The sequence below is a fragment of the Zootoca vivipara genome, chromosome 3 (assembly GCF_965207765.1).
Source record: "Zootoca vivipara chromosome 3, rZooViv2.hap1.1, whole genome shotgun sequence".
In the NCBI taxonomy this organism is placed as follows: Eukaryota; Metazoa; Chordata; class Lepidosauria; order Squamata; family Lacertidae; genus Zootoca; species Zootoca vivipara.
This window is the reverse complement of record NC_142586.1, coordinates 95,717,781-95,958,018: the sequence shown is the minus strand read 5'-3', so window position 1 is coordinate 95,958,018 and position 240,238 is coordinate 95,717,781. Positions and strand designations below refer to the sequence as shown.

Genomic DNA, 240,238 nt, shown 5'->3' with positions numbered 1-240,238 from the left:
CTGGGCAGAAATTAATCCCTATATGTAAAGTTGATTGGTTCCCCTCCCCTAATATTTTTACTGGGGGGAAAAAAACTAAAAATAGAACATTTAATAAAATAATATTTGCCTAGGGGGAAATGATTATAGGACAAGATTGTCCAAAGCTGCTTGTCAGAAAGTGGGCTCTAGCTAATATTATGGGTGGATGGATAGATGGATATCCCACCTTTCCCCCAAAGACACAAGGCAGCATTCAACAGTTTATGCAGGCAGCAGGTTAAATCAAGGATAAGCATATTGTTAATGGGTCCTGCCATTTTTTGAAGCCTAACGAGATAGAGAACCTTTACATTTCCAAGGCCACATACCACTCTGAGTTGGGGAAGTTGTCAGGAGCATAGCTGCCAAGTCTCCCGTTTTCCCCGGGAAAACCCCTTTTTTACTTACCTTTTCCCGGTGGTCCCCCATATCACTTCGTCTCCCGTTTTTTTCCGTTATTTTCTCCTGCCGGCAGCCATTTTTTTCTTTCCGATTTGCCCTTCTATGGGCACCAAAATGGCCGCCGACAGCTTCAAAAGTCGCATCTACGCATGTCCGGAAGTGCATAGATGTGACTTCCGGTGTTGGCAGCAGCCATTTTTGGTGCCCATAGATGGGCGGAGCGACACCGGAAGTTGCGTCGATGCACTTCCTGACATGCGTACAAGCGACTTTCGAAGCCGGCGGCGGCCACTTTTGGTGCCCGTAGAAGGGCAAAACGACACCAGAAGTTACATTGACACAACTTCCGGTGTCAAATGGCTGCCGGTCCCGGATTCTGCAGTCCGGAACTTGGAAGGTAAGGTCAGGAGCGTGTGCAGGAGCCAGGCCCTGTGACCAGTAGGGCTTCACAGGACTGGGGCTTTCCTAAGTTTGTTCTGAAGAGGCAAGGTGCGGCCACACAGGTGAGGCCGATTGGTAACGCACAGCACCTGGGGGCTAGAGCCGGGAAGGGATAGAAGGTCAGCATTTCCCTTTGGCTCTTTGCCACAGCAACACACTTCTTGCCTTGCTGCGTTTGGCTTTTTGACTCCTTGTTCCCTGATACTTGGCTCCTTGACTCCTGGTTCCTGACCCTGACTCCTGGCTTCTGGACTCCCGTTCCTGCTCCCACCCTGCCGTCTTGCCCCTGGTCCCGATGTCCTCAGCTGGGACTTCGACCGCCCGTAAACTGGACTGTGACAGTAGTAATGAATGACATCTATCACCAGAGCTCGGCATCAGGGCCACCCACCCATGAGGCAAGGTGAGGTGACCGCCTCATGCTGCAGGATCCCCAGGGACAGCAGTTCCTGATGTTGATCTTCCTTTCCCCTTTATTCCTGATGTAGGTGTTTCTTCTCCCCTTCTTCTGTGGTGGTGGGTAGGGGGACACCATTTTGGGGTTGCTTCAGGTGCCAAAATTTGCTGGGCCAACTTTGCTTAGTATATGGACCTTCCTCCAAGTAACACAAAGCCCCTTAATGGTTATATTTACAATCCCAGAATGGAGCAGGCCTGACAAGAGTATTCAGATTTGCCCCCCAGCATGGTCTGATCAGGGAAACAAGGCGATACACAGGGGGGGGGGGACAAGAATGGAGTCTGGGGGGAGGAAAGACCCATAACAGACTGCTCTGCAAGCTTACCAAATGGAATCTGGAACTTTCAAATGAGTGCATTGGTTACAATTCACAGATCCAAATTCACCCCTTCAATTCACCTTCAAATAGTAAGTTCCAGGACAGTAGCGGCTCTCCTCAAACAACGACTCTCTGAAGCCATTTCTGTCATCTCCCTAAGCTTGTTGACCCCTCCCCTGCGGCTCTTTGGCTGGCAACTTACTGACGTACTTGAAATTGAATCTGATGAATTTACCTTAAAGTTGCATTGGCTTGCCCTCGGCTTGCTTCCTTTTGAATTTGTATTTGAGTTGGCTGCTTGCTGTTTTTCTTTTAAAGAAGCCTAGAAGCTCTGTACAGCTCTTGTTAATTTCATTTCATCTGCAAGTTAGCTTTCACAATGATGCCACTCGGACTTTTTGTGTCCTTGGTCCACAGTTGTGGCATTAAACACTTTCACAGTAGGCATTAGACACGCCAACTCAGAGTTTTCCCTTTTGTTTGTTGTAGCAAATGTAAACTTTAAATAAAAATGGAGGGCCCCTGATGGATTGACTTTGCTTCAGATAGTTCTGCAACTGAGAAATGGGTCAGAAGTTAACACATAAATGCAAAAGCCAGATAAGACTGCACAATCATTCTGCAAAATTATTCAAAAATGACACAATTATTAGCTTGTTGCAAGGATTTTCTGGAAGTATGCTTGCAGTATCTACTGGCCAGGGTGAATGGCATCTGTAGTCCAAAACATCTGGACTGCACCGGGTTGGGGAAGGCTGATATATGTTGTGAAGAGATTGAATGAAAGAGGCATGTAGACAAACTCTTCCATGAAGCTATAAAAAAGTGAAGGTTTTACAAGCCATCTATAATTAGTCAGATCAGGAATATTTCAGACATACACCATTTCTAGTCATCCTTTTATAAAAAATAGAGTATCACTTCTGTTGCTGAGGCAGATGGAAAGAATCAACTGTACAGTACTATAGAACACAGAGATTCCCTTGTGATGTTGCAAACTATCTCTCTGAGGTCCAGTTTTATTTTAATGCAAACACACCCCTGGCAGTCTGCCCAGATCTTCTGAAGCAGTTAATCCAGCTCAGATTAATTTTGAGAATGTGAGAGATGCATCCAAGACCATCTAAGGCTCGGTATTGGCCCCTGTGAACTGAACAGCTATAAATGCCGGGCGTGCAGAAGCTCATTAGGATGTCAGGATGGGATCTCCAAGGCTTTCCAAAGAATAGATAATGCTGTGGCAGCAAGGCCTGGCTGAACTAATTGTCACATAAGCCTCTGGTAAGATTTGCAATGTCTCAGATCAGATTTCCAGGCCCCACCAGCTCATGATGCAGCCACATATTGGTTTAGGAGCAGCCATACACTACTATTCCTTCCTTTCTAGGATGCTGCGCTAATTGATCCTTCACAACACTGATCTCGAGGTCTATGGCACGTTCCTTCCACATCTAACGGACTCTTAGAACCTTAGAACCAGAAGCAGCTAGTTTTCCAGCAGGTGGGTTACCAGGAGGGGCGAGGCAGTGGAGAGGTTGGCGCAGTGCAAAGGCACTGGCAGGAGCCCCAGATTAAGTCCACTGGTACTTTTGCACCGCACCAAACCCCCCCACTCCTTCACCCCTTGCCCTTTTTCCTTACTGAAAAGCAACAGCGACCCACCTGCCAGGAAGCTAGTGCAGCAGCTCCTTCCCACATATATGATCTAGTTGAGATCCCTGCATTACAGGGGGTTGGGGGAGATGACTGTTGGGGGTCCCTTTCAATTCTACAATTCTATGATTAAGCAGCAATGACCAACCTAGACAGCATCTTAAATGCAGAGACATCACCTTGCCGAATAGTTCAAGCTATGGTTTTCCCCAGTAGTGATGTATGGAAGTGAGAGCTGGACCATAAAGGAGGCTGATCGCCGAAGAATTGATGCTTTTGAATTGTGGTGCTGGAGGAGACTCTTGAGAGTCCCATGGACTGCAAGAAGATCAAACCTATCCATTCTGAAGGAAATGAGCACTGAAGGACAGATCCTGAAGCTGAGGCTCCAATACTTTGGCCACCTCATGAGAAGAGAAGACTCCCTGGAAAAGACCCTGCTGTTGGGAAAGATGTTGGGAGAAGGGGACGACAGAGGACAAGATGATTGGACAGTGTTCTCGAAGCCACCAACATGAGTCTGACCAAACTGCGGGAGGCAGTGTATGGTCCATGGGGCCACGAAGAGTCGGACACAACTAAACGACTAAACAACAGCAACATGTTTAAGCAAGGCTTTGGACTCATCTGCCACTACATGTTGGTTGTTCAAGGCCATTGTACAAAATGATGAACAAAAATCCAAGGTAAGGGAATATAGCTAGGCTGCAAAGGGACTAAGAGATTGGGGGTGAAGAACCTCTAGCCTATGGGGGTCAAATTTGGCCCACGAAGCTGTTTCCCTCGAGACGTGATGGACGCAGAACAAGGAGACTTAAAGTGCGCTCTGGATTGTGCGTTGGCAAGGGGAAGTAGACTTTAGCTGCCAAGTGTGGGCTCATGAGGCTAGCTTCTGGCCTGCAGAACCGAAAAAGGTTCCCCACCCTGGCTATATGTGCTAATAGCAAATTATTCTCTAAGTGCATAGTATGGAAAAAAGGGATAGAAAAGCCCAATATTACACTAGAACTCCTGGATGTCCAATGAAGCCGGATGTTGGAAACTGCAGGGGACATGAAAGAGAGCTATTCTTCATGCAGCGCATAGTTAAACTATGGGATTTGTACCCAGTGTTGGTGTTAAAAGAGGATTGGGCAAATTCATGGAGGATAAGGCTATCAACGGCTACTACCATGATGGCTGTGCTTTGCCTCCATAGCTGGAAGCTGTCATGTTGCTGGATTCCATGCTCTGGTAACTGTGAGAGGGAAGAGTGTTCATGTGTTTTGGTGCTGCTTGTGAGTTTCCCACAGGTGGGAACAGGATGCTGGATCAGCCATTGGCCTGATCCAGCAGCCTCCTCTTCTATTCTTATGCTGAAGTGCCTAGCTAGTATTTGGGCGGCCCTGAGAAAAAGATGATTTGGTTGTTCCTAATAAAGCGATTGCCCAGCTGTGGGTTTTGAGTATTTTCTTTATGAACCACCTTAACTACCTTTGCTTATTTATTTATTTATTTATTTTTAAAAAACAACTTTACTAGCATTGTTTCTTTCATTCTTTTTGTTTCTTCCTCTTCATCAGAAAATGTTTTTTCCCCCCAGCTACTTGAAGCTATTAGATGCACTTAGGGCCAATTCACACATGTTATGTGCATAGCTGCCAAGTTCTCCCTTTTTTTAAGGGAAATTCCCTTATGCTGAATAGGCTTCCTCGTGAGAAATAGGAAAACTTGGCAGCTATGGTTATGTGTATCACTTGATATCTCAGCTGACACACACCGCTTCATTCATCGTCAAATGTGCAAATTGCTTCTATTGAAAAGTTTTGTGTTTGCGCGGATGGCATAGTATGAAAGCACCATTTGATCTGGAACGGCTGCAAATCATCATATTGTGGTGTGTTTATTGATGGATTCAGTGTGTGTGTGTGTGTGTGTGTGTGTGTGTGTGTGTGAAATCTTCACAGGGCTTTCTGAACATAAGTTCTTGTTCAAAACTCTCTTGCTGTCTTGATGCCAGTAATGCTGTTGGATATTATCTATGAACTTTCATCTGTGTGAAGGCAAAGAAAGGATGTTAGGTGCCGCTAGTTCAAGCTTTCAGGGACAAATCTCCTTTTCTGAACGGTATTCTATATAGCTGCTGTAAGGAAGAAGGAAGGACCATAGTTGTGGTATAGTGGACATACTTGGCACATAAATAATTCTAGGTTCAATCCCTGGCATCTCTAGGTAGGGATGGAAAGCCTTCCATTCAGAATTCTGCAAAACTCCTGCGAGTCAGTCATCCTCCTCATCCCCATTTCATCCCCACAGCAACCCTGTGGAGTAGGTTAGGCTGAGAGATGGTGACGCGCCCAAGGTCATCCAGTGAGCTTCATGGCTGAGCAGGGATTCGAATCCTGCTCTCCCAGTCCGAGTCCAACACTCTAAACATTACGCCACACTGGGTCTTTCTCAGATTAAGGACCACATAAGCCCCTCTGGGCAGACAGCTGGGGGGGGCACGTGACAGTGGTAGGTGGGGCCAGAGGGAATTTTGCGCAAAGCAATGGATGTAAATGCAAAGAGATGCAAATTTGTTACTGCTTTCCCTATCAGGGATGGCCTCTCTCCCTGGTAGTAGTAGCTGCACAGTCCATCATGCTTTGGTCCCCTTTAATCAATCTGGTTCCACTGGATCCATGCCCCTTTCGGATTGCAAAAATCGCTGCACATGTGGGGAATTAATTGTTTGAATCCAATCGGAGGACCTGCAATTTTAGAAGTAGCAGAATCTTTAAGAGAAGGTGAAGAAGGCTGCCCTCTTCCCCTCCTCCCAACCTGCTTAGCTCCTTTTTAATGGGCTGGCTGGCTCTTGGCTATGATTGCAGGGCAGCTTGAAGCAGCTGGCAAGCGATTATTAGCATAACAAAGAACTGTCTAACAGCATTGTTCTATGCACTTGCAAGCTTTCAAAATATCTCGAATCTGATGTGCGTTTTGCACACAGTTGAGTTCCATTTAGAACTGGGCAAAGTTAAAGTGCGCCTTTGGACATCCGTGGAATGAAAATTATAGCTTTACCACATTGCCACAGTCTGGCAGTGAGAGATTCTTCTGCACATATCTGCAGACCATTGTTACACACGCACACACGCGCGCACACACACACACACACACGAGTGACATATGCATCTGAACAGATACTGTCTTCATATGTCAAATTTCAAGACTTCTTTACCGTTCTAAAAGGAAGAATTGGTGCTGGCACTGAAACCTAAGAGTTACACACTCAGATTTGGAACTGCTGCCTGATGTGTGTGTGTGTGTGTGTGTGTGTGTGTGTGTGTGTGTGTGTATTTACACATTTTGGGGCTCAGGCCAGACGTTCAGAGCAGTTTTGAAGGTTGAACCTGGTTTAAATTCAGGCAAGCTCAAAGAGTGAATCCGGATAATCTATTTGCATGATTGTAAGCTCATCATGAGCAAGCTTCCCTACCCACAGGCAGATATTACTTTCAGATGTTCGGAAAACTTCCTGGAAAGGAGACATCAAATCTACGTTAAGTTTCATATATGTGTAAGTTTTAGCAGGACTGTGACAATCTGAGTCACCATTTTCATCAGCGTTATGAATATGCGTTCCACAGTCAAGGAAAGTTGAAATACTTGCAGAAATGTGTAGCCATTTCTGAACTCCTTACCTGTTATCCTGTGGTTCTATTGAGATACCGCCTGGAGGGAATTCCTAAATTTAGGCTTCATAAAGTTATAAGATTGTAAGTTGCCCCTGAGAAGTCCCTGCTTCATGCCACCAGGCCACCATCTTCACCTACTGTTGGCACTATGAGCAGGGCCTCCCTTATACACATGGTCCATGGTCTGATGGAGGAGCACCTTTACAGTGGTACCTCAGGTTAAGAACTTAATTCGTTCCGGAGGTCCGTTCTTAACCTGAAACTTTTCTTAACCTGAGGTACCACACTTTAGCTAATGGGGCCTCTCGCTGCCGCTGCACTGCCACCACACGATTTCTGTTCTCATCCTGAAGCAAAGTTCTTAACCTGAGGTACTATTTCTGGGTTAGCAAAGTCTGTAACTTGAAGCATCTGTAACCCAAGGTACCACTGTACGTCCTCAGGTCACTGTGTGTGTCTGTCTGTCTGTCTGTCTGTCTGTCTGTCTGTCTTGAACTGACACCATGTGTGCCTTTTCTCAACACAGAGAGGCAGCGATAGGAAAAGATAGAAAAAGCTGCACTTGCTAGGCTTTTGCCAGTTATGAAGCTTTTTGATGCACAAAAGCACTGCCAGGAAGAAAATCTCAGCAACAGCAGAGGCAGAGCATCACGAAACAAAGGCTGGTTGGTGGTTAGGGTGATGCAGGCCTCTGCTTTGGTACTTTGCTATAAGGTATGGGAAAGAAATTTGATTCAGTTCACATTTGATTCAGTTCGCCTAATTTGTACTTTCCAAAACAATAGTCAGCATTTGAATTTCGCACTTCTCCAAATCTTGCCTATACTGCGTTCTCCAAATGCATATAGCAAAGTGTGCAGAATACATGCATATGTTAGTGCAAAGAGCATATGAAAATGCATTATATACAGGGTCAAATGTCTTGCAAAAATGTTTATATTTGGCAGAGCTGTGTACAAGGTGAGCATAGTAGGAGAAATTCGCACCTAAACGGTTGCCTAATTTTCATGAGGATTTCCCCCATAAAATGTGGAGAACCGAACCTAAGAGTGGAGAAATGAGAAACCCATTTACCTACCCCTATCAGTCCAGAGTTATGACCGGGTGAGAGTTGGGCATCGAGCCAAGCCTAAAGCAGGTACAGTAAAAGGCCTGGCAGTGTGTGAGGCTACCTATCAGACTTGCCTATGGGAAATGCTAGGTAATGGGAATCTAGGTTATTCTCTGTCAAGACAGCTGCTAAGGGAAATTACATCTACCAGGATTTAGAGACGCTGCAGGAAATGAAGTGAGAGAAGCAGAGCGATCAATGGCACAGCTTCGCGAAGCTGATCCTCCCCTGGGTCCAACGCCTGTCAGATATGTTTGCTGCACACAGATGCTTCATGCTTTCAGAATGAGGGATTTAAAAGTTAAACCCTCGTCGGAGACTTTTCTCTCCTGCCCCAGATCAAGAGTCCCTGACAGGGCAGGAAAAAAGTAAATCCCAGATTAGGCGACAAGTTCTGTCAGCCCCCCTAGGATGTGCGTGTGGCAGCGGGGGTGGCGGGGGAAGAAGGCTGCCTCAGCCTTGTCACCCCCCTCATATTAGTTATTCTTGTCAAGCTGAAAGACGCCTAGCCAAAATGGTCCCCGTGGAAGGGCAACACGCAGGCATGCTTGAGTATGTAAGCGCAAGAGGCACAACCTCCCCATTGCAAAGCACAAACACACACACACACACACACACACACACCTTATTCATTTATTCCTGAATTTATAATCCACACAATTATATCCAATCAAAATTAAAGTGGGGGAAACTGTATATATTCTCAGAACTGAGTTTGTACCCAAGGGCAGCCGCGCCAAGTTGGTTCATCTGTAATGTTCCAGCTACCATACACAGAAATAATAGAAGATGTACACAACACACATTTGTGAATGCTGATTATTATTTTGCTGTGAATACATGGCTCTAGAAGCTAATTCATATATAGCCTTTCAAACAATTGCTCTCTTGTGCTTGACCCTACCCAGCCATTGTCAATACTCGAAGTGTTCTGTGTCTCACCCATCCATGCTTTGCTTCGTGTTGGGCCTCTCCACATAATCCTCCCTAACTCAGGCAGGAGCTGCGCCTGACAGGTGGCCCTAGTGAAGAATTCCAAGCATCAAGGCTAGCCACTATTCAGCAATAGTAACCTGAGTCAACTCATGGATTTTCAAAAAACTAAACAACCCCCCCCCCAAAAAAAACCCCACACACCTCAAGACTGCAGAAGAGTGGCAGTTTGATGGAATTTGTGAAAGCTGTTTTGTTTGAGCCATTTAAACGAGACTGGACAAGAAAGTGGAGAAATCTACTCTAACGAACACTTCCGCACCTGCCCTCAGGGAGGGACGACCTGACCTAATAGCTCTTTTCTTACTTTAATCTCTGTGATCTCCCAGTTAATCATCACCTGTGAAATCCTTGCTCTGAGGGAATGAGATAATTTCTCCTGTGGCCAAAACATTTGCTAAATCTTTGCCTCATGAGAGGAGCTGAACATTCAACAACAAAAAACAAAAGCCTGGGCGTTTCTGAGCAATGCTGAAACCACTGTGAGCGCCTCTGAAGTAAATCTGCGCTGTCTTATTCTTGATTTGCACCCACCTTGGAGCACCTCCCAGTTTCTCTCTTCTTGATCTTAAGAGATGCTTTTATATGTGGAGGTTTGATGAATGAATGAAATATGCCAGAGCTTTTTACATTCTACTCTGAAAGAGACCCAGGCAATGTTCCGCCATTAGAAAAATTAAGCTCACAACTGTTTTAAAACTATATGAAACTATACTAAAACTATATGAAACTATACTAAAACTATATGAAGATGACTTTTTCAGAGATCCTGTTATACTGCAATCTGAAATGGTTTTGTCCAGGAGAAAAAAAAAACTTCTTTACTACTGGATTCTGTTAAACATATAAACTGGTCTTCAGCAATTAAAACTGGGCTGCAACCTGGACACTAAATTCAACCAGCCTATGGTGAGTCAAGTTTCTCAAATTAGTAATAGCATTGAAAAGACTGATTCCACATGACAAAGTCCATTGAAGAAGATAATGTGTGTTGACCGTTGACAGACGGGGGTGGGGGGAGGGTTATGTGAAACGGCCAGTTAATGTGATCCAGGCTGCAAGCAACCCATTTGCAAAAAAATAAGTGAAATGTAACAAAGGTAGGTGCAGCAATCGAGGCAGGATTTGAACTCTGCACTTCGAGAGTTGCTTTTCTCAGGAACAACTCTACTGTTAATGACCCATAACAACCCCACCAAGCCTCACCACAAGCTAAATATTGTTGCTGGGCTTTGTCTTTGGTGTGTGCTTTTGTTTAGGGGTTTTTTTCTTTTCTTTTTTTGGCAACTTCAGATCCAAAGCAGAGCAAGAAATGTAGGGTAAATGTAAAATAACACACATGTCTGGAGGATTAGTTGTCTCTTGTCCAGAAATGCCACACCTCGTAATTAGAGAGGCTGTTAGTCTGTGGCATAGGAATGTGTAGGGTGTGGGCCTTTTCAGATTTACAGGCTTCGGGATTTATGAAAGAGCCTGAGTCCTCCTGGAGTGGCAGAGTTGGTAAGGCTGCTGTTTTAACTCCAGTAGAACTTAGAAGCTCCAGCAGCTCACTTGGAAAATGGGGAAGCAAAGCACCCTCTTGCTTCCCACCTCACCTGGGAGTAAGCCAGGCTTCCTCAACCTCGGCCCTCCAGATGTTTTGAGACTATAATTCCCATCATCCCTGACCACTGACCTGACCACTGCTCCTGCTAGCTAGGGATCATGGGAGTTGTAGGCTAAAAACATCTGGAGGGCCGAGGTTGAGGAAGCTTGGAGTAAGCGCCTATGACACTCAAAGGGACTTCTGAATGGATGGTTATAGGAGAGCAGAATTATTCCCATAATTAATCCCAAATGTTTTTTTTTAAAATTGATTTCATATGTCATTTCCTATACCACCTTTAGAAGACATCTGAAGGCAGCTCTGTATAGGGAAACAAAAAATAAAAGAATTCCTTCCAGTAGCACCTTAGAGACCAACTAAGTTTATCATATGACAAATTTAGTTGGTCTCTAAGGTGCTACTGGAAGGAATTCTTTTATTTTTTGTTTCGACTACGTCAGACCAACACGGCTACCTACCTGTAACTGTATAGGGGAGTTTATTTTTAATGTTTAATGTTTTATTATGTTTATATATATGTTGGAAGCTGCCCAGAGTGGCTGGGGAACCCAGTCAGATGGGTGGGGGTATAAATAAAAATATTATTGTTGTTTAGTCGTTTTGTCGTGTCCGACTCTTCGTGACTCCATGGACCAGAGCACGCCAGGCACTCCTGTCTCCCACTTCCTCCTGCAGTTTGGTCAAACTCGTGTTAGTAGCTTTGAGAACACTATCTAACCCTGTCGTCCCAGGGAGTCTTCTCAGGAGGTGGCCAAAGTGTTGGAGCCTCAGCTTCACGATCTGTCCTTCCAGTGAGCACTCAGGGCTGATTTCCTTCAGAATGGATAGGTTTGAACTTCTTGCAGTCCATGGGACTCTCAAGAGTCTCCTCCAGCACCATAATTCAAAAGCATCAATTCTTCGGCGACAAGCCTTCTTTATGGTCCAGCTCTCACTTCCATACATCTGAAATTACAGGTGAAGGATTTCATGGTAGCCATTTCCAGGCAAGCTTGAGCCCCACAACCTTACATTTAAGAAATTGCGCATTGTGGCCTGTGATAGATTCTTTACTGAGCAAACCAATGCCTCAGTGCCAGCTATGTGCTGCTCATAATTGATTAGTATGAAAGCATTTTTAGTTTAAAATAAATCTCATGAAATCTGCCCGCAAGCTGCCCAGCCTCTTCTGGAGCAGTGTTATGCTTTGTGCATTCTCGTTTGCCTCAAATGCAGCCTGATCCTTGTGTAATAATTCCATGGGAAAATCCAGCACTGACTGCATAACTGATTTGGCATGGCACTGGGCTTTAATTGCTTTCAGGTTTTGCTTGCAAAGGCCAAGAAACCCAAGCCCCACATAGCGCTGCGCTGCTCTCCCTTTGCAAAGAGTGTCTCTGTGGAATAGAGGGCTGTAGAAGTGAGTGCTGCGTGCACTCAAAACGAAGAGGGAGGCTTTTCAAAAGCCCAGCAGATGTTTGACTGATGGCCCATGTGGCAAATCAATGCAGATTCTGTTACCAAGCTGAAGTGTTTCCCCTGGAACCAGATTTTCTTCCAAGGCTGGACTTTGACCTATCAGGCTTTGGTTAAGATCTCCGATCCAACACGGCCCCACTGAAAGGATCCAGCAAGTTTCTTTTTCTCAGCTTTGGTTTCATATCTGTTAAATAGGAATTGCAATTAAAAGGTGGCCCCATTCTTGCAAGCTGGGTTAAAGGTGGGTTGCAGGACCTAAACACTTATTGATTTATTAAATTTGTATACCGCCCTCCATCCTCAGAGCTCAGGGTGGTTCACAACATAAAAAGCACAAAATACATAATAAAAATAATAAAAACAATAAAACAATAATCCACCTTCCCACAATACATTTTAAAATGTATTGCATGTTAATCAGCCCAAGGCCTGGTTGAAGGCAAAGGTTTTTGCTTGACACTTAAAGGTGTCTAATGAAGGTACCAGCCGAACCTTCCTGGGGAGATCATTCCACAAATAGATTGGAGTGTAATTATCTGTCAGATAGTTCACTTCTCTGGATTTTGTGATGGAATTCTAGGCTAAAGAAAAATTGAGGAAAAAATATGTATTCAATGTTGGTATTTTGAGATCCAAAATACTTTGCATTTTTAAAGATTAGTGTAGGAATTAGCTGGAAGAGACTTTTGAACAAACACCTGCTAAACTGACATGGACTTAGAATTATAGAACTGTAGAGTTGGAAGTGAAGCCAAGGGTCATCTAGTCCAACCCCCTGCAGTGCAGGAATCCTGCCCTATGTGGACTCAAACCACCAACTTTGTGGTTAACAGCCAGACATACTAACCCATTGCACCCCAGAGGTGCCTGAACGGCAAGTCTGATTCATTCATTGCTAGTCTCTCATATTCTTACTTGCCATGCATATAACATAGAGTGCCTATAATTTAGGCAGCAATCCTAGACGTTCTTTCTTAGGAAAGTGCCCATCTGAATGGACCATCAAACCCAGCATCCTGTTCTCACAGCAGCCAACCAGATGCCAGTGGGAAGCCAGCAAGCAGGACTCGGGTGCAATACAGCTCTTGCCCCCAACTGTGGAGGCACAGCTTAGCCATCATGGCAAGTAAGCCATCAATAGCTTTTCACCAAACTGTTCTAAGAACCAGTATGGTACATTGGTCTGACTTGGTATAAGGCACCTTCCTACATTCCATTTGCTTCAACAGCCGTTGTGTTACTTTGACCCTTGCGCATGAACCAAAAGGTGTGATTACATGAGGAATTTCTCCTTGTGACTTTAATTTTAAGAGTCTTCTACATGGCCCAGTTAATCTGAAAACAGCATCTTCCAGGAAACTACATTTTGGCTAATGGGATGCTTGACATCTGCAGCCTAGCAGAGGTCTGCCAAATGTATATCGTGATGAAGCCCAGCATTGCCCAATCACAATGTGCCCATTTCCCCAGTCTCCAAAGTTGTAAGTCTGACAACAGAGTAGCACTCAACCACTGGCACATTTTTTTAATGTATAAAAACAAACAAACAAACAAGTTGGAACGCTGATCAAATAGTGGATGGTTTTGTTTCACTGACCTACTTAATTAAAAAAGCAGTTTCTAAAAATGGAAATGCTGTTTGATTTAATATGAAGATGGAGCTGTGTTTTTCCAACATCTGTGTCCAGAAAGGAAGAAAAATCCTGTTTTTACTGGCCTTCCTCCATCAATCTTTTTTTCATTTCGTGTCTAAAGCACAGTAAGTTACATAAACATTCCATTTCTTTCCATAAATTGGCTCCAGTTTCTGAACAATAGAGTCACTGTGAAGAGGAGAAAAACCACAGACACACCCCACAACTGCTGGTCACACAGCCAAAGAGAACTAAAGAGACATTCTTTGAAAGTACCAAAAAGGAAATCCATGGTCTTAAGGCAAGACCTTTTAATGTTATACTTGGAAGTGTTCCTTCTTTCCCCCTACTTGGCTTTCTTCATCTTTGGCTGTCTAGTGCAGAATGCTTGACAGTGCAAAAGAAAGAAAGAAAGAAAGGAGGAAGGAAAGAGGGCCTGGAGACAGAATATTATTCTCTTTTAAAATGTGTTGATAATAGCTGTCAGTATCCAAAAACTTCTGAGCAGAGAGCGCCAGAAATTTCAAGCACCTCACAATATGGGCAAATGATTATGAGTGGATTTAGTGCAAACAACACTGTTGAGGCTGCCCATAATATTTTAGCTGTGGAAAATAGATAAGCTGTGTTTGAAACGTGAAATATTAGCCGTGTATAATGACAGCAAAGGCAAAGTAAGCCAGAGCCATATGATTTTCAATAGAGTGGTGTTAGGAGAATAGTTAGGAAAGAAATAAAGATCTCTTCTGCAGCTGGTTTTACATACTACTACTGCTACTAATAACAACAATAAAATTTATATTATTATTATCATGATCACCATAATTTAAAAGTGCATAAAGTAGTAGGAATCTGTAACTAAAGGTCTTAAGGTTTTCTGATATTTAACAAATTGTTGGTAATAGTCTCTCCTTTTAAAAATCCATAGTGAACAGTCACTCTCTCGTAACATTTCTCAACGCTGCCTTATTAAAAATTGTTCGGGGTCTAATTAGAAAGTTACCACCAGCTGTTTGAAAGGAAAACTACCTCATGAAGGCTGGCTACGTGTTCTGTAGCCTGCTCTCTGAAGGCAATACTCTCTGTTGCCCAAAATTCTCTTCCCCCTACTTCCTAGCATTTGCCTCCTGAGGTGGTTTGCAACACTCTGTGCAAATATTTTTTTAAAGAAGTTAAAATATGCTTTGAGATCAGCCGTTGACTAGCTACATATTGGAGTTTGCCTCTTTCTCCTTTTCCTTGCTCACATTCCTGCTTTCTCTGCAGCTGGGTCAGAGGAAGAATGAGGGAGAACGGAGAGTGATGACGATGACCAGGAAGAGCAGTAGCAGCAGGAGGAGGGACAGGAGGCTCTGCTGATGGACCTCAGGTGTACTAGGCCTCAGCAGAGGCCATCCTGTGGCATCAGCTGGGATGAGCAGCATGGAAGTATAATGAGACTTCTGGAATCAACTCCAGCAAAGGTCCCGATGCTGGGTAAATGCAGCCTCAGGGCTAAGGCACACTTTAAATCCACCACATGGAGACCATTTTAAATTGCTCTATGTGGGGACTGTGACCACATGGTGAGCAGGTTGTGTGTGTGTGTGTACCCAGAGATTGACCATGTGGATGAAGTCTGGATGAAAATCTCTCCAAGCCACTTTTTAAAATTTTTTATTATGGAGGGCACCAATTGTGGTGTTAGGGAGGAAATTGCCCGATCCGTGTGGTGAGCTGCTGCACGCGAGCGTGTTTGGACAGCTGCAGTGTGGAGTGATTTAAAGTAGCCTCCACAAAATAAGCTTTTGCCCACATTTAGTGCTGACTTGTAGATTAAAGGCCTATTAAGGGGTTTGCTAAACTGAAATAACTGTTCCGTGACAGGAAAAGAACCACTCTCAGAGTCAGGGAGTGTGACAGAATGGAGGAGAGTGGAAGGGTGTTTGTAAACCTAACTCATTTACATTTGAATTTTCTCACAACTTTCACTATTCTGTCTATGCTAGAATTGTTTTCGAAAGGAAAGGGGGCTAAGAGCTAGAGCAGGCACCCCCAAACTTCGGCCCTCCAGATGTTTTGCACTACAATCCCCATCATCCCTGACCACTGGTTCTGTTAGCTAGGGATCATGGGAGTTGTAGGCCAAAACATCTGGAGGGCCACAGTTTGGGGATGCCTGAGCTAGAGGAGGATAGGCACACATACCACAGACCCTCCAAGCATCTCGATTTTCCAGGGACAGTCCCAGATTTACAGAAGCCAGTTTGATTTCAACCCGGAATGTCCCACTTTTCCTTAGGATGTCCCTATTCTCATCAGAAAAATGTTGGAGGGTATGGAGTTCTGCAGCCCCTGAGCCAAGGACATAAGTAACTATGCAACCTTTAGAAGACATCTGAAGGCAGTCCTGTAAAGGGAAGGTTTTTTAATAAAAAAAATGCTTGATGCTTTATTATGCTTTTATATATGTTGGGAACCGCCCAGAGTAATGCAGTCAGATGGGCGGGGTATAAATAATGAAATGATGGTGACTGAATAGGACGTCCCTATTGGAGAAATGTTGGAGGGACATGATACCAGTCTATTTCTTTCGGTTTCTCATTTTCCCAATCTTAAATTCAGTTAGCCACATTCCCAAACCTGCATATTGGCATGCATTCTTCTTAATACCATAGCTGCCAAGTTTTACCTTTTCTCGCGAGGAAGCCTATTCAGCATAATGGAATTTCCCTTTTAAAAAGGGAGAAATTGGCAGCTATGCTTAATACGCTCAGGCCTGTATCCAACATTGTGCTCAGTAACCATCCCCTCTGTAAAAGGTTTTACCACTTGCACAATGGGCACATTAAAATCTGAACCACCCTTAAGTCTCTCTTCAGGTGTTACAGAATTCTAAGCACATAAGAGGCACAAGGTCGTGCCCACCAACCCCTGCCTCCCCCATCTCCAACTTTGCAACGTCTGAAGGGGGATTGCAAGCTTGTTTGCCTGGACATGCATACACATTCAGGGACTGAACTTGCTACAGATGAACATCCGTTGCATTTTAGACAGTTATCCAGGGATTAAAAACTCTGCACTCAGTCTTGCCTCCAATTAAACATTTAAATGCACACATTTAAATATATCCCTCAGGGTCTGGGAGATCCTCTGTTCAAATTGAGAAGCAACCGGCCTACCAGCCTCAGAAGCATCTTCAGTCTTTTGTCAGATGATGCAGGATGGCATGCTATAATAACAGAACGGAAACTCTAGCCACTCTCTTTCGCCACACACTCTCTCAGTGAGGATCACTGCCTCACGCCTTCTTTGTAGGGCCCTCCTTCTCTGACCCTCCCCATGGCAACCATTAGAACAGCTTTGGGGAAATGCCACTATCAATGAAGGTATGGGACACAACAGCAAGAGACTTCCACAGAATAATGGACGTGATATTAAAAACAGCTTTAAAGGAGGCAAGTTCAACCCCCTGTTAGGACTCACACTTGTAGTAAGCAAGAAGGTTTATGTGTTCTTTACTGCTTGCCTAATTGCTTCTTTATCCGTTATATCCAACTTTCCAGCCCCTGAGTTAGTGTCTGAAGCCAAAATTAGCTGGGCCTCGCACAGAACTTTAAGCTGTGGGAAAGCAAAGCTCAAAATGGCTCCTATTGTTTCCCGGTAACCTTATACTTAGTGTTTAATATCCTCAGAAATTTACAGAATGCTCAGGATTCCATTTTGGCTCTTTCGGCTTGGGAAATCCCAGGCAAGACTTCAGTTACCTTTTTTTTTTCTTTTTTTTTCTTTTTTTTGCTGTAACACTGTAAGATCAAATGCTACAAAAGAATAAATGTGCTAAGCACAACACACCTCAATATGTTTGCAGAAATTGCTTTTTTCCTCCTCCTTTGTATTTTAAAAGACACATTTTAATTACTGAGGCAGATGAAAAGAACAGAAACTATGTTTCTTGCTTCACTGACTGCTCTGTTAAGCAGCATGTTAAATCTATTACTGTAATGTGAAATCCAAGATGCTAAAAGGGCTGTACGAACTGTACAAATGGAACAAAGGACTAGTAAACTTAGTCTGCAGTTCTATGCACATTTCCCTAAGTACAAGCCCCATTGAATTATACGGGACTTGCTTCCAGGTAAACAGGCATAGGTCTGTACTTTTGCTGTCAATGTTTTGATTTCCAAAAGTGACTTGTGAGTAAAAACGAAACAAACAGAAGAGGCTCTGTTCTGTTCATGGAATATTCATGGTCTGTGATGTTGCCATACAGTTCAGGAACATTGAATTTTACATTAGTAAAGAAGTTTTAGAAGAAGAATAAATCACACTTCTACTCCCAAGCTTGGTAACAATGATAGATACAATAAAACCAATACAATAATACAGGTAAAAAGGATATTATACCAAGCATTTTTGTCTCTCCTGCCCCATTTCTAAAACTGAAGTGGTATTTTAAGGGACAGGAATCAGTTATTAACTATGGGCCTTTGCTTAAGCCAGTCTTCCCCAACCTGGTGCCCTCCAGATGTTTTGGACTGGTGATGATGGGAGCCGTAATTTAATCTTATGAACAGAAGTTTGTGTGTGTGTGTAGGGTTGTGTGTGTAATAGTGGGCTTCTGTGAGGAGAACAATAATAGACTCATAGAATTGTACAGTTGGAAGGGACCCCAAGAGTAATCTAATTCAACCCCCTGAAATGCATTAATCTCAGCTACAGCATCCATGCCAGATGACCATCCAACCTCTGCTTAAAAACCTCCAAGGAAGGTTGCTTCACAACCTCCCGAAGGAGACCGTTCTACTGTCAAACAGCTCTTACTGTCAGAAAGTTGTTCTTGATGTTTAGTCGGAATCTCTTTTCTTGCAACTTGAAGCCATTGGTTCGAGTCCTACCCTCCAGAGCAGGAGAAAACAAGCTTGTTCCCTCTTCCATGTGACAAAGCCCTTGAGATATTTGAAGATGGCTATCATATCTCCTCTCAGTCTCCTCTGATCCAGGTTAAACATACCCAGCTCCCTCAACTGTTCCTCATAAGGCATTGTTTCCAGGCCTTTGACCATTTTGGTTGCCCTCCTCTGCACACGTTCCAGCTTGTCAACATCCTTCTTAATTTGTGGCGCCCGGGCAGAACAGAGCCGTGCTATTACTTCCCTTGATTGGGACACATCTCACTGCTAACAGATAGTATGATTATCACATGATTTTTGATGGTGCTGCCCAGTTCCTTCTGCAATTGGTCATCGGCCCTTGTCAGTGGAGGCCTGGGATGGAAGTAACACCTAGCAGGTGCTATTGCAGGCATAGTTTTCCACTGTACTAGCTGTCGGGGTTGCAGGAAAAGAAACTATCACAATATTATCCAAATGAAGTGATGTGGAAGGAAGTGGCTGCCTGAATTGGCAGAGACCCCGAGGCACTGCCTCTGAGGTGTGAATTGTCCCATTAATTTTAATGCATGCTAACTCAGATTCCAGTTCTTTAGATTAGCATGGCCCTGGTTAACTGTTTCACTCCTCTCAAATAATGCATGACAGAAAAAGGGGTGCAAAGGAGAGTGACAAAGAGATACACAAGCAACAAAAGGGGCCATGGTTAATGTGTTCAGTGTTCACCCATAAAATTATTCCGAGGGAAAACAACAATAGCAGTAACTCAGTAACAATATCATGCTTATTGTAGATTAAATTTGGCCTCTGGATGTGGCATCCTGGTGGTCCATAATTTGAACGCATCTGTTAACTGTGGGCTGTCTGGTTTTGGGCCCACAAAAATTTATAACAACAACAACAACAATTTATTATTTATACCTCGCCATCTGGATGGTTTCCCCAGCCACTTGGGTGGCTCCCAACAGACTATTAAAAACAAGATAAAACATCAAACATTAAAAACTTCCCTAAACAGGGCTGCCTTCAGATGTCTTCTAAAAGTCAGATAGTTGTTTATCTTCTTGACATCTGGTGGGAGGGTGTTCCACAGGTTGGGTGCCACTACCGAGAAGGCCCTCTGACTGGTTCCTTGTAACCTCACTTCTCACAGTGAGGGAACCACCAGAAGGCCCTCGGCACTGGACCTCAGTGTCTGGGCTGAATGATGGGGTGGAGACACTCCTTCAGGTGTGGCCGTTTAGGGCTTTAAAGGTCAGTACCAAAACAAGCACAACCAACACAAAAGAGAATGTTACTGTTCTGAATCAGTCCATGCTTGTTTTTCCTTGGCCCCGTGTGACATTAGGGCACACCCACAAGTTGCCAGCTTTCAATAATGGGGTGACTAGTGTGCCAAATTAGGGAATGCCTCTGAAGTCTATATGGTAAACTATCACTATGCATGATAGCTAGCTTGCTGCACAAATGTGACACTTCTCCCACAGGAGCTGTGCTGATTCTTGATTTCTTTGGAGCTCACTTTAAGATTTTATTTTTTACTGATAAGGCCCTAAACAACTTGGGACCTGGTTACCTGAAAGACAGCATCTTCTTTAATATGAAACTGCCTGTTCACTAAGATGTTTGGATGGAGTGAGGGACTGTTTTGGTCCACCAGGCAACTTTGAGAAACGGCATTCTCGATGGTGGCACCTACGTAATGGAACAGTCTCTCTCCCAGGCATCTGTCAAGTATCCTCAGTATTTTGCTTTCTCTGACAGTTAAAAACATTGTTTCCCTGAGCATTTACCAGATCTATTCCACACACACACCCTCAGTGATTCCCTGTCTGCTGTTTTATTGTATTTTTCCTGGCATGAGGAAAATGTCTTTGGCCAGAGCCAGAATTTCCAATGACTTTAAATTGTGTGGTCCAGATAAGAAAGAATTGTGCTCTTACTCTTATCTAGACCAGTGGTAAGAGGTAGTCTACTAAGTATTTTAATTTTCTCTATGATTACCCCTTTCCTACCATGTGAATCTATTTTGTAAGGGCTTAATATGCTTACTTTCATAAATTTGCAGGAGTTTTGTTTTTGCACAAGTGGGGAAGATTCTTCAGAGGGCTGGAATGCGCTCAGATATGTTGTTATAACTGGCAGCAGTAGAATTCAAGTTTTTACAAATTACTTTTTTATTGTTCTCCACAGACCCTCCTCACCTGCCACTGACAGTTATGCAAGCAGCAGACACAACAAAACCTTCAGAAATGCCTGCTGGGGTGGTTCCCCTCCTGCAACTTGGTGTGAAAATACCAGGGATTTGGGGATTTTGAGTTAATTTATCTTGGTGCAAACATGCTGGAATTGCATACCATTTAGCAAAACAGAAATTTCCCCAAGTGCAAATACTTTGCAAAAAGTCTAGTAAAACAGAAGCTGGGTTTCAAATGGCTTGAAAAGGTGGCGTGAAAATAGAGGAACTATCGAGCTGTATAATATTAACAATGAGTATCACATTCCATTTAAGTTGAGGCATAGCGAGTGTATCATATTGCACTCGTGGAGTGGTACACACACACACACACACACACACAGAGAGAGAGAGAGAGAGAGAGAGAGAGAGAGAGAGAGAGAGAGAGAGAGAGAGAGAGAACACTTTTATAAAGGGCATTGGGCAATCTGGTCCTAGAAATCAGTTGCAGAAGTATGCAGAGATTTGCATGTCTGAATGTTAAACCCGAGCCTTTTCCAGTCAGCAAGACAGGCAGAGTCAGCAAATTTCCCCCCCTTCTGATTCCCAATAAATTAACCTTAATGCCACTGTATTCTGCTCTAGTCAGACCTCACCTGGAGTACTGCGTCCAGTTCTGGGCACCACAGTTCAAGAAGGATACTGACAAGCTGGAACGTGTCCAGAAGAAGGCAACCAAAATGGTCAAAGGCCTGGAAACGATGCCTTATGAGGAATGGCTTAGGGAGCTGGGTATGTTTAGCCTGGAGAAGAGAAGGTTAAGGGGTGATATGATAGCCATGTTCAAATATATAAAAGGATGTCATATAGAGGAGGGAGAAAGGTTGTTTTCTGCTGCTCCAGAGAAGTGGACACGGAGCAATGGATTCAAACTACAAGAAAGAAAATTCCACCTAAACATTAGAAAGAACTTCCTGACAGTAAGAGCTGTTCGGCAGTGGAATTTGCTACCAAAGAGTGTGGTGGAGTCTCCTTCTTTGGAGGTCTTTAAGCAGAGGCTTGACAGGCATATGCCAAGAATGCTTTGATGGTGTTTCCTGCTTGGCAGGGGGTTGGACTGGATGGCCCTTGTGGTCTCTTCCAACTCTACGATTCTATGATTCTATTAAATATGGTCTGGGCCTGTTTGTGCCAGCCTCCCACACTCTGTTTCTAAGGGTGCAATCTCCCTGAGGGCATCTGGTTGGTTACTGTTGAAAGAACAGAAGGTTGGGGTAGTTTGAAACTTTAGTCTGAGCCAGCAAAGCAGTTCTTATGCTTTTAGGAATCAAAATAGCACACGAGATGCTACACAAAGGAGCTTGAAGAAACCTTTCCCTTCCTCTCCCTTCCCACCATTGCCCTTCCCACACCCCGCTGCCAGTTTGGGTGAATTGCCTGACAAGCTACTGTAAGTAGATGCTTCTGCAATAGCCATGGAACTAGCAGAAGCCAGTACCAGCATGCGAGGAGGAAAAATGTCAGAAATAATTTCTGAATGTGCACTTCTTGAGAAAGAAATAAACTGAAAGACAGTTATACTTCAAAAAGGACAGCTCTCCAAATTTTGCAATGCAGTTCTCCTACCCCAAAACAGCTGGTTCCAGAGGGCTGCTATCTGCCTGAAACAGATGGGCGAAAGGATGGTCACTTGGCGGCAACCTCCTTTGGCTGTGCCAGATCTCCTCTCTGGGGTGGGCCTTGCCTGCGAGGCCAATCAGGGCAGGAGCATGGGGGATGGGTGCTGCCTGCTCCTGCTATGGGATTTTTCACCCACCCACCCAGTCCATTACCCTCTCATTGGGGGAGTGGGCAAGTTGGTGTAAGGACCTTGCTATGGTTTACTCGGTCGCCATATTCGGGACCAGGGAGGAATTTTCTCCTGCAAGCAAATTGGCCAGCTTACAGGTTTTCGCCTACCTCATAGCAACCATCGCAATGTTGGTGGATAAGGCATTGGACTGGATCTTTAGCCCAGGAGAGGTGACTCCGTCTGGGAGTCCACACAGGGACCGATGGGCCAAAACACCTCTCCCAATGGCGGCCTGTGCAGGGTCACAGCACCTGGTCCATGTTGGGGGTGACTCTGCAGCACACGGTTGACCCCACTTGGTTCCTATTGGGGAGCATGCAACCTGCCTGGTGCTGCATGCATGCCCAATGTATCAGCCAAACCTATTCTTATCTGTAATCAATAAAGTTGTGGTCTAGTTCAACCCAATACCGATCTCCTGTGTGCATTTCCTTGGCCTTCCCTGCACTGGCTGCAGACATCATGCATCTGTGGCAGCAAAGGTTGTCCCTTGAGATAAATTAGAATCATAGAATCATAGAATCATAGAGTTGGAAGAGACCACAAGGGCCATCCAGTCCAACCCCCTGCCAAGCAGGAAACACCATCAAAGCATTCCTGACAGATGGCTGTCAAGCCTCTGCTTAAAGACCTCCAAAGAAGGAGACTCCACCACACTCCTTGGCAGCAAATTCCACTGTCGAACAGCTCTTACTGTCAGGAAGTTCTTCCTAATATTTAGGTGGAATTTTCTTTCTTGTAGTTTGAATCCGTTGCTCCGTGTCCGCTTCTCTGGAGCAGCAGAAAACAACCTTTCTCCCTCCTCTATATGACATCCTTTTATATATTTGAACATGGTTATCATATCACCCCTTAACCTTCTCTTCTCCAGGCTAAACATACCCAGCTCCCTAAGCCGTTCCTCATAAGGCATCATTTCCAGGCCTTTGACCATTTTGGTTGCCCTCTTCTGGACGCGTTCCAGCTTATCAGTATCCTTCTTGAACTGTGGTGCCCAGAACTGGACACAGTACTCCAGGTGAGGTCTGACCAGAGCAGAATACAGTGGTACTATTACTTCCCTTGATCTAGATGCTATACTCCTATTGATGCAGCCCAGAATTGCATTGGCTTTTTTAGCTGCTGCATCACACTGTTGACTCATGTCAAGTTTGTGGTCTACCAAGACTCCTAGATCCTTTTCACATGTACTGCTCTCAAGCCAGGTGTCTCCCATCCTGTATTTGTGCCTTTCATTTTTTTTGCCCAAGTGTAGTACTTTACATTTCTCCTTGTTAAAATTCATCTTGTTTGCTTTGGCCCAGTTGTCTAATCTGTTAAGGTCATTCTGAAGTGTGATCCTGTCCTCTGGGGTGTTAGCCACCCCTCCCAACTTGGTGTCATCTGCAAACTTGCTCAGGATTCCCTCAAGCCCATCATCCAAGTCATTGATAAAGATGTTGAACAAGACTGGGCCCAAGACAGAACCCTGTGGCACCCCACTAGTCACTACTCTCCAGGATGAGGAGGAGCCATTGATGAGCACCCTTTGGGTTCGGTCAGTAATCCAGCTACAAATCCACTGAATGGTAGCATTGTCTAGCCCACATTTTACCAGCTTCTTTACAAGAATATCATGGGGCACCTTGTCAAAGGCCTTGCTGAAATCAAGATAGGCTATATCCACAGCGTTCCCTTCATCTACCAGGCTTGTAATTCTGTCAAAAAATGAGATCAGATTAGTCTGACATGACTTATTTTTCAGGAACCCATGCTGACTTTTAGTGATCACAGAGTTTCTTTCTAGGTGCTCACAGACTGTTTGCTTAATGATCTGCTCTAGAATCTTTCCTGGTATTGATGTCAGGCTGACTGGGCGGTAATTGTTTGGGTCCTCTCTTTTCCCCTTTTTGAAAATAGGGACAACATTTGCCCTCCTCCAGTCTGCTGGAACTTCGCCTGTTCTCCAGGAATTTTCAAAGATTATTGCCAGTGGTTCTGAAATCACCTCTGCCAGTTCTTTTAATACTCTTGGATGTAGTTCATCTGGCCCTGGAGACTTGAATACATCTAAACTAGCCAAGTATTCTTGTACTACCTCCTTACTTATTCTGGGCTGTGTTTCCCCTGCTGAATCATCTGCTCCATATTCTTCAGGTCGGGCGTTGTTTTCTTTCTTGGAGAAGACTGAGGCAAAGAAGGCATTGAGGAGTTCTGCCCTTTCTCTGTCCCCTGTTTGCATTTCACCATCTTCTCCTCTGAGTGACCCCACTGTTTCCTTGTTTTTCCTTTTGCTACGGACATACCCATAAAAGCCCTTTTTGTTGCTTTTAACCTCTCTAGCGAGCCTGAGTTCATTCTGTGCTTTAGCTTTTCTGACTTTGTCTCTACACGTGCTGGCTATATGTTTGAATTCCTCTCTGGAGATTTCCCCCCTTTTCCATTTTTTGTACATATCCCTTTTAAATCTTAACTCAGTCAAAAGTTCTTTAGATAGCCAGCCTGGCTTCTTTAGGCACCTTCCATGTTTCCGTCTCATTGGTATTGCCTGAAGTTGTGCTTTTAATATCTCCCTTTTAACAAACTCCCAACCATCATAAACTCCCTTCCCTTTTAGTATTACTGTCCATGGGATTTCACCCAGTGTTTCCCTAAGTTTTCTGAAGTTGGCTTTCTTAAAGTCTAGAATTTGGACCTTAGTATGCTTGGTTGCTCCTTTCCGCTGGATAATAAACTCCAGAAGAGCATGGTCACTCCCACCTAATGATCCTGCCACTTCTACCCCACTAACCAAGTCATCACTATTGGTTAGGACCAGATCTAAAATGGCTGATCCTCTTGTTGCTTCTCCCACTTTCTGGACAATGAAGTTGTCTGCAAGGCCAGTGAGGAATCTGTTCGACCTTATGCTCTTGGCTGAGTTTGACATCCAACAAATATCAGGATAGTTGAAATCCCCCATTACTACTATCTCACTTCCTTTGGAATGCTTGGCCATCTGTTCCAGGAAGGCATCATCTGTGTCCTCAGTTTGGCTTGGGGATCTATAGTAAACTCCCACAATGAGATCACTGTTGTTTTTCTCTCCCTTAATTTTGACCCAGATACTCTCAATTTGGCTTTGAAGTTTTAAATCCTGGATCTCTTCACAGGTATACATATCCCTAACATATAAAGCTACTCCTTCTCCTTTCCTGTTTGGTCTATTTCTCTTAAATAGATTGTATCCCTCTATTACTACATTCCAGTCATGAGACTCATCCCACCAGGTTTCAGTGATGCCTATTATGTCATATTTAGTTTGCTGTACCAAGAGCTCAAGTTCATCTTGTTTATTTCCCATGCTCTGTGCATTAGTATACAGACATTGAAGACCGTTGATCATTCCCCCATGTCTCTTATTTAAGGATATTTTCGTCCCACTACTAGGTCTGCATGCTGCTTGCTCCATTTGGTCCTTGACATTTGGATGATCATCTTCAGCATTTGATAGACTCCTACTTTCAGGACCACTTTCTCCCTCCCCCACATAAGTCAGTTTAAAGCCCTCCTGATGAGGTTTTTGAGTTTTGTGGCAAAAACATTCCTCCCAACTTTTGTGAGGTGCAGTCCATCACTTGCCAGAAGTCCATCTTCAAGAAACTGCAGACCGTGATCTAGGAATCCAAACCGTTCCTGTTTGCACCATTTGCGAAGCCAGTTGTTCACTTCCCCTATTTTTCCCTCTCTCCCATGTCGTTCAACTGGGAGGACAGAAGAGATGACAATTTGTGCATCTAATTGCTTCAACTTCCTGCCCAGAGCCTCATAATCATTTTTGATCTTCTGTAAGCTATGGCTTGCAGTGTCATTGGTTCCCACATGCACCAAAAGGAAGGGGTATTTGTCGGTGGGTTTTATGATTCCTTGCAGCCGTTCTGTTACATCTTTGATCTTGGCCCCAGGTAGACAGCACACCTCTCGAGACATCTTGTCAGGCCCACAGATCACTGCTTCTGTACCCCTCAGTAGGGAATCCCCTATCACCACTACACGCCTCTTCATAGGCTTGGTTGGGATTCTTCCATGTGCTGTCCCTTCCAAGGTTACCTGCATATTCCCGGAGGACTGACTTTGCTGCTCGTCTTCATATTCCTCATCAACTGTGATGAGGGAGAGATCCTCAGGTGGAGCCTGTTCCTCGTCTTCCATGAGCACTTCAAAACGGTTGTGTAATTCTAAGCACTCAGAGCGATCCCTGGGCCTTCTACTTCTATGAGTCACGTTCCTCCATACATCTGGCTGCTGTGTTGGGGAACTGACCTCCTCCTCAGGGAGATCCCCTGTCTCCTCCTTGGTGCAGACAGTGTGCTCTGCTGCATCCAAGAAAAGCTCCAGCTCTTTAATTCTCTGGAGCGTAGATACACGCCCCTGAAGCTGCTGCACCTTCTCTTCCAGAAGGGCAACCTTGTTTTCTAGTAGGGCAACCAACTTGCAATTGTTGCACGTGTAGCTACCCACATCCTTTGGCAAGAAAACAAACATTGCACAGGAATTGCAGGTGACAACGGTTGTTCCCTCCACCTCCATCTTGAAAACCTTGAAGTCAAGGGGGAAAGAGGAAGAGGCCTAGGTTCCCCCTAACAAATTCCAAAACCCATTTTAGGGCAGTAAAGGTAAAGGACCCCTGGACAGTTAAGTCCAGTCAATGGCAACTATGGGGTGCAGCGCTCATCTTGCTTTTCAGGTTGAGGGAGCTGGTGTTTGTCCACAGGCAGGTGTCTGGGTCATGTGGCCAGAATGACTAAACTGCTTCTCAATGGAACAGCGTGACAGAAACCAGAGTGCACGGAAACGCCGTTTACCTTCCTGCCGTGATGGTACCTATTTATCTACTTGCACTGGTGTTCTGTCGAACTGCTAGGGTGGCAGGAGCCGGGACAGAGCAATGGGAGTTCACCCCGTTGTGGGGATTTGAACCGCCGACCTTCTGATTGGCAAGCCCAAGAGGCTCAGTGGTTTAGACCTCAGTGGTTTAGGTAGGGCAGTACCTTTATTAGGCAGCTTCAAGTAGGGTTGGTTGGAAATTCACATTTAGAGACGGATCTATAAAACAAAACGAGATGAGAACCGAAACACAGTACAGATACAGATTGTGAGCTCCACACCTACACCTACACCTGCCATTCCTTCCTTCTAAAGGTTATGTGAGGATCCTTCTCGGCTTGACATCATATGTATCGCCAATTTAGTCCTTCTCCTTTAGTGCTAAATGAACATTTCAGTAGTACTAGCAATGTTTTTCTTGTGCCAGTAGAAGCTGATGTCGAGGGGCTGATCTGCACAGCCGCCTTGAAATGACTGGGAGCAGCAGAAGAGCACAGCAGACGGGAGAGCAATGCGCTGCCTTATTAAGAACCAGATCCTCAAGCCTGGCAGCGCTTGTTTTTTCTTTCCCTTCTCTTGGTTTTACATTGCGATGCACATATGTCCCCTGCTCTCCCTGCCTCCTCGTGCATAACACGATGTTGCGCTGCGATAGCTTATTCTGGCAAGGGCTGGAATAGTAAATAGGCAGTTTTTATTTTAGATGTCACAGTTCATTAAGAATGATGTCAAGAGCTTATTCTTTACCGGGCTCGGCCCTTTCAGACATTTATCTAACAACGCTATCTGATCTTAGATTACATTTGTGTTGCTTTGAATAGCAAGCTGCCTGTTTTACATTTAAGCCTCATTCTGTAAACACAGTGTGTAGCGAGGAGCATTCGGCAGGCTCCCTCGCTTTTTCAGTAATGCTTTTCATGCGCTAATCATTCAGGCCTTTCGCACACTTCTCTGCCAGCCACCAGAGGAAGGTGGAGTGAACTTTGTGAGCCAAAGTACATAAGTTGCATTCAACGTAGCGCTAAGGATGAGGTTCTGTCAGTGCAAGGATTTTCCTTTTGTGACAGAGCCTTCTCTCCCCCCTCCCTCTGCACACCCCCTTGGTGTTCCCCCAGCTCTCCAGAGTTGTGGACTGTGCAAGGGGAGGCGAGGGAGGAAAAATTCAATTGTGCTAAATGGAACGCTTCGACTAGCTTCTGCTAGTGCAACAATTTAGTTGAATACAGTCCTTTGCTAGCCAGGGTAGCTTTCTTTCGCCAGTTTTCCGCGTGTGATATAATCAGCTACTTGTCACCTGTTGTCTCCGAGCACATCGTGATTATGTGCTCCCATGTGTGTTTGCTTGTCCACTGGCCTGCAATTGCTCCAATTGGAGAACAGCCTTTACTAAAGGTGTCCTGGACTTTGAAGATGCTCAAACTCAGGACAAAAGGGAGAAACGTGCTAAGAGGAAGGCACGTTTGGCAAACCCTCACCATGACCAACTCCCACCCAGAAACCTATGTTCCCACTGTAGAAAGGCATGTGGATCCAGAACTGGCCTCCACAGTCAGTTACGGACTCACTGTTAAGACTGTGTTTTCATGGAAGACAATCTTATTCAGCTACGAGTGATCGCCAAAGAAGAAAGAAGAAGAACACTTGTGCCCCTTGCGTTCCGGCTCTCTCTTGACCTTTTTCATTGTGCAGAGCTATATGGAATCTCCACTTAGAAGGCAATTGTGGTGTTGGCACACTGCGCCTCACCATTCCATAAAAGACCGAGAACTCCCAGAAGTGCAAGCTGGATTTCGAAAAGGCAGAGACCGAGAACTCCCAGAAGTGCAAGCTGGATTTCGAAAAGGCAGAGGAACCAGAGACCAAATAGCAAACATGCGCTGGATTATGGAGAAAGCTAGAGAGTTCCAGAAAAACGTCTACTTCTGCTTCATTGACTATGCAAAAGCCTTTGACTGTGTCGACCACAGCAAACTATGGCAAGTTCTTAAAGAAATGGGAGTGCCTGATCACCTCATCTGTCTCCTGGGAAATATCTATGTGGGACAAGAAGCTACAGTCAGAACTGGATATGGAACAACTGAGTGGTTCAAAATTGGGAAAGGAGTACGACAAGGTTGTATATTGTCTCCCTGCTTATTTAACTTATATGCAGAATTCATCATGCGAAAGGCTGGACTAGATGAATCCCAAGCCGGAATTAAGATTGCCGGAAGAAATATCAACAACCTCAGATATGCAGATGACACAACCTTGATGGCAGAAAGCGAGGAGGAATTAAAGAACCTTTTAATGAGGGTGAAAGAGGAGAGCGCAAAATATGGTCTGAAGCTCAACATCAAAAAAACCAAGATCATGGCCACTGGTCCCATCACCTCCTGGCAAATAGAAGGGGAAGAAATGGAGGCAGTGAGAGATTTCACCTTCTTGGGCTCCTTGATCACTGCAGATGGTGACAGCAGTCACGAAATTAAAAGACGCCTGCTTCTTGGGAGAAAAGCAATGACAAACCTAGACAGCATCTTAAAAAGCAGAGACATCACCTTGCCGACAAAGGTCCGTATAGTTAAAGCTATGGTTTTCCCAGTAGTGATGTATGGAAGTGAGAGCTGGACCATAAAGAAGGCTGATCGCCGAAGAATTGATGCTTTTGAATTATGGTGCTGGAGGAGACTCTTGAGAGTCCCGTGGACTGCAAGAAGATCAAACCTATCCATTCTTAAGGAAATCAGCCCTGAGTGCTCCCTGGAAGGACAGATCGTGAAGCTGAGGCTCCAATACTTTGGCCACCTCATGAGAAGAGAAGAATCCTTGGAAAAGACCCTGATGTTGGGAAAGATTGAGGGCACTAGGAGAAGGGGACGACAGAGGACGAGATGGTTGGACAGTGTTCTCGAAGCTACGAACATGAGTTTGACCAAACTGCGGGAGGCAGTGCAAGACAGGAGTGCCTGGCGTGCTATGGTCCATGGGGTCACGAAGAGTCGGACACGACTAAACGACTAAACAACAACAACATATGGAATCTCCACTTAGAAGGCAATTGTGGTGTTGGCACACTGCGCCTCACCATTCCATAAAAGACTAGGGCCTTAACAGAATTCCCAGCAGGGCCTACTGGAAAATCCCCTAGAGCAGGGGTGGCCAACTCCCAAGAGACTGTGATCTACTTACAGAGTTAAAAACAGTGATCTACCCCCTTTTGGGGGGTTCAGGTCAAAGTTGTTGAGCTTCTTTGGGGGAGGAGGAAAGCCCTATTTTTGGGGGGTGCAGGACAAAAAAATTGAGCTTTTTTTAGAAGAGCCAAAGTTGTTGAGCTTCTTTGGGGGAGCCAGTGATCTACCAGTGATCTACCACAGGTGTCCAGTGATCTACTGGTAGATCACGATCTACCTGTTGGACCTGCCTGCCCTAGAGCATACAGAAATCTAGCCTGGGTTTAGATGCAGTTTGGGACAGATCAGGACAGGTGGATGACCTTTGTTTGGAGAGCAACAGGAAGAGTGCATCTCTGTTGCTTCTCCTGGCTCTCTCAGCAGCTTTTAATACTATTGACCATGCACAATTTGCAAAGTCAGCTCCAGAAAGTAGTACCGGGTGACAATTCCTCGGCCCCTTGCAGTTGATTTGTGGGTTGCACAGGGCATGATTTTGTCCCCAGTGTAATTTAATACAATAATGAATCCACTGGAGATTTGGTACACGTGCCACCAGGATGCTGATGCTACCCAGCAACCTATAACGGCCAAATCAGGAGAGGCCATGCACATCCAAAAGTGATGCCTGGGTGCAGTCATGGGCTGGAAGAAGGTTGTGTCTTCATGTTGACAAGATGGAGGCCTCTAAGAAAGGCCAGTTCCAGGAATTGAGTTGTGTGTGCTAGCTCTGGAGGGAGGGCACCCTCTGAAGGAACAGGTTCATAGTTTGGGGCTTCTCCTAAAGCCATCACTGTCAACAGAGTCTCAGGTGGTCAGCAGCTAGTCAGCTGGTGATAATGGGGAAGTGGTTCTTCTTGGTAATGGCACCCACTGCCTGGAATACCCTCCCTTGGGGAACTTATGAGGCAGAGGCAGTAATGACCTCATAAAAACTCACATTTACCCAAGTTTTCCTAGATTCTGGTTCTTAGTTTAAATTTTGTTTTATTTTGCACAATGCTCTGTTTTATTCACAAAACATAGTTGCATTTTGTTTCAATATCATTTTTAGGAAATGGTATCAAATGCTGTTGTACTTTTATATTTTATATTACTACATGCCCTTTACCAGGAGGTCCCAGGGAGGGTTACAGCAATTTAAAATTAAATATTTAAAACATTTAAAACAAATTGTTGTCACAGGAATAGGGTGTGTCCTGAAAACACACCACCCAGCTGTCAAAGGCCACTTGTGGAGTTGGGAGTGTCCTCTCAGGGTTGGAAAGCGAGTCCTTTGTTGTCATATGATCAATGAACTTTTGTTTCAGCCTCTTAAAAATAAATAAATCCTGTTGTAATCTGAAAGATGAGCAAAAGTTCCACCTTAAAAATGCAGTAAAGATATGGACTTGCCTTCTGGAAATTCACCAGAACACCAGCTTCTCTGAACACGTTTCTAAAGCAGCACAAATGATTTCTATTTGGACAGGCTTTTGAGGGTCCACTGGTAAGAGAGAGCATATTTAAAATTTAAAGTGATCAACCTGTCTCCAGAAAGAAAACTCTTAGGAAGATATTAAATTTTAAAGCCTGCTTTCTGCCAAACAAATAATCAAATATGCATGCAGACAGCAAAGGGTCATATTCTATGATCTCCAAATGTACAATGCTCCTAATGCAGTTCTAAGATTTCTTCACAAGAAGGAACAGAATTTCTTCCAAATCTTGCCTCAACTTTGGCCTACTTATTTCTTGAGTTTCTCAGAAAGCTAGAGTGGTGAAACAGTTCGGGTGTTGGGGTAGGATTGGGGTGACCAGGGTTCAAATCCCCACTCAGCCATAAAGCTCCCTGGATGACCTTGGGCCAGCCAATCACACAGCTTTCAGTCTTGCCCACCTCATCAGAGTGTCTCTGAATTTTTTTAACGCATCACTTGAGAAGACAGGCAAACTCATGTCAGTGTATTGGAAGAAGCAAAGATCACCAGTGTCGAAGCGATGATTCTTCAACATCAACTTCATTGGACTGGTCATGTCCACCATGTGTACGCCACAGAAGGAACTGCTCCAACAGTCGGGTGGAGATTCCTTGGGGGGGGGGCATAGCACTGGGATTGTGGAACTCATAGCTGCCAAGTACCCAGTTTCCCCCGGGAAACCCACGTTTTTACTTACCTTTCCCGGTGGTCCCCCATATCACTTCGTCTCCCGTTTTTCTCCGTTATTTTCTCCTGCCGGCGGCCATTTTTTTTCTCTTCTGATTTGCCCTTCTATGGGCACAAAAAATGGCCGCCGCCGGCTTCAAAAGTAGCTTCTACGCATGACCAGAAGTGCGTCAACACGACTTCCGGTATCGGCGGTGGCCATTTTTGGTGCCCATAGATGGGCGGGGCGACACCAGAAGTTGCGTCGATGCACTTCTGGTCATGCGTAGAAGCTACTTTTGAAGCCGGCGGCGGCCATTTTTTGTGCCCATAGAAGGGCAAAGCGACACCAGAAGTTACGTCGACACAACTTACGGTGTCACATGGCTGCCGGTCCCGGATTCTGCAGTCCGGGACTTGGAAGGTAACGTGGAACTGAAAAGCTGATGTCTAACGCGTTTTTCATTTCAGGTCGGAATCGCTGCGTGCTGATGGAATTCCAGCTGACACAGTGTGACTGTTCTGTTTCAGGCTGTAAACAGAACGCAACCTTCCAGAAGAATGAAAGCGACATTATGAATGGCTTGTTCTTACTATGTTGTCATGTAAACATGGGGAGGAGGGTGGGAAGGTTAGAGAGACAAGTGATATCATGTCTGGTAACCATTCTTTTCATGCAGGATGTGTGCATGGGTCTTCCAGATTGCTGATATCTGACACAAAGATGGTCAGGTGTACCAGTGCTCAGGACAAAGCAAAAGAGTGAGGCAATATGGGTATCTCACAGAGGCACCCTCTTGGTAATGGAGATGGTGATGATGACAGTGACAAGGCAAACCCGGAAAAAGCCAAGATGCCAATGATTGGATCCGACATGTGGTTTCCAAAGTCACAGAGCAATACCATAGTCCTGCTTTGTTTAAAAATAATTATGAACCAGTGTGGGAAAAGTTATGATAAATCTACAAACTTGGTCTTGCTTACAGCTCTAGGTACTAGAAAGAGTTTTTTATGCAGCTGACACACTTTCAGCTAATACCAAACAAATAATATTTCTGCATGTTGCAGGATGTACTGTGGTATACAAGTTTTTAGACTAGGACCTGTAAAACCATATGCGTGAACTCAGGGTCGGTGCTAGGGTTTTTTGTGCCCTAGGCAGATCATCTTCTGGTGCCCCCCAGGGGGTGAGAAGGAGAGAGAGAGTGAGAGAGTGTAAGGGCGGGAGGGAGGGAGGAGGGGGTGAGAGGGAAATAGCAAGAGGGGAGGGAGGGAAGAGAGAGAAGGAAGGAAGGAAGGAAGGAAGGAAGGAAGGAAGGAAGGAAGGAAGGAAGGAAGGAAGGAAGGAAGGAAGGAAGGAAGGAAGGAGTGGGTAAGAGAGAGAGAGAGAAAGAGAGAAAGAAGGGAGAGCAAAAGGGGGGGGGGAGGAAGCCTGCTCTTGCGAGAGGCGGTGGCGGGATGAACCCTAAGACTTCACTTTGCAGATAAAATATAAAATATTTGAAGGGGTTCCCCCACCCAGTTTGTTGGGCATTGCCATTCAAATGGTGTGTGCGCACTGCATCATGTTGTCATGGGTCAGGAAATCGGCTTCACCTGCTGAGCGGCAACCAGAAACAGCAGAAGTGACTCCACCTGCTGCTGTTCAGCCTTCTTGCTCCTGATGTGACCCAGCTGGCTCCAGCTTTCTCAACCGGGGATTCCAGCCTCAGTCAGTTGCTGGAAACAACTGCTTCTTGTGACCTTGGACTATCGGCTTTCTTGACTTCCGGATCGCCTTGACTATGTGAACTGAGATACTCCTGACCTTAGGATGGGACTGAACCTTGCATAAGGATTCTGCCTCCAGGCAAGTACCCTCCAGTGAGACCTTGCTGGTTGGCTGGCCTCTCCTGCCATTGAGCTCTGCCATGGCTGGGCAGTACAGAACTACAATACATGTGACCGATTATGCAGGGCTGGGTTTACCTGGGCCCCCCAATATTTTATGCAAGTTGGCACCCATGCAGATGACAGTGCTCAGGCATAGGGAAACCAAACAGCTAATGCACATCAGGTGAAGACTTCCCTCCGCCATCTCTGGTGTGTACAGCAATGTACAAATGTGACTTAAAATACAGGGGTGGGGAGAAAAAACCCACTGTGTTTTAAGCCTCGATTGCGTACCTAGTCTCTCATGCAAGTGAGTTGGTCTGGTGATAGATAGGCTGAAGGACAAAAATAACCACCATATTAGAAATAACTATTTTGTTGGTCTTGTTGGTATAATCTTATTACTCTGCATTCTGTTACCTAAGTGTACTTGTCTTTATTTATATTATTATTAATTATAAGATAATGTGTATGCCACCTTTTGTTTTCAGAAGAGATACCAAGGCGATTCACAAAAACAAATCAAAGTCCGTAGCAAAATGACAATGAATATGAAAATAACCATAACAAATATAAAGCGGATTATAAAAATATAGCTACCCATATAGCTCATGCTTTACCAAATGGTGTGGAAAGACTGCGCCAACAGGTCATGCCCCCTCCCCATGTCAGAAAAGAAAAGAAGTGATCTCCGAAAAGGAGTATTTATGTGAGTGAATCCAATGCCTTCACCATAGCACAGGGGTCTGCAACCTTTAAGACAAAAAGAGCCACTTGGACCCGTTTCCGAAGAAAAAAAAATAAACTGGGAGCCACAAAACAGGGACGTAATTAGAAATCAGAGGGCCCCATAGCAAAATTTGCTATGCCCAATAATCAATGCCCCAAAATGCCATAGAAAATTAATCAGGGCCCCAGTGTACCATAAATCATAATCAGTGCCTGATGTAAATAATAATTAATAATGAGGGCCCAATGTCATCCTCGTCATTATAAAAATAACTTTGAGTTTGGGCTGCCTTGATTACTGGGAATGGGCACCAGCAACCACTGCCTTATGAATTTGGGCTGCCTTGATTACTGGGAACATAGCTGCCAAGTTCTCCCCTTTTTTAAGGGAAATTCCCTTATGCTGAATAGGCTTCCTCGTGAGAAAAGAGAAAACTTGGCAGCTATGACTGGGAATGGGCACCAGCAACCACTACCTTATGAGTTTGGGCTGCCTTGATTACTGGGAATGGGCAAAACTTTGACTCCCTTATTAGGACACCTGTATGGTTTCATGTGTGTTGCTCCCATCAAGTGAACTCATAAAATTTCCTCATATTGAATCAACCCATTGATTAATACATCTACCTCAATCTCCTGACCAGGCCGGCAGGAGGCCACAGGCAGGCCGCAGGCAGGAGCAGCAGCAGCAAACACACGCTCCGAGCCCGCAAGCCTTTTCTGCTGCTGGGCGGGAAGAAGTGCGCCCGTTTTTTTAAAAAAACTCTGCCCCCGCCCCCGTGAGCCTATTGGCTGCAGAAATGCGGTGGGGAGGGGCTGATGCAGGGAGGGGGCCGACCACGCTCCCCGGGCTGCTAACGTCACCTTGCGTCCTTTTTGCACAGCGCACGCACACAGCGGAGTTGTGGACTCCGGCGGGCGCCGTGCGGGGCGCAGGCGCACAGCGCGCCGCCGCAGCTGTGTGCTCCGGTGGCGGTGGGCACCGCGCGAGTGTCTGGCGGGTGTGGCGGGACGCCTCCTCCCCTCGTATCCACTCTGGAGCCGCAGCAAAGGTGTAAAAGAGGCACATGCGGCTCCCGAGCCGCAGGTTGCAGACCCCTGCCATAGCAGATCATCCTCATCCATTTGAATGTTTTCCTTCCCTTGATAACTTCTTTCATGAGACTGTCATATTCCTTCCTCTAATGCCACACTGAAAACAAGCCCAATATAATCAGGCACAGGGCGACTTAATGTGTGAGCAGACCCTCAGTTGCAGGCAAACAAAGCACTGCAGAATGAAAACGTCTGAATAAACCCAAGGACTTAACTGGATTGCATATTTTTTAAAACCTGTTGAATTCAGACATAAACACTGGTGTCGTTTGCTGGTGGAGTAAGGAATGTAGGCATGCCTTGTGTGAGGGAGAACCTTTTGAAAAATATGCGCTCATGTTGTAGTAGTTGAAAAAACTCCCAGTATTCTGTTTATGCTCAGTGACAGGTAAAATCTCTCTGCCTTCTTTTGGCAAAGAGCTATAACTACGTAAAACAGTGCAGCGAATTCTTTGCAGCTATTTTAGTAATCCACCAGGATGTATTTCGCTCCTCCTGGATTAAAGCCATTATCAAGCCAGTTGTCAGAAAGTATCAAGTGATGAAATACAGATAGCACACTGAACATTTGTTTAAGTTCATGATTACTACAACTATGCTCTGGAAAGCATTGTGGCTTAGGCTTTTAATAAACTCCCTCTAGAGATCAATTACCCAGATTTATTTAGTGGCTATACTATAGTCTGGATTTTTTTTTTTAAGGAGAAACTCATCTGTTAAACTGAAAACAAAATACTGAATCATTAGATCAGAGATAAATAATCTCTCTGATTATATATTAAACAATTCCAGTTGGGCCAACGGAACTGTTTAGAATATCATATTACAAATTTAGGCATATTAATATTAATGAAATCGGTTTGCCATCTTCGAATCTTTTTTTTTTAAATAGCTAAAATATGATGCCTCAGCACAATGGGTGATATACAACATTATTCATACTCTGAGAAAGCCCATTGAAATAAAGAACTTAATAAGAAACCCATAACCTGTTGATTTCAATGGGCCTATAGCTCAGTCAGTAGAGCAGGACACTTGTTTTTTTAAATAATTTTTATTCATTTTCCAAATACAAAATCACAAAAAACAAGAAACAAAAACTCCAAAGAAAGAAAGAAAAACAAACATAAAAGAAACATAAAAAAGAAAAACATCTCAATTCCTGTATTATTTACTTAACATTGTTGACTTCCTCAATTCCCCCCTCACTGGGTCTGTTTTAAAATTCCAATTAAGCAGTTTTCATCTTATATCTTAAATTATTCTAACACATTTTATCATTAATACTCCAATATTCTATTCTAAAAACCTTATCTATTCTCCACCAATAATTAATCAATTTATCCAAATCAAAAATTATTTTCCCTTCCTTCTATCTTCTATTTCCCCCCTTAGCCTAAATTTTTTTACCAATAACTTTCCATAAAACGTGTTCAAATAATGCATAATTTTTTCCTATTCAGGGACAGAACAATATTTTCTTGAGCTAAGATACACTAAAGGAGAAGGGATTTAAAACTGAGTCACTTCTAGTGAATATAGGCAATACTGAGTTAGAAAGATGAATGGTATGACTTTTTAAAAATACTACGTATTTTTAGCTGGCTGGCGTGCTATGGTCCATGGGGTCACGAAGAGTCGGACACGACTAAAAGACTAAACAACAACATATTTATTAATTTTGTATACCGCCTTTCATCTGAAGATCACAGGGTGGTTCACCACATAAAAATACAAAATGAGAACACAAAATACCTAACAAAAGCAAAAGATATGCAAGCCTCCTCTGACAAACACATATTATTTTTATTTATTAAATAAATTCGGCATAAGGCAGCTCTATTGTTCCTGTGCTTGCCAAATCATTATACCTGTTGCGGGTTACTGTAATACCAATTTAACATTTTGAAAGAAATGGGTACCATGAAAGGAAGTTATGGAATTTTATGTTTTTTTTCCAGGAATTAAAACCATGTTACCTATCACAACTGCACATTATTAATGCACGGGATCTGTTCAAGTCAAGATGTCTTGAAAAGTGTTCCAGCACCATGCATCTGTTTCACATCTCCCTCCTTCGGCTCCACCACCCCTCCCTCTTTGTACATTTGTAGTGAAAAGTTAAAGACGGGAAGATGTTTTACCCGGTACATAGAATGTATAATGTTTTCAGAGTTTTAGCCAGAAGAGAGTATTAGGGCATGCTAATATAGCAGCCTGCTCACTTACTACTAATAATTTTATGTTATTCCATTACGTTGAATATTCAGGCACACACACACACACACACACACACACACACACACACACACACACACAAGTTTAAATGTTTCCATGTCTGTTTGGCTATTCATTTGAGCAATCAAATAAAATGCTGCCCTCTCTTTCCATCTTGGAGACAAAAGCCATTATGCAGGCAACAGGGGTGGGGAGGGGGAGCAATCTTTGTGCTATGAATAACTTTTCAGCAGCTCAAGGAAAAGAGCAAAAAGCCTAATTTCCAAAGGGAACTCTCTCTGGAGAGTTTCACAGAAAAGTGTTCTCACCAGAAATCTCCATATTAACAGGGGGGGGGGAATAAATCTGTGCAATCGTAAATATAGAGGGATGAAATGAGAAGAGGTGCTTTTCAAATGTTTATGACTGACCACTGACCCTTGAAACGACAGACCAACAATTAGAATTGCTCTCTGCTCTCACTGGCCTGGTTCTGATGTCATGTTGAAGTCACTGTTTAGAACAGGCTTCCTCAACCTCGGCCCTCCAGATATTTTGAGACTACAATTCCCATCATCCCTGACCACTGGTCCTGCTACCTAGGGATCATGGGAGTTGTAGGCCAAAAACATCTGGAGGGCCGAGGTTGAGGAGGCCTGGTTTAGAGCTACGAGAATGAGATGCCATGATCCCCATGCTTCTGGGTTCCCCACTCCTCAACCCATATCGCCATGGGGAAGAATTCGGAAATTGCCACCTTCAGGCCCTCACGACTTGTTTTAAACAAACCTGTGGCTAGCGTCTGGCTTGAGAGACAATGGAGGAGCGTGCCTCGGGGGGGGGGGTGAGAGCAAACTGTTGGCAGGTTGTAGCGCCTGCTGTAGAGAGCGATATGGGAGAGACATGTTTTGTTGCAGCTGGGGCAGATGAAGGTGTCTGGTTGTGCTGCTGCTGATGTGTCATTGGGGTTTCTTCTGTCTCTGCTCTGCCCTGCGGCCTCATTTCACCTCTCCTCTGGTCACTGCTATGGATACATGACTTGACTGCCTCTCTCCAGGCACTACGGTCGTCTGCAAGGGATTCCCACATAGCAGGGTTGATGTTGTCAGCCTTTGCATCACGTTTGCAGATATCTTTGTAGCACAGGACTGGTCTGCCAATGGGCTTGGCCCCTGAAGCCAGCTCCCCTTGGGAGCACGTCCTTGGGGATCCTGCCATCTTTCATTCTGTGGGCACGACCAAACTAGTATACACGCCGCTTAGACATGAGTGTGAATATGCTGGGAATGTGGGGTTGAGAGATCACATCTTTGTTTGGAATTCTGTCCTGCCCATAGCTGTCAACTTCCGGATTGGAAAATAAGGGATCAGCAGCGGCGCGGCACCGGAAGTCACTTCTGCGCGTGTCCAGGCATGCACAGAGGCGATTTTCGGCAGCACTCAGCAATCCCGGGGGATTTACGGGATATTTTTCAGTTCGGGATAACAGCGGGAAACAGATTTAAATACGGGGGTTTCCTGCGAAAAACGGGAGACTTGACAGCTATGGTCCTGCCATGTGACACCCCAAATCCTTCTGACACAGTGCTTCAGATCCTTCTGACATTACCCACTAACCACTTCCACAAAGCAGCGCTTCGTCAGGCTGATGGTAAAGGCCAAATTCCCCGCAGGCTTGGGCAGAACGGTTGATGAGTCTCTGTAGAGCTTCCTCGGAGTGTGCTGTCAAGGCTGCGTCCTCTGCAAACAACATATCCAGGGGTCCTCAGCATAGTCTGGCCAATGGGCCACCTTGCCGCTGATGCCCCCCCCATGTCACTTGTACCCCCTCCTCATCCTCTTTGTAGCATGCAGGAATGCCATTGTCCTCCCCGCACCCGGGCCAACATTGTCTGGGAGAATGCAGAGGCAACCTGGGATGCATTGCCGAGAGTCCCCCCCCCCCTCCAATGTAACATCAAAAACAGGATAAGCAGTAATAAAGGCAAGTGGCAGCCTGCAAATGTCCTGGTGACAGTTCCCAACAATTTCAGGAATGTCTCTCTCCCCGCCCCCCCCCCCCGAAACCAAAATATATATTATATTAAAGGAAATTGCTTAGCGAAAAAATATTATATTAGGGAAAACTGCATACAAACATATACATCAGGAGAAAATTGCACTAAGATGATACAGAATTTTCATGTGACTTTTAAAGAAGTCGCAAACTGATGTGGAAATGTGGACAACTGAACTTAAGAACGGCAAGATGAGAAAGTGAGAGAACCCAAAACTGATAGATTCACCCGTCTCCTTAACCACATCCTCCGGCCACCAGGTCAAAAACTATTCTTTTTACCTGACCTGAGCTTTTTAAATTGAACTGTGATGGTAATATTTTTTTATTGCTACCGCCAAAGAGTTATGCAGTAGCACAGTTTCATTGTTGTTTCGCCTTGGTTTTATGCAGCTTCCCTCTCCCCACCCCGTTTTTGCAATAATGGTTTATTGTTTTCCTCTCTTACATTCTACAGTGTTTTTTCATCCTTTGGAAGCTACCTTTCAGTTTATTTAGGGTGGGGTGGGGTGGGGGGTGGGGATGTGGGGTTTAAATGGAAAGACAGCTATAAATACCTGAAAGGCTTGCATTGATTTGGGCTCAGAGCTTTCGCATTGTGCAGATTTTGCAGGTCAGATATATTACATTCACATGACTTCAAGAGAGGTAGGCAGTCAAGGCAGAGTGCTGACAGGCCTCCGAGACAGAACCAGAGGGGGGTGGTTCTTCGCTTTTTTCATTTAGCCATTTGATTTGCACCTAGCTTCCCTGTCAGATGCTTGATGATGAATAAACCCCTCAATCGGCGTTTTATTATTCTGCCAAAAATCCTTTACAGACCTACACAAATAAAGAGTGGGGGTGGAGAAACACCCATTCATCAGGAGGTCTGTCACAATAGTTTTATTCATGCAATCACATTTTACAAGTAATTTAATCTGCTCTTTTATATATTCTAAATGCCTAATAATGATGGGCTATGCCAGTTCAAAGAAAAGGAACTAACAAAATCTGCCTAATTCTCACACTTTAATGAGCCCGGAACATATTCGTGTTGGATGTCTTGGATAAATAAATACTCATTTCCTTTCTTGCCAACAGATGTTGCATTATTATTATTATTATTATTATTATTATTATTATTATTATTATTGCCATGCACACCTAAAGAATCTGCTTCTGTGGAATATGTTGCTGGGATGGGAAGAAGTGGTCAAAATTTTCCTGCAAACACACTAGGCAAGATTGCCATTGCCTAAGTTCTGGTTTGTAGGTTTCGCTGCTGCTTCGACGGGGCGTTGCCTCAGGGTTCCCATCATAGCTGCCAAGTCTCCCGTATTCTCCGGAAAATCCCTGTTTTTCCAGCTGTTCTTAGCTGAAAAAACTGATTTTTTTTGTTTCCCCCCGGTTTATTCTGCCGCGGTGGCCATTTTGGAACTGGGCGGAGCATGCTCAGAAGCGACTTTTGATGCTGCTCTGCCCAGTTCCAAAATGGCTGCAGTGCGACTTCTGGCGCGGCGGCCATTTTGGAACTGGGCAAAGCGGCATCAAAAGTCACTTCTGAGCATGCTCCGCCGAGTTCCAAAATGGCGGCAGCGCTACTTCCGGCCTGCTACTTCCGGCCCGGTCCCTTATTTCTCGGACAGCAACTTGGCAGGTATGGTTCCCATGGATTCAGCCATGGCAAAGAAATGATATCTAATGCAGCATATGTGCACATGTACTTGCTTTGTGGCATAAGCTTTAATGGACTAGAGCTCACTTGCTCAGTTGCATGGAGTTATCCAAAGGTGATAAGCAGAAAGATAAACAGATGGACACATACCCTCCAACATCCAGCTGATCCAAATCGGAACACTCATTTTTTTGGACCCGAGCTCTTGTGGGAGCCCGCTGACTTGTGCGAGAGCGTGAGATCAACCCCCCCCCCCCAACATCTTTTTGTCTGCTGCTCTGGAGCGAGCCAGCTGACTCACGCCAGAACGCTGGAGCACAAAAAGGGACATTATGGGATCCGATCAGAGGTCAGGATGGCTTCTGTAATTCTAGGGTGTCCTGCTTAAATCAGGACGGCTGAGCAGCATGCAGACATGGGTAAGTAAGAAGCCAATGAGCTTCAAATGACCAAACTCAGGGGCCTTATATACATGCTGAATAGTACTGGGGACAATATATTGTCCTGTGGCACTTGGCAGGACAACTCCCAGGAGGCCCCAAACAACTATCCACTGCGACTATCTGGAATCTTACCTGTAGGTATTATTATTTATTCAATTAGCATACTGCCCTTCATCTGAAGATCTCGTGGTTCACGGCATAAAAATACAGAATACAACCACAAAGTACATAATAAAATAGCCTCCTCCCACAAACACATTTAAAAGGACTTAGGGTTGTTTAATCAGCCAAAGGCCTGGTTGAAGAGGAATGTTTTCACCTGGTGGCTAAAGATGAAGGTGCCAGGCAAACCTCCCTGGGGACAGCATTCCTCAAACGGGGAGCCACAGCAGAAAAGACCCGTTCTCATGTTGTCACCCTCCAGACCTCTTGTGGAGGAGGCACACAAAGAAGGGCCTCAGGGGGCTCCCTACTCTGAAAGCCGAACCAGTAGTACGAGGCATAGGCAAACTCGGCCCTCCAGATGTTTTGAGACTACAATTCCCATCATCCCTGACCACTGGTCCTGTGTGTCTTCACTTTGGGCTTTTAGTGGCTTCATTTAAACCTGCTTATCTAGTTTCAGCTGTTCTTCTTGTTTTACCTGCTGATCCCCTGCTTCTTTCTTTTTAATTGTAATTTGTAAAAAAATATTTTTGAGGGGGATACGTTTGCTTTATTTTTATTTTTTGTTCTGCTTTGTTAGCTGCCTCAAACTCTTTGGGAAAGGCAGGATATAAACATTTTTTAATAAATCAATGAAAAAGATGACCAGATTTGCTAAGCTGTCCAAGTCCTGAGAGGTTCACATGAACAGGCCTTGTTGATATACGGTTGCCCAGGAAAGCCCTTACAGTTTTTTTTGTCTTGTATAGGCATATCTGTATGCTCCAGTTGGAAAGGTTGGCTGCTCTTTTAAGATGTGGCAGAAAATAAATGCCTTGAATAGCTCAGATCTCTTGCAAAGCGATTCTAGTAAAGTATTTTCACCGACTATAATGTATTTTCCACTTGTGAAATTCCTCATAAAATTTGAGAATTTCCCTGAAGTGGTGCTGATTCTCTTTAAGCCCCAAATTGTTAACGTGCACTTTGTTACTAGTTTCTCTTCCAAATGTGCATAAGTACCCCCTTTTAAGGCAATTTTTACAGTAATGTTTCATTTTTGTGTCTATTTCACTTGCTTTCTTCTGGGAGGAAAAAAACCCGCCACTTAAAATTACCCAATTTCAAGTTATGGTAAGTCTATCTCCTCTTTCTCTCTCCATCTCTCTCTTTCCATCCCTCCCCGCAATCCCCACCCCCCAAAAAGGTGAATTATTATTTCTTTATTTTCTGATGATTGCCCTTACTTGTGTAAAAGGAGAGTTGGGTAACTAATGCTGAGGAGGTGGTCACTTAAAAATCGCCAAAAATGAGGAAGTGCGTTTCCAAGAGACAAAAACAGGACACACACCTGCATAACATTTACATACATAGTGCATATTTATATAAATTTATGGTGACTATACTTTAAAAGGATACATCAAATGTCTCACCATAGCAGGGAAGACCAAGGCCAGGCCAGTTGAGTGCCTGTTCAATCTGCTGCCCAGGTATTCCCTGTGGAGGGGTAACTTCAACATCCTTTCCCTTCTGGCAGTGGAGGACACAGTCTAGCAATCCTGCAAATAAAAATAAGTAAGTAAGCAATCACCCCACTATATGCAACATATGCATGGGCTGTCATATTTATTTGAGCCTTTGAATCATAGAATCATAGAGTTGGAAGAGACCACAAGGGCCATCCAGTCGAACCCCCTGCCAAGCAGGAAACACCATCAAAGCATTCCTGACAGATGGCTGTCAAGGCTCCGCTTAAAGACCTCCAAAGAAGGAGACTCCACCACACTTCTTGGTAGCAAATTCCACTGTCGAACAGCTCTTACTGTCAGGAAGTTCTTCCTAATGTTTAGGTGGAATCTTCTTTCTTGTAGCTTGAATCCATTGCTCTGTGTCCGCTTCTCTAGAGAAAAGCAGAAAACAACCTTTCACCCTCTTCTACCCTGTTTCTCCGAAAATAAGACATAGCCATAAAATAAGCCGTAGCAGGATTTTTAAGCATTGAAGGAATATAAGCCATACCCCGAAAATAAGACATAGTGATAGGTGTAGCAGCAATGCCGGCCACGGCAGGAGGAGGGAAAAAAAGACATCCCCTGAAAATAAGCCATAGTGGGGGTTTTTGAGGAAAAATAAATATAAGACGGTGTCTTATTTTCGGAGAAACACGGGTATATGACATCCTTTTATATATTGGAACATGGCTATCATATCACCCCCTTAACCTTCTCTTCTCCAGGCTAAACATACCCAGCTTCCTAAGCCATTCCTCATAAGGCATTGTTTCCAGGCCTTTGACCATTTTGGTTGCCCTCCTCTGGACACGTTCCAGCTTGTCAGTATCCTTCTTGAACTGTGGTGCCCAGAACTGGACACAGTATTTCAGGTGAGGTCTGACCAGAGCGGAATACAGTGGTACTATTACTTCCCTTGAGCTAGATGCTATACTCCTCTTGATGCAGCCCAGAATTGCATTGGCTTTTTTAGCTGCTACATCACACTGTTGACTCTTGGCAAGTTTGTGTTCTACCAAGACTCCTAGATCCTTTTCACATGTACTGCTCTCAAGCCAGGTGTCACCCATCCTGTATTTGTGCCTTTCATTTTTGGGCAAATCTGGGCAAATTTGAAAAATGACCTTTTAAAAATGAATGAATGAATGAATGAATAAATAAATAAAATAAAAGTCCTTGCTTTCGTGTGAGACCTGAGGCTTCTCTGCATGAAGCCACTTAACTGACCTAAATCTGCATCTACATAGCAACTCCTGAGTTATGATTTCTCTGGTTTACATGGGCTCTTGGCTCAAAGCTCGTCATTATCAAGAAAACCTGGGGTTTTTGAATTGCAAAGCCCCTACAGCGTCAAAACCAGGTTGGGGGCTGCAGGTCAGCTTTTGGTTTCTCCTCCCTGATGCCTTTGACTGCAGCCCTTTGACTACTCTTCCCTGCCCCACCCCCAATGTAAATGACATCTATTGACCTGAATGGGGAAAAACAAACAAACCCTGAAGGGAATGGAACTGGGGCACAGTCTTGTGGGACTTGGCGTACAAATGCAATGGAATGAGATGGTAATGCGCCAAAAGTCCTACGGCGGACTGCACCACTTCAGACTGTGGGTGAGGGGAGTCTCCTAGGTTTCAAACGCCATGCAAACAGAAAGCCAGCAATGCAGTGCTCCCCTTGAACATCTCTCCCAGATGTGTTTTCTGGTTGCAGAGAGTTCCCCCCTGCCCCCATGTAGGAATGGTCAAAAACAGTATCTGTTGACTTCAGGCATACATCCATTGCTGGGTGGCCATCTGTCACTTTATAGCAAAGGATATTCCCTTATTTGAATACGGCTAAAGAACCAGGGGCAGGAGTTGACCATCAGCAGTTACATACGCTCTCAACTGTCCCGATTTAAACAGGACCTCCTGGTTTTTTTTGGGGGGGGGCATGCTCTCTCGCGAGTCACCTGGCTCCCACACGATCATGATGGCCCTGAAAGATGCACATTTGCCGGGGCCGTTCTTTCATGCGAGTCACACAGGAGAATGGCCCCGAAAGACGCGCATCCTGGTTTTAGTCTGGGGCATGTTGGAGGGCGTGCACTTAGCTCCCCGACAGTAGACTGAGCAGGTCAACAGGTAAACTGGACACAGCCTTCCCTATGGCAGTGAAGTGTAGTGTATTTCTATTTAGAGAACAGCCACTACTTCCAAATTTGCATATGCACATATCAATTAGCTAATGCACATGTGCATTTTTTGTGTGATGCACAACTGGCCACCCTACTCTGTTCTCATGAGTTCCTGAGATGCAAAACATTTCCAACATATTGAATGTTACACAATGTGGAACATCCCCACTTGCTACCAAGTCTCTTTGTGGCTCTTTGCGTGATATTGTTTTGAGCCCAATTTCTCCCCCTAACCCACCCCATCCTACCGACCTCACTTCAAGTTAGCGGTGTCTCTGATTGCTGGCTTTGGGCACATTGTGCAGCCTTACTGGCTCTGTTGTCTCATCAATATAATGGCAATAATATTTACTTATTTACCAGGGACTGTCCCAAAAGTATTGTAAGGCTTATAGCTAATGGAAGGAAAGCACTTTGAAGATGTGAGAAAAACACTGTGTAGGCGCTAAGATTAATATTAATAGTTGTTCCGAACACTCATTCTGCATCGTATTATGTAATCATGTCTAAAGATCAAATGCCTGAAGCACTTATTTTCAAGGGATAATGCCTCAAATTCCCAGTACTTATTACCCTGCATTATTTTAGATGGGAAGGGTAATAAAATGCTATTGTTATGCAAAATGATACTCCCAAGAATTTCTTTACTTGCATAGATATTAAGAGTCGAGAAGAAGGCATGCATCACATTAGGAACGCTGTGTGTTAAGGCACAGTAACTCGCTGGGAACAAGGTGTGAGGAGTACAGTATTGTTAATATTGTCATTATTGTTGGATTTCTTACCTGACCTTCACTGCAGGGTGCAACAATATAAAAATACAAGATTAAAACAATCTACAACAACAAAAAAATAGGGTGGGTCTCCTGGCCTTGTGGGCGGAGAGGAGGGAGAACACAAACCTGAGGTTTTGTTCAGGCTCACTGCAAGCCATGGTTTAGCATCACGCGTGCCATGATTCCAAAAAACTATAGCAGGAGAATGAGTGTTCCATTCCAGATGATGTAGAACTCCAACTCCCATTAGCCTCAGCCAGCATTTCCAGTGGTCAGGGATGATGAGAGTTGATCTTGGCATCCGTCTGTCTCGAGAGGCAATGGGGTGCACCTCCAAGAGTGAAGTCAAACCTCTGTGTTAGCAGCACCGAAGTGACCTCCCCGGGACCTGGGAACTGTATATAGAGGTCCTGGGCTGCCCAGATGACAAGACATTCCCCCCAGCCTTGCTGATGTGGTCCAAAGGAAAGCAGAGCCATATGTTTGGCACCAGCTAGGTAGGCTGCAGGAGTTGCTGGAAGGAGGTGTACAAGGCGCCATCCAACTGTCTTAGGGACTCTATTCCCAATCTGTGAAGAGTTTTACTCCCTAGCCTCTTCTTCTCCCAAAGTTATCCCACAAGGCAGTGGGAGTTTAGGACCAGAGATTTCCTTTTCCTAGATGGGCTACCTTCCCAGGAAGATGAGCCCCACCTGCCCCTCACTTCCCTCTATAACACATGCAGTAACTGCTTTCTTGACTGTTGGACCCACTATCGGTCTCATCTGCTTAATCTGCCAGAGCCTTTCTTCACATGCAGGAGAGGTCTCTAACCTAGCTGTGTTTTAGGCTGGTGACATGGTCTACCCAGGCAGGCCCCATTTTGGCTGTTCTGTTGCTGGTAAGGCAAGAGAAGTGGAAGCCTCTGTGGTCATGGAGAAAGGGAATCTGGCACCAGACCTTCCTCTCCAAGGTCAGGCTTCCCACTCTGTCCTTGGAGGAGGAGATCTGATGCTGCCGCTTATGTCCCCAGGGACACTCTTCCAGGGCCCATGGATTGATCGCACTGGAGCAGTGTTGACTTTTATTTTGTCACTATATGGCAAGTGCTTAGAAATTCAAAGACCCTAAGATAAAAAGCATATCCCATGACAAATCGATAATCTGATTTAAAATAAACACTAGCTCTCTGCGCTCTTGCTGCATTGGGGGTTGTTGGGAGTCTCTGTTCTATTCAAATACACAAAGTCAGAGGCAGTGACACAACAGAGAGGATGAGGTCAGGGATTAATCCTCCAGTCTGGCCTCTCATACAGTTGGCTTTGTGCAGGAACACCTGGATCACACACGCACCCTTTCATACTGATTATATCATGTTGCATTTCCAGTGTTTTATTCTCCATTACATCTTTCTAGAGGGAAAAGTAGTCAGAAGCAACCTTGCACATTCACAGTCCTGTATATGTTGTTACGGACTGCGGAGAAATGTGATTCAACTTTGCATTTAGACGCGTGCCGAATTCGCACATTCTGAAAGAAAGTGCAAACCCTCCTTCAAAAGACACACTCTTCTGAGTTCTCCAGCCAAGCAGTATGTATGCAAATGCATATACTAGGGCAGGCACCCCCAAACTGCGGCCCTCCAGATGTTTTGGCCTACAACTCCCATGATCCCTAGCTGACAGGACCAGTGGTCAGGGAAGATGGGAATTGTAGTCCAAAACATCTGGAGGGCCGAAGTTTGGGGATGCCTGTACTAGGGCAATGTATGCATATAAATGCATTTATTAGTGGGGGAGGAAATATGCAAAATGCATTGTATTGGGGGGGGGAATTGCTTTGCAACAATGAAAAATTGTACTCCACAAAATGGAGGAATTTGCAGTAAAATGATGAATTTCCATGAGGACTTCTTTTTAAAAAATCAGTAAAAGTTGTTTGACAGTGGAATGGAACCCTTGGGACCAGGGCCGTCTTAAGCATGTCAGGCGCCCTGGCACCATGGTGTGGAGATCGCTCCGGCGCCCCCGCCCCGTTTCTTGCTGCGGCTGGTGGGCGGGCGCTGCGCACCGCGCGGTGCCCCCTAGCAGCCTGGCGCCCTGCGCCACCCAGCCTTCCCCTAGAGCCAGCCCTGCTTGGGATGTGGTGGACTCTCCTTCCTTGGAGGTTTTTCAGCAGAGGTTGGATATCAATCTACCATGTATGATCTGCTTGAGATTCTTGCATCCCAGGGGGTTGGACTCGATGACCCTTGGGGTCTCTTCCAACTCTGCAGTTCTATGGTTCTAATATGCCACCTCTCATATAAATATAGCGGTGCAGCTTGTTAAATTCCATGTTTCCCTGTTCTTAGTCTGGCACTCGCTGTGTGCTAAATGAAGGAGACATTCATTTCGCTTCACTCCCCTAAGGTAGCCGGCCAGCTGACTGCGGTGTTTTGTCAAGTTGAGAGGCTGTGACTTGCCCTGTAAGACTGTGGTTCGGGCAGGATATATAACCCAACTCAAAATCATTGATCTAGCTATTAGACCATCCAGTTTCTGAGCAATGCACTGACTAAGGAACCGAAAGTGCCCCGTCCCACATAGCGGGGACCTCTGTGTGTGTGTAAAATGGCAGCCTTTTTGTTTTGTCTGGAATCATTCCCATCTGGACAGCTCCCTCCCACCCTTCTGTTTTGCTGCTCCACATAGCAATGAGAGGTTTCCTCCAAATCACGTACAAGCTTCTCCGAAAGCGTGTGTGCAACATGCTGTCCTTTCTGTCTATATGTGTGGGGTTTTTTTAAATATATACTAGACCTTGGTCCAAATCTAGTTTTGAATTTGTTCTTTTGGCAAATATTAGAGTTACTTATCGAATGGCTGGTCCCTGCTGTGTGGACAGTGTGGTCCTTCAGGACCTTTTAAAAAACTGGATCCTATAAAAGTGGGGAATCTGTGCCCCCCTCCAGATGTTGTTCAGCTGCAACTCCCATTGGGTGTATGGGGTGTTAGGGAAGGGGTAGGTGGGGGGGCACATGGATAGGTTGTCCATCTTTGGTCCCTACCCTGCACTCAGCACACACCTGTGGCTCCTAGAGACTGTCAGCATGTGACAGGGGCCGGACCCTGGGAAGCAGCTTCAACTGATCAGCTAAACCAGGTGAGCCAATGGGTCTCAAACCAGGTGAGCCAATGGGTCTCAAACCCTCAGTGAGTTTGGATTAGGACAGGCATAGGCAAACTCGGCCTTCCAGATGTTTTGAGACTACAACTCCCATCATCCTTAGCTAACAGGACCAGTGGTCAGGGATGATGGGAGTTGTAGTCCCAAAACATCTAGAGGGCCGAGTTTGCCTATGCCTGGATTGGGATGAGCTAAGTGTTGCAGAGACCTGATCCACCAGAGAACAAAAATGTTTGCAGAACTTCTCCGAGTTCAAGTAGAAGTATGTATAAAATGTGTGGGGACAGAAAGTGTCCCAATATGAGATTTTTTTTTAAAAAAGAATTGCATGGCATTCTCCTTGGGAGGGCTGCGTCCCAGGGACCCTAGCAGACCACTCAGCACTGGGTGTGTATGTGACCCCCAGCAGCCAAGAACTCTGAAAGAGAACCAATGAACAATCAGGACCAAAGGGGGGCAGGACCAGAGAAGAGCAGGCCAGGAGTAAGGCCCAAGGAAGAACACCAGAAACCCAAAACATGCAAGAGCTCAGGGAGACCATGTTGCTCAAGCAAGGCTTAGCTGGCAAAGGAAGTCTTTGATACCTCCCTCCTCCCTCCCTAGAAAGATTAGGAGAGCCTGGGTTGGCGAAGTCACCAAGAAGACACCCCCCACCCTTCTTCTACCTGTGCACATTGCACCACAATAGGGTGGAATATTCAGAGAGAGAGAGAATATGTGTGTGTGTCTATTGGAGTTATTTAATTTACGACACATCTTTAATTTTTGCTGCAACTAAACAAGTAAGGACCATAGCTCAGAAGCAGAGGACATGCTTTGCAGAAGGCCCTGGATTCAGTCTGGACACCTCCAGTTAAACAATAGGATTGGGTAGCAGGAGATGGAAAAGTCATAGAATTGCAGAGTTGGAAGGGACCACAGGGGTCATTTACTCCAACCCCATGCAATGCAGGAATCTTTCACTCAATGTGGGGCTTGAACCCACGACCCTGAGATTAAGTGTCTCATGCTCTACGGACTGAGCTATCCCAGGACTGCCTGAGAGACCCAGGAGAGCGAGCCACTGCCAGTCAGGAGACCATACTGGGCTGGATGGGCAATTACAGTCTAGCCTGGTAGAAGGCAGGTTCCTATGTCTCGTGAACAGGCAGATCCCCTTTAATGAATGACAAAATGGGCTTTTGCTAGGAAAGGGAGCATCGCAAGGAAAACAGCCCCAGATGTTCAGATCCGTATATTTCCAGAGTCCTTTGTGCAGCCTGATTACATGGCATGTGTAAGATGAAACAGCCACGGTTTCAAGCAAGCCTCCCCAAATCAGCTGCTCAGCTACACAATGATGCTAACCAGATGTTTCACTTTTGTCTTCAGCTCATTTTCTAAATCCTCGGGAGCCCTGCATGTAATAAGACCCTTACCCAGCTTACATTACCCACCCATCCCCGAGCTCTGCATTAGCTCCTCTGCTGCAAAAGAGGAGGGACACTGCTGGCTTGAAAGAGAACGCAGGCCAGTGGGTTTCGTGCCCAGTAAAGGCTGTGTGCTTTTCCACTCATTTGTGGAAGTCCTCAAATATATTCTCGGCATCCGTTCGGTCCTGTGAGTCAATGAAAATAAATGCTCCATTCACAGGCAACCAAGCTGAGAGCTGGAGAATGATATCCGTTGCAGAGAGGCAATTGTCCTCGAAACCAGACCAGCGAGTGAAAGGCTAGCCCCAGACGCAGCCAAGGCAAACAAGGAACGGTTGGCTGGGGAGGCGCAGAGTGGGATGAGGTTGCGTATTTTCCTCTCGGAATTCACAGCCCTACACTTGGGAGCTCTGGAAGGAAGTGCATGTCAGCCTTGACTGCATCATATTTAACTTGGCTGTTGAAATCGCTCACTTGGGTCTTTCGGCAAATACCACACCTTTTTTATGTTCTATTCTCCCACCTTTAACTTGTTCTTTAGCGAGTTTCAAGATTCTGAGCAGAGTTTAAAGCCGGGGGGGACGGGGGACCCTTCCCCCCTTCATTTCCCCTGCCTAGTTTCTCAGAGTAACAACAATGCTCTTACTCTACAGCTAAAAATACACACCATTCGCTTACAGATATAGACAGAACTAGTTTTTCTAGTTTCTCTGCAATATTCGCATATGTGCAGCTATGTTTTTGATTTGACGGGTTCCCACCGCACTTGCAGGGCTCTACACCTTTGAAGCAATAATAACAGGCACAGAAATCATCCCTTGAGGCAGTCCCTATTGCTGTGTTTCTGTGCCCAGAAAAACCTCTTGTGTTGAATCCCTGCATTTGATACAGTTCTTAAAGTTGCAGTCCAGGAAAAGCCTCGGCCCTGACCTAGAGACAGCAGGCGGAAAAGGCGAAGACCTAGAGAGGGAGGAGGAAGCCAAATAAATCAAAAGTAGCTGAAAGAGATAGTAAGTATAGAAAAGCCTGTACATAACCAAGAATTTTGGACATAATAAAAGGCTCCTGTTGCATATTGATTTGAAATAGACACATCTTGGGCTACAAGCCTCTAATAGCAATACATGCAATCTCCAGGTATAGGAAATGGAGGGCTCTGTTCAGTGCTTTCCCCCCTAGAAAAATAGGTGCCAGTACTCACCATGCCGCAGGGACGCGGGTGGCGCTGTAGGTTAAACCACAGGGCTTGCCGATCAGAAGGTCGGCGGTTCGAATCCCCACAACGGGGTGAGCTCCCGTTGTTCTGTCCCTGCTCCTGCCAACCTAGCAGTTCGAAAGCACGTCAAAGTGCAAGTAGATAAATAGGTACCGCTACAGCAGGAAGGTAAACGGCGTTTCTGTGTGCTTCTCTGGTTCACCAGAAGCGGCTTTGTCATGCTGGCCACATGACCTGGAAGCTGTACGCCGGCTCCTTTGGCCAATAATGTGAGTCAGTCACGACTGGACCTAATGGTCAGGGGTCCCTTTAGCTTTCTCACCATGAAGTTGTTACAGTAAGTGCCACACTTTTTAACAACAAAAAAAGAGATGCAGTTACTGCGTACCCTTGAATAAAAAAGCAGTGGCTCTGTTTATTTCTGGTCCATGTCAGTTTCACATCTGTCCAGTCAGAAATCTGTTCCATCTTGTTTCTCCATTAATCTGCATTTTTTTAAATAAAAAAAATTGCTTGTATTAAAATTCAGATTTAATTATGTATTCTTGAGAAAGCATTTCCTCACTAAATTTGCATTGCTGAACATACTTTGTCCTAAAACAGTGTTTCCCAAGCTTGTGCCTCCAGATGTTTTTGGACTACAACTCCCATCATCCCTAGCTAGCAAGACCAGTGGTCAGGAATGATGGGAATTGTAGTCCGAAAACAGCTGGACGCACAAGGTTGGGAAACACTGTCCTAAAATATGCATGATTGTGAACGTATTTGTACCTTTTGTGTTATTGTTGTTTTGAGTCAGGAACCACATCCCAAGTGTGAAACCTGAAGGACAATGGCAATCCGATCCACACCTTAGCCTGGGAGATTCGGATCAGGTCAGTTCATAATCATAATTTGCAAAGAACAAATCCCTCAAAGCATCCCTGTGGGAGAAGCACTGCATTTGCCCAAATTGAAAATGCTGCAGCTTGGATGCATGGAAAAATGTGTGTGTGTGTGTGTCAGACATGGTATGATGTATGCAAACTGACTTACAGGTAGCCTAATAAACGAAGGCTCCAGGAAACTCGTCACTTGTTTTCTCTTTCTTCCAGAGGTGGTGTGTGTGTGTGTGTGTGAGAGAGAGAGAGAAACCAGGCTGAGTAGAGACGGAAGACATATTCCACCTTGAGAGACCAAGACAGTAAGCTCTTCCAGATGAGATCACTGTCAGGGTTGATCAATGTACTGACCTACTTAACTTGACAGTGCCTTTTTACCTATAGCAGAATGGTGGCTGACATCAGTATAATAAATATGCATGGTTTCTCCCTCCCAGCGATTCCTTCCCAAACATATCAGCTGACGGTGTCCCTATTATTACAGCAGGGCTGCTTAATCTGGGAAAGAACAGGACTTTTGCACGCAACACTCGTTGTAGTCTGCTGCCATCCAGTGGGCTCCTTGTTCAATAACTGCTAAGTAAAGGAAAATGCAGCACAATAGAAGTTACCATATCTTTTGGTGGCTGTTCTGACTCTGTAGCACATGGGTAGACAAACTAAGGCCTGGGTGCCATATGCGGCCCAATCGCCTTCTCAATCCGGCCCACGGACGGTCTGGGAATCAGCGTGTTTTTACATGAGTAGAATAATAATAATAATTTATTATTTATACCCTGCCCATCTGGCTGGGTTTCCCCAGCCACTCTGGGCGGCATCCAACAGAAAAATGAAATAAAGTAATCTATTATTTAATCTATTATTAAGCATTAAAAGCCTCCCTAAACAGGGCTGCCTTCAGATGTCTTCTAAACATCTGGTAGCTGTTTTTCTCTTTGACATCTGATGGGAGGGCGTTCCACAGGGCGGGCGCCAACACCGAGAAGGCCCTCTGCCCGGTTCCCTGCAACTTGGCTTCTCGCAACGAGGGAACCGCCAGAAGGCCCTCGGTACTGGACCTCAGTGTCCGGGCAGAATGTGTCCTTTTATTTAAAATGCATCTCTGGGTTATTTGTGGGGCATAGGAATTTGTTCAAACCCCCCCCCCCACAATATAGTCCGACCCCTCACAAGGTCTGAGGGACAGTGGACCAGTCCCCTGCTGAAAAAGTTTGCTGACCCCTGCTGTAGCAGTTGTACTATTTTACTAAAACAAATACCAGGGTAACTATTGGCATCTCATGTTTGTTGTCAGTGTATGCTTGTTTGTCCCAGCTATGGGGTTCTGGTGTCCCCACAGTTGGGTTAGGGAAGAAACTCTAGCATCTCTCTCTCCCCCTTCCTCCCCCCCCCCGATTCAGACATCCTGAGCTGCTTGGTCACTAGGAATGTGGAAGAATTTTGTTTTTATTGCATGTTATATTTGTTTAATTAGTATCCCACCCTGCCTCCCTAAAGAACCCAGGGTAGCAAACATTTCTACAACAAAAAGAATATTTATTTATTTTTTAAAAAGCTTTCCCAAAACAGTTAAAACATTCCAAAATCATTTTCTCATCTTAGTGATCTTAGGGTTGTCAGGTACAGTGCTTTTCAGTCATAAAATAACTGGGTAAACGGGAACGTTTTAAAATTGCTCATGAAAGTCAATAATGATGGCGACAGATGCACCTCACATTTTAATGTGGTGCTTTTTAAACCAAAACCCCACCCCTCTCTCAGAATTGATGTATTTATTTTATTTAAGACATTTATATACCGGGGAAAAATACTGGGCTAGAATAGATGATGAGCGACGTCTGCGTGTGGAATTTTTCAGGGGAGGGATGGAAGGGAGAGAAAACAAGCTTTTATGGACATGGGTAAAAGCTGGTTCCAGTAAATAAAACGAGATCTTACTGAAAGTGCATGTTTACATAGGGCACCACCCAAACCGCCATCAAATCAGATTCAGGGAGGCTCCCATGCAAGAACTATGCAAGGTGTAGATCCCTATTTTCGTGCCACGGTGGCACTGGAAAACGCCGGAACTGTGATCTGGTGTTGACCTTGTAGGGGCATCTCAGAGGATCCATTTTTAAAATATAAATTTGCTGCAGCCAGCTTTTAGCTTCTTCCCCGTTTCATTAAAAAAAACCCCAGCCTGCTAAAGTAACGCTCGCAAAAAGGTCAGCTTGCCTCGCCTCGCCATTCCAAAGTTGATCTGTGTGCAGGGAAGGAAGGAAACCAACCCTATTGCGCTCCGCGAGGCTTACACTCAAGTAAACAGCCCCACGGTCTCGCAAGCTGGTCCTGAACGTTGCAAGGCACGCGCGCCGGGGCCAGACCGCGCGCGCCCCGCCGCTCTCTGCAGAAGGGGCGGAGCGAGTGCGCGCCTCGCCGGGGCCGGAGCCGGAAACGGGGAGGGACGGCCCGGGCCGCGCATGGAGGCGCGCTCCGCCGCAGGTCGGTGTTTTTGATTTGTTCCGCGCAGCTCCGCGAGCCATTCGTTGCTACAAACCGTCAAGGCGGGGAGTGGAGGTCCGCCCCCTGCGCCGGGAGCTGTGCGGGAGGGAGGCTCCGAGGAGCCGAGCAAGTCGAGGAGCGTCTCGCCCCGGGCGCAGAAGACAAATGCATGCTTGTTCCAAGCGGGAAGGAAATTCCTGTCGCGGAAAACTTTGTCCGAGGACCCTGGGAGCGGGAGGGGACTCTGAAAGCGTCATGGCCCGGAGCTCCGCTTGACGGTCGCAGCGCAGGAGGGTTGCGCGCGCAAAGATGCGCAAAAACATGTTGCCTCTGGGGATGGGCAGAGGAGTCCTGCAAGCACAGTTCAGCACATAGAGGTCCGAGCAGGCGCGCGCGAGCCACAAAAGTCCCGGCTAAAATAAACGTGTGAGGCCGCAATTATATTACATATTTACCTGGGAATAAGTAGCGTTGAACTCAAATAATAATAATAATAATAATAATAATAATAATAATAATGCATTTATTATTTATACTCCACCCACCTGGCTGGGTTTCGCCAGCCACTCTGGGCGGCTTCCAACAAAATATTAAAATACAATGGTCTGTTAAACATTAAAAGCTTCTCTAAACAGGGCTGCCTTCAGATGTCTTCTAAAAGTCTGGTAGATGTTTTTCTCTTTGACATCTGGTGGGAGGGCATTCCCTTGGGCGGGTGCCACTACTGAGAAGGCCCTCTGCTTGGTTCCCTGTAGCTTTGCTTCTCGCAGTGAGGGAGCTGCCAGAAGGCCCTCGGCGCTGGACCTCAGTGTCCGGGCAGAATGATGGGGGAGGAGACACTCCTTCAGGTATACTGGACTGAGGCTGTTTAGGGCTTTAAAGGTCAGCACCAACACTCTGAATTGTGCTCGGAAACGTACTGGGAGCCAATGTAAATCTTTCAAGACCAGTGTTATGTGGTCTTGGCAGCCACTCCCAGTCACCAGTCTAGCTGCCGCATTCTGGATTAGTTGTAGTTTCCGGGTCACCTTCAAAGGTAGCCCCCCATAGAGTGCATTGCTTAAGTTTGCTTAAGTGAGGCTTAAGTTTGCGCTGTAAGGTTGTTGTGCAAAACAACAACAGTGGACTTTTCTGTAATACAGTACTTTGCAAAAATTTGATAAGGCTCCTGGGTGCATGCTGAGTGGCTTCCAGTTTTGCGGATCTGAGATTAGCTTTATCAACTGGCAGAATTTCACTCTCATTCCTAGTTGTCAAAAAATGATAACAATCCCAAAGGAATTCATGCGGTTGGTGTTTTTGTGTTTTTAGCTATTCCTCTACAATGTGGTTTTAAAAACATGGTTTTTTTTTTGAGGAGGAGTACTTTGTTCTGTTTGAAGATGTTAGGTACACTTTTTAGAAAGCTTTTTGTAGCTTTTCTTCAACTGTTGGGTCGGCACCCGCTAGTGGATTCCAGGCTGCTCCAAGATGCACTGCCACCTGGCAAATATAAGGCAAAAGATTAACAGATGGGTCCCCAAATGCATGTTTGGGTTAAAAGTGGTTCCTGGTTCTGTAACGGTTGAAGATACCTTCCTTAGATGGAAGACACTCTGCACATGCTCAGAGCTACTCAACTTGAGGTTCCAGAATGGTTTGAACAGAAAAGGTGGCAAACCTTTCTGGGATGACATATAAAAATAAAATAAAATTAGTGTTTTCGGTCGGTGTCCAGCTTAACTTCTCTCTCCCACAGCTAACAATCTGTATGGGTCAGAAACATTCTGGGCAATATCTGAGGAGGTGAACTAATCTTGTAGGAAAATTAGGAGAGGCTGGGACAGCAGCAAAAAGTCTCTTCCCATGGCCTTTTCCCTTCCCATTGCATCATTTCCCAAAAATGCCACAGGGTAGCAGTGTGGCGAAAGAACACCATCTGCGCCCTCCTTGCGCAAGAGTTGTAGTAAACCAAACAGCCATGGATTTTAAGAATAGCAAATGGAATTTGTCATGGTTGGCCACCATTATTGCCCTGACTCTAGCTCAGTAGTGTCTACTCCAGATGTTGCTGCACTGCAACTACCATAACACCTGGCCATTCCTGGTCTATACTGAACGGCTGTGGCTTTCCAGTGTTTCAGGCAAGGGACCTTACCTGGAGATACTGGGGATTGAACCCGGGACCTTTTGCATTCAAGGCAGGTGCTCTGCCACTGAGCTATAGCCTGTCCCTTATGGAAACATATCCATACACCTTTGTGTCCCGGGGGGTGGGGCGGGGATGGTATAAAATGGGAATGAATCAGGGCCTTTTTTTAGCCAGAACTTGCTGGTACTGCAAGAGAGAGGTGTTCATGGTGAGTTCTGGCACCTTTTCCCTAGAAAAATAGCACTGAGAATGATACATTTTTCTGCTTCTCCGTTTATTATTTTGTTCTACAGGACACTTAATCTGAAAATAATTTTAGTGCAGGATTCTATTCATGGTGAACAATGGCTGAAGTGCCTGCCTGCAGTGCTCACCTTGCTCCTTTGCAAGCCCTGAGACTCAAGCAAAGAACCCATTAACCACATCCTCCCTGGTGCAAACAGCAGCAGAGGAGGAGTCTCTCCTTTAGGGGAAGGGCCATCGCATGCTGGTAACACCACGCTCCACTCGAAATCATTCTCCATGCTTCAACGAGGCTGAAGAAGGCTTCTTTCAGCAGCGGGAGGGGTAGGTGGATGGGACTCTGTGGGTGCCTGGTAAGGCCTCTGAGGGCAACATGCACATCTGTGAGTGCCACACCGGCAACTCATGTTCTGTGTGCATTTGGTCCTAAATTGGACTGAACTGTTCTTCTAATGCAGTTGCCATTGCTCATGATTGACAGTTCGGATGAATATTATCTTCCACATAGAACTGTTGTTCTGCCCTTTCCTGGAGACTCCTCTAGTTAAAAAAATTCATAAAATTATTATCTTCTTGTTTTGCAGGCGCTATCTACTAGGATGTTGTCCTCCTAGGTTTCGGGAACCCTGAAAATGCCGTTACAATTAGGACTGTTGCCGGGATGGGAGCTGTCTCTTTACTTGTTCCTTTCCTTCGGCTTTCATTTTTATTCCTTTTATGAAGTCTTCCAAGCCTCTCGAGGTAAGGCTCTATTTCAGGCTCATTCTCGTTAGGTACTTATTATTTTTTTGCTTTTGTAGTTCACAGTGTATTGACTTAAATAGTATGTCTTAATGGAGTACTTTGTAACAGCTCCCAGCAGGGCCTCCTACAAAGGCTTTTTCCCCGGAGCTTGCGGGTACCCTTCCTTTGTGTGAGCCGAGAGCGGCAGCGGAGCCAGGTGGAAGGTACACAAGCTGTGCATCTCCTTTTAATGAAAGTGTAATTCAAGGTTTACTTCAGCTAGTCAGGGACCACTAGAAGCAGTCAGTTGACATTTACTTTGTAATAGGAAAAGACGACGCAAATCTGAAGGTTGGCCTACTAATGTGTTTTCAAACGGGTAACAATGGAAATTTGTTTTCATTTTCCTAACTAGAGTATTTTTCTTGCGTGATGGAGAGCTCTGGATGTTTGTGATTTAAATTCATTTGCCTTAACCCTTGAGAAGTGGCATTAACATTTTGTACAAAACTGTTTACTTGGATCATAATATCCCACCGCGTATAGCTTCTGGTCTGGTTAAGTCCTTTTTAAAAAATTGCCTATCACATATTTTACCACTTGGTTGATTTGTACAATCGTACCTTCGTTCTCGAATGCCTTGGTACTCGTATGTTTTGGCTCCCGAACGCCGCAAACCTGGAAGTAAGTGTTCTGGTTTGCGAACGTTTTTCGGAAGCCAAACATCCGACGCGGCTTCCACTTGACTGCAGGAAGCTCTTGCTTTGGTTTTTGAACAGTTTCGGAATGGATTAAGTTTGAAAACCAAAGCACCACTGTATTTCCACAAGGGCTCAGGTAAATAGTTAAGCAGACAGGCATGTTGAGCACCTTCTGGCCAAGGTAGCTTACCTGCAGAAGCTAAGAGTGTCAGAGAGCTCTGTGTATTGAGGGATTTGGGGATGCACCCACCTCTCAGGATGATAATTCCTTTAATGGAAAGTAAAGGAGTTAAGGAAGGAGGGAGCCATTCCAAGGAAGAAGTAAAAGATGAAGGCCATTCCTTAGGGGCCACATTGATATCAGCTTGTGCGTCTGAGGTTGGGGGTCTCCTAGCTGTAAAGTGATTGGATTATTAGAAACTCAGGGTGATGAGTTTCTGATGGGTATGTAGCCATTTCTGTTTTCAGAGGAAGTTGTCCGTTTCTGCTACTTCAGCAAGAGTGTTTAACAGCACATGTCACTAGTAGACTGCCCCAGTCCTTGTTGATCGTTTCTGTTTTTGTCAATTTCCAATTTGATGTCTGGTTTCCCATTAATTTTGCAGCCCTTGCTTCAGCACAGTTATCCATAGTTATACTCATTGTGTGCCAGTGAATTCTACTGGTAAATTGCACACAACGGTGAAAAGGTTGGTCTTGTTGCATGGTGTATGTGCTTTATCTATGTTAGTGTTTACACCTTGAGCATAGAACCCACCTTGCTAATATCTGTTGAATGTTAGGTTTCTATAAATATATTTTAAGAGTAGTCTTCAAAGCAGACTTGGTGCGTTGGGGTGAGATTGAACATAATTCAGCACAATAATTTTGAGAGCTGACGTTGCACAGGTGTAACAATAGCTGTTGTGCTGGCAGCTGCAGAACATGAGTGTTGCTGAGTGCAATAACAGCAGTTGCGCTTGGGGTTGCTCGGCATCTTTCCCAAGGGCAACACAGCTTTTGAACTTGGCTATCGCATTATGTTAAGAACAAGGTCCCCCACTTGCAGAATGGCTGTGGCAGTAATGGACTGCTGCAGTTGGATATGACCTTTGACATTGATGCAACCAACAAGTCCTTTCTCCTCCTTGTGTTTCTGGCATAAGTACATAAGTTTTTCCTGATTCTCTCATAGCATTAAAATGCATACTTGTTGAAAGTCACAGTTGCCGGAGAATGCTTTGATAGCACTTTTAAAAAAAAATTAAATTGATAGCACTTTTTATTGGAGGTGTGGACCATATCTCCCTCTCAATGGGATATGTTGCTTAAGAACAGAAGAAAGGATGCTTTGCTGTCTCAATTTATCAGTTGGGTGTGGAGTTCCTACCCGTCAGTATGTACTTAGGGGGAAGACACAGGTGTTTGTCTTGTGGTGTTTCTGTTCCTGTTGAACTTGTCTTGCTGCTGTGTCCATGGTTCTCAAGCGTGTCACAGGCCTTTTTGCCTGTTGTCCGTTCTGAATTGTGGCTGGCTCCTAGAAGCTGTCAACATGCAATAGCGGCCACACCCTGGGAAATGGCTTCACCTGACCGGCTAAACCAGGTGAGGGTAGCTGATGGGCCTCAAACCCTTAGTGAGTTAGGGACTTCCCCTGTATCAGAAGACAGGCTTTGGTGGATTGAGCGGATGAGACCCATAGTGGGCCCAGTGGTCAAGAATGCGGTTTCTGCATGTGCTGTGGCGGGAAGTGAGGGTCAGACGGGGCTTGTCAATTTGGGAAGGAGAAGGAAAACTCTGATCCTAAACCTCCACTGCCTTGTGGGACATCTTCAGGAGAAGAAAAGTCTAAGGAGTAAAACCCTACACAAATTGGGAGTAGAGTCCCTAAGACAGTTGGATGGCGCTTCTTACCGGCAATTCCTGCAGCCAAGCTGGTGCCAAACGTATTGCTCTGCTTTCCTTTGGACCACATCAGTAAGGCTGATGGAGGGTGGTGGTCTTGTCTGGGCAGCCCAATCGCACTGCCTAGACTTGCATCCTGGGGAGGTCACTTTGCTGCTGCTAATGCAGTAGTTTGACTTCACCACCGGAGGCGCACTCCACTATCTCTTGAGACAGATGGATGCCAATGAAGAGCTCTGTTGGGTGACTGGTCTCTTTTTGAAGGCAGTTCCCATTACAGTATTTGGAACAAGTCACTAGCAACATAATTCTCCTTTTATTTCCAATGAGGCTAGCAGTGCATAGCTGCTGCTGTTCCATAAACACATATACTGAACCTACATTCCTATCAGTTTCAGTGGGTTGGATAACACTCTTCTCTTGTCCAGATATCCTCTTTGTGTGGTGCAGGAGTGAACCTCTCCCCTTGCAACATGCACATGAGATATGAGCATTCCGCGTGTGAATCATTCATGTATATGTTCAATATACATGTCAAAGTGTTTCTCTTCCTTGTTGAACTTTCTGAATCTCGCAATTTGATGGCTTAATTCATATGTGCCTTGGATATTTTAATGTATATATAAAAAGAATACTTTGGCTTGAAGTAAATTGCCATGCTTATTTTCCCCCCACTAGGGGGAGATAGCAAAACAGTCTTTGAAAATGTTGGAAATGCAATCTCTATCTTGCAGGTTGTGATTAGGGCAAGCAGACATAGATTCTTCAACTTTTGCACTCATTTTTTCAGTGCTGCATTCGATCATTATATACGGAAAATGACTATAAAAATAAAGCAAGGTTTGCTTAAGGTACATGCTTATATTCATTGTGTCCAGGTTTCTGCCCGACACATGCGGAGAGAGATTCTTACTTGGAAGTAAAGTATGTAATGGTACAGACTCAGCAGCAAATGCAGGGCTCACAGGTCATAGTTCATGAGCAGGGTAAGATCGGAACTGTATAGAAGTAAGGAAGATGTCCCAATAGGCTTCCCTACCGCACCCACTTGCTCACCTTGCAGGAATGATGGGATTGCAAATGTGTGCTCTGTCGGCCACGTCGGTCTGCTGCTCCCATCAGCAAAGCTGGCACCTAGTTCTAGATGGCAAGACTGCACCCTCCTGTTCAGGCTCTAGTTCAGTCACTTGCCACGTCCTCCCTTGGCTGATCTGAGTCCTCCCCTATGGCAGCATTTTGTCACTTTGGTCCCAGAGATTGGGCAGTTGCAGGAAGGATAGACCAGGTAGAGGGTTGAAGAGTGTGTCTGCTGTAGGGCAATCTTGAGCAGCAGAATTGATAACTGTACTTAATAGTCAGGTTTAGAATCAGCAAATAGCCATATTTAAGTGGATGAGCATGCAGTAGAATCTGCCAGAGTAAAGTAGGAAGAAAATGTTATGCAGTGGATGCAAAATAAGATGGGACAAAGCACACACCATTAATCATCATCATCATTTTATTTGAAGGGCAGTGTGAGCAGACATTTGCTGGTTATCCTGATCAAAATACTGAATGAGAACAGGAGATTCTGAGGAGGGTGGGGGATAGTTGAGGGGGATAGTTGAGAGCCAGTGTGGTGTAGACTTGTATTCTGGAGAACCGGGTTCGTGTCTCCGCTCCTCCACATGCAGCTGCTGGGTGACCTTGGGCTAGTCACACTTTTCTGAAGTCTCTCAGCCCCATTCACCTCACAGTGTGTTTGTTGTGGGGGAGGAAGGGAAAGGAGAATGTTAGCCGCTTTGAGACTCCTTCGGGTAGTTATAAAGCGGGATATCAAATCCAAACTCTTCTTCTTCTTCTTCTTCTTCTTCTTCTTCTTCTTCTTCTTCTTCTTCTTCTTCTTCTTCTTCTTCTTCTTCTTCTTCTTCTTCTTCTTCTGTATTTTACATTCTTATATTGTGATTTTATCTTGTGAACCACCCTGAGACCTGTGGGTATAAGGTGGTAAGCACATGTTGTTTTTGTTTTTGTTTTTGTTGTTGTTGTTAATATCCACTCAGAAGGAGTTGGGAGAAGAATGGCTAATCCACCTGATTTTTCATAGAATCATAGAGTTGGAAGAGACCACAAGGGCCATCCAGTCCAACCCCCTGCCAAGCAGGAATCACCATCAAAGCATTCTTGACATATGGCCATCAAGCCTCCGCTTAAAGACCTCCAAAGAAGGAGACTCCACCACACTCCTAGGCAGCAAATTCCACTGCCTGATATTTTTCCTGATGTTTCCTTCTTTTGCCTGCCCTAAGTGTCCCATAGGCTGAGGATGCACCTGGGAACTCCAAATGACTCTGTTTGTGAGTTTGTTTTTTTCCTGCCTTCTGCCCACAAATAGTCAATACAGTTATCTATGTCTGTTGTACCATTCAATCATGGCACCATCTTTGTCAGTAGGCATTTATGCATGCTCATTTCTGCCACTAATCTGCAAGCTGTTCTGACCCTAGCAGTTGATAGCATCATGTTGGAGAAGTGCTTTGAAAGTGAATTATGGGCATGTTCACATTAGCGCTAGGGCTGATGGGAGTTGTAGTTGAGCAATATCTGGAGCGCCAAAGGTTCCTCACTCCTGTTTTAAACCTTTGATTCCTCCCTGCGCTGCCCTATCTATGCCTAGCAGAAGCACCTTTTAATCATGCTTTGGAGGCAGCCAGGGATAGAGCCTCACGTGCCATTAAATAATCTCCAAAGTAACACATTAAAGTTCAGCATCTATTGAATAAAATAATTCTTGGTCTACATTTTTTGGGTTGCTCTCTGCAAGGTCAGTGCTGCCGGATTAAGAGGGTCTGCAGGTTGACCAGGGGAAAAAAGGAAAAAGAAGCAGCAGAAATCCCTCAGAGAAGATGACACTTTCCCTTGAGATTTATCTTGGGTGTCACAAAGTGAGAGCAAAAACTCATTCTGCTGAGAGATGAATTTCTTCAGGTAGAAATTAAGAATCCCCCTCAGAAAAGCAAAGGTGATAAATCAAGCGTTTGGCTCCTCACTCGAAGAGCTTTTTTCTTCCCCCTTCAGCTAAGCAAAGTTAACTGTTTGAACCTCTGAGGCAGTCTCTCTTCCATGTGACTCCAAAATAGGACTTGACGGGCTTTGGTTGGGGATAAATTGTGGGCAAGAATGCATTTGATATTCAGTGGATTATACATGTTGAAAATTTTGCTCTGAGTGGCCAATAGCTGTGCAAGGGCAATACCAACACACACACACACACACACACACACACACAAGTCTTAAGGCTGTTGTTAATTGTTAGCAGATTTGGCTTTTAACAGATTAATTAATTGACTGAATAAATTCAGGTTAAATTTGCATTTATTTGAAACACCAGCAAGCTGTGAAGGAAACCCAGGAAATGGATGTGGAGCTGTAACAGAAGTTGCTGGGTACCGTATGCAAGGGAGAGAGAAAATTAATTGGAAAGCCTGTGGGTGGAAAAGTTGGAAGGGAATTCTGCTTTTGATAACCTTACAGACTGAACTCTCAACTATTGCTTCACTGCCACCTACCACTCGTATTTATTATTGATGCTCCTTTGTGCCTATATTTCTCGCTTTTTCTGTGAATAAGCTGCCTGATCAATTCAGTAGGTCACTGTTACAGTGAAATTAAAAGACAATGACTGTCTAGCACAGCACTTAGATGCCTTTTTGGTTATAGCTAGTATGCTGTGGGCTGTCCTGAACATTGGCTTTACAGTAGAAGGATGGAATATGAATACTGCTGAACATTACAAAAAATCTAATTATTCTGGCTTTTATGTGTAAATTTAAGTGAAACAATACATAATGCAATAAACCAAAATAGACATGCATTGTTAGAAGGAACCACTTACTTCAGTGCTTTTAAACGTGTTTTCTGTGATACTGTGCAGTAGAACTAAAAGAGCATTTATTTTTAAAGATGTGCTATGAATTTTGAGCCCAGATCAAACTGACCGTTACTCCTTTCTGAGTCTAATGGTCACACAGTGAGTGACCTTCTGGTGAAAGATCTTGGTTTCATTTTGCACCTTTTCACTATTTAGTAAGGGAAAATGTCTATAGAATGAAGGCTTGGCATCATTGGCCTGTTAGCATTTTGACTCCTTGTCTCTTTTAAATAGCACTAAGTATTTCAGCAAGTGGAAGTCCTCAGGTTGTGCCAGGGATATGAAATGTTGTGCCCGTCCTCACCTCTAGGAAAGTCAACACAAGGCTTTTCTACACCACATCTTGCTTTAAAATTTGGTAGGGCTGTGGGTGACTAAGATGGAGTTGCTGGGGATGTCTGAATCTGACAGCTGGCCACCTCTGACATAGAAACGCAATCTGTGATAACTCCATTTTCAGCCTAAGCGTGTTGCCGTGCTCCTGGAACTGAGCGATGACACAGATGCTGAGGTGCCAGGGTGGCTGTCTGAGGAGCAGGCCATTAGGCCTGAACACCACCATTGATCCTGAGACCCTCTGAGACTGGATCAAAGGCTGCATCCTTTGACCACAGGTGCCTTGCACAAATGCCCGGAACGTGCTAGATTCTACTCCAAAAGGCTACTCCTTTAAGGCTCCACAATTCTCAGCAAAGGGGTGGAGCCTGAGTAGACGGTTTCAAGGAGCACTTGACTTAGTTGGGAAGATGCATTCATTGAAATAAGTTCTACGGTATGCTTCCTAGACTCTGTCCAGGGTCCTGAAAGACCTGCTCTTAACTTCTCACCTTCAGGCATTTTAGCCCTGATGAAACCCAGTCCATCTCTTTCATTCTATTCCAAAACTGCTTGCTGGATTTTTGCCCTCCTAAGTCAGCCATGGCTTTATTTGGGGTCCCCCCCCTAGGAAAGGACACATGCTTACTTGGAAATAAGCCCCAATAGGCTTAGTGAGATTTCATGTTCAATAATTTGGGTTAGGTTGCAGTTGTTGTGCAACAGAAACTGATGTACATGTTGAGCTGTTTATAAGAAACAACCAACTTCTGTTACTTCCTGATAATAACTTCTTATTTAATGATCTGTTATTTCTGGCAGAGTATGAAGAGGAACTTGATAGAGAATTTGAGCTGGAAACTGATTCACTGTTTGGAGGATTTAGAAAGGTAAGGTCAATGAATATTGCTGAGATATTATTTTTAATTTGAATAAGCATGGGAATAAGCAGTTTGAATTGCCTTTCAGTGAACTGTAATTGGCTTTGATGACTGGTGTGTTAAATTGTACTCTGGATGAAGAAGGAACAGTTTGGCACAAATTGTGATGGAGCCCCAATGCTACCCTGTGCCATATGGCTTGTCAGGTTGGCATGGTTGGGCTTGCCAATTAATATGGCCTGTGTTGCTTGGCAGAGAAATTGAACTAAGTGCTGCATTAAACTTTGCAGATCTGATCTGTGCAGCTGTGTGGACTTTAGTGTGCAAACAAATTCAGATTTGCTTGCACACTCGTCTTTCAGGAGTCAATGTTGCAAGCACTTGTTACTATTGTCATCATATGAGCTAAATGAAACTATTAGGAAAAGCCGCAACAAGATTTCCTCTCCCCTTTTTCATGTTTAGTGGAACAAACACTAAACAGCGGCATAGCTAGCCGCCTGGCTGCCTGGGGTGGCAAATCCGAAGGCACCCAATCGGCGCATGCGCCGCGCGCCACAAAGCATGTGTCCATGACGCATGCGCGCACAAGAGGCATGTGCCGCGGCGGCGCGGCAACCCCCCTGAGCAAGCCGCGGAGTGAGGCTTCTCATCCATGGCGGCAGCCGCATTGCACGGCAGTGGCGGTGGCGGCCGTTGGAGGTGGTCAGCCCCGTCCAGCCTGCTGCCCCCCGCCCAGCTTGCTGCCCGGGGCGGCGCCCCCCCATTACTACGCCACTGACACTAAAAACTCAACAGTTAAAAACCACACATAATTATTCAGTATATACAATCATTATTAATATTAGGCAGGCATCTTTGTTGTACTGTTTTTGATGCCTGCTATAACAAGAAACCTTATTGTTTAGGCCACCCTACCCAAAGCTTTTGGCATGATGATAAAGATATTGTTCACAATTCGCCTTAACTAGTTATGCCACCTATGTTCAGTCTAAAGCAAAAATGTGAAACAAATTTGGGTAGCTTTTTTCTAGAGCTGAAACATCTGCAGAATTTTAAGAGGAGACAAAAGAGAATTAGTCTGCAATTTTATGCAGACTTGCCATTGAATTCAGTGAAGCGTTCTTCTGAGTAAACATGCATAAGATTGGATTGCTGTGTTGTCTGTATTTTATAATGAAAATCCGTGGGGATGGGGTTTGGTTATCTCTAGATTTCTACCTCTGGTGAAATTTGAAGCAAATCTGGAAATTCCTCCTCAAACTAAACAGTGTTTCACAAAGGGTCTGACCCACCTCCAGCCTTAATGCAGGCTTTGCCAGCTTGGTGCCCTCCAGATTTTGTTGGACTACAACTCCCAGAATCACTGACCATTGGCCTTGCTAGCTGGAGCCTATGGGAGTTGTAGTCCAAAACATCTGCTGCAATATATCGCTGGTGTTGACTGTATTCCTTCCCAACTTCTGCAGGAATAGCAATAAGGGATTTCACCTGGAAATGTAAAGAGCTGTGACAGTATGCTCAGATACTCTTGGCTTTTTTACTTGCCATGTCTGTTCATAAATAATTGCAGGAACTGGTGGCATTTCAGTTAGTCCAAAAGTTTGGCTGGTTTGAAAACATGGAAGTCGCCTTTATGTTACGGCCCATCTAGGTCAGTATTGCCTGCTCTAACTGGCAGCATATAACCAGGGTTTCAGACAGGAAGCTCTACTTGGAGATACCAGGGATTGGATCTGGAACCTCTGTGTGTTCGTTCTCTACCACTGAGCCACGGTTCCTCCCCATACAGCTTCCTTTAAATCAATATGCGAGCTTCGTTCCTCATCCCTGAGGCTTACTGGGAGGTACAGAGGGAGGGGTAAGGCTAGTGGGTCAGACATCGCAGCAGAACTAATCCGGTGCTTCCACTGCACTAACTTTGGCGCTGCCTCGCCTCCCCATCTTACTCCCAGTATGAAAAAGTGACACAGGTAGCAGGAGGTCAGGTGAGCCCCACCAATCTCCCCCTCCCTGACCACCCAGTATCCCTTCCCCTTTCAGATCGGCCTTCTATTCCTCCCATCATTTTGGGGGGACCATTCTCTCTCTCCGCCCCATCCACCCCCAGTCTCTCTTCCTAGTCCTCCTTGCTTCCCATGGCTTGCTGCTGACTCAGCCCCCCCACTTGCTCTTTTGCCAGACTTGGTCTGTTCCTCATGCTTCGGCAACAGTGCCTGCCCTGCCTAGCTTCTGAGGAGCTCAGCAGTTGGCGACAGAGATTCTTAAGGATTAGAGCAGCTCAGCAAATTGCAAGCAACGAACCTTAGCAGCAGAGCAGCTAAGCCTATGACCAGTGCTTTTTTTTTGAGGGGGGGGGGACACGCAGGGGTACGACAACCCCTAAACATTTTGTGAATCTGAGTTTGGCCTCATTGAGGGGCAGTATTTCAATATGAGTAGGAAAGTGAGAGTACCCCTAAACATTTTTTTAAAGAAAAAAACGCACTGCCTGCAACCTTTGTGACTCCCTAGTCTTCCCGCCCTCATGACGGGCAGCTTAGCCAGCCACTCCTGAAGGCTTCATTGCTACTGTGACACCCAAATCCCGCTTAGCATATTACTGGGTTAATTTATATGGATGTGTGCATATGTGTATGCCCCTATATATAATGGTGTGTGTAAGTATGCCTACAAATATATATTTGTAAGAGAGGGGAATGGTGCATAACATATTAATTTAGCCACACACACCTTTTCTGTTGTCCTCTCACGAGGACCGCAGACAGCAAAATGTTATACGGCCGCTTTGTCGGCGCTCAAGATTTTGTGGTCGTTTCATAGGTTTTAAGCTAAAGCAAAGGGGAGGAAAAATTCCTTCAGCACCTACTTGAAAACTGTGCCACGCTTTTAACGGTATGAATTCACCCAGACAGTGATTGCCGTCTGCTTTCTGTTCTAATTTGGAAATTCCTTTTGATCAACATTGTGCAAAGGATGCCATTGTTCTTGGCAGGCGTCCTGGGGATATCTTTAGAAAGTGAATGTGGCCCTACAGATTGTGATGGATACATTGCGAGGGGAGGAAGAGAGAAAGAGAGAGAGAGCAGGGAGGAAGTATCATACTTAATTTTATATACTGTCTTTCTTCCAATGCACTCAAAGGTGGTTTACAATTTAAAAATAATGAGTTACAACTCAATGGACAATGGTAGAAAAAGCCCTCGTGTGTTAAGTTGGATACCTGCGCAGAACTTCTTCAGCCATGGTTTCTCCCCCTGTTTGTGACCTAAATTGAAATGCAAGCAGTGGTCATGTACTTCCAGTCTCCTCCTCACGCTTTAAACCCGTTTTATGATGGATTCAATTTATGCCTAGGATCCGATGGATTTTGAATGGAATTTTTGGATGGAATGGGGTAAAGGATATATCCTGTGGCTTCTTTTCGGTCACCTCACGGTATCACAGCTGTCCAGCCTTTACATGGAGAAGGTAGGCGACTTTCAGCTGACCCGCTCTAATTTGGAAATTGCTTTGGATCAACAAATATATCAACATTCTATTTAAGAAGAATAAGAAAGCTCTAGTTTTACAGTACTAGTAGTGTAGATGTGTTTTGTTGCCTCTGTGGCCTCCCTTCCCGCAGGTACCGGTAGCACAAAAGTGCCATTCAGTCCTGGTAGCAACCCTAAAAGGTGGGCTATGTGGCAGGTGCCCAGCGAGATCTCCCATGACCTCTGGGAGTACAGAGGGGGTACCACTCAACATTGGAGGCTGGATCAGTGGCACCGCTGTAGTACCCCTTAAATATGTGGTGCCCTTTCCAGTCCTGGGTAGAGTTTGTCTGACGTTCAGGGTGGGAGCCTTGTTAGAATAAAGTTATAAACCCAAACAAAAGTGCTGCCGGTCCCTAATGGGTTGCCCCCGCCAATTTAACCCTCCGAGGCCTGGGGTAAGTATACCCAACTGCCCCACTTCTGCACGGGCCTCTCCCATTTCTCATGGCTAATGTGTGAAGGGTCCTAGAACAGGCATAGGCAAACTCGGTCCTCCAGATGTTTTGGGACTACAACCCCCATCATCCCTAGCTAACAGGACCAGTGATCAGGGATGATGGGAGTTGTTGTCCCAAAACATCTGGAGGGCTGAGTTTGGTCTAGAACAAAGCATGGCGGGGGAGGGGGGGAAGGATACCAAGTGCTACATCAGCCACACACTCTGAAATGTGAAATGGTATTTTTTAAAAAAATAAATCAGTAGAAAGGCATGGTTAATATGGCTGCTCATAATGTGCTGCTCCAAGTAGAGTCGAGGGACATCGCGTGACCCAGCAGAGGGGAACAACATTTCAGATACTATTCGGTGTGTTTCAGCTGTTCTTTGGAAGTCATCAAGAGGCCTGTCTAGGTGCCTGCTGGTTTCTTAGCCGCTCTTTGAAGCTAAGAAAGAATCACTGAAGCAATTCCAACGGCGAAGAGAACTATCCTCTGCAACCGCCGATTTTTGTAAGGGCTTCAAAATGTAGGCAGACAGGGGGCATAAATATATCTTTATTGGGTGCATGTTTGAAAGATTAACCCCTCCAAAAGAAGAAGCCCTTAGTCTTTCAGAAACAACCACATTTGCAAAGGCAAAGAAAAGAAGATGAAAAGCTCTCTTATTTATGTAGGTGGGGAAATTAGTTCCCCCTTGGGCCACATGAACTCATCTCTTTCCCAGTCCTTGCAGGAAATGCATTGATTCCCTTTGTGCTCGCCTGTTTTAGTGCCACAGTTCAGTGGGTTCTTCCTCTCTCTCTCCTCTAGTTTTAATCATCTTATAGAACAGAGAGCCTGCAACACTGCTCAGCATGGAATTCATTAGAAGTGAGCCACTTTCATTTTCAATTATTCCTTCAAGAATTCTTCCTATTTTAAATATTTGAGGGGGAGTGGTTGTAGCTTGAAATTAAATATCACACACTTTGCACAGATGTCTCTGTTACATGCTACAGGTCGACACTGTGTTTTTGTAATAAAGGCAGGCGCTGACATTTTTCCAGGCACCGCAGCCTAAGTGTGACTAATGGATTGGTTCCAAATCTACATTGTACTCCTATCCCTTGTACAAACTGATGCAAAACCTAGTTGTATCCGGAGCCGAGTCTTGAGTCATGCATTGAACCGAAAGTGAGTGTTTTTGTTCATTATTGTCCTCCCTGTCTTTTTAGTACAAACCCTGGTTTCTGATGGTGTATGGCATGGCAGCCTGTTGGTTTCTGCTTGGTACCAATGGTTTGGCAGTGATTTTTCTACATGTAACTTTCTCGTACGGAGTGGCTCAGTTTAAGAACCCCTTTCTGATGTGGCTGGGCTCATTGCTCCTGTTGTCAACTTTGCACATGTCTGCCCTGGAAGAAATAAAGGTAACTGTTTTTTTTTTTTTACAAAAAATAATAATACTGTGATTTATTTGTTTAAATTCATTCATACCGAGCGCTTTATTGTTGAAATAGCTACTTTTCAATTTGGTTCTGAAAATGTGAATTTTGAGGAAACTTCTTTTATAAGAAAGCTTAAGGTGTAAAGTATAGTTACCCCTCTAGCTTCAGGAATTTCTAACATGTGTGCTAGGGCGAACTAGCGCAAAGTACCCATCTTCAGAGGAGGTTAGCCACTGTCTCTCTTTATGATGTACTGGTCTGGCTTTGCCTCTGCTGTTGTTCTGTGCAGTCCTCCTGTTTCTCTGCATCAGGTGCATTTGTAGGAAGAAGTGTTATCAGCATTGTTGCGGTTATTTCTTCAGATTTTTATACTGCTGTCCATAAAATCTCTTGGTGATATCAAAAATGACTGAAAGCAGCATCCAATAAAACAAAAATCGGTGTCCCAAAAAACCAGCAGAGGAACTAGCGCAACAAACAGAACAATTAATTTATGTCTGGAAAAGACCAAGCTGCTGCTATCTCCAAAAAGAGCAGGACTTCTTTGAGGGGTTTTATAGCAGTGTGGAGAGGGTGAGGCTTATGTCTAGAACAGTAACTCATGATAGGGATGGACTCCACCCTGGACAGGCAAACTCTACTGTCTGAATTCTGCTTAATGGCTTAACTACGATTTGCTTACTGCCAACAAATCACAGTTTGAAGCCATGGTTCGTTGGCTTCCGAACCTTGGTTTTTTGGTTTTTTCTAAGGGTTCACATATTAGCTCTGTTAGTAGACTTTTCTTTTAAATACCCTAATCATCATTTTCTTTGTCAAACTGGGCCATCCATAGTGTGATTCATGATTTCATAAAATGAAGACAAGACTTGTAGAAGTATTCAGTTGCAGATCCATGTCTCCTTTTTATATTTCTCCAAGGTTCTGTGGTCGTGCTGACCTTTCGAATCAGCAGGATAATGGAGATAATAAGTGCCTGAGTGTTCTGTCATCCAGTAATCGGCCCCACAAACCTAGTACCCCTCTGTTTTTATTCTCCTGCTCCTTCTAGTCTTATTGGGATCATTTTTCTTACGTTTCAACTGGAAACAATTAAGGAAATGTCAATCTGTCGTGACTCCCATTGCCAACCTGATACTTTTTCTAGATGAGCTTTTTTGTTTTCTCTGACTCAGAACTTTCATTGTACCAATGAAATCCCCTCTGCCTTTAAGCTTACAGTGGCTGGCTAATGCCTTTGTTCCTGTTACCTACCTATTCCACTTTTGGAAATGGGCAAGGAAATGAGGCTTTCTCACAATGAAGCAGTGCTTTTTGCTATTTTAATGTTAGTACTGTACTGGTGGAGTGTTTCCCATGCAACCCACTGGGACTAATTTATGCTGTTAGCACTGCTTTCAATGACCTATGCCTCCAGCTTTTCCACCATAATATGAAATCTGTCTCTCTATAGACACCAAGAGTTGTTTTGTATTACCTTGCCCGGGGCCAACCCCAATGTGCGTTATCAACCTCTGGGGTCATCCAAAGAGCATTTCCCTGCTCTTCGACTTGTTTTCTGCTCTTCTGTGCAAATACCATTCGTCTGGTACCCTTTATCACCGGGGACTGGGGGCTTAACCGGAAGTCTGTAAGCAAATCTTGGCCAGGTCTAATAGTAGGTCAAGTTGGTCATAATGAAATCAATTCTTTATGTTGTGTTCTTTGCCTTAGAAAGCCTGCCTCGAGGAGGAAGTCCAAACTTTCACTTTATGTTCTCATCATATAAAATGTTATGCTAGATTTCTGGTACAAACCCTTCTGGAAGCTGTACCCATGAAACTACAGGCAGCGACGGTTTTGCGTGCATCCAATTGACGTGTGACCGCTGATGCACAGGACCCAGGAGAGGGAAGAATGGGGGCAGAATGGGAGGCAGAATGGGGTGTGGCAGGGGCATAATGGGGCAGGGCAAGTTTATGCATGCTCCATGGACGCATGTGGGGGCTGGGAACTGAATCCCCACGCAAAATGGTTTCTGCCTCTACAGATGGAAGTGGTTATGCTATTTGCCCAAATGAGCCCTCTCTGTGCCATTGAAATCTTCCCTTCCCCTATTAAAGCTCTTATCTCCAACAGCATCAAATCTCAGATCTTCACTTTACAGTCCTGGGCAGAGTTTGTCTTTATTGCTAAGCAGACTGGAGGGTTTTGGGGTTTTTCTTTTTTAAAAAAAGGCAGACAGGTGTTTTAGGCCAAAAGTGCATGATAATGCCGTTCTCCATTTGCTTACTTGTGGATTCTTTCCCCAGATGTATACAGTCCATAGCAGGATACAGAAAGTGTCTGAATAATGTTACGGAGCTTTGTGCATGTGGGATTTGTGCCACAGGGTTTATTATTTCTGCCTTAATTTTCATCCTCCTCAGGCCTTATCTCAATATTGAGTTCTCTCCCTGAATATAGAACGAATTTTGGTGCTGTTACAGGGCATGCAATGGCTCCTTTACAACTTTATACATATAGTATATGAGCTTGTGCTCTGTTCTGTTCAGATGGGGAGGCATAGCAGCACTCCAGAAGCTGCCAGTCTCTCCAAGAGCAGGCCAGCTCAAGACATTTGGGTGTCTGACACAGAAGATTCAAATTGTGTTCCCTGGTAAAATACCCAACAACTTGCCAACATTTGATGGTAGCTCAAATCTGCCTGAGGCGGTATCTACTCTGGTGATTCATATGGATTTTGCTATATATCATGGTATCACACACGCTGGGCTCTGCCCAACTTTGTGGGTGCCTGGGTGTGATGTCACACGGCAGAAGGAGGTTCAACAGAACCGGCTGTGGCCATGGGAAGCCCAGTGGGGCCCGTTGCAACCACAGGAAGTCCCCAACAGAGGCCCTGTGGTGGAGACAAAGGCCTAGTCGCCACCAGGGCACCAGAAAGCAGTAAGGCAGCAGGTGGGCACCCAGAGTCAAAATTTTGTGGGTGCCCAGGCACCTTGGGCCCTCCAGAAATGGCACCAGTGTTTGGTATATTCAATAAAGTAGCAAAGTAGCATTTTAGATAAAAAGGGGCCCCAGACCATCAAGTCCAGTTGTGTCTGACTCTGAGGTTGCGGCGCTCAACTCGCTCTATAGGCCGAGGGAGCCAGCGTTTGTCTGCAGACAGCTTCCGGGTCATGTGGTCAGCATGACTAAGCTGCTTCTGGCGAATCAGAGCAACGCACGGAAACGCCGTTTACCTTCCCGCCGGAGCGGTCCCTATTTATCTACTTGCACTTTGATGTGCTTTTGAACTGCTAGGTTGGCAGGAGCTGGGACTGTGCAACGGGAGCTCACCCCATTGCAGGGATTCGAACCGCCGACCTTCTGATCAGCAAGCCCTAGACTCTGTGGTTTAATCCACAGCGCCACCTGGGTCGTGGTGCCTAATACACTGAGCACCAGAGCCAAAGTTATATAAACACCGAGTATTGTAAAAATGATTAGTTTGTGGTTGTGTGGCATTGAATCTGCAATGTTCTTTATCTCCTTATGTGCGTGGGGGATACTTCACATAATTTTTGATCTGCTTTTATTCTGCAGAGAGGCTGGTATGCCAGTGAAAGTGAATACTACTTGCTTCTTTTCACCCTGACTGTCCGCTGCCTCTATTACACAAGCTTTGGTCTAGAATACTGCTGGTACAGGTCTGCCGAAATGACTCATCACCCATTCCTTTGGATGCTGGCTTATGTCTTCTATTATCCTGTCTTTCACAACGGACCCATTATTACCTTCGATGGATTTTATAAACAGGTGACAGCACTTCTTGGTATCTTATATGCAAATGGGCTTGAGACAGTCGTTTAGAAGGTGATTAATATAATGGTGATGATGATAATAATAGTAATTCTTTGATCCCGGCAGAGTCGCAATTTCTGTACTGCTCATAGCTGCTGGTTCTTAAGTCCCTTTATAATAGGGTTTCCCAGACTTGGGTCTCCAACTCTTTTTGGACTACAATTCCCATCATCCCTGACTACTGGTCCTGCTAGCTAGGGATGATGGGAGTTGTAGTCCACAATAGCTGGGTACCCAATTTTGGCAAAACCCTACTTCATAACAACATACAAACCTGCTTTGTTGCCATAGCTTTGTCTCATGCCTATGCCAGTCAGGACTCACCAGAAGGCCTCTGGCCACATGGTTTTCTGACACCATATTGATCTTACTACTTACGTGATGCCCAGTCTCTTGGGAGTTGCGTTGCTTTTGTGGCATGCTAAACACACTGACTGTGGATCCATGCAAGTAGGAGCTTTGGCATGGCCTCAGACCAGTGTAGTCGCTGGCAGGGCCTGCTGGCTGGATCAAAGAATCCTTTTATTCAGAATTGTCTTTGCAAGATCAAGGCGCAAAAAGAGCTGAAGGCAGCCACAAGAATAAATCCACTCATCTATTCCCCCCCCCTTTACTAGCTTAATGGGTTGTGGGAATACAGTGGATGCAATTCATCTTGATTTCAGCAAAGCATTGACAAAGCTCCCCAGGATAATCTGGTTAACAAACTGCTTAAGTGTTGATTAACAGCCGGTTGGGAAGAAATCCTCAAAAGAGTGATCATCGGTGGTTCCTCAGCAACTAGAGCGAGGGTGTTTGTTTTAATGTGGCATTGCATAGACTTTGTTCTGGGGCTTAGGTGAAGGGTTTGGGGAATCCTTATCAAATTTTGAGAGATGGCAGCAAAGATGGCGAGTGGTGTGGAAGGGATGTCACATGGAAAGAGGACAAAGACTTGTTTACTGCTGCAGGACTCCATCTAATGGGTTTCAGCGCTACAGCAGAAATTTCAGTTGAGTATTAGGAGAAATGTTTTAACTGTAAGAGCAGTTTGACAAAGGAATCAGCTATCTAGAGCAGGGGTCAGCAAACTTTTTCAGCAGGGGGCCGGTCCACTGTCCCTCAGACCTTGTGGGGGGCCGGACTATATTTTGAAAAAAATATATGAATGAATTCCTATGCCCCACAAATAACCCAGAGGTGCATTTTAAATAAAAATGACACATTCTACTCATGTAAAAACACCCTGATTCCTGGACCGTCCGCGGGCCGGATTTAGAAGGCGATTGGGACGCATCCGTTCCCCGGGCCTTAGTTTGGGGCGCCTGATCTAGAGGGTTGGTGGCTTCCCTCTCACTGCAAGTTCTCAATAACAGATTGGACAGCAATCTGTTGCAGATGCTCTTGTCCTGGGTTAGGAACATAGGAAGCTGCCTTATGCCGAGTCAGGCTGTTGGTCCATCTAGCTCATTATTGTTGGAAATGATGGACAGCGTCTCTCCAGGATTTCAGACAGGGAATCTTTATCAACCCTACCAGGAGATGTCAGCGTTGAACCTAGAACCTTCTGCATGTAAAACAGATGGTTGTAGACCTTACATGCATGGAGCAGGGGGCAGGATGTGGATGACCCACAGGGTGGAGGTTTGGTCCAGGGCGCCATTTCCTCAACATCCCTCGCACCTGCCAATCAACTGTGGGTGACCTCTGCAGAGAGCAGGATTGAACCCTCTGCGCCTCAGCTGATGAGTGAAGAGTTTGTTCCTGCTGGGTGCTGCTTCACCAGCACATTTATTTTTGGCCAAATAATATTTATTAGTTTTCCAAATTTTTAACAAATCAGTGTCAAACCACATCAAATTTAATACAACTTTCTAAAAAAGTTGACTTCTTGCTCTTCGTATTAGATGCTTCCCTACTTCCCCCCATTGCTGCTTGATGTTACATATTTTTCTCTAATTCATGTGTCATTCCTTATATTCAATTCACTATTATTATTATTATTATTATTATTATTATTATTAGTTCACACCAGCACATTCCCTGTCATGAAGCAGACCCCTGCAGAGAGCAGGATGGAACCCTCATGGCATGGGATGATTGATGGGCCCCACCCACTTGTCAGAGTTGGCCTGTGGGATGGGGGAGGGGAGATAACGATCTGCCCTGCCCGGCCAAAAGGGTCCCCCATCCCTGCTGTAGCTCTTGATTTCCTGCACTGAGCAGGGGGTGGATTGGGTGACCTCCAAGATCCCATCCAGCTCTATAATTAGGAAAAGTCTATAGGCAAAATGTCAGGTCCCCAACCCCTAAGGGCAGGATTCACCTAATGTGTCTGGTCAGTGGAAGCTCTGTGCAAGGGCTTCTGCTTATGCAATGGGACTTTCCCCCCTCCCCATGTGCACCCCCTGAAATTGGCTTGGGAGGGTTGAGAGAACCCCCAGAACAGCATGCCGGGGGGCGGGGGAGAGATTGTTCTGTCTGACAAACTGAAAAACTTGCAGCGTGCAATGTTGAATTCCTTCCTAAGTGTGCACGTTGCAAATGACTACCAGTTAGTTCAACTGTGAGAATTCTCCATGCTGATTTTTGGCACTGGCCATCAGATCTAGGAAAGCTTACCTCTTTTTTTGACCATCAGATCTAGGCCATTTTCGATGGAATGTAACTTTTGGGACGTGTTGGAGGTGTCGTGAGAGCTGGTTGTACGTGTTCCAAATGGGAGGTGATAAGATTTTTTTTTGAGAGAGATTGTCATTCAATCATAAGGATTTTTTAGCCTTTTGGGAAGCAAAGCCAGAAAGCTCTTTTCAGATCGCGCTGAACTCCTGTTCTCATTATCTCCTTAAAAATGCATGTTTCCTTTCTTCAAAAATTCTCGCTGATGAGATTTTAAGTGGATAAATGTTTTAAGCATTGGCGTATTTACATAATTTTACATGACAGTGCTCTCTGTAGGATGGAAGCTGGGGAGAGTGGGACACAGCCTGGCAGTCCTGTTTCTGCAACAGGTGTAGACAAATCTTAAATTTTGGGGGGAAGGCGCATTAAAATTTATGTGCTTCACTGATAATATTTGTTGTTATTAGGTGCTAACAGGTGTTGCTAATAGGCTGTTTGTGCAGCTCTGAAGGGTTTCAGACAAAGCTTTCCTCAGCCCTGCCTGGAGATATTGAGGATTAAATTTGGGGACAATTAAATTTCTATATATTAAGCAATTAAAAGCAATCGTTTGTCTTAGTAGACCACGTGAGTCAACAGGCCATAATCCCTTCTGGGCAACGTTCTGTGGCTCATATGACATTTGGGTCCGTTGTGGGGAGCAATGAATGCCAGTGTTACTATTCTATGGTAGCTTAGATTCTTCAATCTCTCTATGCTCCGTCCAAGCAAACAGGAAGCATTATCATTGTTCAGTGACACATTCCAGCCAGGCAAAAACACTCCAGGAGGGTGAAAGACAAGAGCTCTCTGAAGGGTGTGTAGCCTAGGAAGAATCTTGAGGGGGAGAGAGAGAGAGAGAGAGAGAGAGAGAGAGAGAGAGAGAGAGAGAGAGAGAGCTGTATTTGGTCCCCCAGGCCTGATGTTTCCATCTTTGCAATATAGAATAAAGAACCGGCAGCTCAGGAAATAAGCGAGGGGAGGTGGCAGACCTGTGTGCTTGCATTGGTGAGATTCCATTTCATCTAGAATTTGCAGCTGCTGTATCGGCAAGTCTATAGCAGGAACATCAGCTGCTGTAAGCACCTTTCTACCAGTTCCATAAAACGAAAGGAAAATTACCTCCAAACTAAAGATTTTCAAAGCTGCTGAAGGGATGTCGATACCCAGTACCCACTAAAAGGAAACACTCTGCGGCCTCGACGATCTCTGCCTGATGTGCCTGAATGAATATTTTATTTTATTATTTGGTGCTCGAACAGGAAGCAGATGTGTCAACATGCCTATAGAAGTCTGATTGGCATGCATCACAACTGAATTGGCAGCAGCCCAGAAATTTCCAGTCTCCCCCCACCAAGCACTCTGAAGAATGGTAGTTTCTTCAAAGTATTCGCTGCTAGTGAGATGTCATTAAAGATGAGTCAGAATAGTGAAAGCATCCGGCAAGCTCCCTGAAAGATGTAATAAGAGTTATTAAGTAATCTTCCATTCTTTATGGAGAATAAGCCAATCATCTGTGTAATCATTTCCCAGCGATGAGCAGAGCAAGGAAAGAGAGGGGAAAGAATAAAATAAAGAAATGGGAAGTTAGCTGAATGAGGTGTTTCCTAGTTCCCTTTTCCCCATTTCCCCACAAATACTTAATTTACTTCAGAGGTATAAACCACCACCCCCAGACCAGCTAAACGATATGTCGGCATTCTAGGTGTCCTGGCATGAATGAAGGTAAATGCTTAATTTTTATATAACAAACATGCAGGCAAACAAACATACAGTATTATACAAGTGACATGTTAGACATTATAGTCTAATATCTGCTGTATTTACAGTTGCTTACTAAATAGTCAGAATCATAGATCACCGACAGTCTTGAGGAGGCTGCTGCTGAGTTTTGCCAGGTGAATGGCTTGGCTGTGCTAGAGGCTGACTTGGTCTTCCAGAAAGGCTCTTTTGTGGCCTCTGTGCCCTTGGTGCATAAGCCTTCCTGCCTGCTTGTCGATGGGGAATGTGGGGAATTTACCCTATTTTCCCATGTATAAGATGCCCCCATGTATAAGAAGACCCCTGTTTTGTTGAACCCAAATTTTAGAAAAGTTGTTGATGCTGATCACTGGCCAAACTGTATTTTAATTGCTGGTTCTGGGAAATCTTATGTGGAACGGTTAATGGAGTTGGGCCTAGGGCTTGCCGATCAGGAAGGTCGGCGGTTCGAATCCCTGCGATGGGGTGAGCTCCCATTGCTCGGTCCCTGCTCCTGCCAACCTAGCAGTTCGAAAGCACGTCAAAGTGCAAGTAGATAAATAGGAACCGCTACAGTGGGAAGGTAAACGGTGTTTCTGTGTGCTGCTCTGGTTCACCAGAAGCGGTTTTGTCATGCTGGCCACATGACCCGGAAGCTGTATGCCGGCTCCCTTGGCCAATAACGCGAGATGAGCGCCGCGACCCCAGAGTTGTCCGCGGCTGGACCTAACGGTCAGGGGTCCCTTTACCTTTATGTTTAACCTGGAGACTGAGAGGAGATATGATAGCCACCTTCAACTATCTAAAGGATTGTCACATGGAAGATGGAGCTAGCTTGTTTTCTTCTGCTCTGGAGGGTAGGGCCCGTATCAATGGCTTCAAGTTATAAGAAAGGAAATTCCGACTGAATACCAGGAAGTACTTTCTGACCTTAAGAGCTGTTCAACGGTGGAACAGACACAAGAGGTAGTGGTCTTTCCTTCCTTGGAGGTTTTTGAGCAGAGGTTGGATGGCCATCTGTCATGTATGATCCTGTTGAAACTCCTGCATTGCATGGGGTTGGACTAGATGACCCTCAGGGTTACTTCCAGCTCTACGGTTCTGTGATTCTATAATTCTATGTAATTTAGTTGCTATTTTTTACTAGTTTCTTTTTATTATTTGGTCTTTTATAATGTTATTTTTAAATGTTAGAAGCTGCCTTGAATCTAACTCGGGAGAAAAGCAACACCCCACCCCCACCTAGTTTTAATGTACAAATACACATATAACATGATTTAAAGATCTGTAGTATAAATGAGTAATGAAAATTATCAATTACAGTAATCATAATAAATAATACAAAGTCAAATTACATAGGGAGAGTCTCTTTCTTTTGGGTTTCTTCACAATAGCCTAATAATCCATAATTAAGTAAACGTTTAAGAGACCTTACCCAAAGCTGAAAGATGAGCAAATGTGATTTCATTTTCTTTAGCTAAACAGCATTATCACTGTTAAAATCAGTTAAAACAAATTAAGGCCTTTCAAATGCTTTTTGCGTTATCCAGGTGTTCTAACTGTGTCCTACATGTGGGCTGAAAATTATTTTATGCTGCCTCTATGCAAGGAAGGTGGTTTTTTTGGGGTGTGTGTGTTAATTATTGTTGTTGTTTAGTCGTGTCTGACTCTTTGTGACCCCCCTGGACCAGAGCATGCCAGGCACTCCTGTCTTCCACTGCCTCCCGCAGTTTGGTCAAACTCATGTTCGTAGCTTCGAGAACACTGTCCAACCATCTCGTCCTCTGTCGTCCCCTTCTCCTAGTGCCCTCAATCTTTCCCAGCATCAGGGTCTTTTCCAGGGAGTCTTCTCTTCTCATGAGGTGGCCAAAGTATTGGAGCCTCAGCTTCAGGATCTGTCCTTCCAGGGAGCACTCAGGGCTGATTTCCTTCAGGATGGATAGGTTTGATCTTCTTGCAGTCCATGGGACTCTTAAGAGTCTCTTCCAGCACCATTAATTAATTAATTAACATTAATTATTAATAGTTAATAATATTAATAATTATTAATATTTATTTATTTATTTATTTAATTATTGCTGTGTTTTAGAAATATTTTGTGTAAGCTGGCCAGTGTTTACTGAGGGCACACTAAATAATAATAATAATAATAGAAAGTGGTATTCACACATTGAAGAAAAAATGAGTTAACACATCCCTAAGTATAGGGACCCAGGTGAGCTCCCGTTGCTTGGTCCCAGCTCCTGCCAACCTAGCAGTTCGAAAGCACGTCAAAATGCAAGTAGATAAATAGGAACCGCTACAGCGGTTAGGTAAACGGCATTTCCATGTGCTGCTCTGGTTTGCCAGAAGTGGCTTTGTCATGCTGGCCACATGACCTGGAAGCTATACGCCGGCTCCCTCGGCCAATAATGCGAGATGAGCGCCAACCCCAGAGTCGGTCACGACTGGACCTAATGGTCAGGGGTCCCTTTACCTTTAAGTACCGGGTATACTTCTGAATGAATCATTTTCCTGCTTTATTGGGTTGCCTGAATATCTTCCTATAAAGGCAACCTTTTCCAAATTTAATATTTCAAAAGAACATTTTAATTATTCCTGCTTGAAATTCTGAATGCAAATCCTGAGTGTAAAGGGAAATAAGCACATTTCTCTTCCGTTAATTGCCTTTATTCATTCAGAATCTCTTTCCTGAGAGGTCAGGGAACAAAATGCTTTTTCAGAAACAATTATCCCAATGGGTGATAAAGATTAGATGTTGAGACTATTCTAATCCCACATGCCTTTTTTGGGGGTGTGCGTGTGTGTGAATTCTACCAGCCATTATGGGTTGAAGGGAACTTTGCAGAATGATTAAGCATGATGCTCGGAGAAGTGAGTCAGTTCTGCATGATGTGAGCAGACATTAGAGAGACGGATAAAAGTGAAGAGTGATGAAAGCCTAAATCTTTTAAGCTTTTGTTATGTGTTAGTAATTTACTAAGGAATAAAAATTTGGTCAGGTTTGTTTTTTGGGTTTTTTAAAAAAGTCATATCCACGCAACCAGACTCGTAACTACTACACAAAGATTATCATAAAGCTTGAAGTGTGGGAATCCTGATAGTCTTACTCTATTTAAACCATTTAATGAGCAAAATGCTAGAGAATCTGACAATGTAAAGAGAGCACACTCAATCAGTGCAATGACTTTGTGCCATGCAACAGAACTTCTCCTCTCCCTGTATCCCCCTGAACCTGACCTGGAGCTTCCCCCAACTCTGTGGAGTAGGGCACAAGGTGTGGAAACAGAAATCCTTTCGCTGACAGAACAAGTGTGTTGGTTGACGTACGTGATCCAGAGTTAGTGTGAGTTAGGCACTTATTAAAAAAACATTGAGAGTTTAAAGTTTAAAGTTTAAAGTGGGGGTTTGATAATGTTGGACAAATACCTCAATTGGTCATCCTTTGATATACGATTGGATTCTGAGGAAACCTGGTGTGCAAGATCAGGAAAGGGCAGAGCAGGGCTTCTTTTCAGTCGGAACTCACAAGAATTCAGTTCTGGCACCTCTCAGTTGGGCGCCATTATAAGAGAACAAGGGATGCGTTCCTGGTGAGTTCTGGCACCTCTTTTCCTAGAAAAAGCACTGGAAAAGAGACTTTAAAAATTGCATTCCTGCAGTAGACTTCACACAAGAAAGGGCTGGTAAGGATGGCTCATGTTCATAAGAAAATTCAGTTGAAATTGGTTTTCTTTGAAGTATTTATGTTTTAGGATCTGGAGCATGTCAGAAGCACTTCAAATGTGATGGATTCCTGCATATTCTGTTTGAAAATTGGTTACAAGAAGTAGAGCCCACAGTGTGTCATAATCATATGGGTTATAAACAGCAAAATGCCACATGCGTGAGTCCCCCATCACACACCAACTACACTTCCAACCATTGGCTATTCTTGGTGGGGCTGCTGGAAGTTGTAGGTTCCCCACGTTTGGTCTACACCCAACCTGGTGTTCTCCAGGTACTTTATACTACAGCAGGGGCTGATGGAAGTTGTAGTTCAAAGCATCAGAAGGGCACCAGGTTGGGAAAGCCCCTTGGTTTTTGAACCATTTCAGGAGTTGAACGGACTCCCGGAATGGATTAAATTCGAGAACCAAGGTACCACTGTAATAAAATTTGTCAACCGACATGAGACTACCACACTCCATGAGCACTGGTCAATGCAATACATCCAATACTTTACTATCCAGACATACCTTTTAAAATATTTAAAAATGAGACTGCTTTTCTTCATTAACAGGGCAATGTTTTGCATGTCAGCTCAGAACTACTGTATTTTTCCGTGTATAACACGACCCCATGTATAAGACGACCCATATTTTTGGGAGCCCTCAACAGTTGTTGAGCTTCTTTTGTAAGTTCGCTGAGCTGTTGAGCAGCTTTTCGATGGTCCCCGGTCTGGCTGACAGAACTGGTGCCGTAATACACCGTGTACTGGCACTCACCAAATACTCTCCCTAAACTGGGAAGAGCGGGCAAGCAGCCTCCTCTCCAACATTTACCTGCTACCGCTGCAGCAGCAGCCCTCGCTTACTTAGCATATTAATCCGTGCATAAGACAACCTCAATTTATCACAAAAAAATCAGGAAAAGGTAGTCATATACATGGAAAAATACGGTAAGTCCCACTGAGTTCAGTAGGACACACTCCCTGGTAAGTATGTATATAGGATTGCAGCCTAAAAGTCTCATCTTTTCTATACAGTATTGTTATCATCACCATTCATTATCATTATCAACACCATCGCCGTCGTTATTATTTCTATTACAGATGAACAAACAAGAATCCTGCAGTTTGAAGTTCAACCTCTGGGTTTTCATCAGGGCTTCCGTTCGTATTTTGCTTTGGTGGTGGCTGGCAGAGTTGATGATTCACTTTATGTATATGCATGCCATCTGCAGCAGTCCTTCACACCTGGAAGCAGTGACCTACTGGACCTTAGGTTAGTGCCCGTCTATTGGTTTTATGCAGTAAACCAGTGAGATCTGCAGTGTATTGTCCCTCCTAAGAGGAGTGCTTCTGTTTAAGGTTTCTGCTGCTTGCAGGCTCCCTGTGGGCAATATCCTGTTCTCGCAGTGGCCAACCAGATGCCCCCAGGCAGCCTGCGCAAGCAGCAAAGGTTCAGCAAACGTCCTTTGGCCTGATCCAGCAGGACTCTTATTTTGTTTTTAATGTATGGGTGCTTCCAAAGGCTGTTAAAAACAAAGCCTGTTTGCTCAGGCTTTCCCCAGCTAGGTTATTAGCCCATTTTAGATATTGTGTATAGACCTGACAATGTTATTTGGCTGTTGTTGAATTTATTTCAGTTTTATGTATATAATACACACCATACATACATGTACACACACACACACACACACACACACACACACACACACACACACACACTGTTGATGGCATCCATCTGTCTCAAGAAACATGGGGTTGTGTCTCCAAGGGTGAAGCCAAACTGACCTCCCAGGGTGCAAACCTGCTCAGTATGTATGGAAGTCTTGGGCTGCCCAGACGATAAAGCCCCCCCTCTCAGCCTTGCAGATGTGATCCAAAGGGAAGCAGAGCAATATGTTTGGCACCAGCTTGGCTGCAAGACTTGCTGGAAGGAGGCATAGAAGGCACCGTCCAACAGTCTTAGGACCAGAGTTTCCTTTCTCCTAGATGGGCTACCTTCCCTGGTTGACAAGCCCCATCTGCCCATCACTTCCCTCTAAAGCACATGCAGAAACTGCTCTCTTGACCATTAGGCCCATGTTGGTCTCATTCACTCAATCTGCCAGGGCAGTCCGTAATTCACCGACGGCTTGAGATCTGTTGGCTACCCTCACACATATATATGTTACGTTAACATTTTAGTGTTGAATTTCATTCTGTTTCAAGATATTTGGGTGGGAAGCGATGACTTAAATAATAATAATAATGAATGAATGAATGAATGAATGAATGAACTGAGGCTGTGGTAGGCATAGCTGTCAGGTTCTCCCCCTTTTAAAGGGAAATTCCCTTATGCTGAATAGGCTTCCTCGCGAGAAAAGGGAAAACTTGACAGCTATGGAGCTTTCTTAGTGCATGGGGCTATCTTATTATCTTCAGCCCAGGGGAAAGCTAGCCTTTCTTGGGCCATGTGCAGATTGGAGCAGCATGGAACTGTGGCTTTCAGCCATTTGATAATAACTTTGGCCCAAACCTGCTCTCCCCCGCCAGTGTGTTTATACCCAGTTTGGCCAGCTTGACCCATGGTCTTGGGTGCTGGCAGGCAAAACAGCCACAAATGGCATGGGGATGCTGTGTTTTTTGAAATAGCTCCTCACGCTATTTCAGCAGGAGAGAATTTGCTGGTTTGAAAGGTTTTGCTGGCAACTCTACCATCACTGTGACAGACATAAGCTGAGGAAGCTCCAGTTCATTTTGCACCTCAGGCAGGAATAACAAGTCCTAGAACGTTGCCCACACAAAGAGACGTGTTTTTCTCTATGGCTTTATTAGTAGTTCATGAGATTCAGAACTGATGATTAATGTTCAAATAAGGATACCATTCAGTAAGCGAAATAAGGTCTAGTTGCTGGCACATTTCATGTTTAAATGACAGAAAATTAATAACTGATGGAACATATGCAGCCTTATTCATTTACCGGTAAATTAAGAGACCAAATATAGGGCACCCGTGCTTTTGTGAGTTCCACATATCTGGGCTCAATACAATAAAGAAGTAATTGATATGACGTGGAACAAGCAGGGTTGTGAAATTGGTTGCCACCAAGTTTGTTTAATGCAATCAGTGTCAGATCTCGATAACCACAAGTTAATTTTGACCAGGTGATTGTAAATGAGATAATTATTATTAATAATAATATATTATTTATACCCCGCCCATCCGGCTGGGTTTCCCCAGCCACTCTGGGTGGCTTCCAACAGAAAAATGAAATAAAATAATCTATTAAACATTAAAAGCCTCCCTAAACAGGGCTGCCTTCAGATGTCTTCTAAAAATCTGGTAGCTGTTTTCCTCTTTGACATATGCATGGTCATATGGTGGATTTTTGAAACTGATGGTGAATCACAAAACTTTTTCATTCAGGTGATCCTTTGATAATGTAAGCTTAAGTTTACTTTTTTTTGTTTCTGGCGCTTAAAGAGAGAGAGAGAGAGAGAGAGAGAGAGAGAGAGAAAGAAAGAAAGGGGGAGGGAAAGTAGGGCATTCTAAAACAAGTCTAATGCACAACTGTAGTAATGCACAACTGTGAATGCTTACCTTTCTGCTCAGGCTTTCCTGAGCTTCAAACTGCAAATAACAGAACAGAACAAGGAATGCTGTTGTTGGTCATGCATGCCCAACTCATAGAAAGCTCTTTACATAGACCAGGTGTGAGGAACTGGATCTAGCTGGTGGGCTGGATCCTTTCCTTCCTCATTATCTCATCCCCATGGGCAAAGTTTGACATTTGGGCAGAGCTACCCACCTGTCAATCACCTGATGTCACAAAGATGTCAGGTGACCCATATTTTGTCCATGCCGACGTTCAGTTGAACATGAGGACTTGCACCTGTACACAGTCTCAGTGATCCCTCGTTCTAGCTTGGGTGGTTCCTAACACTAAATGTGATTCTTACTGAGATTCTGGCAGAGGTGCCAACTTGCCCCCCACATTGAGGGAGCCCGGCATCACGTGACCTGTCCCTCCCTCCCCCACCCGGCAGGCCAGCACTCGCCCATCGGCAGTGGGGGGCGCAGAGGGTAAAAATTGTCCTCCACGCCTCCTGCCCCCACCTGGCAGGCAAGCCCTTGCCCGTTGGTGGTGGAGGATGGTGGCCCCCTCAATATTGGGGGGGGGCCTTGGCCCCCTGCCCATAAATATTGAGGGGGCTTAAGCCCCTTCTGCCCCCTTCTTTAGGCAGCATGTAGCGGGAGGCTGCTCAGCCTCATCTAGTATGAAAAGAAGCAATGTAAACCTGAAGGCAGTGGAGATAACATCATTAGTAAAAAATAACAAATACAAATCTAAAAAACCAATCTGTGAGGCAATTGAGGATTAGACAGGAGGGTTGTATACTTTCGTAATGGTTCAGATCTCTGCTTAAATTGTTATTTTTGGAGGACTGAAACAGGGTACGTTAAAACTAGGTCTTTTACAAGATGGGAGTGGGTAGCGCTGTGGTCTCTTGAGCTTGCTGATCGGAAAGTTGGCAGTTCAAATCCACGTGACGGTGTGAGTTCCCATTGCTGTGTCCCAGCTCCTGCCAACCTAGCAGTTCGAAAGCACAGCAGTGCAAGTAGATAAATAAGTACCACTGTGACAGGAAGGTAAATGGCGTTTCCATACGCTCTGGCACTCGTCAAGGTGTCCCATTGCACCAGAAGCAGTTTAGTCATGCTGGCCACATGACCTGGAAAGCTGTTGGCTCCCTTGGCCTGAAAAGCAAGATGAGTTCCACAACCCCATAGTTGCCTTTGACTGGACTTAACTGTTCAGGGGTCCTTTTTCTTCTTCAAAAGATAATAAATTGAAAGCAACCACATGGAATCTGGAGGGTTTCTTTGTGGTGAGAGCAGTATCTATTTTTCATGTTATGCCTGTGTGTTCATCAGTTTCATAGAATCACCAGTGTGGTGTAGTGGTTAAGAGCGTTAGACTTGTAATCTGGGAACCGGGTTTGTGTCTCCGCTCCTCCACATGCAGCTGCTGGGTGACCTTGGGCTAGTCACACTTCTCTGAAGTCTCTCAGCCTCACTCACCTCACAGAGTGTCTGTTGTGGGGGAGGAAGGGAAAAGAGAACGTTAGCTGCTTTGAGACTTGATAAAGCAGGATATCAAATCCAAACTACTACTACTACTCTTCTTCTTCTTCTTCTTCTTCTTCTTCTTCTTCTTCTTCTTCTTCTTCTTCTTCTTCTTCTTCTTCTTCTTCTTCTTCTTCTTCAAGTTGGAAGGGATCCTGAGGGTCATCCCAATATTTTAAAGAGGCAAATGACATCAATCAAGGGTATGTGATTATTATTGGGATTGCAGCTGGAGGGAAGGGAAAACAACCCTTTCTGTGCTGTGGTCTTGAGGAAGATACTTCCTCTGGTATTGTTATTTGCATTTGCACCACTGATGGGTCTCCTTTTAATGCAGGAAGCACTTTCAGAGGTGGAAGTTTCCTCAGGGCCACAGAAGCAGTGTGTTAAATCCCTTCAATTTACAGGACTCCTGGAAGCCGTTGTGATTATCCAGGATAGGCTACAATCCTGATATGGATGAACATGCCCGGTTGATGCTATTTGCATTTTAAAATACCTTCACATAACATTAAATGACTCATTTTACATTCCATCTTGTGTGGTCCTCACCTTTTCAGCGTAGTGTTTAATAATATGGGGCAGGCACACAGGATTGTGTTAAGAGAGCCAGTGTGGTGTAGTGGTTAAGAGCGGTAGACTCATAATCTGGTGAACCAGGTTCGTGTCTCCGCTTCTCCACATGCAGCTGCTGGGTGACCTTGGGCTAGTCACACTTCTCTGAAGTCTCTCAGCCTCACTCACCTCACAGAGTGTTTGTTGTGGAGGAGGAAGGAAAAGGAGAATATTAGCCGCTTTGAGACTCCTTAGGGTAGTGATAATGCGGGATATCAAATCCAAACTCTTCTTAAGGAATAATTGAGCTAATGTATGCGAACTGCTTTGCACACTGTCACATGCTCTATAATTGCTAAATATTATTGCTGTTTAATTTATTATTGTTAAATTAAAAGTGGAGCTTGATTCTGATTGTGTCTAAGAATACTATCTGTAGCTGGTGTCTTTTAATTTGTTGTCTAATAATCCAGAAGATAAAATGAGAATTGGGTGAGTTCAGGTTTAAAGCTTCCAGTGTTTTGTTTTTGAACATATTAATGTCTGTGCATTCATCTACATACTAATGGAAAGTCAACAAAGGAATCTCTTTTGCTGCTTTTTTGGGCTTTTTGGTGTGGTATTATTATTCTGCAAGATAAGGAGGAGGAAGCAACATATTTGGCATCTTACATTTGAAAACGGACAAAATAAAATATAATTTAGGGTGCTTAATGAGATGTTCCTCCCCAAACAAGGGACAAGTGAGGACTTCATAAAAAGTATTAATAGGAAAACATCTTTTTTATTATTAAAAAAAGCCCTCCAGCAGGTGAAAAGTACGGTAGCTATCCATGGAGAACATTTTAAAGTCTGTAACAACTGTTGAATAGTCCATGGCTTGGTGCTTGTTTTTCTCAAGCCTTTAGAGATTATCTTGAGTGGAGAGAAAAAACTGCAATGTTTTCTGTGCTCCTGGTCTAAGCTCATCATTACTGGCAGACAACTTTCATCCTTGGACTCAATTCAGGAATGGGCTTGGTGAAAAAAGTTGTTTTCCTGAAATAACTGAAAAGTGTCCCCCCCCCCCCCATGCCAAATTCAGAAACCCTTCCACTACAACCAGATTAAATTTCCAAGAATGTTCAAAGGATATCCGGAATGCCCATTATTACAAAGATGTAATAATATCAATAGTAAGCAACTGAAGCTCAGAGGTTAGATCAAGGGGAGGCATCAATAAGCAGCCTTTAGCTATGTTGCATTCTGTTTCTGATGCGACAGATTTCAAGACTGAAGAGCCATATAAAGAATGCTGCTACAAGCTATGTTTCTCCTCTTTTGCCCTGTCTGTTTCCTCTAAATAAGTGGAAGGTTGTTGAGGGTGTGTTTGTCATGATGCGAAGGAGTACTAGCACTGCAGAGGCAGTAGGAAAGATGATTGCGTATCTTGGTAATACTTCTTTCAAGACTTTCCTCACTCTTTCAAGCCAATTCAAATTGGTGGTTTATTATGTAGGGTGTTTTATTATGTAGGGCTTCAGGGATTCAAAAACCCTGTAATAGTTGGATCTGGCAACAGCCTCCTGGGATGCTGTGGGCAGAATACCTTCCCTGACTTTCAAACAGTTAGGCACTGTGAACTGGTTTTTTAAAAAAATGTACTTGTATTTAGTTTCCCCCCATGAGAAAGGGCTCTAGCCTGAAGCGTGTTGGGCTTCATATATTTTTCCATGCCCTTTCTAGATTCTTCCACAAATAGGGCTTGGTGCCTCCCATCTTCTTTTGTGAGGTAATCACAAAAGGAAACATTGGACACCACCCCAAACATTGATCCACGATTTAAAGATAATTTACTTACTTTTAAACAACTTTGCTTTTTATTGTTTATCAAAATGTGTTTCCCTCTCTCCTCCTGCATTTGAGGGAAATTTGAAGGAGCTTCCAGTACTGTATGTGTTTTTGAAAGGAGAAAATTAGCTTTGAAAGACACACAGCAAAAATTACTCCTTCCCTTTTTCTTTCAAGGTTGGATTTGGAAGAGTTATAAAGGGAAACTCACTCATAAAATCTCAAGTCTATACCCACTTTTCAAAATAAGATACATGACAAAGAGGCTCATAGCACTATAAACTAGGGAGGGGGTGAATCATTCGATTCCAGTTTTTCCTCAGTTACTCATTTTTCCAGGCTTAAGTTCAGCTTTACACTTTTCCCATTGCTACCCTGTGTTCTTTTGTGAGGAGTGTGTGTGTGTATGTATAAATTTTATTAATAAACGAATAATCATGCAAATTCATTCTTCCTCATGAAAATCTGTCAGGGTTTTAGTGCAAAAATTTTGTATGATAGTTCCACTCATATATGCACTCTTTGACTAGTGAATGCATTTTGTGCGTGTTGCTTGTGAACACAATGTGAGTTTGCTTATTTATTTACTTCAGGGATAGGCAACCTAAGGCCTGTGGGCCAGATGCGGCCCAGTCGCCTTCTCAATCCGGCCCACGGATGGTCCGGGAATCAGCGTGTTTTTACAAGAGTAGAATGTGTCCTTTTATTTAAAATGCATCTAGGGTTATTTGTGGGGCCTGCCTGGTGTTTTTACATGAGTAGAATGTAAATGTAGGGTTATTTGTAGGGCATAGGAATTTGTTCATTCCCCCCCCCCCACCGTCTGAGGGACGGTGAACCGGCCCAAGGCTGAAAAAGGTTGCTGACCCCTGATTTACTTATTGCATTTCTACCCTACCTATCCAAGGAGCTCAAGGTGATGTACATCCTGTTCGCCATACAACTCCTGCAACAGCCCTGTGAGACAGGTGAGGCTGAGACTAGATCAAGGTTACCCAGTGAGCTTAATGGCTGCGTGGGGATTTGAATCCTGATCCAGCTACAGCATTTTAGCAGCTTGAGCAATGGCTAGGCTGGTTAGTTCTCTTCTTGCTGGAGCCCAGAGTGCCCCATGGCTGGTTGCTTGAAGCAGGACCAATTCTGTCTCATGCACTTGGCTGTGGAGCTCCCTTTCTTTCTTTCCCAGTTGCAAGAGGAGAACTCTTAACAGCAGTTTTCATCCCAGTAAGCCTCTTTCTAATGTCAGGTCGCTTTTCTTACCAGGGGCATCTAGATAACGCGTATCAAGGCTGTTTAAAGTTGACAGAGTATCTGAGGATGCCGTCTTTCGCTACACAAACGCTTCCCATCCATTTAGCTCCCCTGAGGAGGCCCTGCTTTCAGATACCATCTATCAATTGTGTGAAATCAGTCAGTTAAATTCCCTCCCCAGGAAGCCTGCCTAAGCTTGACAGTTACAGGCCTCTGGAAGGAACTGGAAACACTGCTCTATTTAGGTATCCATCCTCTGTACCTGGGATAAGCTTCGCTGAACACAGGGGAGCTTCCTTCCACGATAAGTATGCATGGAAATTCCCCTGCAAGTTTACTCGTTTGACTGTATTAAAGTGCGGTGCTTTGTGCTTTTGCTCTTTAGGCTTTCATTTCTTTTCATAATTGTTCAATGGCATCTTGAAAAAGTGACATTAGCCCTCTTGGCTTTCCTGCAAAAAAGGGGGGAAACGCGCTTTCAAATGAACAAATAAAAAGATCCCTTGTGGTGAGAGAGACTGGATTTGTCCAGGGAAGGGAAATACGGCAAAGTTTTGTTCACAGTAAACACCTGCCCCGTATCTTTTCCTGGACATATCATTACTGTTTTAGGGCATAGCTGCCAAGTTATCCCTTTTTTACAGGGATTTTCCCTTATGCTGAATAGGCTTCCTCGCGAGAAAAGCGAAAACTTGGCAGCTATGTTTTAGGGGCAGAAGCAGCTGTTTTCAGCTGGCAGTTTTGCAGGGCTAGCCTAACTACATCAAAAAGGATATGGTTTCCTGACACCCTGTTATATTGGAAACGAAGGAGCTTGTTAAGCCTTGGCTCATAATCTTTAACTTGCTTCTGCTGATCGATTGAAGCAGTGCATAGAATATTCTCTTTTGAGGGGAGCATCTCTGGTACTAACACAAAGATGACTCAAGCAGGTGTGCCAACAGCCACTTGCTAAATAAGGATGGTTGAAATTGTAAGTAAATAATTTAAGGGCCAACACTCTTGTTTTTAACAGTGCTTGTTATGGTGGCTACTGCTGCTGAATGTATTGCAGGATAAGTCTCTGGAGAGAAAACATTAACATTGAAACCTTCAAAATAGCTATCTATGCACACCTACATATCTGCATATACCGGTAAGGAGATACACGTTTTCCAAGGTAGTTTGGTTATTGGCCTTGATGCTAAATGCAGAACTGGCCCAAGGTGGTTTGGTGCTTGAGGCAGAAAATCCAAAGGGATGACCTCAAAGTAAAAAATATATGATCATTTGGTAAATTTGGTAAATAATTAACTATTTCATGCCACAGATTTCCTGCCTGAGCTCGTGAGCTCACTTTCCCTAATTCCAGGACCAGCCCTGGATAAACAAGAGTTGTGGTTTGATTTTTTTAGTGATTTTTTCGTGCCCAGAAAGTGAACGATGGGAAACAGTTAGCACAATAACTTTCATTTTTATCAGTGTGCACATGCTTTTGAGAAATGAACGGGCCGGGCCTATCATAGTAGAATCTTCTGCCAAATACAGGGACAGCCCCAGTTCATGAATGACAAAATATATCTGGAGTCTTTCACACCTTTTAGAATAGGCTACAGCTGGGGTGGGGAAAAGGATATGACTGGTAGGCAAAGTACTCAGGCCACTTAGACCTGTCAATCACCTGACATCATTAACATCAGCTGGCCCAACTTCAAAGGAAATAATCAGGAGTGCACTCTGAATGTGCCCCCAATTCTTCCCTTTCTTCCTTTGTAGCCTGGTTGGACCTCAAGCCAGGTTGAATGGAAGATCTCTACTGAAAGGGGCTTGCGCTCGGCACCTATCAGCTGACTGGCACTGCAAATCCTGCTGGGATCAGGAAACTGAATGCAGACAGTCTCTGCTGCACTGCGTGGGTGGTATTCAACTAAGTTTTAATCAGAGTAGGCCCACTGATAGTAAGGAGCATGAGTAAGAGAGATCTATTCATTTCAACAGGTCTCTTCTTGGTTGACTACCACCCAGGATCTGCATCTGAAGGGGAGAACAGGCTTGAACTGTTTCTGGAATGTTGCACTGTTTCGAGAGAACTTCCTCAGTGCAGAAACAGAAAAACAGTGACTACATGAGTCTATGAGCACTGTTCCGCAAGCATATATTTATCCATATGATGGATGTGTTTATGAAATACGTCAATTTTCTGTTTCTGCGCTGAGGAAGTTCTCACGAAGCAGTGCAACATTCTGGAAACACTGTCCGACTAGTTCATTGAATACTTCAGTTACTTTGGAACTTTGGAATACGACAAGTTCGCTGACTACTTTAACTACTTTGGAACTTTGCAATACAAAGCTTTTCAGCTTGTTTCTTATTGAATGACTTTCTGCCATTTGGTTCCATTCATATCAAAAGGCACTTTTAGAAACCTATTGGAATTGTTTTCATGTGAATTATATTATATGTTCTAGTCTTGTTTTTGACATTACATATGTTGTAAATACATTCTGTTTGTTTGAATTTGGTCACGTGTTGCCCTGTTTTTGGTCCTACTTTTATAGTCAGCATAACCTCGACAGAAGAGATAACAGAACCAGTTTAAGCCAGCTGTACTCAGCTTCTCTGAAGGAATGACCCAAACACCGTGAACCTTCTGCTTGTTTCTTTCACACAGAGAAGCTTCCAGAACCCTCTTGAATTAATTACGGCAGGTGGGTGAGGGAGAAGCATTGGCTACCGCTACTTGGGTGCACTCTGCATCTTTCGGAAGGAACATCCAACAGTGTGTGTTCCTTCTGCCCTTTCCCTCGGGAGACAGCGATGGTGGTGTTGGGTTGGTGACTAGACTATTTGGCTTAGCCACCACCATTGCTGAAAAAGCAAGTGTGCAATTCCTGTCTCCTGTAGTGAGTGGTGTTGCCCAGCAACCACTACAGCAATATTTTGTGTGAGGCAAAGCGGGCAGAGTTAAGAGTCACAGTTTTTCCACCTTCTTTTTGCTGGCCTTCATGGGTGCCAACGTACGTGCAGAAGCCTCAGTTGTGAAGAACGTAGGGACGTGGGAAGCTGGTGTGTGCTAAGTCAGACTTAATCAAGCTTAGTACCGTCAACACTGGCTGGCAGTGACTCTCCAGTGTTTCAGACTGGGGACATTCTCACTCCCTACTGGAGAATCTGGAATCATTTCCATGCTAAGCAGGTACCACTAGGCTACCCCCCTTCCGCAAGTAAAGCTCACCAAGGTCAGTTAGTGCGTATGCTTAGGATTGCATGCTAAAATATTTCTCTGTGATACTTTTCAAAACCAATAGTAATATTTATATAGTGCCTTTGAAATATGCAAAGTGTGTTTCTCCCTCTCTGTCCCAAACCCTACACATTATCCAGTACTTTGAAAAGACTATGATACCACTTTAAACAGTCACAAAGAATCCTGGGAGCTGTAGCTTGCCAGGAGAACCCCCCCTCCATTTCCCTCGCAGAGGTACAGTCCCCAGAGTTCCCTGGGAAGAGGAATTGATTGCTAAACCGCTCTGGGAATTGTAGGAATGCACAGAAAAGCAAATGTTCAGAACTGAATGTTGGGAAGATTGTCTTCAGGAGTGCAGAAATTTCCACAAAATGAAAGCCAGTTGGCAGGCTGTTACCTTGCTTCTTTTTTTTTCCCCCCTAGGGTGGTGGGGTGTGGGCAGCTTAATGCACATTTTTTGGAACACACGCTATAAAAGACCAAGAGAATTCTGGATGGACAAGTAGAGCAATGTCTGTAATAACACTGAACACACCAGCTATTGACTTTATATTTAGGACACATGAAGATTTATAGCCCTTTGAGGGTAAATATTTATCTCCTAGATCAATAGGTCTTGATTTCCGCCGAGCTGAAAATCAATATTTGCTTATTATACCAATCCAAACCTGGAGGTCCCAGCTGAGATTCTGGAAGGAGGTGTGACATTTCTGATGTTTTCTTACACCTGCTGTGCTACATAAACTAGAATGAGTGAAGGAAGAGGTTTTAACATATTGATGCTCTATGTACAGTATATATATATGAGATGCACCTGAGATTTCAGGTGGATGTTTTACTCCTTGAAGAACACGACTTGAAAAGGGAACATTGCTTTACATTAAGCCAGTGATGGCCAAACTTGGCCCTCCAGTTGTTTTGGGACTACAACTCCCATCATCCCTAGCTAACAGGACCAATGGTCAGGGATGATGGGAATTGTAGTCCCAAAACAGCTGGAGGGCCAGGTTTGGCCATCGCTGCATTAAGCAGACTCCAGTGTGGTTGCAATCAATCTTTCTGTGTGGGAATGTATCAGGGATCCTTTCCTGGGTGGCTTGCTGCAGGTCCAGAGATGGCTGCCAGTTATGCCAATAAACCATGAAGAAATTTTGCTTTCCAGCTGATTCTTGACAAAATCACCTTAAGATCCATGTTTAGCACTGTGGCCACTGGGGACTCAGCTATACAGCTGCAAATAAAACGTTTTAAGTGTGTTGTAAAGCGTATTTTACAAATGTGACACTAGATGGCGATGGTGAGCTATGGCAAATTCAATATATATTTTCATTATTATTTTAAAAAAGCATTTTCATAACTTTTTAAAATATGTGTGTAGATTCCACCCAGGTTGGGCTTGGGTTCAGAATCACTGAAACAGTTTGTTCTGTTCCACAGTTAGCTTTTCCTGAAACGGTCCTTTAAGAGATCAGGGAGTGATTTAGCTGCGGAAGCAAGGAGGGCTGGAACATCCACCCAGAAAATGATGGAATCCTTAAGATAGAGTTCTGAAAACATTGGATTGTATCCAATGAAGTTTGTCCTATTTGCACAAGAACTTCTGCTTGCACAATGGAACTCCCTGGCCCATTCCCTCTCTCCTCATGTCTGTCCCATTTGATCTGGAAGGCATAGGGTGGAGGAGAGGGAAGGGAAGTCCTGTTGTGCAAGCAGACTTCCTTGCTTGAATGGGACAACTTCATTGCATACAACTGCACACAAGATGATCAAAGGTCTGGAAACCGAGCCTTATGGGGAACGGTTGATGGAGCTAGGTATGTTTAGAGGGTTCTGTCCTCTCCCCCATGCTTTTCAACATCTACATGCAGCCGCTGGGAGAGATCATCACGGGTTTGGGCTGGGTGTTCATCAATATGCGGATGATACCCAGCTCTACCTCTCTTTTAAATCGGAACCAGTGAAGGCGGTGAAGATCCTGTGTGAGTGTCTGGAGCCGGTTGGAGGACGGATGGCGGCTAACAGATTGAGGTTGAATCCTAATAAGACAGAAGTACTGTTTTTGGGGGACAGGAGGCGGGTTGGGGGACTCCCTGGTCCTGAATGGGATAACTGTGCCCCTGAAGGACCAGGTGCACAGCCTGGGAGTCATTTTGGACTTGCAGCTGTCCATGGAGGTGCAGGTCAATTCTGTGTCCAGGGCAGCTGTCTACCAACTCCATCTGGTACGCAGGCTAAGACCCTATCTGCCCACAGACTGTCTCACCAGAGTGGTGGATGCTCTAGTTACCTCTCGCTTGGACTACTGCAATGCACTCTACATGGGTCCTAATCCAGAATGCAGCAGTTAGACTAGTGACTGGGAGCGGCCGCCGAGACCACATAACACCGGTCTTGAAAGACCTACATTGGCTCCCAGTATGTTTCCGAGCACAATTCAAAGTGTTGGTACTGACCGTTAAAGCCCTAAACGGCCTTGGCCCAGTATACCTGAAGGAGCGTCTCCACCCCCATCGTTCTGCCCGGACACTGAGGTCCAGTGCCAAGGGCCTTCTGGCAGTTCCCTCGCTGTGAGAAGCCAAGTTACAGGGAACCAGGCAGAGGGCCTTCTCGGTAGTGGCACCCGCCCTGTGGAACGCCCTCCCACCAGATGTCAAAGAGAACAACAACTACCAGACTTTTAGAAGACATCTGAAGGCAGCCCTTTTTAGGGAAGCTTTCAATGTTTGATGGATTACTATATTTTAATGTTTTGTTGGAAGCTGCCCCGAGTGGCTGGGGAATAAAAAATAAAAAATTATTATTATTATTATGTATTATTAAGAGCAGAATCAGAGGAGATATGACAGCCATCTTCAAATATCTACAAGGCTGCCACACGGAAGATGGAGCATGCTTGTTTTCTCCAGCTCCAGAGAGTAGGACTTGAACCAATGGCTTCAAGTCACAAGAAAGGAGTGCTAAAGGAAAAGTTTTGCTTTGACCTGTTTAATGGACCAAATACAAAGGAATATTAGAACCAAAAATTCCACTCTGGACATCACCGCTAGAAGCAGTCGCGGTGAAAAGAAGAAATATGAGAAATGATTGGCCAACATATAGAGATGTATTAGAAATCAAAGAAGGAAAATTAGTGTTGAAAGAGCACGAGGAAATAAAAAAAACATTTAACGGATTGGTTTCAATATTTTCAATTAAATCAAAAATTTAAAATGGATATAAAGGAAGGATTGGCAACTGAAACGTCAAAATTTGAAACAAATTTAATCAGGATTAAAAAGAAGAATATTTCCTTGGTATATGATTACCTCCTGGAGTGGGAAACAAAGGAGGAGCAGACTAAAGCTGTGATGATTAAGTAGGCCCAGGACATCGGCCACAACATACGAATGGAACAATGGGAGAAAATGTGGGTTGATAATATGAAATTCACAGCATGCTATAGTCTGCAGGAGAACAATATGAAAGTATTCTATAGGTGGCACTATACTCCCAAAAAACTTGCAAAAATGTATGGAGGACCAAGTCCCCAATGCTGGCGTTGTAAAAAAGAAATTGGAACATATTACCACATGTGGTGGACCTGCCAGGAAATTAAAAGATATTGGAATAATATATATGAAGAAATCAAAAAACTATTTAAACAACCAATAAAAAAAGGCCGGAAATATTCTTATTAAACATACTACCACCAGAAACTCCAAAAGAAACAAAATCCTTACTGCTGTATGCAATGACCGCGGCCAGGGTACTAGTGGCAAGAAAGTGGAAGAGTGAGATCTTACCCACTGTATTGGAGTGGCAAACACTTATGCTAGAATACGTACAACTGGCTAAACTTACTGACTCAGTAAGAGAATCATCAACACAAAAAGTATTCAAAGAGTGGAAGGTCTACAAAAAATATCTAAAAATGTATTATCCTAATAATTCCATATTGGCAGATATAGAATAACGTTTGTAATATAAAAATGAGATTAAGGGAAAATAGAGAAGAAAGGAAGAAAACTATAACGAAGACCCGTAGAAAACAAAGAATTTGAAATTGTAACATTGGAAGGACGGGAAGTGTCTAAGAGGGAAGAAATAGGATGTAACATAAAGATAGTATACGGTTCACATTGCGAAGAAGAATTTATTTTGAATTATGCATTTAGTTTTTCTGTATTTATCTTTTTTGTATGAGATACGATGAGGAGAAAATTATCGTTGTATTTATATCATGCATATGTTCTACTCTGTATTATTTTAAACAATAAAGTCTTTTTTTAAAAAAAATAGGCACAGTTGGTGTACATGGCCCATGCATTGGAATCAGAGAGCTGTAGAGTTGGAAGGGACTCAGAGGGTCAACTAGGCCAACCCCAGCAGCATGCACATCTTCAACTGACTGAGGCAGAAAGAGATAATAGACACTGTACACCTTTATGACGTATATTTGGGTGATATGAAAGAATGTCCTAATTTATGGGGAGAGGGAAGGACGATAAGTATTAAAATAATGACTTGAATATTCCCGCCTTGCATTCTTTTCAGGTGGGCTGGCGTTGGCTCAGGTCCTCTTCTTTTATGTGAAATACCTCGTCCTTTTCGGTGTTCCCGCACTTCTTATCCGAATGGATGGGCTGAAGTCTCCCGACTTGCCACGCTGTGTGAGCACCATGTACAGTTTTTCCAGAATGTGGAGGTTAGTTTTGCTTTTTATTGCAAAGGTTTATTGCCCATTGAATTTTCGCGAAATGGCTGCCTGGCATGTATGGGCTGCGTGGCCTTCTGCCTGTGTGCCACATGACACGTTGCACCTACAAGAGAACTTGCAAATTGATAAGCAGCATTGCGTTTCCATTCCTAACTGCTTCTCATTCTAATCTTTTGAAAAACGCCCTTGCATCTAATAATTACTTTTCTCCTGCCACAGAGGTGAAGAGAAGGCTGGCTTTGGGATGTTCATCACCTTAATGATTAGAATTGGATCCAAACCGCTTAGCTCCACTGATCGGATAATTATTTTCTCCCCACATCTTTATGAAATACAATTCATTTTTCATTATTGTCCCCCCTGAAAAAGACACTTTGTGTGGAAAATTCATGCAGGGAAGGATAAGTAATACTCGATTAGGTGACCCTGCAGCAAAAGTGTGGAGGATGATCATTTTCACTGTGCTTTTTGGAAGGTAATGGGTTTGCTTCAGAAAAAAGTAACTTTTAGAGATGCCTCAAAATTTTGCTGATTTCTGTAGGCCTTTATTTGGTTTTGCACCTCCAGTTGGGTTTTTATTAGAAATCTAATGGTCCTTGGCAGCTTTTGAAGCAAGGTTTACCTGAGAGGGATGGGATTACAATCACCTTAAATCAGAAATGCAGTCTAGGTTCTTATTCTTATTCTTAATTAGTTATTAAATTTGTATATCGCCCGTCATCCATAGCTCTCAGGGCAGTTCACAGCAAAGAAATACAAGATAAAAACACAAAACACTTAGTAATAACAAGAATAAAACGAACCAGTAAACCCCCTCCCTTCCACAGTCTGGCTTTAGTCAGTTGGCACCCATGCCCAGAAAATACTTTCTGTCAGTGACATTTGCTTTTACAACTACATTCCCTCTTGGGCGGGGTGTAAGAAGGCATCATTTTCTGTACTGCACTGTTTTGTTGTGTTCATTTCACTGCAGTTTGTGGGACATACAATAAACAACTAATCCGCCAAGGCAAACAAAAAAGATAGCAAAAGTTGCCGCCGGTTGTATGTCTGCAGGGAAGATGTTCCATTGCCAGGGTGCCACAACATATAATGTGTAGAAGGTACTGTGGGGAGGTCCTTCCTAGCACATCATATCTCGCACCTCAGTTAAGTTATAATTTTTTTAAAAAAACAACCTTCTAAAAATCTGTTGTTGTTGTTGTTGTTTAGTCGTTTAGTCGTGTCCGACTCTTTGTGACCCCATGGACCAGAGCACGCCAGGCACTCCTGTCTTCCACTGCCTCCCGCAGTTTGGTCAAACTCATGTTCGTAGCTTCGAGAACACTGTCCAACCATCTCGTCCTTTGTCGTCCCCTTCTCCTAGTGCCCTCAATCTTTCCCAACATCAGGGTCTTTTCCAGGGAGTCTTCTCTTCTTCATGATCTGTCCTTCCAGTGAGCACTCAGGGCTGATTTCCTTCAGAATGGATAGGTTTGATCTTCTTGCAGTCCATGGGACTCTCAAGAGTCTCCTCCAGCACCATAATTCAAAAGCATCAATTCTTTGGCGAGAAAAATCTGTTAAAAACTCCTAAAAGCAGCCAACTACTCTCAAACTAATAATTTCAAGGTTGCCAGGGACAGAACCTTCAACCATCAAATGCCTGGGTAAGCGGGTATTCAACAAAATGATGCCCCCAAGGATTACCACTAGTGCAACGGAATTTCCTTCCTCCTAAGTACCCCTAGGCCATCTCCAGATCTGATCCAGAGGGTTGGGGGAACCCCTCGAACAGATTTAGAGGGTTCTAGCGGGAGGAGAACATAGGGAATTTCAGCCACAGCACTACACTGAATACAACCCCGCTTCGTATGTAACAACATTCAGTTAAAAGTGAAGCAAAACTCTGCCAAAGTCCTCTTCCCAGTCATGTGGGAGACTTGAGCAGGGCAGTGCCTGATCTGAATGCTTTTTTTTCTGGGTTGTTTGTATAGTGCAAAATTCATCCAACCTAGGGAATCTGGTGCAGCCTAAAACACCAGAGTGGTTCAGCATTATGTGCAATGAATCTGTGTTATGTGTGTGTGTTGATAGGAGCTGTTATTTCTGCAAAGGATTTTGTTTCGGCTGCTGATCAAACCCAACTCTTTCAGGCTGTTTTCACCCTCCATGGGTGAAAATATTTCATAGCAGGAATAAAATTCTCTGTCTCCCTCTGTGTGTTGTGTGTATTTTGATTGAGAAAAATGTGTGGTGAAACAGTTAAGTTACATTTCTGCTCTTGCTTGCAATCTCTCAAACCAGATTATTATTATTATTATTAAAAATAAAAATAATTGAAAGTGTCTCTCTATCTCAAAGACCTGGCATGTAAAGTCTAATTTGGCCTTAAGGTGTTCATCTTGAAAATTGTTTTTAACTGTGTTTAGTACAATTCTAGCTATGGAAATTTGGGAATTACGACTTCTATTTCAGTAAATCCCCTTATTAGAAAGCAAACTGCCTGTACTTCTCCAATAAACAGGTTATAGTTATTATGTCTTAAGGTGCATTAGTCCGTCTCCTTCCATGAGACTCCTTGTAATAGGGAAACAACGTTCTCTGGTTCTTAGTGTTTAAATAGCAATAACCTCAAACAGTGTTGTCTCCATTGATTTTGATGAGATATTGTAGGAAAGACTAATAAAGGGTAAAAACTCTTTACCGAAGTGCTTCTGTATTTGCCTTCCGCGGTTTTAAGGAAAGAGAGAAAGTAATGAATTCTGGAAGAAAGAGAATCATTAGAGTGGGTAACAATGGACCCATTTAAATTAAATTTGCAGTTTTGAGACTCCTCAATTTGCACTTGTTTAATTATTCCAACTGAAAGGCAATTTTTGACAACCTTCCTCCTGATGACTCCATCACTTGCCAATCTTCAATCTTTGAACTGGTTGAATTTTGCAACCACCTCCATATGAACACCACAGTTGCATTCTGAGCTGTTCTGCGGGCAGTTCTTTGGTTTTGAAGAAACTTTCAGGTATGGAGGGGATGAAATGTCTGAAAAAGCATCTTGAAATTATGTATGTCCTGGCATAAGTGTTGAGGTAGCTAGTTCAAATGTTAACCCTAAACCACAGGAGTGCCAAGAAAAAAGTAATCACAGGAAGGAACAATACATTTGAAGCAGTATCGTGCCACTTTAAACAGTCATGGCTCCCCACAGAGAATCTTGGGAACTGTAGTTTAAGTGTGTTGAGAAGACCTATCGTCCCCTCAAAGAGTTGCAAGTCCTAGAGATCCTCGGAAGAGAGATTGACTGTTGGGCCACCAAAGGGTGGGTTTAAAAGGGATTGTTCAAAGGCTCTTAGTGGCTACCACCCGTGATGGGTATGCTCTGCAAATACATCTGGTTAGCCATTGTGAGAACAGGATACTGGACTAGATTGGCCATTGGCCTGATCCTGCAGGCTCTTCTGTCCTTATTTTTCTTTCAGCAGATGTATTTTGTATTGCTGTTTTGTCCCGTTATGCATAGCAAGCAACGCCTGTCCAAAAAAATTAAATGTGATCTTTTCACAGATGGGATTTTGTGTGTGTGTGTGTGTGTGTGTGTGTGTGTGTGTTTGAAAATCAGTTCATGCCGAACGGTGTTATGAAGAGTTACGCGAGGAGCAACATCTCCCATGGCTACCGGTGAATTATGGGTCAATTTCAATTATCTAAGAAAACCTACCCAGCTTGCCCTCTGCTTCTCTTGAGTTATGACTCCTTCATGCCCTTAAAGTTAAAATAATGAATCACGGCTACCCACGGGGTAGAGAGATATTTTATTTGTTCGCTGCCTTTTGTAGGAATATGGTCGTCAGTGATGGAAGGCAGAAACAGAGATTTCACAATGAGAGCGTAGGCAGGGCTATTACAGGTGCAGGTCAAACGTTGCACAGAGGAGCTTACTTCAATGTGCACAGGGTCATGGCCTAAAATATCAGAAGGCTTGGGAGGTGGCAAAGGATTGCATTGCCCTGGGCTTCAAACTGGAAGGCCACAAACAGAGGACAATAGTACTATTTTGGCATTCAGCCTGATTGGGGGTGGGATGCTAAACATGCATGGAGGCCATGCACACACCAGCTCCTGTATATTGGGCAAGCCACCTGCTTCTGTGTGTGTGTCTGTTGCAAAGACCTGAAGAGAGTTTCTAGAAAAAAAGAGAGAAACTGACAGAAAACAAAATTGACAAATTCACCCATCTTTAGCTGTAAATCAGGGGGAAAGAAGCACAGCAGGAGAAGTGCTATTCTGCCTCTGGGCACTTTCCGATTCAAACTCTCTTTCCTCAAACATCCTTTTCCACTTATGGGAGAAGTGATATATGAGATCCTTACATTTTTTTTCTTTGGTCTTCCCCATGGGAGAGAAAGCAACTTGGGAGAAAAGCAACTTGGGGGGGGGGGGCGAGGCAGAGGGAAAGAAATAAGCCTCCTCTCTCCACCCACCCTTCCTCTGCTCTGGCTTTTAGTCTGCTTGGGCAGACTTCTAGAAACACCATGAACAAATCACTAATATGGAGTTCCTTGTAGTCTGAGCCTGAGTTGACCTAATGAGTCTCGTTCCTCCCACCTCAAAATATACAGAACATTTTACTTGGAGAACATAATTTTTTATTCTGTTCTGAAGTACTCACAAGTGTATTAGAACATCAAAGTTGTTAATCCTATATAGCGCGAGAACTGGCATTGTTGAAGTTTTCGAAATCCCTAAAGACAGCTCCCTCCAGGCTCATGGCGATTAAGAGATTATCCGGCTAGAGGCAGAAGTGTTTAATAAATTGGAAGGCGTTTGCATTGCTGTTTTGGCTCAGAGTAGCTTCACGTTTCGTTACTTGACCGAAATCAGTTTGGACAGGGATTCTCTTCATGGGAGTGCAGAGCGTGTTGGGACTGAAATTCTAGCAGGTATGTAAAGAGAAATAATGTATAAGAGGTTAGTCCTTAGAAACTCCCAAATATGATTAAAAAACAGTGAAATTCAGAAGGGGGGGATTGGGGGAAGTCATATATGGATGTAAAGAAAAGGTATGATGTAAGAAAAAAATTGTATTTGTTTTTGCAATTTCTCTCTCTGAGAATAAAAATTATTTTTTAAAAAAATGAAATTCTAGCAGGTACAGGTGAAACTTGGAAAATTAGAATATCGTTGAAAAGTGCATTTATTTCAGTAATGCAACTTAAAAGGTGAAACCAATATATGAGATAGATGCATGACATGCAAAGCGAGATACGTCAAGCCTTTATTTGTTGTAATTGTAATTATTTGTCGTTAGGCAGGTCAATTATAAATGGAATGGAATTAATGAAATGTAATAGCGATGTTATTTTTTTAAATATTTTTTAATTATTGTAACTATTTGTTTTATTACTGTGGATTTTCCAAAAGAAAGCATTTGTAAAAATTAAAATAAAAAAAAAAATAATAAGTTGCATTACTGAAATAAATGCACTTTTCGACGATATTCTAATTTTCTGAGTTTCACCTGTATGTGGGGACTTTCGTCACTGATTCTGAATACAAACAAAAGGGGAGCTAATGGAAGGTGGTGGTGCTTGGGTTTGAACTGAAGCAGGTAGAGTATAGCTAGTGCAATGGCCTGAGAGCCATATTCCCCTCTGAGTAATCTTCCAAGGGCCACATGTCAGTGGTGGACAGAACCAGTGGCAAAAGTCTGTACAGTAGTCTAGTTTCTCATCTCCATCTCTCTGTCAGACACATCTTGACAGGCAATTTCAGATTTCAGTAGTACACTCAAGCTAGGCAAAATAAATTTTCTTTATTTATTGAACTTACTAGCTGGCCCGACCACGCCTTGCTGTGGCTCAGTCTGTTAAATGGACCCTCAGAGTCCCCCTTCAGACTCACCTCACCTTCAGAGTCCCCCTTCATTTTGTTGAAATGTTTTATGAATGTTCTGTTTACACAGGCTCATCCCTGTGACTCCCCCCACCCTGTCCCGACCCGTGAGCTATCCCATCCCCTCCTCCCCCACCCCCAGCTTATCCCTGTGATTGGCCCCACCCTGTCCCGACCCATGACCTATCCCACCCCCTCCACCCCCACCCCCACCCAGGTGAGCCCCCACCTCCACTCGGCCCAGTCTGCAAAGCCAAGCCGAGATGCTGTGGACAGAGAAGCTTGCCTAGGTGTAGTACCAGTGTAGCTGTCGCTAGAGGGCGCTGTTTTGCAACCTTTCCTGTGCTCCCAGCATGCACTTTCGTCTGAGTTGTGAGTTCTGGAACACGTGGTTTGGGTTTTTTTACCTGGTCCAGGTGCAACATCTGCCTATGCAAATGGTATGGGGTCACTTGCATATTCGCTTGGGACGTTGTGTCAAAATTTGAACTCAATCGGTCAAGCGGTTTCGGAGAAAAGTGGAGACACACCCACATGGCCAGTTTACATTTTTATAAATACATTTATATATATATATATATATATAGATTAGTTGTAGGTCTTCATGTGACTTGAACATAAACATAATTGCATTGTAGAATAGAAAAGGAAAGTAGTAGAAATGTTAACATAGCATACGCACGCTCTCTCTCTCTCTCTCTCTCTCTCTCTGTGTGTGTGTGTGAGTAAAACTGTACCCTGCCGACAGCAATAACAATATTGGCAGCACGGTAACAAAAAACACCCTATACCCCCACCCTCTAGCCAGTGGAGAAAAATAAGAATGTGAGCACCAACACACACCCCTCCCTAGCTCAGAAATGCTTAACCCAAAAAAGTCAGCCACATCAACCCAGTTTTTGTTTGTAGCTTCCTCTGTAGTGGTTCCCTTAAAGGTAAAGGTACCCCTGACCGTTAGGTCCAGTTGCGGACAACTGTGGGGTTGTGATGCTCATCTCGCTCTATAGGCTAAGGGAACCGGTGTTTGTCCACAGAGATCTTCCAGGTCATGTGGCCAGCATGACTAAGCCACTTCTGGCGAGCCACAACAGTGCAGGGAAACAGCGTTTACCTTCGCCCTGGAGCGGTACCTATTTATCTACTTGCACTTTGACATGCTTTCGAGCTGCTAGGTTGGCAGGAGCTGGGACCGAGCAACGGGAGCTCACCCCGTCGCGGGGATTTGAACCGCCAACCTTCTGATCGGCAAGCCCTAGGCTCTGTGGTTTAGACCACAGCGCCACCCATGTCCATATTGCTTCCCTTACTGGAGTTCAATAACAACATGGTAATATATCAGTAAACATTTATTTTGCATGTGCAAAGTGTCAACCCCAATGCGGAAGTCACTACAAACGGATACAAAGACAATACAAGCATAGATACAGCAGTGTAAACTTTATAAAACTCACCCCTTTGTTACTTTAATTCAACACAGCCGTAAAGCGTCATTTCCACCATTAACCAATTAGCAGTTTACAACTTTTGACATGCACAGTCAACCTCCTGTGTTGCGACCTTATTTTAAGGCATCAGCTATGTACAAAGTGGTTAATCTGCAGCTCTCCTTGAAGACCCTACAGCATGACTGGTTGCCTTCTCCTACTCCCGATATCTCCAAATGTTGTCTTATCAGTAACATAGCTTGCTTGCTTCCTTTCAATCATATCAAACATGGCATTGTTTTCTTCCCACCTAGCAGTTTCTAGGACGCGGGTGGCGCTGTGGTATAAACCACTGAGCCTAGGGCTTGCCGATCAGAAGGTCGGTGGTTCAAATCCCTGTGATGGGGTGAGCTTCCGTTGTTCGGTCCCAGCTCCTGCCAACCTAGCAGTTTGAAAGCACATCAAAGTGCAAGTAGATAAATACCAGTAGGTACCACTCCGGTGGGAAGGTAAACGGCATTTCCATGTGCTGCTCTTGTTTCACTAGAAGCGGCTTAGTCATCCTGGCCACATGACCCGGAAAAAACTGTCAGCGGACAAATGTCGGCTCCCTCGGCCAGTAAAAGGAGATGAGCGCCGTAACCCCAGAGTCGTTTGTGACTGGACTTAACTGTCAGGGGTCCTTTACCTTTAGCAGTTTCTCTTCAAGACAACTTAACGAAACAATTTAACTCTTTCCGTCTCTTCATCCTCTCCTCCAAGAAGTCCAGCATCAAGGCCAGCTGTGCTGTAAGTCAGATGGTCTGAGAACTCTTCTCTCTTGCAAATATAGATGCAGGAAATACAAAGCAAGAAGAGATGGCAAAAATTTTACCTGCTCTGCAGCTGTTCCAACTGCAGCTTCACTCTGGCGGTGCAAAGCAGGGACATTCATAGAATCAGTGGTTCCCCCCAAGGGGTACTCAAGGGTACGCAGTACCAACAGCACCTCTTTTTTGTTGTTAAAAAGTGTGGCACTTACTGTAACAACTTCATGGTGAGTACTGGCACCTATTTTTCTAGAAAAAAGCACTGCGTAGTATCATAGAATTGTAGAGTTGAAAGTGACCACAAGGGCCATCGAGTCCAACCCTCTGCAATGCAGGAATCTTTTGTCCAATGACAAACCAACGACCCTAAGATTAAGTCGTATGCACAACTGACTGAACTATGATTCAGGTAGCAGCATTGAAGGTGTATTTCCGAAAACCAGATAGAAGTGGAATGTAGACACATATTTAAAAAAACGATGTGAAAATGCTTTGGTGTTGGTTACAGGTAGGTAGCCGTGTTGGTCTGGGTCGAAGTAAAATAAAAAAAATCCTTCAGTAGCACCTTAAAGACCAACTAAGTTTTTATTTTGGTATGAGCTTTCGTGTGCATGCACACTTCTTCAGATACACACTTCTTCAGATGCACACTTCTTCAGATATCTGAAGAAGTGTGCATGCACACGAAAGCTCATACCAAAATAAAAACTTAGTTGGTCTTTAAGGTGCTACTGAAGGATTTTTTTTATTTTGCTTTGGTGTTGTTTTTTTAAAGGGTTTTGAAAAATATATTGAATTTGCCATAAGCTCACCATCACCATCTAGTGTCATGTTTGTATAATGTGCTTAAATTGCACTTAAAACATTATATTTGCAGCTGTATAGCTGAGTGCAGAGAGGCCTCAGGGTCCCCATACCATGGCGACTGATCCCACCACCCCATAGTAAAGGAATAATTGCTAAGCCTGTGGAAAGTAGCAGAGGATTTTGTTTTGCTGCATCAGCATCGAGGCTGTGTTGCTCTCTATACCTATTTTAAGAATGCTTTCTAAAAGGTGGAAAATAAGCACCTGAACCCTTCTAACGTCCTGCTAATGTGAGGGTTGTTAGTGCCTGGCACAATTTGCTTTGCACAACACACCTAATTCTGACTTGCATCCCATCTGCAGCCGTCTTCGTTCCCTGATAGCTAACCAAACAGCCATTTCTTTAGCCTCCCCTGGGAGTTATTCAGCAGCTGAAGCTTGAAAGGAAAGGAAGGGCAAAGACAAGCTGACACTTCCTTCTCCCTTCCTCTGTGTGCCGGTTTCAGAAAGGCACCACTGTGACGTTTCCCGCCTTCTGATTTTCTGTGCGGTGGGAATATTCCCCCACCCCACCCCCCGCACTGCCTTTAAATTAAAGGAAGGAATCCAAGCAGCTGAATCAAGTAAATATTTCAAACTAATTGAGGGCATTAGAATCCTGCTGACTCCTCCCCATAGGAGTAGGCTTTTCATTAAAGCCAGTTTTAATGTTGCAAAGCTCTTCCAAACCTAGCTGTTCCATATCCCGTTCCTCTTCAAAGAGTGGATGGTCCCCGAAGGTTCCTTTTGCCAAGCAGGCCTGGGTTTGAAAGAGACACCCACCCGCGGTGCTGAGATATTCTAGTTTCAGGGGCTCAGGCCATCAGTGAGTAAGTGGCTGCTTTTGAAATCCAAACTTAAAAGCCTAGATTGTCCCTACTTGGGGGAACTGAATGAACTATCAGTTTAAACAGCCTTGGAAATGGCATGCATATTCTTGCAACCCTACATAAAACATCTATCAGTCCTCGCTAAGCAGATTCTCTCACATGTTTTGGCTTTGCTGCCTAGTTCTGATGGTGCATCTGCTTCTCATGTGCCTATCCTTGTGGTCCAAATCCAGTCTCCCAAACTCCTTATATGTACAATAGTCATGTGTCCTCTGTTTGAAGGGCTGTCTGGTCCAAGTTCTCTTCTTGTTGTTGGCAAGCCTCTGTCTCGAGAGACAATAGGGTGCACCTCCAGGGATGAAGTCAAACCACAGCAGCTGGAGTGACCTCTCCGTTGCCCAGACGACAAGACCCTCCCTCTTGGCCTCGCTGGTGTGGTCCAAAGGAAAACAGGGCAATACGTTTGGCACCAACTTGGTGGCAGGAATTGCCGGAAGGAGGCGTACAAGGAACCATCCAACTGCCTTAGGGACTCCATTCCTATTTGTGAATGTTCTTTGGAACCCGAATGTCTGATGTGACGTCCGCTGCTTCCAATTGGCTGCAGGAGCTTCCTGCAGCCAATCAGAAGCTGCGCTTTAGTTTCCGAACGTTTTGGAAGTCAAACAGCTTTCCGGAACGGATTTCGGCCGACTTCCAAGGTACCACTGTACTTCTTTATGTAGCGCATAACTATGGCACTTGCTCCCACAGGAGGCAGTGATGGCCACCAACTTGGATGATTGTACAAGAGGATTAGACAAATTCATGAAGGAGAGGGCTGTTGAGAGCTACTAGCTGTGATAGCTTTGAGGCAGCAATGCTTCTGAATACCAGTTTTGGAAAACCACAGCAGGAGAGAAAGTGTTCAGGGACACTTTTCAGCCACTCAAAAGCACACGGGGTGAAGCAGGACCAGTTAGTGGGCACAACCTGGAAAAAAGGGGTGACCTGGGCAGAGTTTTGAGGACCAGGTAGTGAGGCCTGGAGAAGAAGAGATGGTGAAGAAGAAGACGAGTTTGGATTTGATATCCCACTTTATCACTACCCAAAGGAGTCTCAAAGCGGCTAACATTCTCCTTTCCCTTCCTTCCCCACAACAAACACTCTGTGAGGTGAGTGGGGCTGAGAGACTTCAAAGAAGTGTGAGTAGCCCAAGGTCACCCAGCAGCTGCATGTGGAGAAGCAGAGACACGAATCCGGTTCAGCAGATTACAAGTCTACCGCTCTTAACCACTACACCACACTGGAGAACCGAATCTGACCCCCATACCGAATGTTCCTCATCCATTCTGCATTCTTTTACCCCACATTCCCCTGCCAACTGAAGTTCAACTGGTGGCCGTGCCAAACGGGGAGTTGCAGAGTTGTGGCATCAGTCTCCTGGGATGCCCTACCGATAGAAGAAGGAGTTGCTTTCTGGCTGCTCCGCAAAATAAAGCATTTTAAGGTCAGCTTTTGTTGGTGGCTAATAGTCAGCTCGCGATGTTGTCTGCGGTGCTAATGGCTTTGTGCTCTTCTTATTTATCTGAGGTGCATGTGTGTGGATAAATGGTGCATTGTGTTGTGTGTGTTTTTACCACTTTTGTGTTTTTTTTTGTTACCGCTTTTCTTATATGGTATCTGGGATTATGCTTAACATTTTAAAAGTATTGTTGGCCAATACTGCTCACTGATCGATTGACTGAGTACTGTTGGCCTCTTTGAAGTTCCAGCAGTGGAATTTCATCTGCGTTAGTACTATTTGAGCAGTATTAGGAAGGTTTGGGCCTTCCTTCCAAAACAAATAAAACCACTGCGCGAGTTTCTGGCCCCGTTGGAATGAATGGCAAGGATCCCGCAGACTTCACTCATGCCAGAATTTCATAGCTAGTCTGTAACACTTGATTACTTACCTATTAAAGTGGCATTATGGAGACCTTGCAAGTCTCGTAATGGGAAGTGTTTGGCTGAATGAGGTGTCTCAATCTTTATTCCATTCAGGGCAGATTTTTTTTCTTTTACAAATAGTGCCAGTGTGTTTTAGTGGGTAAAGTGTTGGAATGGGATTTGAAGGACTCACATTAAAATCCCCAGTCAACTGTTAAGCTCACTAGGCTTTAGCCCAGCCACTGTATCTCTCAGACTAACATATCCCACAGAATTGTTCTGAGGATAAAAAGGGCAGGACCATATATGCTACCTTGAACTGCTTGAAGGAAAGGCAGGGTATAAATTTCAGGTCTCCTCACTTGGCTTATGTGGTAGTGCACAACTCTTCAATTTTAGGAATATGCCTACCTGAAAGACTAGCGTTTTGGGGTGTGACAGTGGCATCTTCTGTAACATGGTGATGTTTTGTGTGCTACTTAGATCTATCCATCTTATTTCTTTCTGTTTCTCATTTTCTAATCTTAAATTCCGATCGCCACATTTCTGCAGCAATGTGCATTTTTAAAATTTTCGTCCTAATGAGAAGTTGTTAAGTGTGAATTTCTCCTAAGAAACACATTTTTTTTATATGCAGTTTGGACTAACATACACATTTCTGCAAGCAATTTACCCTATGCATTTTTGCATGTTTTTTCATGTTCATTTTTATACAGACTCCCCTTCTAATTAATGCATTTTTGTAAACATTTTCTGAGTGGAGAACTGCATCACAAAATTTGAAGAAGGGCACATTAGACCTGGTGGAGGTTAAGCCAGTTTTGTTTCCCAGTTAACAACTTGGCCTGTCATAAACATAATACAGTTTATACCTTACATTTAACGAGCTGCATGATACCGCAGTAATGCTGCTAAGCCTACTTTCAAAGGGGCTGTGGTGATAAGGAATTGCATGGATGAAATGCAACTGTTGGGGCTGACTCATCATTTCCACCGGCCATCTCATAAATGCAAACTAATCACAGTTTTGCACATGCTCTGACTTTCAGATGTGTACGTTATTGCTATTTCAGAGTAGGGGTGGAGAGGGCTGTATTTTTTTATTTGCTGTTTGGCAATATGGTGGTTTTTTTGTTTTGGTTTTTTTAATCAAATGGGTTATTGCTACCAGTAGAGCGTGGGCATTTTGCATGAGGGCGTTTGAGTCTCCCCCAGGATTTGGGTTTATTTATTTATTATTATTATTTTTAATTATTTTTATTAGTTTTCTAACCGTTACATAGAGAAGAGACAAAAAGCAAAAAGGTTTATTTTTGTACGTGGAGATTTGTGTACAACTGTGTGTTCTGAATACCAATGCGGAAGTGGCACGCTAAGGAGAAACAGCAGGCTTTTGAAATAACTGCCAACAGCCCTCAAGAAGAGTGAAGTATCCTCTTGGGCAGGCTTCGCCAATCTGGTGCCCTCCAGATGTTTCGGACTGCAGCTGTGTTGGCTCAGGCTGATGGGAGCTGTAGTCCAAAACAGGGCACTGGATCATAAAATCATAGAATCATAAAGGGACCCCCAAGGGCCCCTTCAATGCAGGAGTCACAGGTAAAGAATCCCTGATGGATAGTTTTAAATCACCGCTGGAAGGCCCTGCTCCCTAATCCAAAGAGTTTCACCCAGAGGATGGCCTTTTTGAAGACGAAAAGATGCAGCATCCTTTTCCAGCCCAGTGTTTGAGATTTGGAGAGGGGGAAGCAATGCTGAGGCCTTCCTCCCGCTAGAAGGCCCAGAGCTCAGTTGGCTTTCAAGCTGTGTGGGCCAAAACAGGTCACCTGTTGTCATCGTGACATCAGGTGATTGCCCCGATCGTCTGTCACACTTGACCCACAGCATATGGGGGAGATAAAAACCCCTCCCACTGGCAGGATCCTATTGTAGGGCCTTTCACACCTGTAGGGGTACAAAAATAGGGGTTTTTCCAGCTTCCTCTTGTAATATTTGCTTTATCGCAGTCATTGCAATTGCTCTTTTTTTGCACTTTCTCCTGATTTGAATCCATCCTTCTTTCTGCACAGAAGTGTACCGAAGTGGATACAGTATTGTGTGCTTCATTAGACCTGCAACGCCTCTTGTTGATGGAAGTGGAACTCGTAGGACTCTTCTCAGAAAGTGCCCACCCGCCTCTCCTCTGAAAATATTGCTTCTGTGGTCTTCCTGCATTTATTAGCCAGAATCCCCCCTATTGCTTTCTAATATAGTACACTTGCATATTAAAATATCTTCTTTCTTCTTCTTTTTACAGAAGTTTTGATGTTGGACTGCACACATTTCTTGTCAGGTAAGTCAATATTTATTATTTGCCACTGGATTCTGTTGTATATCAAAGTCATTTCAAGATAATTTTCTAAACTCTGTGTTGGCAAACCTGAGGAAGTCCGCCCCCTGACAACAGTTATACACTATTGGATCACCTTAGATTACTGTATTTTTCGCTCCATAAGACACACTTTTTTCCTCCTAAAAAGTAAGGGGAAATGTCTGTGCGTCTTATGGAGCGAATGTGTGGTCCCTGGAGCTGAATTGCCCAGGGGCAAAAAGCAGATCATGCTTTTTTCTTTCTTTTTTTAAAGAAAGAGCTAAAGACTAACAAGAGGGAAAGAGGGGGGTTGAAAAGAAGCCGCTCAGCAGCTGATTGCAAGAGATTGGGGAGGGAGATAAGGGATGCTAGCTCCCTTCCCTCCCCGCCACCTTGCCCAGGCCTCCATTGTTGAATGTTCTGCAGAGGGAGGCTGTTTCCCCAGCAACATGTGACTGACTGATTGGATTATCTGGCTGATTAGATTATCAGAAGGTGCAGAACTGTGAGTTGAACAGGATTTTTTCCCTTTTCAAAGTAAACTCAACAACTTTGAGCTCATCCTTTTAAAATGGGGCTTTTCCTCTTTGCAAAAGAAGCTGCACAACTATGAGCTGATCCCCCCCAAAACAGGGCTTCCCCCCTTTCCTCTTCTGAAAACTAAGTGCGACTTATGGTCAGGTGTGTCTTATGGAGCGAAAAATACGGTATGTGACTTTAAACAACCAGCTGCCATTGGTGGTATGGCTTCATCATACCATCTCTGATGGTTTATTGTTCATACCGGTAGTTATGCATTCTAAGGTGATCCAACAATGTGTGTGTGTGTGTGTCAGTTTCCTCCCTTAACAAATTAGGACATCACATCAAGAAATATGCAGGTGATTTTTCAGTGCCGTTTGCAAACAGGACCTGATTATAACCTACAACAGGCATCCCCAAACTGCGGCCCTCCAGATGTTTTGGCCTATAACTCACATGATCCCTAGCTAAGAGGACCAGTGGTCAGGGATGATGGGAATTGTAGTTCAAAACATCTGGAGGGCCGAAGTTTGGGGATGCCTGACCTACAACTTTGACTACCAGAGAGCAAATTAAATTGAAAGGTCTCCTAATGACTCTCACGGTAAGGTTTGTTTATTTATTTGAAGATCTTGGCAGAGAGAATGATTTCCTTTCAGAGGCAGAATGTTTAAATAAAATTTAGAAAACCAACAGCGAAATATCTTGTTAGTTTTTCCAAAAGTAGGCAGAAAAATCTTACAACCATGACCAAAGACGCACCATAGTGTATCAAATTTTGAAATAATGGAAATAATTTTTATTATAATACAGTAAGTTTATTCTTTCATTCAGTCATTTAATGAATTGCCTTTCTCACCACACACAAAAAAAAACAGAAAACAACAAAAGATACATTTTGCAAACAATATGGATAAATGCAGATACCTAATAGAAAAAAATCCTATCCAGCTGGAAAAAAAGCCTAAACAAAAATGTGTGTGTGTGTGTGTGTGTGTGTGTGTGTGTGTGTGTACCTGTGGCAGGTACCTGGCAGAAAGATATCACAGGCTGTTACTCTGCTATTTTTTGTTCTGCAACTGTTTAGGCTCCTCACTTGACTGAGGTGAAGAGGGTATATATTTTTGCTTTCCTCTAATGGAAAAATAGATAGGTGATTTGCAGTCTTGCTTCTCTGTGCTTTATTAAGATTAGACATGCATGATAATGGGATTTGTGGGAATATTTTCATCAGAAAAGAGAAGCTACTTCATTCTTTCCAGGTTTTGCAAAGCCAGTTTATGATGTCGGTGTGACTGCTGTGCTTTTCGGAAATTCATAAGCTTCTGTGTCTTTTTTTTATATATAAAATTTTTTCGCTAGAAATGAGTTCTTGAATATGTGAGATTATTTGCTCCTGTGATGCAAAAGTCTGCCTCCTTGGAGGTTTCAGTGTGCTATGGCTGAGGAAGAAAAGAAAAAACTAGTGCCAGGGGATGCTATGTGTTTGGGGGTGACCGGTAGTATTTTTATCTGTTCAGAAAGGGAGGTGTGGTGGGTGTCTGGTCCTGGTATCCAGTAAAATGTGGTCATACTTAATGGTGTGTGTGGGAGACACCAAGGCAGTGGAAACTGAGCATCAAGAGAAAATAGTCTCATGCACTGAAGATCTATCTATCAAGAGATTGTTATGAAATTAAAATAACAAGAAATATAATGATTTTAGAGGGCTATTTACTGAGACCTTTCACAGACAACAGAAGAGGTACTAATGGGTAGTTTTCTCTTTGGTTTGATGTGGATGACATGCTCTTTCTTATTCAGCCAAACCTGCTTATGACTTTTAGCTCTAAACACAATGGCAATAGGAACATAGGAAGCTGCCTTGTACTGAATCAAACCATTGGTCCATCTCGCTCAGTATTTTTCTAAACTGACTGGCAGCAGCCCTTCAAAATTCAAACGAGGAATCTCTCCCCGCCCTACTTGGAGATGCCTGGGATTGAACCTGAAGCTTACTACTACTACTACTACTACTACCGTACTACTACTCCTGTACATTATTTATATCCCACCCATCTGGCTGGGTTTCCCCAGCCACTCTGGGCAGCTCCCAACAGAATACGGTGGTACCTCGCAAGACGAAATTAATTCGTTCCACGAGTCATTTCGTATCACGAAAATTTCGTCTTGCGAAGCACGGTTTCCCATAGGAATGCATTGAAATTTAATTAATGCGTTCCTATGGGCAAAAAAAAAAAAGTGCAAAAAAGGGCGCCAACTCACCTGCCACGGCCGGAAGTTTTAAAGGCTCTGGGGAGGGGGAAGCAGGAGGAGGGCCAGGGAGAGGCTCCCTCCCTCCTTTCCCAGCAGCCTTTCCCGTTTGTGCACAGCTCTCGCGTGCACAGCAGCTTAAGGTGAGAGTGAGGGGGGATCTGACTACTGCTCGGCTGCCAGCGGCTGTTTCGGTGTGCCGCCGCCAATTGCCATGTCCCTGCGGAAGCCGGGCGATGGTGGCGGCGGAAACGCGAGGCAGGCGGGCTCCCCGGAGGAGGCTCGGTCTGACTTTCTCCTCCTCACAGTGCCCTGCTTCGTCTTGCGAAGTTTTCTATGGCACGGCCATAGAAAACTTCGTCTAGCGAGTCTGCCAAAAAATTGCAAAACGTTTTCATCTTGCGATTTTTCCGTTGCGTGAGGCGTTCGTCTAGCGAGGTACCACTATATTATTAATAATAATAAAGCGATAAAACATCAAACATTAAAAACTTCCCTAAACAGGGCTGCTTTCAGATGTATTCTAAAAGTCAGGTAGTTGTTTTTCTCTTTGACATCTGATGGGAAGGTGCTCCACAGGGCGGGCGCCACTACCAAGAAGGCCCTCTGCCTGGTTCCCTGTAACTTGGCTTCTCGCAGTGAGGGAGCTGCCAGAAGGCCGTCGGCACTGGGCCTGGGGGTGGAGACAATACACCTGCTCTTCCACAAAGCTGCACCCATGTTTTCATATCACAGTGAACCATAGTTAAGTGCTATGTGAATGACCAGGGATACACCACACCACAGGGAGCCTTCAGTGCTCACATTTTCCTTCCCTGCTATTCCTCCCTCATGGCTGGGAGAAAGAGTTCAGGAGGAGTCATTTCTTCTTTTTGCTCAACTTCAGTTTGTTATTTTCCAGACGTACAAACGGGTTAATGTTAACTATGACGAGCCAACTTGAAGACGTTTTGCAGTTAATGCTTCCATGCTCTCACATGCGATTCATAAGTCCCATTGATCAGGACTGACAGCACATACTGCTTTTGAGATGGTATTTAATATTTTAGTAGATTGTTTGATCATGCTGTAACCATTCCAGTTCCTTATGAGGTCCACATCCACTTAGCTTCTGCAATGATATAGTATCTGGTGATCCCAATCCATTCTCTGGATCCAGTTGCTACTTGTTACGTTCCTATGTTTACTTTTAGTTTAAGGATCATGGCATAGAAGAGAGCGAGCTTTCATGTCTATTTTTTTCTTCTTGTTATCTCTTTCAACATCAAAAGAAAAGAAAAAAGCATGGAAAGCTGTTTCGATGGAGTACCACCCTCTGTTTGTTCCATTAGAATGCAGCATCTGTGTGTAAAAGTAGAATTTGTCCTGCAAAAAAGAGTCTGTGTAGAGTTTTAGGTGCATTTTCTCCTCCTCCTCCCAACAACTGCACTAAGACCAGAAGATACAAAGGGAAGTGTGTTCCAGCCTAGTTATCCTTTGTTGTCATTCTTTGTGTTTGGGATTGGCACTCCCACAGGGTCCAGCCTATTCCAGTACTGCCCAAAGACTAACAGAATTTGGATAATGAACCATCTGTTGGTTTGCTAAGTGCTTTGTGCCTGAAATTGGCAAAGGTAAGGGGGAGGAAACTGCTGGTTAGTAAACACTGTCTGCCCCTGTTGCATCAGAAAAGTGGCATTGTGCAGCATAATCAGTGAGTATAGTGTACACTGTACAGTATATTTATTTCTGCTTGATTTTAAGGAGAAAGTACACATGCTTTCTCTCTTCCTTCACTATGTAGAAGGCTTCTCTATAGACTCTGAATTGAATTGGCTGAATTGGGACAATTGGAAATGAGTCACAGGCTTCATCTCTCTTTGCTCTCCTTTCTTCTTCTCTTCCCATGCATGGTTACTTCTTGGCTTGGAACCCTGGTTTGGAGGACTTGCTCAAACCATGGTTCAGAAGTAATGGCAAACTGTGGTTTGATTAAAAGAGGAAATAAAGACAGGAGGAGGAAGTAGTGTTTGGGTTGTGGGTGAGTGGTTTTTGAGTCCAGGAATTGGGCAGTCAACCTGTCCTGGATGGGATCACACGCCTCCCTTACCTTTGCCAGTTTCAGACATAAAGCAAACTTGATTGACAGCCACAGCTTGATTCTTGTTTCCAGTCCTGGTCTGAAGGGCAAACACAAAGCATTCAGTTTACTTTAGGAAAAGAAGGGGAGCTCTGTGTATAATGGGAAGACTGGGTGTGTGACCCAAGACTCGATGGCTGGTTTATGTGGTGCTAAACTATGATTTGGCACTATGTATGTGTTCATTAACAATAGCGGAGATTTGCTCAGTGAAAGTTCTGTTGTAGTATTCTTGAAGCAAAGTGAATGTGAAAGCAAAGTCAATGTGAACTTGATCAGAACCCGGATGAGAGACTACTAGGAGCTGCTCTGAGTTATTTGAGAAATAAAAAGTGGGATGGAAGTGAAATAAAAATATAAATGAAACTGAGAAATATTTGAATTACTAGCAGTGCAATTATGTTTTTCTCTTCCTATATCTGTGAATGATCATAGATAAGTGGAACAGTTCTACTCTGTTAGAATGCATCATCTGAGATCATTCTGATTATAGAAAATGGGACTGGAAGATATTTGGCCCTACTGCTCTATAAAGTATCACATTATTACAAATATCCTAAAGTGAAATTTCCACATACTGCAGGAATGTTGAGTTTAAATACAAATGATTTTATTTTGTTATCTATAAAACAACAAAAGGACACAATAAAAACTCATTTTGTTATAGTTTCCCTTTATAGCCTCAAGAGAATGAAATCTAAGCCACAATTTTAGAAAAACCAACTGCAATCTGTTTGCTATATAGTGAATTAGCTGACAAGCATGTTGCGAAAATAAATGTAACGTTCTTGCATCAACATAAGCACATATTTATGTAAATGCAACATTTTAACTTTTGAAAACTGATGGAGTGGCAAAGTCAAGATTAAGAAAGCTGTAGTCATGTGAATTAAAGGTGCTTTAAGATATCCGACCCCCCCCCCCCGGTTATTAATAAGAGAAAGTATACAGCTTGAAGCATTCCTGGTAATTTTGTAATAGAGGCTGAAATCTAAAGGGGTATTGGAATTTTTGCAGTTCAATACTGGAGCTGAAATGGAAATCAGGGGAACTCTGATGGCCTGCAGGAGTTTATGGGAACTTGCATCCCAGCAAACAGATCTGCCATAAGACATTATGCCACAGAGACAGAGCCACATCACTACCCTGGACACTGACCTCCATCCTTTTTTTTTGTTTTGACAGCTGCTTGGGTATGTCAAGGCTCTCCAGGGCCTCCCGTCCAAAGCATTGTTCTTATAAATGCCCCTACGGAATGCCCTTCTAGAGTGAGGCATTGTGGATGAGGCAGTTCTGAAGAATGCCTAGGCTGCTGTGGTTCCGCCGCAGTGGGAGCAAATACTACTTGAAGTTTAATGCTAAACTTTAAATAGTGCTGGCTATGGCAATGTAGCAGTGGCCATATGATCTCTGAGGCTTTACCCAGGACACTTTGTTCTTAGGAAGAACTTCCGCAAAGCAGGGCATGGTCAATCTGGTGCCACCAGACTGCGTGGCAATGTGTTGTTGATGTTCCTGCAGTGGTGGGGTACATGGTTAAGGAAAGGCTTGCAAATCCACCACACTTCCTGTTGTGCCACCCGAGGCAAAGCTGTTTGTGTAGCTAATGGGTCAGCCAAACCCTGCTAACAAAATTGTTCTTTAGTTGCACCTGCTGTTGCTAACTGGCGAATCAGAAAGATACTTTCAGTACTTCCATAGTCTGGATATTTGAGACACTTTAACCCGCACTATGGACGCGGGTGGCGCTGTGGGTTAAACCACAGAGCCTAGGACTTGCCGATCAGAAGGTTCGAATCCCTGTGACGGGGTGAGCTCCCATTGCTTGGTCCCTGCTCCTGCCAACCTAGCAGTTCGAAAGCACGTCAAAGTGCAAGTAGATAAATAAGTACCGCTCCGGCGGGAAGGTAAACGGCGTTTCCGTGTGCTGCTCTGGTTCGCCAGAAGCGGCTTAGTCATGCTGGCCACATGACCTGGAAGCTGTACGCCGGCTCCCTCGGCCAATAACGCGAGATGAGCGCCTCAACCCCAGAATTGGTCACGACTGGATCTAATGGTCAGGGGTCCCTTTACCTTTACCTTTAACCCACACTATTCCCTGCCACCCCTAATGCCTCATTGATTCTCATACTAGAGCACTGCAGGGTGTCCAATCTGCATGAGTGAATTTTAGTTTGAATGTAAAGCGAGATGAGCACCGCAACCCCAGAGTCGTCCACGACTGGACCTAATGGTCAGGGGTCCCTTTACCTTTACCAAGGGACAACTGCAAACCAGATGGCTGCTTTTTTATTGTGCCATATTTGTGAAATATTAAATAAATTACTATGCTATGGCACATCATTACATCATGCAAGCTATTCAAGTGAAGAAGAGGAGTTTCCACAGAAGACTTGGAATCCAAAAAACATGGCTGTTACTCTATATGTGTGAATTTTCTAAAGGTGCCCTGTGGTTGTGATGAAATTATGTTCTGTATGTATCTGGTCTTGAAAACATTTCTTTTGTAACTTGGTCGTGCTTTCAGATTCCTGAACGCCTTAGTTTTTATTTTCTTATAGGAATTTCTAATCTGTTTTAAAGAGGGGGAGAAAACACCCTTTAAAATCTTTAGACCCTTTAAAAGACCCTTTAAAATCTTCTCATGTTGCTGTTAGCATCTTTACATACATATGGTCCTGGAACATTTCTCATGAACTCTCATTTTCAAAATATTTTGAAAAACAACCCAACCCAAATGTTGCATTGGGTGTAACAGAACAAAACAAAACCCCTAACTAAATAATATAGAAATGTGTTTGATTTACGTTATATATTATAGCAAACATGAGTTGCAGAATTTGATATTTATTAGCATGGAATCTGTGTCAATAAAAGTTCCCTGTATTTTATGCTAGTGAAGTGTAGAGTTTTTCTTTTGCTGCTTTCTGGCTCCTGTTTTGCATATAGTTAGCTGTGTGCTGTCTAAAAGTGATATCAGTTCCCAAATAAGTTATTTTCAATTGGTTGCCTGTAAAGTGCCTTTTGTCCCTCTCATTTTAGTTTCATACTCTTTGTCTCTCATTTGGACTTTGGCAGACAGGAAGACAGCTTATGCTTCCAGGTGATTAGGATTCAATTGACGTAGAGCTCATTACTATGCTGTCAAGCCAGCCAATTGGTTTCACAATTATTTCATAAGCATGGACTTGTACATTTTCAGCACGCTTTAAAAAGCAGCTTGTCAGACTTGCGCAATCATTTGTTGGTGAGGGTTGGACGTGGACATGAGCAGAAAGAAAATTGTGCAGAAAGAGGAAAAAAACAAGAGTTACATGCATCTTGCTAGTTCTGGTAAATGAGGCTTGTACCGTATTGTATATTAGTTTTTTTCATATCGTCTTTATTTGGTTAAAATACACACATATATACATACATACTAGTTACAGGTAGGTAGCCGTGTTGGTCTGACATAGTCGAAATGAAAAATAAAAACAAAATCCTTCCAATAGCACCTTAGAGACCAACTAATTTTGTCATCAGTATGAGCTTTTGTGTGCAGGCACACTTACAGTACACACATACTGTCAGGGGACCACCAGGGGTCAGCGGAGCCTGGTGGATCGGAGCGAGGGCTCTCGGATGCTGCCAGAGCTGCCAGAGCCCCAGCACCTGGCAGCTTCCTCCGGAAGGTGGGAATGGGCTCAGGAGGAGACGCAAACCCTTAGGGATGTTGTGGAGATGGGAAGAGTTGCAGAGGCACTCAAGAAAGCACTCAAGAGGGGGAGGCTCCAGGAGCTACAGCACTGGTCCCTCAACTGAGCAGCTCTAGTGGAGAGGGTGCTCCATCAGCACCCTCACCCCAACAGAGGGGGGGGGGGAAGAGGAGGGACCAACGGAGGAGGTTCAGGGTGCCACGGGGGATATGCTGGCGGAAATCACGAAGGGAGGTGCTTCCGGATTCTGAACTGGATTGGGACAGTCATGCCTTTTGATGCTCTGTCTTGTACATAAAAGGTAAAGGGTAAAGAGACCCCTGACCATTAGGTCCAGTCGTGACCGACTCTGGGGTTGCATGCTCATCTCGCATTATTGGCCGAGGGAGCCGGCGTATAGCTTCCAGGTCATGTGGCCAGCATGACAAAGCCGCTTCTGGCAAACCAGAGCAGCACATGGAAACGCCGTTTACCGTCTCGCTGTAGCGGTTCCTATTTATCTACTTGCATTTTTGACGTGCTTTCGAACTGCTAGGTTGGCATATTATATATTATATGTATATAATATGTATATATTATATACATATGTATATAATAAAACCCTGTAAAAACCAAGCACGGGGTTTGGAGCCGCTTACTCGTGAGGAAGCTACACACACCATTATACATACATAAGATTAAGAAAGAGAAATAAAAGGTTAGAACAAAAAGGAGAACAAGAAGAGAAAAAAGAGAAAAAGGGGGAAAAACAGACACGGCATACAAAACCACAATTTACAGTCATATGAATTCATTTCTCAAATTTCTAAATAAAGAAAACTTCCAATTCTTCGCATTGTATTTGTATTTGTGTTTTTCTTTTTCTTTTTTACTTAGCGCACATCCTTCTATTACTCTGCTTAATCTTCTTGTATTCTCATCTTATGACAGTTATTCAGCATACTTTACAAGGATCAGTTTAGTTCCACAAGGAGCTTATTATTTGAACAATATGTTTTAAGATATTCTTTAAATATTTTCCATTCTTTGTATACTTTCTGGTTTAAAAGCCCTTTTACTTTCCCTGTATTATATATTTGGGCCTTTGCACTGATAGCAGTTTATGTAAATTTACTTTGAAATAAGGGATATTGAGACTATGATGATAATAAAATTGGTATTCCCCACCCCCCTTATTAGCTCTTAATAAACAGCTGCGTTGAGGTTTTCTTATATAACCGTCAAACCCCACTTCCATGTTTTATTTCTGATCTTTGGTATTTGGTTTTCTGTTTTGGTTATCTGTCTTGGGAGACAATGGAGGAGTGCGCCTTTGGGGGTGAATAATAATAATATTATAATTTATTTTTTATACCTTGCCCATCTGGTGAAGTCAAACTGTTGGACGTTTGCAGTGCCTGCTGTGGCTGTAGAGACTGATGCGGGAGAGACATGTTTTGTTGCAGCTGGGGCAGATGAAGGCATCCAGTTGTGTTGCTGCAGGTGCACCATGACATTTCTTCTCTCTGTGCTCCTCCCAGGGGTCAATAAGGTCCATGGCATTGTTGGCACAAGACTGAACCTCTGCACTATCCAAATGTGAAAGTATTTGCTCAACGGTCGGGTCACATTTGACTGCAAAATCACCCCCCTTTGGCAATACATTGCTTGTTTCTGACGCTTCAGAGGAAGAACTTACTGCTATAGCTTCCTTCCAGTGTTAAGCTCAGCTCTTCACATAAAGATTTCAGTTCTGCAGGACAAAACTGGCTTATGGAATGTGTTCAGAAAACCACAGCAGACTAGAAACCTGGAACCACCAGAGTTGTGGCCTGAGAGGGCAAACTTATCCTCTATGAATGTATTCACACTATGTTTAAAATGCCCTAGTACCACTTAAACAGTCATGGCTTCCTTCAAAGAATCCTGGGAGATGTAGCTTGTTAAGGGGACAAAGAGTTGTTAGGAGACCCTCATTGCCCTCACATATATGGTCAACTGAGGTCAAGAATGAAGACTTGCCACTATACCTATATATCTGTGGTCAGTCGATCATCCTTTCAGAATCTGTGAAGTAACTTAACTGCTCCAACCCTCTTCCTAAATGGAAAGATGGAAGTCCTGGGCAGATATTACTGTGCATCAGAATCAATAGATGTCTCTGCTTTGGGCAGCAATAGTGAATTTTGAAAGTTGTGTACAAGAGCTTGATAAATTTGGGAGGCTGCCATATTATCTTCATGCAGTATGTGTGGGGTAACTTTGACTTGCTACTACAAGTATTGCTACCACTAGAGGGAAACCTTGCATTAATATTTTAGGGACCTACTTAGTCCTGGGCCTGATGCATTGTGATGTCAAACAACACTCTCAGTTGCACTGGAGACAGCAGTTAGGGAAACCTCCCTAACTCAAAGCCTTATTTTTCTGCCGCCCTATTTCCTAGCACAGTGTACTCTGCCATAAATCAGAGTTGGCTTTGATTTGCACCATAACAGTTTCTTCTAAGTTCTCTGGAATTGAATGGTGAGAAAACTTACCAGATGTAGATATCAACCGAGCATCTGAAATGAATCCATACTTTCACTCAACTCTGTACAAATAAGAGTCTCTTCACTTGATTGTGTGAACTTGCGTGAAATTACAGGACCATGATAGGAACAGAATCCCCCTCCCCTTTGTGAATTCAGATAATTTGTACCATGTGGCAGGCAGAAGTTTTCTGTGCTTTGGCAATTCAGTAGACCAGGCACCTGCCCTTCTCTGTTTGCTGCGGTGCTGAGTCATAGTAGTCTTTTTGAAAATGAAGAGAAATCTATGATGTGGTAAAATTGTTGCCTCAGTTCTTATTGTGTTTTAGTGAGTCTCTTGGGTGTGGGGGATTGTATGGTAAATGGGTGAACAAAGAATGGTTTATAATTATGGAATACCCATATACATATTAGCAGAAAATAATAATAATAATAATAATAATAATAATAATAATAATATTTATACCCCACCCATCTGGCTGGATTTCCCCAGCCACTCTGGGCGGCTTCCAACAGAAGTATTAAAATACAATACTTTATTAAACAATGAAAGCTTCCCTAAACAGGGCTGCCTTCAGATAAACATTAAAGATACAATAGTTATATAAATATATTGCATGTAAAACATAGATATTTTGATTATACTTATCTTTCCTCTGTATCTGAAGAAGTGTGCATACACACGAAAGCTCATACCAAAATAAAAACTTTGTTGGTCTTTAAGGTGCTACTGAAGGAATTTTTTTCTTTTTAATATAGTTCATTATAATACAAGAATGAACTTTAAATTCTTGGAAGTATTTATATACTTTATTTACTCATATACAACATCACGAATATCCTCCCATAACTATTGTTACATGGTAGATTGTTAAACGATATTTGTCACCATTTGGTGATTATGTCGTAATCAGTATTTGTCTGCATGACACCTATGTCGGCAATAGTCTGATATCAAAAATTGTTCTGTAGCTTGATGGTTATATAACTATTCATAATAAATATTAGCTAGGATAGAATGTTGTAGCAGGGATGCTTAGGTTTGAGGTCCCACACAATCATAGATTGGCCCTTCAAAGCACAATACCTTCACAATATCATTTTTGCCTGAGGTTTCAAAGTGTGAAGAGCAAAAGGGCTGTGGAAAACAGCACTGATAAATAAAAGAACAGGGCTCTTCTTGAAGAGAACATGGGTCAGTCAAGTGGGGTGGGAGGATTATTTGGTGGCATGGAGGAAGAAATGGAAGATCTCGAGTTCTATCCACTGCTAGTCTTTCTCAGAGTAGACCCATTAAAATAAATGCGCACGGCTAACTTTCAAGGGGTTGGCTCTGAGTAGAACTAAGTTGGATACAGCCCACTGGGTAGTACAGTGGTACCTTGGTTCTCGAAAGGCTTGGCTCCCGAACAAATCGGCTCCCGGACGCCGCAAACCCGGAAGTGAGTGTTCTGGTTTGCGAATGCTTTTCGAAAGCCAAATGTCCAACGCAACTTCCGTGGCTTCTGATTGAGTGGCAGGAACCTCCTGCAGCCAATCGGAAGCTGCGCCTTGGTTTTTGAACGGTTCCGGGAGTCTAACGGACTTCTGGAACAGATTAAGTTTGACAACCAAGGTGCCACTGTATTTAATGCCGGCCCTGTTCAGAGTAGACCCCCTTGAAGCTAATTACCATGACTCATTGGGGTGTATTCATTTCAGTGAGTCTACTTGGAGACAGACTTAGTTGAATGCAGCCTGAAGGGAGGGATTCAACATAGCACTAAGGAGATTGCAAGCATTTCTGTTTGCCTGTTGGAATGATCTTCCCCCCTCTGTTACCACATGCTGGGTTTTTTTTGGGGGGGTGGGTTTCTCCTGTCCTTCCACCAACCAATTTAGAGGAGCGAGGGCAAGGAGAGGGGGAAATGCCTGTTGTACTAGAGAAAGTCCTTGAGCGGACATCCACTAGCAGGACCAGTTGGTTGAGTGACCCGCTATGTTTGTTTCTGTGGAGAGGCGCTCTAGTTCTAGTTGGACTCCCCAGCACAGCCAATGCTTGGGGGATCATGGGAGTTGTATCCCAGCAACATTTCTGTTCTGCCAAATGGAAATATAAGAATGGAAGACTTGTTTTGCTGGATCAGGTCCAACTAGTTCCGCACTTTGTCTTCAGTGGGGCCAGCTATATGGGCCTGGGATATTCACAAATGCAGCACGAAGGATGCATTTTGTGTTGCTTATCCCCCAGGAGCTGACAATTAGAGCAGTAGTTCCTCCGAACATAAGTTTCCAATCTTCCTGATGGTAACTAATAGCCATTGGCACACCTGTTTAAAAATCCATCTGTGCCAGTGCCTGTTGCAACATCTTGGGGTGATGGGTTTCATAAGTTAATTATTGCGTTCTGAGAAGGATTGTTTCGTTTTGTTTGTCCTGTACCTACTGCCAATCGGTTCCACTGGATAACCGAATCAAAACTTGCTAGGGTAGCAAGTTGAAACAACTCTTTCCAAGTCATTTTTCTCAAGCAGCCTTTAGTGTGCTGGGGAAAGATCTGCATGTGGACAAATAAAACAAGTATTCAAGTATACTTGCATGTAGCTGGAGCGCTCTATGCAAAGGGAAACTCAGGTGTCATCCAGAAAGTACCATAAAGTGGCCGTAACCACACTCAGCATAGAATAAAAAAATAAAATACAAAAATGCATTAAGTTCAGCAAGACTGCTTTCGTTCATAAAATTTATGAACAACAACAACAACCTAAAAGTGATTTACTTTTGTGAGTTTCAACTCTGCTACTGGGGGCTATTTCTTGCTGGGGCGTGTGCAAAGCCACACATTGTGAATCCAGGCACTAAGCCAGTTCTTTTTTTTCTTTACCTCACACACGTGAGTCATAGGAATGCTGCAAACAAAGTAATAAAAAGGAGGCACGGGCAGCTTCTAATCCACATTAAACTCCAATGTGGATGAGCTCCTGGGTGGGAGAAGTAGAAAGTAGCAACAAAACGGCTTCATGGTAGTTAATATGGTCAAATTCCCATGACCTTAAACAAGTTTTATTCCATTAGTTTACCACAGACCATTAGCCAAATTGTTCTATTGTTCCAAAAATTCTGCTACTACAGAAATGTGACATAGTCTCTCCCAACCTTCGCCAAGCTGCTACACTCTACACCAGTAGTTCCCAATCTCCGCCCCCCCCTCCCCCAACCATTGACTGCTTGAGTATTGTTGATGGTCTTGGTGGGTCACGTAATGATTTTTCTGCCTATTGTAGCAATTGTATTGCATTGTGCTGGAGGCTGTATTAATTTTAACAGTTATCTTTAGGTTTGCTTTCCATAGAATTCAGTTCTCAATACAATAAAATACAATATAAGAAAGAAAAGAAGCAATAAAAATACAATTAAAACCAATGTGAATATTTAATGCGGACATGCCTTGGACTACCTGAATGAAACTTGTGGGCCACAGTTTGGGAACCTCTGCTATAGATGCTCCTGACTACAACTCCTTTTCTGTCTGGGATGGATCATGGTTGCAGTCCAAAGTATCTTTCTACTATTGACAATTAACTATTAAGTAGTTAATAGACAACATCAGGAAAGAATTCAGGTGGCTGGTTGAATGAATAAAGAAGCAAGTCAAAATCTCTAGTATTTATATTGGGGTTCCCCTTCCCCCATTTTATTAACTCCTTAATTTAAGTACTGTATATCTCTGGGTGTGATGGGTTATATCACATGCATAGGAGACATTGTCCCTTTTAGCTTTTATCATTTAAATGACTAGAACAACTAATTGTGGAAGACGAATGCCCTTATTAAAAAACCCCATTTGTGTCACCTTCCTTTACTTCTAGTGAAACGTTTTGGCACATTGCGTTCCAAGTATGTTATTTAAAAGCATGCTGTCATGTCCAAATATAGTTACTCCTGACATTATTTACATGTACATCTGCTATCTGGGTCACTTTGCCTTTTCTTATGGTTCCATAGCAGCCGTATTTCAAGGGGGTGGAACCTGCAGTGTGAACCTGAGGCTCAATTTGGTTTTCTGATAATCCAAACCCTGGTTTTCAAATAAACATCTGAAAGTAAATCAAGATTCTGCTCTCGCGTTTCTAGAGACTTGTAGAAATGGAGTAGGAGCTCTGTTGTTTCTCCCTCGGCATAGAAACACAGGAAATTGCTTTATGTCAGAACGAAAGTCAGCCCAGTGGTTCATCATATTACCTGGGGAGCCTCCTGCCCATGAGCCAATCTGCCGGAGGGCATGGGGCACGCACAGAGAGAGGAGAGCAGGGGAACTTCTGCTGTGCAAGTGAAAATACTTCCACTGATGGAATGAGTTAGTTGCGTACAACTCAGTATTTTAATTCGGAGGAGTGTTTCCCAAACTTGGGTCTCCAGCTGTTTTTGGACTACAACTCCCATCACCCCTAGCCATCAAGATCAGTGGTCAGGGATGATGGAAATTGTAGTCCAAAAACAGCTGGAGACCCAAGTTTGGGAAACACTGATTTAGAGTATTCAATAGTAAGCCTAATCTAGGCAGGGCTGGCCATGCCATTAGGCAGAGTGTGGGGGCTTCTTCAGCTGGTGCATGCTGGGGTGGGAGCAGAAAGTGGCAGGGAAACAGTGGAGGGGGAGACAGTGTTGTGAGTTCCATGTAGCCTGTCCTGCACCCCCTAAACTAGCCTGCTACCCTCTGATATAGTGGATGACACTATCTCAACACCAGTGCTGGAAGAAAGATTCTCAGTCTGATGGGCAGTTGTATTTGAGAGGGCAGCAAATGGATGTAGGAGTATCTAAAGCAGATACCAAGCAGGTCTGGATCTGATCAAATATTATTGACCCCTTAGATGAGAAGCTACCATAAATTGATTTAAAATTAAAAGCACTCTGTTGTGAATTAATGCAGAGATATCCTGATAGTTTTCATTCTGTAGCTTCTAAGATTATCCCCTTAAGGGAATGCAACATGGACTTTTCCCCACTCCTTAGTTCTACTCTGAATACATGCACTTTTTAAGCCCATACTGTTCAGAGAACTCTGATATTTTAGATTGTACTCCCACCCCACATTTATGAAGATCAGTCAGGCAAGTCTAAGAGTTTTCATAGGAATTATTAACTTGTTTCAGTCCCTCCTGGACATATGAAAAAAGTTAGCATGATGCCTTCTTGTACAAATAAACATGTAAATTAATTATGTCTCCTTCTAATGAAAAATGTTTTGCTCTTTAATTGGTCGTGTTAATTGTCTGCTACACCCTTTTTCTATGACTGCTCATTGGGATTGCAGTGGCCTATTTTTGCATTCTATTTCAAATAAATATACAATACTTTTATTTTTAGCATTTTAGGAGAGCTTCAGCATTCACCATGTGCATGTCACAATTCCAAATATTTAAGCAGCATCTAAATAATGTGCATTTCAACGGCAAATTTGATCATTTAGGTCACTTGTCAGTGAAAACACAGAAATAGCTTGCTGAAAAAGATTGAGCTCTGCCACCTCTTTGATGCAGGAGAGGGGAAGTGTCCTCAATCTACTGTTTCCCCTAACTATTAAATCCCTATGAAAATAACCTCCTCCCCCACTAACAGCATTGAATGACAAGCAACATTATTCATTCCCAACAGGGCACGGAGGCTGTCCCAGAGTACCCCACTAGCTTCCTGCTGATAGCTCCAGCTGCAAAAGTGTGAGCCCACTCCTAAAGTTGGCACGGCTTACCACGAGTGCACAGTTCCAAAATGCCAGGTGCCTGTGTATAAATATTTAATTGGTACCTTTTTGTTTTGCAGCAATAGCCCCAAAAGGCGCAGATGGAATGAACTGAAACTCAATTATAAATCAATGTTTTATGTAGGAAGGAGAGAGAGAGAGAGAGAGAGAGAGAGAGAGAGAGAGATGATACACACAAGACTGCAATCACGTTTTTAAAAAAATAAGAATGAATGAATGCAAGGAAGCAACACCTCCCCTACAGCTCTATTTCCTGTCCCCATTCATTTGTTTAAAGGCTCAAGGCAGGAAAATGTGTCAGTTTCCCCAAAATCATATAGTTTGATAAAAATTGTAGATGATGATTTTTGGGGGGAGGGTGGTAAACGTAAGAGGCAGCTCTTTTCCTGTGTCAGCTGTGCACTTCTATGCAGACAATGGAGCTGCTGCCATAACAATAGTTAATGATTGTCCTGATCCAAACCAGTCATAACTGTTGCGGTATTCAGGTTGTTCCTTGGCACCTGAGAACTCCAGGTGTGACCTTACTCCAACCAACTGGCCTGATTTTCACAACCCCATTATTAAGGAATAAAGACACTCCAGAAATCTCATGAAGAAAATGAATGGATTAAAAATTACAGCGTTTTGAGAATGATTTAGAAAGGCTAAAAAAATTACTAAAATTGGAGGCAACTTCATTATACTTTCTTCAAAAATGGAACAGAGATTGCATCTTAAAGGCAAATTATTTTTCAGTTTCAAAATAAGAATAATCTCATTTAAGAATCCTCTACAAATGAATAGATGAGTCACAAATTGCATTTGTACACAGGACAATGCACTTAATGCTTTATAGTGTTAGGGTGGGTTTTTTTATTTAAAAAAGGTTTTATACAAAATAATACATTATTTGAATTTCAAAGCACATGAAAAATGAGTTTTACATCAGAAAGAAATGCAGATGAAGAAATACATTTTTTGTGCAAAATACCTTTTGTAAAGAAATGTATGAGATTTCCAGCTTTTAAAATTAAGTGTTAAACTTGCCATTAATGTGCTACATGTGTAATCCCTGGGTGGTATCCAGCTTTCTCATTCTGCTACCACAAGACAGCAGTCTCTGGAAAGGGAGAAAGGTATGGTTTGGCCCACCTTTAGAACAGGCCCCACCCACTGTTGGCTTCAGCCCTCCCAGCAAATTTCCGCCAGTGCACCAGCCCTCAAAAGAAAACAGGCTATCTACCCAAGATATATATGATTAGGATGAAAATCTATGGAAGGAACTGGACCTTAGACTGTAAAACCGGAAAGGCTTAATTTCCTCTGGCCACTGTGACATGCCAATAATATTATCAAGGCTCTAAAAAGGAGACACATCAATAGAAATTAATCCTACTTCCTTTGGAAGGTCTAACACAACGAGATCTAATATGTATAATTAAATGAAGTGCTGACTCAACAAGCAATCTCATTATCACTACTTATTTGATTGCAAATAAGAAGGCTGACTGAGTTAAATCATTTGGAGAAACACACAACAGGACAGTGCATGTTTTAACCATCACTCCTTGCTCACTACAGTGCCCTTCTGTTCTACTGGACACATACTTTTCAAGTACTGTATCAGATGGGGTTTGAATAAGCAACAGTCCTTCAGTTAATACTACCCGTGTCAAATAATCATAATTTACCTGATTACCTAATTATACCTAAGTATCTGGATCTTCAGTATGACTTCATGTCCAAACAAGGCATTGAAACCACCTGGGTCACCCTAGTTGATGACAGTTGTTGCAGGAGACAGAAAGAATGTAGTCCTGCTCAGTCTCCTTTAGCTCTTGGTGGCTTCTGATACTATTGACCATGGTATTCTTCTGAAGGCAGCCCAGGGAGGTTGTAGGCATTGTACTTAATTGTCTTGCTCCTACCTCCAGAATTGTTTCCAGAAAGTAGTTATGTGGTACTACAGTTGAGTGCCATGGGAATTGTCCTGTGGTGTCCTGCACGGTTTCATCTTCTCCCCTGTGCTGTTTAACAACACAGCTAGGAGCTCTCATCAAGAGATTTGGAGTGAGGTGCCATCAATATACAGACAAACACCAAGCTCTATTTCTCTGTTCCATCTACCGTATATTCCGGCATATAAGACGACTTTTGAACCCAGGAAAATCTTTTCAAAAGTTGGAGGTCTTTGCCGCATATGGTGGGGGGAGCTCAAAAACGGCCACGGCCGCATCCCTGCTGTATGCAGCGACCGTGTAAGCAGCTGCCGCTTTCCTTCCATGCAGGAAGAGGGGATGCGCGGGGCTTTCCTCCCTCCGCCCTGCATGGAAAGAAAGCGGCAGCCACTTACTCTCTCTCCCCCCCCCCCCCCGCACTAACCTCAGTGCCTGGAAGAGATACAGAAAATTTTTATTTGGTGTGTGTTGAAAGTTTGGGATATACTCGCAGGGCTGGTTCTAAGGCAAGGCTGGGTGGCTGTGCCCACCAGACAGCCGCGCTGGGAAACGGGGGGGGGGGGCGCTGGAGGGATCTTCGCACCACGGCGCCAGGGTGGCAGATACACTTATACTCTGTATAAGTGTATACTCATTACGGCCCTGTATACTCGTTACGGCGAGTATATCCCAAACTCTATATTTTGACTGGAAAGGTAGGGAGTCATCTTATACGCCCAGTCGCCTTATACGCCGGCATATACGGTAAATCAGGAGAGAGGCTGAAATGGTAGACTGGTCCTGGGTGTGTGGCAGTACATGCATACCTACCTACCTACCTACATAAATAATTTTATTGTTTGCTGCCTTTCGGCTATTCAAACCATGCTCAGTGAAACATGAAAAAGCACCTAACTGCAACATAACAAAAGGAATCCTAAACAATAAATAAAACACTTAAAAAACAAAAACCCACAACCAAATGGAACAATTTTCATAGAAATCACAAGATCTAAAGTAAAGATACAAAAACACCAGCAACAGCAACAGCAACAACCTCCTCAAGAAGGACCCCGACCCCCCCCAAAACACCCCAGCCCAATAAATTGAAGCCGAATCATGATAAGACAAGGCAGAGATGTTATTCTTAATTCCAGGAGGAGAGGAGACGGCCTGTTCTGAGTGGGGCTGTACTCCCCTGGAAGAAGCAGGAGAAGAAGAGGGGGAAGAAGTTCCATTGTGATGTGGAAATCCTTTTGCTGACAGAATGGGTTAGTTACATGCCACCCTTTGCCTTTTCACCTGGGGAAAAGCTTCCAACAACCATTTTTCTATGGCTTGTATGTTCAAGGCTATCCTAGGCTATTGCTACTTGATTTATGGGCCCCACCCCCAATGAAATGAAATGAGCTGGAATAACTTTAAGCTGCACGTGGAATAATTTGTTGAATACCTGCCCTGGGCCCTTTTGATAATAGAAGTGGCCATTACAGGCCTCCCTTATTCCTACCTGCCCATGAATGCACCTAAAAACAGTGAATTGTGGCAAGCCAGCATGTACACCAGCCCTTTGCTGTTACCAACTCTGCGTTCTTGAGCATGGAGGTTGTCTGTGGTTCCGATCTTAATTTCCAGGTGTCTGCTCCGAACACCGAGGGTTTTATTAGCTAGTCCCAGTACACAAAAATGCAAGAGTTGTTTAATTCAGAGTCCTGTTCACCTTCAGAATTGGTGACAGTACTTAAGATAACGTTTGTCAGTGTGCATTTATAAATGTGCAGTGCCCTGTGATAAATTAGTGTCAAGTGCTAACATTGCTTTGCAGTTTAAGTATGTTGGATTGGCCTACAATAAGTTCGAAGTTATACCTTCCTCAGGTTTTCTTTCCTATTCATCAGGAGCAGTTTCCTCTTGGTGTTTTAACTCTGTTTGTATTATACTTATAATAAGAATTTATTATTTATACCCCGCCCATCTGGCTGGGTTTCCCCAGCCACTCTGGGCGGCTTCCAACAGAAAAATAAAATAAAATAATCTATTAAACATTAAAAGCCTCCCTAAACAGGGCTGCCTTCAGATGTCCTCTAAAAACCTGGTAGCTGTTTTTCTCTTTGACATCTGATGAGAGGGCGTTCCACAGGGCGGGCGCCACCACCGAGAAGGCCCTCTGCCTGGTTCCCTGCAACTTGGCTTCTCACAACGAGGGAACCGCCAGAAGGCCCTCGGTACTGGACCTCAGTGTCCGGGCAGAACGATGGGGGTGGAGAAGCTCCTTCTGGTATACTGGACCGAGGCCATTTAGGGCTTTAAAGGTCAGCACCAACACTTTGAATTGTGCTCAGAAACGTACTGGGAGCCAATGTAGATCTTTCAAGACCGGTGTTATGTGGTCTCGGCGGCCGCTCCCAGTCATCACTCTAGCTGCCGCATTCTGGATTAGTTGTAGTTTCCGGGTCACCTTCAAAGGCTGTGCACCTGGTCCTATTGTTGTTTCGTTTCTTAATCGCTTCCCATGAGGGACGGACTCCAAAGCAATTTATTATACTGTAACCCCTCATCTTGCATGGGGGGTGGTGGTTCCAAGGGTTCTGCATATACACAAAAATCTCATATACCCAAATCCTTGAGCCAGCCCATGGCTAGCAGGTGAGAGGGGTGGGTGGAGAGAGAGCATCTCCAGCTCTTCCAGATCTGTTGGGTTGAGTGGGCCTTGCCCTCAAAGCAAGGCCAAGACCTTGAAAGCTCTTTTTGCACCAGGTCTGCCTGGGGTTACCTGGTGTGAAAAGAGCGCACAGACTCCAGAAGTCTAGAGATGGTCAAGCAAGATCTCACAGGAACTCAAATTGCCTCACAATATCTTGCGAGGGCATCCCAAGCTAGACTTGACTTGCCCAATTTCAATTGGCCATTCTTCAGCTGCATATGGTTGAAATTGTGCAAGTCAAATGCACATAAAATGAGGGGTTACTTTATCTGAAAACTATATATGAAAACAGTTTTAAAATTTCATATATAAAAACGTTTTTTTAAAAAATATATAAGAATAAAAAAATACCTGTTTAAAACATCATCACCAAATCCATTTATGCCCAGTGCAGAACCAACTGGGGTGGGGTGGGGTGGAATCTCAATTTGAAGGGCTGTTGAGGGGGCAATCATAGGTCGGGCTGATTCATATGTTTGTGACAGAGCTATTCTGTGAAGTGTGGTGCAGGAACAAAGCTCTGTAGATGCAGACTGGGAAGCCCTGGTTGCAAACCCATAAGCTGACGTATGGTGGAGAGCTGTGGCCAAATGCCATTTTCTGCTTCATACTTTATGGGATTTGTTTTTCCAGTGTGTATGTAAGCAAATGTCCTCATTGTGTAAAGCAAAAGTGGGGAACCCGTGGCCTATCAGATGCTTGGGACTACAACTCCATCACCCCCAACATTTGTCCATGCTGACTGGAGCTGATGGAAATTGTAATTCCAACCACATCTGAAAAGTCACCTGTTTCCCTGCCCCTGGTGGAAAGTGTGAACGGGTTGCTGAGTGCCGTTGCACATTCTTGACTGGATGCAGCCTCATAAACAAGTGGAAAGTGGCAATCCTCATGCGCCAATCCTCATGTGCCCCACACTCCAGCTTTTGTGTGTGGCTTTTGCCATTTGCAGTCATTAGCATGTGAACCATGTGGGTGTAAACGACTGCCATTCTGATTAGCTGACTTTCACACCCATATCAGACAGGTGTAAGCTATTACATGGGGTCTGAGGCAGAGGAGAAATTAAAGCCCCTATTCATGGCTGGATAATCAAGTGGCTTGGCTGATCTACATGGGATTTGGGAAAATGTTGACAGTTTAACAGATTGGGCTTTTTAAGTGGCAGATGGCACTGAAATGTCAAAGTTAAAATATGCATGTTGGGGACAGGGATGAGAATGTTGAGAAAGCGCTCCACACAAAAAATGTTATTTATAGGAAGCAGGTTTTTGAGGACGTTGGGTGGGTTAGGCCGATCCTTGTATGGTTGCAGAGACGACACTTTCCTGGAGCGATGTTTTGTATTTCCAGGTTCGGTTGTAATTCTAAAGCGCTTCAGAGTTTTCTTTCTCGAAATGGCAATCAATATTATTGTATGGGTTCAAGAAAAGGAAGGGAAAGAAAGAATGTATGTTTGTTTCATAGAAGAAGCAGTTTAATTTTGTATGTTATGGACATCTTTGAGGAGGTGGGGGATGCTTCCAAAGCTCTGAACTTGGAGCACTAAAAACTGACCTTGAAATATTAAACATTGTTTAAAAATAAAGGTTTTCAAAATGATGTCAAAGCATGGTGATAATCCCCTGGTTTTTCACCACTTTAAAGCAGCCTCTGTTTTGACTAAGCTGGGAATGGGGGAGAAATTCAGTTTGGTTCAGTGCTTTTTTCCCCCATAGAAAAAGAGGTGCTGGGACTCACCATGAACGCCTCCCTTGTTCTCTTATAATGACAATGGTGCCCACCTGAGAGGTGCCAGAATTCAGCCGAAACCCCCCGGCCCCAGTTTGGTTTACTTATTCATCATCTGATCACTCTTTTTGGACTAGGTGGGCCTTGGTCTGATCCAGCAAGGTAATTCTGATGTCCTTGCAATCATTTTTAGTTTAGAAAGTGTCTGATTTGACAGGCCCAGAGAGCTATTGCTTGGCTTTTGCCCCTGGTTAGCTTTGGCCCTCACTTCAGTTTGGCTTTGGCTTCCGTGGGATTTGGCAGCAAGTATAAGCTATTGGCTTGTAAATGAGAAATGGAAAGAATAAGTGGAACAATGGGCGTTCTAGGGCCAGATTGTTGTTTTAAAATGTTTAAAGCTTTTGAACATACACACCCTTGCTTCTTCCCAGTCTTTTATTTAAAATGTCGACATTGGTGCCTGAAGAACATGCTATGTAGTTGCTACCGTGTTTCCCCTTTTTTAAGACACCGTCTTATAACTTTTTTTACTAAAAAACACACACGGTGTCTTATTTTCAGGGGATGTCTTGTACCTTAAGGCCTCCTCGGAGGGGCCAGGCCACTGGCTCGGGGTGCTGCTGGGCGCTCTGTGCGGCACTGCTGGGCGCTCTATGTGGCGCTGCAGCAGCCGCCGGCTCCAGGCACCGAGGCGGCAGGCTGCTGGCTCGGCGCTCCGGGCGCTTGGCGCTGCAGACCGCTGGTTCCAGCGGCGGGGTAGCAGGCCTCGGGCAGCTCACCCCCCAAAAGAAGAGGCCAGGCGCTGCAGGGCGCTCCGAGCGCTTGGCGCTGCAGGGCGCTCCGAGCGCTCGGCGCTTCGGAGCGCTCCGCTCTGCAGCCGCCGGCCTCGGGCAGCCAAACAAAAAGAGAAGAGGCCAGGCGCTGCAGGGCGCTCCGCTCTGCAGCCGCCGGTTCCGGCGGCGGGGCGGCAGGCCTCGGGCAGCTCCCCCCCAAAAGAAGAGGCCAGGCGCTGCAGGGCGCTCCAAGCGCTCGGTGCTTCGGAGCGCTCCGCTCTGCAGCCGCCGGTTCCGGTGGCGGGGCGGCAGGCCTCGGGCAGCCCAAAAGAAAAGAAGAGGCCAGGTGCTGCAGGGCGCAACAGCAGCCGGTTCCAGGCCCCTCTGGCTGGCTGGGGCGCTCGGCGGTCTCGCATGGAGGTATGTCTTATTTTCGGGGGGTGTCTTATATTTCACTAATGCTAAAAAATGCTGCCATGGCTTACTTTCTGACTACGTCTTAAAAAAGGGAAAACACGGTAGAAGTCTCTCTCTGTGTGTATTCTGTGCAACGTAGAAGCAGCTATTGTTGTTGTTTAGTCGTGTCCGACGCTTCGTGACCCCATGGACCAGAGCACGCCAGGCACTCCTGTCTTGCACTGCCTCCCGCAGTTTGGTCAGACTCATGTTCGTAGCTTCGAGAACACTGTCCAACCATCTCGTCCTCTGCCGCCCCCTTCTCCTTGTGCCCTCCATCTTTCTGGAAGGACAGATCGTGAAGCTGAGGCTCCAATACTTTGGCCACCTCATGAGAAGAGAAGACTCTCTGGAAAAGACCCTGATGTTGGTAAAGATGGCCGGGTGTAGAAACACAATGGGCTACTGGAGAGGGGCCAAGAGCACCATACTTTTTCTGATCACCTGCTTGCTCAGATCTGATCACCTGGATGAAATTCCTATGGCAGCCATGTAACTGATTAAACCACAGTTTCTTGCTTTGAGCCTCACAGGAAACTGTGACTTAAGAAACCACATTGAAGATCAAAGAAGGACATGCGTGTGGAAAAGCGGGAAGGGAGTCCATGGCCACATAACTTGTTCTCCGACTGATAAGTCATGGTTTATCAGACCGATAACATGACATGGGCTTCCATTTCTCAGCTTGTGAGCTTTATGCAGTTAGCAATGCTCTGAGCTATTATAGTATAATGAGAACATAAATAAAGAGCATGCTCTCTCTCTTTTAGCTGTCAAGCATTCTTATTAGCTTGGTTGGTAATAACCTAAAGATGATGACCTCTGTGGAAATTAATGAAATCCCATTATAGAGAAGTGTGCCTTGGCATTCCCCACCCCACAAATTAATAATGGGATGCAGCTGCTGGTAATAGGGTGCATGGCTTTTCATCTTGAGGTCAATAGTTCAAATGAAGCCTTGGACAGGAACATGTCCCAAGTGTCTTCTGTGCCTTGCAGTTCCATGCCAATCTTACTTGTGGACATTCGCCAGTTTTTCTCCCCTGCTTCCTTGACCTTGAATTCTCCCTGTAACAAAAGGAGTGAGGTGTCAGCAGTTCTGCTGAAAACTTTCTGTTGACAAAGCTACTGTTAATTTTTTTAGTCCTAGTCAAGCAGATTTTGGTCCCTTTGGTAGCATCAGAACATGACAAAGAAACATAGTTATAGCTGTCTTCTGTTTGCTGTAGCAATTTTTAGGACTGAAAGATCATTTTCAGCATATATTTCATTAACAATGAACATAAGGCATGGGTATTATTGATATATCTTTGCCCATCTGTAATTAGCTGTGGTTGGATTGTGTGAGATTCTCACTGGAAAAGTACAGTAAAGGTTTTGCCCGTAATGGACTCTGGGTGTTGCCTGATAAATACTCAGATAACACTTTGAAACCCAGTGGGATCCAGTAAATAAAACTTTTGGGTTTGACTTGGTATTTGGGGTTCACAGCAGTCTCCTGACATGGGCTTGCTGGGTGACTTACATTGAGAGTTAGAGCCTCAATTTCTCATCCGTAGAATGTGTATGATTGCGATCATACTTCACATGGCTTTCTGAGAACAAAGCACATAACCTCTGTAAAACGCTGTATATATTAGAACAGTTTCAAAAGTGTGAGGATTTATGGAGAGGAATGATGAATAGGGTTGTCATCCAATTTAAGAAACCTTTTTTCAGTTAATGATATTAGTTTTACAACACATAAGAGCATGGATGCCTTCTAAATCCAGCCCGCGGATGGTCCGGGAACCAGCGTGTTTTTACATGAGCAGAGTGTGTTCTTTTATTTAAAATGCATCTCTGGGTTATTTGTGGGGCATAGGAACTCGTTCATCCCCCCCCAAAAAAAATATAGCCCGGCCCCCCACAAGGTCTGAGGGACAGTGGACCGGCCCCCTGCTGAAAAAGTTTGCTGTCCCCTGCATAAGAGTTTTGCAACACAATCCTCTACATATTTCTTCACATGGAAGCAATTCCCGTTGTGTTCAGTGGACCTTATTCCCTTGAAAGAGTGTTCAGGATTGTAGTCTTAGTCAATTCCTTGATTCATAAACTGTATTCAGTGGTGGATTTGAGCTAGCGGAAAGCTCACGCAAGGTGGGGCACCTGATTCTTGCCTCACACTCCACCCCACTGCAGCTCCCCCGCAGGGTCCTGAGAACAGGATGAGATGTAGCACAGGAGAACTGCAGAATGTAGTTGGCTTGGCAAGAAGCAGGTCCTCTATCTTCCTTGAGAGGAAGGGTTTCCCCATCAATTTTTAGGTATCTCTTCACCCCCAACAAATGAGGCAGTCGTCACCCCTGGTATCTGCCACTATCCCCTCACCCATTGCCTAGGGCAGCCTCCTTGCTCCTTACTAGAGTTAGCTGACCATGTGGCTAGGCCAAAGATCAGTTTCTACAGCTCAGTCCAGGTAATTTTCAAGGCAAGCCCATTTTAGAGCAGAAAGCACATGCACCCAGCAGTCAGGCAGCAGCTACTTTGAAATAAAGGCCTTCCATATTGCTATTCAGCTTATGCTAGTTTATTGCAAGCCTCTCAATTATATTTTCTTATCGTTGGCCTCCAGGACATACAATATGTTTGAGTGTAGGGCTCCTCTCTTAGTGATTGCAAAGACCTCCTGATGAAGGGAGTGCTCAAAAGGGCAGAGCTCATCAGTACCTCAGTTCTCTTGCTGTCGATGAGAAGGCCAAGGCAGGGTAAAGGAAGGGGGACCAAAAAAAATAAAATGAGTTAGGGGGTATATTTTATTATTGTAACAACTTTTGTTTGTGGAAAACCAGCTTCTTGTAGATGTTGCGATTTTACAATTTCTTAGCATCAAGTCACATCTTTATTGTTACGGACTCAACGGCCAACATTAAGAAAGCAAGAGGGAATAAAAAGGAAGCACATAGAACACTCTATCCGAACGCCCAAATAATTTCTTAGGTTATCTGAAGCCCAGAGGCAGGCGCAATGCACCACTTCATTCCCGTGGGGGATGTTATTTGGAGAACTTTCCTAATACTCCCTCTGTATAAAGGAAATATTGTGGGTGATATCCAATGTCAGTAATACACATTGATTTCAGTGGGTCTGCTCTGTGTGTAACTGCTGTTGGCTCTCACCCTAAGATCTCCCAAATGAAGCATGAAATTATTCCTTTGATGTTTACCTGTAGATTTCGTAGGCTAAATTCCCAGAGAAGAAATTCTATTTAAAGCTTTGACTTATAATATAATGTGATCCTTGTGGTCCCTTCCAACTCTATGATTCTATGAAATAGCTGTATTTATCTGTGGGCAGCTGTATATGGAGAGAGAGTTGCATCTTTTTTTTCTTGGGATTGGCACACTTTCTCCATTGATGACAGGTACCACCTGGTTGCCCTAAAAATCTATCCATCTCTGGGATAAGGCCCATTTTTGCTTCGTACTAGGATGGCCCCAAAGCAAAGTTTGAATTCTAATGTTTCAAAACTCTTTACTCTGGTAGCATTTGCACTCACCCTCTCAAACAGCAATAATTGACCCTGGTAGCAGCTTCAGCCATCAAACACTTTATTTTGGCAGATGCTTATAAATAGAAGTATTTTATTCCCTGGTGTGTTGGCAGTGTTCAACTTCAGACCTTCCCTGATCTTTGGAGGTAATGGATCCCCACTAGGTTTGCTTTGCAGCAAGGCATGTTCTGGAGGTAATAGGGATGGTTTGAATGCAAAGAACACTGAGATTATTGTAGCCAAGAGAAGCAGGTACTCTAAAGGTAAAGGCAAAGGACCCCTGGATGGTTAAGTCCAGTCAAAGGCGACACTGGGGTGTGGTGCTCATATCGCTTTTCAGGCCTCCATAGACAGCTTTCCAGGTCATGTGGCCAGCATGACTAAACTGCTTCTGGTGCAACGGGACACCACGACGGAATCCAGTTTGCATAGAAACGCCAGTTCTTCTTCTTCTTCTTCTTCTTCTTCTTCTTCTTCTTCTTCTTCTTCTTCTTCTTCTTCTTCTTCTTCTTCTTCTTCTTCTTCTTCTTCTTCAAATTGATATACAGTGGTACCTATTTATCTACTTGCACTGGTGTGCTTTTGAACTGCTAGGTTGGCAGAAGCTGGGACAGAGCAACAGCAGCTCACTCCATTGGGTGGATTTGAACAGTCGACCTTCTGATCGGCAAGCCCAAGAGGCTCAGTTGTTTAGACCACAACGCCCTCTAAAACAATGCATCAGCCTAAGAACAAAACGGGGGGCGGAATGTCACCAATAATCAAGTCCCAATTAAGTCGGCAAACCCGGAAGTATTTTCACCGCGGGCGCGTTCTGCGCCTGTGCAGAAGCAGCGCGCAAAATCGCGCTTCGCGCATGCGCGAAATGGACACTTCGGCATCCAAAGGTTTCGACTTACGAAGAGCACCACGGAACGGATCGCCTTCGTAAGTCGAGGTACCACGGTACAGTTTAATTGCCAAGGTGCCTTCTTGAACTTCTTCCCTCCCCTCTCTTAAGTAGATCAAAGTGGACTTTACAATCTACAGTCCACCAGAGACTCGTGTAGAACTATAACTCTTGCCAAGTTAATATCAAGGAGGATATTGTCTCCTTGTAATTCTTAGAGATGAGATAAGCTGTCAGTATTTTGTGATCCGGAAGGTCACTGCTTGTAAGTCGTGTTGCCAGCTCCTTAATTGACACTGTTCCTGTACCTTTAACATCAGGCTGACATACCAAAATTTCACAGCCGTAGCTTTTCCTCCCAGTAAGATAAAGCAGTAAGGGGTGGGGGGGAATCAACTGTCTAATTTTCACATGTTTCAAGCACCTCTGCTTGCATCCTTGCTCTTGGCAGCTGTAGAAAGGCTCTCAAGCCTGGGTTTACAGTGCTTTGCCTTTCCAAAGCCGGCCAGAGAAGCAAGATTTGCTTTTAGTCTTCGAGATCATCATATTTACAGAATCTGAGAAGTGGAAGGGAATTATAAAGCTGATGCCCCGAGGCAAGATATATATACCTCAAAGTGTCTCTAACAGATCCCCATACAGATTTTACTTGAAGAAAACCCCCAAGGGTGGAAATTCCATATCCTCTTTTAGCAGTTTTGTTCCGTGCTTGCCATTGGACATTCACACATCTGGCATTTAACTATAAATCTGCTGTCTTTGAATTTCTTACCGCCCTCATCATCCTCGTTTTATTTCTCTTTTTCCCTGTTGAGACTCAAGGTGGCTTTCATATAAACATGAGAACTGCTAAAAACATAGAAAAAGAGCTATAATTAAAAATCATTAAACATTGTTAGAGCTAAAACTAGGTACATATATAAAATCTATTAAAACCCTAGAAATAATCACAATAAGAACAGCACAGCACAGCACCAGCCCTTTCATTAAAAGCAGTCCCCCGAATCCTATGTGGGAGCAAAAAAGTCTTTACCTGCTGGCAGAATGACAACAAGAAGGGAGCCAGTCAGGTTCCTCTGGGGAGGAAGTTTCAAAGTTTAGGAGCAGCCACCGAGAAGGACTTACCATTACCGTTCTTTACAATACTAATCTTGTAATAATGAGTCATATCACCAGTAATTGCATAGACCGCTGTCAATTACAGCTCTCCCTTGCCTTCATTTGCATGCCTTAATTGACATAACACATTTGTTCTATTGCGCACAGAGCCATCAACAAACTTTTCACTACTAAACTCTGGAGCCTTAATTACCGTCAACTGTTGGATCCAGTTGGGCTTATCTGTCAAATGGCATAGCTAATTTGTGCAACTAATCTGTCTGTCTGTCTGTCTGTCTGTCTGTCTGTCTCTGTGTTCCCGTTCTTTCCAGTTGCTGTCTTTGCTGTTTTGATGTTGTGTCAGTTTTGCAGAAGGTGATATCTGTTGAAAACAAAGAACTTACAAAATAAAGAACCTGCGTGCCATTTTCCTATCATTTTGCTCATATTTCTTGCCCTTTTATATTTTACATTTATTATATGTTCTATTTTGGACTTTGAAAAACATGAAAGGTGACATTAAAGTGGGTGTTTGGGCATAATTTATTAGCCAGGATTTGTCACTGCTTTGAATCATCAAATACTTTTTGCTCTACGATCCAAATGTCTCAAAATGCCAAGGTAGCAAAAGGTAGTGGCAGCGAGATCGTAACCTGCTCTAAAAGCAGATTGCACCAGCCGTGCAACAGTCATTTAAATTAATTTTAACCACACCTTTCAATGAAATCCTTTAAGGGCAGCATAGCTTACAGTTGTTATTATTATTATTTACAAAAATACAATAAGAAATTACTGACCAACAGTGCACCAACAGTTAAAACAGTAACACATCTGTAAGATCCATTCAAAACACGGAACATGTCAATAAAACTACTAACCACCTAGAAAAGCAAATCCCACCCATCTTCTCTAGCCCACAATCTTCACAAGCCACATCCCTCACAGCCTGACTTTGCACCCTCTTTGGGAATTTTTGAATCCTGACAATGGTATGGGTGGAAGATAGAGAGGGATGTATGGGTGTGAAGAAACTAGTCTGTGGTACAAAAGTATTTATTATTATTATTGATTACTCTGTTCATTTCTGCCCACTGGCTTGCTTCCTCCAGAAAAGGCAATGTCCCTCATGGTGAAAAGCGTTCTCCCCCTTGATGTAAAACAACTGTTTGGAGGAGGAGAAGGAAGCAAAATTTGGCAGAGGGGAATTGGAGAGTGGGGTGGGGTGGCTTGGGCACTCTTGTGGGCCTCACTGCAGGCCTTTGAGGGGGTGCATGCATCTGGCAGGTTCTGGGTTACTCCCATGCATTAGTGCTTGCTGGACAGTTTGGAGGTCCTTAAAATCAGCATCTAAATCTAAGGGGTTCCCCCCCTTTTAGATTTGCATTTGAGAAACAGTAATAGGTATCAGTTCTCTGGCAAAAACACTGCAGATCTAGGAGACAGAGTGTGGGGTGAGAGAATGCAATGAGGTTTTGAAAAGAGCAGAGTTTGCACTTGCATAGACTGATCTTTCACCTATTCAGCAGAACAAAAGCTGCAACTAAGCTCCTGTCCAATTACACTTACATATCCAATATTGAGCCAAGGCTATCTTCTTCTTTTTTACACAATCAATTAGCAAGGTGAGTTTTTGTGCAGAGCCTTAAGGGCATATTCGTGAAGGTAATTCCAGAAGGAATTAATATGGCAAATTGTTAAAGATACATAGGATAAGGTTCATTCCTCGGTTGCACTTGTTCATCATTAGCATAAGAAAACTAAGGCCATGTTGTCATGACCCCAGAGTTTAGCAGCGATCAAGACACAAAGTCAAAGGCTGCATAAACATTGGCTAAGGAGTCTGACCAAGTATCCAACTCTGAGCCTGATGCTAGTGACCAGGGGGCTGCTAAATCCAAGGCTGGTGGGCAGGAGCTCCCGGGACCAGATTCCACAGCACCAAACCCATGGAGCCAGAGTCTGAACCCTTGGAGGCAGCTTCCCTTCAAGAGGAGTGCTCATGAGTTCAGGCAAGAGGGTTGGCCTTTTAGAGATTGCAGTTCTCACAAAGGGGTTGGAGCCTAGAAGAGGTGGACAGGAGACAGGGACCCAAAAGGTCACAGGAAATATCTAGCCTTTTTTGGAGCAAGTGGCTCACTTGGAGCTCTCCATGGTTCTGAAACTCCTAACCTGCCTTGACACCTTGCCCTGTTGGCTTTCAGAACAGAATGGTATTTTCTGAAAGTTCTCAGTTCTTGGTTCACTGTGTTCAATGAAGTTTATTCCTAGGCAGGAGTGCAGTCTTATCTAATGCATCAAAATGCTGCTATTGAGGTCAGAGTAAACTGGAGTGGGGGGAAACTCTCAGGGTCACAGGACTTTTGTGTCCCCTTTGCAGTGTGCAGCAGCACCAGCCATGCACAACTGGAAGTAACAGCTTCCCTTTTTCGTGTAGAAAAGGCAAAGGTGTCATTCACATGAGAAATTAGCAGAGACATATCCCAAATTCACAAATCCATCCAGATGCCAATAAAGATATATTCAATGAAAAGGTTCTGCTATGCTTAATTTAAAGCCAAATGAGTTTACGTAGTGAAATTGATTAGACAATCATATATATTTATCTGCATCTTCTATCAACATTATTTTAGTGTGTAATTCAGGTCGCTCACCTCAAAAAGGATATTGTAGCATTGGAAAAGTTTCAGAAAAATGAAACCAAAATAATAAAGGGGCTAGAGCACACACATACACACACACCCCACCCCAGTCAAGAAATGTTTTCGCAACTGACACTTCTTAGTTTATAGAAAAGGTTAGGAAGAGATGACATGCTAGAAGTTCATAACTATGCATAGCATGGAGGAAGTGGGTGGACAAAAGTCCCTCCCCTCACATAACACTGGAACCTATGGACATAGTTGAACTATGGAGCTCACTCCTATAGGAGGCAGTGGTGGGTGGCTTTAAAAGAGGAATAGATAGGATAGCTCAGTCAGTAAAAGCATGACTGTTAATCTCAGGGTTGTGGGTTTGAGCCCCACGTTGGGCAAAAAGATTCCTCCATTGCAGGGAGTTGGACAGTCATGGTCCTTTTCAACTCTAAAATTGTATGATGCAAAGACAAATTCATGGTAGGCAAGGCTACCAGTGGCTACTAGTCACTGGGGCAGTTACTGGGAATCACAGGTGGGCAGAATCCTGTTGCCCTCAGGTCCTGCTTGCAGGTTTTCCACAGGCATCTGGCTGGTAACTGTAAGGATACTGGACTAAATGCTCTGTTGGCCCAACCCAACAGGCTTTTCTTACTTTCTCAGCACTCAAAATCTTTCTCTTTGTTTCCATGCCTTTCTCTCAATAGCACAGGAGCTGGATCTGACAGCAATATAATTAATAGGTATTATTTTACAAACAGTCTAAGGTGTTCCGGCAAATCCTTCATGTGAGTAGCCTGCATTCCATCCAGATGGTCAGATCTTAAGCAGTAAATCCTCCTCGACGGCAGTCGTTCATCGTGCTTCTTACTAAAAGCACCACTTCAGCAAGGGATGGAGACAGAGAGTCTCTCAAATGTGTGCGAACATTTGTTTCCATCATCATATTACTGTCTTGTCAACTTAACGTCAAGCTCACTCATCTACTATATTATGTGGTTAGCTTTAAATCAATAACAGAAAATGTAATAGAAGAGATTTTCTTATTTAGAGAGATTTCCTTATTTAGCAGGTAATTTGTTTATGGTAATGTACATGCTTCAAGTTTAAATGAAACATGGATATGACTTTGGTGACCAGAAGTGGATCCTAGAGAGAATGCTAATAAGTTACTTTTTAAAACAAGTCATTTGACAAAAGGCAAGTCTTTTATTTGATCTGCAGTTAAAGGTCTCCAAAGCTGCACAGTTTCATCACTTTCTAGAATGTAGTGAAACAACATGGTTTGTGACCATTTTAATTTCATTGCGCATATATTCTCATTTTGCTAAACACTGCAAACTATAGACTCTCGCAATAATTTGTAAAATAACATCATCAACAAGAACAATCCTCTCTTCACCCAAGGGCCCCAGGATACAACTACCCGTTATTCACAATCCAAACCAAAAAAATTAAGCAACAAGATTAAAACAGCATAAAACACTGCTAGTGTGCACCCCCGTCTTGCCCCTGTGCCTCCTACATATATTCTAGGGGTTCCTCCAGTCTTTCAAAGCAGATTTGGGGGTGGAGGAGGAAAAAATCCTATTGTGCTAATGGGACGAGTTAGTCCTTGCACTAATGGGACGAGTTAGTTGGAACACCGCCCCCCCCCCCCGGAGATATAACTAAAACCAGCAGTAGTGACAGAAATGCAGATGCCCAATAAACCTCATCCCTCTAATTCTCTTCATTTGCCAACAAAAGAACACCAAATATACTGGTGAGACACCACCTCAGAGGGGAGGTCATCACAAAGGTGAGAGGCCATTGTCCACCCATGGGCCCCCCTGACTTAGAATTGCATTAGGCGTGGAAACCACCAGAAGAACTTCCCCTGCAGATCTTTATTAAATTGCATAAAGGTAAGCAAAAATACATATTCTGTATTTTTTGTTAACCTGTGCACAAAGGGTAGCTGTTATAACCAGTGGCACCATGGGTCAGTGCATCTGGCTGTGAATCAGAAGGTCGGTGATTCGAGCCCACCCAGGGATGGGTGTGGGTAGGATTTCTACATTGCAGAGGGTTGGACTAAATGACCCTCAGTGTCGCTTCCAACTCTACAACGCTATGATCAGGGCTTTTCTACAGACAGAACTCACCGGCACTCAGTTCCGGCACCTCTCAGGTTGGCACCGTTGCCATTACAGTGGAACCTTGGTTTTCGAGCGTATCGGAAGCCGAATATTTTGGTTTTCAAACGCCGAAAACCCGGGAGTAATTGCTTCTGTTTTCGAACGCTTTTCGGGTGTCGAATGGCTTCCGGGGAGTTTTTTTCTCTTTTTCCTCCATTGACTTTGCCAACCACCCTTTGTGCCTCATTTCGGAAGTGGAACGGTCGTCCAGAACGGATTACGTTTGACACCCAAGGTACCACGGTATAAGAGAACAAGGGAGGCGTTCATGGTGGATTTCAGCACCTCTTTTTCTAGAAAAACAGCACTTTATATGATTAGATATAAAGATCTTCCCTTCACTCTCTTGACCTGTTCCTGACAGGGAAGAGCCTTTTCAGCTGAAATGCTTATTCCACAAATGGAATCTTACTGCCATTCCTACATCAGAGGCCTGTCAGGCAAATAGAGGTTAAAAACCTCTAAATGCTTCCCTCCTAGTTGATGGTGGCTCTTTCAACATTTAATGGCTATTTATTGTGGTTACTTGTAGATGACTTCTGTAAGTTCCTTATAGGGTGTGTCTAAGCTCAAGCATAGTATAGTATGTGTCGGACATACTCAAAATAGATCCATTGAAATCAGTGCACTTAAGTTACTCATGCCTATTTATCTGCTCTGAGTTTGACTTAGTCAGATACAACCCCTAATCTTCTTAGCTAATAAAAGGGATATTTACAAGGTTGTCCCTACAAGATGTGCTGTGCTTGGCCCACAGTCACACTGGCTAGGTATATCAGCATGTCATATATTACCAAAAGGGTTCTTAAAGCTAGCACACCCAGCTTATTCCTCTTCAGCTGTTTCCCAGGGAGCAACAATTCTGGGTCAAAAACACCACCACCTGATAGCTAGTTCCAGAGAATTGTCTCTGAAGTTGAACCTGGCATAGCTGCCAAGTTTTCCCTTTTCTCGCGAGGAAGCCTATTCAGCATAAGGGAAAATCCCTTAAAATAAGGGATAACTTGGCAGCTATGGAACCTGGCCCAGTGGCGGATTTAGGGGAGCCCTACCAGTTCGCCAGTACTGGGTGCCGAGCTGAGAGGGGGCCGCAACAGTGATGTAGAATGGAAGGCGAGGGGGGGGCACTAAATTTTGTTGCTGCGCTGGGCGCCACTGAAATTTGAAAGTCCACCACTGCCTGGCCTAAAGTTTTGGCTGTGTATTGCAAGAATGTGGGGAGATTGCTGCTCATATTGACACTATGGGCTGGATCTAGTGGCGGTACAAGCAAAAGCCACTTGCACAATCAGCCTTTCTCTTCTCTTTCTGTTTTAGTCACCTGTAACCTTCAATATGGCTTCTCCAGAGGGTTAGAAGGCCCTTCTGACCAGCACGATTTCTTTTAAAAAAAATAATAATTAATTTTTATTCATTTTACAATAACATGTTATTAAATTCCATTTCAACTTACATTCTTATATACACATTTTGGCTACCGTATTTAAGCCTCACTTCCATCAACCCTTCCTTATGATTTTCTCACAATCACTTCTAAATTCTATATTTTCTCTATTTAACCACTGCTTAAAAAATAATATCCTATTTCCTAACTAAAAATCTTCTTTACAATGGCTTTTATTATTTAACTTTCAGAGCTTCTTGCATTCCTAACAACGTATTTGTGTAATTGCAATTGTCCTTCAGATAATCTACAAATTTAGTCCAGTCTTTGATGGATCTCTGGTCCCGCCGTTCTCAGATTCTTCCTGTCATCTTGTCCATCTCCGCATACTCCAGCAATTTCGTTTGCCATTCTTCTTTCGTCGGTAATTCTTCTTGTTTCCATTTCTGTGCTAATAGAATTCTTGCAGCTGTAACAGCATATTGAAATAATTTCTCATCCTGTTTTTTAATGTCATTACTTATAATTCGCAATAGAAGAGTTTCTGGTTTTTTAATAAACGTATATTTCAACATCTTCTTAATTTCATTATAAATCAGATCCCAAAAGCTTTTCACCTTCTTACACTCCCACCACATATGGTAAAAGGTACCTTCTTTCACTTTGCATTTCCAACACTTATTAGCCCGACCAGCATGATTTCCTGTTACAAAGGACAGTAGTGCATGGGGGCAAATAGTCAATGGGTGCACCAGTCAAGTTCTGTTCCACGGAGGATCCCTCCATCTGATTTGAGACAATGGTCCAAATTGCAGCTCAGTGCAACATGGTGCACACCAATCAGAAGTGGGCCCCTGATCCTCTGGAGAAGTTTTCTGGTGATTGCAGGGAGAGAAAGGCAGTGGTTCTCCAAAGCTGCCTTCTGCTTGCCCAAGCCTTAGATGCAACCCCCTGGCTTGTCTGAGAAATGCACTAACCCAATTTGCTCGCTTCGCTTTTGAAGAAATTCATTTGGCAGCTAAAGGCAAATGCCTTGACTTGAGTCACGTGTGACATTTTCATCCGTTAACAAAAGAAATGAAGATTACAAGATGGTTGCCTTGTAAAGTTGAATAGAAATGTATTTGGGAACTGCCCACGTAGAGGAGGTGGTACCTGTAACCCAGTTCCCAGTACCTATAACATCTTCATTGGACACGGCATAGGAAACATGCCTTGTCATATTCGCAGGTGGGGGGGGGGAAATGTGTGGAATTACTCGCTCGAGACATCAATACCAGCACAAATGTTTCCGTTGATATCTGCCCCAGCATTGAACAATTTTCAAAGTTAAAACGCCACTCCCCACTTTCCTGTTTTCTATTTTACCATCTAACCTTCCAGTCTATCTGCAGTATTACTTGTAAATCTTCAAAGCTTTTACTCTTCCACCTTAAAAGATCATCTCCCTTGTGCTTTCAATGTAAGGTTTTTTGTTTTGCCCTTTGGGATGTCATTATTCCTTTTTACTCCTTGAAATGGCCTGCATTTCCTTTCCCTGTATCCATTAGCCTGAGCCTCTAGAAATGAAGATTAAGAGGATATAGGTCCACAGGAGAACATTTTTCAGTCTGGTTGGAGACTCATCTCAGTGTTTAGAAAAGAGTTTTTCCTGTCTGTCTTCATATATATATATATATTCATTCAAACAGCAGTTTTTAAACCAAATAACAACTCAACAATTGATTTAATCAACAATTAAATCTCATTTAAATATATGGAAAAACAGCACAGCAGCATATAACATAACTAGCAGCTTCGTTCAAAACTTTAAACCCTGAGTTTCCTGTACAGTACAAATAGGATGACTGAATCAGAAATATCTGTGTTAAGTTCCAGTGGTTTATTTATTCAGGTAACTTACAAATCACTCTTCATTAAAATCAACCTCAGAGGTTACCCCTACATTCAACACTCTGGTTGGGATTCCTTGTGCAAAAATGAAGCTCCTGATATTTGCCATATGAATAACAGCCTGCTCACGATGCATGTTCCTGTCTCTCTTGATTCGCAAATGAAAATTTGAAGCCTTTGCCTACATGCTCCATGGTTGCTCAGCTGCTTAAGCCCAGCCCAAGATGCTGAGGTTTGCATACTTGGATAATTTTATTTGTGTGCCACCTTTCCATAGTTCGAACCATGCTTGTCCCAAAAGTCGTCATAAACAATAAACAAAACATCAAAAAATACACAGCCAATTTGGAGAACTTCCACACCAATAATAATTTTATAGAGCTAAAATAAAGATGCAAAAATTAATCCCAATAACAGCAATAACACCTTCACAACAACAACAACAACAACCACCCAAACAGCACTTCAGGCCAAGAATCTCCTCCGCAGCTTCAGCTTTTGTAGCTGGAGTCAGTCAGGGCCCTGCCCTCCCAGACCAGGTGTGTACTGTAGATTCCAGCAGACACCTTCCTTTAATGGCTTAAAGTTATTTGGAGGGTCCATATGGGGCATAATTCAGTGGTGGACCACATGCTTAGTGTGTGGAGGGTCCCAGATTCAAGCCCTGGCATCTCCAGTTAAATCGGAGTACAGTCAAGGAATGTTCCCAGTGCGTGTGTTTGCTCTCGAAAAGGCTGGCCTAGAATCCCTGCTCTACGATCCCACTGTGGAATTCATTCATTGACTTTATCTGGAAATTGTTGAGATTTCTGTAAACTTTAAAATACTGTTGGTAAATGTAAACGGAGGTAATACTTAAGTCTAGTGTTATGGTGTTTCCCTCTGCTTCCCAACATTACCCATCTTTCAGGACACTCCAGTTCTTCTGTCGGTCTGGTCTCTGAGCCATTGACTTCAGTTTGTTGGACACATTCCAGTGACTTGCGTAGGCGCAATAGGATCCCTGCATGTTGAATTATTCAATAGCTTCTTTATAACTTTGCTGAGGCAGAAAAAAAAGGCACTATCTTAATTAAATGTTCTATCGCTGCATTTTATTCCTCACCAATAATTTCGTTTCCTGCTTTTTGCAGCAAAAAGCTTTTTTGAATGAAAGTAGGTGGCGGGGGGGGGGTGCGGGGTGGGGAGAGACGATGCAAACACTTAACAAAAGTTTGTTTAGTTTCTGTGTGCTGTAGTTGCAGGATGCATTTCGTACACGGGAAGCACAGAAGCTATGTTCAGAAATTACACCAGGGCCGCTTTTTTCCATGCCATGTTTTATGGATTCCCACATTGCTAAACAATGTTATTGGATTTACCACATGGTGTGATTGCATGATGCCGGTCCTAATAATAATAATAATTTTATTATTTATATCCCAGCCACTCTGGGCGGCTCCCAACAGAACACTAAGAACACTAAAAATAGAATAAAATGTCAAACATTAAAAACTTCCCTAAACAGGGCTGCCTTCAGATGTCTTCTAAAAGTCAGATAATTGTTTATTTCCTTGACATCTGATGGGAGGGCATTCCACGGGGTGGGCGCCACTACTGAAAAGGCCCTCTGCCTGGTTCCCTGTAACCTCACTTCTTGCAATGAGGGAACTGCCAGAAGGCCCTCAGCGCTGGACCTCAGTGTCCAGACTGAATGATAGGGGTGGAGACGCTCCTTCACGTATACTTCAACATGGTGGCTAAAAATGTTTCCCTCCCCACTTTTGCAGCTAGTATCACTGACGATAATGGTGACAGAGCTTTGGAACAAAGAAATGTGAATGAAAGTTGAGGTCTGAATACATTCTTAAACTGAAGTGCAGAATTAGTACGCTCAGGATCACTGCTGATGCAAACGATCTTTTTTTTAAATACTCTGTTGCTTTGCAGACAAATCTCAGTCCGTCCCAGAGGGTTTGCTCACATCCCCCTGAAGACCAAGATGAAGGAGGCACTGAACCATCTGGCAAAACTGCTGCAGTCTGCCAGGGTGCAAAGGAAGATACGAAACTTCCTTGCACCGAGTAAGATCGCTGACCCAGATAGTTCCTTCTTTCTACCTGCAGCTGCCCAGACAATGTTGGACTCCAACTCCCATCAGTCCCAGAAAGCATAGCCAGTGGCTGTAGTCTAACAATATCTGGAGGACACCACATTGGCTACCCACAAAGGTTGGTCCTTCATGGCCTTACCTGGAGAAGCTGGGGATTGAACCAAGCCTGGGATGACCAACCTTTTTGGAGCCTCAAGCATAGTTGCAAACTGCTGTGAACACAACGCACACACTGAAACTTATTCCAATGCTTCTTTCAAGTATCATTTCAGCAGCATTAGGGAGAGGACCTTGCGGTCCCCATGGCAGATATCTATGGACTCAGGTGCACCAGTAGTTGTATAAGCCATGTGTCAATGATCTGGGAATAGGACTCCAGTTCTACAACAGCGAGATATACCGTATATGCTGGCGTATAAGGCGACTGGGCGTATAAGACGACCCCTTACTTTTCAAGTTAAAATATAGAATTTGGGATGTACTCCAGCCCTTTTTTGGCGGGGAGGGGAGGCTGTCTTCTCCAGCACTCAAGTCTGCAGCGATAGAGGGACAGAGACATCGGAGGCTCACACAGCCAGCGAAAGACGCTGAGCAGCAGTGAAAGAGAGAGCGGAGAGAGAGAGAGACGGAGAGATCCCTTTGCTTTGCGCTGACAAAAAGAGAAGAGGCAGCAGCTTGACACCAATGAAATACACAAAACTGTATCTCTGCGCTGATCCAGGTCACAAAGCCATGAGGGAGCCATTCTCCCTGGCGGGGAGCAGCCCCCTCCCGAGCGCGCTTCTTTGCGTTCATATGGTCACTGCATACAGTGGGGATGCGGCCGTTTTTGAGCTCCCCCCACCGTATGCGGTGACTGCAGATTCTTGGACCCGGCGTATAAGACGGGCCCCCAACTTTTGAAAAAAATTTCCTGGGTTCAAAAGCCGTCTAATACGCCAGTATATACGGTATATAAAAGCTCAGGGCAATCCAAAAGCTTGGTGGAACAGAAATTACTAGATGCTGGAGAGCCAATAAAGAGAGGCCCAGGTGAGCTTCTAAGCATGGGTGCCATAATGAAAAAGACTGTCATACATCCCAGCTAGCTGAACCTCTGATCACAGGCAGGACTCAGAGCATGGCCTCTGTTGAGGCACAGTGGGCAGTCAGGCTCTTGAGGATGAAGGTGACCCTTCCAGTCACGTGGTAAGAGTAAGAGCTGTTCGACAGTGGAATTTGCTGCCAGGGAGTATGGTGGAGTCTCCTTCTTTGGAGGTCTTTAAGCAGAGGCTTGACAGCCATCTGTCGGGAATGCTTTGATGGTGTTTCCTGCTTGGCAGGGGGTTGGACTGGATGGCCCTTGTGGTCTCTTCCAACTCTATGATTCTATGATTCTATAGTCCCAAACACTTGTCTTCTTTGAAGACAAAGGAACACAGAGTTGTGCATTGAAAATTACTTACAAAAGTTTTCCCTTCCCAAGCAATTTTTGCAAATCCGTGCCTTATGTGAGAACCAATATAGACACAAGTGCATGTACACATAGAGAGTCAGCTTAAAAAAGCATTAGGTTTAGTTACAATTAAGTAATCCTGTCTCATGATAGCAGATTTCTTAGTGGATTAATATGGATGTCAGATATTGAGGTCAAAAGAAAGAAAGAAGGATGCACTAACAGGCACAGCCCGGATACAATAATGTGAGATTTCCCTCTATGCTTGATCACAAGAGATAAAACACTTTGCTGTCTTATTGCCTTCAAATTATTCCTTACATCTTTGCAAAGCATCTTGCAAGGGTTTGCACAGGTTTAAACCAATTCGCTTGATGGGCTGAAGGAAAAGAAAAATCCATTCCATTTAAGCAGCTGTGATTTCTCTGTAGAGCACACAGGAAAAGAAAGCAGCCGAAAACAACCTTATTTTTGTCGCGGGAAAAAAAGTAGACGTGGCTCTGAATTCATACAAAGGACATTGAGCAAAAAGGTGTCAATTTTATCACCCCTTCCTGCAGCACAAATCTACCACAAGCCACAATTTTTAAAGCTTTTTTATTTTTTAAAAGGACTTTGAAACAATGGAGTTATGTGCTTAGACTTAGAAGAACTTGGCTTGAGGCCAGAACCATCTTCACAGTAGTTGGGGTTTTTTTAAGCATCAAACACAGGTCGTAAAAATGAACATCAAACTTAATGCAAAAGCATCTGTGCATTTGAAACCTGGGGAACATTTGCACATCATCTGATGGATTCCAGAGTGGATCCCAACACTGGGGGGTGGGGTGGGGTGGATTCTAACCCATTTTATTGTATGGAAGAGCAACTGCTCATTAGGAAACATGTATTACTTAGTTCCAGTTTCTTCTTCTCCTCCTCCTCCTCCTCCTCTCTCTCTCTCTCTCTCTCTCTCTCTCTCTCTCTCTCTCTCTCTCTCTCTCTCATACCAATAATCTTTGAAGTGTATTACTTTGAAGATATCTATTTTTGTAATCAGTGCCACATTATTGGGTTTTCTTTCCCTTTACGCCCTTAATTAAATTGCTCTTCGTTGATTAAATGTGTCTAACTGGTGTCAGAAGAAACTCTGAGAAACCACTGAAGAAACGTGTTTTCAAATCCTTGTCTAACATTCCCGAAGCGGCACAAAAGGCCATGCCCACCATTTCGCAGTCTAAAAACAGAATGCCTTTGTGTTTAGACTGTAAAATGTTGGGCAGGGCCTTTTGTGCCGCTTCGGAATGTTAGACAAGGATTTCTGATGTTGCCTTTCTGTATGTTCAGGCTGTGAGACCCATTGCCTACAGAGCCAAAACAGCACCACCCATCCACAAGAGTGTTAAGAGCAGGGGCTGCCAACTTTTTTGGACTTGTGGACACATTGCAAATTTTCAAGAGTGCTGAGGGTTCCAGTGGCAAAATAGCTGCTATGTCATGGCGTAATACCACATGGGGAATGTGGTATTACTCAACGTCAGAGAGACAGGGATTATATTTCATATAGTTTGGTTTCAGATTTACAGGTATCTCCCCCTACGTTGTCTAGAGAAATATTGTTGTCATGGTTTTAGATAGGATGTTATTATTTAATAAATTTAGGTTTTCTATGCCATTGCCTTTAGTTGAATATATTATAGAATTTTTATATTCTTCTTTTAAAAAAATAATTTTATTAATATTGTGTCATTATACTTTGTAGCCAAGATTGTTACACATCAAACAAGCTTGCTTGTCAGGAAGAAAGAAAACAAGTAGTGGGAAAGAAGAAAATAAAATAAAAATGACATGTGAAGAGAAAAAGGGGAGCATATTTTAAAAAAATCAACCCAGCCCACAAAAAAAAAACTTTGAAATGCGTTGAATAGATTAAAAGGATAAATATCACCATTTAGATTGCCATTCCAAAAATGTAAAATCAAAGCCCACTTCTCAATAACTTTGTTCTCCTGATTATCATGTATTGTTTTTATCTCACCTGTAAGTTTTATCATTAAGATAATCTGCCAAGATTTCCTTAACCAATTAGTTGTAGGGGGTTGTTTTTATTTTTTCATTATTCTTGTAATGCACTGTTTTGCTGTTGTTTGCAGTGTAGTAATCAGCTGCAGATCAGTATTAATTACTTCACAATGAAGTATAATTATTATTAATCATGAAGATTAGATTTTTTTTAAAAAAAAATGCAAACTGATGCAGAAATGAGGGATTGGAAACATTTAGACAGAGAAAGAAATAGATTAGAAGGACAAATTTGTCCATTCCTACTTTGACCACAGAAGAGTGAAAGAAATTGAAGGCCCATATATAATTATGATGACCCTTCAGATATATTTGGTGTATTATTTCAAATAAAGTGCAAAGTAGAATGTGAATCCTGGAAAAAACAGAGGTGCTCATTAGTTATTTTCCCTCGTCTTCTTCAAACTTCTTGTCTCCTTCCATTTGGTCATTAGCAAAGTTACTACAGTTCATGGCTTTATTCTCTCCATCTTCTTGCCCATTAAAATATTAAAATCTAGCAAGCACTTAGGCAAGCTTGTTAAATTAGTAAGGAATGTGTTTAAGAATTTAAATACTGGATAGATTGTAAAGCACTTAGGAGCAGTTGTTCCTCTGCCTCAAAAATTTTGTTGTCTTTCTTGGGTATTGCCATTTTGTAGCTTCCTGTTCTCCAAAAGTCACTTGAGCCATTCCTAACTTCGTTTGAAATACATCCATGTAGCTGTGATCCAGCATGTCTCAAAGACACAAATATTTCATTATCAACCAAGGAAAAGCAACCATGGATGGTAGAGAGGGCTGCCATAGATTTTTATAGTTCCATAATGGACAGTGTGTCTTTTAAATCACCTTTGGAAGTTGGATGATTTCAAGTAGATAATCATATTAAGAGTCATAAATACCTTCTCTGATTTCCATAAAGTGCATGCAAAGCTCACAGGTGGAATTCCATTTTTAATTCTGTTTTCTTGACACTGATCAAGACCTCTCTGGGGGGGAACAAATCTTCATAGTCATATTTTCGTAGTCCTGGTTCTCCTTGTATTGCCACAGTGGTGTTGAACATTCCTTACACCACGTTTAATTAAAAGCCCTCAATTTTTGTGTGTGTAGGTTTCCCTTGCAGTCGCCCTGCATCATTGACTTCGTAGTATCCTTGCAGTCTCCCAACTGAAAATCATATGTGCATGATTGAACAGAGAGAGACTACGTACTCATACACTCACAATGCACGTGCAATGTAACATTTGAGATGGGCGTAGGCATGTTAATTTGTTTCTTACATCCCCACCCCGATTCTTGCAGCATTTTGCTCATACACCCGCATTTTCTCTCTCTCATCTTGCATGTAGCTGTAGCATGGGCCCACTGCCCCCCCCCCCAATATGTGTGATGTTTCCGTATTGGACATTGCAGTTCTCTGGCACATACAGGTTTCATTAATAAGAAATAAGAAGATTTGGTGTGAAAGTGTTAAAATATTGTTTTTTAAAAAAAAACCCAAAACAAGATGGCTTGATGCAAATAAGGTGAAAATGCCACAACAATGCAGATCTTGCAGGAATTCAGAGTGCTTATTCATCCAGGGGCAGCTTGTAAGCAGATTCATTGAAAGCATGATGGATTTGGGAAGTCTAGTACTGAAGCCCTTAAGCAGCAAAGTTTGCAAGCACAAACAAATGCTTCCCAAGGGCTGTCTCACTGTGCTGCAGCTAACACTTGTAAGAAACTAAGGAAGTGGTAATTGGGTTTGAAAGTTTTACGTCTTCAAGAAATGTCATTCTTAAATATTTCAGTAATTATGTTTGTGATGCAATAGGGATTTGAAGGGTAGTATTTACATAATCTGTCCAATTCACTAATGGGCATCTTCTGAGTTAAAATTATGATGTGCTGCTGAAATGGAACAGCTTGCCTGCAAGAGATAAGCTGACTTTAAAAAGCTGCCCAGTTCCTTGAAAAAGGACGCTGTGCAGTTGTAGAAGGAGTGCTTTGCACAATCACCACCAATACAAGGTGGGCTACTTTTCAGTAAGAAATACTTTAAATTTAGGTAGGTAGCCGTGTTGGTCTGACGCAGTCAAAATAATGATGATGATGATGATGATGATGATAAATTGTCTAGTAGCACCTTATAGGCCAACTATGTTTGTTCTGGTATATACTTTTGTGTGCATGCACACTTCTTCAGATACAGTGGTACCTCGGTTTATGAACACAATTGGTTCCGGAAGTCTGTTCATAAACTGAAGCGTTCATAAACTGAAGCGAACTTTCCCATTGAAAGTAATGGAAAAGGAATTAATCCGTTCCAGATGGGTCCGCGGCGTTCATAAACCGAAAATTCATAAACCGAGGTGTTCATAAACCGAGGTTCCACTGTACACATCATATCTGAAGAAGTGTGCATGCACATGAAAGCTTACTAGACAATTTTTTAATTCTTTTTGTACTTTAAATTGTCAGGCTTTTTTCATTAGGTAGGTAAAAATTCTATAACTTGGAGAAAAAACTTCACAGTCCATGACTGGGCAATACCTTTATTAGAACCAAACAAAATGTCACGCATTTACGGCAAACAGTTGAGTTTACTACTCAAGGCAATATACTACTCAAATACTTCATTTTCTACATAAATGTGTTTGTAAGGACAGACCAGGACTATAATTACACAGTTTCCTGTGAAGCTGGTGGGACAAATCAGCCATGAATTAAGTCTCCTATGATTTCATTGGGAACTAAATGCCACTATCATTATTATTTATTAAATTTATATCCTGCCCGTCTTCCCAAAGAAGTGCAGGACCGCAAACACACAAACAATAAAACATGTGAAACATTTAGAAACAAGTCCAATGCAGAATGGGAAAGATTTTTTTGCATACAAGGCTTGTTGGAAGAGGAAGATCTTCAGCAGGTGCTGGAAAGTCAGCAGAGAGAGTGCCTGCCTAATATTCAAGCAGAATGAATTCCAAAGTGTGGGTGTCACAACTTAAAAAGCCCAGTTCCTACATTGGGTGGAATGGACCTCCGGATAAGATGTTGTCTGCTGGAGGGCCTCACCTGCAGAGTGCAAGGATTAATGGGGTATCCATCAAGTATCCAGTTTCCCCAGGTACATTCCAGGTCTCCAGCTGTATAGGTCTGTATACACCAAAACCAGCACCTTGAACTTAACCCGGTAGCTAGCATAGCCTGAGTCCAACCCTTCATCATAGAATCATAGAGTTGGAAGAGATCACAAGGGCCATCAGTTTTAAGTCACAACCAGACATCACTTGTGCAATGTTTTACCATCTAGCTCTTAATGGTTCCACTGTCAACACTAAAACTACCGGTATACCTGGATATTCCCCCCCCCCCTCCCAAGGATTCACATCCAAGACTTTTCATAAGCAAAAAGGAATTTATGCTGCTCACTTAACCAACTGCTGGCACTAGATTGTAAAAGTCAGAAAATTGAATCTCTTTCCCTCCTGTACAGCTGCCTGAGCAGTCACCTAAGGAGAGCCAATTGACACCGTGTAAACTGAACTGTAATTGAAAGCACGCTTTTAAATTAAAGTTGTCACTTCTAAGACTGTTCCTAGTGATGGTCACATTGGTGCCAATTGAGATCGTTTGCACAAACAGAGGAGCTTCCTGATGAGAAGCAGCCTGAATCTGCTTTCGTGGAAAACATTCCTGAATTATCCTTTCAGGGATGAGCTTGTGTCCTGTGATGTTCACCTTGCTGGCGAGGGGTGTTAAAAAAAGTTCAGAGGAGCTTAACAAACACAACAGGATATTACTGATGTGGGAATACACAGTGCTCTGCTTTTTCCTCCTTCCAAACTCTGATTCTGACAGATACACTGCCAGACAGAGCTGCCTGGTGCCATCCAGATGTTTTGGACCACAACTACCATAATCCTTGGCCATTGACTGTGTTTGCTGGGCCCAATAGGAACTGCAGGTTGAGGAAGGGAGAACTATCCTTTTAAGGTTTGAGAAGAATGCAAGATGCACCATGTTGAACTGTCAATTGGAAATTTTTATGTCCCATGTTTTAGCTATCACTCCGCTTAGAACTGATTTTTACATGACAGGGGGCGGCCCCCTTGTATGTATTCCATACTGAAGGTATGCAAGAACAATGTAAGAGAATCTAAACCACACAGGATAAGTCATGTCCAGTTCTTCAAAGGAGTCCTGTTTCCCCAGAAAGAGTTTTCTGCCGGTGCAGAACTACTGAAGAAAGCCTGGCAGTCTCTCAATTGGAGTGTCTTAAATTGCAAGGACGGCCAGCACTTAGAAAGCACTTCTGGGCTGCTTGCATAACCTCCAGCTACGATAACACTTGCAGAGCCTCGACACGAAGAGTAGAGTGCTCTTATTACACTTCCCATTCCCCAATTCCTTAGTTTTATTGTGTGTTTGAGACCGGGATCTAATAATCAAATATTCCCTGGGGGAAATGGCACTGATTAACAATGGATCCCTATGCCAGTTTACTCAGAAGTAGATGCCACTTCATACAGTGAGGCTTATTCACAAAGATGTATGTTGAGGATTGAAGCCTAATTTATGGAACAGAAAGACTTCAAAGACTGGTGTTGGCCATCATACAGAGAGATGAATAGTGATTCCAAAATGTCATAAGCATTTGAGAATTAAATGTTGTGACTTCTAATTGCATTCTTCAGTTAGATCTATATTTCCTTAATCCTGTACAATTTGTTTCTATTTCTTTGAAATATCACTTGGGAAGGGGACTTCATTTCCCCTCAAAACCAGTGGGGCTGTCATAATAATTATAAATGTAAACATTATGGATCAAATGACTGGTTGTGTTTCCTACCTTAAAAGGAAAACTTAGGTTGGGACCATGTTACAAAAATGGAAGTTTGGGTTGGGTTCCCCATTCTGTGTGACATGCATTACAATTTATCCTTGTTCTGGGTACCATTACATTGTTGGGAAAATGCCCTGGGGGCCCCCCCTGCAGCCCCTGATCTCTGAGTGTCCTCTGGTATGTGCAGCTCTGGAAAAGGCATTTCGCTTCTTCTCCAGCGTGCTTCAGCGACATATATCAAATGATATATGCACACTAATCTTCTAGCATAACACAGCAAGAAGCGTGAGACATCGTAGAGCTAATCTACGTATTTATTTACACACCATGTACAGACAAAGGAATTATGGCAGGCATCCCCAAACTTCGGCCCTCCAGATGTTTTGGACTACAGTTCCCATCATCCCTGACCACTGGTCCTCTTAGCTAAGGATCATGGGAGTTGTAGGCCAAAACATCTGGAGGGCCACAGTTTGGGGATGCCTGAATTATGGCGTCCTCTCTCTCCAGCTCCGAAAGGAAAAGCAGGAACAAGTAAAATCAAAAGTACAGTACAATAGTACATACAGTGGAAGAGATAAGACTGTCTTCCGTTCCCACACTCTTCCCAGACAGGCATGTGATTTATACCAATCTCATCTGCAGCATCGGAGGCATGAAATACTAACATACATGGCATGATACTCCCCACTCCACCAGCATCCCTGCCAATGTGGAGAAGAGCTAGTATCCAACTAAGTCATACTCAGAGTAGACCCAATGAAATCCATGCACTTAAGTCGGTTGATTTCAGTGTGCCTACTCTGAGTTTGACGTAGTCAAATACGATGCAATGGTGTCAGGTAACTTGTGGGTGTGAGAGGAAGAACTGCATGCTTCCATTCTCAGCAGCAGCTCTGAATTATGTGTAATACTTCTATAATAGATACTTATTGCAAATAAAACAGAAAGCAAAAAAATAAACAATGTGAACGAAGGCAAGGACATTGCTAAAATTTACTTTAAATTACCAAACAAGATTTTACCAAAACTTTTCAAACAAAATATTTCATCCAGCAGCAGTGTTGCGGGAACCTATTGTGGAAAGATTTAAAAAACCGTGCAAGTAAATATGGAATTATTTATTTGCTGTGTAGATGCCTGCTTATTCCTGGTTAATTCCTTGTGGTTAATAGGAACTTGACACTGTTCCACCTCACTGTCTATTTTTTAATCGTGTTTTTAATACTCTGTTGGAAGCTGCCCAGAGTGGCTGGGGAATCCCGGCCAGATGGGTGGGGTATAAGTAATAAATATTATTATTATTATTATTATTATTATTATTATTATTATTATCATCATCATTATCATTAAAGTTTAACCTCACTGGGAATGTGGCATAGCCTGTGTATTCAATTTTGGCATCTTCCAGGTAGGGGCAGGGGGAGGGAGAGGCCTCATTTTGCCAAAAAGCATGAATTATTATTATTATTATTTAGAAACACACAAACTCATCCACTGTCTTTTAAGAAACTATAGAGGTTTCAGAAGGAAAATGTCAGGTAATTAGTCAAGGCAGCACTTTAGAGCTGCTGGTAAAAACAAATTTATATTGCAGTAGTTGTATTGCTGTGATTTCAATGAAGTCTTAATTACTTCTGCTTATAATTTCCCTGGCAGGTACATTTACATCCCGATGGGAGGATCCCACTGCAGCATCTTTAAGATGTTGTTCTCCACAGCAATCACATTTGCTTTTGTAAGCTATTGGCACGGCAGCTATAGCTACCTTTGGTCCTGGGCGATACTTAATTGGCTCGGAGTAGCAGCCGAAAATGGAGTGAAGAGGCTGGTTTCTCTTCCAGCTGTCCGTGACTTAATTGTAAGTTCATTGGTTTTCATGTTTGTAATGCTCAGAACTGTGTTTAGGACTAGACTCCCTCTACTAGAGACTTCAGGTGGTTCAGTGCTATCAGAATGCTGGACTTGAGTTTTGGGATTGGCAACTTTCTAGATCTACATAATACAGAAAGTGGTGGTGCTGTGACATACAATGACAACAAAAGGTAATTGATAGTCCTGAAGGTCATCTAATAGGGGATTTTACTTTGTTTAGCGATCTTTAAAATAATAATCATCATCATCATCATAGATTGCTGCTAAATAATTTATGGCATCAGAAATTTAGTGCAGCTGTTTGTTCATTTATCTGAAGTTGCTGGACTTCAATTCCCGTCACTCCCAGCTAGCATGGCCAATAGTAAGGGATATTGGGTGTTATAGTACAACAACATCGGAAGGGCACTATGTTGGCTACCCCTGATTTAGTGCAAAGGAAGCTATTTGGGTCTCTTGTCTGCCTGTATCTCATAGCTTGGGAAGTTCAAGGGAGGAACCTAAAAGGCAAGCGTCTTGAATGAGATCTCCTGTGCTAGAAGCCCTGGTAGTAATACGGAAGCGTACACAGGCTCAACAGCTTCACCCCATCAGTGTTGGTGGTGAAGCTTCACCCCCACAAGTGCAATTCAATATAGATTTTTGCTATGTGAGTATCAAATCCTTTTGTGCAAATCCCATCTTCTCTCACTGGGTGCTCCTAAGCAGCCTGCTTATTGAATATTCATCCTTGTTTGTTTGCAAGAAGATTAGATGACATCAGCTATTTAATGAGCATTCGTTTTGATTTGTTTGTGGGGAGATTAGGTGAAGTTGCATCAAAGCAACTTCTTATCGCACACTTTCCAGTGCATTTGTTCCCACCAGTGTATTGAACATAATACTAACCTCTCCACCACCTTGCCCCCTTCCACTCTTCCTGCTGGAGCCAGCATGGTGTAGTGGTTAAGAGCAGTGGACTCATAATCTGGTGAACCGGGTTCGCTTCGCTTCCCCGCTCCTCCACATGCAGCTGCTGGGTGACCTTGGGCTAGTCACACTTCTCTGAAGTCTCTCAGCCTCACTCACCTCACAGAGTGTTTGTTGTGGGGGAGGAAGGGAAAGGAGATTGTTAGCCGCTTTGAGACTCCTTAAGGGGCGTGAAAGGCAGGATATCAAGTCCAAACTCCTCCTCCTCCTCCTCCTCCTCCTCTTCTTCTTCTTCTTCTGGTAAGCAGCAATTACTCTGCTGCTGAGAGGTCAAGTAAGCATCACGACCCCACTCAGAGTTGTGTTTTGTGCTTCTGGCTGGTTCTGGGGCAAATTAGGGAAGGATATAATCTGCCTTCCTGCTTTCCAGAAAAGCACTAGCAAGGCACCAGCAAATTCAACTATGAGACAACCAAGCCCTGGTATTGGGTCTCAGGCATAATAGGCATCCAGGCATAATATCCAATCTTCCCCACACCGGTACCCTACCACAGTGTTTCTCAACCTTTTTTGGGCCAAGGCACACTTGTTCCATGAAAAAAATCACGAGGCACACCACCATTAAAAAAGTTAAAAAAATTAACTCTATTGACTATATAATTATGACTGTAAGAAACACTTGCCAATTGCTGTGTTGGTTGCAATCTCCTGTAATAAGGCTTCACAAGCCGCTGATTTCTCTGCCAGCACAATCCTTTGCTCAGCAAGTTTCAGGTTGAGCTCATCCAGCCAGCTTCTTTAAGTTTGTCTAAAACCACCCTCCCGTGGTGGTGGCTGTTGAGAGCTGCGCTCGCTCCGCGTCGTGACCCGGCCGGCTTCCTTTCCGGCGGGTTAGCGCTGTCTATTGGCGGCCGGCAGGCACGTGACAATGCAAATCGCCCTTCTCATCGCCGCACATCGCGGCACACCAGCCAGCGTCTCACGGCACTAGTGTGCCGTGGAACAGCGGTTGAGAAACGCTGCCCTACCACACACAATCCACCCCAACACACTAGTATGGTTTGCATTTATAAAAGTCACATTTGCATAACGAATGCTCTTCTCTTGGTGTGCACCTGGATTTTCTTCTGTAAATTGCATTCTGTTTTGAAAAGTTCATGTCCATTCAAGCAACGAAATGTGTGTCAACCAACTGCCAGCACAGCAGCTTCCTTTCTTGAGCACTTAGTCTGAATGCAGAAAGTACAGGCGCAAAATAGGTACACAAGTTCAAAGTGCTCCATTTGAATGAAACGCAGGAAACCATTTGCAGAGGAATAAGAGAGCTTGCGTCAAAAAACTAAAAATTTGCATTATGAGTCAGATATTATTGAACGCTGATGTCATCATGGACCATTTTAAAGCCAACTTGAATGCCTTTGAAAAATGGATGAAACAAATTTGTGAAACGTAAGGTGGGGGTTGGGGGCACTCTTACTTCAGTGGTTTCAATCCTACCTCCAGGACCATTTCCAGAAAATTGTGAAGGGGGCGGCGGCACTGTTCAGCACCATGGAAGTTGTCCTGTGGTGCCCCATAGGGTTCCATCTCGTCCCCCACATTATTTGACATCTATATGACGCCTCTGGAATCTGTCATCAGAGGATTTGGAGCAAGGTGTTGTCAATATGCAGACAACACCCAGCTTTACCTCTCTGTTCCATCTGAATTGGGAGAGGCGGCTGAAGTGTTTTAAGGCAGCAATGGGTTGCATGTGGGCCAATAAATTGAAGCTCAACCCTGAAAGGACAGAGGTGTTATGTTTACTGAGTTCTTGAGTCTGGGAGGTAGAGAGACAGCCTGTTTTGGATGGGGTTGTACTCTGCTGGAAGGAGCAAGTCTATAGCTCAGGAGTGCTCCTGGATTTAACATTGTTACTGGAGTTACTTTGGCCTTGGTGGCCAAAACTGGTTTGTCAGCCCCTTTTGGGCAGAAATGTTGATATTTCATGTTTGGTAACTTCCAGATGGGACTATTGCAGTGCACCCTACATGGGGTTGCCCTTGAAGTCGTCTTAGAAACTTCAAATGATCAAGTGGTCTTTGCTTTGAGATACATTTTTAGGACCCACTCTAGTTGTGTCTGTGATTTGTCTAATCATGATATCTGTATATTATCACCTCCTGGATCAGAGAGAACATGCCAGTTACTTACTGGGGATCATGAGTAGAGGAGAGCCATTTCAGTTATATCCTGCTGCTGGGCTTCTCAAAGATATCCGGTTGGCCATTGCGGAAATAGAATACTGGACTGGATGGGACATTGGTGTAATCCAGCAGGCCTATCACTCAGAAAACATAATGGTGCATGCAGAGTGTGACTGGACAATGAAACAAATGGGCAGTCCCTGCTTACACAGGGGTGCATGACCACATGAGCAGCCCTTGTGTGTACACTGCTGGTTAGAAGGTCTGTATCAATGCATATACTTGCTTCTTCTTCTGGGTAAGCCCATTTGGAGGCTTCCATATACATTAGATTCTCCATGCAAGCATCTAGACTTAAGCAGATACTCAGTGTAGGTACATTGCACATGCTCTTTCAGTCATGGGGACTGGAACTCAATTATATGTGAAGTTCAGCAGGCTCCACCCCTTGACAGCATTTAAACAGCTCTTAACAACCATACTGCTGCTTTTCATAGCTAATCTGGTTGTGGCTGTGGGTTGTAGTTTTTTTCCTATGGGGGAAAAATGGTTGTCTGTCATGGATGCTTTAGCTAAGATTCCTGCATTGCAGGGGGTTGGACCCGATGACCCTTGGGTCCCTTCCAACTCTTAAGATTCTATTATTTTATGATCATGTTCGTTCATCCTGGCTTTAGTAACATTTTGCACTGTTTTGAAATGTCTGCCTTTAACTTTGTTTTAAAACTGTTCTATGTTTTATATGTTCATGTGTGTGTATGTTATTCTTCTTATGAAGAACTCTGGGTAGCAATGGGTTTGAAAATCAGTCTGTAATTTATTTTAAAAGAGTAAAAATATAATTAAATAAATCGTCGTGCCGGAAGAGCAATCCCCAGCAGACCAGAAATAACAAGAACCAGGACACGTTCCCCTTTACCAGCAGTAACATTCCTGCGCTGAGTGATGCAAAAAGCAAGCATCAAATGAAACTACATGCAGATGACTCATCTAAGGGGCAGCTGAAAAATCCATCTCAATATTTATTTGTTTTTTTTAAACAACAACAACCGAAAAGCCAGCTTTATGATTTAGTCTTTGGAGAATAAGGTTAGTCATTCTCCTCTTATAACTATTTAGCCCATTTCTGAATCAGTGAAAAGAAGTTCTAGGGGGAAGCTACAGAGAGCTTACCTTTCAAACATACAAATAAATCCAGGCTTTCTCTTCATACAGGCATCCCTACCACCACCACTTAGGTGCGATTGACTCACTCGCGACCGTATATATGTGTGATGCCGGGAAAATAAATAAATAATCCGATTCTAACCTGAAATGGTGGGAAAGAGGTGGAAAGTCCTTGTCAATGAGTCAAATGTCCAGGGGAAAATGGATTCCAAGGGCTCCAAAATGGTGTGAGTGAGTGGTTTGTGGGTTTTTTTAGCCTGAGGCTGTGCTCTACCACCTATCCCTGACCCTAAGGAATATATTAAGTATTGTATCTGTTAGGTTAGTGATGTGATGGTTGAAAAGTAAAATTTGAGGCTGCCACTATTGTTTAATGAATGTCAGAGACCGCAGTAGATCAACACACACATTTTTATTGTCTAAAAGTGACTATACAACAGCTCTAACAAACCCATAAATGCGGATTTTGCTTGTGCTTCAGTCCTAGGGCCACATTTCACCACAGCTTTCTCATCACAGGTTGGTTGATCAATAATCATTGCCTGTAATTGCTGCGTCAGGCAGATGAGTCAAGCAAAGAGGTGATGAGTCTATTTGGCGTATTTGTTTATATTTATGGATGGACGTTGACCCTACACCCCGCGCATCCACCCCCTCTCACGAATATTCATGCTTTCCAAAAATGGCAACTTTCACAGCAGCAATCGGAGCTCATGAAAATTCAACACGACACACTTTAATAGTATTTATTAAGAGGTACTGGATTATCAGCTGGATGCTCTCCAGCTGTATGTACTTTGCAGTGTTCTTTCTGCGTTAGGAAATATCATCCAGCAGACAAGAATGTGTCTGATCAAATGAACAGATTGATTTATAGGCACTTGAAGCACAAATAGTTTTGCTTTCTCTCTTGATTGTCCACCCTTCTCCTTTTGCCAGCAAATTACTGCTTCCTCTGTGCCGGCTCCAGCAGAATAAATACCCAGGCACTCCCATATTTTCTTTTTGTGCTTGACATGTGAAGGATATTTGAAAGTTAGGTCATAGAACCATAGAATCATAGAGTTGGAAGAGACCACAAGGGCCATCCAGTCCAACCCCCTTCCAAGCAGGAAACACCATCAAAGCATTCTTGACATATGCCTGTCAAGCCTCTGCTTAAAGACCTCCAAAGAAGGAGACTCCACCACACTCCTTGGTAGCAAATTCCACTGCCGAACAGCTCTTACTGTCAGGAAGTTCTTCCTAATGTTTAGGTGGAATCTTCTTTCTTGAAGTTTGAATCCATTGCTCCGTGTCCGCTTCTCTGGAGCAGCAGAAAACAATCTTTCTCCCTCCTCCATATGACATCCTTTCATATATTTGAACATGGCTATCATATCACCCCTTAACCTTCTCTTCTCCAGGCTAAACATACCCAGCTCCCTAAGCCGTTCCTCATAAGGCATAGTTTCCAGGCCTTTGACCATTTTGGTTGCCCTCTTCTGGACACGTTCATGATAAGAAGCTAAAGATGTCAGCGGAAGTCATACGTGAACGTCCATAAAAATTCCATCTCTTTAATTTGAAAGGTGTATTTAGATGACACAAGGCACAAGAAATAGATTATTTCAATTTTTTTGGGGGGGGGGTAACGTTTAAATCCCCTTCATGTTTCACTGCCTTGTCGTGGCGAAGGGGCTTAAATAACTTAGAGAAGTTATGTTTTGACCAAACGTGATCCACCTGGAGAAGGAATTGGCAAGCCACTCCAGTATCCCTGCCAAGAAAACTCTATGGACAAAGACAACAGGCATATAAAAGTTATGACGCTGGAAGATGAGCCCCTCAGGTCGGAAGGCGTCCAACATGCTACTGAGGAAGAGCGGAGGACAAGTACAAGTAGATTCAGAGCTGATGAAGCGGCTGGGCCAAAGCCGAAAGGTCGCTCAGTTGCGGATATGCCTGGAAGCGAAAGGAAAGTCCGATGCTGTAAAGAAAAATATTGCATAGGAACCTGGAATGTAAGAACCATGGATAATGGTAAGCTGGATGTGGTGAAAAATGAGATGGCAAGAATAAATATTGACATCCTGGGCATCAGTGAACTAAAATGGAAGGGAATGGGTGAATTCAGTTCGGGTGACTATCATATCTACTACTGTGGGCAAGAATCCCGTAGAAGAAATGGAGTGGCCCTCATAGTCAACAAAAGAGTGGCAAAAGCTGTAATGGGATGCAATCTCAAAAATAACAGAATGATCGCGATACGAATCCAAGGCAGACCTTTTAACATCACAGTAATCCAAGTTTATGCACCAACTACCGGTGCTGAAGAAAGTGAAATTGACCAGTTCTATGAAGACTTACAACACCTTCTAGAAATGACACCAAAGAAGGATGTTCTTCTCATTACAGGGGATTGGAATGCTAAAGTAGGGAATCAAGAGATAAAAGGAACAACTGGCAAGTTTGGCCTTGGAGTTCAAAATGAAGCAGGGCAAAGGCTAATAGAGTTCTGTCAAGAGAACAAGCTGGTCATCACAAACACTCTCTTCCAACAACACAAGAGACGACTCTACACATGGATATCACCAAATGGGCAGCATCGAAATCAGATTGATTATATTCTCTGCAGCCAAAGATGGAGAAGCTCTATACAGTCAGCAAAAACAAGACCTGGAGCTGACTGTAACTCAGATCATCAGCTTCTTATAGCAAAATTCCAGCTTAAACTGAAGAAAGAAGGAAAAACCACTGGGCCAGTAAGATACAATCTAAATCAAATCCCTTATGAATACACAGTGGAAGTGAGGAACAGGTTTAAGGATTTAGATTTGGTGGACAGAATGCCCGAAGAACTATGGATGGAGGCTCGTAACATTATACAGGAGGCAGCAACGAAAACCATCCCAAGGAAAAGGAAATGCAAGAAAGCAAAATGGCTGTCCAACGAGGCCTTACAAATAGCGGAGGAGAGGAGGCAAGCAAAATGCAAGGGAGATAGGGAAAGATACAGGAAACTGAATGCAGATTTCCAAAAAATAGCAAGGAGAGACAAGAGGGTCTTCTTAAATGAGCAATGCAAAGAAATAGAGGAAAACAATAGAATGGGGAAAACCAGAGATCTGTTCAAGAAAATTGGAGATATGAAAGGAACACTTCGTACAAAGATTACCATAATAAAGGACAAAAGTGGTAAGGACCTAACAGAAGCAGAAGACATCAAGAAGAGGTGGCAAGAATACACAGAGGAATTATACCAGAAAGATATGGAGGTCTCGTACACCTCAGGTAGTGTGGTTGCTGACCTTGAGCCAGACATCTTGGAGAGTGAAGTCAAATGGGCCTTAGAAAGCATTGCTAATAACAAGGCCAGTGGAAGTGATGATATTCCAGCTGAACTATTTAAAATTTTAAAAGATGATGCTGTTAAGGTGCTACACCCAATATGCCAGCAAGTTTGGAAAACTCAGCAATGGCCAGAGGATTGGAGAAGATCAGTCTACATCCCAATTCCAAAGAAGGGCAGTGCCAAAGAATGCTCCAACTACCGCACAATTGCGCTCATTTCACACGCTAGCAAGGTTATGCTTAAAATTCTACAAGTCAGGCTTAGGCAGTATGTAGACCGAGAACTCCCAGAAGTGCAAGCTGGATTTCGAAGGGGCAGAGGAACCAGAGACCAAATAGCAAACATGCGCTGGATTATGGAGAAAGCTAGAGAGTTCCAGAAAAACGTCTACTTCTGCTTCATTGACTATGCAAAAGCCTTTGACTGTGTCGACCACAGCAAACTATGGCAAGTTCTTAAAGAAATGGGAGTGCCTGATCACCTCATCTGTCTCCTGAGAAATCTCTATGTGGGACAAGAAGCTACAGTTAGAACTGGATATGGAACAACTGATTGGTTCAAAATTGGGAAAGGAGTATGACAAGGTTGTATATTGTCTCCCTGCTTATTTAACTTATATGCAGAATTCATCATGCGAAAGGGTGGACTAGATGAATCCCAAGCAGGAATTAAGATTGCCGGAAGAAATATCAACAACCTCAGATATGCAGATGACACAACCTTGATGGCAGAAAGTGAGGAGGAATTAAAGAACCTTTTAATGAGGGTGAAAGAGGAGAGCACAAAATATGGTCTGAAGCTCAACATCAAAAAAACCAAGATCATGGCCACTGGTCCCATCACCTCCTGGCAAATAGAAGGGGAAGAAATGGAGGCAGTGAGAGATTTTACTTTCTTGGGCTCCTTGATCACTGCAGATGGTGACAGCAGTCACGAAATTAAAAGACGCCTGCTTCTTGGGAGAAAAGCAATGACAAACCTAGACAGCATCTTAAAAAGCAGAGACATCACCTTGCCGACAAAGCTCTGTATAGTTAAAGCTATGGTTTTCCCAGTAGTGATGTATGGAAGTGAGAGCTGGACCATAAAGAAGGCTGATCGCCGAAGAATTGATGCTTTTGAATTATGGTGCTGGAGGAGACTCTTGAGAGTCCCATGGACTGCAAGAAGATCAAACCTACCCATTCTTAAGGAAATCAGCCCTGAGTGCTCACTGGAAGGACAGATCGTGAAGCTGAGGCTCCAATACTTTGGCCACCTCATGAGAAGAGAAGACCTTGATGTTGGGAAAGATGGAGGGCACTAGGAGAAGGGGACAACAGAGGACGAGATGGTTGGACAGTGTTCTCGAAGCTACCAACATGAGTCTGACCAAACTGCGGGAGGCAGTGGAAGACAGGAGTGCCTGGCGTGCTATGGTCCATGAGTCGGACACGACTAAACGACTAAACAACAACAACAACGTTTAAATGTTGGATACCCAATTTAAAAATTAGTCCTATTAAGATGTTAAGATTCAGGTAGGTAGCCGTGTTGGTCTGAGTCGAAGCAAAATAAAAAAATTCCTTCAGTAGCACCTTAAAGACCAAAATATAAACTCAGTTGGTCTTTAAGGTGCTACTGAAGGAATTTTTTTAAGATGTTAAGATGTTTACCATTTTTTTGATGTGGGAAAAATCAACAGATGGTGCACTTTTTATGCAATTAAACTGTTTTTGACTAGAACATATGATTTAATACTTTTTAAATTGCTGCTTTTTAATGTCTTCAAATTCTGTCCCTCAACGGACACTCAGTGAACACAGGAAGCCTCACCTGATCTAGTCATGGAAAGGGTTAATGGTTGGAAGAGCTTTTTCATGATTCTATAGGTGGAGCTGCATGCCTGTTCTTCATTGGTTGAATGATTTTGTATGGGTAAATCCCACAATCAGCATTGGCTATGTGTTGCTGTCCTCTTCTAAGGAAACTGCTGCTAATGGCAAGTGGGGATTGCACTGCCTGCGGGACTCCCTATGGGCATCTGGTTGACCAGTGCAAGTAGAAGAGGCTGGATTAGTTGGGCTTTTGGCCCGATGCAACAGCACTCTTCTTGTGCCCTCATGCTCTTGTTGCACTTGGTTGCCAAGAAGAAAATCTGGCAAGTGGTGACCAAGGAAGAAGGTATATCATGCAATGATACAGTCCCGTGCTAATACCTCCCACAGAAATCTGTAGTTTTGTGCCTTGTCGTGAATTTGCTACCAAAGAGTGTGGTGGAGTCTCCTTCCTTGGAGACTTATGTCAAAGAATGTTTTGATGGTGTTTCCTGCTTGGCAGGGGGTTGGACTGGATGGCCCTTGTGGTCTCTTCCGATTCTATGATTCTATGAACTGAGGACATCACTCGATAAGTAGGCAATTGCAGCAGCATGGTGACACTGGCATCACATGAGCTGGTTTGTCTCCCCATTTCTGGTGAATAGCCAGCAGTAACTGAAGCTGAGGCTCCAATACTTTGGCCACCTCATGAGAAGAGAAGACTCCCTCGAAAAGACCCTGATGTTGGGAAAGATTGAGGGCACTAGGAGAAGGGGACGACAGAGGACGAGATGGTTGGACAGTGTTCTCGAAGCTACCAACATGAGTCTGACCAAACTGCAGGAGGCAGTGGAAGACAGGAGTGCCTGGCATGCTCTGGTCCATGGGGTCATAAAGAGTCGGACACGACAAAACGACAAAACAACAACAACGACAACAACAACATGGTAAATGAATGGGTCCATCCCTTTTGTACCTCTAGCCAAGGTCTGCTGCTGTGTGTCCTAGCATGAACTGATGGCACCACCTTCAGGAGGCCAGCATCGCAGTGTGGTGAAACCAGTATCACATGAGCTGGGCCTTTCCATGCCCGGTTAGTTTTCAGTGACTACTTCTCAAGAGTGGCAAAAGGCTTCATGTACTACTCCCTGGTAGTTAGTTGCAGCTGGTGATTAGGACATTCGTAGATGAACCACTAGTAGACAATGATCATAATCCATACAGCCTTCAAGGTTGGAGGACATTCCACTGGGTGATTTATTTGTTTGCTGAATGAACAGATCACATTCATCCTAGGATTAACGCTGTTGACTGATTGCATTTTTATCACTTACACCTCGGCATGGAAATAACATGTGCACACATTTACAACTTTTGCAGTAAGATATTTCTTCTGTGGCTTATATTGTCACAGAAATCTGCAAAACCAGTTTGAATTCCTAGAGGACCTTCCAGGGTGGCTCCCTGATGCCCCTCTTGCAAGGGATAGGATTTTTGGCCCTGCGGGGAATTGCGTGCAACATCTTCCTTCCCCATTGTCCCAGCCACTGCTGAAATTATATGTTGCTTTCTGCTATTATCTTGTTTGTTTTTGGGATGTGAGTCTACTGCAAAATATTCACCAACACTTCTCGCCTGGACGGTGCTGACTCACACACTCTAGATTGAGTACCAGGAGTGGCAGACGATCAATTTACACCATATTTCAAGCACAGAAAAGCAAATTATAATGGTATTTTTATACCCATGCCTTCCATTCATATGGCAGCTTAACCCTTCCATTTTCATCACATTCCAGACCGCCAAACTTTTATGCTTACATCGACTTGTGGCATTTTAAGTACTTTGGGCATATCCTGAAGTTACCCGTGTCATATATGAATTAATGATACCCTGCAAAACCACTGAAGATAGGCCTAGATTGATTATCTTGGTTTATGTTTGAATATGGACAAATGATTTGTCTCTGCATACAGAACCACTGTTTGATCCTATCAGTATCTATACATCTGTCAGTAGAATACAGTATTTAACAACCACATTTAGCTTCTTTCCTATCACATTTGGAATGTTTATGGATTGTTCATAAATCGGGAGCTTTGGCAACTGTAAATATTAAGAAAACATGTTGAACATCTTTTGGATTGATGGAATAAATGTCTTTGTACAGATATCAGTCATTCCTGCCTTCAGTTTCGAAGCTGTATTTGACTGGTGATATATGATGTAGTTATAGATATATATAGGTATAGATGAGCTAACAAGGGTAAGTCACTTTATAAAATATAATGCATATTTGTTATTAGTGCTGTTTCTCATACTCAGTCAGAAAATTGATACATAAGATGATAATGTCCATGAAATAATAAAAATGTGCTTTCCAAATCCATATTTACAGTACAGTAATAGTAACACACACACACACACACACACACACACACACACACACACACACACACTAGTTGCCCTACTGTGCTTGAAGTAAGTCCCGTGATATCCCAGTTATTTTTATGAACTTCCTATAACAATACATTAGGATTGGAGTGCATGTTGCCCCACTGCTTGCCACAAGACAAGTTTGGGGTCCTTCAGGCAAGGGAAGGTGGCTTGAATAGAAACAAAGCCCTGATTCTGCTTGGCAAGATTTGAACTGATGTTTGACTGAGCAGATTTCCCACCTATTCAAGCATCCCTGCTTGAACTCCTATGACACCTCAAGGTGGGATATAACTAACAAATAATTCATGTAAATAGAACATACTGGCCCCATCTCCACTGTTCCCAGCCTTGGTCACTCACCCTCCAAACTTGATTAGAGGAGGTCTGAAGGGTTGTTGTTGTTGTTTTTACTGTGTTTGCTTGAGTGTAAGTAGGAATCACGGTACAATTCAGGATTCAGGGTTATGACCATCCAGATGGTTCTACTTGTGTTCGATGAAGTGCCAGTAAAAGCCAGTGCTGGGAATGAACTAATTCAGTTTAATGGAGTACACTGAACTAGTTCAAAAATGTATGAGCTATTTCTGAAGATAGATCCCATACTAGCCAGGTGAACTAAAGGTGAATTACATTCATTTTGAGATAGAACTCTGAATAATGTCTAGCTCGTTTTCATGTTCATACCCTTCACCTATTCAGCAGGAGGCCCGAATCCTTAGCTTTCTTTCTTTCTTTCTTTCTTTCTTTCTTTCTTTCTTTCTTTCTTTCTTTCTTTCTTTCTTTCTTGTAAATCATTTGGACATCTCTGAAAAATTTAGAAAGCCAAATGTGGAGTCAACTTTCTAAGGCTTATTAGGCAGATTTGGGGGCACTGTTATGGCTAAGGATACTTGCTTATACACGATTACTAAGCAATTAAAAGGAATGAATGTGAGGCATTTCCTGTATCTTTTCTGCTGAAGAGATTTACACTCTTCAAACAGGACCTGTTTTCAGTGAGGGTAACAGGAACAATGCAAATGGTCCCTTGTGCCTTTTACAGCTGTGTGGCTGGCACAAAGTAAACAAGGGTAAACTTTTTCCCCATATAAAAATACAATTACAAGGAAAGCTTCACCTGTTGACATTTCTCTGTCAGACATCTTTTTACTTGTTTATGAACCCTGATTTGATTTGGACTCTATACGTCAGCCCAGCAGCTTGCAACTTACCAAAAACTGAAAGAAAATGGCTGTGGATGAACTTTTTATGGAGAAAAGATTTATTTGGATGAACTTGAACTGAATTAGCTGGTTTTGTAAAAGGGTGGACTTAAACTCCGTTCTAGCACCTCTCAGGTGGGTGCTGTTGCCATTCTAAGAGAACGAGGGTGGTGTTCATGGTGAGTTCCGACACCTCTTTTTCTAGAAAAATAGCACTGCCTACACAAATATTATTTTCTGTCACAAAGTAACACTTGAGCACTGCTTCAGTTACCCATCACAACATTTTCCTCTGTGAATGTGGGCTTCTCTTATGCAGATATCAACTTATGGATGGTGTACCTGGGATCTGTGCAGCTTTGGGGTCCATTCCCCCATTCTACACACAGAGAGCCCTTCATATGGATAACATGAGAAGAGGACTTAAAGCAGCAATTAAACCGATCACATGAATGGCCTTCCTTACGGTTTCGAAACATGAAAATTAGCAGTAAACTATGGCTAGTTTAACCCAGTTCACTGCAAGGCTAGTTTAAAAATTTCAAGTAAAAATACTGCAAGTGCAGCAGAGGGCTAAATATGTTTCCAGACTGTTCACTCTAATATTAATGTACTCTGTGGTTGGTGTCAACCTTGTAAAAAGAAAGCTCTGAATGTTTTATACATGCATAACATTGAAAGCTTCACAAACATGGCCAAGAGTATGTCAAAAATGTAATAAATTATGGATTGCTATCTTTGAAACAAATAGAGGTAGGAATGCTGTTGTTTGCACATATTAAATGGCTGCAAACCTATACTTGCTTACCTGGGAGTGAGTTCCATTGAATATCTGAGTAGATATGTCTAGTTCTCTGCTGTTAAGTTTGAATATAAAGCCTGTGCTTCTAAAGTTATTTGATCTGATTTTTTGGAAAACAATCTGCTAATCCAGAGATAAGAATTCTTAGCAGCTTTAATAAACTAAGGTATAAAGGCAAAGGGACCCCTGACCATTAGGTCCAGTCGCGGATGACTCTGGGGTTGCAGCGCTTATCTCACTTTACTGGCCGAGGGAGCCGGCGTACAGCTTCCAGGTCATGTGGCCAGCATGATTGGTTCTGGCGAACCAGAGCAGCACACAGAAACTCCGTTTACCTTCCCACTGGAGCAGTACCTATTTATCTACTTGCACTTTGACGTTGGCATGAGCTGGGACTGAGCAGTGGGAGCTCACCCCATTGCGGGAATTCAAACCGCCGACCTTCTGATCAGCAAGCCCTAGGGTCTGTGGTTTAGACCACAGCGCCTCCCACGTCCCGAAAGGAAGGTATACAGTAAAATTAATTGGATCCTTCAATAAAAGCAATTATGGTAGAAGAATAATCATAAAGCTAAGTTATGGAGACAGGAAATGTATTTATATTTTGAGTTAACTTCCCTGTGCTTAATTTGCTATGTGAATATGGATGTAATCTGCTTTTACTTCTCCACATGCCCAGCAATTATCCCTTCCTAACTTGTATATTAAAAACCAACTTACCTTCTTTTCAGAACAATTTTTTGTCCCCAAGAGGCTGTCGGCGACTCCATGCAGCTCTGGCATCTGTGTCTACCATGTGGTTGATTTTCTCCAACCTTATCTTTCTTGGAGGGAATCATGTTGGCAGAATCTACTGGAACAGGATCTTCATAGAAGGCAAGTTAACCTGATTTTTTTAAAAAAATATATTATTTTTTATTATTGTTAGCACACCTTCCTGGAATTTGATTCAGCATTGCAAAACACACCAGCATCTTTCTCGGGAGCCATTCCCTGTGTCTTGCACTTTATGCTCCCCCCCCCCCCAGTTAGTCCTCCTTGTCCTTGGCATCATCTCAACAGTAGTCGTTGTAGCATTTCCCCAGGGCTTGTTGGCTTTCAGCCTGAACCTTTATCATTTATTTTTGTTTCAGGCACTTTCTAGAAGCATTTCCTGCTGGTACTTGGAGTGTCCTATAGCACAATGAACCAGTACAATAATAATAATAATATAAAATAAAAGTGGACAACAAGCATTAAAGGCAAAGTTGGATAAACTAAGCAGCAGCATTTAAAAATATTGGGTTGCATCCAACTAAGTTCAGCTCTGCTTTGCATGCAGAAAGTCCTGTATTCAATATGTGACATCTCCAGGTAGGGTTTGGAGCCACTGCCAATCAATGTAGGCAATACTGAATTAGATGGACCCAATGGTCTGACTCAATATAAGGCAGCTTCCTGTGTTCCTGTGTAAAAGCATATAGAGATGAAAGAGGAAGTGGGAGAGAGTGTCACTCTTCCCACTTCCTCTTTCACCTCGCTGTGTTTTTCAAGGGAGAAAAAGGTACCCAGCCTTGCTGCCTTGTAATGAAGGGGGCAGTGAGTGTGTACGCGGAGGCTCAGAGATTCTGTGGGTGCCAGGAGTTCTCAAAGGTGTCATTACACCAGTAGGCATCACATTTGACCTTTAAAGCCCTATGTGGCCTAGGACGCTCGTACTTACAGGACCGCCTCTCCTGGTGTGTCCCGCAGAGGACCCTAAGGTCCATGAATAATAATAGCTGAAACGTCCCAGGCCCTAAGGAAGCCAGACTATCCTCCACCAGGGCCAGGGCTTTTTCAGTGATGGCTCCAACCTGGTGGAATGTTCTGTCCCATGAGACTAGGGCCCTGCAGGACTTGATCTCCTTCCGCAGGGCCTGTAAGACAGAGCTAATCCGCCTGGCCTTCAACTTGAATTAGCCTGATCCACTATTCCCTTTCCTCTTCTATGAAGAAACCCTTTCTGGGACCCCAAATTTAAATTCTTCCCTGGTCTCCTTGCTGGCCCTAGTAGGACCAACTTGGCCAGTTAGCTCTGGTGATCATTTGATATCTACTGACTGGTCTCCCCCCCCCCAATGACCCCTGAATTTTTGAACGGCTGCCTACCTGTAACATGAATTTTACTGATATTCATGTTGCATTTTATGTTGTATTTTATGCTGTTTTTAAGTCACATTTTAATCAATGTTTTATATTTGCTGTTAGCCACCCTGAGCCCAGTTTTTAAACCAGGAAGGGTGGGATATAAATACAAATTATTTATTATTATTATTATTATTATTATTATTATTATTATTATTATTAGCTCTCGTGTATTTTCATTTGACACAACATTTGCACCTTTATTGCACTTTTATTGTAGCATAAACTTTCATAGGCAGGAGGCTATGTCACCAGAGAATGTCTAGGATGCCCGAAATAAATAAACTCGCTGCATCGGTATGCATCATATAGAGTTTTTAGGTACTTCATAAATAATTGTTTTTCTGTACAAGTTTTGCTGCCCCCATTGTGCAGTAAATAGGATCTGAAATATCACTTTTTAGCAATTCTCTGGTCAGACCCAAAGTACTGAAAAGTGAAAAACTCATTTCAAAACTGCTCAGGGCAATGGTACTACCAGTACATCAGAAGTAAGAGACATTAAATTACAGAGTGTTAAAAATAATCTTTCTATGACTCTCTCTTTCCTCCGTTCCATTTATATGGGAGGACTTTGCAAATAATAGTTTGTTAGATGGCAGTCTACCACCAACAATTCCTTATTGTGCTGTTCCTTCCCTAGTTCACAGCCACCTAACTACCCATTGCTTCAGCTATCAAGGAATCACCACTAGCATCAGGAATAGCTCTGCACTTACCCATCCCAGAAACACAGTTCAGCACCATAGTGCTGTGGACACTGCTTTTTGCTGTTTGTCTTCCACATTAAATAGGGTTGCCATACGTGGGCTGTCATATGTCCTGGACATTTAAGCAATTTCTGGCCGGACGCTGTTTACGAGGGTTGAATACTGTCTATGTCCAGGAAATTCCTGATATATGGCAACCCTAACATTAAAGGCCAAGCAGCTCTATAAATAGAGAGCAGGGAGCACTGGGATTGCAGCACACTATGCTGTAATTCTGGGTTAAAATGTGTGAGCAGCTGTTTGCTACTCTTCAGCTGGCCTCTTATAGTGCAGGTTCAGATCTGAACTTTTCACAGTTATCACATTTGTGCATTTGCACGTGTATATTATATAGAACACGTTAAACAATACAGTTGCGTGTTACACCATGCTCAAAGTAGAAACATTATTACAAGTAGAAACCACGTGCCTCAATATCTGAAAATTGTCATTGTGTTTTAGCCCACAAATGATGTGAATTTTGTGTTTTTATGAAAAGTGTGAGATCCTTCCTGATCGTGGTTGAAATATGTAAAATTGCATCTTTGAACCCGGCAGAAGAAAGGTGACTTTTCTCTTGGATGGGAACTTCTTTATTTTGTCTTCAAATGATCTGCCTTGCCATTTGCAACAGTAGCTTAAATTTGAAGTGCTGTACAGCAGAATGGACATTTTATATTTGTTTTTTCTAAATAATAATAATAATAATAATAATAATAATAATAATAATAATAATAAAATTCCTTCAGTAGCACCTTAAAGACCAACTAAGTTTATATTTTGGTATGAGCTTTCGTGTGCATGCACACTTCTTCAGATACACTAGAAACAGAAGTGTCAGACCCTATATATATACAGAGGGTGGTGGGGGTGGGTGGGAATGGGAGATGGGCTGATGGGAGTGGTAAACCTGTAGATGGGTGTTAATGGCTGCTGATGGCTGCAATTAGCCCATCTCCCATTCCCACCCACCCCCACCACCCTCTGTATATATATAGGGTCTGACACTTCTGTTTCTAGTGTATCTGAAGAAGTGTGCATGCACACGAAAGCTCATACCAAAATATAAACTTAGTTGGTCTTTAAGGTGCTACTGAAGGAATTTTTTTATTTTGCTTCGACTCAGACCAACACGGCTACCTACCTGTAACTAATAATAATAATAATTTATTATTTATACCCTGCCCATCTGGCTGGGTTTCCCCAGCCACTCTGGGCTGCTTCCAACCGAATATTAAAACAGTACAGCATTAGACATTAAAAACTTCCCTAAACAGGGCCGCCTTCAGTTGTCTTCTAAAAGTAAAATAGTTACTTATTGCCTTGACATCTGCTGGGAGGGCGTTCCACAGGACGGGTGCCACTACCGAGAAGGCCCTCTGTCTGGTTCCCTGTAACCTCACTTCTCGCAATGAGGGAACCGCCAGAAGGCCCTCGGTGCTGGATCTCAGTGTCCGGGCTGAATGGTGGGGGTGGAGACTCATCTTTATGAAATAGGTACATCTTCAGGCCCATCTTTATGAAATAGGTACTGGCTGCATCGTTACAGATTCTGTACAAAGCAGATCAAACACGAATCAACACCATATCAACAGCAGTCTTCACCTGGATGTCCAATGTCGTTGGGAGGCAAATGACATAGATAGCCTGAGCAGGGTGGTACAGGCAGGGCGGCAATGTTCATACAGCGTGTTGAGCTCCCTATGTCTTGTCCCTCCCCCTCTCAGTGACCGGCAGCGATTCATGGCATTAGGAAGCCAAGAGAGCAACACCACTCTCTCTGCACCAACCTCTGCTAGGTCCATAGCCCAGTTGAAAGAATCAATCTTATTTGGACATCCCAGATAAGGGTTTATGGAACCATCACCATCACTCTCCTTGAGAAGTATTTCAGCTACATCAAAACTTTCTTGAGTCCCCTCCAATGTCTTCTGATGTGTGCCAACCACAACCCTCTCGGCTCAGAAATTTCACTGTGAGCAAAATGCAGGGCAAATGTAGCTTGTAAACTGGGCAATTGTGGATAAAGTCAGTAATAATTCTCATTATATCAAAAGCTGCCCTGGTCACAGGAATGGTTGGATCCTATACCCAGAATTGCTGAGTTCACACATTACAGTAGTCTGAAAGGGTCTTGTCCTTTAGCTGTCAGGGTCCTTTACATGTGCGAATGAAGAACTGGGTGAACAGGCTCATAGTACGAAGGTTTGTTCTTGTTTCAGCCACCTGGCACGTTGCCAAATATAACCTGTTATTTGTTCTGTCTGTTTGCATAGAGCTGAAAAAACAGTCATTGTCATAGGGAAGGTAAAAAGGCATTTAAAAAGAAGAAGATGATGTACACACTATTTTTAGAGGCAAGAGACGAAAGCATGATTTTCTCCCAGATTACCAGATTGTCTTGACTGCTCAGGGTTCTGTTGAATCAAATGACTTTGGGCAGGCATTGTATTTAATAATGAACTGGAACATTGCAATTTTAAACCAAGGAAAGCTTCTTGGACTTGTAAGTGTACAACTTAATCTACGCTCACAGGCCCTGGTCCTGCGATCAGATTAGGGTGGCCCTGTGCTCTTCTTTGCAGAAGACTGTCCTCTGTTTCAAGGGCTGTCAAATGATCACCCTCTATTTGGAGGGTCCAAGAACAGTTTAATGATAAAAGAGCCATCCACTGAGAAAACAAGGTCCTTGAAGTTGCCCATCAGTAGTGGCATCTGGGCAGCAGGTGGAGCAGGCACACAAGCCACCTTGTCCCAGGTGCCCCCTTGTGGGGAGACTTAATTCATTTCTAATAATTGCAGTAATTGTTTCTGTACATGTAGGATTGTATTCCAGTTCTATGCAACTGGGCGTCCGCTTGTGAAACAGGACTCCCCTTTCCTTTCCTCTCCTCACCCCATGTGCCCCCCAAATTTGCTCCAGAGAGTCCCCCCAGACCTGCGAGGAAGAGGAAGGGGAAGTCCAGTTGCTCAAGCAGACGTCCCCTGCGGGAGCAGGACAACAGTGCTGGATGCAGCACATAAATTGGTATATGCAACTGCTATGCAAATCTGTGCCCTCTTTGGCCCACATTTTTGGCAATGCGCATAGGTTGCCACGTTAGGTCAGAGTGATTGCAAATGCCTGTAGTTTCTGGGTACCCTGGAACTACCATATGATCTCCAAATTTGCTTAGTTCTTTATTTTATGTGAGCTCATAGTATTCTGTGTGCCCCTTTACTTTTTGTAGAGGACCTTGGCGTCCTGGCCTGCAGCATTCTGCTTGATCTTGCAAGGTGAAACATAACGTAAGAGAGAAGAATGGTTGTTGAGAAGTAACTGTACATAAAATATTGAGTATGGACTCAAGAAACATTAAATGAGCAATAGTCAGCTTGAGGTAGTGAGCTAAATGTGCCTCAAGAAATGTAATAATTGAGATGCCAGGCCTGTTGCTCTGTTCTGCTGAGATGTTAATGTCCTTATCCTATTTTGTTATATAGGCTGTTGTGGTTTGTTTTCTGATAAATGATTGTCAGCCGCCTTAAGGACCTGCTTGAGCCAAAAGACAAATTACGGATTGAAAAAGTAAATAATGACGCAAGGCAATAAACACTTCTTTCCCTGCACGCACATTTTACTTAGCTCCCTACTTCCAATAATTTATTGGTTGGTGTTTTTATTTTACAAGAATTAAAAACAGAGTGCTGATCCAAAATAGTTCACCATTGGGATTGTACTTTGGGTGTTGTCCTGTTTCACACAGCTGGCTTTTCACTAGTCAGCTCTTTGGGTGGTCTAGTACAGGCTCCAGACTGTGATGTTCCTCAGGTCCTCAGGCACTAAGTGGAATGATTTCAGCCTTTTTGTATGCAAGACTCCATACAAATATATGTGGAGAAACTCACACCAAAATCTGCTGGTGAATTTTCACGAGGACTTCTTAAAATCACCCCCAACATCATCATCGTTGCAAACCGATGTGGAAATGTGGGGAACTGAATTTAACTTTGAGAAACCAACATTGAGAGATTTCCCCATCCATGCCTTAAAGTTATGAGATTTCCCTGTCCATACATGCAACCCAGCTATTGGGTCAGACTGGAGAAAAAATATGCGTGGCAAGGCCACCGCTCCATTCACCAGCTCTCCTGAACTACAAAAAGTGTTGAAAGGTTAATCTTCCACCTGGAGGGGGGGCAATTTCCAGCTACCCCAGTCACCACCAAACAAACTTTATTTATTTAAAATATTTTTATGCTGTGGCCATCCACAGTGTCTTACTGTCAAAGACAGACACTTGGGATAAGGCGTATCCAGCATGCAGGGCATTTTATTTTCTTCACATTCATCTCTGTGTGCAATTCCCCCATGCAGTTGGGATCCAGACATGGTAGCCTCTTGCCATGGGCTTTGGTTCCTGGATGAGTAGGTGCGATGATGCTCGGGCAAAGAGAAGCAATACTATGTGCAGCCCAATTATGCTTGTACTGTGTAAAAGGATGCTGTTGCTATTTGTATTGCCACATGTTCTGGACGTGCATGTGAACAACGATGATATTTTATATTAGTCGTTCCTGCTGGAATTTGGATTTTTGAGCAGGTGCCCTGGGCTCCAACCCTTTGCTCACTTCTCTTTCCCCGATCATTTCCCCCAAGAGACAGAAGGAAAGCACATGTGCACACAATTCCTTTTCCCAATGTATCTGGATAAAAGTTGGATCCAGCAGAATTAGGGCTTGTCTACACTTCCACTTGTCCCACATCTAGAAAGCACAGGTCAAAGCAGTTTTCTGTTAGTCCCATGGCTTTCCCTGGGAAAACTCGCTCTTTGGCACTGAATCAGAACAAACATTGATCCGTGGAAAATCCAACAGACTTTTGCTGTGGTTCAGCGGCAAAGGTCGGGTTTCCCCAAGGGCGGGGAGTTGTGGGACAAGTGGAAGTCTGGAAGAGCCCTTAATCTGAACCTTGGAAAACGCCATAGAACTGAAAGATAAAGAGGGAAAGATTATCACTCTTCAGACTTCCTCCTCCTGCTCCATCGGGGTGAGGAATAGGGTTATTGGTTTGTTCTTGTTTCTGTTATGTATTTTGTGTTTTTATCTTGTATTTTTATGCTACGAACTGCCCTGAGATCTATGGATGAAGGGTAGTATACACATAATGTGTTTTTAAGTAGAGAGAAAGATAATTGCTCTCCCCACCTCATGACCAAGGGAGCAATGGGGGTGGGGGGCACAGAGGCTTTGTGAGCACCAGGAAAAGACCTCAAGGGCACCATTGTGCTGACCAATGCAGCAGAATAATAATAAACTGACTCCTGATGTCTTCCCCTACACTCCAGCCTAATCCCCATCGCCTTAAATATTTTATTAGACTAAGACTGAAACTTGTTTCAAATGTAGCGATTTCTTTACAAAGTCTGTCTTCTACATATTTGCACAAAAAATCATTTGGAAAGAGTGTTTTTGTCTTATTGTAAATTACATCCTCTTTGGTGTTGTTGTTGTTTTAAAAAAGAAAACAACTATAAGCATCATTTTTCTTGAAGCTAGACTTTGATGGAAATTCTACATACGGTATATTTACCTTTGTTACTTATTACCCTTTCCCAGCTGCAGTAAATAACAGTGATTATCCTTCCAGTAGGAAACTGTGCTCTTGTGGGGAGCAGAAGAATGTGGGTATGTTAACCCACTGGGTGTGCAGAACTCAAGCATTTAAAAAAAAACATTTTGAAAGATGTTCTAAATGTTAAAAATGGCTCCAAATATGTGTGTGTGTGTGTGTGTGTGTGTGTGTGTGTGTGTGTGTGTGTTTCTGTTTGTTCTGAAGATGAAAATTGCTCCCATTCTAGTATTCATACGGAAAGCATTATTATTGTGGAGAATAAGGTTGATGAAGGGACATAGTGCAGAGCGCAACTCTGTGATTCTTTCCAGACGTAAAAGTTTCACTACTAATCTTAATGCTACACCTTTTGGGGAGTAGCAGTCTTAAGTCTCCCAGTGCCTGCAGTGTGAGGCAGTGGCCTACTGGAGAGTAAGAGTGACACTACAACTGGAAATGGAGTTTAAAGTGGCCATGACCTTTATTGGTTACAATGGAGACACAGGCTTTCAAAATTTTACTAATATCTATAAGACCTAGTCTGCAGTTTCTGCCCCAGCAATAGAATTGGCTTGTCCAGCCTCCATGTCTCCCCCCGCCCCCGGTACCTATTTTTGAAAGAACACAGGCCAGATCAGTTTCAGCTCTCAATCAGCAATGAAGATTGAGTAGATCACTCTACAGCTTGCCATAGTGAAAGTGACTCTGTCTTGGGCTGGCCCTGCTGTTAGGCAGAATGTGGCAGCTGCCTCAGGGGACAGATTTTAGGCACCGATAAAGCGGAAACGATTTGTCTGTTTTTAAAGTTACGGTTTTGTTTAGTTTTCTTTTAAAAAGAAGACTGCTGGAGGGCACCATTTGGCTTCGGCTTTTGAAAACTACCAGGATGCAACTGCTCAAAGAACGCTCCTCATTTTGGGGGGCAGGGGGGGGAATCTAAACAGGAAGTGCTTGGAATATAAATGGAAGCTACTGTGTTCAGGCCTAGCTGTCAAACAGCCAGAAAAACAGGGTCCCGTGTGGTTCATGACTGCTGCCCCCTCACGTGAGGATTAATGGCCCCTGGAAGCACATCTATTCACTTTCAAGTTCCTTAATTTGAAAGAGTAATTCTCTCTGCAATGGCAGAGGAAAACTCAGCTGGGATGCCATGAAGAGCGCAAAGTTCAAAACAGATCTGATTGCACACTGTGTGCTGAGCTAAAATAAATACCCCTCACCTGCATGAAGCTAAGCAAGAATAAAAATGGTGGGGTGGGGTGGGTGGAAGAGAATCTATAAATCAGGCCGTACAAATTAAAGTCTCCTGGGTAGCAGCAGGCAGCTACATGGCTGGCTGAGATAGCCACCTCAGGCTAACTGACCTTGGGTAGCATTACCAAGATAATCCACACAAGGGGATGAATTATTTTCAAACAATGCCTCTAGTGAGAGAGATTATTCACAAATAGGATTTTCCTTAACACTTCGAGAGAGGTTTCTTCTCCACATCACGCAAGAATAGAGCAAGTGTAATTTGAGGCACGATCAATGGGACAGATTCTTAAGCAGTGTTATGGCAGCTCAATCTGCTTGTTTATTTAGGCTTTTAATCCAAGTCATCCTTAAAGGTCAAAAGTGAGGTGACTGCATTGTTAAAACAATTTTGTAGAATGTTAACCGTGTTGGAAATGAACTTACACAAGAAAATACAATATTGGTCTTCTTTAACAAGAAAAGAAGTTTCCGTCACTTCTGGGGGGTAGTAAAAGCAGTTTTATATACTGTGTTCAGCCTGTAGCTGCATAATATGTCCATCTGCAGATGGCGGTCCTCCTTTTGAAATAGTCCTTTGTGTGATCAGCTGTTTAAACCACTTCCAGCTGAAGGATAAAGAACCAGGGTGCTGGAAACTGCCCATCCATTGGAACAGCCATGGGTCACAGTTTCCCCTACTATATTGAGTACATTTCTGTCTAAACTATCTTAAGTATTTCTCTCTCTGTGTATGTGTGTAAACTAGCATAGACAAATTGTATGCAAATACATGCCCTGTTTTGTCCCTTTTTTTGGCTGATGCATTTTCTCTTTGCAATGCACATATGGCTGCATTATACAGCAGCCATGTTTTGCTGTCAGCCTCTGCTCAGACTTCAACCACATCGGTCTCACTGAAATCAACACAGATTGGCTTTCCTCACCCAATTACAAAAAAAAGGTCAAGCCATTTCCATTGTCTCCTGAGGCAGACAGATGCCAGTGAAAAGCACAAATTGCCATTGGGTTGTGGGATGGCTCCCATTAATAAAACTGTTGTTGTTGTTTAGTCGTTTAGTCGTGTCCGACTCCTCATGACCCCATGGACCACAGCACGCCAGGCACTCCTGTCTTGCACTGCCTCCCGCAGTTTGGTCAAACTCATGTTCGTAGCTTCGAGAACACTGCCCAACCATCTCGTCCTCTGTCGTCCCCTTCTCCTTGTGTCCTCAATCTTTCCCAACATCAGGGTCTTTTTCAGGGAGTCTTCTCTTCTCATGCGGTGGCCAAAGTATTGGAGCCTCAGCTTCAGGATCTGTCCTTCCAGTGAGCACTCAGGGCTGATTTCCTTCAGAATGGATAGGTTTGATCTTCTTGCAGTCCATGGGACTCTCAAGAGTCTCCTCCAGCACCATAATTCAAAAGCATCAATTCTTTGGCGACCAGTCTTCTTTATGGTCCAGCTCTCACTTCCATACATCACTACTGGGATAGAACTAGGCTGACAAAATCTACACCTTTAGCCCAATCTAACTTTTATCAGCCAAAAAGCTTTTTGAGGTATGTGTATGGTAAACTAAATCATGACGACTTGTTTTTAAAATACGCCTTAGTAATATGCAAACACGTTATTTTCCTCTATACTTAATACTAGGATAGCAAAGCTGGAGGAAGTATGTAAGTGGCTGTCCTGGGATCTGTGAGCTTGTTGTTGTTGTTTAGTCGTTTAGTCGTGTCCGACTCTTCGTGACCCCATGGACCAGAGCACGCCAGGCACTCCTGTCTTCCGCTGCCTCCCGCAGTTTGGTCAAACTCAAGTTCGTTGCTTCGAGAACACTGTCCAACCATCTAGTAAATCAGAATAAATGAGAGAAGAAGAAGGGAGGGGGTGCCTTCAAACATCACAGAGAAGCCAACCGTTTGACTCCACTGTAGTGGCAGCTGCCCCCTGCAGCGTCGGAGACCACTTGGAGACGAAAGGACTGAACATCCTGGCGTGTCTCGCCTGACATGCATTGTAATATGGCATATAAGAGACTAGAAACTAATTGTACTGGAGAGGGAAATGTGGAAAGAGGTTTGCTTCTTTAATGTCACGAAATGAACGCGCAATTCATATGAGCTCTGTCTTGTTCATGTTGGGCAAATTTTGGGATTTTTTAGTGGAAAACTCCATAGCTGCATGAACCGTGTTGAGGTTGCTTTTGCTATTAGTGCACTGCCCTCTTTTTTTTTTTACTGGTTCCCCAACACTTTCAAAATTCTCAAAATTCAAAATATGCCTACTGGTGATCCCTGTTTAAACCAACTTCTGTGGTGCGGAAAGGAAACACAAGACCAGGAAACGCAGTGGATTTAAGTAGCTACACTTTGGGTTTAATTCCAGGCCAATGTGATTGGCAATGTTTTATCACAGCTGACAGGTATCTCCTTTGCAAAACATCGTTAGCACCCCATGTTCAAAGAAGGGGAGTGACTTGGCACGTGCTATTTTTATTTGCTTTAAAAGCACTGTATTCAGAAACACGCATTATCTTTTCAACATCGCATCACTCAAAAAAAATGAAGGGATTCAGAAGCAATCAACAAAGATAATGAATGTTTGGGAAAGAAATAGCATATGGGGAACACTCAGCGGTAGCCTGCTAAATCTTGCGCTGCAATAACAAAAGGGGTAGCCTAAGACATATTCTGTGTGGGGCGAAGGGCAAGATGGTGAGGAGGAAGATAATGATGAGTTACTGGGTTGTTATCCTACCCTTGCTTCCGAAGGAGACCAAGGCATCAAACAAGAAGACAATAATAACAATACTGTATTGAAGTAGCTCCTTGAGGGGAATGGTGGTCTTCTAATGTCAGCACCCTTAAATAACAGTTCTCAGGATTCTTTGAAGGAAGCCATTTCTGTTTAATGTGGAATGATACTGCTTTAACTGTAGACTACAGATGGGGACTTACTGCGGGGGAAGAATGTGCATACAGTTATTCCGGAGTGGTCTTTCCTCTTCCGGGAGATATATTTTGTTGCGCCAAGATAGCTCCTTAACCGCAAACCACTGTTTCCTTGACTTTATCTTTCATTCAGAAAAGAATAGAAATTACACAGGCACTCAAGAATTATTGCTTTATTCTCACAAGACAATAATGCATTCAAATGAAGCCCAGAGTTTCTTTAGATGCAGAAGGAGTGAGGCAATTTCTGGCATAGTTGAGAAAATATATTTACTGAGGAGGTGGGCTTCCGGTAGAGTAAAATGTGATCGTGCATTTCCCTACCTCAGCTCAGTCATTGCATCCTGCCTCAGCAAGAAAAAACACTACACACTTTAGGATGAAGTTTTATTGCTCTGGACAATTGCTCTGCTTCTCTAAATTTCCATAAAAATGAAGCTGTGGAGTCGCGTCTGTTGACTCTGTCGGAAAGGTTTTTAATTCTCATCCTTCTTTTCCTTGCTGATAGGGCCAAATGAAAATACAGGGTCTTCAGCTTTATCATCAAGTTTGTTGTCTGCATGATAAGGCAGAGCTAAAGGAATAAGAAATGGAAATACACAGGCGTTGGTGCGGTCACGATTCTGGGAAGAGATATGGGAAATAGTTTTGAGTAATGCATGTGGAATATGGGTTTCTAATAAGCGTGTAGTCAATGAATGTTTTGCATTCACCTCCACTTCGTGAAGGTTGGCTCTTGAACAAGTTTGATCCATGCCTATGTTTTGGGTTTGGGTTAATTTTACAAGCCTGTTTCAAGGTTGACCTGTTCCAGCCTTTCCACATACTTGTTTAAAAAATCATATCTATGTACTACCGGTATTATAATTGCCCTATTCCGTTAGTCAGAGCAGGTATTGTGAATGTTCATGTTCAGGGAGTCCAGACAGCCTATTTACAGGATACTCCATTCCACCCCATCTCATTTTATATCCCTCACCCCCCTCCGACAAATATTGAAGTTCCACCAAGCATACTGATACACCCTCCTTGTGAGAGGATGTTGCCATTTTGTTTTCATAAGTGTCTACACGGTGAATGAATTCACTATTAGTACTTTAAAAGGTAAAGGGACCCCTGACAGGATGGTAACAAAAGTTATCTGTAAGTCTTTCTTCTGATAGAATCAGTTTGGGCCATTATGAGTGACCGGCTCTAGGGGGAAATAGATGTTGGCCTTATGTGCATGGGGAAATGTGCATCCACGCAAGGGCATTTTACATATTTTCCTGAGGGAGCGCCCCTGTACACCTGAGTTTTAAAAGCCACCTGAGATACACTTAGGAAAGTTGTTTGGGTAATGCTGTTGTGACGACCCGTGTCCCACTCTACCTTACTATCACTGCGACACAGGAATCCAGAGGGGAAAACACCCACCCTCTGCTCCTGCCGCCTCAAAAATCAACCCCTTTTACTGATGGGTCTCTTAGTAAGGAGAACCTTCCAGCTTGCGTGACCTGGTACCTCAAGAAACTCTAGGCTGTCCCACGGAATAACCCCTTTGCCTCCAGTAAAGGGTCTCCCTCAGTTGGATTCCCCACTGTAGAAGTTTGCCCTATGCACTCTGGCAACTTCTTGGCACCTCAGGTTACCCTTCTAAGCCTCCTCCGTGTAACTTCAGGACACAAACTGCCACCTCCCTGCCTGAGGTGAGTTTTGCCCTCTCTGGAGCCACCACGGTTGTGAGTCCTGGTACCTCGCTGGAAAAATAAAGACGGACCTTTTTGGCAAAACAGAGATGAAGTTTTATTGTGTTAAAAACATAAGTGATTCTTTAACGTGTCATTTATTAATTAGCTTTGTTCCAGTTGTGCAAAATAAACTCAGTCAAACATTTAACTAAAGTTTTCCTAGCCTCTTCACTGTCTTCATACAAGCCACCACATAACACCACACCACACCTTCCTCCCTCTCCCTCCTAACTGACCAAACCGACACTCCCTCCTTTCAAACCGGGCACAGTCCCGCCCCCATCAGAGTTCTATGCCAGTCAGGCTGGAGGTGGGTTAACTCTTTGCCAGCCGGGCAGAAATAAACATTTTAAAAGTGCTTCAATTTGTCACAGCTGTCAACTTCTTTAACTGTCTCTTTCTAATTTGAGAATAGAGGTGCCTCATAGGAAGCTATTTGTGGAAATAATAATAATAATAATAATAATAATAATAATAATAATAATAATTCATACTTATTAGCTGTTTCTGTACAAAAAAAAATGAAACTTGAAGCAACTTACAAAAAATTAACATTGAAAACAAGTATTTAAAAACATCCTAAATACACAAATGAGAGAGAGAAGGAGGGATCCAACTCTACCCTACTCTGCTAAAATTAAGATTCAAAGGCCTGGGTGAAAAATAATGTTTTTGCCTGGTGCTTAAAATCAGCTGGTACTGGGGACAGCATTCCATAAACAGGGTGCCACCACTGAAAAAGGCCTGTTTCATGTCACTACAGGAGAAGTTATTTACATGAAAACAATTTCCATCATCAACCTTTACAAAGCATTGGATTCTAAAATAACTTGACATAATCAGACCTATTAACAGGGAGCTTGGTTTTAATATAGGCTTTCATTAAAATGGGAAGCAAGACAGGAAAGAGGAGCTTCATACTGTTTTTTCTCTCTCCTCAGTATTTCAGCTTCCTTTATTTCTTTCTTTTTTTGTGCAGCTTGCATTGTAGATACCAGCTCAGTGTGGAACAATCTATGCTCTGGTCATATTTAACTGGAGATAGGTAACAAACAGATTTCTCCACTGCCTGCCCAAATATCTGGCCCAATTTCTGAGTTCTTGTCAACGTGACATTGAGGTCTCCCAGGGCGCAGTATCTAGGGAGCTTCCTTGAAGATCACCAGCAACATCTCTGTCAGTTCCTTTGAATAACTGTCTGTTTGGGGGTTTACTGTGAAGCAGAAAATCAATGTTAGCTTTGGCTCTTTTTCTTTTGGAAAAAGTGAAGACAGCTAGCAAATTCAAAACAACCTCAAAAGTAATTTCTCTTGGCTATGTTGATGATCTTTGCCTTGCAGTTTTCTAAACCAGGGTTATGCAAAGAAAAAAAGAAAAGAAAAAAGATCAAGTTCTGCTGGTAGATCTCTGGGTGATTTGCAGTAGATAAGCAAACCTGTAATTGTTTAGAAGCAGCATTATATATATATATATATATAAAACACCCTTTTTTCTAAATTAAGAAAGACTGGGTGGAAATCAGGAGTAGATTTTTCTATGAAAGCACCGAGAGTTCAATTCTAATACTGAAAAATCCCTGGGCAGAGCACCCTCCCAGTTCCCTAAATGCCAGTCTGTATCCATGTCACTGTTTTCTATCTGTCTCTTGGGTTCTGGTAATAAACAGAGTAGATCCCTCAAGAATGAAATATGTCCACTTCTTTTCTACTTCATTGAGCTGGTCTGTTTGGGGACACTGCTGACCAGCTTCAAGCTGCCTGCCTTTTTACTTATAACCAGTCATGAGAAGGCTCTTCCCGCCACCGGCTCTGGCTTCAGCTACTATTAGTCCCTCTGCCTACCAGTCCCAATGGATACTCCAGCAACGAGAGAATACTGGGGAAGACCCATAAGACTCACAACTATAAAGGGTTCAGATTAGGGTTGGGTGACCATGCATCCTGCTTGACAGTGGACAGTAATCTACAGGGCCGTCTTAAGCGCCCCTGGCGCTGTGGAGCGACGGATCCCTCCGGCGCCCCCGCCCCGCCCCATTTCCCAGCGCAGTGGGCGGGCAGGCGCAGCGCGGCTTCCACAGGCGCTGCTGCGCGGCGGGCTGGCCGGCCAGCGGGCGGGCACAGCTCGCGGCGCCCTCCTGGCGGGCCGGCGTCGTGGTGCCCTGCGCCACCGGGAGTCTACCTAGAGCCGGCCCTGGTAATCTATTTCTCGTATTTCAAGGCCTGACCTGTGGAAGCAAAGTTTTAAACCCTAAGAAAGGAGAGAGAGCAGGGCTTTTGAAGTTGCCCATCAGCTTGCAGACTTAACATATAGAATAAGGTAACAAGAAAAACATACGTTTAGAGAAGATTGGAAAACATTTATTGAATATATGGGGGGGGGAATTGTGTACCCTTGGAAACGTTGGCAGCATTAATTCAACAGTGTAAATAAGTTTTGATGGATGTAATAATGGAATACTGAATGGTTGTTTTTTTGTAAAATATGCAGGCTTTTATGATATGCAAAATGAAGCATGGAAAGAGAAGAAGAGAAGGGAAGAAGGGATGTCATTGATATTTTAAGGATGTTTAAATGAGTATTCAACAACAGTTAGTACCTCGATTAGCAGGTGGTGAGATGGATTGGATTTCTATTTAAATTATAGTCCAATTAAAAAGTGATTATATTATTTTGTCACCTTGGCTTTAGAGATATGCTAGATATGTGGAATGCTTGGCACTTATGAATAACAAAAGGGGAGAACCCTCTTTGAATAACACTTTAGCTACCTGGGATAATCTGCTCATGGGAAAGTCCATAGCTCAGGGGCAGAGCATCTGCTTTGCATGCAGAAGGTCCCTGGTTCAATCCCTGGCATCTCTAGGTAGAGAACGCTGCCTGAAACCTTGGAGAGCCACTACCAGTCAGTGTAGACAACACTGAGACAGATAGACCAATGGCTCTGTTTAAATGTATGTTTTATATTTGCTTTTTCATATCAATTAGCATATGCGAATTTTACACAGATCTATGCCCACTTTCATTATCTGTTTTGGCAGTGTGCAAGTGACCACGAGAGATTAGAGCAGGGGTTCCCAAGCATGTGATTCACGGACCAGTAGTGCTCCCCTAGCTACATTCAGGCGGACCACAGCTTTCTTGTAAAAATGCAATTAAAGATCATGGAGCACCTAGCAGAGCACATTACATCTGCTACAACGGGCTGAAAAATCACTGAGTGGTTCGCCAAGACCCTCGACAGTTTTCAACCCTGGATGGTGGAGTTTGAGAATTGATTTCAAAAGTGATGGCGATCATTAAAGTAAATGCTGGCGCCTGAGAATGTCATTATCTCTGGAACCCAAATTTCCACCATCCTCTTTCTCTAGATTTATGTCCTCCCAAGCATAAAGTTGATGCACAGCTTCTTTCTCTTGTCCCCTTAGACAGAGGCTGGAACAAAAATGGGGTGGGAGGGGGCACCTGAGAAGGTTGAAAGCTGAAATATGTTTCATCGTCTCTGTTTTTGCTTTAGATTTCGCATGGCCAGATTAAGATCCTAGGCTTGGGTGGATTTCCAGTGCTCTGGACAGGGATTTAGTTCAGGGATTCAACTGTCTTATTGCAACCCGTGGCAAAGATGACATTTTGAGTCCATTCATGGGGCGAGAGAGAGCTTGTTGCTTATTCTTCCCATGCTGTCCAGAGGAGATTAAAAGCTTGCCTCTTCTTGATGAGTCACTGTAAGTTGAAGGGGGTTTTTGTTACTGATTTTAACGTCCTTTGTAAATTAAAATCTGTAGGGAGGAACGGAGGCTTTGATGTTTATTATGCCATTGGAAACCCCACCAGTTGAAGACCAGAACATTATGCTGCACCACTTCAGGACCATGTGTGTCAGTGCTTTGACTCACTACTAAGTAAACACAGCCAGGCACTGCACATCTGGGTGTACTGAGCTCTGGTGGCTTATTTCTTTATTCATTGGTTTATTTTGCATACATAAATATTCATGCAGCGCTGGCTGTTGTGAATTGGAACAGTGCTGTATTTAAGCACACAGCTGGTAGCCGTAGGCAACAGAGAGCAATAGGCCGGCAGGTGAGTGGACTAGCAGAGGAGGGGTGAAGCACTCTGTCCAGCATTAAAAGCAAGCCAGAAGAGGGGAATGTCCTCTTCTGCAGCATCCAGCATGGGAATGCAGGTTACTTTCTGCATCTCTGTTTCCGGATGGGATGCAGTCACATACCAGCAAATTCAGGTTATGCCGTTATAGTTGGTTGGGAGGTCGTGCACCAAACCCACTTCCCCAAAAGGTTGGCCTTTCTGAGATAAGGAAAGTGACCGGGAGCTGCATTGGAAAGGGTGGGAATAACACTTGATTGGACGCAGCAGCATCTAACCTCCCCACAAACAAACCATAGAATTATAGAGGGACCCCAAGGGTCTTGTTGTCCAACCCTCTGCAGTGCAGGAACCATGATGAAGTGCCTAGAGTGGGCTTCTGGAGGAAGGGACAGAGGTCTCCATCCATCCTAGGACAGCCCACCGCAAGGACCAGTAGTATTTGCCAGCTTATTTACCACTCAAATTTGCAAATCTGAAAGTAATGTGAAGCTGGAGTTGTTGCTCAAGAGGAAGTGCTTTGCTATTTATGGCTACCTGTTGCTTTTTTTAGACCAAGCCCTGCTTCCCCTTTGATCTCTTCTGTAGCTTGTATATCCTGTAGCCTTTGCTGCCATATTTGTTTGGCAGGTGGGTCTGCCACATTACAAAATGAGAACTGAGCGAGTGCTTGCTGCTGTTCCCTCTGCTTGCCAGTTTGAATATTCTCGTTTACTGGCAAGCTCTTGAGAAGTGTCCTCTCTAGACACAGGAGGTGTATGCCCAGAAGCTAGTTTCTAATAATACAGCAAAACATGTTGCTCTCCTTTATATACTCCTGTGCTGTGCTGTTTGTGAGTGTGGATTCTGCCGGCAGTGCAGAACACACTTAATTCAGGGTATGGGGACCTTTTTAGTGGGAGCAATTGTCAGATAAGGTGTCCCTCCCCCTACTTTAATTACACAAATTGAAGAGAGGGAAGTGGAGCCATTTTCACCACTTAATCCTGCAAATACACGCATAAGTTTTGCCTGCTGGCTTCTGTATGAAATTCCTGCTGTCCCTCATTAATTCAAGGCCAGACATCCCTATTAGACTGGAGAATGGTAGGGAACATCACAGTTTAGTAAATGCAAGCAAGGCCAAATTTCAATAAATCACAGGTAATTACAAAAGCTTCAAGAAATGTGATGTGCTGGAGAACAAAATGGTAATATTTCTCTTTCTCACTTCCCTGGTTTTAAATAAGATTAGTGTTGGGAGGCCAGGTGCTGGAACGATGGCCTTGGAAAATGCTCAGAGCCTCTGCTAAAAAGGCTTCTGTTTTCTAAATCACCTTCGTTTGAAGTATGCAATTATTTTCAAAATTAAAATTAGCATTGAAATATCATCTCGCATGGGATAGGAAACTGATCACATTTTGGACACATTAAGCCGAAATGCGTGGAAAGAGGAGAAAAAAGACTAAAGATGAGCTGAATTGGTAATTCTCCCTTGTAAATTTACTCCCTTGACAGCACAGGTCCCTGGAAATAGTGGGAGGGAGGCGGGGCTCATGACTCTGTTGTGGAGATGAGATGAGAAATCAGGTTGAGGGACCTAATGCCCTCTTCACCTAGTTTCACATGTGGGAGTCTTCAACTCTTACTTTGCATATTTTCATTATACAAAATAAGGTTCTGGGGTCTCAACCCCTGCTCATATTGAGCCCTGGTGCCTCTTTACCTCCAGGATCTCCTCCAAAGGAGGACGGGAAGGAGGGCTAGCATACTCTTCTGCTCTGCGCCTTAGAGGCCAAGCCTAACTGCCCCCAGCATAAAGTACTGGGAAAATGTACCTGTGTTGCTAATACAGATAATGGTATACCAAGATACAAGCAACACATGGGCGACACACGATAAACTCTAAAACAATTATGCCTTAATCAGCATATGTTGTTTATCAAACTTCTGAGACAAATCTCTATATAGAAAGCCTTATATGAAAGCCACAGAAACTTACAAACTGACAATTCTGAAAACAACCTGTTGATATCTGATACCAATATACTGTTAAATGTTTAACTTCATCTGAATGTCCAGTTCTGATATATTTTCCAGATGTAAAACTCAGTCTTTAGATATTCTTTTGGATAGGTTCATAGAGATACCAAGAAAGATAAATTCGACATTGTTTCCAATACCGTGAGGTGCTAATGATGTTGTAAACAGATGTTGCTGTAGATAAGGGTGAAGAGAAGATGTAAATGAGACAGGGTGCCAGCGTTTTCCTCCTGTTTCGCCCTGGCAGTCCTGTTATTTAGAATCCCACCGTTTGCCCCCAATGTGGCTCGTTAACTGGGGTTTGCAGGTAGCTCACTCAAAACATCAAAACTCAGAATATCAAAATATACATATCTAAACTTCGAGAACTACTGAAGAAGCCCAGGAATTATTGTGGGAGTCTTAAAACAAAGGAGGAAAAAAATTAAGAGGATGGCGTAATTCAACTGTATAAAATGCATTTTATGGAAATGTGAGGGCTGGCCTCTAACAGACTTTCTTATGAGAAAGACACTTTCATTTATTACGCAGGCGACTTCTGGTAATGCAGCTCTTTGAAGGAAAAGGTCAAGTGCACACTGGTGGTGGTGGTGTGTTTTTTAAAATGCTAGAATTAGAAAGATAAGCATATATAATAAATCACAAGAAATGACCTGGGGAGAGATACTGCAGCAAATGCTGTTTATTTTAGGATCCTCTCTCTCTCTGAGGGGCAAATATGATGCTAAACACACAGCAGTGTTTGTATAACAGTTTGAGGCTGCCTCCAACACTGTTTTACAGCTGTCACAGCACCTTGTAATTGTACTTTTCTTTCCAGTGCCTACACAGTGCAAAGATCCTGTCGTCTCCCATATATTAAATCCAACTTGCTGCCTTTCCTCTGCAAAGCTCTAAATGCTTTAGAGAGTGTGCATGTATCCTGGCCATTTCTGTTTAGCCAAGAGCTGTCTATTCATAGTGGCATCTCACCTGCCACCCTTCTGCTCCTCCATCTCTCAAGCACCAGCAGGGATGGGTGAACACAGGCTGAGTCCTGACAGTAGCTTTCCAGCCATTTGAATTAGGCATTGTGTAACCATCGTTGCTCACAGTATATGGCTGTTGTTCTTAATACCTTATCATGACCAGCCGGGGTTGGGTAGTTTTTCTAACCCTCCAAGGAAAGGTGAAACGAACCCACAGAAGCATAACCAAAGCTCTGCCCATGAGTGTATATGTATGTTTTGGTGTGGATGTCAAGTTCTCAGCTCCAACTGCAGTAGCTCTGGGGCTGCAGAGCTGAAGGCAGGCACACTCTGCCCTCTGCCATTGGCCAGGCAGCCAAGGGCTACTGTGAGGTTCACATTTCCCTCCCTTGAAGAACATCATAGCAGGAGGAAGACCAACCTGTTCCCATTCATCAGCCAGAGTAGGAGTAACAGCAAGGAGTTCTGTCTTGCCAACAGGAAGGAGATTCCATAGCTGCCAAGTACCCGGGAAACCCCCATTTTTTCTTACCTTTTCCCGGCGGTCCCCTGTATCACTTCATCTCCCGTTATTCTCCCTTATATTCTCCTGCTGGCAGCCATTTTTTCTTCTTCTGATTTGGCCATCTATGGGCACCAAAAATGGCCGCCGCCGGCTTCGAAAGTCGCGTCTACGCATGTCCAAAAGTGCGTAGACGCGGCTTCCGGTGTCAGCGGCGGCCATTTTGGGTGCCCATAGATGGGCAAAGCGACACTGGAAGTTGTGTCTATGCAACTTCCGGTGTCACGCGGCTGCCGGTCCCATATTCTGCAGCCCAGGACTTGGCAGGTATGAGGAGATTCCGCTACAATGGTCAGCTGCCCTTGCTCCACAGAAGTGAGGGGAGGCACACTCTGGCCTCTGCTGTCATCTGGAAACACAAGAGCTGCTGGATTTGTTGTGGCCTGTTCACAACTCAACACTTTGCCAAACCGATCATCCTCTTAATGAGAAGTGAGCAAAGGAAGAACTTAAGAGTGCTGCTGGATCAGGCCAAAGGGCCGCCTGTCCCAACAGCCTGTTCTCAAAGTGGCCAACCAGACGCCTGCATGAAGTCCGCAAATGGGATCTGAGTGCGACATCAACTTCAGAAGTATACTGGGGAAGAGCCACAGTCCAGGGGGAGAAGATCTGCTTTGCATGTATTAACTCTCTGGCTCAATCCCTCGCATGGGCGCTGCATAATTTCAAGAGGGCCTGGCTCCCACATTGAAAATTTGGGGTCCTCCAGCCCCCCCAGATAGTGCCCCTGGTTGTGTCTAAGTATCTGTTGATAGCCTTCTTTCCCAAGCATTTGTGTAATCCTCTTTTTAAAGTTGTCACTCCCTGTTGTGGGAGCAAACTCCATAGTTGGACTATGCGCTGTGTGAAGAAGTACTTTATTTTGTCTGCCCTTTCAACATTTGTCTTCGTTGTATAGGCCCAGGTCCTAGTATTTTGAGAATCCAGGGCATAGTCTCTCTACATTTCACCTATGCAGAGACATCTGCACAAGTTTCATTGAGTACACCAGGGCAGGACCAGCGGTATAGTCCCACGTCCCTCTTCTCCATGGGCAGCCTCTAGGCCTTGAGAATGTGTGGCTGTGTTTTAGCACATTACAGTTGCTGAGCATCTCTGCTTGGTGCTTGTTCATCCAAGTGCACAGAAAGTGAGAGAGTTCCGTATCCTACAGCAGTGGTTTTCAACTTTTATGAATCAAGGGGACCTTTTTCCTGTTGTGACTGTTTCTACTGATTTTTAGAATACATGGCTATGTTTACAGATGGAGGGGGGGGGGAGGAGAATAAGAGAACATTGATTTTCCACTTACATGACAATTACAAGTGCATAACATTTGCTAAATAGAGAGATGCTTCTTTATTCACAGCAGTAATTAAAGTCAAATCAGATTCATTCATGCAAAAATTCCCCCTGGTAGTGAGAGTTGGTTCGTTATACATCTTGCAACTGGCCTCCAAAGATTTTTTTATTTTTGCAAACACAGAAGGGGAGCCATAATATCCTTAGAGAGGCAGTAGAATTTGAGAAACTAGTTACAGTGCAAGGCAAAAAAGGAAGCTTTTTATTGGAAACTTAGTAAGCTCCATGGTATTTCTGTTCAGCTCTCAGTTTTAGGGATGGATGAATCTGACAAGTTAAGTTTCTCTGATTTTCTCTTTTTCTGCTCTTCAGTTCTCCAAACTTCCAGGCCAGCTTGCAATTTTTTTTTAAAAAAACAATAATAATAATAATAATAATAATAATAATAATAAATTTTTATTTATACCCCACCCTCCCCAGTCAAAAACCGGGCTCAGGGCGGCTGACACTAACAGAACCACAATAAAACATAAAAACAATTAATTAAAATTCAGATTAAAATACAGTATTAAAATTTAAAGTGCAGCCTCATTTCAAGTAGGCCATAAGTGGCTGACACCAACAGAACCACAATAAAATATAAAAACAATTAATTAAAATACAGATTAAAATACAGTATTAAAATTTAAAGTGCAGCCTCATTTCAAGTAGGCCATAAATCCAAGCCATGAGGGAGAAAAACACAGGGGTCAGGCTGAGTATAACCCAAAGGCCAGGTGGAACAGCTCTGTCTTGCAGGCCCTGCGGAAAGATGACAAATCCCGCAGGGCCCTGGTCTCCTGGGAAAGAGCGTTCCACCAGGTTGGGGCCAGTACTGAAAAGGCCCTGGCTCTAGTAGAGGCCAATCTAGCCATCTTATGACTCGGGATCTCCAGAATATTATTATTTGTGGACCTTAAGGTCCTCCGCGGGGCATACCAGGAGAGGCGGTCCCGTAGGTACGAGGGTCCCAAGTCGCATAGGGCTTTAAAGGTCAAAACCAGCACCTTAAACCTGATCCTGTACTCCACCGGGAGCCAGTGCACCGGGAGCAAGTCATCAGCAGCATTTCTCCGAATATACAAATCTTCGTATGCAATTTTCCTTAATATACACATTTTTGCAAAGTTATTGTCTACAGTATAATGTATTTTTATATACTCTTTCTGCTATCGTATGCATCTTTATTTAGAAACCATATTTAGAAGCACTATGCATGTCTAAAGGCTGCTTATGTGTAGCCAAGCAAGCGCTGGTCTTGGGAGAGGAGAGGCAAAACCTGTGCAGGACTCAGGCTTGCTGTTGTAAGAGACCAAGGCTGTAATGTTACTTCAGCTACAGTCTTCCTGTACAGCTACAGAAGTTTACAACTACAGGTACCATATTATACCTTACTTGATTGTTTAGCTTTATAGCAACTTTGGAACTTCCTGCCTATTGAGATCAAGCAGATCCCTTCACTCTTTTTGGCATCTGCTAAAAACATCCCTGTTTAAACAAGCCTACCCAGATGCTGAGAAAGTTGAAGTAATGTTTACAGGTTTAAATATTTTAACATTTGTATGTTTTAAATTAGGGTCGTGAATTTTTCTCGATTTTATGGTTTCGTCTTTTTTGTAAACTGCTTTGAGTTTGTTTGTTTACAATCAAGCAGTGCATAAATTGTATTGATTCTTTTGTATTAAAGAGAGAGAGAGAGAGAATAGTTTTCTCGACTTGCAAGCTCCCCCTTCGCTGACAGGTGCTGTTTCAGTTAAAGGGGCTCCAACAGTTCCCCCGCCCCAAACCGTGGGGGAGACTCTGATTGAACCAGAGCTTCTGCAAAGGAGTCCTCTGAGGACAGCAGTGTGACATCCTCTCGCCAGAGGGGCATTGGCACCATAAGCTTCTCTTGCAGACACACTGCAGGGCTGGACTTGTATGCAGCTCCCTTTCTGACTCCGAGTCCTCATCTCATCCTTGAGAGTCTGATGCCAGCGTCATCACAATCTGGACAGATTCTCCCTGCTGCTGAGAACACGGACTCACCCACCCACCAACCAGCAGACCCCTGGTTGAGAGATGGAACCAGAGACTTCTTCCCTTCTGTTCTGCAATGTCTGGGCTACACATTCTATAAAAAAAATCATCATTTCACCACAAGAGGTCATTTGATACTACTGAGAAGGCACTGTGCTGGAGTGACGGGATACAGTTGAGGATCTGACTCATGTCCTCTCCATAGTTGTGCAGGAGAGGTAATTTTGGTGGGCGAATCTTTTCTCACTTCCGGCACATGGTAATCTGACAAACTACTTAGTTATATTTTCCCTCTTGTATTAGGGTTGTAAAAAAAAAAAAAAGTTACCCACCCGCTGTTGTAAAGTAGCCTTCCTGACCTTGGTGCCCTCCAGATATTAGGGGGGAGCATTAATGAGAGTAGTACAGGGGTCAGCAAACTTTTTCAGCAGGGGGCCAGTCCACTGTCCATCAGACCTAGTGGGGGGCCGGACTATATATATTTTGGGGGGGAGAGGAGGAATGAATTCCTATGCCCCACAAATAACCCAGAGATGCATTTTAAATAAAAGCACACATTCTACTCATATAAAAACACGCTGATTCCCAGACTGTCCGCGGGCCAGATTTAGAAGGCAATCAGGCCAGATCCGGCCCCCAGGCCTTAGTTTGCCTACCCATGGAGTAGTACTCCAAAACACCTGGTTGAGGCTTTTGGGAGTTGTATTTTTTAAAAACAACAACAACACACCTAGCTGGCACCATGTTGCCAAAGGCTGCTCTAAACATGGTGCCCTCTGCTGAATCCATGTTGGAAACTCCAGCCCTGGTTTCCCTGGGTGTAAAGGTAAAGGGACTCCTGACCATTAGGTCCAGTAGTGACCGATTCTGGGGTTGCGGCACTCATCTTGTGTTATTGGCTGAGGGAGCCGGCGTACAGCTTCCAGGTCATGTGGCCAGCATGACAAAGCCACTTCTGGCAAACGAGAGCAGTGCGTGGAAATGCCATTTACCTTCCCGCTGTAGTGGTACCTATTTATCTACTTGCACTTTGACATGCTTTCAACTGCTAGGTTGGCAGGAGCTGGGACCGAGCAACAGGAGCTCACCCCGTCACAGGGATTTGAACCGCCAACCTTTTGATCGGCAAGCCCTAGGCTCTGTGGTTTAACCCACAGCACCACCCGCCTCCCTGGGTGGTTTCACCCAAATATGATACTATCTGATGGCAGCTCCAGTGTACAATTTGAGAATGTGACGGAGAGAGCCACCGTGCAGCCTGACTTTTATGCGTCTGCTTCTCTGGCTGCAAAAAGAGAAGGGAGAAAGCAGGCTCCCCCACTCGGCTGCCGTGGACTGAGGTTGTGGGAGGCAGCGCTGAGTCACTGGTGCCATTGCTCAGCCAGGTGCTCCGACGTTTCTGATCCAATAAGCTGAGAGGGGAGCAGGTGCTGTCAATTGATGAACCAGAGAGATGCCTTGGCAGGGATCACGATGCACTGAGCAGCTGGCTGCGAGGAAAGCTGCTTGCGGAAGCCTCTCTGCGCCTCTGGCTGTATGTGCTGAGCACCTCGGATCTCGCTTCCTTCCCGGCTATCTTTTCTAGATGAAGCATTTCATTAGGGAGCAATAAGGGGGAGCAGATATTATACGCTTGGCTACAGACAAGTACACATCCTACTGAGGAACCTGTGGTCTCCTTCCCAAACTGCATATCCACAAGATATGGGAACAATCCAGTCTTTCAAATTATTTGCAGCACCAAGCTCAGTTTTCAAAGTGGGATGGGGGCAGCCCAACAACCAAGCAGGAGGCATCCAGGATCACCCAGGCACTGTTGCTAGGGACAAGGAAGATATTTCATTCCACCTGGATTTAAAGGCAGGTCTACCAAATAGGCACTTTCTGAAACAACAAGCAGCAAACCGAAACATTTAAAAACTTTAATCTGTGTTGCACTTCTCTGAATTTTGCAGTGCAGTCAAGTGGTGTGTGCAAAAATGCACATGCCAGTGTAAAGTGTGCAAAAATGCATACATTAGTGCATTCATCCAACAAATGTGTATATTAAAAATGCATTATATTGTGGGGAATTGCTTTACAAAAGTATTGGGCAAAATGGCATCCAAAAATGTCTACACTGGGGGGTGGGGGTGGGAGGGGAAATTGCCCCAAAATGCTAGTGAATTTTCATTGCAGGGGAAATGCCAAACTGATATTGAAGTGTGGAGAACTGAAGTCAAGATTGAGAAAAAACTAAGAAGCCAAGAAAAACAGAAATCGGCATATGTGGCCATCCCTAGTTGTCACACAACCTTTTTTTAAAAAAAATGAGTATTGCTCCATTCCATGTTCAGGATCTTAGTTAACAAGCATGAAAGGTGGGGTGGAGTGGAAGCAGACATGAGTGAACTAGTCTTTGCCCCTTCTTCTTCATTGCTTACCATGAGGTCAAGGGTTGCTTTAGCCCAATAATAATTGCAATTACTTCCATTACTGCTTCTAATCAAAAAGTTAGAAATTGCAGTTGCCCTAATTTTGGAATATGCGCTTGTTACCCCAACAAATATTTCTAAGGATACCTTTACCAAACACAAGTCTGTCGCGCAGTAGACCTAAGTCCATGAACATGACAGAAACAGTTCCAAGCTTTCTTGTAGCTTTAAGCCTGATTTAACTTCCAACGCCACCAACTTAATAAAAGTCAGTCTAGCTGTTGGACTGTCTATAAATGTTGGCACCACTTTATTTGCAAAGGGACTTTCCGAAGGACCTCACCATCATAGTAAAAAAAAAAGAAGTAGTAGTATTCCTACCCCACCACCCATTAAGTTATTAGCATGTGTACAAGAGCTGTAGATGCCAAAATGAAAATAGCCCATCCCTAATTAATCTTGCCAGTTTGCCATAAACATAATATCCCTGTCAGTGACATAGAAAGATGAAGTGTTTTATGGAGCACAATCTGTCTGTTTCATGCCATGGATTTAAAAAGGGAAGTGGAAAGAGAAGCCACCAAGAGGCAGATATATGCAAATCAGCTTCATCTACTTCATTTATCATTTTTATAGGTAGTTTGGAAGGGAAACTAATTAAAGTAATTATAAGATATTTCTTTTTGGTTTCGCACGTATTAAAAACCCTCTTGAATCGGCATCATTAATATGACAGGGGAAAAGCAAAGCGGATATTTTCTCTGGTCTTCCATGTGGTGCTTGTGCGTATTCTGCCTGCCCCCCTCCCAGTGCTGAGCACTTCAGGTATTCTAGATACACAGGACATCTGTACGCTTTGCAATATGAAACATGGTCTTTTGAAAACAAATTACCGTGCCTTTGGAAATGTTTGTACATTCACCAGCTGCTATGGTGTCTTTCTGCACACCAGCCTAGTAGATAGACAAAGCTGAGGCAACACAAGTGTTGCTCGGCTCCATTGTCGCTACAGTCTCACCCAGCGCAAATCCAACAGGGTAAGTCGGGGATGGGGAACTTGTGACCTTCCAGATGTTGTTGGACTTCAATTCCCATCATCTCCCACCATTGGCCATGCTGGCTGGGGCTGATGGGAATTGATGTCCAGTGACATCTGGTGCCCCATCCCTTGTGTAAGCCCATCCTGCTTGTTAGCTACAGTCTCATTATAGCCGCTTACTAAAAGAAGGGGGGGGAGGTAAAGGACCCCTAGATGGTTAAGTCCAGTCAAAGGTGACTATGAGGTTGTGGCACTGATCTCACTTTCAGGCCGAGGGAGCTGATGTTTGTCCACAGACAGCTTTCCGGGTCATTTGGCCAGCAGGGCTAAACCGCTGCAATGGGACACTGTGGCAGAAACCAGAGCACACAGAAACGCCATTTACCTTCCCGCCGCAGAGGTACCTATTTATCTACTTGCAGTGGTGTGCTTTCGAACTACTAGGTTGGCAGGAGCTAGGACAGAGCAACGCTCCCTGTCACGGGGATCCAAACTGTTGACTTTCTGATTGGCAAGCCTAGGAGCCTCAGTGGTTTAGACCGCAGGGCCACCTGTGCTTACTAGAAAGGGTCTGTCAAGAGCATACAGTAGCACTGATGTCACTGATTCTGTGGATGGCTAAAGGGCTTCTAGAATGACACACAGAAAGGCCTGCCTCCCTGATTCCCACCACGGCGCCTCTCTGTGTATATTCCCATACTGGCACAGCCCCATATTGCATATGCTTGCAACATAACCAAAACCTATTGAATTTATCCCAGTGTATAAACAACATGTTGGGAGATGATGTTGGTGATTTCAGTTGGTATGCCAGGGCAGCAAGCAAGAAGAGCTAAGAAATGCAGGAGGTTTCTCCAAATTTTAGTATTTGGAGCAAGCTATAGTCCATGCTTTCTTTTACAGTCATTGATTTGCATCAGCCGTGTATGCCCTTAGGTCTCAGGTATTCATGCCATGGATCAGTTGCAGGCATCCCCAAACTTCGGCCCTCCAGATGTTTTGGACTACAATTCCCATCATCCCTAACCACTGGTCCTGTTAGCTAGGGATCATGTTAATTGTAGGCCAAAACATCTGGAGGGCCGCAGTTTGGGGATGCCTGATCAGTTGGTACCTGGGATATTATCTTCAAAGACGCTGGCTGCAAATATAGTGTTTAATCCTCAATCCCTCTTTCCACAGAACTGTGGAGGGAGGGAAGTAGAGGTTTCCCAACAATCTTCAGTATAATAAACTGCAGATCCCGGGATTCCTTGGGGGGAACCACAGCTGTTAAAGTGTTATCATAGTGCTTTATTTGTATGGTGTGGATGTGGCCTTTGTCTCCAATCCTTCCTCCATGCACAGGCCCAACCCTACCATCAGACAAGAGTGGGGCACTTTCCTCAGGTGGCAGGTGGCATGAGGTGGCTGTTGTTCTATGATAGAAGATAGTGCCTCAAGGCCTGTCATGTACCGCCTGTGTTAGCCTGCTCCTCTGTGGTGTGGTGGATGACAATGTTGTGTCAGAGTAAGATTCAACTGCCCATCCATTTGGCCAGTGCGGTGTAGTGGTTAAGAGCGGTAGACTCGTAATCTGGTGAACTGGGTTCGCTTCCCCACTCCTCCACATGCAGCTGCTGGGTGACCTTGGGCTAGTCACACTTCTTTGAAGTCTCTCAGCCCCACTCACCTCGCAGAGTGTTTGTTGTGGGGGAGGAAGGGAAAGGAGAATGTTAGCCGCTTTGAGACTTCTTCGGGTAGTGATAATGTAGGATATCAAATCCAAACTCCTCCTCCTCTTCTTCTTCTGGATGTGGAACTGTGGGGGGGGGCACCATCTTGTTTTGCTTCAGGCAGCAAAATACCTTGAGCCAGCCCTCTCCATGCTGATCATGTAAAAGCTTGCTTGGTATTTTATGCTGCTCAGGGAAGCAGGAAGCAGAGGAACAGAACAGTAGCTTGACAGCTTTTATTGCTATGTTGCAAAATGCATGCAATTAATAACAGAAACACTTTCATTGGGAGCAGACAAGCATTTCTATAACTTGGGTGCAGTAAAAGAACTTCCTCTCAGATCACCTGTTAGTACAGAAAGGCTTCTAAAATGATCGAGTCGGTTTCTGTTCTTTTATCGCAGTATAGTCCTGCCGCATCAACATCTATGTGAACTGGTTTCACGAAGCATTCCCTGAAATTTGACATTCCAGTCATAAAATTGGCAAGTTGCAGTTTTTATTTAATATTTACTGGTTGCCAGAATGTGTTACGATCAAAATTCTTGAGGCCTGCTTGTTCTCAGGATCTCCTTTCAGACACGAAGGATACTCTGGGAGCTCAGACTCGGCATAATGAAATGCTAAAACTCGGCATTCTCTCTAAATCTGTTGTGACAATCCAGTTTCATGCATGGCAGTACATTAAATTATCAGGACTTCAGTCAAATGAACAATGCTGATTGCAGAAAGAGAGAGATCCTGTCATTATCTGGGAAAATTACATTGATTTTGCATTTACACGGTAAACGGTGCAAAGCATTTTACATTTAAGGCTATTAGAATTTATGAGGAATGATTGATGGCGTGCCTTGGGTGACACTGGTCCACACTTGAGTATAAACACTGCAAGAAATAATTGGATGGACTGTTATCCCCACCCCAAATGGATTAAAAGCTATTCTCAGGGTCTTTCTAAAATGCAAATGGGTTTTGTGCTGAATTTTTATAGCAGGTAGCCTACCTCAGTCATAATGTGTGTGCCATCACACACACACACACCCCAAAAAAACCAGAGGCAGGTGGTAAATGGAAATATTAATACGACAAGAAACTGTTGCAGGATTGCAGTCTAAAGCAGGCTTCCTCAAACTCGGCCCTCCAGCTGTTTTGAGACTACAATTCCCACCATCCCTGACCACTGGTCTTGCTAGCTAGGGATCATGGGAGTTGTAGGCAAAAAACACCTGGAGGGCTGAGTTTGAGGAAGCCTGGTCTAAATCAATGGGAACATTAACACATTCTGGGTGTTGCACAGTTGGTCTTCATGCTTATATATCTAACATGCAAGCATCCTTTGGACGAGAGACCAGTTGTAGCGCTGGGTGCAATAATCCACTCTGGAAACTGCAGAGTGACTGGGTTAATTTCCTGGACATCTGAAGAAGCTCAGAATAGGGTCCAGAGTAGGATGCGCTCCTAAGCCTTGTTACATAGCCCTTGCTGCTGGCATTCCTGGGGAGCTATCCAGATTGGTTCTTAAAATGGAGTAGCAGCTCCTCCTCATAAAGCTTTGCTTGTTTATAAGATTCCTCGCATGCCCTGCACCATAATAATGCAATATTGAAGAGAGTTAATGCAATTTGCACCACATATGAAAGAGACCTGTTTTATTGCAGCTGGGGCAGATGAAGCCATCTGGTTTCACTGCTGAGATGCACAATGGTGTTTCTTCTCTCTGCACTCCTCCCAGCAGTCATCTTTGTGGCTCAGTCGTGGTCTGCCCATAGGCCTGGTGCCTGAGGATAGCTCCCCACAGAGCACATCTCTGAGGATCCTGACATCTTCTATTCTGTGCATGTGACCGAGCCAGCATAGATGCTGCCGAGACAGAAGCGTGAACATGCTACCAAACGAGCATGCCAACTATTACTGCTAAGTGTGGGGTAGAGCAGAGCAACACTGTCGCTGGTTATTTATCAGGCTGGCCAGATGCAAAAGAAAACAAGGCTCCTGCCCCTCTAATTGCAGTGTGGAAGAGCATGTCTTCGGAACACCCTGCAAGCTGCCTTAGACTATGTTAGACCATTGGTCCATCTAGTTCAGTATCGTCTGCAGTGATTGGCTGTGTCTCTCCAGAGTTTCAGGCAGGAGTTTCTCCCACCCCTAGTTGTAGATGTGGAGGAAGATTGAGCCTGGGAACTTAGGTATGCGAAAGAGATGCTCTACCACGGAGCGTGTTGTGCAGATGGGGCCACAACGATCTTGCTTTGTACTGTAAGAGCTGTCTCTTCTTCCACTTCATCCACTGTCCTAGAAGCTAATACGCCTCTGCTGTAAATTCATTTGTCAGGGAATAAGATAAAAGGAGAACTTGAAAGTCCATTTTCTCAGAAACATGGCTGGCATATTCCCCTTTAGCATTTGAGTTTGCCTTGTTTCCATAGCCTCCGTGATTCTGGAAATACACCGATAAAGGGCTGGTTTTGTTTGTACTTCTTCTTCTTCTTTGACTCATTGCTGCAGGGCTGTATTTCCCCCCCCCCCAAATTTATTTCTATCTGTTGTTGTTTAGTCGTTTAGTCGCGTCCGACTCTTCGTGACCCCATGGACCATAGCACGCCAGGCACTCCTGTCTTGCACTGCCTCCCGCAGTTTGGTCAAACTCATGTTCGTAGCTTCGAGAACACTGTCCAACCATCTTGTCCTCTGTCGTCCCCTTCTCCTAGTGCCCTACATCTTTCCCAACATCAAGGTCTTTTCCAAGGATTCTTCTCTTCTCATGAGGTGGCCAAAGTATTGGAGCCTCAGCTTCACGATCTGTCCTTCCAGGGAGCACTCAGGGCTGATTTCCTTCAGAATGGATAGGTTTGATCTTCTTGCAGTCCATGGGACTTTCAAGAGTCTCCTCCAGCACCATAATTCAAAAGCATCAATTTCTATCTGCATCATTCAAATTTTATCGGTGCCTCTTCCTGTGATGTACATAACATAATGCAGGCGCTTGACTGTGCAGTCTTGCAAATCTCATCTACCCTGGCCCTAGCTTTCAGACAATGTTTAAACTCAAATTAAGATTTAAAATGTCAGGAGCAAGTGGGGCAGATGAAAACTACTGATTCTCGCCTCTTCCCCCCCCCCCATTTTTTGGGCAACTGAAAAACAAACAGACTCCTGGCTGGTAATCAGCGTTGCTGACAGCGGAGGTCAGAGTTAGATCTGCGTTTTGAATTGACTATTACAGCAAGTACAAATAGAAAAGAGAAAATAAGGCATCAAGTCAGCTGCATCATCATGCCACCTACTGTTAACTCCCCAGCCCCCAGCGTCCTTTTCAGCCTGCAGGGGAAAAAAAACATTATTGATCACAGATTGGTTAGGATTTGGGCTCTTCTCTCCTTGCGTAAATCAATTACCAAAGCAGCTTGTTTAAAGCTGAGCTTTCTCAAAAAGCTGTGGAAATTTTAATGGAAACCTCTGAGCCCTGCACTCTGCGTCTCGCTTGCTCCGCAGTCCTCCCTGCATTAATTTGCACGTACCTCTCGAGCCTGGAAAAGAAAATAATGACAGCAAGGCATTGTTCTTTCAAGTAATCTCCCCGTGGCAGCATAGCCATCTGACAAAGCACCCAAAAAAAGCCCAAAAACGATATGGGGGCAAGTTGAGTGCTGGATGTCATGCAGCCTGGGGTTTTGCTTTTTTTCTTGAAGTGCTTGCTGCTTTATACTCTGCTGAAGATCTATTGCCTGCCACAAATAATTGGGGTGTGTGTGTGTGTGCAGAATATCCCAGTCCAAGTTTTGCAACATCGATTCACTGCAGGAAATGGTTGTTTTCAATTACTGAGCTACTTTTAGCTCTGGCAACGGCAGCAGCCCCTTTGATCACATGTATGGTTTGATGCACAGTTGCCGCCTGCATTGTGCAGAGGATTCAAATGAAAAAGGAGCTTGGGAGCCAAATGTCATCTTTAATCCTTGGCAGCATAAAATAGATGCTGGGGGGTGGGGGGGTTGGCAAAGTGGCATCTTCTATGCACCATGCAGATATATATATGTGTGTGTGAGAGAGAGAGAGAGTCAGCGTGGTGGTGTTGTGGTCAGAGTGATGGGTCTGAGAGACCAGGGTTCGAATCCCTACTCAGCCACGAACTTCACTAGGTGACCTTGGGCCTCTCATCCTAGCCTACATTAGAGGGTTGCTGTGAGGATGAAATGAGGTGGGCAGAACCACACATATGACCCTGAGCTCCTTGGGGGAAAGGTGGGATATAAATTTAACCCATTTATTAAATTTAAATTAATTATACTGCTTCGAGTAGGGAATAAATTCTTGTTCTTATACATAAAGGTAGCATCACACACGCCCAGAGAGTTTGGGATTGTGAGCTAAGTTTTGCATATCCTGACCAAAACTCACTTTTCTAAGTGGATTTCCCCCTTCCCAAGAGCAGGATCAGGTTGGTGGTAAAAAAGGTGATTCCTAATGTACCCCCCCCCCAAAAAAAAACCCTTATTGTTCCTAGTCAAAGACAACCATTTTCTATTCATAAGCAGAACACAGCACTCAGTGGATACATCAGTAGATAAAAAAGAATTCAAAACAAATACAGTATGACCTCAATAGCACCCCTGCATATCAGATCTGGGCAGCCTTTGGCTCTCCAATTTTTCCAGGTCCTATTGCTGTAACAAACCAGAACCAAAATAGTTTCAAAATGTAAACAAGTGTGTCCTGACTTTTAAGGTCCCAGTAAATAAATTTGGCCCCCAACCAATTAATAAAACTCAAAATGTAGGGGTGGAATAAGACCTACTCAGAACAGACCCATTCAAATGAATGGACCTAAGTCCTTTAATTTTAATGGGTCTATTCTGAGTAGGACTAGTGTTGAATACCACTATGGGTATTTAATACAGCAATTAAATTGGAAGGAACCATGTGTTCCCATCACCTGCAACCTAATTTTTTTCTTTACTGGTCCAGAGAGCTGCTTCCAGTCAGAGTAGACAATGCCGGGTTAGATGAAAAAATGGCCTGAATAGAGCAATGCAATGCAATAAATAACTGGAAGGCGCTGAGAGATGTTTAGAGCCAACATCTCTTTGTTCCTTTGGGGCTTGCAATAGAACCAAGCTGCATCAACCATTTGGACACTCTGCCTTTTGTCTGTGTGGGGGGTGGGGGTGGGGACAATGTTGCAAAGCAATCCTACCAAGCGCTGCTACTATTGGGCCAAAGGAGCACGCTTTTATTGAATAGCCCAGAAGTCTCTAATGCAGGAAAAGTTCTATTAAGAACAATTGAAGTTGCATGCAATTGCTCAGATATACTCCACAGATGCTGCAGTGCAGGGAAATCCAAAGCCCTCATTAGAATGCTGTTGGAATACTTTCCCCATTGCCCGCTGTATCCTAATGAGAGCTGAGACTCTCCCTTGCAACAACGCTAGACCTCCTTCCTCAAGCTGAGCCAAAGTTTCTCAAGACATTTTCCAGAGAAAATTATTTGAGATTCTTTCCCCCCAGAAGAAAAAGAAGAACCTCAGAATGTTCCTACTATTTTCTGGGGTGATGTCATGGACTGGCTGGATGCAGAGGAGTGGTGGGAGGCCCCAGCTGGGGAACCTCCCCCCCCCAGGGAACCCTGGGGGGCGGGGAGAAGGCTCAGAGCCAGGGGATTAGTGGGGGGATGACGACAATGCATGGTCAGAGGTAGAAGACTAGGGGGAGGAGGTGTTGGAAGATGAAGAGGCAGCAGGGTTTAGTGAGCAGGAAGATGCTGAGACAGAGAGCAGTCTAGACTCAGAGGCAGGAGGGGGGGCAGGAGACAGAGATGAGTCAGGCTGCTGAAGAATCCAGAGAGTCTCTATGGAAAATGAGCGAGAGTCTCTATGGAAAATGTTTATTGAATATGTGGGGGGGGGGAATTGTGTACACTTGAAAACGTTGGCAGCATTAAGATAAATTCAACAGTGTAAATAAGTTTTGATGGATGTAATAATGGAATACTGAATGGTTTAGTTTATGTAAAATATGCAGGGATATGCAAAATGAACCATGGAAAGAGATGAAGGGAAGTCATTGATATTTTAAGGATGTTTAAATGAGTATTCTAAATTGCAAAACAGAAAATTTAATAAAAATTATATATAGAAAAAGAATCCAGAGAGTCTCCCCGTCCTGCTACGACCAGCTCCCGTCCCCCCTGAGCTCCCAGAACACGCGGAGGGGAGATGGGTTGCATGCAGACACCGTCTCTGGCTGTTTGGGAAAAACTCTGGAGAGGAGGAGACTTAGGCAGCTGTGGGAAGGCAGGGACCTTGAGTCCTCACAACTGGCTCATTGGGGCAAGACCTACTGGGAAGAGTTTCTGTGGTCACTAGCTGAGATCACCTGAGCTGTTTGGGTTTCTATGAATGAAGAGTTAATTTCACTGGCACTGGTGTTTTTATTGCTGACCGTCTCCTGACTCCAGCTCCTGACTTGCCTACATGCAACTCCGCTCAACTGACCCACGTGCAGTTCCTTGCTGTTTGTAATGCAAGTGTTGCAACTCTAAAGCAGAATCTGGATTCCAGTTTTATGATTTCTGAAGGAAATTGGGAGACAGGGGGCTGTACAGAACCGGCACATTCTTGTTGGTTTTGCTTTGAGCAGCAATGATCACAAATGCTTTCTTTCCTCTCGTTTTGCTTTCCCTACTTCCCTGAACATTGGGAATTCCCATGAGCAGCATTCCCAGAGTTAGTTTCCTTTCAAAGGGGAAAGTTGTGCCGTTTTTTGCAATATACCAGCAGAGCATAATGGAAGGAAACAGGCACTCCTTACCCACAACTACTAGAGCACACTCATGCCCCAAGGCTTTGCCTTCAGTCTCAGTTAACTCCAGCTAGAAGTTCAAAGGGTTCTCATTTGTTCAACCTTTATTCATCCCAAACTCCTCTTTTTCATCTACGTGTCCAGCAAAGCGCATATTTTTGAGACTTACACCAGTGCATGTATATTGCCCAACAGTGCTTTTTTCTAGAAAAAGAGGTGCAGGAACTCCCAGCTTTTTTTAGGGGGGAGTCAAACAAGCAACATGTTTTTGGGAGGGGGGAAATGCTTCAACGCCCGATTGCTCCACCACCAGCATCGCTGCGGAAGCAAGTTCCAGCTGAAGAAAAGCCCTGTTGCCCACTCAGAGGACTATGCACGGATATTCAAGTTAAGAAATGTTGCTCATGTTTTGCCAACATCCACAATCACTCATTTAACTCACAGCGTTATGCTAGCAACTCTTGTTCATTCAAGGACATTAATGTCATCTGATTTTCTTTACAGTATGACCTGTCTTTCTAGCTCACTTTTGAAACACACAAGGTAGCTAACATCACTTTTAAAAAGAAAAGTATACTTTTCTACACTTTCCCCTAACTTCTGAACACTTGTTTTGTTTTTGCAAATTAAAATGTTTATAGAAATCCAGGTAGAGGCAAGTGCTTCAAGAAGAGCTGAGAATGTGAGGAGGAGAGAATGTGACAAGCAGACTCCAATGATGTCACTGAAGAATTCAGCTTCTCTGTGATGACCTGCATGTCATCTTGTACCCTTCTCTATAATCAGATAATAAGAACACACGAACCATTCATTTACAGCAGTCATTTCAAGGGTGCTTTGGCCTTACCTAAATCACAGAGTCCTTGCACATCTCGGCAACAAAAACCTGTAATGATGCATTTGATATCAAGTCTTAGTGGAATGAAATTCTCTCAGTGTTTCTTGAGAGCTGTGTTCTTTCCGTCTTCCTCTCTTTCCTACTCACCCTGATGCCCACTATCCAGAGATGGTTTAAATGAAAGGGCACCTTATTTTGCTGCACTTCCTTCCAAAGCCTGGAGCATTCTGCCAAAACCGAAAAGAAGGTCATCTGATTAAAAAAGAAAAGTCACTCTGAGCTTAACCTTCCTTTTTCTTTTTAGTTCTCCATTCAGACAAAGATAAAAGAGAGAGCTTGAAATGAATCAAAGGCATGAGGCAGCAGGGCCTGGTGGACTGAGCTCATATCAGTTCAATTAGATGAATAGGCCCGGAGGGCTAACTTGAGCATCTGCTAAGATGATGCTGGGTAGCATCAGGTCTGCTCCAGGCATCCTAATTCATCAGAGGAGCCATCCTTGATCGGGCCAGTGGTCCATCTTAGTCCAGCATCCTCTTCTCACAGTGGCCAACCAGATGCCAGAGGGAAGCCCCAGAGCAGAACCTGAACACAGTAGCACATTCACAGCGACTGGCATTCAGGGGCATATAGCCTCTGACAGTGGAGGTGGAACATAGCCAGCCTGATAGCCTTCTCCATAAATTTATCCAATCCTCTTTTAAAGTCATCCAAGTTGGTGGCATCACTGCCACTTGTGGGAGCAAGTTCCCAGGCTATGTTGTTTCCTGTTTTCGCCTGCCCTGAATCTTCTAGCATTCAGCTTCATTGTACATCTATGTTCTAGTGACATGACGTGTGTGGGGGATGGAACTTACCTCTTTCCACCTTCTCCACATCTTGCATAATTCTAAACACTTCTCTTATGCCTCTTACTTGCCTTTTCTCTAAACCGAAAAGCCTCAAATGTTGTCAAAAGCAAATTAAACCAAGGCTAGCCTTATGCATGAGGCGATAGTCTGGGGATAAGGAGCGATTAGGACAACAAATGGGACGTGGGTGGCGCTGTGGGTTAAAACACTGAGCCTAGGGCTTGCCGATCAGAAGGTCGGTGGTTCGAATCCCCGCGACAGGGTGAGCTTCCATTCCTCAGTCCCAGCTCCTGCCAACCTAGCAGTTCGAAAGCACGTCAAAGTGCAAGTAGATAAATAGGTACCGCTACAGCGGGAAGGTAAACGGTGTTTCTGTGTGCTGCTCTGGTTCGCCAGAAGTGGCTTTGTCATGCTGGTCACATGACCTGGAAGCTGTACGCCGGCTCCCTCGGCCAATAACACAAGATGAGCGCCGCAACCCCAGAGTCGGTCACGACTGGACCTAATGGTCAGGGGTCCCTTTACCTAGGACAACAAAACACCAAGGGAAAATCTTATTTGTAAATGAGTGTGTTCCCTCCCTCCTTTCCTCAAATGAGAATTAGTTTTAGAGTTTTTTAGGGTTGCAGTTAGGAGTTATAAAATAGACATAAAATAGGCAGGCTGGAGTGAGAGTCAGAGAGCAGCATTTGAGAGCAATGGTTGGGGTCTACTTAAGTCCAAGGCTGCTGTGGAGAAGCCACAACCTCTTGGGGTGTGAATGCTGTGAATCCCTCCATCATAAGCTCAGGTTGTATGGATGTGTAAATGAACTATATATCACAAAGAGAAGCCTCAAATGTTGTACTTGTCCTCCCAGGGGAGTTGCTCCTCCATTCCCTTTATCATGTGGGTTGCCATTTTGTGAACCTTTTCCAGCTCGACAGCATCTCTTTTTTGAGGTGTGGAGACTAGAACACTAAGTATACAGTATTTCAACTGGGAGAACGCCAGAGATTTGTGCAACAGCATTGCAACACTGACAAGTTTTCTTTTCAATTCCTTTCCTAAAATGATTCCTTGCATGGCCTTTTCCAGAGCTGCCGAATACTGAGAAGTTGCTGAGCTGGTGAGCTTTGCTTCTCTGTCTCATTCACTGGATTCTAGTGCTCTGCATCTGCCTAATATCTCTCTTGTTTCTTCTATTCACAGGCTGGCCATGGGTGACATTCTCTGTTTGGGGATTCCTCTATTGCTACTCTCATGTTGGGATTGAATGGCAACAGACTTACTCCAGGCATTAGCAGGTATTTGAAGGGATGCCCTCTAGACCTCTCAAGAAGGGACCTTTGGCCTATGAACCCCATCTTGGATCTCTCAGTGTTCAATGCCATACCAGTATCCTAGTGTATCCTGAGGAGGCGTGGTAATTTCTCATCCATCTGCATTTGCCAAAGCCAAACCCTTTGAAACTCTGGAAGTCATTGTAAGATACATTTGGGGGGGGGGCGTTAAATCAATGCTAATGTTTTTAAAATGTATTTGTCTCTCAAGATGCTATTTGTAGATCATAACTATTTGGAGATATGTTTTTAATGTGGATTTTTTTAAAAACGCACACATGGGTATGGGGATGTGAGTGATCTAAACAACTGAGCCTCTTGAGCTTGCTAATCGTAAGGTTGGCAGTTCAAATCCACACAGCGGTGGTGAGCTCCCATTGCTCTGGCCCACCTCCTGCCAACCTATCCGTAGCAGTTCAAAAGCATGCCAGTGCAGGTAGATAAATAGGTACCACTGCAGCAGGAAGCTAAACAACGTTTCTGTGCGCTCTGGCTTCCGTCATAGTGTTTCATTGCACCAGAAGCGGTTCAGTCATGCTGGCCACATGACCCAGAAAGCTGTTCGCGGGCAAACGCCGGCTCCTTTGGCCTGAAAACAGAGATGAGCATTGCACCCCATATTCGACTAGGGGCAGTTTCCAAATTCGACTGGATTTAACCATCCTGGGGTCCTTTACCTTTACCTTTACCTAATGTGGATATGTATGACTATATAATCTGGTAAATTCCCAAGACCCAGCCAAAGTTAAGCATGTGAACCGCCCTGAGGAACGGGTGTAGGGCGGTATATAAATTCAATAAATAAATAAATTTTTGAGATTGGAATCCTAGCAGGGGGTAGGAAAAGGCAGTTTATCCACTTTCATTCTCCTTCCTCCCACCATTTTTGGGGATTGCCATGAAGGTAATATTGGCAAAAATAAAAAATACAAAACACCTCCAAACAGTGTTCTAGTACCATTTTTACATCCCTCGCCCTCAAAATCCCAGGAGTAAATTACCTGGAAGCAGGATCCTTTGATTTTCGAATTTTTGAAGAGAAGACGATTTTTGGATACTGTTATCTTTCGTTACTCGTTATTTCACGTGTTTTTAGGAGGGAAAAAATGTTTACAGATCCTGTTGCGATAATATCTTGTACTGATTTGGTCTTTACCCCCCCCCCCCGCTTGTTGCATGTCGGAAGGTGTGAACTACCGAGTGTCTTGGCTCACTGTAAGACATTTCTCATGACATGTTAAGCCAACCCCTTTTCGCTGCTGCACCAGGCTGCACTAAACCATAGTTTGGCTTAGCATGTCATCCAAACAAGGCTTATATATAAAGGCTTACAACTAAATCCAGAATCGTTCATTTGGAATCACATTCACAGAAGAAGGTTGAAAATTTGAGTAAAAAAGTGAAATGAAAGAGAAGAGGTTGGAGAAAGGATTAGGGCTGAATAAAAGGTTGGTACAGTAAATAGTCTCAGGTTATTTTTTAATTGATTGACACTGTTGTAGCAAAATGGATGCAATATAAATGTTTAAAACCTACCACAAAACCTAGTTTGAAAGCAAGCCCATACCTTTAAGTATTTACACCATCAGCCCATCTGCTCTTAGGCCATGGAATAAAAATGACAGAACCTTGGCCCAAAATGGCATGCTAATAGGACTCTATTCTGGCCTACTGCTTTCTTCACTGACAGCTACTCCTTTGAGGCCAAGGTTGTGAATCTAACGGAGATAATTTGTTCTTTTGGCATGTGAACCTCTGGCCTGTGTCACCTCTCTTGTCTCCATGTGACATCTCCATCTGGCTGTTGTGTACTCAGGAATTAGAGTGGCAATATCATTTCACCAAAAAAGCATTTATGAAATTCCTAGAGGGGCACATCAGAATTCCAATCTGGTAAATATGTGTGTCAGCAAACTGGTATTGGGAATAGGGTGGTCACTTCCGCATTGCCCCCCCCCCAAAGAGCACAGTTTTGCATATAATTTGCTTGACTCATCTGCAGAAATGCAAATTTAGAAATAAATTTAATCGAAACAGAAATGCATTTCACCATAGAAGGGAAGACTGTGAGCTCCCTGTTTGCTCAGTCTGCCGTTGAAGTGTTTCTCACAGTTGATGGGCAGCTTTGAGGCCCTCATGCCCTTCCTAGAATTCTTTATCTTTAAATGGCAGTGTCAGGGACTGGATTCAAGAGGAATGTTAGGGACCCCCCCCCCTTTCTCCTGAACCTTCCCAAGAACAGTATAGATTTAGAACAGTGGTTTGCAGAAGGTCATAGTTCAGAGGCTGTAGAGGGGAGAGACTGGAAAACAGTGGAGGAGGAACAGCAGGAAGAAGAAGCACCAGGGGAGAGACAGCGGATAGACTCAGTGTCTTTGGAAAGCATTCCTGACCCCCCCCCCCCCAGGACCAGACGAGCATTGAGGATAGTCAGACAGAAAGCTCAGATTAGCTGATGCAGGCATGATGTAGAATAGGAGAGACAGAGGGGGTGGGACCTTACTCAGAGCAACGCCATTATTGTAGGAAGACTGCATTCCTTCATTGCTCTCTGTGAAATATTCAATAAATTGCTTGGTAAGAACGTTTATTGTTTATCTGCTTCTTGGCTGCCACCGTAGGAGGGATCGGATTCCCTGAAGCCTGGCAGGCAGTTGGAGCAGGAAGTCCCTTGAATAGAGGAGAGGCCTGTCGCCTCATAGCCCTTCAGATAGAGCGGGTAGTCCAACATGCCCTCAAGGCCTTTCTTGGCCGCCCTCAGCAACATTTGACAACTCTCTACCCACACCAGTAGCACTGCCTTCCCAAAGCTGCATAAGGAGGTGGTCTTTAGGAAGGTGGCGTGAGGGCTCTGATAGGATCCTAGGGTTCTCCACACTCCTTGTTAGCACTTTCCCATCCTTGGGAAGGGGGGGGGGACTCTAAGACCTGCCAGAGCCTTGCACCTCCTTCTCAAAGCCCAGCGCATCTCTCAGCCAGCACAAGGGCGGGGCGCATCAAATTTTGGCAGCAGGAGGGCTGGCAGGGACATCAAAATTTGATACGTGAGACGAGCCTGAGATCCAAGCAAATCTCTCCATTGCACTACTCTAGAAGAGCGGCAGACTGCTGCAACAAGTTAGCATAAGGCAATTGCCATTTTGCAACAGTTCTATTGGTACAATCAGACTAATTGGTGCGCTCTCTCATTCTGCCTTGATTACAAATTGTGCACTAAGCTTTGCCCCCATATCGGTTTCACATCGGAGAATGAAAAGCTTCTTAGTTTGACTAATCTGCTCAAAGCAGGTCAAAGCAGGGCGGAAGCTTAACTTCTTTAAAAAGAAAAAGAAATCCATGAAATAGTCAATTATAACAATAGCATCATGATGTTCTTTTTGCTTGAGTATACATCAATTTACATATGCCCTGAACTTGGTGTTTCTGATTTGTTCTGTAGGTCACTCGATTATGCAAATTTTCCCCAGAACTTTGGAGCAATGCTTTTTTACAAAACTTCTGACTAGTTTGCCATTAAAGCCCACCTACCTAAAGGAGTCCGTATGGCAGTAGAGAGAGTGCTGAGCAAGGACTAGGAGACCTACGTAGTTCAAAGGAAGAGAACCCTTTTCAGACCAAGGGCCACATTCCCTTTTTCTCAACCTTCTGAGGGCCACATGCCAATGGGTGGGGACACGGCAAAAGTGGGAAGGAGCAACAGAGGGAGGATGCCCCCCAAAAGGGGGAATTGTCCATTAGCCAATTTCCTTAGTGAAAAGTTGTAAGCTGATGCAAAGCAAGAAATCCAACACATATTAATATGTGAGATGCATTTGCATTACAGAAAATATTTGTGCTGAAGGCAAATAGAAGGCACCCCTGAGCCTTGAGGAAAGCAGGACCTATGTTTCTGTAAAATAACACAGCCTACACTCTTAGGGTAACGAGGCTGCCATCTTTTCTTCTTGTTGGGATTTTTTTTTTTTAACACTGAAATAAAAATACTGCCGGTTAGGTGCGCATGGCTCCCATAGGCCTTTGCCTGCGGACTGTGTTACGTCAGGCTGCCTAACAAGATGTGTCCCCAGCTGAACGCAGGGATGAATCACCTACAACTGGAGCTTATTATGGATGGATCATCAAAACTGGTGTGCTCCCTGCCTTGGGGCAGGCCGTGACAGCTCCCAGCAAGCAAGCTTCTTGGAGATGTCACTTCGAGACCCAGGAGAAAAGGAGTGAGGCGAGGAATGCACTCTGATCGTAGTACGACAGACACCCGTTGGGGCCAAGCTGTAGAATGATGTTGTTTTCATATCACTCGTACATTCACCTGCCCTTTGGAAAGAGGAGAACCTCAAATGCCATCTAGCCCAACCCCCAGCCAATGCAGGAAATCCATTGCTGTAGTATCATTCAGCCTTTGCTAACAAGAACCTGTAAGGCTGTAGATCTCTTTCTGGACAGGGACATTAAGAGCAAGTCCTTATCGGTCACCTTCTCATGGCAGCTTGATTAACAAGAGCTGAATCCTGGAGGTGCCTCGAATGAGCAACTATTGACTAGTGATATTGGTAAGTGTGGCTTTTGGCTTACATAAATGAAAAATTGACAAGTAAATTAAAAATGATACCATGTTATCACAAAAAATGATTATTAACACAAGGTATTATTTTATTGCTTTTGTAAATTTAAAAGACAATAGCCCGGAGCCCATCATCACATTATGTGAGAACTTGAGAGAACTCAAGAGGCCTTCACATGATTCGATTTATCAGTTTGCTGAAGTGTTGCTTTATATTTTTATCTTTCTCATGCGGTCAGTCTTTTGCTTTCTGAATTCCACATCTCCAAGAAGAACATCTGCTTCTTTGTAATTGAAAGTCTCCTGTTTTGAGCCAATGCATCTGAATCATTCGTGGAGGAAGTATCCACATGTGTGGTCATTTGTTTTATTATTGCTGAAAATCAATAAAAACAAAAACGCTAATGAAGAGGAGAGTCTCTCCTTCCATGCATTGATGCTACTTACCATTTATACAGCTTTTTTAAAAAATTGCAGGGAGATTTTTGGACATCTGTGTGTCTGATCTCACAATGCCCTGGTGAGAGATACTTTTCCAAGGCTGCCATGGACCAGAAATTCAAAGAAGTGTTGCTTTTTACCTTTTACACCCCTGCAGTGACTTTTACTGCAGCTGTTCGGGGTCAAATCTGCTGCCTCACGTCCCCTCCCTCTACCTTTGCTCTCTGCCTTCCGTCCATCAATTTATTCTCTTTGCCTTTTGCTCCATTTTATTGATGTATGAATTCGCTAACAAGCCAATTTTAATGTGCTTTTGTCGATGTATAAAGCCTTTGTAAGTCAACAAAAGAAGCCTGCCTTTGGTTTCTTAGCAAATTGCCAGCCGGTGTGGTTCTTTCAGAAGTGGCATCACATGCTTGGCGTCCTACTCAGCAGCGAGACTGCTGCATACTCTACTAGCTACAGCCCTCAGTAGCTCAGCCTTGAGATTGCCAACACTGTGCCCCAGACACATCGCTCTGAATCCCCTGAGGACTCCTTCCAGTAGTTTCATATCAATGAGGAACAGCACTGGGAGCAAAATAAACCCCCCACAATGTAACTGCCAAGGGGCTAAGGTCCAGGGGAAGGGGCTGTAGTTCCAAGGTGGAGCATCTGCCCAGTTTGAATCCCCAGTGTCTCCATGTGGGGCTGGGAGAGAACCTTGTGTGGAATCCTCGAGAGCCATTGTCCTGCTGCCAATCAGAATAGACAATACTGAGCTAGATGGACCAATGGCCTGACTTCTAAGGCAGCTTTCTGCATTCCTGTATGCTGTGCCTCTTCTCACTGAAGGAAAGGTTCCTGTGGCATAGCAGGCATGTGCAAACACTAAAGGTTTGGGGTGAGGTGTTTGTTTTTTAAGCAGTACAGCTCATCTGGATGGGGACATTAAAAAAAAAACTGTAGAAAATAAGCCCCAATCTTAATACTTCCCCTGGTGCAGAATAAGACATCTACACAAAATCAAGTTTTCTAGTTCATCATCCATCGAAGAACGGAAATTGTGACTGAATGACTGGAACTGAATGGCAGAAACCTCAGAGATTCATTTATTGAGAATGATGGCAGCTGAACTAGCAGGTGCTTTGCCACGAGGGCTACTGACAAAGTTTATATTATGCCCAAGAATGCTGAGATGCTAGGAGTCCTGATAAATAGCCCCCCCCAGCAGTCTAGCACAGCATTTTTGAGCATAACAGGGCCTGGCTCCTGTTATTATCATCTCTGTTGCTGCTACTAGCAGGTAAATTTGACTAGGAAAGTGAGGCTGCAGCAGAAAGAGCTATTGAAGGGCCTGGTACCAAGAGCATTACATCTTAGTCTCTAAGACCTGGTCAAGATGCTGGTTCTTACCTTCAAAGCACAAAAAGGACTTGGGACCCAAGTGCTTGGAATGAGTGTCTCTTCTCATAGTAATCGATTTGTGCTTTGAGATCTTCTGCTGAAGGCCTTCTCCATGTGGATCCATCAGCAAAAGGATGCTGGTTTGGCAAACAGAAAAGGACCTTTTCAGCAGTGCTGCCCCAGTTGTAGTGGACTGTGTTCCCCAGAGAGGTTTACCTGATACCTGCGTTGCATTTTTTTAAGTGCCAGGCAAAAATGCTGCTGCTGCTGCTATTTATTAAATTTATCTACTGCCCTTCATTTGAAGGTCACAGGTCACTTGCAGTATAAAAGCACAAGACACATGACATAACAACAACAACCAATAACCAACAATACCCCTGACAATCAATTGTTTAACCCAGTGCTTTTTTTTCCAAAAAAAAATGTTTAAGGGTATTCTCATTTTGACTCAAGAAAATCACCACTTTATAGTTCAAATTGGGGTGAGGGGAATAAATACAGTAAATGGACAAAAGTGCAAAGAACATGCATTACCTCATATTACACAGCTGACAGCTCACAGTAACTTCCACATTGGCATGAGGTTGAGACTCAGGAAACACGAGGAAAGGAAAGGAAGCCGCAATTGGAGGTGGTAACAACGAAACTGACCAATCACCATGCTAGATTCCAACTCCTACTTCACACATTAAATGCTCGCTTCCGTCTGAGACTAAGGAAACACCGTGACAGAAAATGTGGCTGCCATTTGGGGGGGGGGGAGGCCAACGGAACTGATGATTCACTGTGCTAGAGAATTTTTAGTTTCTTCTCCCATTAGATTCACAAAATGTTTAGGGGTATCCATACCCCTGCGCTCCCCTCCAGAAAAAAAGCACTGGTTTAATCAGCCAAAAGCCTAGGAGAAGAGGAATGTTTTTGCCTGGCACCTAAAGATATATAATAAAGGCACCAGGGGAGCCTCTCTGGGGAGAGCATTCCACAAATGGGAAGCCACCTCAGAAAATGTTCCTATTTTAACTTATTGTTAAATTATTGATCCCCCCTTTTTGTGTTGAAATACAGGGTTATGTCCCAGTGATGCCAAGGGCTTGAGAGGTGTTTGCTAGCAAGAGAAGGAGGTGATTTTCACTGATTCCGCAAGCCCCAGAACTGTTTTTTGCTTAGGGGAGAGGTTTGGATGGGAGGAAGCTAAACAGCAAAAATTGGCTGCTCCCCCCCCCCACTTTTCTTTTAAGGAGAAGCCTCTCCTGAATCAACAGTGTTAGGAGGACTAAAGGGATTCCACCCATAGATTGTTGAGCACTGCCCTGGAACCCTAAGGGTGGTAAATAAATTAAAACTTTTGAACCAAGGCCAGCTTGTAATGAACTCTGGAATCCTGAACTGTGGCAATTAATTTCTGAAACCCCCAATTATGGAATTCAGAGCTGTCCCTGTTTACAAAACCATGGAGACCACATGGGCAATGCCTCCCAAGAGAGAGAACTCAAAAGTTTTTTTTAAAAAAATGGCAATCAATTATTTCACATGCATTCAGAAATAATCAGGCAGCCTTTGAAAAGAAACTTAAAATTACAGTCATTTGTCCAAGCAGAAAATCACACACTGCAGAGGCAAGACACTGTAATGTATAAAATAGTTTATTACTATAATAAATAAAATTAAAATTTGTCTTTACAAATATTATTTGTGCTTGTTTAAAAATGTCAGTCAGGGGGTATTTATTCATGTCTTGTGACAGCAACTTTATCAGGACATTCCAAAACAGGAGATATATACTCTCTCTACTGGCAGCTTTTTCGGCTGACCACAAAAATAGTATCTACTTATTCATCTTTGTTTTATTCATGCTCAGTAAGACAAAGTGACAAATGCAAAGAAATGATCAAAAAAAGAGATAGTATTTGGTGGATTCTGGAAAGGAGGAAAACAAGTGGAGTACATTTTCTTTTAAAGTGCCAGAAAAACTGCATTACTGGATATCCACAAAGTGTCCATGCAGACGTGGAAAAGGAAAGTTTCAGCATGTTTCCAGGTGATGGGAAAATATGGAACGTATGAAGGTACAATAATATAACACATTCATTATGAAAAGTCATATGACTTCGTTTAGCAGTTCATCCTGATACAAGATTACTGAATCTTTCTATTATTCAAATGATTCCTTTCAAAACAGAGGACATTAGATAGGAATAAGACCAATGGGGGTGGGGAGGGAAACCATTGCCCTTTGAAAAGGGTCAAAAACAATAAAAATGAGCATTTATTCCTTTTAAAAAATCCCAGACACCTCCAGCATTGGTAGTTCTAATTCCAGTTACAATAACATTGTGGGATTTGTCACACCGGGTCCTACGACACTCGGGCGTCATGTGGAGATAGACGATGGCGGCAGAAGAAGCACACTACCTTGGTCAAGAAGAATGGGTGTGAGAAAGACTTCGATCAATACACAAAACACTTTTAGCAGCATGAGGTGTCAGCTCCCTGATATATAAAAGTGTCTGTGGCAATGGCGATGAAGTGTCCTTGCAGACGAACGGGGGGAAAGGCTACAGAAAAACTAGTCAGAAGGCAATATGTGGAGAAATAAATTGAATTACCGATGCACGGTTTCCATTAGACTTAAGAAATCTAATCAAAGTGCTTTATATCTTGAGGCAACACTGTAGTGAACACTATACAGAACGTTAGAAAGGGAGTCCATGACAGCATCGTAGTTTCAACTCTTCATCGCTTACGGAAAGGGGTCTTAAGGCTAAATGTTAAAAACAACTTATTGCAAGCAGCTTTGTTTTCGTACTTAGCGCAAATCCATCCTTGCCACAGCAGTGTGTGGCATGAGGGTGCGGTGAGGGGAATCAACTCAGATCAAAGATACTGTACTAATGACAGTGTTTCTTATACAACTGAATTCTGGGAAGACACCCAGTGAGGCTCCTTGTCTTTGAAATGCTTATTATTACTTTGAAGTGCAGATGATTGGTTATTGCCTCCGCCGCCCCTGGAGGCTGCGTTCCCTGACTGTCTTCCACGGAGCCGGAAGCCAAGGAGTCAACAGCTTCACCCATGGCACAAATGCAGTCGCACCAAGTTGGGAAACGCAGCGTGGAGGGGTGCCTGCAAACATGGCGCTCAGAGAGGGTCAGCTTTGTGATAAGGGCAGCTTAAGAAGTACCTGCAGGTGATCTGTGGCGGCAGCGAGAAAGTACCACCAGCGGTGGCAAAAAATAAAAGGCAGAAGCTCTCTCCTTGGTGGTGGTGGTCCTTGAAGCACAGCCTTTTACTCATCACATTTTGTGCTCCCCATCTTCATGCTTGGGTGGGGATGATTTTTTAAGAGACCCTCATTGTGCCTTGTGGGAGGGAGAGATAGAGAAAGAGTTGTGTATGTGTTGTGTGTATGCCTGCATGTTTACGTGCGATTTGTATTTGTGGTGTGTGTGTGTGTGTGTGTGTGTGTGTGCGTGCACACACGCGGATGAACACACACTTACACAAACACACAAATTGTATTTTGACCTTGCCCACCATTGACAGGTGGTCCATGTAGGGGTGACTGTCAATACGACCCTTGGGTCAGAAAAGGCCAGCCACTACTGTCCTGTAAGAAATAGATATCTAAATATCCTATATTTTCTACATTTTAGACTACTAGATCTAGGCATGGAAAGACAGGAATTATATATATGCTATACTTTGCATACGCTTCCCTTAAAGGACACAGGGCACAGCCATTCCTAAAGGCCTTTTTACCCATGAGAATAAAACTGGGCCTTGCTTCAGTTGGTCTGTAATGCAGATGGAAAGCTATGGCAGATGTCAGTCTTCCACACACAACCAATTCAAGCACTTAGCGAGTCCCAAATGCAATTTAATGTAATATGGGAATATACTAAAACCGTGGTCAGTGCCAGAACTCAGTAAATGCTGACCAGGTCCTGGTTCAGAACCCCCATACCTAGGAGTAGCTAGTATCCTAATCTGTTGCCACTGGACTTGCTTCAGAACTACTGCTAAATAGAAACATAGGAAGATAGGAAAGTTCCCATCAGACCATTCTTGCTCAGCCCTGACAGGCAGTCTCCAGTTTCAGACTGAGGGTCTCTCACATCTCTATCTGGAAATGCCGGGGATTGAACATGGGACCTTCTGCATGCAAAGCAGGTGATCTGCCACTGAGCTATGGCCCTTCCCAGGTGAATACAGTTTTGCTTCCATCACGTTGTTGAGGGACATAAGTGGTTTGTACCTGCTGGGTTTCCTAGGTCATGAATTGGGACCTTTGGCCCTTCAGGTGTCACAGAGCTCCATTCCAGCCCCACCTGGCATTGCCTATTGGATGGGTCACCGTTTGCCATCCCGACTCTAGGCCCTTGAATCCTCAGCCCTCTCCTTCGTCACCAGCTTATCCCTGCAATGAAGGAGAGCTACAGATTTCGCTGGCTCATCTGGGGAGTCCAAAGAAAGCACACGAGCTAAACGATGTGAGAGGGTGGGATGCAGGGAAGATAAGTCCTTCTAGCAACTTCAGCCATGACAATAGGAAAGTGGCAAAGGGTGTTGCACCAGCATTGCCTGATGTGTGATTGACGAGCACAACTCCTGAAATTCCTGGAACTACGGTTTTGTACCACAACAATGCTACCCATGCAACAACAAAGGGCTCCATGAACAAAAGCAGGCACTTTCTGCAGCACTAAGTAGGGCGTCGCACGCACGCACGCACATACACACACACACACACACACACTGTGGCAGCATCACATTTTTTTTTGCAGCTTTCTGCACACTTGTTGCACGATGAAAGGCCTGGGTGAAATGAGAGGAGCTACTCCTCAACAGCAGAAGGGAGGAATCAGTGCAGGGTCTCGAGGTCGGGGCAGCATATTTTTCCCACCACCCTGTGCCCTGTGGCACAATTAATGTATTTATTTATTTCTGCCCTCCTAGCCTGCAATTTCTCATACAAGCCTGGCACCGAAAGGTTTGTGCCAGCCAGCTTGGAGGATATTAACTTTTAAAAGTAAAAAGCCATAGGTATTGAAACAAAGTAAAACCAGCTCACTTTGCATGCAGCCAAGCACACGCAACAGCCAGTGGCGTTGTGCGAACACACCCACATCCCCTTACGTGCCAAGAGATGCATCTAGCTAGTGTGGGGTTCAAAAGGGACTTGTGAGTCCACCATCTACATTAGCTGTGACATGTAAAAACCCATCTCCAGGCTTGTATCTTCATGGCTGAATGAAGAGGCCATGCTGATGTGGTCTATGTGCCGCACATTTCATGCACATTGACATCTCACCCAAGGCAGAGACCGCGGTTCTGGGCTTAAGATTATGCTCATGTTTCCCTCAATGGTTAAATAGGAATCACCTCCTTATTTACACAGAAAGACTTCTAATACAGCTCTGAGATTTCTGCATAAGAGTCCTGCATGCCCTGACATTTGTTAGACCACATCCCAGCGGCACAGTTACAATTCAATCAAAGTATACTATAGAAATATTAAGCAGAACAAGGAAATTAAACACACACCCCGCCCCACTGCGGATAAACACAATCCTCATTACTGAACTGGACCAACAGGCTTCATTTGTCCACTGGGGAAAGACTTCTGTTATTGTTTTGATATCTTGATCGCAGAGTGAAGGATATGCTGTGAATTGTCCAATAACACTAATTATAGACGGAACTCATGCAGACACACGTATTGTGTAGCTGCATAATCACATACACATTTATTAATAAAGATTGCTTTTTTAAAAATAATAAAATCGTATTTTAAATGGGTCCACGCCAACTCTATACTGAGTCGAAACAAAGAAACAAAAATCACCAGGATGTTCACAGCAAATAGCTCTTTCGATTCATTAAGTGAAGGAGTGCAGGTGCAGAACATCACCTTCGGAGCTGTTAAACTGGATGTTCTCGGGGAAATCGGGACACCGCTGTAAATGAAATTTAAAGCAAGAAGGGTGTTTTTAATATTGCACAGGAAATCTCCAACAGAAACACATGTATCTGAAGACACAGAATGTTTAAAAATATGGGTGTCGGATTCTGAGAAGAATTTGGATCATTTCAGAGATTTGCTTCCTCACCCCCCCAACCTCTTTTTTTGAGTACAAATTAAATTTGATTTATCTGGAAACCTCCAAAGTCATTTCACCATGGTAAAGATCAACAGTTGGGTGTCTTCTACTAAGATTATTCCCCTGACTGTAGGATAGTGTTACATTGTACCACAATGGCGTAGCAGTTTTCAGTATCTATGGTTGGTGAAAAGGATATTTCTTTTACACATTTTGCCTATTTCCAAGGGCATAGTTAAACATAGCATGCTTTGCTTATATTTTCCTCTTCCCTCTTGTCTTTACGCGTGTTACAATTCATCAGCAACTATACAGCTTGCAAATAACTTCCTTTGCGTTTAGCTGTGGGTGCCCTATATTGCAAGATTCTTCCTGGTTCCCTGAATTGTGGCTATCTTACTGATAGCATGAACGGAATAATAAAGGGGATCAAAATGCATGGGGGTAAATAAGAGCACAACAATTCAAGGAAGCCCTACACAATCTGAGACATCAAGCCAAAGGCAGCATTCCATGTTCAATAGAACCATTTTTGCTCTTGTCTAGGAGTGCAGAAATTGGGGTGGGGGATTAGAGCAGAGCCTAACTTTTCTGACCAAAATTTGGAAAAAAAAAATTCTCTTCTGAGCTTCTCCTGATCTATTAAAGAATTTCAGTCCTCCCCTGGATAATATTCTGCATAATGACCTCCCCAGTTTTGCCCTACATGATTGTGGGTGCAACTGTAAATCTTGTTTTAATGTGATATAATGTTGTTGTTTTTTAGTGTAGCAGGAAACAATTTGGTCCCTAGCTGATTGCTTCCCCCACCCACCAAAATAAATGAACAATAGCCTTTCAGTCAAGTGAGCTGAAATTTCACAGGAAATACTGTATTTTTCCGTGTACAAGACTAGGTTTTTTCCCTTAAAAAATAATGTCAAAAATTAGGGGGTGTCTTATACATGGATACACCTCCCCCCACTTTCTTAAATCTGAGGTCCCCCCCAAAAGGGGGTGTCTTCTCCATGGGGGCATCTTATAGATGAAAAATACGGTAATTTTCTGATTATTATTATTTGTATAATCTTTTTCAAGTTCCTTTTAAACTGTTGAAATAATTTCAGCCCTGGCCTGAAGAATATCCAGTGAAATCCCCTGCCTTTTGCTGCCAACAAAGGCATGGAGAATTCTGAGGGCCCATTTTCTCTCAGCCCCTGTGCGGCTTGTCAAGAATCTGAGAGGTTGCAACATGTTTATTAAGCCCCTGGCAGGACACATTTTATGGCTGGTGGACTGTATTCGGCTAGGTGGGGCACATGTTGTATTGATCTGTGCTAATTGGTTGCTTCTTGAATTTGCCTTGAAAGTTAACCTGTAGTTGCTTGATTCCACATTAGGGATCTTTAGCATTGCTGAGACACTGCTTTTCTGCAGTGAGCTGGAAGTGTAATTAAAACTGGTTCAAGTGGTACTTAATATAACGTGATATTATCCAGTAACGTCCTTTGCCATGGCCAAGAGCTTATTCTCACGTAAGTCCCATTCTGCAAAGGTCCCCTGTAAGGTTAATTAGTAGCTTCCATCTTGCAGCTTCTGCCTCTTTTATTGGCTGGGTGTTTTTTCCCCTCAGTGAGATGTTGCGTCTCTTTATGGTATGCATAGTTTAGCATTACATGCATGGGCCTCAGGTTTAGGATCTCCTCCTCCTTCTCTCTCCTCTTTTGGGACACCCATAAGACAGTTATATCTAATAGTTATTAGCATTAACTATGTTTTACAGATGCAAGCTAACATCAGATTGTGGTTAATGAGCCCTAGCTTGTTTCGCACAAGAAGCAATAACTAAAGTTCCTAGTCGAAACAAAATAAAAAAATTCCTTCCAGCAGCACCTTAGAGACCAACTAAGTTTGTTACTGGTATGAGCTTTTGTGTGCATGCACACTTCTTCAGACACTTCTTATCTGAAGAAGTGTGCATGCACATGAAAGCTCATATCAATGACAAACTTAGTTGGTCTCTAAGGTGCTGCTGGAAGGAATTTTTTTATTTTGTTTCGACTACGTCAGACCAACACGGCTACCTACCTGTAACCAAAGTTCCTAGGTTGGGCATAACAATAAACTATGGTTCTGTTTTCCTTCTCATTGCAGTACTAGAGGAGGTGAGGGGTGTTCCCAGATGTATTGCTAAATGTAAATAACTTGACTTTGCAAGTAGACAGACAGATAGATAGATAGGGCACTCATAGAATCACCGAATTGCAGAGTTGGAGGGGACCACAAGGGTCATCTAGTCCAACCCCCTCCAATGCAGGAATCTTTTGCCCAACATGGGGCTCAAACCCACGACCCAACTTTTGCCCAACAAGGGACCCTGAGATTAAGAGTCTCATGCTCTACCAGCTGGACACAAAGCAATAAAAGCTGCAAGACGTGCAAGGGGCAGCCTTTTAATGAAAGATGCTAGCAGCCTTTAACCTCTTGGTGCTGCAAAAATCAGACCTGGACAAACAACACTGGACTGCAATGATTTAGTCTCTAGTGTAAGTGAATAAAGGATAGCAATTTGAGGAAGGGTTACTGCAAAAGCAAGACTCTCTGGCAATGGTGGATCTTGCAAGCAAGCACAGTTCCACATCAGGTTGGCACGAAGGAAACATTAGAATCTAATGATGTACTCATTTGGGAAAATAAGCTTAATTCAACAGAAAGTGCTTTCTGCTTCCTCGGCTATTCTATCCACTGCATACCTTTTCAGAATAGGAAATCAGTTTTTCATATCATTCTGGAGTGGATGCCCTTGGAATCTTAAATCTTGATATTCTGGCACTGCAAAGTGGAACATGGGGAACTGCTTTACACAAAATCAGACCATTGGTCCATCTAGCTCAGTATTGTCTAAACTGACTGGCAGCAGCTCCACATGGTTCTAATGGAGATCTTTTACCTGGAGATGCTGGGGACTGAATCTGGAACCTTTTACATGCAAAGCATCTTCTCTACCACTGGGATATGGCCACTACCCTATATTATAAGCCTATAGAGTTTCTCCCTCCCTCCCCTTCTCTCACACACCTATATATAGATGTATTAAGTCCAAGCATCAAGCAAAGAAAACTATTTGTTGGTTATCCACTTAAAGCCTTTCACCTAATAGCCTTTGGTACACAAAATCAGGCAAACTTATTAATCCTGTCACCCTGTTCAAACATATGGCTTTTCATTGAGGGAGTAATGAAATAAATCTGCAGACATTTTCATATGGATAAACAATAGATTTGAAGGGAGGAAAATAAACCCTGCTTTCTTTAATTTTGGAGCGGTGCTTAGATGTGTCACATAAGTAGCATCACAGAACGAGGCAAGTGTGGGAGCTGAGAAGATGCCTCTTCCCAAACTGGACCTGCCTTTGTGGTTTTTGCAAATGCCAGAGTTCAAAATAAATGCATTTGCTGGACTCAAAAGTGCTTCTTGTGCAAGCGGAAGGCACTCCCATGTGAACCTGTGTGTGTGTGTGTGTGTGTGTGTGTGTGTGTGTGTGTGTGTGTGTGTGTAGTGTGTTCCTTGACTCTTCCTTCCAGCTACAGCCCTGAATGCCACATCATGCCATAAGATCACAGACCTTCAGAAGGGGCTCAGAAGGAAAGCACACAAGACTACAGCAAGAAGTAAATTGGTGGGGCCACCTCAATCCATGAACAGAAATCTGCTCCAGGCTTGCTTGCTTCCTTCCTTCCTTCCTTCCTTCCTTCCTTCCTTCCTTCCTTCCTTCCTTCCTTCCTTCCTTCCTTCCTTCCTTCTTTCTTTCTTTCTTTCTTTCTTTCTTTCTTTCTTGACAAACCACTGCCAATTCATGGAAAGGTTAATTAATTTAAAGTTTTTAATCAATCCACCTAACTGATTAGTCAAGTAAACACTGCGGCCCTGGAATTTATGACTTGGTGCAAGCTATAAACATCCTGTGGGATAAACTAAGCAAAATGGCACCAGCTTTCCCACGCAGCAGTCCGTGATTGCCTTTGTCTGAAAGAAATTAATCTTAAGGAACTAACGTCCTCCAGAGCTGCTTCTCAGCACTGCAGCAGAGTTACTAACTGCTGAGCTTTATGTACTGTGTATTATTGGAATCGCTTTCTATTTTTGTCCCTAATAATTATGAAGATGAGAGCAAATGCTCTCTCTGCATCCCTGCAGTTTAACGGCAATCAAAACCATATGCAAAGACCGCGGCTGGGATTCAAAGCACCCGTTTTGGTGTGCAGGACTTTTTTCTTTTTAAGCCCCAGCAGATTCTCCTGCTGCTATTCCTCCGAAGCAGCATTGCACTCGAGGATATCTGCAATACTGCTGTGCTTTTGATGGGGGCACAAAATGTGGCAAATGGCACAGGGAGGCGCTACTTTCGGAAAGGGAGTTTAGCACAGAGAGTGGAGTCTGGCTCTCTGCACCGACCCCATCTGCACTCTACGTTTAAAGCGGTAACATATCACTTTAAACAATCATGGCCTAACCCAAAGAATCCTGGGAACTGTAGTTGGGTAAATGTGCTGAGAGTTAGTTCCCTGTGACTGATTGTTAAGCCACTCTGAGAACTGTAGCTCTGTGAGGGGAACTCTCAATGCCCTTAACAAACTTCACTTCCCAGGATTCTTTGGGGGAAAGCCACGGCTCTGTAAAGTGGTATCAAAGTGCTTTCAATGGGTAGCGCAGATGGAGACTAATAGAGCAGACTCGTTGAAATCAGTGGATGTAAGTAATTTGTTGGGACTAATTTGATTTCCATGAGCTGGGCACCATCCACAGTTCTCAGGATCCAGTCCACATCTTGGAAAGGAAGTCTGCATCGCTGATGAACAGCTCTTTCTATTAAAAAAAACAGTCCAAACAATATATCTCTGAACATTACACTGCAGTTCAGTTTAGATTCAGTACTTTGCAGCATTATTCTTCCATGGCAATTGTGATCATGCGGATGTGGCACCGCTTCCCCACTCTGATGTGACTGAACTACAGCTCCCATCAGTCCCAGCAAATATGGCCAATGGCCAAGGATTGTGGGAGGCTGTTAACATGTGGAGGGCAAGGGTTCCCCACGTCCACTAGCCCACTAGCAACGCAGTCTTTCTCTGTTATGCAATTTTCACTATCTCCTTGGTGCAGTGTCCTTTGGTACAATGGAGTTTTCCTTAATACAAGCAATTTCTTTCCCCCACCTGCTTTTACTTCTACAGGTGCCCTAGTTAGTCTTCCTCAAGACAAATACATTTCAAGGGAGAGAGCATCCGCTTAGAATATGAGATAGAGACAGAACAGCACAATCTATCTCCCTAAGGTACTGGGGACCATTACAATGAGAAAATATATCGGAATGGTTGGTGTGCATCCTTGGTCTTAATGTATACATAGTTCAGCATCCTTTGGCATATATCTTGTTTAAAGGAAACTCAAAAGGCAAAGTGGAGAGTTCAAAACAACGTCATGAGCACAGAATATAAATTTCTCGTTGGGGTGGGGGGCAGGAGTTTGTTTATAAAATCACGAACACACGTTAGTGTGGAAGGCCTCTTTTTAAAAAACTCCAAATATTTTTGATGACAGGGAAACCTCACAGTTTCATGTTTCTTTGCCATTAGATGATATCAACCCAAATCTGAGATTTTTCTACCACCAGGTGGCAATAAGTAATGGCACCTACGAATCGTATGTGAAAATACACACTGCATACTTTGATAAGGAAGTCCACCCTTTTGCTCCTTTTTCTGGACCACCACATTATCACCACCATGTGAAACCTCACCATTTCACATGATCTATAAAGGCTATGCAGACATAAAAGGAGGAAGGCGAAGGGACTTGCTAAACATTTTCACAATGGTGAGATCTTACTCAGCAAGCTGGCAATGTAAAGTCATGTTCAAGATCCAAAGCTTGAAAGGAGCCCAGTTCATATACTTCCACTTTCTGTACTCGGGTGTCCTCCAGATATTTTGGACTACAACTCCCATGAGCCCCAGTCAGTACAATGTTACTGGCTGGGGCTGATGGGAGTTGTAGTCTAAGACACCTGGAGGACACCAGGCTGTGGAAGCCTAAAGTGTTTCCTACGGTTGTGGGTCCTCTTGTAATAAAAGTGTTGGAACTATTTCTCTCCCTGATTTCCACACCACCACATGTGCATATGGACCACAATCACACCACACATTGAAAGCACTATGATACCACTTTAAGCAGCCATGGCTTTCCCCCAAAGGATCCTGGGAGCTGTTTGTTAAGATTTGTTAGGAGCCCCCTAACAGAGGTACAATTCCTAGTATCAGCGGCGTAGCTAGCCGCCTGGCTGCCCAGGGCAGCAAACCCAAAGGCACCCCGCCGGGGGGCGGAGTGTCCACCACGCACATGCGTCACGTGTCATGACACACGACGCATGCGCGCACAGAAGGCATGCACCGCAGCGCCGCAACAAACCCCGCGAGCAAACCACGGAGTGAGGCAGTCTTGCTTGCATCGGGGCTTCTCCTCAATGGTGGTGGCCGCGTTGCACAGCAGCAGCCGTCAGAAGTGGTCAGCCCCATCCAGCCTGCTACCCCCCCCCCCATTACTACGCCACTGCCTAGTATTACCTGTGAAAAGGGATTGCTGGCTAAACCACTCTGAGAATTGCAGTTCTGTGAAGGAAATAAGGGTCTCTGAAAATTCTCAGGCACCCTTACTCCCATAATTATTTGGGGGAAGTCATAACTCTTCAAAGCTTTGTAGTGTTTTCAATGTATGGATTTCAATGTATGGATTTCAATGTATGAATGCGGTCAGTGTAATGTTAACATGCAGGTTCATTCACATGAATGCCTGATTGACATGATTCTTCCCCTTCAAAAGAGGGCCTTCACTTGTTCATTCACACGTGAAGCCCCTGTGTCAGATATTATTTACACGGGGGCAAGTGGAGGGAGAATTTGCCCAGGAATAAACACCATGTAAAAAAGTTCCAACAACCGGGTAAGTATATGAACTGGGCTTAACATATGACTTAGTTTTCTATTAATGTCTTTCTTTCTTTCTTTTATATAACAAAAGTCAATTTGAGGGGTAAAGGATGCACTGACGAAGAAGGAGGGGGGAAAACATTATAAACTGTACCCTTGCTGTCAAAAAGACTTCAGAGTCAGCTGCCATCTCGACATGAGGTTGCAATTCCTGTTACTATACCATTTAGAGAGGGAGGAGAACATGGTTAACGGATTGGCCCCTCAATGGAGTTCATCAAGGAAAGATTAAATGTTTCGCTTAAAACATGTTGAAGTGGGTGTTTTGTTGTGTTTGCGGGGGATACCCGATTGACGTCTGCTTAAAAGAACCACCTCAGCTTGCTCCAAAAAGGTCTTTTTGTGATTCTGGAGACTGTGGCCTTGATATTTCGTACAACTCCTGTGGTGATTGCGAGCTTCTTCTAGAGGCTAATATCCTTAGTATCTCAGCAAGCTGTTTTTCTATGTTCGTTATTTTTGTGTTTAAAGCTTTGATGTCCTCCTTCAGCTCATGCTTCACTTCCAGCATCGTGGCCTGAAGAGTCTGTTCGGGGATGGGGTAAAACGAGTGCTTGACTTCTGCCAGGACGGGGCTTCGGTCCTGAGGACTCCTCGTCTCCCCCACATTGTCCAAGCGCAGGTCGCTTTTCGTGATGCCGCTGTCGCAAGAGTCGGTCTTCTTCAGAGTGGCTTCCCCCACCACTTTCGTCCTCTCCGGCAGCGTCTCCATGGATTCTGCCTTGGAGACTTTGTTCCAGTCCTCTCCCTTCGCGCAGGCATCTTTGAACTTT

At 43.8% G+C, this 240,238-nt stretch overlaps 1 protein-coding gene across 2 annotated transcripts; it reads left to right on the top strand.

Moving 5' to 3' along the window:
* The first annotated feature begins 56,215 nt into the window (after positions 1-56,215).
* On the top strand, positions 56,216-221,410 carry HHAT (hedgehog acyltransferase). Of its 2 annotated transcripts, none has more exons than XM_035111262.3 (12): positions 56,216-56,592; positions 59,551-59,707; positions 67,322-67,389; positions 70,738-70,851; positions 72,569-72,763; positions 76,349-76,561; positions 85,800-85,971; positions 101,198-101,348; positions 115,344-115,379; positions 165,495-165,696; positions 180,280-180,424; positions 219,818-221,410. In XM_035111262.3, exons 2-12 carry the CDS (start codon positions 59,599-59,601, stop codon positions 219,907-219,909), a joined length of 1,497 nt encoding a protein of 498 aa, XP_034967153.3. In that variant the 5' UTR covers positions 56,216-56,592; positions 59,551-59,598; the 3' UTR covers positions 219,910-221,410. The 2 variants fall into 2 exon arrangements, with proteins under 2 accessions (XP_034967153.3, XP_088522849.1); XM_088666723.1 differs by lacking the exon at positions 56,216-56,592 and adding an exon at positions 56,895-57,018.
* The last annotated feature ends 18,828 nt before the right edge of the window (positions 221,411-240,238 follow it).

Bases quoted from the DNA above. Each gene is read 5' to 3' on its own strand.
- HHAT (XM_035111262.3), top strand. From the start codon at position 59,599: ATGCCGTTACAATTAGGACTGTTGCCGGGATGGGAGCTGTCTCTTTAC. The intron at 101,349-115,343 runs GTTAGTTTTGCT...TTCTTTTTACAG, and splicing joins AGTTTTTCCAGAATGTGGAG to AAGTTTTGATGTTGGACTGC. The intron at 115,380-165,494 runs GTAAGTCAATAT...TTTCCCTGGCAG, and splicing joins CTGCACACATTTCTTGTCAG to GTACATTTACATCCCGATGG.